Raw genomic sequence first — 236140 nt, 5'->3', positions numbered from 1 at the left:
GAAAAGCCGGTTTCCGCATAGAATGCACGGTGTAAAGTTAGTTCCAAACTTAGTGATAAAACGTAATAATACCCGCGCGTGACATATTTCAACTTAGAAGTCCAATTGTCAGAAGATAAAAGTTTTCCTGACGTTGTTTCAGCGTTTTTCACAAAATAAAAATGGCAAATAAACTTACTGTGGACGTTGAGGATAAATTGTATTTATTTCTAAACCTGCCCTATTTACTGTGCTGCGCGAATCATGTATAAACAGAATCGTAAAATGTACGTACTCTAGGTATAGCTCTGCTTTGAGTGACATTTCACTGATTAGCTGGCTTCCCTTGTCACGCAATCACTAAGTGAAGGCTGGTTGACAAAAACAGAGCGGTAGGTAATTTATGAAATTGGGTTTTTCACGCACGGCTTTGTGGGCGTCGCCGTCGGCCGCCATAAGATTATTTTTACAACTCTCGTGGTTTAGATGAAAATAAAGTATGTTTAAAAAGGACGGATATTGATACATGTCATGTTTTACGATTTCCCAAGTTCCGTAAAAGCTTACCTTATCCTTTAATCCCGAATGGTGTGTCTCGGGCACATACATACATTTCAACACAATTACCTAAACAATGACAGAACAGTCGTCGCAATTGTCATCGATCGTGGCAAAGTCGTAAGTTTCTACTGACATATTAGCGTTGTTACGCTAATGACGAGGGATTAGACGTATCGCAGTTATAATCACTTACATCTGTGAACGGTGACACTGATCAATTTGAATGCTTCTTTAAATTTTCATTTGGAGTATTTTGCCTATCAGTATTGTGTTACACATGTATTCATCATTCACAAACATGCAGTAGGCAGGTATTCAAAGGCTTGCATCTCGTTTGTAGCTCAGTACAAACGAGATTTCAAAAGGATTTGCAGTTTGCTATTTGGACGTTAGGCGTACCTACATGTTAATAAATGGTAGGCCTCTCAAATATCAGAAATCCTACCAGCCGCCTATGCTCTGAAATATGATGCCGTCATTGACAAGATATGTTGAGAAATTCTATCTTCATATGGATTAACGGCCCTCTCCTGTACTGTTCTTTGAATAATTTTTAAATGCATTTTCAAATATATACCTTAATAACGTTGCAGACGTATTTTATTTCAAACTAGACTCAGCATTTCGACAAAATTATTACAATGTTTACAAAGGTTTAGGATAACAAATTATCAATTGTGGGAGCGCTAACCTAAATCAGTTTGAGAAAAATAGATGAATGAATTTTGCAACTAACCAATGTTTGTCCATAGAATTACAATAATTTGTTTCCTCGAATGGTGTATTTATAAAATCTAATCAGAGTTTATTTTGATCTTGTTTGAGGCATTTGTCATCAAAATATTATGATAATAACACTTCGCATAGATATATTCGTCCTTTACGGTCGAACAGGATACATACTGCGTCTTCATTTACGACTACAAATGTCATGTCGTATCTCAGAGCATAAAATACTCGTATAATGTTGATGTTAATATTTCGAACTAAATTTTTTCGTGTTCTCTTTGTTAAAAAGAGAACAATAGTCGACCGCTGAGTTTGTTGCGTCATAGCTGGTACTTCTATTATTAAAAAGGTTTTAGTTTTATATAATGTATTTAGCTAGTTTGAATCATAGTTTTGGGTTAGATAAAAGATTTTATTGTTTAAAATTGTAATAATTATCACCAATAAAATGTTGGAAAATGAAATAATGTACAATGGTCCTGAAATTACACAGAAGTGCCTAATTTATTTATATCTTTGAAGTAAAATAGCATAACATTACATTCATTAACGTAAGCTTTAACGTTTCACATAATTATAGAAAATGGAGAAATAAAATCCTCAATACAAAACTAATAAAAAAGTCACCAACTTATAAACAAATAAAACACAGTTAAAAGCTAAATATCGTCATATTAGTCCGTTACGACACACAAAGCGGCCATTAGTAGCAAAGAATTATATGAAACTAGAAACTGTTCAGTTTTGCGGGTGCTATGTAAATAAAATCACAATGCGTAGGTAGTGAGGTTGTCAGCCTTTTGTCTAGCTCTATTGATCTCGGTTTTTGTCAAGGTCCGAGAGATCTGATAGCTCGCCTAATACACAGTGACCTTTTTCCTCTAGATGACTTTTCAAATGTATGTATTATTTTCATTTGTTTTCCAGGCCGGGGATTTTCCATTTGTTTCAAAGTGCTCTAGATTTCTGGGTGATGATAAGTATTAACTATTCTTTTTTATATTTTTAATCTTTAATATACCTTTTTATACAGGTAATCATTATACAGGATGAGGGCTGCGAACACATAAGTAGGAATAATATAACACCCCACTTTTCACCAATTAAATTAAGAAAAGGTGAGCTTTCATACATTGGGCATAGTCCCAGACTCCATGCTGCCTAGAATGGAGTCTACTTACCAGAGAAATAAAAGTCGAGACACTCAATAACACTTATGGCTCAGAACACTGAAACAATGTCACTTCTAGTGATGTTTACTGTGGTTATATGCACACACAATTTATGTAAAGTATACTTTCGATCAAGATAGCAAATATCACTTTGAGCGTTTCTAATTTTCAAACGGCTGGAGTAACAACAAAAGTGTATTACGGAACAACGTTAGCATCGTAAACTACCGAACGGATGTCGCACTGCTTCACTTCCGTATCCGGTTGGTTTCAATACACTTCTCTTTTACGTGCAACATAAGAATGCTCTATGCACCTTTCCGTAGCTTTCAGACGAAAATGTTTGTTATGTGACGTTGCTATAGAAGAGAACATCCTGACAACTATTTGGCAATAGTGCATCTTAAAAGAAAATCATCGAATCAAAAATTTTAGTAGCAATCGATATGCACACAGTGATCGAGCCCAAGAAAATGCATAACACTAATATCCTTATGAGTATGACAAACTACAGAGTCAAGAAACTGTTCACAAAGCCATCGCATATCCATTCAGACAGCTGGAAATCGAATAGCGATCATATTTTAAATCGATTACATACTCAACTAGAATTTCAATGCAGATTATAAAATGTGTATCGTAAACTTTTATGGTCTTCGTGTTCTTGTAAAGTAAGTTAAAGCAGATGTTCGTGTGAGGACAATGTGGTTCCGCGATGGTATCTCCGAGACCCGTAGAGGGAACAATACCGCGGAGGTTTACGGAAAATTTGAGCCACACCGTGTACTGCCTTCACAGCCGATTATATCGTCCAATTAGGTCCTTATTCAAAGACGTTGTCAATTTTTTGTACCCACCTCAACAACAATGTTTTGCAATATAAAAGGATTCAAAGGTTGAGGCTCAACGAGGATGTCTATTCACTCGCTCAGAAGCGAGGGTTGTGGGAAACAATATCGAAAAAGGAAAATTTAGCTTATTTAGAAGGGTCAAACTCAATTGTTGTGTTTTACGTTTCAATAATTATGTTAGGGTTAGAAAGTTACTCGAGCTTGGTGATCTAAATATTGCGTTGATTAAGGCTAAAATTATATTAAAACGTAAGTATGTAATTACATTTTTTTCTGTTGTTTCGCGTACAAAAAACAAATTTTCTTTGTAGTAATATCACAATATAATGTCGTCGTTACATTTCTTTCGTAATGAAAATGTCAGAGTGATTTATTTAGGAACCCTGCGCTTACATCTAGTCTACAATATCTTTGATGTTCCACATTGGCGGGAGAGCCTACTTAACCAGTGTACCACTCGCTGAGTTAGATTAATTGACGAACATTATGTCCTCCATTTTTGCACTAATTTGGGCGGAAAAGAGAAAATTCGCGGGCGTAGCAAAAATTGTCTTTTATGGGAAAGGGTTTCTTGGAAACTTAATTAAATGTTCATGGAATTAATTAAATATGCTCTATGTAGTTGTGTACAAATAGTTTTGTGAAAAAATATCCTGTATCATTACGTAGACTTTTTAATCTGATACAGAGGTGTTTAATTGAATACATAATTAAATGTTTTGCTTTCGTACATGAATTATAAAATTCATCTTCAGTATATTTTATATTTACAAGCTTAAGTACTGGTATATCAAAACATGGCTTTAGTTATTATCGCTGAGCAGTTCAAGCCTTAAATTGTTATGCCCACTTCGACCTAAAAGCCTTGACAAATAATTTTAAAACCAATATAAAAATACAATAGACTATGAGGACTTATAAGTGTGATATCAAGTATAAATGAAGTACATAACACACTTCTGTACCAACACACTTGTGTTCTGGAAGTTTCGAGAGCTAAACAATGGACTCTCCCGATTTCGCTGGCCCGAACAGTTTTGCGGAAGTCAAGTGTTTCAGCTGCTTCGAACGCTATCGGTTTTTATATTATAAAACTAAATTAAATTTTGTCTCGTGTTGTTTTTATAAAACTAGATTTTATCTGAATTATTTATTTAGTAAATAAAAAGGTACAGGGTATTACTTATAATCTAGCGTGATGGTGAAAAAACTATGCATATATGTATAAAGTTTGACTGTTGGATTTTATTGTTCTTTAGATATTTTTAATTAGTTTAGGAAAAGGAAAAGGTTTAGAATCATTGTACTTCAATAAAATATAAATAACAATATCCAGTTTATAAGTAAAGAATGTTATAATCACAAGTAAACCTAAATATTTTTTATTGAAATACATACCATTTAAGCGTGTTCCCAACCATATACACCCACTATAAGCAATAAACACTTGACCAGTAACGTTATTAGGCCTGTATAAACGGGCGAGCCTATTGCCATACAATTGGCAGAAATCCAAACGTCGTGAACTGGGAATATCGAAATTGAAAAATTTAATAGGAAGCTGGGTATTGAAGGACGATAATAACGGTAGTACTGAACTTTAATATTAAGGGATATTAAGAGTACTTACAACTAGTATGATAATATAATACCATTATGGGAAACCTCTTAGGATTTAATTTAATACACATATTTGTTATCAACTTGGCTGACAATACACAAAAAAAATAGCGAAACAGTAATAATAATGAAATAGCGAGCTGTTCACACAGAATTGAATAATTGAGTAATTTAATTATTTATTTTGTTTGAAAAAAAGTTTTTATTTTTAATTTTCAGTTTTCGTTGTAATATTTAGTTGTATTTTGTATCTGTAGATTAGTAATACTTGTAGTTTCATTTAAGTCATATGAGAGATCTCCATACTGTATAATGATCTTCGCTTCTTCATTACTGTAGGTAAGGCTAAATTAGCCTCGAAAAAGCTTGTAACGAGGCAGTATTTCACTCCAGCCCATCTGCATAAGGCGATATGGAATCTCTCTCTCTTTCTAAAGTCTTTGACATACCAATGTTTGAGTCTCTGTCTTCCATGCTTATAGACCTACTTCTTCTAATCATAATTTTATTCTCTATTGATATATATTGGTCTGAGAGCCAAGAGCGTGTGCGCTCATTGGTTCAATTTAAACTAAGGTAGGCCAACTAAGCACAGGTAATGCTGTTTCTATAGTAATATTGTAGTTGCAAAACAACTACAATATTGTTAAAGTCAGCCGTAGTAGGTAAGCTATTTTAATTTGTTACTTATGCAAGACATTTAACTACAACTACACTTAAAGCAGCTCTGGTTTAATAGTGTCTTACAATTGCATGGTTTTGTTGCAAAGCGTTTGTCTCATCTTGTATTGTGTGCACCGCAGACTTGACACGTGAACACCTAAGAATACTCTGTCTTCTTGGAACTATGTAACTTTGTAAACCGTGGCTTTTTGACATAATGTTGTACCTACATCTACTAAAGTGTAGTTTAATTTTGTTTTGAGCATTTCAGTTTAAGCGTTTCTATATTAATTATTATTTTATGGGCTTACTCACGAACTATTTGACGAGGAAGTCGACTAGTTTCAAGCCATGCTAGAGGCTCATATTCATGAGCAGCATTCCACGATTGTCGCGCTGCTACTGTGTGTGGTGGAAAACAGTTGCAAAATTATAAAATTAGAAAGTTATAAAATTATAAGCATTGCAATGTTCGAAATTAAAAGTATTAAAAAATATATATAAATCCAGGACCTTTTGCCCAATTATAGTACAAAGAACATTCAGTATAGTGGTATGTTGAATGTTGTCTGTGCTACTTAAAAAAATCAACTATTTAATGTTAGAATTAAATTAATCACTCTCTTCATTGGACTCATTGGCACGGATCCGGGTCAATTACACTTGAGCAAAGATCGAAGGGAACCCATCTAGTTAACGACCGCACTATGTGTAGTTAAGCACGTGCAGATTGATCAGCCATTAGGAAACAAATAAATTGTTGTGTAAGTATTTATCGAAGATTTCTTTTAAGGGTCAAATCATTGTACATTGAAAAAAAAATATAATTATAAGTATGAAGCTAGATAGAATGCCTTAATCTTCTTAGAAAATAACATAGTCCTTTGTACATGTACCTACTACATATATTTATCGCATATACCTCTCAAAACATGTTAAACAAAAACCAGATACCTACTCAAACAAACCCGAAATCAAGAATGAAATGCTTAAAGTTGTTTGGAAAAGCAATAAATAAAAGAAATGTTGGGTCCGAATATCTTTGTTTGTAGAAACAAAACTTCGAAACGAAATGTACATAAGTACCAAACAAGGTAACCAAAGAAAGCTTTGACTAAAGTTTCTCAGAACCGAACTTACAATCTTTTATTATTTTATATCAACGCCATCTGTTGTCGCTTTAGGAAACCTACAAGTGTTTTGGCGACGCCTGATCGTTTTGAAAGCGCAAAAGCCCCAATAGAATGTAGCTTAGAACTCGTAACTTTATGTTTGTAAATAGTACATAGCTGGCGCTGTTCTAAGTTAAAAATAATTTAGCTTCCACAAACAAAATGTACAACGTAAAGTTCTTGTGGAATATTTTACGATGCACCAAAGAATATATTCTATGCACAAATTGTTTATTGTTACGTCGTAGTTTAATACGTCAGGCACATAGTAAAAATAAATTAGTTTTTGTACTACAGTTTTTTGATTAAAGTATTACATTATTGTTAAGATATAATAAGTACTAAGTGACTGGATACTAAATGTGTCGAAATGTATGTTGCCGTACCCTAACCGGGTTTCATGTTGAGACAAATGCTCCTAATTATGTATCATCTTAATGTACACATGAATGCAATAAATGATTTGAGTTTGAGTTTTGAGTTTATTATAAGTGATAGATCTTTCAAGGTTTATGCACCAAAGAATATATTCTATGCACATATATTGTTTATGCTTACGTCGTAGTTTATACGTCAGGCACATAGTAAACATAAATTAGTTTTTGTACTACAGTTTGGATCTTACAGCGTTTAAAACATTAAAACTATTAATCCTATAAAAATACTTGGACATATCGTATGAAAGCTTTTCGAAAAAAGAAAAACCATCAAGATTATTACCCGGCTGTAGAATCGGTATTGTTTTAATTTAATTAGGTATATTACATCAATGTTTATTTCTGCTATTTCATTTTCAGCAAAAAGTTGATAAGAAACATTTTTAATACGATAAACTTAAGCTAAAAATAATAACACACAAAAATAATATTTTATAATATATATTATATTCGTGAATCTTTACATGGGTGTATTTTTAAATAATTCCTTTATTAACACACAACAATAATTATAACATACATTATACCAATACAGCTAATCGATTACAATTTCAGTTTTGTGAGCCAACAATTTGGAATGACAATGAAAACATCGAATGCAATTTAGCAAATCCAGTCGGATATTTAGACATCTGTGTATTAGAAAATAAGTATAAAAACAGTGTAAGGAACTACGCAAAATGCTAAACATATGCTACTAAAGCCCGTCACTACGATATGCCTTCCCACGCCCTAAGGCGCTCACACACACTGCTAGTTACATATACCTCTACATACGCCTTCCAGTACATAATATACTCACTAGACATGGGACACGCCTCCTCATATACATACATAACATATTATTTATTAAATTCCGTGCTTTTGAGCGCATTGACAGGATTTTTTACACGTATCCCGCAATTCAGATATTCAATTTCAATAATATTTACTCGATATTTTATATTTTCGAGTATTGATTTAAAATGTATCGTAGTTACGCGTTTCCCATGTCCTAAACAGCTATTAAACATCCTCTTTTAGTATTTAACACAATTTTATATCAAGTGACTTTGGGTCCACAGAATGCTCTTAATTGATTTCGTCAAATTGACTTTATAATCATTTTACGAATACATAGACCGATAATTTGATATTATATTAGAAATATAAAGTCAAGGTTATTGTAAAGGAAGCCTTTTTTAGAATAATTGCAGTATACTTATTGCAATTAATGAAACACAGCAGGAGCAAGGTAAGCCAGCTTTTACGAAGTCTAGAGACAAATTCCATCAAAATATGTTCATCAAAGAAGTTACTTATAGTACAATACAATGGTAGTTTCCGATATTATAATAGTCGTATTCATAAATTTGGCGTCATAAGTATTTTTTTCATAATATTTGTAAAGTTTTAATGTTCCGAAGAAGCGATGAACATACGAGTCACTGATTTAGATACATCATTATTGTAATAAAATTGTGTACGTATATAAGTTTATATTTCATCGAACAGACGTCGATACGATATATCTTAACTAATTTACCTAATAATTAGATTCTAAAAAAATAATGTGCTCATGTCTCAACAGAATTTGATATAAATTGTATTGTCTATGTCGTCTACAGATATAGATATAGTGCCGATACAATCATGGCGGACACTATGAATACTTTTTAAAAGATACTCGATAGTCGTAAGTACGTGACACGAGTGATGCGTTGAAACAAAAACAGTATGGAACTTACTTACTTCCTAAACGTAGTGATGAAATAAACACCTATAGTTATATATTAACATAGCATAGGAGGTAACAAGAATACAAACAGATTTATATGTAGGTAGATATAATACTATACAATTATTTATTTATACACTTTGGTAAACGTATTTACAAACACTTTAGGTAATAGATTATACCTGATTAGTCGAACTTTCATATTCAGGCCAAGGGGTATCGAAGCATACATGAAGTTATACACCGAAGATAACATTAACTTCAAGATTACGCCAAAGTATAACAACGAACATTGATCAATTAATCTACCGATAATGAAGTAACAACTCTAGTAAGTGTATCGCGATACATCCACACAGATATAATACGAAGCAAGGTAAAGGCGGAAAACATGCACCTACGTACGAAACGCAACCACCAAACTTATTACACCTCATAACAATTTAAATTTAACTAAACATTATTACAATATTTGCGCCTTCTGAACTTTTTTTGTAAATAAATATTATAATCTGTCTTTGGTCCAAATGGTAACATTACATTTCGGGATTGGTATAGTTTAGAAATCATAATCGCGCATAATATTCGGACATCACTATCATGAAGATTAATCCTTATTAAAATATCTCGTTGTAAATCTCGAATACTATAAATAATATCTAAATGACGTAACATAAATAAAAAAAATGTAACACATTTACTACTAAAATTCATATTTACGTAACGAATTTACGACACAAATTCATTAAAGATAAAATTTAACAGCTAAAGAAGTATCAGATCCCTACTCCAGCTCGCAATACGTAGATAGCTAACTAACACCTATAGATTTAATAATACTAATACATATTTTTATTGTTACACATGTTTTAACAATTATTTTTTTAATTTTGTTACTTAAATTAAAATTTATGCATGAAACTGTAACAAGTAACTAGAGATTACAATTTATAAAAACTCATAAATAGTTGGTTGAGATACTTTGCCAAGTATACTCGGGGTTCGCCAATTTTATAGTAGAACTCTTACTTAAAATTAATATGCGAAGAATATTTGCATAACGAACTTAGTTGCTTTTGAAAGAAACGACCCCGTTAAAAGAATTTTCTAGAACGTAAAGGAACGTAAAGTGAGAACATTCTCGGTATAGTCATTAACAGTTACAGTTGGTGGTGGAGTTGCCTTGGGGCTGCTCTGTGAGACGCTGGCCACGAGCCCCGCCCGCCAGCATGGCCGGTTCAGAATCCAGGCTCTCTGACATTTTATCGCAAATGATATCCACCAGTCGCTCGAACACGGCCTGGAAAAACAAATAAGTAACATTTATTACCATTACCATTTTTATTGTTTCATAAAAGTGTTTGTCATCCATAATTTAGTATCTAGGCATGATACATGAGGCTACAATAAAAGGTCAAAGCAACTTCGCTTTAATGTAATTAATGCGTGGGCTTAGGTCTTGTCTGTAGATACAGATATTGTCTCTTTGAGAAGAGAATACATTAATGTGTGACAAATAAGTTAGGTATTATTTATTTTCTATTTCACTTTATAAGTGTATTGTGTTAATTATTTTACCGTTTGCTTGACAAAAACTGTCCCAACAAAACTTGGTGCTTTTATGTTATTGTGTTACAAGAAGCAGTAAAAATATGTTTTATATGTATAGTAGTAGTTACCTTAACGTATATGTTCTCCTTGGCACTAGTCTCGTAGAACTCGACGCCCAGCTGTTCAGCGAGTTGCATGCCACGCTCAGTGCTGACCACACGTTCCTCCTCCATGTCGCACTTATTGCCCACGAGGATCACTTGCGCATTGTCCCACGAATACGTCTTAATCTGTGTCACCCTGTAAGTAAAGTAATACTTAATATTCTTTTGTTCATTGAAATAAACCGTTTCAAGGTCAAGGCTCAGTAGTTTCATAACTCCGACTCATATTCATGAGCATTGTGGGTTACGTCGTCGCGAAGCAAACTGGTTTATTTTATTACTAAAAATAAATTAGAGGCCCTACTCTACTGCTACACTGGACAGAAGAATGTAAAACCGAAAATTCTCGGATAATTTAATTGCCTTATTTTTGACTGGTTCGAACTAAAATAACAAGAAATTGTCTTGTCAAAAGTTGAATGCCCATGTCCTGTCGTAACATAATCCTAAGGAAATTGAGGAAAATCCGGCCGCCCGTCCTCGGTGGCAGGCGGCTATATATTTTTCCCTTTACGATCAAGTTTTTATTACGACGCCATTGAAAGTGTGAGTGAACTATTCCGATCGCTGTCTCCTTGTTGTTTGGAACAAGGACTTTCGGGACAAACAGTTGAAAGTTGAGTAAGGTACTGGTTATCCGCTTTTATGATCTTATTTCAATAGGATTTAGTATAACGATTGTTATGATAAATAGTTTGTCGTGTAGTGCGAATCCCGAAAGGATACAATGTGAATCATCAAATAGTGTTGGATTGAATTTCGTGAACATCACCTTAACACTCCCAAGGTCAATCGGACTCTTACTGACTAATAAAATAACCCTTTATTGTTCATCAATGTTTTTTGATCCTGAACCCCAGATAAATAGATGAATAGTCACAAAGCTCTGGATCAAAATCTTATGATCTTAGGACGCCATTTTCTTAGGTTATGTATTATGTCATTAACTTACCAATCTTGCACGCTGTTGAAGCTCTCTTCGTTGGTGATGTCGTACATTAGGATGAAGCCCATGGCGCCTCTGTAGTAAGCAGTGGTGATGGTGCGGTAGCGCTCCTGTCCAGCAGTGTCCTGCAAGAAATCGACACTTTTATAAATGAACAAACATTAAATGAATTATGTGTCTTGACCAAATTTATCTATAAACCCAGCCTTGATCTCCTACAATCACACTCTGGTGCTCAGACACAATTTTATTGAATAACGACACCTTTTTTGATGACGAGGAGAAACCTTCAAAAGGCGCCTAGCCTTTTGGGGATAAAAGACTAGGGAGTGTAGGATTTTTACCTCACTAAAACCCCGGTGGCCACCCTCTAACCCTGTAAAGAGCACCGAGACCTCTTAGTAAACCTGCTCCGGAGCCCCTGAACTGAATAACGATACCTACTGGACCTTTATCACTTTTATGAACGATACAATACATAAAGACACGAAGCGACGTGTGTAGGCGTATAGGTAACAGGTAGAGCATTAACAATATAAAATTCTGTAGCTTTTCGATATTATTATAATCGCTTTAATGCTTTACAACCTACACGCAGTGATTACTTCGCCCTATTTCTAAAGCAAACATAATAAACTCTTACAATTTGATTTCTACAGAAATACAAATCTAACTTTCTATGTAGGTGTAGATATACAATTAATTCGATTTGTTCATAATGTAGAGTGACGTCACAAGCCATTCGCGAGAGAAGAGAGTTCAGCGAACAAATCGTGTTATATTTTTATTCGGTTGCTAGAACCTCTTTCGTTTCTATAAAATTTCATTATGTTGGTACTCGCGTGAAATTTCATTATAGCCTTGTGTGAGAGCGGTTGAACTTTATCATACTTTAATAACTTCCTCGTCTGTCCAAAAAGTTGTTGTTTTTTCTCTAACATCTTCAAAGAATGTAGTCAACAAATTATAAAAAACATGTTTCCAAAATTTTCGACATTCCTTATAAAAAACACGAAATTACGTAAACGACAATTTCGAGTCGAGAGTCAACAACATTATGTATTTACGTCAAACGACTTATTTAGTCTGTGACCTACTAGCATCTGAAGTAAAACCCTGAGATTATTAAAAAGAACTTGTGAAAGACAGATTTAATATCTTCTTATTAACTAGGTACTGTGAAAAAGACCTTAAGACACCAAGAAGGAAAAGGCCACCTTTTTCATTACATCCTTCGCCTGTTGGATATTTCTCCGAGGTCATAAATAAGTATGCTACTGACACGTTTCAACCTTGTATCTTGTATCTTAGTAATCTCGAGCGAAAGGAAAAGTACAGACTAATTAAATACGATCCTTCCTAAGAGGTAGAGGTAAGAGGCAATTGAGGAAAACGGCTCAATGTGGCTTGATGGCGATAGGCCGATTACTTTAAACGTTATACGTATGTTGCTATATTTTTCCATATTTGTTAAAAAGGGTTCTCTTCAAAAAGCTCTTTTCTATTTTTACAAAATGTCCCTTAAATTGGGCCTTTACTTATGTTCACGTGTATCTAAACCTTTTACGATTTTCCATAACGTAACCGCAGCTTAATGTTAAAAGCCTATGACCACATTGTTATTGTAATATGGAGACAATTTAGTTGCCATTAGATGGTTAACCTAAATTAGTAGCGTTGAATAACTTTGATTTGTGTTACTTTGGGAAAACACATATTGGAAGGTTACTTATGAAGTTATTTCTATTCAATGAATCAAAAAGATATCCTAGACATAACACTCTAAATGCCGTACTCAGAGTCATATAATGGTTACTTAACTCAATCCATAGCAATTGTTTTCGGTACAAAATCGTTATTAAGGAATAGTTTAATCATTTAATCATTATATGTCTCTGAGTACAGCAGTAAGATGCTTGCTGTAAATAAACTTTACATACAAAGGTGACATTTTGATCACACATATGTGTCTATAGTACATAAAGACTGTAATATACATAGTTAAAAACTTGGAACTTGCAAAACTACACTTAAGGATTACGTATAGCTACTTTTGGCGGTTTTCCAAGAAAAATCGATATTGTATGCGGGTCCCCACTTGGGTAATATAATTAATTGGTAGTTACTCACCCATATCTGTAGTTTTACGCGTTTATCGTGACGGAACACTGTCTTCACCTTGAAGTCTATGCCGACGGTGGACACGAAGGCTGAAGTGAACGAGTCGTCCGCGTAACGGAACAAGAAGCTGGAAATATTTGAAACGTATGTTGTTATTTGGGAAAATGGTATTTATGGTTATTGGGTTAGAGATTATTTTAGTTTATTTAATGGATGTGTAATTAAAATACCAGCTGTGAAATACAAATACTTAAAGTTTTTAAGTTTTAGTTGTAACCTTGTCTTTTTATTAGACTTTATTTTAAAGTACAAGAAAATTAAGATAACTTAAATATTACTGTCAGACACACAATGATTGGTTTTAAAATGTAGTCGAAATGAAATTACATATTTGAATTAGGTAGATATTTTATATAAAATCTTGCTTTATATGTTTCAAGAATATTAAAAATCAAGTATTCAATCAGAGTACAAAAGCGTCATACTCTTTATGCCAGTTTTACTTTAAAAACACGAAAGTAATTACGAACTGATGTCGTAAAAGTGACCTAAAGTCTTTACAGTTCCGCCGTAATTTTAAAAGTTTCGCATCCGATAAGCACGACCCATATTTTCAAGAAATAGTCCGACGACATTTTTTAAATATAAAAGTACTGGGTAGTTAGCTAATAATATAATTAGGTGTTAATACGCACCATATAAACGGTATATTTGCATCGTTAAGGGAAGATTTGTCTTCAACTTATCTAACAACAGACAAATACTTTTTGCTCATGTTAAAATACTCAAATGATGTTAGAATGTTTAAAATCCTCATATTTCCCTTTTCCATCTACCATTCCTAAAAGAACCTTTTTCTAATTTATCATCCAAAAACGTCCTCAGCTAATAAAGCATCATATAGGTATGTATATTCAGTATCACATTATAACGTATAAATTAATAGGTAAGTATAAGTATCTCTTGTAGGCAACGGTGTAACAATGGACGTAGGATGAGGGATATCAAAAGAATCCGTACGACCCTTGAAATGATACAATGTACCTTTATATAACAGCTACATTGTTAGGCGACGGGTATTTTTAGAGGAGACCGTTTTAAATTAAAACGTCAAAACCAACGAGCTCAAAAATAGAAACCTAATTGAGCTTATGTAAATTTTTCATTAAAATTTTTGCTAAAGTGACTTTTATTGTCTAATGAGTTAGGCACATATTTATGTAACATTTAATTTTCAATTGTTATATTAAGGGTGTTATATTATAGAGGGCAAATGAATTACTATGCTGGGTACATTTCAATCGGGAGCTGCGGCCTAACTAGTGTGCTTACCGGGACTCCGACTCGAAAAACAGTTGTACGAACGGGGTGGTTTTTAGTCAATTAGAGTCTGACACTCCCTCTCGCCTCGCTCAAAGCGGGAAAAATCATTGGATGATTTTCACCCCTCAAATAAAAAAGGGTACATTTCCAGCCTTTGCATGCGTTAAGAACTTCGCATATTGAAATATTTCATAGCTTTTTATCCGACTAATCAGACACTTCTTTACTGTTGAAGAGCAAAACATAAAAGTGTTCCTTAAATGTTCTAACCATGTTGCCTCTGACGTCATTTTATAAGTGTTGAATTAGATATCATAGTCGTTATCGATGTAATTTTTGACATTGAATCTGTATTGGCGTTTATAATTGGCCCGCTGAGTTCTTCTCTTTTTAATCATGATTATTACTTTGTCTAGACTTTTTTCGTTGTAACAAAACTATAATAACAATCTTGTTTTTGAGTAAAATGTACTCTAATAGGTTCTGTTTCTAGAACTTTATGTCCACAAATATTATATATTTATACTAAAGTTTGTAGTTGCTTTACTAACGTACTGTTCATGATTAGATTACCAAATAAATTGTTTAAAAAATTGTGCTACAGAATAAAATAATGAGATGGAACGTTAATAGACCTAAACATGTAAAGAAAAACATTCTTAATGCTAAAACATGAGGCTCGTAAAGAAAAACGGTGAGACTAGAGTTAAATAAATTATATTTACCTCGTTTTTCCTACGGAACTGTTTCCTATGATGAGCAGCTTGAACATGTAATCGAAGTTCTGATCCGCCGCGTCCTTCTGCCATTTTGCATCTCCAGTCATCTGCCGTACAAAACATTTCATTTTAATTTAACTGCAACATGTTTACACTAAACTACAAATTCTACGTAAATGTCGATAATACATCATCCTCGTCTTCTACATTATTATTCGAATTTTCATGAATAGTCTCCATTACAAAACTGTTAAAATTGTCTATCGTCACCACTAACACAGCCACATCGCTTTAATGCACTAACAAATATATCGCAAATGCAAAACACGATATGTTTCCCATACGTAGTATTGATTAGCAAAACTCGACTTTGCTACAATAGGTACCAACATACAACTAAGCCCACATTAGCTTAACATCATTGAGTCATCGAAAAGTCTTATCAGTAATTTCCATGAAATGCGAAATCAAACTTAATTTCGTTTACAATACCGTTTATTTTACTTTGGCGCCTGTCATTAAATTATTCAAAGCCGGGAAACAAAAATGACTTTTAGATAATGCCACCGTATCGGCACATCCTACCGATAGGGCAATTTTAGTGTGTCCTAGACAGAGTCAAGTTGTGTGACAGATAAGCGCAATTTAGAGTTAGTTATCAGCCAATCATTGACATACAAGTATGGCGTAATTGGCCTAGTTAACTTATTTTCTAACGTCAACTTGAATTTTCTAAATACTCGACTCTATGATTCGAAATTCCCGCTCTAATTGGCTGACTAGACCAATTAGTGCAGAAAGAAACCAGGACGAACTGGAATGAGCCACAAACAAAAAACCACGAGTAAAATGCACTGGAAAATCCGACAGAAAATAGACAGCACTTGATTATATAAAGCCCATTCTCAAGCTATGCTGCGAATAAGATCTTTTAGAGCATTCGTACAAAGAGAGATCTATAATTCAAGCATTTTCTCCTTGGTTTCGTCGTTCAACATGGTGTGAAGCAGTAATATTCAAATAAGTATACGTTTTATTCAAGACTGGGTTGGCGTCACTGCCTGGGATGATTTCATCTACGTCTATTAACTGGATGTTATGACATCAATAAGATAACGCGTGGGTGGTCCTTTGTACGCCCTTCAATTAAAGCCACTGTGTGGTGACTTGTTTAGACACAACATGGAACTAAATTCGCAGTAAGACATTTTATTTATGCCTGTTTGGTAGTTAAAAAGTTATAAGACCACTATAAAACACAAAGATCCAAGTTTATTACTCGTATGTACCCAGATTAAAGATAACAGTTATGAGAAAGTTATATAATAGCAATATGCAAAATCCCATAAAGTGTATTATCATAGCTAGGTCACCTAGTTTCTCAGATACACGAAGAACTCTCAAGGAAGGGAAGCGCGAGTAAAACGTAGTCAATAACAAATATCTCGAATAATCTAGAACAAATTTCCTCGAACGTACATACTTCAACGAGATAAATCAGATTCTCTGAAAGTTTGTAGCAACTGAGTGAAGGTATCAGTACCAGGGTAGGTATGCAGGCAGCCATATTTTATTCAGAACTTTTACTTCGTGGTGGAACAGCATAAATTCATGATGTGCTAATACCGTTTGTAGGTACTTATGGCAGTAAAGTGTCGCATGTATTTTATATGGCGGCCAGTGGGCATTTAGTGACATGTAGGTACGTACAGCTATCGAGTTGCTCCCAGCCAAGGATAAGCCCCACAGCTCTGCCAGTGGGCGAGAATTGTAAAAGCGATTAGGGGATTTCACCTATGACGTCATCTGAATGGATTTTATTGACTAATCCTTATCCATAGTATATGTTGAGTAAGAGTTACTAAAAAGTTTTTAGTGTAATTCATCAGTGTTGTCCTCGTCAGATCTGTTTAGCAAACAACTACTACTTATACCTTGTCACGTTATGGCCAAAGTTTAAATTATTATTTGAAATGTTTTGTTGTGTTAGTCACAATTTGATATTTAGTTTATCGAATAAATAAATCACAGTAAGTACTTGTGTAAAAACAATATTAAATATGAAACTTGAAAGGTCGACATATCAAAACTTATAAATCTACATCTACATTAATAAATATTTGGAGTGTCTGTTTGTATCGTTGAAATATGGACTTTTACTACATAACATATGAATGTATGTAATACTTATACGATAGGTACACGAAAAAAAATTTTTTTTTGCTATCTTCGTCTGTCTATCTGTTTGTTTATTCTGGCTAATTACTGAAAAGGCCGGACCGGTTTTGATAGGAATTTTAGTGGCAGGTCGCTGATGTACTAAAGAGTAACTTAGGTTACTATTATTCTAGAATAACAAAAATTATAAACAGTAATAAGAACCCAAATTCTGTGGAAGTCATTATTATACGCGGGCGAAGTCACGGATATTACAAGTTTTGATAATAATATGTATAAATTATTGACTTCTTTTTTGTAATAAATGTTTTATTTTGTTCATTCAAACACAAATTTCAATCTAAGAGTTTAGTGAAGTTTTATACCAATATTAGATTTATTGATTGATAGATTGATCATGAATTTAAGAGTAAGTCTAGTGGGAATACTGTTAATATACTTCTTTTTTTATTTATAAAAAAGAAATAGTCAAATTGAATTTACCTCTATCAAAAAGGTGCGGGGAATACAAAGGCTAAAATTGGATGGAAAATAATATTCTTACCGCACATTGGAATCCTTTCATATGGTTCTAATTTCTTTTTATTACTACTGGGTTACTATGAGAAACAAGGTGTATAAAATCTGTAGGCTGCGTGACGTCACCGTGTCTGTACACGCTGCTCATGATGAAGGGTCCCTCTGTGACTCGAAACTAGTAGAGCTTAGAGATTAAACCGTGATTTTTGGTTAGTATAAAATCAGAGTCTTCTGTTTGGTATCTATGACCGTTCATGACACCAGATTCTTATTCCTCCAACACAAGTAAGAAGGCAATTAGGTACCTACTTTCTTAAGCTTTGTCATAAGTCCCACATAATAAGGGACGGATGTCAAAATATTAATAATAAAATTTGTCTTTCGATAAAATTCTTGGCTCAAGTGGGAGCTTTATGTAAATTTTCCACAACTAGGTTCGCCTACTCATAGTTACCGATCTTATAATATTACTTTGTTCAAGGAACCACGCCTATAAATAACTTAATGACCCATTTCTCTTAGTAACCACGTACTGTTGGGAAGCTCGGGGGTATCATGTTTTTATTCTCAGGAAAGTACAATTTAATATCTCTCTTAATTTGTTACATATTGTATCATTTTGTGATACTTTTGTGGGTGTAACTGGTTCATTGTTTGTTTTTACCATGTTGTTGAAATACAATTATTGTTTAGTATCAAAAGTTATAAGGAACTTAAAATTCACAATGGGTATGCAGTACCCATGTGTAGAGTGCAACACCCACTTTTCATCAGTTCATGTTATAAGACACCTTTGGGTCAATATGTCGTCATACACGGGATACAACTCCACCAAACTCCGTCCGTGCTCTGCCCGCTTCGAATCGAACTTGAGACCTTACAGTCAGTGGTGGCGTTTGGCACCAATCAACTAACTAGTTATCTAGATTGACTGATTAGTGATTAAAAAAACAGTAACATATTTATTATTATCGTTCAATTAAAACATCCAATGAAATGAGCAATTAATTAATCGTAATTTTAAGTTAATGGATTGATAAAACAGGTTTTATTTTTGTTATTTTACAAAATAATAGTCATGAATGAGTAGGTAACAATAGTTATCATAACAGTTAAGCGAATAAAATAATAAAACTAATCCCGATTTATTTGCGTGATGTGAATTACAGAGCATAAATTATACTACAGATTAAAAATTATTGACTTCACTCAGTACTAACGGCGAGTAGTTTTATGGATGTAAACGCCTACGTGTTTGTTTGCCCGAGGGAGCTCCCTAGGGATTATTTCTTTACGTTGAACATCAATCTTCTGTCATGTAGTTACCTTGTTCATGTATTATTCATGATACTTATTGAATGTATGCTTAAATTATGTTTATTTATATTAAAACCACCTTTGGAACAACGTTTGTGAAGATAATGCTAACTGAAACCGTTTATAAACCCAATGTCCTTTGGCGGTCTGCGCTAGTTCTAATATGCAATAGCAGCAATCAATAAAATACATAGAAACCAATGACAATGGTAAAGATTGCTGGCTGATAACAGTAAAAAGCATAACAAATATCGATACGCACCTTTTATCAGTCTTCGTATATCAACCCGAGTAAGGGACGTCAGGGGCGCCTATCACTATTATTTTTATCAGTCGCACGGCACCAAGCTACTTCACGGGGGACACGGCTGCAACTGTCTCCCTTCACATTCACAACAGCGGGGGCAAAGTATACCTCTATCGATTTTTCCTTCCTATTTTCCAGACTATGCAACACTCGATTGTCTTTCTAAAACAATATGAACAAACACCCTCAAGCACGGTACCACCAGGTTTGTCGATTCGAAACATACAAAATCGATAATTTGGTAATGTTATTTCGTAACTCACTGTTTTAATCGGTGACACTATCGTGAACAGAACGTGTACTCCTCCTTCTGTCTCATAAACTGTGCGTTTAGAAGTCCTTTTGCAATACAATTGTTTAAAAAAGTAACCCCTTGTTAGGGAAGTGCTGTGTTTCACGCTCACAGCTGTTACGAGCTCCCTCCTCTATTGAAATGGGAATGGGATGGAAAGCCAAGATGGCGGAGAGGTGCGCGCGCACGCTGCCCGCGCAGCCTGTCAAAACTCTACACACAAACAAATCTGTCTTTATTGCTAGCAATCTGAAATATGAATCACAATTTAATGTACTTATATAATGCCAAGCGTTTGTGATTATCCTGATGAGATAAAAAACTTTTCACCCCCTTGTTTTGAATTTTGATTGAATTTTGTAGATGTCGAGATTTTCCTCGTGAATAAATCAAGGCGCGCGGAGGAGGTAGCGCTCTAGAATGTTGCTTGTATCGGTTACAAATACATGCACAAACGTTGTCGGTACTTTACATAAGCACAAAGCTGTCCACACGATGTTCCCGAGCTATTTTCGGATCACAAGCCTCCCAGCCGTGACAGTTATTCGATTTATCTCCACTTTTCTCATACGTTTGTGTAGAAGACGGGTACAAGGGTGTTGTTTAACCACATTTACATAATATTTCATATAAGCTTATAAGAAAAACATATATTATTTTTCTTTGAATGTTTTATCGTAACGTGGTTTTACTGATACTGTAAGTGAGAGGGTAGGTTTGTGTAATAAATCAATGATATGCAAGGTGCGGGAGAGAATAATCTGTCGAACGACCCCTGCTAGAGCCTTGACCCCTATTTGACCCAATTACCTACATCGTAGCTCATACATTGATCATACTCTCTGGGCATCTACTTGTTTTAAAATATTATTCTATTCATTCTTTCTTTCTTAACAAGTTTACTAGTTATGAACCTTTAATTAAATGTTTACAACGGCGCTCGTTCCAAAGTGTACCTTCGAATGGAGAAGAACGAGCAAGAAACTCCATCGTTACTCTTTTCAAAAAATGTTTTTTACAATATCTCATATATTACCTATTGTCTATATATGTAGGAACAATGTAACGACAATACGACGTCAAAACTATGGGACAATAAAACCAATTTGTAAAGAATATAAATTAAAAAAGCGGGTTGTTTCAAACATAGTGCCCACATATGTACACTTACAATTTTGAAATAATGCTTCTATACAAATAAAAAATAATCTTTAATTTAATTTTTCAAATAAAAAAATAATAAATAACTGCTTGATGCCACAGGATCCCTAGACTACATTGGAATAAATTACTACTTTAATTTAACGTGTAACTAGTGATCGTATTAGAGCATTGTCTAGTGTGAGCGAGTGTCCAGTGGAGCCGGACCAACATGCTGCCACACATTTTTATCTTCAATATAATCTGACAGTTTATAATATGCCTGTTTACACAGTTCACGCTTTATACAAGATTTAAATTTTTCTCTTTCAGATTCAGTATGGTGGTTGGTAGTTTATTGTAACACTTAACACAAAATCCCATGAAGGATTTCTGCACTTTGGACAATCGGAATTGCGGTATAGCTAACTTATTTTTACCTCTCGTATTAAAATTGTGTCTGTCGCTTCTTTTTTCAAACAATTGTTGATTTTTTCTCACGTACATAATATTTTCGTAAATGAATTGAGAAGGCACTGTAAGAATGTTTATAGTTTTAAATAGTTCTCTCAAAGATTCGCGACGGGGCAAGTTATATATTGCTCGAATAGCTCGCTTTTGCAAAATAAAAATTGATTCTACATCCGCAGCTCGCCCCCACAGCAAAATGCCGTAAGACATTATGCTGTGAAAAAGCATTCGAGAATCCAAACTTTGCTTCTCATGGTTCCCACCCTATGGTACAATGTTATCGTATCATTAAGTATTTATAACAGAACACAGTTTTCATTACATTTTTCTTTACTTCACTTCATCCAAGTACCCATTCTAAGTAGCTAAATCAAATACAAAACCTCTCAATACCCAGTTACAAAGAAGAAACAGACTCTTTTCATGACGTCACTAGCATGTCACAAGCAGAGGAAATGAACTAGCATTCTTTTAACTAACGGTTCACTATACTGCGTCTTGTTACTGAACGTTATTGATTCAAATCCAATAGTTTTTCTATTTATTCAACCTCCTTTACTATTCAATAGGAGTTTATACTATCAAGGGAGCTAGGGACTTATAAATAAAATTGGAGTGTCTGTTTGTAATATTGAAATAAGCGCTTTTTACTACTTATGTATACGATACATACATCCAAATCACATGTTTTGCAATCTTTGACTATCTTTTGGTTTATCTGTCTGTCTGTTTGTTCCGGCTAATCTCTGCAATAGCTGGACCGATTTTCGCGGTACTGTTATTGGTAGACTGCTGATGTACCGAAGAGTAACTTTAGCCTACTTTTATTTAAGAAAAAAATACAAAAACCCATTTTTTTTCAGAAGTCATTATTTTACGTGGACAAAGTCACGGGCAACAGCTAGTGAGACAATAAATGTCTATACTTGTTTTGAAAGATACCGTTTGTAAAGAAAGATTTTCCGTTAGCAGGAAATAATTATCTTTGAAGGTTTTTGAACCTCGCTCATGATTGTTGTATGTTTCTACCCGTAGAAATGTATTTTTGGCTCAGTAATGATTATAAGCGAGGTTGAAATTATTTAAAGCGACATTTTTATATTATGTAAAACTTGGTAGTTATGTATTGAGAGTTTAACATAAAAATGTGGATTTTATTTCATAACAGCAAACTTTGTATCACCTCAAACATGATTTTCTCACTGTTCTCTAGTTTTAGCAAGACTAACGAAGAGTAATTGATTTTTAAATATAAAGATTAATAATATATCAAGCGTGGCTTTGCAACGATAGTACTACAGGTTCATGATAATTTAATAAATGGCTGGTTCAAATATAGAATTCTGTTTAATTTTTTTGAAAAATTAAATATGACACTGTCCTTAACAGTACACTGTTGGAATATGCATCTTCTCTGCCTAAGAATGATAGTTTGCCATATTCTCTGCGCTCTCTCGAAGACAGGTTGTAAATTGCCGTTTAAAAGTTCAAAAAAAGCGCTGTTGCCCGGTTTCTTTTACCGCTAAAATAAACAATATCAGGTAATCCAAAACATGAAGAAAGTAAGTAAAAAGTAAGCAAGTACATAATATTTGCTTCATGATCTCTGTATATATCTCTATTCTTGACAAAAACCCCATTCAGCTAATATTGAATATCGTTCTTAGTACACAGATTTATGATTGAAATCGGTTATCAAGTTTAGTGAGCTCTTACGATGCCCGAAAAAAAAAAGAACAAACGAGAAACAAAAGCTTTCTACTCCGCTGTCACCACATGTTTTCCAACCTTAAAATAATATTTGCCACCAAATCTGAAACTCCTAGAAACAATTGTTATAAACACGTCAACAGCATTGCTTTTAGCTTCTACACTGTTATTAAAAAACCATAGAATCCAAATCAAGAATTGCCAAAACGTTCATTTAAAATAACCACAAGCGAAAATTCACAACATGCAATAAACTTTTACGATGTTAATCAAAAATGTGCGAAAATTGTAGTTCACAGCAGTGTTTATGTGAATTTCATTGGCTGTTAATTTAAATAGACTTTTACGGAAAAATAACTTCATGCCACTCAAAGTGTTCACAATATTGCTGTTATAATTTTTACTAACAGTATGCCATCTATGAAAACCTACCAGAATATAATGGGTTACGAAATGCGTAGCCGCGTAGAACAATCTCGTAGCGGCTGACTACGAAACATTGTTGACATTGTTGCCGGTTCTAGATTCTGTTCATAGATGGCGGTTTACTCAATTTCATTACGTAGCTTTTCATAAAAAGTTTTTATTAATTTGAACTGCCTGTTTCATGTCAATCTGCGAGTGCATTATGGAAGTTTTGTTGATATTTTGACTAGTAGTAAGCTGTGTTCACTTAAATTTTATGACAAAATATCTTTTAAGTAGTTGAGTGTCGGTAGATAAGTATTCAAGAAAAACAAAACCTTTCGCTAACTGTGCACATAAAATGCCATGCATTACACATTTAGGGCTTTTCATTTTGTTTATTTGAGAAATGTCAACAATACACACCTCAAATTTTACATCTATTATATAAAAATAAGTCGGGTTTTCCTTCCTGACGCTATAACTCCAGAACGCACGAACCGATTTCCATGGTTTTGCATTTATTGGAAAGGTATAGGGTTCCGTGAGGTTTATAGCAAAAAAAAAAATTAGGAAAAAATCACATGGTGGCGAAACGGAGTTCGCCAGGTTTGCTAGTGATATTATAATTATATCGTGTTGGTCTTACCCACTCTACACTCTTTCGACTTGTTTTGTGGTTGTAACAATATGCAAAATTAATACCTGATATTATAATATTATTGTAATCGTGTTGACTCGAACTAGGAACTATTCATAGACCACAGGCTGCCGTTAATGTATGTATTGTATGTTATATTTTTTACGTTTTCGTTCTCGTCATTTCTTTCTGAAAAACTTTTGTATCCCAGGTCTCATTAGTAGTAGTAATGCATGCATGCACATGAACATAAGACTAATAGTTTAGTTCAACAATTTAATCAGTCAGTTTAATCAGGTGAAGACTTTTCATGAATTGGAAGTTGATAAAGTAAAAAATAGTTTAAAAATATTAACACCAAGAGACATTGTTTATCAAATAAAAATTTGCAACGACGATATAGAACAACTAAACCACCGCCTAATACAAAGTTGTTTGTGAAATTGACCTTTGAATGTCGTCAAATATTTCTGGCTTTTGTCGCGTCTGCGTGTGCGACGCGGCCGCGGAAATGTCGCGGACGAGAATAGACGGCACGTCGACATCTGTGACGTCACTACACGCCACGTCAACTCTTGCGCATACTCAATTTTTCCAACATCTTCCTTCCGAAAATTATTTAAATATAAAGTTCGCACCATTGCCATTTATCCCGCGTTGATTTGTCCATTAGTAGGCGATCTTGAACTAAATTAGTTATGACTTCAGCATAATTATACTGAAGTGTTATTTCATGATTTTAGTCCAATATTTTGTGTAGTGTAAGTACTCTTGGAAATATCATTTTGGATCAGACGATATTAACTATAAATCGGTAATTAACGGTTTACTCACGTACATTAATGGAGACTTTACTAGTTTAGACGCGGCGACGTCGCGTCTGCGCACGCTGCTCATGATGAAGAGTCCCTTTGTGACTAGAAACTGGTAGAGCTTATCTCCATTAATGTTCGTGAGTAAGCCGTGATATTTAGTCAATTAAGTGTGTCTTACAATAGTTATTACCGAAAAAAAGATCAGACACATTGTAAAAACCACGGGTAAAAACGGTAAATACGGAAATTCAGAGAGACTCATCTGAAATATGAATTTCCATTTAACTCATTGATTTTATTTTAAATCAGCATTACCTAAGCCATTTTGTCTTCTAAAAGGGTTATTGTTCTCTATTTTATTAGATTACGAAAATAATTTGATGTGGACTTCAATAATTCTTTAAATAATTGTTGTTTGTTATTAGTAGTCATGTTAACGCTGTCTAGTCATGGTGTGACAGGTACGAAATTTTCCCACGTTTGAAAAATATAAAGTTTTTGAGGCAAAAGTTCGAATCAGTATCATAAGTGTAAAGTTTTACTTTAAAGATAGCTTGTAAATAGGTTACTAGACTAAGTTCGCGTTATTCATTAGAAGATTTACACACTAACGTGGTATGGAAGCAACGATGAACATTGAGGGTTCTTTTCCACCAAGATGTGCTATGCTACGTTGCTGTGGATGCGTTTCTCTTCCACCAATCATATTCATTGGTACACATAGCTGAGCACTGGTGGAAACGGGTTCAACTAAGATATATTTTTTATGTGAAAAGATGCCGTGCCATGGATGTATGCCACGAATATGTGCTATGGATGGTTTCCCTACTATCGATACATCTCATACTCGAGCTGCACATTTCCATAACACTTCTTATTCGCACCGCTACATAGCTTAGTTTCAGTGGAAACAGTTACATAGTTTCACAGCTTAGCATCTTCGTAGCACTGGTGAAAAAGCACGCCCTGAAACTCGACATAGCTGAAAAGTTAGGATCAGGGGTATGGCAGGCAGGTACTAGGACCTAATGTACTTCATTTATCACTCGTCCTCTTCAATCTCGGAAAATTGTACGACGTCTTAATAAAGAGATATAGATAGATACCTAACGTGTGTAATAGTCGCAAAATGGTGTTGATTAGTTTCATAAATTACGGGAAATGGCGATCGTCAAATGAAAATCGAAAAGGATTGGGTATGAATAGTGTTAAAAGCTAGATGAAGTATTTTAATACTAGTATTAATTATAATTATTCTGTTCGAGGCACAGTCAACACATCTGTTTGTGCTATGAAAGTCAAGTGTTATATGCGGATAATGAGTTTTATGTTATCTCAAAACTGTTAGTGTATGCAATTTCATTCCTCGTGAAAAACTCATGTAATATATAATTATCTTAATAAATCATGGTACATTTCACCAAAAACATGACAGTTTATGAAATAGTTTACTAAAATTATCTGATTTATCTAGGCTAATGAGCTGTACTTGTATTGGCGACATAACAAAATACAGCGACCTTTTGAAATTGCACTGAGTTTGCATGTCGGTTGTTGGTTGAGCGGAGTGCATGTCAGCCAGGGTTGTCGGGCCAGGGCGCACGGGAGCACGCCGCACGGACTCCGCGTGTCGTTCGTCCGCGGCACAGCCCGCCAGTCCGACGTCGACCAGCGCGCCCGCCGCCCGCCGCGCCCGACGCGCTCGCTCGCGCGCTACCCATCCATGGACTACGATCGACCAAGCGAACTCACACTTTATTTTATAATCACCTCCTTAGCACCCTCCGAAACCCTCACCACAACCATCGAACGAATCCTACGAGCTTAATATGACAATGAAAAGTCACTTGCGAGAACTTTTGTCGACTTTCCAAAACTCTTAGTGATCGTCATTGCCCGCTAGAAAAACCCGCTTCAAAGTTGTTTTATTATTCAAAAATGCTTCTCAGAGTAAAATTATATCGGAACCTATTTATACACAAGAAACGACTGAAATTTTCTGATTGCAACCTTTGAAAAGTTTACACACGGTTTATGAACTATTTACACTGTTTTACAAATAGTTTTGGACATTACTTTTATCCTTCGTAAAACTACCCCTAGAACAATAAGCAACTATGACCAAAGACATTAAATAAACATAAGTTTAGTGTGTGTTTTAAATCTTTAATTAGAAGTGTTGAAAGACAAACTATTCAGTGTGTTATCAATAGATTAGTAGAACTGTAAGATTATATAGTGGGTGTGTTAGTGTACTTTTAAAATAATTTCATCGTATCCTACGGTTACTCATAACTAAATTGGTAAGTACTTTGTAATACTATAATAATGTAAGTCTTTAGTAGTAGAAGCGAAAGTTCAGGCAGATAGTTATCCGAGTTCACTCTACAAAAGAAACTTTTAATTACAGCGCATTGTTCATGTAAAAATTAGCGTAACGATAGTGTTACAGCACATACCTCTCGGAAGTTAAAATACAATTGTATCTTAAAATAAAATTGTTTTCGGGCGAGTGCCAGTACTTCAATGCTATTTTTTTAATAATGAGGACACATTCAAACTCTTTAAACTCGAAGAGAAACCAGGTCATACATATTTATTCAAAATGTGGTTTTGACAACATTTTTGAGTAGTCGTTCAAATTATTATGTGTTGTAACCGAGCGTGGTACATAACACGCAAGTAGGTGTTTTATATAGTCGTCGTAATACCTATCTAGTCGCCTTGTGCCAAGTCCAATGACATCGTGGGATATTTATAAAATAATTTTATAATGCCAAACGCCTTCTGTGGCTTTAAAAGACTAAGCGGTGTGTTAATTTACGTGAATTATGTATTTATTTTTTTACACAAATAAATGCATTAAGAAAATTTATTTCAAACTATGTGTTTAAGTTCTTTGAAATAAATTGAAAACATTAAAATTTGTTTCAAATGCATGAATAGAGGCTTAGATCTCTTTATATTATACACTAGCTTTTGCCCGCGACTTCGTTCGCGTGGAATAGTGACTTCCGGCAAATTTTTGGTTTTAACCACATAGTTCCCGATCTCGCGGGATCTCTTCAAAAATGAGATGTGGAAGATATTCCAGGGAACTCTTCAAAAATCAACATAATGAGCTCTGCGTTTGAATTTAATAGATGTATACTCACTTAGGGCATTGAAAAAATAGTTTAAAAACGGACTTAAACTAACTTAAAACTAAAGAAAGCTACGAATTACGAATTTATAACAATTAAAAAAGAAACTATATTACAACCTATCCTCTATGCTATAATAACCAAGCTTAAACTAAATAATTTAAAAGAAACGACTTAAATCTAATCTAATTAAAAAAAAATTAGACTTACAATTTTATTTAAAAAACTAACTACAGTAACTACTAATAATCGATATCAAACTAAACCTACGTTAAATAGTTTAACCAAAAAACCAGGAAAACCCAACAAATAAACTTATTAATTGACAAATACAACGAAACCAATTTAGAATATACGAAACAGCAGGACCACTACAGACAAATAATCATACGACTGATAATACACTTTTTCTACGATAGTACCGAAGCGCTCGGCCGATACCCAACCAAATGAATGTAACGAAACCATAGCGCGATCTATTTCGATCTATCGAGGATAAAGACAACTTGGATTATTTATTTATACTCCGTTCGGGCATTTTCTTTGTACTAAAAGTTTAATTATATTGATATTATTTTTTTATACCTTTTTACTATTTATTTACTTTTTTTCGATGAATTAAAACAATAACATGAACCGAAGTCGTGTAACGATCGACATAGAATTATTTATAAATAATTTATTTCTTATTTTTATTTTTTGATTTTTGAAATAAAAATATATCTATGTCCTTTCTAAGGTTCTAAACTATATCTGTACCAAATTTCAACCAAATCCGTCAAATAGTTGCGGAGATTAATGGTATAAGCATAGAATGTTCGACGTGATTCTTTAATTTGACATAACTTTTTTATTTATGAACCGATTGACATGAAACAAACACTAAATGTAAATTTAAGCATCCCACAATATATTCGTGAAAACCGCATCCAACTCGGATCAGCCGTTTCTGAGATTAGCGCGCACAGACGAACAGACAAACAGACAAACAGACAAACAGACAAACAGACAAACAGACAAACAGACAAAAAAAAGTTAATTACATTTTTGGGTTCGACATCGACATAACAATAACCCCTGCTATTTTTTTTATTTTTATTTTCAATGTACAGACAGCACTTTTCTACGATTTTATTATATGTATAGATTTCATATCCATTAAGAAGATTAAATATGCTATTTCAATCGACAGTAAAAGCTGTATGCTACGTATATAAAATTCGCAAAACCAATGACTTGAGCCATTTTATAAATAAGTTCACGACAAAGCCCGTTCTGACAACAATAGACAAACAGTCAGTTAGATTACAACGAACATTAGTTCGTATACTTTATGGGCATTCAAATTAAATGTCGCGTGGCGTTGCCTTGACAATAGTTTTATTTTAGCAAAACCATAACTTACCTACCTGAACTGTTTATTAGGCCTTCGTGACATTTATAGACTGTTAAAATTGTTGCGAAATTGATTCGGATACAAATTAACGTACCTACGTCGAGATAATGTATGTATATCACTCACTCTTAAGACAGTTAGAAAGTATAACCTACTCTTTTTGCAATATATCTCAAAACAACAGACAGAAGCACGCTTCTTTGATGGAATAGTTTTTTAAACGTTGCCTCACACTTACATAATTATAATTACATATGCACATAACACCCAGACTCGAAACAACAATTTGTGGATCACACAAAGAGTTGCTGTGTGCGGGAATCGAGCCTGCTACAGGTTACGCGGCAACCACCACACAAACCGTGCAGTCGATTTTCTAAAATAACTAAAATAATCCCTGTTTCTTTCTAAAAAACCAAGCATCTATTATTCGTAGTGCTTATCTTTATGTGAACTTTGCATAGGTATAATGATATAATATCTACCTACTAAGTTCAAAACTGCTCCAAAAATTAACTATTTTCATTCACATTTACCTCTGTAACTTGTTAAGATTACTTACCTAAGCTACAACACTACTTCCTATAAATAAGAACACGTTTTCATGTTTGAAACTTTATTCATTACAAGAAGTAATTAAATAGGGAAATGAAAATTTTACTTACACGCCATCTTTGTTTTGTTTCCAGTAAAGTCATTAAAACATATTATGAATAGTTACGAGAGAGAACGTTACAACTTCTTACAATGATAACGTTACGACTTCTAAGCTGAAATAGACCATTCCGGACATAGTTGCTATTAAAATAGAGATAATTGTTTAAAGTTATATATGCGTTGGTACATGCTTATACAGACCTAAGTCATTCTTTAAATACAAAATGTCACGTTTTACATGAAGAAAGAAGAATATCGAACTTTAAGGCTGCCTGAGGTAGCGTAGCGGAAAAACGGAGAAATATTAACCAATAGGATTGCACAAAATCTCCACTCCTCTTTACTGGACAGATCTTATTGGTTAATATTTGTCCGTTTCTCCGCTCTGCTACCTCGCTCCGCTCCTGTGGACAGGCAGCCTAATATTCACATGTTATCTTCCTCTCACATTAAACAATTTAACGAACAGGTACTAAAAGTTCTATTATATTGTTAATTAAAATGTAATTAACTGTTTATAGAAAACTTTCATAGTTACTTAGTACTTACTTACAACTTATGCATAGTTAAAGAAGGGGGAAACAATCTAAGTTTCATAACTATTAAAGGCTTAAAACTAAATGCCGTACTCGTAAACACTTAATGATTACCTACTAACTATTAAGTACCTATAAATATTCCTTAGTAACGATTTAGTTCCGAAAACCATTTCTAAGGATCGGGTCAAGTAACCATTAAATTACTCTCAGTTAGAGAATAAATAAGTAATTACTATTTAATATACAAACGTAGTATTTAGTTCTTGGGTATAAAATAAACGTTACAATTTTCATAGCCGTCTGTACATGTTAAATGAGAAATTGAAATGTCACCGAACCGAGTAATGAGGATCATTAAATGGTAAGACGTACTTTTTACGGTTGACAAATGCAAATATAATTTGTCGTGTTTATTACTATGTCTTAATATTCAATCTTGATTATTTCAGTTTACATTATCGATTTAATAATGATTGTAATACGTAGTAGGGAAATTTTTAATTAAGCAAGAGCAGCATAGCAAGCTGTATCTTGCTAACGTAACTCTTCGAGGAACGTGCTCGGTTAGTTTCAAGACACAACAGAGCTCATAATGAGCACGCGAGGCTACCGACTACGTGGCGATCGCAATCGTCATAAGACTTAGCAACCATCTTGGAAAAACACGTCAGAAAATCATATTGTCTAATTAATCATTAATTTGATTAAGGAATGTTTTCAAAATATTAATGGTTTGTTTATTTTAACACGAACCGAGTTAAAAATTGTAGAAAAACATAATGTTCCAATTAGACGTTCTCAGATAGCGAGCGAGTAATGAGCCCCATTTCTTTTCCTAACCTTCACATTGTTTGAAAAAGGACAATTTCCATGGGCCAACAAAAATGAGAAACATTCTGTTGACAATGCTTGGCCGAATAACACAGAATTGTTTATTAATGTCGTTTGTAAGGGTACAACTCGGGAAAAACATACAAAAATTAAAAGATATGAAAAGTAATTTGACTTTAAATTTATTTTCTGATTGTTTTCTTTGAGAATTTTATCTTGAAAGATTGCTTCTCACCTTGATTGATAGTGCTATTAGTTCTTTATATGCCAAAAACACAATTTAGTTCATAAATCTTTATCTTTACACCTACGGTTATTTCATTTTTCATTATTTTTTGGTAAATCATATTAAGCATTGATTTTTTTTACAAGGTACCGGTCTCCAAATAAATTATGTCTTTGAAAATGTATTGGAATAAATGGATTTCTTAGATACGCATATTTTTATTAAAATTACAAATGAGTGTCAAAGAATTTTGTTTACTCTTACATAAAACAAAATAGAAGGTCAATGTAAAAAAAAACAATTTTCAATATTCTAAAAGCTTAAATGACATATACCATACCTAACATAATGATAACATAATGTATGTATCTGAATCAATTTATAGAAAAGCATTTAAGGTAAGTGACATTTTGTAGCCCATTTATGGAATTTTATGTCCAAGTTACGAAGTTTAATAACTTGTCTTTTTGCGAGAGAAAATATTGGCGTGTTTAAATATACATCCTCGCTTCCCATGGGGGTCGTAAAATGATACGCGTAATTACAATTTTGATAAAAGCTGTTTTATATGAAAATATTGCGACATCGAGGTAACAATAATCCTAAGTACACATCTTCATATGTTTCAGAATGCAAAACCAATACCTTTTAGTTATGCGGATCTTGGCAGGGGGCCCATCAGCTATTTAAAGCGCTGTCACATCTAGTAGTATCCTAAATAAACACACAATCAAACTATCATTGTGCGGCTGCGGTATCTTATCTTGCAATATAAGCGTCGATCGATATATTTGAACTCATTCCAGGAATATCCAGAATATAAGTTTCTGTGGGACAGCTCTGTCCCATATTTCGATCTGTGAACGGACGGATTCCTACTACGGTTGAATTTAGCCGGTTCAAAAGTTATTTTTGAATTGAACCGGCTTTTGGATTAGCCGTCTAGACTGCTATTTTTGCTATGAGTCTGTGTAGTTTTCATCAGAACTAAAAATGGAAGAGAAACAACTGTCACTTAGTAGTTCGGAACTGTGAAGTTGCAAAGTATATTGGGTCAGTACATTATTTTTGTATAGGGATCGAACGCTAGTAGAGTTTCCCGAATCATTTGAAAGGAATCATTGTAAGTCCGCGGCTTTCTCCCCTTTTGTATCATAAAGATAAAATGGTTCCTTAAGAATATGATAAGATCAGGCAGCTCTTCTAACTTTAATCAGAAAGTCGTTATATCGAACACAACAATCCTTAAGAGACGTTGCTACGTTCAAAATGATAAGGGTAAAGTATGCGTCTTCATATGGGGTCGGTACCTGAATTTCGACATATTGTAACAATTATTTGGAGATTTTCTAATTACGTTTTACAAATAATAAATAAAAGTGATACATCCTATTCTTTGATAATTTTACTATAATATAATTAATTGTCACTATATTATTATGTAAATAAAAATGAAAATATGATTAAAATTATATTTTTTTGAACTTATGACTACAAAATTACCTTTATCTTTATATTCAGTACCAGCCAATCTATACATATAATAAAATCGTAGAAAAGTGCTGTCTGTACATTGAAAATAAAAATAAAAAAAATAGCAGGGGTTATTGTTATGTCGATGTCGAACCCAAAAATGTAATTAACTTTTTTTTTGTCTGTTTGTCTGTTTGTCTGTTTGTCTGTTTGTCTGTTTGTCTGTTTGTCTGTTTGTCTGTTCGTCTGTGCGCGCTAATCTCAGAAACGGCTGATCCGAGTTGGATGCGGTTTTCACGAATATATTGTGGGATGCTTAAATTTACATTTAGTGTTTGTTTCATGTCAATCGGTTCATAAATAAAAAAGTTATGTCAAATTAAAGAATCACGTCGAACATTCTATGCTTATACCATTAATCTCCGCAACTATTTGACGGATTTGGTTGAAATTTGGTGCAGATATAGTTTAGAACCTTAGAAAGGACATAGATATATTTTTATTTCAAAAATCAAAAAATAAAATAAAAATAAAATAAAATAAAATAAAAATAAAATAAAAATAAAATAAAATATAAATAAAATAAAAATAAAATAAAATAAAATAAAAATAAAATAAAAATAAAAATAAAAATAAAAATAAAATAAAAATAAAAATAAAATAAAATAAAATAAAATAAAAATAAAATATAAAAATAAAATAAAAATAAAAATAAAATAAAAATAAAATAAAAATAAAAAAAAAATAAAATGAAAATAAAATAAAAATAAAATAAAAATAAAATAAAAATAAAATAAAAATAAAATAAAAATAAAAATAAAAATAAAATAAAAATAAAATAAAAATAAAATAAAAATAAAAATAAAAATAAAAATAAAAATAAAAATAAAAATAAAATTAAAATAAAATTAAAATAAAATTAAAATAAAATTAAAATAAAATTAAAATAAAATTAAAATAAAAATAAACGAAAAAATAAAAACAAAATAAAAATAAAAATAAAATAAAAATAAAATAAAAATAAAAAAAAAATAAAAATAAAATAAAAATAAAATAAAAATAAAAAAAAATAAAATAAAAAATAAATTTATTCCGGACATACAGCGCCATCTATTGTTCAATTTCGTACTTATAGTACGGAATTGAACAATGTCGGGCTGTTCCTATACTCCGTAGATAGATGGCGTTGATCGCGCAATGGTGTAATTACAATTGTTCAGTTCATGTTATTGTTTTAATTCATTGGAAATTTGTTTTTACAAAATAGTAAAAAGCAATGAAAAATATAACATAATACAACTTTTAGTACAAAGAAAACGCTCTAACGGAGTATAGATAGTTCTATGTCGATCGTTACACGACTTCGGTTCATGTTATTGTTTTAATTCATCGAAAAAAGTTAACAAATAGTAAAAAGGTATGAAAAAAATTATATCAATATAATTAAACTTTTAGTACAAAGAAAATGCCCGAACGGAGTATAAATAAATAATCCAAGTTGTCTTTATCCTCGATAGATGGCGTTGGGATCCAAAGATTGCGCTATGGTTTTGTTACAATTATTTGGTTGGGTATCGGCCGAGCGCTTCGGTACTATTGTATAGAAAATGTGTATTATCAGTCGTATGATTATTTGTCTGTAGTGGTCCTGCTGTTTCGTATATTCTAAATTGGTTTCGTTGTATTTGTCAATTAATAAGTTTATTTGTTGGGTTTTCCTGGTTTTCTGGTTAAACTTTTTAACGTAGGTTTAGTTTGATATCGATTATTAGTAGTTACTGTAGTTAGTTTTTTTAATAAAATTGTAAGTCTAATTTATAAATAAATTAGATTAGATTTAAGTCGTTTCTTTTAAATTATTTAGTTTAAGCTTGGTTATTATAGCATAAAGGATAGGTTCTAATATAATTTCTTTTTTAATTGTTATAAATTCGTAATTCGTAGCTTTCTTTAGTTTTAAGTTAGTTTTCATCTTAAGTTCGGAAAGATTATAATATTTCTTTAGTTAAAGTCCGTTTTTAAACTATTTTTTCAATGCCCTAAGTGAGTATACATCTATTAAAATCAAACGCAGAGCTCATTATGTTGATTTTTGAAGAGTTCCCTGGAATATCTTCCACATCTCATTTTTGAAAAGATCCCGCGAGATCGGGATCTCATCATCATCATCATCATCATCATCATCATCAGCCTATAGCTATGGGAACTATGTGGTTAAAACCAAAAATTTGCCGGAAGTCACTATTCCACGCGAACGAAGTCGCGGGCAAAAGCTAGTATTGTAATAAAAAGAATTAATCGTTCCACTTAAAAGACCTAACAAATTAAAAACTAATAGTTATACTTTATTACCTACCGTGTAGAGTAGGGTGTGGCTTGCGGTCACCACAAGTGCGGTTAGTGGTCTTTTCTCACTTATTAAAATAAACCAGTTTCAATCTGCGGCCAGAGTAGTTATAAGATTTTATATATTCTTCACAAAATGAAAAAGAGCTGTAAGAAAAATCGTGAAGTTTTTGCTTCATTTCGCAGTACGAAATAAGATTTGTTTGCATTAAACGCGAACCCAGCGTTAAAACTAGATTTTTAACAGAATATTGTCTGAATAAAAATATGGTTTATTTCTTTGCTTCATTTGATATTCAAATTATTTTTCGATTCTATATTTATTGAACCTACATTGTTTCTAGAACTGTTAGTTAAATATAACAATTCTTTGTTATCTAAAAAAAGGTAAAATTTTGCTACAAAAAACATTACTGCATTTTTTATAATACTAGTTCAGATAAAATAACATACGAAACAGAACATAAAATAATGGAAATTTTACAACAGAAATAAGACTGAATTTATATCTGTGAAATATAAATTATACACGGTATTATTAATTAGTACTCTCAATATGAAATACGGGAAAATGTATTTTGCAGAAGAATATGTTGTATTGAATAAAACACATAATAGTTGAAATAGCTTTCATTTTGAGATTCTCCGAATTGATTAATTAGCTTTTCATGTTACCTGTACCTTTACTAAGAAATGAAATTAATATCAATATAAACAACTATCTTATAATTAAGGCATTGCAACGACCTTCAACTATTGAAATAAAGAAAACGGCTTTACAAAAGAAGTCAAACGTACTCATTGATAAGAGTCCCGGTGTGATCTGAAACTAGTAGAAGCTTTTCTCGAAAAGTAGGTATTTCTCACGATACTTATTACAGAAAAATCATTAAATAATAACATTACAAATAATTCCCAACTGACTGACCAATTGCATTGCCATACTTAACAAGTTAAATCAATCGTTTGAAAAGGTAGACAACGCCAGGTGGCGCCACTTACGGTATATTCTCAGCGCTCTCAACGTTAGATTGCATTATTAACGAGTAGGATTTGTCTTTGTTTCTCCAGACGACTTTAAAGTTGGTCGTAAGGCAACTTTGTGCCTTTCATGTAGGTCACAAACCATCCTTGTAGGTATAACTACATATAGGTCACCATGATGTCAGACAATAGAAAATTCAATTTTATGGCCGCTAATATTAAAGTTCTAAATTCAATGCACTATTATCATGAGAATGAATTTTATTAATTCATCATTCATTTCAAGTTTGATGTAGGTAAAATTGAATTTGGTACGTTGAAATGTTTTATCTCCCTATGAAAAGCTTTTCATGAAAATACTAATTAAAATGAGAAAATCTTATGAATTCAAATTTAATAACGTTGATACGAGTATTACATTATACTGTGTAATAGTGATACCCAAATTACTATTGGATATTGTTGCAAGTGCCATGATCATTTAACTCAGTTCTAATAATAATAAACATGATACTCTCTCGTATAAGTTCATAATAGTGTTAGTCCATTCAGTTTATAAACTTATACTAGCTCCTTCCACGCGGTTTCACCCGCTCTGTTTTACTTCGTATTAGATCATAGCGTGAAAGCGTGATGTTTTATAGCTTTTTAGATAAATACACTATCTAACACAAAAATAATTATTCAAATCGGATCAGTAGTTCCGAAGATCAGCGCGTTCAAACAAACAAACGCAGTTTTATATATTAGTATAGATTTCTAGTTTTAATATATCTGGTTAAAAATTTAAAAGATACCGACATCTAGAATTCTACTTTAGGAAGTGTAACACAAACCGACCCACAGGTAACTGATATCTTTTCTTTGAAACAGTTATGAAATGTAACTCTGAAAGTTTTGTCTCAACTTTACAGGTGTCTTAAAACTTTTATGTAACGTTCGCTGTAGAAAATTGAATAGAAAATATACAAGTAGAGTTTTGTGTGGATACTAAGAACTATTTGTGACTAAGTATCCACATCCATATTATTTATGACTAACAATTTTATATTTGAAGTCTAAATTTGAGCCTCGTCATTCTTTAATTTAGAGGGTTGGTTGTTAGTTTTAGCAATAGTTTATTTACTCTTTTCTTAACTGAGTGTATTTACTTTATAACTATTATATTACTATTATAACTTTATTAGCTTCTGCCAGCGGCTTCGCCGTAAAAATTATCCTATCACCCAAGACAATTAGAATCCTATAATACATATGGTATACACCAAAATGCGTTTAGTAGTTTCAGCGCCATTGACGGACAAAAATCCAAACAAACTTTCACATTTACAAAATTAGTGTGATAATAGATCAATTCAAAAGTTCACAATCCAGATAAAAATAAGTCCATGTCTAAAATTCGACCAACCTTTATGAAATGTTTGTTACAGTCTGAATTGCGATAGCTGGCCGTGTCTAAACGTAATTACCTGTCTGTTCCCTAAATTGTTTACCTAATCGTCGAAACTAAACACCGATAATGCGTTATGTCAATAGCAAATGGCTACCGATTTTCTTCGAGGTATTAACGTGGGCTTAACGCAGATATTAGGTAGGTATCCATTTATTATTTAACAGAAGAAAGCTATGATTGATTGGTAAATCGATTACAGTACTTAGGAATAAATAGGATTGTGTTGTGTAGGTATGCTAGATGCTCACGATATCCTAATACCTATTCAACATGAAAAAAACTATTCTTTTTCGATTAAGTGCTCTTACTTATAAATTTAAATTGGTTCTCTCCGTATAGGTATATACATACTTACATCAATTAAAACGCACGATAGAATAGGTAAGTTTATATTCGATTTCCAGAGTATTTTATGTATACTTACGTACATTCATGCGTCTGTCCAGATAAATATTTGCATAGTTTTACATGAAAGATTTCGGTTTGAAAGCCGACTAACAGCAGCAAAACACAGTTAATTAACTATCATAATACAGTATTCAAGAGCATATTCCCCTCTTTATAACAGATGCGACTAATATATCTGTCGCATCAACACTCAAGCCATGTCGACTTGTCTCATAATAAATTTCCGCGTACATCTTAAAATGTTACAAACACGTGAAGTGCATCATGTGAGCTCATAATATTTCGACTAATGAGACTTACAACACGAGGCTTGTGTTACAAAATAAATGTACGGAAACTGTTTACTCGAATCTCCTTCTATGGAAGCGCAGTAAAGTGTAATTACTTCATTTTGAAATTGTACCTTAATGTTGTGCATTATGTTTGTGTTATTATTCCTTTATAGTTTTTACGAAGTACGAAGTATTTTTAAGTAACCAGAAGTATTTACTTGTGTCAATATTTTGTGTACATTTGAGTTTACAACCCTTTTTTTGAAAAAAAAAGTTATCAAGATAAAGCTGATAGCAAAAATACAAAAAATAAATAGTTTTTCTTTTGATCTAAATCATGGCAATCAAGGTAACCACATAATAAACAAATAATACATTGTATTCTCTAATCAAAATGGTGTTACTTCGACAGTTAATAGAATACTAATCGATGCCTATCCGATTACGTACCTCCATTCGATTAAGTAGAGTCACGAAATGTCTACCCAGGTAGTGATTACAATAGAATTAGTTAGCTTGAAAAGTTACATGTTGATAAATTGATTGACTTGACTACGTGTCCACTCGTTGACACAAGTGCTAATTATTTCAGGCCAGTCCGACCACAATATTGTGGTTTATGGTTGTATACAAATGACGCTATAAAAGTTGATACAAAATCAATTTGGCGTGGTTGCGACAACCCTACAGTGTTTTTGGGTCATAAATCAGTAATTAGCATCACTAAAAGTTAGGGTTGTTAAGAAAATATCGTAATTACTGCTATGTTCTTCACGTAAGCATGCACACAATAGTCTTATTGATGTTACAAGTTTTGAGGTCTGTCCAATAATTTAATCTTAAAACTGCAACAAACATAGGTACACCAGTAATGAAATACCTACCGTACCTCATTAAATTCTAAAAGTAAACAAAAATCTACCGAAAAACCGATATTTTTGGCTTTAAAGGTACGCATTGTAAGCAATCACAAAACAGAGATTAATCTTCAAAAATATCTGTTCCAAAGCAAATGTTGATATTTGGAAATCAGAAAGCACCCTCATCCTGCGATCATTCATGACAGTTTCTTTTATGACACACCTTTCTCCCTAACCACAGGGTAAGACGCCTTGTACCTGCCACCCCATACATGCATATTACCGCAGGCGAATTGTCGAAAGCTTTTCTGTTGATGACTCGTAAGATGAACGTAGTATACATCTATATAGTAGATACTTCTGTATACATATATATGTTTCATAAATCGTAAAAAGTTTTCCATTTTCCTTGAGAACATACTTCTTAAGTAATTTTTGACCCAGGTGTCTGATGACGTCTCTTTATCTTGCATCTTCGTAATAAAAACGCCTTTAGATCATAAAAGAGGTTATGTATTTGCATACAAATGATATGTATGTTACGGTAAGAGTGAATAATTGAAAATTATTAATAATTATCTACTATTATTAATAATTACCGAAACTCGAGGTAAAAGTGATAAATTAATCACATTTGTCGATTATTATTAATAATTTTACCCCAGTGGTGATAAATGTAATAAGTGGCCAAGATGTTATTTTTATTTCAATTTAAACGGCAATATATTTTACTTGCACAACAAATAATTGTTAAATTCTATGATAATACTTTTAAAATTTTAAATTGATGCATTTATAGGTGCTACAGAAGATTTACAGGCAAACCAAATATGATTGTTGATTATTGCTTTTAGGATTCGTGTTGATTTTGTTAATGAAACAATAATTGTTCCGTGTCCTCCGGGCGGTCCTCGCAGTGATGACACCTGTGCTTTTCCTCCCGCCCAATCAGAAACAGGAACCTACCCAAACTCCCATGTCCGGTAAGCAACTGCGTCAGGCGGTGAGGACGCCGTGGCGTCTCTCTAGCCACTCCTCAAACAGGGGACTTACCGCTGCAACGACAGCGAGCCCAGATAAATGTAGAAGGGCACTATTTAATATTCTAGTTCAGAATATGTGAATTTGTTGTCCTTTCGGTTTAAAGCAAGTACAAGTAACCTTGTTTGTGTGATCTCTAATTAATATAATCGTAAGACGGTGTTTAATATTATAAATAAATACATGCTGGTCAAAAAACATAGGGTTAATATTTATTTTATTACTTTCACCAATATGTGTCGTGAATTATTAATAATCACTACTAAAAGTAATAAATTTCGATCGATTATTCACATTTACCAAAACATGTGGTTATTATTATTAATAATTTTGTAAAATTATTAATAATTTTCAATTAATCACATTTACCGTAACATGTATATTCTTTAAACATCTGAGTGAGTAATTTAAAGTAGGTCGTGAGCTTGAACTGTCATTACGATTTTAATATATTCTGAATTACAATCTCTTTCATGAAGTACTTATTATTATTATTTAAAGTGATACAAAATGGCATTGATCCCAGACTTGTGAGTATAACCACCGTACTCAGAGTCATTTAACGGTAACTTAACACAGTCCATAGCAATTGTTTTCGATACAAAATCATTATAAAGGAATCGTTTAAGTAATTATTAAATGTCAATGTGTAAGTACTTGAAGCAAATCTAACTACCTATATACACGCAATAGTAAGAATGAGAATGTATAAGAACTATGCTTACCTCATGTTATAAACATGATCATAACACCAGCATAATGCGTATCTCGCACCTAATATCTGCTATCACTAATCCGTAGCTATAACAGTACCTATATAACATCATATGTTTTGGTATTCCGTGCGAGGAACTATTATTGTGTATTATGAATACCTAGCGCTGTAATACATATAGGTATTATTATGTATGCAGTACTTACTATTTGCGTATCAATGATATTAGTTTGCGTTAAGATGTATATTGCAATATTGTTATTGGGTTAAGATTATGTTTTGGCCGATGTAATTCGTAATGGACTTTATAAAATATTAAAGCACTTAATGTTTCTATGTGCCTATATTCTTAAATTACTGCTATATATTTTTGAAATATTTGTATGCTCATTAGTAAAAATATTTGTATAACTAATCGGTTTCTAAAAATGTTCGTTCGGTCTTTACGACTCTCATTAGTATTTCTAAATAACAGTCAAAGCCCTCAAAGTATTTTAATATTAGACTCATCAAATTGAAATAAACTATTTTTTAAATTGGTTTATTTGAGTCAAAAGACCTTAGAATCTTTGAACTTTTATTAAGTCTCTTTTGAAAATATTCGTACCTATTACTTGATGAAATACTATTTTCTTTTTACTTAACTCTTTATTTTCGTATTTCATGAGTAGATTAAATTCGTTCTCTTAAATTATTTTGCTCGACTTGTTAGCTAGATTATATGGTATTATCCCTGAACAGCGAACCCGCGCGCTAAAGATTGAAGACTAGGGCTTATTATAAAGGGTTTCAAGTTAAATTGATTTTGGATATTGAATCACGTAATAAATTAGAACGAGATTGTTCTCGATAATTTAGCTAGTAAATTCATTTATCTTACAGCGCAGATAAAAACGAACGGAAGATAGAAAATAGAACATTTATCTCTAAAATTCAGAGATAGTTTCTCTTAGTTTTTATGAAGTTAACGTCAGTCCGGAAGACAGACAATCATCTGGCGCTTGAAGATTTTAAAGGTCGTGGCTTGAGGAAACCGCTGAGCGGCCAACTAAACGTCACGAACAGCTGAGCGTCAAGCCCCGGGTGCAGGTGGGCCGCCACTCTTATATTTAGCCAGTGAGTCGTTCTGCGTTCATTGTCACCAACTCGAGCCAAGGCCCGACTACGAATTGTTGGCCCACCCGCCACACCACACATTAACATTACATAATTTTGCCAATTATTATCGCTATAATTATTATGCCATTTTTTATATACCAACCGTTCTATAGCTTTCGACAAGATAATAATCTTGTGATTTACATTCGTAAAACATTATATTTCACCCTATTTTTACTGTCAAATTCTATTTCTGTTCACTACCGTTATGTTCTGTTGCCGGTCATAAAACAATCAATAGCACACGCAACACGTACCTATGCAATAAAATTTATTTATTGCAATAGATATGCCATTGAAATAAACACCTATGAGCTAGAAAATTTATGAATGGCGATAAAAAATTTAATTAATGCCAACACAATAATGAAAGAGTCTGGATGAATCGATGCTATATACTAAATGGGATATTGTGCCCAATTAATTTAATTACGAAAGCTTTTAAAGACCGTTTTACAAGTTACAGTTTGGTAATGGAGACCGTAAATAATACGGCAAATTTTAACTCAGCTCTAGGATGAAATGTAGAGATATTATTATGTCTTGAGTAAAGTGTAAAAATAACCAGTGTGCTCATCTTTTTGTACTTCTCAATGTCTATAATTATCTGTCTGAGTAAACATACCTATATTTATCGAACTTTTGTTGGTCGTGAGATAATTATTTTCAACCTACTTTCACGATAGGCTCGGTGTATCATGTCGTGCGCAAGGCAATTTAGTTAATACGAAAAAAATATAAGAAAGGACATAAGTAGGTACGTGTAATGTAAATTTGCTGACAGGCAACAAGCGTGTCTCATTTACATGATAGACTTAAGTAACATTGAACACCCTCGCAAACTTTGTTAGGAAACAATAGAAGATCGATTACAAGAGAAAAATGCGAACGTGATCAATGATGAAAGTTTAAATGCTAATCTTGTAAATACGCTTTCAGATAATACATGTTTATAGATATACCAACCTAAAAAAACTATATTAGTCCTTTTCCAGGAATTAATCAATTGCATACCAATAGGTAAAGCAACACGAATAACATATTTTGTCAGTGCGATATCCATATAGAAAGATGTGGTTGCTATAAATTAGACCCATGATATTGAACATAAAAATGTAGTTGTTACTCTAGATTATTACTTAGTGCAATGCTTAAATGGAAGGTCCAAAATTAAATACTTTTCAAGAATTTCCACCCTCAAAAACAGTTGTCTGCAATTTTCCTGCGAATAATAATAACGATGAATGTCAAACATTCACACAGCCGCAACAACGTAATCTTTACGGTTTGGGCGGTACTAACTGAAGTATAAACAGTTTGAAATCGCCTGTGAGTTTGTTTACAATCTCGACGATCATAAATCGATCATCAATACTTCTTGGCACTATCGGCTGCCACTAGACATCATTATTTGGCTAGTTAATGCTCAATTATTGCATCTCGCTTCCGACTTGAACACTTGGTCCATTGTCTTGAAATATTTACTGCCTAATTTAATTGAGTTTGAGAGAATTAGTTATATTATCTAGCTCAGTAATAGGACGTGCAGTTCTTAAAATAAAATAATAAAGCTAACATTCAAATACTGTGTTAAACTTTGAACAGACACGGTATATATTGCTTAATCTAAGTCTGAGAGAGCCATGCTTTGGCACGAAACGGCCTCACAGAAAACTGACGTGGAACAACGTTTGTTGAGTGAGGTTACCGGAGGCTAAATTACCTCCCTTTCTTAATCTTCTCAATCCCCGTTTCCCCAACAACCCTTAAATTCCTAAACCATGTCCATGGATGGCGTCGATTGCTTACCATCAGGTGATTTTACCATAAAAAATATGCCCATTCAATTTTTTTCGCGTATTACTGAACCTATAATTTTATCTTTTGTATAAAACTAAACTAACTGTAATACAGTTCGAGAAAATGCGCTGAATCCATTCGAACTCGCTAAACCGCAAATGCACTGCGCTCCGCGTGGCAGCATCAATTCAATTAAGGGTAGACTAATATACAAGCTAAATCAATCAAAGTCGTCTCCGGTAAAAGGGGTTTAAATCACCGACCACCATCAACTTAAATGTCAGTGGGGTAAGCACTAGTTACTATGTTTCTAGTTCTATTACATACATATTCTTACTTACGGTATAGGTATTTTCTATATTTCGGGGATTATCCGTTTTCTGTGTATGCATAGTTTTAGTGCTTCTACCTCTATTACGAAATTAAGGTAAACTCAAGTAAATGCACTGATCTAAAGATCCCGGATCGATTCTAAAGTTTTATTATATAATTTTATAATAACAATTCATGCATTAACAAAATACGGTGAAGTGTTTACACATTAATAGAATGGGACCTATTTATACATAGGTATAGGTAGAGGGGAGTGCGGTGGCCCCAACAATCGATCATTACAGTGCGCAATTACATAGTCACCCGTAAATAAAGTAGTTTGTGCAAACAATGCAACCAATCAACGTAATTAAATACGTTTTGGTAGCATAGAATTATTTATAAACATTCGTATTGAAATTCAATTGTTGAATGGACAAATCATAAAATGAAAATGTAAATAATACCTAGAGTATTATTTAAAATAGGTATGACATTGAAGTAGTCAAATAATATTAAAAGACTACGATGGGACTGACATGTCTTTGATAAAAAGATATACATTAAACAAATTAAAATGCGTATAGTTTGTCACCATGTACAAAGCAATTTGTATCACATGTAGTGTAGTATGTAATCAGCTTATTAGAAGAGTTTAACAAGATTACAATGGAGAGCTGTAGTTGACTGGACAGCTTGTATGTATTTATGTTCCTCCATTACTATTCGATGTGTATTGTCAGATCTAGGTAAATCATATTATTTGTGTACTAATTTATTAGAAAAATGCTTGTCCAATATTTTTAATTAATCTACTACTACATCATTTTCCAGTTCCCTGTTCTGTATTCACATCTGCATAGCGTCCATTTTTTTAACTTCATAGTACAAAGGAATGTCATATTAAATAATTCCCGAGACAATTTTAATCTACAAGTTTTAAAAAACATAAAAAATGGCAGGTGATATGGATAATATAATGCTTGGATTTTTTATAAAAAAGCGTCACATTTTAAATTAAAAAGCAATCTCTTCCTTAACGAGGAACAAGCGTGAATGGCTTTTTAAAACTTTTCTGCATTGTCTTTTTTACCATTATTGCATAAAATATGATACTTTCTTGAAATAAATAATTTGTAGAGTAATTTGCTGACATGATGTGACACTTTTTTGACTATTGACTTTGAAATAAGTTTTTATAAAAAACGTAAAAATAATTGCTGTAAAATATGCTGAGAAAAATATTATTTCCGTATAATAATATTTTATTATTATTTATAGTACTTACAGAATTTGTATAGTACTTTTAACAACACAAATCGTCACAATACATTTCACAACAACCGTCCGGTTGTTATAAAAATTGCTTTCAACTTGCAGCATTCTAGTACTCTAGTAATAACATGTCAACGTTACTTCACAAATATTTCTGTGTGAAGTGAAAAATGCAATACCTATTTCGTGAAGCTCAGCAAGAATAGAAGAGGATCTCGAAGACATCTCGTGATATGAGCGCATCTCCTCATGTCCTCATTTCGCGAGTAATATTATTAAATTTAGAGGGTATGTTTAAGTGTACCGCGGCACGCGATGCCCTCATTTTAAACCCATGTCCTCAGTTTAAGTGCCACTGTTTACACTTTTGGACACTTGTTTAGACTCCGCTAAATGTAAGGCGAATTTAGGCTTACACTTGTTATTTATGCGTTTTATTCGCGAACAAAGTTCCCCTTGTGTACGAAAATACTTTTGGAATCTCTGTTCTCCGTCGTGACTTTGAGATTTACATAATTGCTGCTTAAATAACAATTATGTGGATTAAAATTATTTTTGTAAATGCATTTCAGCAAACGCTTCTTTGGGTCATATTTGTTGATTTTATATTTCTTTTGTTGTTTGTTCCATAATGTTGCTTATGAATAGGAGCCCCTAGCGTGGCTTGAAACTAGTCGACTCCCTAGTAAACGTACATTAAAGGGTTACGTGAGAAAGCCGAATAACATAATAGTCAATTAGGGATGTCTCACGAAAAAAATAATACAAAATTTGTACTGTGCCTATACCAAACCTTTCGTGGTTATCATAGTGTTATAAAAATACATATGTATAAACACACAATAGAACATGATAACTTTCACCAACACAAAATAAATCATTGTCAACTTTCAACAGAGAGATTAACTTAAATACACTAGCTTTATTAATTTCATTCACAAAACAAAGTGAAACAATTTTGTTTGCGAGACCAATTAAAAACAAGTCTAATGCGTTTAGTGGCTGCAAGTCACAAAGTATAAAGTCGCTAATGTGCTGCCATCTGTCGGCAGGGCTACCAACTTTACGGTAGCTGTAAAAATATTTTATTGCCCAACATTTTCTCTTTTTATCGTGCTTTTAAAAGGAATGTGTATTCTTTATTCTATTTCTATTGTAATAGGTAAGTACTCTAGATTTCGAGATTGTGATTTTAAAATGTGGAGTTAAAACTTAGCATTTTTATAGAGTGTTTTTATTTTGGTTGTGGATTTTCAAATAAAAAGGAAATTGTATTCGAATAAAGAATTCAGGATTTTAATTGTCATGAGGAAAAACTGAGGTCTTTTACAGAACTCAAAAATAAATAACCGAACGAAATATCGTTTAAGTTCTAAGTAATGTAGAGAAAATATTTGTCCATATTTATTTTTACAATGAATACTCTCCGCTTACTCTTCACCGCTCCGCTCTTTTACACAGAATAAATGAATGCAAATATTACATAAAAGCCGTGCTTGCGTGTAAGTTGTACAAATAAAACATAATTTCCACCTGAAATTATGACGCTAATAAATCTGGCTAGAGTTACGGAATCTTTGTCAACACTACGTACTTTAGTATCTTCGTACGTATTTTGTAGGGGTGTTCTATTAGTCATGGGGTTTCATTTCACTTTTATATATATATATGTTTATAAACGTGAATGGTAAAAAAAAGGACTAGCTCACGTAGTTAACAGTCACCTAGACTCTCCAGTGACTGTGGTTACGATCAATGTATTACTGAGATAGATTCTTTAATCGAGTCTCTTGCAAAACTGTACATTTTAAACTACCAACACCTCAATATAACCTATGTTGTCTATTATTATTGTATTTAAATTAAGATTTTTACAACGAGTAAAAAACGTGTTATAACGAGTTCTTTACATGCGTAAACGTATTTTGTTACTTTCTCGGCCCGAAAACAAAAACGATCCAGGGACACGAGTTGCAAAACTCCGAGTCATGAAAAAAGGAAAATTGACATGTAAATATTTAAGATAGTTTGTCGACAAAACAATTGGTATCCACGTTTGTCTTACTCTTTTATTCAGAAAAAGGGGTAAAGTAAACCTTACGTGTCGAACACGCTGACCACCTTTTCCAAATATCTTATTAATGAGTGGTACGCGTGCTGTGGAATTATTAATTCGGGACCAACGGCCCGCCACCGACTCACGCCTGCCGTGTTCTAAGCCAACCGCGTTAAAATAATGTCCTTTACAAATTCACACATTTGACTCGAGTTTTAATGTATTCCGAGTACACCTTCAATTGAATTGGTTTTAGAAGTCTCAATAAGGTTTAGTTGTTCAAAGATGAACGGTCAATTGTTTTCCTATTCCCTTGTTTGGGGATCACCTAGTAAATAAAATGAAAAGTTCAATAACAACCTATCATAAAACTAAAGTCTAAAAAGATTTTCTTTATAGGCCACGAATATTTTTCTAAAGGTCTTTCACCCAGTAAACGAGGGACATAATTACCTATTCAACGCGCCTAAACCATTTAAAATAGTGTCTAAGTAACGTTTAACTTTGTTATTTTAGTAACTAGGTACTTACAATCTTCATGCTAGCTTTATAGACAGTAAATATTAAAAACGATGACATATTTCCCGGCGCGATTGGCAAGATTGACTTGTTGTTGGCACGTTTTTTCCTCATAAACATCAAAGTTCCCGATAAACATGTTACATATTCGGATGGAGACAGAGTCGGGACGTTAATGAAATTGCTCGCACATAAACGTATCCTGCACGTGGTAAGTCTAGCTATAAACGAGGCTTAGAAAACGTTATGGTGGTCATAATTGTGTGTGCCCTTCCATAATAATTTTCATACAGACAAACAGACTGCGGGTTTCCTTTGTGTCGCACGTTTTTATAACGCTGTTTCAAAGTAGTAATAACGCATTATTTCATAAAGATAAAAGGTAAGATTTTATTTAGTCTCTTACTGTGAGAATGAACCTACGCAGTAAATAATAATTCATTCAGATAAATATGAATTAGAGAGAAGAATTTTCAACTGTTCACTTTGATGTAACTATGTGCGAAGACATTTTACATTAATAATAACTTCCTTCCCACAAACAACAAAAAAACGTGTTAATGACACCGTTCAATGTTCGTATAAAATATATTTCTATTGATCAAATATTTTGCTGTGAAGATAACACGTGGAGGTGGATGGAAATATCAAATACATTAACAACTAATTTATGTGCCTTTGACTTTTTAAGAGCGGGTTTTCCGTTTTCACTTTATCACATTTTCTGCAAAATATCTAGATTCCCATAGCCCGATTCCTGGTTCCATATTCTATCCCTGTACCTAAATTTAAAAGCGTAGCTTAAAACAGCTATAGTTTGCCCTATCTATTAACTTCTTTCAAATTAGTTCGATAAAACGATAGACATAAAAATGTGCTGTGATGATGCATAACAATAAGGTTTTATACATTTTCTGCCAGCTTCTTTACCTTACGTTTCATTAAATTAATGACAAAAAGAAAAATAACTCTTATACCTAAAGTTCAACCTCAAATATAATAATACACATTTATATAAGAGCCTACTAAGCTAACTCCTTCCCATAACATATGTATACATATCTACTTAGAAAACAATTGGGTACAATTTACAAACGCTTTGATCCCTTTTTATTCCATTTCTTAGTAAACAAGAAAAGATGTATGTATTTATTATCAAATACACTCGTGCACTGGTCAAAGTGAATTCACTAGAAAAATGCTATCATCCCATCTGTCAAGTTCTCTGAAGAGTACCTATTGAGTTTCTCATCTCTTATTATAATTGTGATTCTACAAGAAATATGATTGAACATTATTGTCTCCAAATGTGATTCAATGCAATTGTTTATGAATATCAACTTATTTTCTTTAGTTTATAAAATTATTTGTATTATTTAAAGAAGTTAAGAGCCGTAAAACGTTGCTTCAATTATAAAATATGATGGATTTAATCTATTATATAAAAATAAGTCGAGTTTTCCTTCCTGACGCTATAACTCCAGAATGCACGAACCGATTTCCATGGTTTTGCATTCGTTGGAAAGGTCTCGGGCTCCGTCAGGTTTATAGCAAAGAAAATTCAGGAAAAAATCAAGAGAAAAGCAGGAAAACAGGGAAAATCATTGGTGGCGAAACGGAGTTCGCCGAGTTTGCTAGTACTCTATAATTAAAACTACACTCAAATAACTCATCCAAATATCCACCACTGTCGCCACTGAAATACTGACATCAATAAAATATGTTGATTAGCTAACAAGTTCATGACGTATAATGTATTCATAGATTCTGTTTTAAATGATTAATGAGACTCATGCGTAATGAGTAATCTAAACGTGAAATTGTACGTAGGTGTCGATGAATGTGATCTCTTCAGGTGAAGGGAAACCCTGCAACCGCACACCGCTAAGCCACAACCTCGAATGACTCTAGGCAAATATCATTGCCATGGCTATGAATTTTGGAACGAGATTCAAAATACTGACACTACTGAGTATAATTTCACAACTAAACATAATATCATTGCCACACTCATACAAAAATTAAAATAATAAACAGCGAAAGATCGATGTCAATTAACATTCGTATAATAAAAATGTGACAGATCGAATCACAGAATCGATTAACCACATTACTATGTAATTGATTGCGAAATTCTTAAAGTTAATAATATTAATGATTGTTATTTATTTTTAATGGAGATACGTTAATTTTATATAACTATTTAGAACGAATACCGAAGAAGTTTGTCTAATAGTTCTATGACGTAAATGAATCGAGGCACGTCATTTGTACAAACAATTAATTAATCGTTTAACTCGTATTTGCTGATACTTTCTCGATTATGTAGACAAATACTGTGTCTGGATTCTTAGAATCTTTAGCCGAGGTTCCGCTGGCACGGATAGATAATGAGTTGCCAAAATAGCAGGGAGATTGCGATGCGTGTGACGGTGTGACACACATTTTGTTACGCGGCCAAGAACGGTGTAAATGTCGGTCAAGTTTGATGCAAGTTTAATCGTCGGACCGTAAACATCGTGTATTATGAACATTTTATATGTGCCGTAATTGTACGTAAACTTTTGTTAATTAACTCACTGCCGCATTGTTCCTACTGTTTCCCAATGTTTTCACCATATTTTATGTTGTTATGTTATAATTTATAGTTTGTAACGAACAAATTGCCCAATAATTCCAATATTTTCTTGATAATAGTAGTTAACGTGATTGAAACCAGGAGAAACACGACTTTTATAAATGTATGTGATTCTAAATTACTACTGACCTGAAACACTTCAAAATACAACACAATTTTCAAGGTAATCTGCTGGTTACTTCTGCCACAAACGGGATCTTACATTAACGATATAACGACGTCTTATAAATCGGAACATCTACTTATCTATGAAATACGAACCGAGTTGAGGAAATGAGCCCGTATAGAGCTCGCGGACGATAGATTGCCAATTCCACTCCACCATTCCCATTCTTGAATACCCGTATAGACGCTAAATGTAGCTTCAACCATTCTCGAGGTTTATATACCACATCGTTTCCATGTATTGTATATGTCCAATATTTGGTTAGGAACATAAATAGAAGGTGAGTTTAAGAAGAGATAGCATGGTATCAAATACTTTAATATATTTTATAACAAAATAGTTGCAGACAGTTCAATAACTGTGTGCAATATGTATTCTAGATTAAGTACCGTACTATCATTGAAAGGAGTTATCCTATAGAAATATATTTTAATTGAGGATTTTATGAAATAATAGAAAAATTTAAGCAGGAAAATATAATTTCAATAAATATTTTGAAACTGAATACTTATATTATATACTGCATGCATGTATATGATAGCTTTAACAGGAATATACTTTACCGGCCCTACAGCCTAACATAAGCTACAACACCAACCGCATTATGCCAATGAGTTACCTTACAACAGCACTTAACGCTTGAATTACTCCACCTATTACTCTTCGCACATGACGTTCATAAATAAGGGTAATTTTTCAAATAGAGTTAACACACATTCATTAGGGTCGAAGGGTGCCAGTAGATGGCAAGTCTCATCGGTATTGCTGACCGCCATATAAATTTTCATTAGCGAAGCTCGCTGGGAATTCCTCCATTCGTAATAAACACACCGTACGTGGGCATATTTTTCCACTCTTAGGAATGTACCCCCTTGGGAATCTAAATTGAGGTAAGTTCAACATGAATGTTTCGTACTTGGATGCATTTATTTTCAAATGTATCTCGTGTTTCTTAGTAGCTGTGAATACTTAACTTCCCTTACTTTAACACAAAATTAAAAATATATTCTTCCAGCCATTTAGATTTTTTTTATGTGTTATATGTAGTTTTTTATGTATGTACTTTATAGTATACGGCGTAGATTCAGAGTATAAACAAAATTCTAAGAAGAGGGCCAATAGTGTAACGCTCAACTTGAAAGTGAAGATTGACTGCGTAGCGTCTTTTCGTAACTCGTAGTAAGTGCTACGGCGTAGCAGCTATCGGCCCCTTTAAGTTTCACCGTAACGTTAAGTAAAACATATTTATTACTTCTATTCTTCTTCATAATATTTTGATGAAGGATTTAATTATCATGCAGACTAAATAGAACTCAAGCTGCACCTAGATTCAGGTATGTCTAGTATTTAATATCACCCTTAATTAAAAGCAGGTTGAACAAAAAGTTTCATACAGTAAGTAATATAAATAGTTGAGTTTATCAAACTGTGAAACATGCACCTTAAATGAACGAAAATGAACTGAATTCCAGTATTATATTAAAACAATTCACTGTACATTAAAATTAAATTCCAGTGTGTAAATACTACCTTCACAGCGAACACAATATCCACAATATGCTTTGTTATTTACCTGCTAGTTTACAACGAATTTCTGTTTAATTTTAATGATTCCTGCTACAATTATTCCGTGAAATTAATATAATATGTTTACATTTTGCTATTTTGATTTCGTAATTTAATGACGAAATCGTATTTGTGTAATGCGGATAATTAGAATTGAATGAATCAAATTACTCATGAATTGAGATTAAACAAATGAATTTTGTTGACTGACATCATTGTTCAATAACAGATTCGTCCATCCAGTAAAATGTATTTGTAAATGTCACTTAAAATTATTAAAATCTTATAAATCAAAAAAGCCATATACCTACTTAGTTGTACTCTACTGTTCATAGTTGAACTATCCTTGCTTCACATCAATAACCTATAAGTAGCCACTGCTAACCAAAGGCCTCTTCTAACACGGAGACGATTAATTTCAGCATCAATCACCACGTTTACTTAATGCGAATTGACGATTTATAATTAGAAATTACAGGTCTAGGTTACCTCACGATGTTTTCCTTCACTATTATTCAGTGGTGTCTTAATAATCTTAGAAAGTACTTATAACTCGGAAAAAGTCACATTGGTACTTGCCGTTGGTAGGTTTAGAACCGGCCACTTCTCATGCGTGAAAATGCGGGTTCGAAACCTACCTCTTAAAATTAAACCTCCAAGTCACCACGACTTACAAATACACCAATAAGTACTATACATTCACTCAGAACTCACACTTCTACCAGCAATGTAACACCAAAATATTTCAACGCTAAAGATTCAGTTGCAGACATCGTTTTCAATATTTGTAACTGAAGGAATATTCCTGAAGGAAATAACGAGCTGCTGTCAGTTCCTGCAAATATGAAAATGCCTGAAGATCTCCGTGGCTGGTATAAAATTATATTTTGTTAGATACAAGTTATTAGGAAAAGTGCTACACTGGTGTGAAAATATTATGAGTAGTCCTATGCGATTCTGTAAAATGAAACTACGAGTAAAGCGATCAAATAGCCATAATGTAAATACTACTGTATTTGGCCTTTTATTCACTGGAAACTTTAGACAATCTATCCAAAAATTTCACTTAGAAAATTGTTCTTAAATACAATTACAGACATCAATCTTAATAACTATGACAATTACATCTTCAAATTAATTCATTAAGTTGGCACTTATATTTGACTTACAAAATTCTAAATTAATTTGAAAATGTCAGTCTGTCAAGTGCAAAGCAAATTCAGTTACTATTTCATAGAATTCATAGATGACCTACATGAAAGGTCAGCTTTGGTCTGTCCAATAGCAATACGGTATCTCTCTTAATCTAGACTAATTAATAAAGTTAGAGTGTATGTTTGTAATATTAAGATAACCGTTTTTTACTACATACATACACCAAAATAATATTATTTCAAATGTTAGTCTATCTATCTGTCTATTTGTTTGTTTTCGCTTATCTCTAAAATAGCTAGACCAATTTTGACGGGATTTTTATTGACAGACACTACTTTTGCTCTTCACAAAGACCGTAATTCACGCGAGTGAAGTCGCAGGCATCAGCTAGTTAAACGTATAAACTGTTTTATGGTGCAATAGAGACTAATTAAGTACTTTACGTTTTATTGAAGGGTTGTTAATTCCTCCAGATAGTCTATTTGTTACCTGTTACGTGGTATATAATAAAGATCTTTACAAAACATTTGACATCTAGTCTTTTAAGGAATAAATAGTAAACGAATTATCGTCTGTTAATGTATAGGGTTTACTTTCCAAAATACATTGTTAAAACATACACTCGAAAAACATAACCCTCCTTCTGGCGCAGTCGGGTAAAAAAGTATAAGTACATAATATTCAAAAGTAGGTTTCTTTATCATCATTTAAATTTTAAATTAAGAAAAAACTTCTCACGCTTTTACGGCTCCACGGAATAAGAATTTAGACAATTATTTTTTGTGTGCCTTAGTTAGATATAAAATAAAAGCGTATTATTTTAAGCATAATTAATTTATCTTTCATCTATCGATATTAGCATGCTTTTACGTTATGCTACACCTAACAATAGTTACCAAAAATACTATTGGTTTTATCATATTTCAAGGGATATTTCTAAAGCAGTTTGGGGCGTATAAAACTTTAGAAGGTCTTAATAAAACATGAGACACCGAATAACATGAAACATTACTATTTGTAAACATTTCGTAATGAGCAATATAATTGATATACAGGTATAATGTACAAATTGTAAATTGATAGATACATAAGATTTTCAGTGTGGTCCCTACAATACTCATCACTCACTCAGGTCCATTGTAGGACCTAAAAACTTACCTCTCCCCCATTATACTTCGTTATTCCGTCATGCGATTTTTCTTTACAGAAATAATTTAGTCTATAACTCGTATACCATTATCCGATTGTCTTGAGTAACTGTGACTTTCTGTTAAAACATTATTACGATGGTATGACATAAATTGTTCGGAAAAAAACGCTCTTCGGACATTTATTTGACGAGAGAAGAGAAAAAATGACAAATAGGGCTTAGCGAACGCAATTTATTGTTGTCATAATGCGCTCAATTTGTTGTACGTATCAGTTATTTATGTCCACCAAGGTCTTCATAAAAGAAACTAATGTTTTATTTTATTTGTTTTTATTTTCATCGAATGCTCTACTGACTATCTCTTTAAATATTCTTAGCCAAACCTAAACATGAAGTCATTCAAAGAACTACAACATTTTAAAATTGTTGAGAACAAAAAAACAAAACTATAGACCAATAACAAACCAACGTTCATTGTAACAGTAAACTTTAATAATAATGATTCGAGAAAACAATATCGTGAGCTTGATTTATTCACGAAAATTCTAGTTTCAAATACTGAACGACAAACTAAATTCGTATTTTAATAAAATAAACAATCACGTACCTTTAGGTAAACAGATAGAGTTACATAGAACAGTAATAACTTCAAGCGAAGTCGATCAAAATGTAAAGAAAGGTAGATTTTCTATAAATTTTATGGCGGCTATAAAGATCTTTAATGTCTTTATAACGGAATGTTGAGATATTAACTGCTAAACTTGATGTTATTTATCGTTGACACATCACTATTTATTTGGTACAATTTCTTTTCAATTTCCACATTAACGGTAACTTACACGTTTCCGTTACATGTGTTTTCATGCAATTTTAAATGAGATAGATTACTTCCTAGATCAATTTGTATGAGAGAAACAAAAACATGTTTTTTTTAAATTTACTTGTGATTTTACGACCGAAGTAATTCGCAATAGTCTAATTTTTGCATGGATCACTATTTCTCACAATAGCGTCATTTTTAAATTTAACTGAGCTGACTTATAAAACGCGTTGAATATTTATCTAAACATTTTCTTAGAATGTTTTTTTAACGTGAATGAATTCTAAAACACAATATTGTTCTAGACTCAATCAGCTTTATCAACTAGCTAGTTAAAATAAGATAGATTACGAGGGATTCATTATAATTATTTATTGAACATCTACCTTAATCTTAAACCACCTTTAACTACTAGACCGTTAAAAGATTGAACTTGGGTACTTAAGGGATTTTTTAAAACACGTTAGTTTTATTTTTTCTTCTTAAAAAAGACTATAGTTTATAAATATAAATGCAGAAGCCATCTTTCCACATATTTATATTAGATCTCGCAAGCCGAGCTGTTGCCAGCTGTAGCAAAACCTTTGAGCCTAGCCTCGATATTGAATGTAGGAAGAGATGCATTTTTCATGGAGGCACACTCAAATAGAATAGTGTTTCGGGAAATTTTGTCCCAAAGGTACGGAATAGGGTTAGATATGTGTTTCTTTACGATCTAAAAGTCGTAAAGGCTTCGGTCACTTCTTTAAGGTATACAATATTAACAAGTAAGAAACTGTTGGTGAAGTGACATAAAGGGAAATATTTGTAGAGCCTCGGGGTAGACAGCTGTTTACCGGCGTAAATATATTTACAAGATGATAGTAGATATATTGTTTCAGAAGCGTTTATTGTTTCTTTAATCTTATTTTCTAGTATTATTTTGAAATCTACGTAAAATGTAAAAGGATAATTTCATTTCTGACACATTAGCTGTAAATATTATGAAATATATCCAATCAAAAGTCATTAAAATCAGTTCTTTTTATGCTTTGGCTTGGTAACGTATTTTGCTTTTAAAAACAAATATGTTATTTTCATATCAAACATTTCATAAATGGCCAGCATATAAACGTATAATACATCAACATACTAGTAATATTTGTATTGATAAAATGTGTAATCATTAAACGTATTTCGGTTGAATATTACACAGAAAACCTGACTGGTGTATTTTGTTTTACTTTTATATAAAAAGGGAATACGAGATCCATGTTTCAATTTTCACAAACAATATTTTGTTTTTCACTCTTTTTGTATGTAATATGACATTAAGGTTTATTAGTAAATATTCTGTTAAACCATCGTGTTTATTTTCAGGTTTCGTATTGATTTTTATCAATTGTGAAACGTGCGCTATATACTAGTATACATATGCTCCTACATAGTAGTTTAAAATAAAAGATAACAAATTAATTTATTTTCTTTTTTATGGGATATCTACTAAAATTTTCTCCCACAAGCAAGCTAAAATATTATATTGTTTATTATATGACATCAGCAAAAAAGGCGAACTATTACTTTACCTATCCCGCAATAAACGAGATCACAACACAAGAGGTCGCAAGTTTTAAAAGGACAGCGGCCGGCGAGGAATCTATCAAATATTTGAAAACTATTCACTTCAGAATACCGGAATTTTCCACTTAGGTATTGTATTCAGAAGGATGGATAGTAATCGCTCGATGTAAAATTCCTATGGATACGCAGACCGATCTTTCATACATACTTTTATACATAGCTTTTTATTACTATGTGGAAGAATAAAAGTAGTTTTAAATCGTAATCCCCCATAGCTGCGATTCATTTTATGAGCACAGATTCTACGATTATTGCAAATAATCAGTAGTATATAATTGGCTCTCTCTCTCACTCACTCTCTCTCTGTGTGTTCTCTTTATAATCTTATAGACCTATCCTTATTACTTCTATACTTATAAATAGCGACATAAAATATTTATATCATAATCTTAATCTCTTCTCACAAAAATACTCTTTAACAGCATAATTCCGAAGAATATCGTAATTTAAATAAAAATTCTCGGAAGAAAACGTAACAATAATCTGTACACAATACACCCATCAGTGGATTAGAAAATAAAATGAAGATTTTCTCGCTTCCCTAAATAACGAAATGTTTCCTTTATTTTCCTTCAATAACTCTGAAAATAAAGAATCGGGATTAATGTGTTATTTTTAGAATGATCAGGAAATAAAATGTTTTTATACTTTAAACAAAATAAAAGAAATCATTTTACTTTTACTTGTTGATATTTTCAATTCTATTTACATTCAATTAAAGTCTTAATTAATTATTTCAGCCTAAATTATTAGCATACATTATTTCAAATTAAATTAATTCTACTATAAATAACACAGAAGACGTGTAACTCATCATAGTTTATTCTTATTTTCATACTACATTCTACTATTCTCCACATTTCAGTACAAAATTAACCCCATACTAGAACGTAATATTTCCATATGAATTCATGAAGAGCACCGTAATTCACAAATGTATGCAATAAAGTGTTAAACGCGACGGTTCGTTTACGTTTTACAGCCGACATAAAGTTAACAGTAGGAAATGTCTTAGGTGTAGCTCCGATATTGGCAATTTTCGGTTCTATATTGGCCATTCATATCCTTTCGTCTTTATTTCATTTCAAGTATAGAAACTGATAAGATGTGATCAATTTGTCATATATAGTAATCAGGTTATATGCAAAAGTATTTTAGTATTTATCTAATGATCGTATGAATTACTAAAATTAATTATTAGGGATGATGACGGGGTATGATAATTAAAAATCTATTTAGTTCATCAATTAGGTAATACAAACATTTTAGACACGGCTTATTTTTCATTAGTATAGCTAATGATAGTGTTGGTGTCCATGTCAGTTTAAAAACTTACAAAAATACTTAGATAAAACGAAGCGAGGTTTAGGAGTGGGAGCAAATACGTTATTTCTACTTACAAAATATACCTAGATATTGCGTCACGCGATATTTCAAATCGATATAGTTCTTCGAAAGTATTTGTTTCCGTGAGAAAATTAAAAATACGTGCCTAATATTTTAAAATAGGTAATCTACAAGGCGGACATTAAAATAAATTAGTCATATATCCTATTCAGCAATATTTTAGAAGGCAAAATATGCGATTAGGTGTAAAAATCACGACCACCGCCTGTGAAGCCGTATAAAACAATCCGGTACTAAGAAGTCTGACTACACAATCAGGCTAAGCCCAGTCATCCTATTTTCGAAGAATGATTTAATGCGCTTATAACACTGTTCCCACGTTGAAGTTATTATGAAAGACGGTATTATACATGTAGATATGTATTTCTTTCAAAAATTTACTGGCGTTGGGCTGAATTCATACATCGGCTTTAATTTGAATTTGAGCCACTGACTTATGAGTTCACGCTCTATTTACGTATCATTTAATATATTTAATTAAAACTTGAATATATTTTACAGTATTATATCAATCCTCGAAGACCAGTACTTGATTAGTTTCAAGTCCGGTTAGGGGCATATACAACGTATCAGACAATTAACGCAGAACATTTTTTTACTGAAAATAATATTGTATTTAATAACATTACATGAATTTTGCTACCTATTTATAATGAATTCAGTCTTATCAAGTAAGACGTTTACTTAATATTAAAATAATAATTAAGTAAACGAATTTACTTAATAATTATTTTAATTTGCCGTCGCCTTTTCGTCACCTTTTTTTAAACGTAATATAATTAATAAAAGAAATGATTTTATCAAAGCTGTGAAAAAACTTCCTTATATTTACTCAGGTACGTACCTTCGCAGTCGGTAATCAAAAGGAATTTTACTACCAAATATCACGGAGCGGCGCTCAAAGAAACATTTAATTTAATTTATATGATCCACTCTGTAGGTAAGTGCCTGAGAACTACATAACGTAAAACAACATTACGTCTTTTATAACTTGAAGTGGTAAGGATTTATAACATTCTTTCTTTTCACAAATTCTGTTATTGCTTTACACAGTGCATTTAACACTACTTTTTTTAAATTATCAAATTTTAGCAAATGGTACACAAATAATGCAGTATCATTACAATCTTAGAAACTCTTGTTTGTAAAGTCCTTGTTCCTTAGTTGCGTTAATTAAAATCCAAAATCTCTGAACTCCTCGTAGTCCTCTCTTTGCAGTCATACAAACTTCATCCACAGCTGAAGATGAACTCTAAAGTTAGGCGTGCAGTGCCGGACAAGAGCACCGACTACTATAAGGCACAGATTTAGATTACACTTAGTAGTTGGTATGTACTTTAAATTAAAATTAGTGTTTATGTTTAATTTCATACTTAGATAATTCTGGCAAAAAATCTTAAGATAATTTTGAATGTACTAATTACAATATAAGAAAACGCAAAAATATACGTTATATCTTGCAAAATAGAAGTTTAAATATCTACACTTGAAGTGATTCAAAGTAATCTAACTTCTTTCATCATGTAACCACGCTTTATATTAGGTAAGGGTGAAACACCACGTAGCCCAGAATTTATGAGAACACATTGATAACAAAATGGAAAAGAATATGTTCTACAGGGAGCCATGCAAATCGGGAAACGCCATTACGTATGCAATCGATCTTTCGAATGTCGTATCGGAAACTGATGTCCTGAGGGAAATGAGGTGCACCTCACAATAACCTGTTCCCTCCACTAATGACAACCGACACTTACTTTGTTTGCCAACGATGTTTACATGTTTCTAGGTTAATTCTATGCGCAATCGCTACCGGTCCCTGCATTTTCCATTATGTCAGATATAATTTTTAGAGTGCCACTAAGTTGCTTCAGCGCTACAGCTTATAAAAAAGGGGGGTACAAACAATCTTCGCTATGATTACATTCCATCATTTCGTTCAAACAACTTACTGCGGCGGTTAGCGTTCTCTCGGTAAATAAATATCTTATTACCATTATTGATGAGGTGAAGTCTATCAACGATATTTGAATGAATAAAATGGGGTGATATTTTTTTAACATGTTTGTAGGAACTCGTTCAATTTTAAATGGGTCGAGTTTAATGTTGGTAAGATTAAAGTTTGGATCTCAGATGAGGAGATTACTTTGCTATCCTAAGGGATCGAGGGCAGTAATAACCAATCTAAGGTAGAGAGGTAATAAGAAAAACTCTATCAGGATGTATGAGATTATTATACCTGAGATTGTTATGACTACCTCGTTAACTGTGTGGTGTAACTGCCAGGTAAGGAGTCTCGGATTCGATTCCTGGATCGAGCAAAGTACTACTGGGCTTTTTTCGGTTTTTTAGAAAAAATCTCAGTAGTAGCATGACAACTGGAAATGTAGATAGACGTTTATTTCTTAAAAAAGTTAGAAAATATTAAATGACTGAAATAATTTTTACCACCGAAAAACTAAGTCAATTTTCTAATAAAGATAAAAAATAGCCATTTATTTCGATCTCACGAGTGATATGATTAACTCAACTCGACAGTTCCGAAGTATTAGTCTAATAAAGGGTTCCAGAAACGTGTTAAAAATTTCATAGCTAGTTGGGAGCCTTTATCGTACCCCATCCATCAACGATAAGCATGATTGACGCCTAAAATGCTGCTGACATTTAAAAGCACTTTACTAAGGATCATATAAAGAACTAGATAATCAATCTCATATTACATGACAGTAATCAGTATTTATAACATACGGTGATAAACTTTATTATTTATTTAAACTTATTGCACAATTGTAGTACGACTGCCTCGTTAGCTGAGTGGTTGCAAGTGCGACTGCCTGGCAAGGGGTCTCAGGTTCGATTTTCGGGTCGGGCGAAGTATTACTGGGTACTTTTTCAGTTTTTCGAAAATTCCTCAGTATTATAACCGAGTCTCGAAATGTGTCCGGCAAATGCCTCACCACTTGGGATTTACAACATAAATTGTGAAAAGTGGGTGTACATTGTACAGTGGCATTATGTGTCATAATGTGCACTTCTGCCAACCCCTACGGGGTTAAAACGTGTGACGATATATAAAAAAAACAATATAGTAGTTGCAAAGGTGTCCGACATAAAAATTTTGATAATACATAATAATTGATCAATAGATGGATTATGTAAGCAACATTTTAATGGCTTCGTTATTTACTAATTAAATTGTATGCAAGTACATTCAGTTACTGTACAGACATTAATATTAACTACTTCCTCTAGGCGCCTTTATTAAAACAGTCGCGTGACATACGACCTTGTAGTTCTGAAAAATAACATCCGCTGCAACGCAAGTCAAGGGCTTGGTGTAAGAATAACTATTTATTTTTGTTCGACAGTCAGCTATTTCGAATATTTGTTAAATGCTTTGCTAAATATCTTTTTTGAAGATGAATAGGAGTGACACGTTGTGATTTCATTTTGTAAATATAAATAATATAGGTATGTAATAATGTAACTGTACAACAGATTACCTGAAAAACGTTTACTCTTTATGCTTTACTTATAATACTTTAAAAATATTATATCGTTTGATTTTAAACTGAAATTTCATTGATCAACCATTAATATACTAAATTAATTATTACGTTATCGGCTTAATCACGTAACTGTTTGACGAGGAACTCGACTAGTTTCAAGCCGTGCTAGAGGCTCATATTCATACGCAGCATTCCGATATTAACGACGCGGTTCTCGAACGAATTCCTCGTCAAACAGTTAAATGAGTAAGCCGATAACATAATAATTAATTTAGTATGTCTTACAAAAGTTATAATGAAATCATTAACATATTATTAGATTTATAAGAATCATGCCTTTTACAATAAGGTATCTAAAAATAAACATTTAATTAAAGTCGTCCACAAAATAAAAACAATTTAAGTATATCGAAGTATCGAAGACCTAATCAAATGTCAGGCTATTACTGATCGGAGATCAAACCCACGAATCGAATGATTATATAAGTTCCCGTGGCTTCCCCCGCATATAACATCGTTTTCGTTATCTTATTAGGAAAGTAAGTCATACTTTTTGGTATATAAATAAGTTGGGAAACATTATTAATGGAAGCGATCGGTTCTTGCGATTGTAGGTGCGTTTATTGATGACGAAGCTTGAATTTGACGGTATTTTTGGGTAAATTCCACGAATATTGTGATTTAACCAGTTTTTGGAAGGAATTCATAGAACTTTCATTCTTACTGTTATTGTAATAAGGTTGTAGAAGAATTGTGGAAAAGTTAGTAGTCAATAATTTAAAAAATATATAACTATGTTTTATACACGAGATAAATATGGCTGTTATCCTTGTGGAGCATTACTATACTACTGCAAGCACGTAGGTTAAATACTTATACTATTTATATATACTTATAACTTATACTTATAAAATCAATCCTTATACTTATAAAGTCTGGTCAGAGTACGTATGATTGAAACTTTCTACTTTGAAGAGTACGAAAAGTAAGTACCTACACCAGTATGGTGTAGTCTTCTAATTCCTATAATACATAATATATTGTTTAATTTTGAATACATATTCAACATCCTAGAAGAGCGAATTCTTTTTTAAAAAGCCGGCAACACACCTATTACTCCTCTAGTGTTGCGAGTGTCCATGGGCAGCGCTGATCGCTTACTATCAGGTGACCCGTCTGCTTGTTTGCCCCTTATTCCTTAACAAAGATCAAGGTCATTACTAAATTAATTATTTATAAACAATTACTATACCACTACTTAATGTAAAAATGGTAGACAGAATAAAATTAGGGAACAATTATCTCCAAACCTGGTTCGGAAGCATGTTGCTTTGTTTGTCTTTAATTTTCAGTAGCCAGGTAAGTGTCTGCTACATGGAATGTTAATTAGTTTTAGAACTAAAGTGTAAGTATAACTACTTATTCCTAATTTCAGTATGAATACTAAATATACAAAACAAACATAAATAAATACCTAAGTTTAGATGAAGATAGTTCCTAAATATTTAGAATCATGAGTTAGGTAATAAAATCAGGCATTTTATCGCAAAAAAAAATTAGAAGATATATATTATTCTTTCACAAAAATTCCGATTCCAAATATCTATAAAAAATTGTCTTCTAATAATTCATTTTATGTATAGAAAACGCAAATCATCGTCGAAGGAAAACAGGCGTGATTTTAAATAATTGCCGGTTTCAATCATCGATAGAATGGCGACCATGATTGGTTCACTTTTTGGAAAGACTAATGACTATTGAAGCTAATAAATGAATGATAGTACGAATAAAAGCTGTGCTTGTGATCTAGGTATTGGAGATAGTGTCACGTCAAACCATCCAACCAATAATGAGATGCCAAGCCGTTGCCGCACAGGTATGCTGCGCTCACATCAGACAGACAGACCTATTTTTTCTTGCCCCATTCACTAGGATATTCTTCTAGCATATTCGTTGTGTTGTGGTGCGTTTACTAATGTACAAGTTCACATACACATGACAGCTAGACCCAAAACAATAATTTGTGGACCATACAGAAAGTAATTCCGTGCGGGAATCGTACTCGCTATACGTTACGCGAGCCAGCCCAGTCCAGCCACCATGCCATGCCACCGTGCATCGGTTTGCATATTGCTGAAAGTAAAATGACACTATTTTTGTTTTGTTACGTAGATAACAGAACACACGTGCATGAAAAATAGAAATATCCGGTGGTAGTATTCAATAAACTAAATAGCACACGCCACAGCCATATTTGTTTTATCCGTAGATTGAAATGTGTGTTTTCATTGAGAGCTTAAAATTGCTATACAATATTTGAAAATATGTATATTCTAATACCGGTTATCATATAATTACTTGTATTGAACCTAATATAATTTATCGATTGCAATGATTTTGAAAAGTACACAGTTGAGTTGAAATATTTAAATTGGTTGAAACATTACATGGGTACAATCAAGCTTAAACAACACTAAAAAGAGCTAGAAAACAAAAGAACAGGCCTAAGAGGACTACAACTTTTCCTTTATTATTTTACTTAAAATTCCACTTGGTTCAATAAGTGCTCGAAACTTTCGCAATAGAAAAGTTTTTACACCGACTTTTGGTTACGTGCTCGAATTTTTTCGCAATACTAATGAGGAAAGGGTGGTCTCGTAACCGCGACGTTCTATTGTGGAGGAGCACTCGACCTTTTCATCCGCTACCGGATCCAGCGCCACTTGTGCACATTTTGCTTCGCCAACGATATTCACACAACGCAAACAAAGATGTAACTGTGATTCCAACACCCCGAGTCGTGCTTAGAAAACTTAACATTACTTTTATCGCTAATATCGTTAACAACGCAAACATTGAATCCTCTCGCATCAATATAAATATGGCTCCTACAGTTACAAATAGACGCCCTAAAGCTCTCTCCAAGCGAACAAATAAAAATTTCGCCCACGTACAGTCAATGCTTCCGATGCTAACCATTGAACATTTGAAACGATTTTATCTTTCCCTTTTCTTCCGTAATCCGCAAAATCATCGAAACTGTTATTGAATGTAAAATCTGCGAATCCATTCATCTCTTTGTTCGTGTATATCCAAATCTGTTTGTTGAATTCACACAATGACCTACTTCGATCCACTTTTGAAATTTTAATTTCGGCCGGTCAACGAGCTCGAGGCGGACTTTATTTTGATTTGTGTCTCAAAATAAAAGTTTATTTCAGCTTAGCAATACATATTTATTTTAGGCCGGTGTTCCGGAAATGCCTTTTCTCTGTCTAGTTGGACGGTTTATAGAATTCTGCAGAAGGTATTATTAGTCATTTTATTTGTGGTTTCTTTACTAATTTGATTACAGATACCTACCGATGATTGCTCAGAAAATATTTTCTTTACCTTTTCTCAACCAGTTAGCTTTCACCATAAGATTTAAATATATACACTTGAGTTCAATTACAAAATTTGGTCATTCTACACCTTTCACGTGACAAAAAATAATAAAGTTCCGAAAGAAATGTCTATTTTTTTAAGAATTACATCGAACATCTTTAGCGCCCCAATTGTTTTAAATACCGGTAAACTATGGCAACTTTACCGGACCCTTGGCAACTTTACCATACTATAGGTATTCGGTATAAACTCATTTATCTAAAAATCTACGCACTAGAATTCTGTTTTGTAATAGTAGCATTTTTTAGACATTAAAAGGAAATATTTACTATATTTTACGTAGACGCAAGACTGCTATTATTCCAGTAATGGCCGTCACAGTGTAGTGCGTGAAAATGTGCTAAAAGTTAGTAGTTCCTAAATTGTGCTCACAGAGCCTTAATTATTTGTCACAGGTGAGTGAAATTTTGATCTTGTATGTATAATATAGTTGGGATTACTGTTGTAATGTCAGCAATTGCTTTTTCTTTAATTTATTGATAAATAATCGCTTCGGTAATGTTGACACAGGTTAGGTAAAGTTGCCACGGCCTGCTTTGTGGCAACTTTACCTACAGTTAGGGTTGGCAATAAATGTTTTTTTCTTGTTTGTGTGTATGTAACCATTTTCGAATACCTAAATTTCCCAGCATAATAGTGAATATCCTGGATGATAAGTTATAATGTATTTAATAATACCTTTTGTTTTAGAGCCAAAATGGCTCACATGAAACAAAACCGCAGAAAACTCGGAGCTAGACAATAAAAAAAGTATACGAAAGTAATGTTAAAATTAGCTATGGAGATAGTGAAGTCAAAAAATTAAAAAGTCAAAAGATTAAACATTATTTTGTAGCCTTTTTTACAATTTTAAACATAAATACTTAAAATTTTAGAACTTAATTTAGTTTAAAAGGGAACAATATTTATGTCAGATATTTATGCTTTTTTTTACTTTAGGTTTAAGGTTTATTATTTTTTTTTTTTAAATATACATGTCATAAAAAAAAATCTCATTTTTTGACAACCCCGAGCGTAACAAATTATTTGTATGTAAATTACGATGAAACCCGTGGCAACTTTACCTACTGTCTGTGTAGCCGTTATCTTTATAGATTTCCTCATATTGTTTGCATTATAATACGAAGTAGTCCTAGATGAAGCCCTCTGTACCTCAACAACTCTTTAATATGCAATACACGATGAATACGGCGCGTAGGTAAAGTTGCCAAAAATTTGGTATCTTTACCCATGTTGTTTTTTCTTTACTACGGCTAAAGTAAGCGTTTGTATATAATGACGATTACGGTAAAGTGAGCCAGATAAACTACAATTCTAAATATATAGTTTTGGTTTCTATGCGTCTTATGGTTAAAAATATATTTCGATTTTTGTTCCAAAATATGGTAAAGTTGCCATGTTTTACATTAATATTCATCCCAGGAAATTGTCGAATATGTCATCGAAAAACTTCAAATAATTTCGCCAACATTTGACATAATACCATAATTAGACGTCAAAAGTTTCCTTTAGAAAGTTGGTACGACATCATTTGTACCGAGATTACGATTCGATGATTGGGTCGACTACGGTCTGTACATTCGGTTCACAAGTTTCATAATGATGAAAATATAAAGTTTTGTAATTACTGCTGAAACTTAAAAACTTGTATAAACTGAATACGTAATTAATATTTCAACAATGAACTTGTAATTAGTTTTAATTCGTAAATGTAATATTGAAATGCCATGAATAGATGACGTATGTGTAAACAAATGTCGAAATATTGATGGTTGAAACGTGTTGATTAAATCGTAGCGTAGCGGCTTAATACAAATAAATATATTCGAAATTGAATGCTATTGAATTGTGATATGTTATGTTATTAGTTTTGTAATTTATTCTACACAAAATCAAATTTAAAATTTAGAAAATACTACCTATACAAAAAAAAATACAGTTAAAGACACCAAAACATGTGACATGTTTGCTCAAATATTTTATATTTCTAAATAATGTATGGAATGTTATAATTACACACTCTTATCAGTACTTACTTTCCGTGCTTTACTAACAACACAATTTTAGTCTACGCTGCTAAAATTAATGTGGAAACAGACTTGAATTTTGAGAAGCACGTAATATAAACATCCTGGTCTTGATAGATGACTTAATCAGACATCCTGCTTAGATGTTAATTACAACCAAGGAGGTATTTAAGTATAATGTGAATGAACAAGTTGAATTATGAGGGAAGAAGAAAATGTTGGTAACAAGGGATAAGCACAAGTGTTAATTTAGGTAACATATTTTTTAAACTAGTGTCTTTTATGTTCAATGTATCCTTCTTCTTTGCAAAAGGTGCTATCCAGTCTTTGAAAAACCCACATACAATGTCTGCTTCTTAGTCTGCCCTTCGCTAATTAGTGTCACTATGAAAATCGAATAATTACCAGTAATTGAAACAAAATCCAAACATTCGATTTAAATAAAAAGACCTCGGCAAGAAGATTTATATTGATAGCAATCCATTAATGGTCTTTGAAATGTTCTCAACTTTACCCATTGAGTAGAACAGTTGTAACAAGAAAATGCTTCAAACAAAATGATTTATTTCGCTACAAAAGAGAAATATTTCGACACGTGAGTTTCATAGCTTCAATTCTAGCTAGACATTACGTTATTATAAATTATTAGTTTGCAGAAACTTCGTACTTATTTTCATTACTTTTTCTTCCTGGCTTTTACCCAACTAGGTTGGCATCAGCTCTTTAAACAAATTCATCTGCAATATCAGTAGCTTACGTGGAGCAACTGCCATCACCCATCCGAGCCACAAGAGTGACGTTCCTTTGTTTATCCAAAAACACCTACCTATTGGCAGAATTTTAGGTTTTTATCTACGAGTACCTGAATTGACAGTCATAAATATTCTTATCAGAAATTGCGCACGTAAAACATAATCTATTGCATATGTATCGACGTCGATGTTAGTGACGTTGAATTGACGTCATCTATATTGTTTATATTACCTAATATTAATCTTTTATCTCTAAAGTATCTGTTTTTATTGAACGAGTTGCAAAATATGCGAATGAGTAAACACTGACGTTTGACGTAGATATATCCAAAGCTGACGTAGATATATGAAAAGTCCCAAGATATTTTATAAATCGACTTGACTGATATGATTATACCATAAAATTGTGTTATGATGCAGTTTTCACTACATATTTCAACAAAAACCTTTAGATCCTCTCTGAATAGCGAAACATTAAAAAACAAATATACTTATTAATATTGGATAATAGTGTTAATTGCAAAAGAACCATTTCTCTTACAACGATTTAAATTCTACATGCAACTTTTTTGCAAAATAAAACTTTGTAAATCGAATTTAAAAATACCTCGCTCACCGCTATTATATTTCTGCGCAACAAAAGCCAATTTCTTTCTTAGATTTTTCAAAGACAGTTTGAAATCGTGTTGTAGTTACGAAGACTGCTTGCTAATGTAAATAGAAACTAAATGGACCGTCGTAATATTACAAGATTTATTAAGCGCAAGCTTGTTTAGTAATCTGATCGAGCGATTTGTAAAAAAAAATATAACTTCGTGTTTTTATTCTCTCTCGTGGGATTACATGAGTAGCTGTACTATTAGGACTTCTTTGTAATAGAAGGCTAACCTGTCCTTATATACTGGTAGGAATTCCAGACTCCGTGTACTTCGACCAACCCTGAAATTAATACAGATTATTTAATACTTTTTTATGTTCTAATACCTATATGATTTTAGTTATTAAGTTGTAAATATTTTAGTCTTACTTTTTATTATTGTTTTATTTTTTATTCATTTAAGTTATGATATATTTGAAATTAATTTAAGTATTCAAACTACCTACATAACTAATATTATCTATGCTTCGCAGTAGCACTTGCTACTCAACTAGCGAAATAGTCTTTCTTGCTTGCAAACGTAAAACCACCTACAATTTAATTTCTCAATTAAAAAAAAAAATAAAAAAACGTTACCCGTTCATCTGATCAGGATAAAAAAATGAAAAAAGTAACAAATCTTGTTTATCCACCAGACCACTTTATGAGTATATATTATATGTTTCCGTGGTTGTAACAATTCCTCTCGGGATTGCTTGAAACAGGAGCCGTCTATTAAAATGCCGCTTACAACATCAGACTCATATAAATCTCATATGTCTAATTGCTTTACGTGATTTGAGTCTAAATGGGTCAATTAACGTAATTTTCTGTCAATACAAGTTTAATGTAGCTATTGTAGATTTTTTATAAATTACATTTTTAAAACTTAAATAGGTAAGTTGGTTTATGCTATACTAGAACCAGTACAAATTTATCTATATGTATAAGTATATAAAAATTGCTTTTTGTTGGTCTCGCTAAAACTCGAGAACGGCTGGACTGATTTAGCAAATTTTTGTCTTGAATTTTTTTTGTAGAAGTCCAGGGAAATTTTAAAGGTGAGAAAATAATGATTGAGACGATACGAAGTTTCCAAGTCAGTATAGGTATATAAAGTACTGCTGGTTACATAACTGTTAGAAAGTAAAAAATCTGTAGTTATTACACTCAATTTACCACTTCGAGATAGCATAGTTACGTATTAATTATGCTTCTCATAGTTCTCGTGAAATTTTGTAATAAAATATACTTTTACACGTTTATTAAATGAGCACGTGTTGTAACACACGCTTCAACGTTTAAAACCTGAGTAGGTATAATTAAAATAAAAAGATCCGACATACATATTCCGACCTTATTAAAACGTGTGGTCACAAAGCATTCCCTTATTAGAGTAAGCAAAGGAAAATTTAAATGAATCTGTGGAGAATCGCCACGTTCGTGAAAAAATTTGAGAGCTACTCCACTTCGCTCCCCCAACCCTCTATTGTGGTGACACTTGACCCGTTTGTCTAAGTTGCTTTCTAGTTTATACTCAGGCTAAACTTCGCTCGTACTACAGTGGACCTTCCTTTGTTTACTAAGGAAGTGTTTGCTAATTACAATGGTGATTATGAAGAAGATTTTGATAATACAATGTGTACCTCATTATAAGATTATCTATTATTATAGCATAAGTTCGAAGCGTTATAATTCCTAGCTTAAATTAACTTTTTTTAGTTTTTGGTAAAAGTTTTAATGAAAAAGTACTATTTGACATGGAGCGGTTTAGTAAACTACGGCGCAATTTAGTGTGCTATGTCGCTTTTCACGTACTCGTATGTAACATTACGATGTCAAGCGTGCGTGTACAGAGGCTGTTTGAGTTTAGGTTCTATTTGCTACAAACATGACTACGGAATAAACAGATGTTACAGTATCATTATTTACCTCACATTTTCCTTTGTTCGTGACTATGTTCACCAGGTAATAAGCATAACTTTTTGTTTCTCTAGGTTGAAGATTCGTTGTACGGAATTGGCAGACATTACACGAAGAAACCTTCCTACCCCTACCTAATATGGCTCAAGATCCCTTCCATAAAACATTCCTTGATCGCTCTTCAACTTACATTGTAGTACGCAAAAGGCAACTTAACATTTAAAAACATTCCAATCGACGTTAACTTTGTAACTTATTCCTGTGTAAATCGTGTCCCGACAACTTTACTCCTCGTAAAGTACTGAACAAAGTTACTTGCCACTAGATCTTAGTAGTAGCTCAATCGACGCGCGTAAACCTCTTCGGAGGGCGCGAGGGGCCTGCGCGATGCGGTCTCGCCAGGGATGTACGTAATATATCCTGCGGATGAAGTAGTTTCCCTGACATACAGCTCGCAATCGCTGCCTCGGCCACGGCAGCGGCCTACGCTTGACATTATCTACGGGCCGCCGCCGCGAGCGCCGTACAGCGCGCTACCCCTGCCCCGCACCCCCACCCTCTCTTGCGACAAAACCCACCTCAAAACGGCGCCTCCGGAGCCTCCAGAGCGCGCGCCGGCATCGCCGACGCCGTCGCTCGAGCGCCCAAAGCTGCGCGAGCGCACCAAAGCGAAGCTGCTCAAGAAGCTAGGCCGCCATGAGGATACTGAATTCGGCAAAATTGTTAGGACCCCCGCTCCCGATGAATTCGAATTGCCCGCACCCCTTCCCACTCCTGCGTTCTCCAGAAAGAACATATTCGATCGCGACTTCGATGCACTGTTCGAAGTCGCGAACTCACCGCAGTTTGGTGCACATATCCGAGTCACTACGCCGGAACCAGATCGCCGATCAGATCTTTCGGCGGCACACTTTCCGACACCAACAGCGTCTACGCTGAGCCTCCTTCCACCACGGCCCCAGTCTGAGCCGAGTTCCTCGCCCGCGACCTCAGCTCGCACGTCCACGCCTTCGACACCGACACCACAACGTTCGTCTACTGAAGGTTTCTGAATGAGAGTGCGGTTTGAGTTTGAGAACGCGTGATCATCTAACTAATCTGTATCTTCACATTAATTAAGCATGGGTACATGGCGAAATAACAGCATTAACGCTTCACTAGGCATGTGTCACGTCCATAAATTTACAAATAACAGTGTGAGGGTTTTTGCGTTGATAATTTTAATACCTTTGTAATGCTTATTTTGCATGTAATTTGAAATTGGATTTACTCTGTTTTTCCCAGGTCCACCTAAGCCGAAGAAAGTTAGTTTCTTCCGTAAGCTGAGTAGAGCGAGAGAGCAGTCGGTGCCGCCGCGCTCTACCAACATGCAGCAGCAACCGTCTGTTGAGATGGCTTTGCGAGAACTCACGCACCCGACGCATAATGAACAGCTTAAGAATCAACAGCAAGTTACCTTCAAACTGGTGAAAACAGGTGAGTCTTCACACTTTTTTTACTTAAATTTCACAGAAAATCTTCCCAAGCAGCAATAAAAAACCTCTACTAAATTTAATAATACTCGTACGTGATATTACTGAGTGAATGTATTTAAACAGCGCACAAAATCAGAACATGATATTAGCCCAAAGTTCGCTTTATTACAGTTCATTTACGATCTGTTTATGAAATTTTAATGTATGCTATGAGGAAGGGAAATGCTAAATACATATTGGATTATTCCCGTGCAACGTTGGCTGAATAAAATAGTCTATGTACTCAGCTGAATAATGCATTTCCTCGTGTGTCTAGTCAGGACAAAGTATTGTTATGGATAAGCCCCTAACCGCACGGTGAATACTTGATTACCTATGTATTTTATGTACAAAGCCCTATGCGGTAGTAAGCCATAAATCTGTCATAAATGAGAACATGATCATATTATGCCTTACCTATTCAGTCAAGATTCATCTTAACTAGGTTACGTAGCTTACGTAGCTAGCTTAGGAATTTAAAAGCCTTCAATATTTATTAAATAACCTGTTTCTTTTCATGGCAACAATTGAAATTAGGTATTGAATTTGAGCTTGATACCTTTTAACAATTATCAATATTTGCAGTGCTTTGGTACGCTACTATATCAGAGTTTTGATATTTTATCTTCGTATTGGATCAAAACTTAGTAAAACTATCATCTAAACGTAGCTTAAAGCAAGCTTGCATTGAAACCATTTAGGTACTCGGTAATCCCTCGTTTCTTTTTTACTTCGCACTTCAAAGCGGAACAATGTCAGTATCGCGAGCCACGTCTCCGGCACAAAGGACGGCCTATTATACGAGTTCTCTCGTATAGTGTGAAATCGTCACTACCGAACACGTTCTAGCGTCAAACTAGAATCATTCGCAGGCTTACACCCTTTGTGTTTTATTCCGTTGCTGTGACCGACTCACGCAACTGCCTCGGGCTCCTGACACCGCACCAAGGCCACCGAACCACAGGTTTGTTTATCCTACTTTCGTACTTTGAACACGAAATGGTTTTAATGTCAAAAATAATTTCTAAATAATAGCTTTCTTATTAACGTCTAACGACTCCTTTGTTGGTTGTTGGTTTAAAAGTATAGACTTCAGTAGGTGCATTTGATGTTAGATATAAGGTTGAACGTAATTCTTATGTTGAATGCAATAATGCTGGTGTTTTGATTCTATGAATTCAAGAAAATCTTAAAGTTCGTTCTTTACTTTTGCAAAAGAATATGTACTAGAGCACTAACTCCAAATAAGCGATACTAATCACTTCAACCGAAACAAGATCAACTCATTTCATATTCATTTTCATTAAGAATGAATCTTAATTATTGTCATAATATTGAGATAATTAAGAGACTTTGAATTTATCCTATTGCCGAGGACTTTCCAAGTTAAAGTATACGTTTACGCTCCCAGAAAGAGAGATCGTGACTGGACTATGAAATGCTCGTCATAAATAACCGTCGGTAGGTTTTGGCTCGTTAATAGCGATGTCTAAATAGAGAACTGGTGTTAAAGTATTTTCATAAATCATAATGTAGAGAGGAAACCAACAGAGCATGTTATCACGCTTGGTTTTCCCCAAAGAGACTAGCTGCGATGTTAGACGAAATGTTCAGTAAATAACTGTGAGTGCTTCGGTTTTGTGTAGATGAGTGTTAAGTTAGGCATGTAACTACATACCACAACATTTTGTGTTACGAGTTGTGTTTACCTTGGTTTAGAAATCGGACTTAAAACAAAAGGTATTTAAAACACTGGCTAAAGGATTTCAAATAGGAAAAGGACCGCATAAAGATCACTAATCGTAATATATTCTGTTCATGCTTAGAGTGTTCGGCTCCCGCGGTCGCGAAACCCGGTAGTGATCCCGAAATTATTAGAATGTTTTTTTCATTCCGACTTAGGTTAGAAAACATGATAATTCTCGTATTTCCCTTATTTATATGTTATAAATTATACACCATTACAAAGCTAAGAATATGGGTCATGATTATAGCGTATTGTTTTAATTCCTACATTACCTTTTCATGACGAAAACTTGAAATTATTTTCTTTGTTTATGTTTTTTCGTAGGTTATCCATAACCTTTTTGCCACAAACTTCACAAAAACCACAATTTCACTACATCGGCGGTAACACTAATACATTACGCGATGATTACATTTATTTTATACAACACTGGCTAATAACTTTACAATAAGCATTTGTTTACAAAAAAACAAAACACACTTCACAAGTTCACCGGATTTCGAAAATGGCCGACAATATTTTCCGAGAAAGAGAATAAATTTAATTTTTAAATGTTGTTGCTTGAAATATTTAAAAAAATTAAGTTATTATGTTGGCTAAACTGTCACTTGTCTATAGAAATATTTTTTACGTCAACCAATCACAGTAGTAATAGATTTGAACGACTTGAAGTCGGCCATACCGCTTATGTTCCAACGTTGGTGCATAAGGCACGTCGGGTCCAAATCTCTTACGCACCACCGTGTGTGCATATGACACTCCATGGGTTAAAGTTGGTCAAACTCTAAGACTGAAACCTCGTATTGAGCATATTCATTTTAAAGGCTTAGTTTTATGCGGTTCTCTCAATTGCGGTCGAATCTCGGAGCTCGTTGCAGCAATGCAATTTGTTAGGCGGCCGCAGTTCCAGTACTACATAGGATTACCTCTGTCCTATATGGAGTAAAACATTTTGTTACACTACCGCTTTTTGGGACGTATTTCTCGTTCGGTGATGCCATACATTCATTTCCGGACTCACCGAAATAAAAGCTCCTGTTGTTTGGTTTCGTAGAATTTTTTAGACCACACTAGATGACAAAATGTCATTCCATTTCCCATCGTTTTCCACTCTTTTTCAGTCAATAGGAACCTAATTCCCCCATTCGTCGTATTATTCATTTTCATTTTCCAATTTAACTTTTTCCAAAATCAAATTGACCTAAATAAATGGCTTAGCATGCAAATGATATTCATATAAAATGAAAGAAAAACAAAATGGTTTTGCTTTCCACACAAAATTGCAGCAAACGTCGTTTGCAAATCACATTTACAATCAAGCAGACCCTGGTACTTTTTACTGGAATATTGTCCCTTAGTTACTGTTACGCACTAGAATTATACAGTTAACTAGTATTAGTCATTCTTAGTGTCCCATAAATAACAAAGTAGGCTTCTTGTCTCCCTAAATTCGGGTGAAAGTGCAAACTCCCGCAATTAAGTTTTAATCACCCTCTTAACCATGATATATTATTTTTTCATCCACTACTTGATCCAAACAAGATTTAGGAAGCATCTCTTGGGTCCTAATAAATGTTTGACCAAAGTTTACTTTGTCGGAATCAGTTGTCCAATAAATCCCTAGACGCTAAACTTAGGGTACGTATGCCCGACCTTCGTGACCCGTGTCTCAACGACAACTTTCCATTTGCAACGTATTAAGTGTAAGTGAATTAGAAGCGAAAATAAGAAGAGAGAACTTTATCAGAGTAATATCAGACAATATTATAATACTGCTTGTATATATAATTAATTTTCAATTACAGACAAAGATATTTAAACACAGATTTTTTTAATTACGAACTAGGAACAATATTTATTGCATCCCCAATAACATTCAAAAAATTTAGTATAAATAAAAAATAGGTTGCAAAAAAATACATAAACCTACTACAGAAGAAAGGTATTGAAAATAACAAAAACATGCAGTGTTACTGTTGTTCGTTTAGCCAAGAACAACATTGTTTTAATTTTCACGCGCACACAAAAGATAACACGTAACAAAACATACGCACTTATTCAACTGGATATTGATATGTCCAATCGACTGATTACATACAATAAGAGCAAAGGAAGCGAAAAACGCGCTGAATAAATGAATATATGTAGCCACCCGAAAGTGGATACTGAAACAATGCAGCGCTCGCCACAATTTACTTTAAATCTGCTGAATGCGCTTTATTTATTCGAACAAGATTTTACTGGAAGTAGTCAGGTGTAACTGTATTGCCAAAAGACCTTTTGTCTAACGATTTGGAACACGTAACAAAAGATATTTTGTTTTGAATACTGCTTTCTACGTTCTTTAAATTTCGAATAAAGTAGTTTGAGAGAAATAGATTTTCTATTGCTTTTCATACGGTACAAAAAATTGTGCGTAGATTTCCAACCCACTTATCGTTTACAACATCCACATTTTTAAAAATAACTTTCTTTTTAGTTTCTAATTTTTGAAGTAAATTATTTACGGTATAGAAAGTATTTTATAAAATAGTCTGTAACAATGTAATTGTATACTTACCTAACCCAAAAATTAATTTACCAAACTTCAAATTTTTACCTAAAACTTGTAGTTCCATACTAAAATAACACAAAGCGTTAGCCATAACGTGAGTTTAGTAAAATAATTGCTATTTTAACATACATACAAACATTTTCCACGGCACATTACATAGGTAAATGGACTCGACCATGCCTTAATAATGCAGCGCTCAGCCGCCGCGAACTAGTAATATAGTTGCTAGTTTACCATCGTGGTTGAATAATGAATTGCAAACTGTGCAATGTACCAATTTTTAATTAGTATTTTACTTGAGAATTTGTGTTAATGTTTCATGACTTTGTTAGAGGTTTTGCTCCTGAGTTTGATCTGAGTTGAAGTTCTGTAGGAATACTAAATACAAGAAGTTTTTCGGAGAATATTGGTGAGTTTTTCTTGATTCAATCTTGTTTTTAGATTAGTAGAAGAGTTGTAAATTGTGATTGTCAATAATGAGATCGAGATTTCGATTCAGAGATGGGTAGTTGTTAGTAAAGTTTTCTGAATTTTAATAGCCAATAGTTTCCTATTACAACGAAACAATGTGTCCAAAACCTACCGCGATAGCAGTTTATTTACTTTATTGTACACTACATAAATACATAGGGCACCACATAAATAAGCATAGTGCGCACATGGCAACTTCTTACAGACAACCTTTGGATGGACCTGAAATAGGTTATGTGTTTGACTAAATAATAACTAACTTAATTAAACACGTGTCTTACTAAGTTTCATATACTAAATCCCTCTAAGGCAAAGGCGTATGTCAGACGTCATCGTCACATCCCTTTTCTTTTCTTACATATTAGCAGGGTCAATGGCCTACCTTCTGTAATAAAGAATAACGTAAAGGGGTGAGTTGACCGTCCCCTCCCATTACCTTCAAATACGCATACAAAAAACATAATAGTTGATGATGTCATGATAGCAAATGACTAATAACTTTAACATTTCCTCGAATACTGGACGCTATTAAATAATTATGTCAACGCCAATAGGAAGTAGTAAAACTGATTGTTTAAGTTTAATAATAATTTCATGACATAATTTTTCCGTAAAATATGTTGATAAGTAGGTGATCTGATAGTATTTAGTTAAAATTAATAAAACTATGTATTTGATACTGTTGTAAATATTTTAGATGGTTTATTTGGGTCCTTATTAAAAATACGAAATTCGCGTATTAAGAAAGCTGAATAAATGCTGTTGAAGAGCTATATTTACCATTCCAATCATTAAATTAATAACATAGCATTCGTTTTTAAATCAAAAACTAATAATAATTACATATTATCAACAACAACATCGGCTCACAAGTAACGTCACAACCAGGTTTTCATTCAAGAAACCACTTTAGAACATTACACTATTACAAATCCGTGTAATCCATACACGTGTATTTGACAGTTAACTGTTGTGGTTCCCCTTAGTAGGTACACAATGTACGCATGTGTCACAACACACTTGTATCTTTGTAGGGATTTCCTTAAAATAGGGCAATGTTTATGTGTACTACACATGGAGCTATACAAAACCAGTTTATCTTGGTCTCGCTTTCTATGATCTTTCTGTACAATAAACGGTCAGTTTATAATGGTTTTGTATAGCTTGATGTGTAGCGTACCTACGTGTTGTAAACGTTTTGGTAAGTCAGTACCAACGTGCGGTTGACACCAGGTTTCTAAGGAGTCACTTTGTGAGTGAAGGATGTCATGCGCTTAGTATGAAATCCAAAGGATTATTATGATTAATAGGTACTAGTGGTCGTTAGTGGTTGAAATTCAACCATATACGATTTAATTTACAATACCACTTAACATACGTTCAAGGATAATTTTTATTTAACTCAAACAAACTCTGTTTATAAAACTCTCTTCATATGAAACGTCAATGTATCGCAATGTCTATCGATTTTGACGTTTTGTCAAATACGATCAGATACTATGCATGTGTGTGTAATGTTTTATTTATTGATTTAATGTACTTTATAAGCATTATTTTTGAAAAGCTATTAGCGTTCTTCACTTCTTCTAAACAAAAACTATAAGTGTACCAAATTTTATGCTCCTACGTCCGCGCAATTTTCGTAAATAGCGGTCATTTTTGCATCCGTATTAATATATAGATAACTTTATGTTTGTTATTGTGGGCAAAGGTGTAGATTCATACACACTACATAACCTCACGCCTGTCTCCTATAGGTGGTAGTAGAGACTATGCAACGCCAATTGCTACGATTCTTACATACCTCTTTCACTTCATCATTAGTCATCAGTTTTTCGGTGAAGTTTATGAATCAGACGGTTGGTAAAAGTCGTCCTAAACGGACATATATAGAACAAATAGGAGATATATTAAAGAAGGGCCGAATTAACCATTCATTGCTACTTTTGTTTATAGTCCCATTGCAATAGACTACTTAACTATATTGACAAACACCGGGCACGATTCTCAATAACCCAGTAATTCTTTACTTAAATCCTGTAAACTTCGTGAATGGCCCACTCGTGACTACTCGAGTAGGCAGTCTGATGAGCCTTCGAGATAATTACTCTTGTTCAACGGAAGCAGGTCTAATTATATCTCCCACAAATCGTTCCAACTTTGATCGAAATTTATAAGTATGATTGCTCTTAGTATTTCCGTCTACGTTCAGCGAAATTAATAAGTAGTTACCGCATTTAATTAAACGCTATTAATATTTCAAAAGCAGGTGTTTTCACTGAATTTAGATCACAGACTGAAAGACATTGAAATGTGGTGGTTGGGATAATATTATGTTCTGTCATTTTAAAACGGTTTACGTATTTAATAACGTTGATATTAAACTGAATTACAATTGATTTTCAAAAAAGTGTGTGCTATTTGTATAGTTTAGCAGTGCGTCGCAAAAACGCACCTCCATTCAAAAATGAAAAAATCCTTTGGATTTTCATAGTCAAAATGATTAAAGAAGCCTGCTCGACAATAATTAGAATCATACATAAGTACGAAATAAACACACCAAACACAATTTTGAACATAATTGATTTCTGTCCAGGAACTAGTCTTTCGTCAGGCATACTTAAAACCAATGACGATAACAAACAATAATTTCAGGCGATAACTTAGTACGTCATACAATTCCATTATATTAGAGATGGTTATAAATATTAGCCTTATGAATGGAATGTTTCATTGTTATTACTTGATAAGATAAAATATGTTACTATCATATTCGCACATCATTGACGTAGGCGATAGGTTTTAGAAACAACAAACCTCTTTTGTCGTGGTCAGTTATCACATTCATTATTTGTAGCCCGATGTATGTGACAATAGTTTGTGCTTTATATTACACTAGTTGTTGTTCGTGACTTCGTCTGCGTAGAATTATGACTAATGGCAAAATTAGAGTATTAGTCTTTCCCAAGATACCTACATTCCACGGCTGTAACAAACGTCATCTGAATCGATTCTGTACCTAAGTTACATTTATTGTGAAATAATGAAACACAGCTACCCATTAGGGTAATGAAATACGTGATCTTACGAACTACGTCTAGTTACTTTTCATAGCATTTTGTCTCAATACAAGTTTACAGACTCTTGCGAACTATAATGAAGTTCTAAAAGAGAATTAAAAGTTAAAAACAAAACAGCAACATTCATGTTTACATTTTAAACAAAAATAAACAGTTCATTACGTAGTTAAATTAAATTTTCATTGCAAAACATTTCGCAGTTGCTTATGAAACTTGAACCAAGTCCGACGACCCGAACGAACTCTATTACCTATGTCTGTTGGTTCTGTCCATAGGATCATGAATATGCAAGTATTTGGTTCGTAATTCCAGCCTCTGGGCATGGACGTAGCCTCATATTGTCGCTAACCACAAAATGCCGTGTAATCATCGAACCAATTAGACAAATGGATCATCATTATCGTCGTGATCCCGCTTAAAGTAGGACGCTTCGATTTAAACAGCAAAACGTTTCCAAACCGATTTTGACATTAACAATAAGGAGTTAAGTATATGTTGTAATTACGTGTTACAACTGGGAACTGGGTCAGGTTTTTTTTTTTTGGAAAAACCTTTTTCCTCTGTTACATGGACGCAATAACTTAAAACATTGCTTTTGTTTACACTGAAAATAAGTTATGTGGAAAACCGTTTTAAAAAACACGGACTAAAAGACATTTGTTGTTTTACATATTGCTTAAACTAAGTGTATTTTTTTACAATGATTTCAGTTAAAGTCATAGCATTTATTTCAATTATATTATAATCCTAAATAAGGCACTTTTGAAACGTCAAATTGACGCTTCGAATGGAGAAGAACGAGCAAGAAACTCCATCATTACTCTTTTTAAAAAAAGTCATTGGATTTTTCCCCCTCAATATCTCTGATACATTATTTGATCATTTACCTATTATATATATATATATATGTAGGAATAATGTAACGATAATACAGCATCAAAACTAATGGGTTAATAAAACCAATTTGTGAAGAAAATAAAATAGCGGGTTATTTCAAACATAGTACCCACATATGTACACTTACAACTTGAAATATGCTTTTATACAAATAAAAATAATATTTAATTTAATCTTTCAAATAAAAAAAAATAACTGCTTGATGCCACAGGATCCCTAGACTGCATTGGAATAAGTTTCATCAGTTTAAAGCATCTGAAAGAATTCAAAATTAACGAAACTGTTTTCAAAACCGTAATTAAAATTTGTTAGAAAGGTCAATTCATTGCTAGACTTTCTAGCATTAAATCTCCAGACTACTATATCACTACTAATATCCCAAAAAACTTTTAACTAAAGTTTGGACGTCCTGTGGTTTGTCTAATAGGACTATAAGCTTCAGTGGCACCTACTGGTGAGAACAAAAATGGAAACTGTCATTACAGTAATGGCCGTTATCTAGCCATCCCATCTGTCAAAACCCTAGCACTACTGCGGATATTACCTTACCTACAAAGAGATATCACTGGGGACAGGTTCATTAACTATGTTTTAAAGTAAATAGAATGGACATTATAGTTGTCTTTAGAAGTAAATTGAAACTTGTTGTTGTTGATTCTATGTAAAACGTCAGATTCAACAGGAAACTTGAAGAGCTATCCCATTTCAAAATATGGCATATAGTTAAAAAAAATATGAACCATAAAGTAATTACTTAGGCGCCATGAGCTAGCTATTTTTACCGTTGTAAAAAATACAAACTTGTAAAAAATAAACAACACAATTACTTGATTATACTAAGTCCCTGGTTGCACTTGTTAAAGCACCCAAAACCACGTTTATTTATCTTTTCCCAGCCTAGCTTAAATTAACTTAAGTTTGCTCGAACGACTGCCAACTTCGCTTTGACCTACTTTGTAAAGCGTAGGCATTTGTAATTCATAAAACTCATGGAAAGCGTAATTATAGGTGACGGTAGACGCGCGAATTGTAATGTGTTTAAGTGACATCAGACGGTCTGGTAAATTAATTAATGAGTTCACGCATCGATTGTTTGGCTGAAGCTTGTAAATTCGTTTCTGAAAATCGGAAAAAATCGAATCAAGCAGCTGTTTGATTCGATTTTAGATTAACGGATAGCCAGAATATTCTATTTTAGCATTTATCCTGAAATAGAATGCTTTTTGGATTTTATTTTGATCGAGATCTAATTTCATCTTCTAATTCTAATTTCATCCCTTATTGTCTTGTATACCTTGCAGACATAACATCACCCACGTATTTCTTAATGGTGTAGGTAAAGGTGTAGGTGTACACCTACGTGTAGGCTGTGATTTTATCTCCGAAACCTCATTTAGCAGACATAAATGATCTCTCTATCATATGAAAAATAGTGACGTATTTTCGATAATGTATTTTGATTGTCTTATCTGTATGAATACGGTTGCCACATACCGTTTCACGATCTTTACATTTACGGTGTGTATAATAGTCCTCGTTGTTTTCAATCATAAAGAACTTAAGGTTATTTTTAATACAAGAGAGTATACTATGCCAAATTAATTAAAATAAAATGCTGAAACACGACGCTATTTAATTTATATTTTACTAAAATAAAAATATATTTCCAAAGATATGACAAATTATAACAACAATGTAACCACGCAGCTATTCAAATTTCGGAGTAGGAAGCTCTCTCCTCACGTGGATCGTAGGGGTAAGCCAGTAAATCCTACAATAATTGGATTTCATGATAGAATTTTGTGAACATGTTTGACAATGTTTAGAATTTTGGTTCAGAAATTGTGAGCACACAATATACTACGCATGTTCCTAAATCCTTCCATGATTTTGTATACCCATACAATTTCCTTGAGTCTTGAACGTGGCTTAGGTGTTTGACTCCTTCTATATATGTTCTGTCATTTTTGTTGTTATGTTGACAAATAGTACTCGAAAGGGTGAAAAGTATTTATTTAGGTGACTTTGGAAAAACAAAGTTTATAAAAAAAAAATGTTTTGTTGTACAATCATGATATTATGCTTTAGGCATATTTCAATTTAACTTAATTATCCAAGTTTCAAAGTTAAACTTCAAAACTTATCCATAAATAATGAATATTCGTCTGAGAGCGATTGATTCCAACAAAGTTAATTAGTACGGTCACATTGCAGATGAAACTAGTTCCAATTTCATCATAATCTTGCAGAACTGCTTCGGGATTAAGCACGCTCCATTCATAATTCCTTATTACAGATTCTGAATACCTTATGGGTCAAGTATTTGTGAGTGTAACTGAGAATGACATATTGAATGAAGTTTTCTATTTATTTTGAGATTTCAAAATTTGGAACAAGCACCTAGCTTCTCTGGCATACAGACTGACAGACAATTCAATTTAACGTTTCAATAGGGCCTAATTAAGTATTAATTGAAATAAATGTTTTGACTTTGACATTGACTCTGTTTTTAGAAATAAAGATGGGTCTAAATTCCTAGTCTGCCTACGGCTTTTCACCACGGCTTGTGTTTTACATTGGCCACGAGTTTTCCCAACAATAGGAAAGTAGGTTTAACTTTTTATAATAATTTCTTCACGTAAAGCGTCAAAACATTAGCGTTTTAAAACTGCAATGTCCAACACGCAAATATGTGGTTTATGTAAGCACGTAATTAGTTTTCATAAAAAAAATAATACAAGAACGTATGCAATTCTAGCACTTCCAGTCTAATATTTTTAATGGCACGATGCCAAACTCTTTTGTCAACATTACATTTTTAATACAGTTTTTTTATTGTAAAATTGTGATTGTAGATATTATAGAAGATAGTGATAATTAAGGTTGGGTTTCTCACATAATAAAACAACAGGGTGTTTGACCTCGGTTAGAAATTAAAGGAAATCTATGCAAATATTTAATACTAACTTTCCTTGCCTGTTTTAATGAAGGCTGTAAATTGATTAAGTTTTATTTTACTTTTTAATGGGAAATTCCATCCACGCATTTTAAGCATCAATACACCTAAGGAAAACATTTTCCGTGTTAGGTTTTAGGAATTATTTTTGTCAATGTAGATGGTCTATTGGTATATAACATATCCGATTAAAAAAAAATTGCGGGAGGAAAATAGGAATTAAGAATTATGAAAACCTAGTTATGATTTTCCGCATAGTAGTACTACAGCCCAACGTATCTTGCTCAACAATCGTACTAGCTACCAATAAACCAATCATCTACCATTGAATTCTACTAAAATATTTTTAACGTAAGATACAATACATAATGAACTTCCATTAAGGCCGGTTGAAACATTTTAGCTAAATGTCCATTTTGTGTCCTTTATCTTACTTAGGCCGAGTTCACACTGACTGTTTTCATTGTTATTTAACATCTACGTTTATGATTTTTATAAATATTCTTTATTGGAGTAATAAGATTAGTTAAAAAGTAAGAAATAAATATTAGAAAATTTATAATTTACTATTTTCTAAACTTACCTACGTTTAATTTTTAAAACTATGACACATTGTTTTACGAAAATAAATGTTTCTTTTTTATATTTTACGACTGGGAGATTGTATTTTCCAATTTTGACATAAAGCTCTCTGGGGGTGTAGGCCAAAATTGTATTGAGACCGATTGCTAGTTGCCGAGCATGAGATTTATAAAATAAATCACTCGAAAAATAAAAACAACAATGGAAGTGACAGGTTTCACAAAAACAAACCGTTTTTAACACCTTATTAAGAAAATACAATTTCTGTGTGTCGTAGCACCTGATATGGGTACAATTTTTACATGCAAACCGAATTCAATACAGATTCCGATATGAAATAAAATTATATCGTACATTCTATTTAGTTCTATCAAAAAATAGCCTGCAATTTGAACACACGTAATGCATAAACAGGTTACAATGTTCAAAACAATAAGTAAATGAGTTATTTTGGATTGTGACATTTTAGGCCCCATGTTCGTACCTTTACTTCTATTATGTGCTATTATACAGTATTAATTAATGTCATGTGAATGTACTACATCTAAAACATTAAGCAAATGGATTCCTTTCGTGCGATCGTTAAACCCCTGCATTATATAAATAACAGCCCTATTTCCAACCTTCCATTCCGACTCTGATTACGTTGCTGTTAAAACCAAATAACAGTTCTCCATAATGAAGATACAACTAGTCAATAAAATCTTAGAGCACATACTGTTGTTGTACCGGCGAATGAAATATACTTGTAGGAATCTCACGGTACACGGCCCCAGCTACCTCGTCCGTAAAGACGTACACATCGTCTACAGAATTATATACTTCATTATATACGTGCACGTGTGGATCATAGCCGTCGCTACAATACGCAAGTACTACGATCATTATCAAGAAAACACCATTCGCTTCACGACGCGCACTGATTACCTCGACTGGAATACGACATTTGCTTCAGTTACCGTTTGCGAGATTGCAAACATTGAGAAAATATGGACACTTAGCAAGCTATTCGACATGCAAGAAGGAGATAAGTACGATCGATTCCTCGCCGAAATTATATTCTTCAGTGGCACTTGTTTCAGTTGCACGTCATCATGCTCAAACACAACATTGTGTTCACGTGATTATTCCGCAATAGTGTCAAAGTTCCGCACGCCCTGCAAACACCTCTTCAAATCATGTAAATGGAATGGCCGCGATATTAACTGCTGTAAACATTTCAAACCTCTTCAAACGGAATACGGGACGTGCTATTCAATTAACAACAAGCACGTTGGCGGAAATCACAAAATGTTTTTCACGTCCGCCCTAACAAAAAACCCAGAGGCGGGAGTTCTCGAAATAACTCTATCACAAGATTACGAGTCATTCATCCATTCACCTGAGGACATACCCTTTTGGAATATGGAATATGATCGTAGAATAACGACGCTGTATGGAGCCGAAGCTACTGTGAGGTTTTCAATTATGGATGTGGTGAATGAGCCGGAAGTACCTTTGATCGCTCCTGAGGTACGTCAATGCAGATTCCCTGACGAGGTTCCAGGAAGCTACATAGCTTTCAAGCAATACAGCTATTCTGTGTGTATTATTCAATGTCGGATCGAGGCCCAACTGAAGCTTTGTAACTGTACACATCACTTATCTCCGGTCCAATACAAAGATCGATACTGCGGCTTGGAGGGATTAAAGTGTTTAACGAAACATTACCAAACGTTGAGGAAGCTGCAAGTTCCGGGCACGAACGAAACGGGTTTGAACTGTGATTGTTTACCTTCGTGCACGGAGCCGGATTATAACGTGGTGTCGAAGAAGTTGCTTGAGCCTGAAAAGGAGTTAAAAGTTAAGCCTGCCCGGTTCATACTGAATAATAGACCTTACCAGCGAGTTACTCGGCAGGTTGCGCGCACCACGCTAGACTTGGTCGTTGCTATAGGAAATTGTTTTGGTCTTTGCTTTGGCGGATCATTGTTATCGATCGTTGAAATAATTTACTATCTGTGTTTTAAACGCTGGAAGTTTGCGTAAATATTATAGCAAATGTTTTATTTCAAGTTAACAAAGTTTCGTCGTTAAGTTTGCGGTTTTTATGCACCAAGTTTTCCTCAATAAATGTAGCGAGTGATGCTGATGTAGTAAACCAGTAATACGAGTATACAAATAGAATTTACGAAAGAAATTTATCGAAGCCAGCTGTTGGCCCATTTCAGTTAAGTCCATTCGTCCGAAACTCGGGCAGACAAAGTCGGTAAATAAGTTTCGTAAAGCGGCAAGTTACACGTTCGCCGTTAATATTAGCAACAGAAATAGTTTGCGGATGATGTTTGTTATTAGTTTTTATGTGTTACTGCTGTTTGGAAGTAGTTACGAATGTTGGAGCTGTTGTTCATTGTTGTATCATATTGTCTTAGTACGAATTACTGTTGTAAAGAATTGATATTTTTGCGGTTTCTTTTTACTTCTTCAACCCTTACAGGCTACGATGTAGGATTTATAAGCGGCTTGGGAATTGACCCTGTTCATTTATACAGTCAAGTATTTTAAGTTGATAAATAGGTTCCTTTTAATTCCCTACAGAGTTAGTTGAAAACTTTTAGTTTTGTTTTGTATACATTATACTTTCTTCTACAGTAATGCTTCTTTAATTTTAAAAACACATTTCCAAAATGTAGTTAAAATTATTAAAATGAAATTTTGAAGTAGAACAAAATGCCAATTTTAGGATTACCAAAAACAATTTCTTAAGATTACAAAATCATGAATATTCGTTTAATCTTTATAGAAAAAGAAATGCTTTAAAGTGGAACCATTATTTTTTTTAAATATGCTAACCAAAATGTTTCTTTTCCATTTTACGGTTGTTTATCACTTAGTCGTAATCCTAATTTTATGTAAAATTCTCATAATCACAAAACAGTTACATTTCGCAACGTAATCTACTGAACAGATAGGATTTTAATAGTAATACCTGCGTTGTCCAAATTACATTTACGTTTCGAGGGAAACGATTTTTTTATCTCTTATCTCTTTATTTACATTTAAGGAGTAAATTTGAATCGTTTTTTCTTTTTATTTATAACATTTTTAGGTTATAGTCGTTTTCATTTACGGGATGTGGTCATTACAGCGATTTGCCAATAACTTTTATATTGTTATTGTCTATATTAAATGATTGTAATTCTGTATCAATAAATCACATTATCACATTATATATATGTGAAAGTTTGTTTGGATGGAACGCGAACGGATTTTGATGAAATTTGGTATATAAACTGGGTATAAGCTGACTTTTTATCTCACGGGAACGCGGGTGGAGGCTGCCAAAAGCTAGAGTCCAATAAAATTAATGGTAACTATAAACGTAACTAACTGCCGCACTGAGACATTAAATGATTACTTAAACTAATCCTTAGTAACGATTTTGTATAGCAAACAATTCCTAAGGATTGATTTAAGTAACCATTAAATTACTTTGAGTACGGCGTTAAGTAACACTCTGTTTTGTTTGTTCCAGTAGATTACTTTATATCTTACTTTTGTAATAAACAAACAACGACAAAGTTATTTTATTTTCTTGAAATCTTTAACAAAAGTTATCATAAGTCCGTTTCTGTTTAGAAAACATTGGCAAATAAACGACTTATTCTACATCAGCGCTTCCGATAAAAAAATCGTGGACAATACGATATTATTATTCATATTTCTCTTCATTCCATCTGATTTGATAGAATCAAACATACATATAAGTATATCATTCAACGTAGTTTCCAATTTCCTTTGGTAGTACCCAAAAGTTTGTCCTTTCATAAGGAATTTAGATCTCAATATGTGATGGGAAGGGTCAATTTTGTCGCAACGATTCCTTACCGCTGACGGACCCAATTTTTGACAGATTTCTGAATATTATTGAAGCGTTGAATCAGATGTAACTAATGATAAGTGACCTTATTTTTCAAGTTTTATCCTTGAGACCCTAAAACTATGTAAAACTTTGGGAGATAGAGACAGTAACTCTTTATCTTCTATCCCTTTAAGATAACTGCTTTAAAATTAATTGTTACTTTCGAACTAATTTCGACTTTCCAGCCTCTAAATTGTTTTGGAGATAGATCTTAACTCTGACGTCAGACTTTTAACTTTTGCTACGCCAAGAAGATAATGTAATAATTGAAATTCATCCTATAACGCATCCTATAAATATTTATTAACTTAAAAAACTCTACTATTGTCAAGCCCATCGGAGCTTTTGATCATAAAGTTGTAGATATTTGTCAGAAATTATTAATTACAAAGTATTTTATGTGAATAGCTGCCGAAATAGAAAGCATTCATTTCAAATTTTATATGTACCGTATGTAATCCATGAAAAAATCCAATCATCGAATCGAATCAACTTCACAAATAGTGTATAATACACATTTGAAAACGATTTAAAATTTAAAGATTTTATGTGCAATGTCATAAACCAAAGATCCACATAAGGCACTTGATACCAACAGAAGCCCAATTCGCAACAGTTATCAAACAGGATCTATAACATGGTAAAACAATTACAAACTTCACAACTATTTACTTAAACGATCTAAAACAGTTGTTGCTGAAGTTGGGAAACATTAAATGTATCAGACTTCAAATTGAGGGGTAGTGTAATTCGAGGTTCCTCTGTTGTAGGCAGGACTACCTATTACTATGGAACAACTTATCTACCTACATATATTAGGTGTCGCGTAAATAGATATAGGTAGTCAAAACTTAATAAATGAAGAAATTATGTAAACTTGTGACGTTTTTAATTACACATCTAGTTTATTATTTATTCTTAAATTAACACTAGACAATCTTGTTTGCTAAGAACATAGTACGACTATTTTCCGATCTATCAATAAGTCTAAAAATGAATACGTTTTTATCAATACAAGTTTGGGCAGAGATATCGTGACTGAATACGGCCTTCACAGTCTAACCAAAAATTATTTATAAGTAGCTACCGTAATAAAACTGCCATATAATTACATTGAAAATGTATCGTTTGAAATTCTATTTCCAGAAGAAAATAACTACCTATTAATGAGGAAATAATATAGAAGAAGTATACCCAAATCTTTCATTTCCCAATTAAATTATTCACTTCAAAGATTTCCTTAATAATTATCGAATTCTGTCAGTCGAAGTGTGTCCGAATCATTTACTGAAATATTATCTTAAAATACCAATTTTCCTTCTCAAATTATTTGATAATGTATTTTTGGAATATTAATTTGTAACTAATATTATCAAATCGTAATTATATTAAATCATTATAATACGTTTACGCTAATTATAATCTTGTAATACTAACACCAACATACAATATCTTCCATTCGCTATAATTCTTAATCTGAAATACGAATACAAAATACTATAAAACTTGAATTACCAAAGATTTTCTTGACAAACGGTTTAAGTAAGCTTTGTATTACCGAGCGTTTATACTGAACACTCAGGTGACAAGTTGGAGAAAGACAATACCTATTGTTCCTAACGACAGCTAAAGGGAGAAACCTCGTCTCAGGCTTGCAATACGTAACTTACTTTGAAATATCAAGCCTAAAGGTACGATAAAGGATTTGTAATACGTATTTTGTTTTGTAGTAGACAATTTTAGTGACAGTAACTACAAGATCTATTCTGAAGTTTTATCTTACTAATGGAAGGCCAATCGTAATATGTATTTTCTTTTTACCTGATAGTAGTTCGGGTATTTTTTGAGAGATTTATCACTTATTTCACAGTATCTAGATTTAGAACTAGGAAGAACGTAATTATGTATGCACTATTCGCCACATAAATTTATTGGGCATTTATATGCAGGTGGTAAAATAGACGCTTAATAATACAAATCAATTATAACATACACCTTTTCTACAAGACATATCAATCAATTGTTAAAGTTAACAGGCGAGATAGCAGCCAAACGTCGACATGTAAAAATAAAAATAAAGTCTTACTGATTATGGATCACATTGGATATATATTTATGGGATGTACAATCCCAAAAACAGTATACCATCTAATAACGTAGTCGTAAGCTTTCCAACATGAGTTCCCTTTAATTCCGTCTACATAAAATCAAGTCAGTATCGAACAAGCCAAAAAATATACACAAAAAAAAAACAATCAACCGTCTCATCGTTACCGTCAGGTAGGCTTTAACAGTATAATGTATTACTTCATTAGATAGTCTTGTGGCATCAGATTAATTTCCCGTACAGATTGTCTGAACAAACGGTGTGATTGACCTGCCCGTCTACTCCGACTTGCGAACTCTATTATTCAACCGCTTGCCTACCATCTGTTTTGTGGTGCCTGTTATTTCAGAAACCATTCTCCATTCTCACTTCTCAAGATCCCTCTGTGACTTGTTTTAAAATTCACAATAGGACAGCAGCCTTGAATCGAATTGTTACCGAATAAAAAGAATTTTTGTTTGCTACATTGTGTATTCTTCTACTTAGAGTTTCGTGTTTTGGTGTTAGTTAGGTTTGTTTTTACATGATACTTTAAGTAGCATCAAAAGTTTGTTAGTTAGTTTTGTTAGGAATAAGTTGTAGTTAAGAAGAATCAAGATTTATGTACCTATATTAGAATTAGAAAAACAACATGAAATACATATTATATTACGTAATCTCTTCATAAACTATTATAGCCAATTAAATACATTCTTGCTGGAAGATAAGCACTAAAGATTATTAAACCCTCAATTTTATAAAGATATACCGACTATATAAAAAGCTTAAAAGTTAGGTCAGGAATTACGATGGTATTAATTATAATAGTCAATTTAAATGGAACCAGTGTTAATAAACTTTTGATAGTTCATATCTTTTAGAGTCCAGCTCTGGTTAAGCCACAAATGAGTATTATTTTCGTTTATTATCTATTATTTTAAACCATTTATTATTATATTTCCACACTTAAATTCATATTTTAGTCTTTAAAGAAGACTAATCCTCGACTAGCGTAAGTCATTTATGTGGTGATCCAAACTAACTATACATATAACAGCCAAAAATGTTATAGGTATTAGTTTAATGTATTAACATTGTTTTAATGTATAAACGCTTACAGATTTCATTGAAATTCAGGACCACTATAAAGTCAAAGTCAAAATCAAATCATATATTCCAATTAACCAGAAATAGCTACTTTTGAAATGTCAACAAATATAGAAGTACTCAAATAATAGTCTCTGAGTCTGTCCGTAAGTGAAGCTAGGCTACATTTCTCCTAATACCTCTGAATAATAACTTCTCAAGTGCAATTAAGCTTTCTATATACAAACGAAACTTCGTTAGAGATAGTTCGCAACTCTAACTCGCAAACCTAACAAACTTCGCTTCGATAGCAACTAATTATTGGAATCTAACCACCGAATTAATAATGTACAATACATGTTTAATGAGACTGAATTTGTGTTAAATATATGTTGGAGAAATTATTAAATAGATAAAATAAAACGTAATGATGTTATTACTATACCTCTTAAACGGTAAAAGTATAAATAGTTATTTACGACAAAAACTAATTCGCATCTGAGAATTATTTTATGGTGTGTAATTATATACGGTACTTATTTTCTTTCAAATAAATGTTACTAGTACTAATTAAGTAGTATAAAAGTAAAGCGTTAATTTCACCCTCTTTACAATAAATAAAATCGTCTTTTTTCTAGTACAATTGCATAAACACCTGTGTATCTAAAGTTTACCATATATTTCCTCAAATAATCACCGTACGTTTATCATAACCTACTTACACGAACCTACAACATGATCCGATTATTATTAATGTTCTTACTGGTGTAATATACTTACTGGGTAATGGATGAATTAATTATTACCGATTACTTAGTACGGAATGGGATTATGACGCTGAATACTTGAGTACATTGTCTTGTTGATTTAATATCGATCGGTCGTCGATTTTCTAAATTCGAGTCAGTTAGGTCTACCTAGGAATGTGATCTTTTAAAGTATTCATGTTATAATATGTAGATACTCTCTGAAACTATTACGTGTCTACTACCATCTTTATACATACATACATTTATACAGTAAGTATCTACATTTTACGCAGTCGTAGACGAAGCGCTAGTGTTTAATAAAGCTTTCGCAAAGAGCAAGAATAAGGTTCAAAAGGGATTCCAAAGTACGTCGCCCTATCTAGGCTGATTTATCTTTTCACGCTACTTACTCAGCCTGGATAGGTCCAAAAATGTTCTGTTTCTATGCATGACTTTATATAAAATTTATAAAGTTTGCAAAGCCGCCGTTACCTACATAGAATATTCAGAATCGAAAGACTTTGGTCAGGGGCGAACGTCTCGAAACTTGAAGAAAACTTTTAACTTTATTTTTACGCTGTCCCAACTAAAGTTTCAGTGTTCTTACTGTCCTGAAGTCACTGTAATGGGAACCAAGGGAACGATTTATTTATTTTATGATTGCGAACCTTTATTATTTTTGAGAATATACGATACTTGTTTTCTATGAATAAGTTACTAGAAGAGACAGCTTGATATAGGGGTCGGTTCAAGTTTAGTAAATAATAAACTACTTTAATTTATTAATGTGATGAATGGTAATAAAATGAACATCTCTACTTAGAGTTCTGATTAAATAATTCAATTAAGTTTACAAAGTCAAGTTGTACAAACTGGAGGTCGCTTCGTGATACAAATTAAACTACATATGTTGTTAACATCTGTGATTTATAATTTTATATAATTATAAAAAAATACTCGGCTTTAGCCAGAGAAATTAACAAAAAAATTGAAGTTATTATTAAAATAAAACCTTTATCGCTGTATAATAATAGAATTTGACATTTAATTTTCTTGAACACTCGCTTCAGTATATAGATCGGAGCCCCATCAATTTACTACACAAACTGAAATTTGCGAATGTGTAGCGAATAAAAAAGAAAATATATTTTAAGGACCTTCAAGTGATCATTTTGGCTTTACGCGCCTGATTCCAAAAATAAACCGCACTTGACGAAAAAAAAAGGTTGGTTTCACTGCATTATAATATTGATCTCTACACTGTAGCAGGGTGTAACATCTTGACGTTTTACCATATTCCGTACATAATTCATGAAACCAGGCCTTTAACATAACAGGCTAAAATTCCCTCGTATTCAATTTTCAGAATATGATTTACTGATGATTTTTTTTTATTTTACTCTCAGGTTATTTATCGCACATTTTTTTGAGAATAAACTACATTATACAAAGAGTAACTTCATTTTATTTTTAAACATACTATATTAATCATGGAATCTTTTAAAAACAGGCACAAACTACGATCCTCGCATATTTTTAGCTTTATTCATATTTATTTTATTAAATAGTAATTCAAATACGCTATTTATGAGTGAGTACTCAATCTCCAATAGCAATTATTGTTAAATGGGCCGACGTTTGGCCGCTATCTCACCTGATGGAAGTGATGATGGGGCCTACGATGGAGCACGTCTGCCATTGATTGATTAGTTTATTCAACTTACAACATTAGTTAAATTAGTACGAATTGCCTTCTGATTTTTAGATGTAAATCATTAGATATAATATGTATTAATACATATTACTCAACTTTTCTCGATGGTTAAGTAAATTACAAAGTACTCGTAGTTGTTGGAGGTGAAGTTAGGATTAATAAAAGCCGAGGATACCTAAGTGCCTGGGTTTATAGAAAAGCTGTTTGCAATTACGTTGCGGCGAAATGCGGCGATCGTATTCCTGATTTAAACTCAATGCAACTATAAATAAATTATAAAATTTATTCCTATCAATTATTTTGGTACCGTAAAACATGGCAACTTTACCATATTTTGGAACAAAAATCGAAATATATTTTAACCATAAGACGCATAGAAACCAAAACTATATATTTAGAATTGTAGTCTATCTGGCTCACTTTACCGTAATCGTCATTATATACAAACGCTTACTTTAGCCGTAGTAAAGAAAAAACAACATGGGTAAAGATACCAAATTTTTGGCAACTTTACCTACGCTCCGTATTCATCGTGTATTGCATATTAAAGAGTTGTTGAGGTACAGAGGGCTTCATCTAGGACCTCTTCGTATTATAATGCAAACAATATGAGGAAATCTATAAAGATAACGGCTACACAGACAGTAGGGAAAGTTGCCACGGGTTTCATCGTAATTTACATACAAATAATTTGTTACGCTCGGGGTTGTCAAAAAATGAGAATTATTTTTATGACATGTATATTTAAAAAAAAATTATAAACCTTAAAAGTAAAGTAAAAAAAAGCATAAATATCTGACATAAATATTGTTCCCTTTTAAACTAAATTAAGTTCTAAAATTTTAAGTATTTAAGTTTAAAATTGTAAAAAAGGCTACAAAATAATGTTTAATCTTTTGACTTTTTAATTTTTTGACTTCACTATCTCCATAGCTAATTTTAACATTACTTTCGTATAGTTTTTATATGGTCTAACTCCGAGTTATCTGCGGTTTTGTTTCATGTGAACCATTTTGGCTCTAAAACAAAAGGTATTATTAAATACATTATAACTTATCATCCAGGATATTCACTATTATGCTGGGAAATTTAGGTATTCGAAAATGGTTACATACACACAAACAAGAAAAAAACATTTATTGCCAACCCTAACTGTAGGTAAAGTTGCCACAAAGCAGGCCGTGGCAACTTTACCTAACCTGTGTCAACATTACCGAAGCGATTATTTATCAATAAATTAAAGAAAAAGCAATTGCTGACATTACAACAGTAATCCCAACTATATTATACATTCAAGATCAAAATTTCACTCACCTGTGACATATAATTAAGGCTCTGTGAGCACAATTTAGGAACTACTAACTTTTAGCACATTTTCACGCACTACACTGTGACGGCCATTACTGGCATAATAGCAGTCTTGCGTCTACGCAAAATATAGTAAATATTTCCTTTTAATGTCTAAAAAATACTACTATTACAAAACAGAATTCTAGTGGGTAGATTTTTAGATAAATGAGTTTATACTGAATACCTATAGTATGGTAAAGTTGCCAAGGGTCCGGTAAAGTTGCCATAGTTTACCGGTATATATTTTGCATACTTTCAATTATGATGAAAAAGAAATAAAATCTTTAAAATATAATAGGTATTTTTTTAAACACTAGGGTTTGGTCGTGTGTGCGTTTACAAAATCTTAGGTTCCAATTTTAAGTTAAGCTAGTGGATTTTTTATGATACAACTAGTCTATACTACTACTGTCGAGTACTTCATGTCTGTTGATTATTGGCATTTAACAAATAGTCTACCAAATTCTAAACACCTAATAAAGGATTGAATGTTGAATATATTGTACCTATGTACATAATTCTAACAATTTTCTACTTCAGTACAGCAACATTTAAATGAAATATCTCGTACATATTTACTCAGCAGCAGCTAATTAAATTAGTTTGTTAAACGTACGCCCTGTGCATGATTTGTAGGTATTGTTCATTTACACCGTTTGGTTACGCAAAGGAAATTATTACATGCCCATTTTGCTTTGCTAATGTTTTCAAAATTAATTATTCATTTGAATATCATAATTTAAATGGTTTATATAAGCCATGATATTATAAATAATACATAATCCTAGTTTAGACTATTATATTGCTATACTTCTTATTTAACTTTGTAGTTCATTTTACTAACAAATAATAAAAGCTTGTCTTAAATTATTTTTTTCCTTTCATTTTTTTGCGTATAAGTAACATCATCATAAGTAACATCATGGTATAAAGACTGAGCAAAATATCTCAATTAGGTACGTTTCTCTACTAAATTTAAATGATTTTAAAATAAAAGGTATATAAATTCTAGGACTTTAGTTTTAAAGAAAAGGTGTCGTATAAACTGAAATACACCCCCAAGACAGGAGATTAGTTGGAGCGGACGGGGGCTGCGCTTAAGCGGCTCCTGCCAAACCTCGGGGGCCAAATGCCTCCTGCCGGAGGTTGTACGCGGGGATCGTGCGGTCCATGGCCCTCTACGGCGCCCCTGTGTGGGCGCCGAACCTGATGCGGCGGCCAGCTCGGGCGCTGCTCACGTCTCAGAGGGTCATGGCCATCCGGGTGATTCGTGGATATCGCACGATCTCCGGGGAGGCGGCGAACCTCCTTGCCGGATTACCGCCGTGGGATTTGGAGGCGAAGGTGCTCGCGCGCGTCTTCAGTCTGCGCGCCGACGCGTGTCGCCGGGGCGAAACTCCATTGCCGCGCCAGATAAGTGCGTGGCGGGACGAGCTTCGGCGCGATCTCATGGCGGAATGGCAGCAACGACTGTCGCAACCGAGGGCTGGGCTCGCTGTCATCGCAGCGGTAAGTCCCCTCTTTGAGGAGTGGCTAGAGAGGCGCCACGGCGTCCTCACCTACCGCCTAACGCAGGTGCTTACCGGACATGGGAGTTTCGGTAGGTTCCTGTTCCTTATTGGGCGGGAGGAAACGCCCGGGTGTCATCACTGTGAGGACCGCCCGGGGCTGCGGTGTGCCCTGCGTGGGCTGAGCACCGCCAAGTCCTCAGGGATGTGGTCGGCGACGGCGACCTCTCGCGCCCGGCACTGGTTCAGGCCATGGTGCGGAGCCAAGGGGACAGTAATGCTAGCTAAGGAGGAGGCGGGGCGCGTGAGAGCTTTTCTCGCCCAAGGCGAGAAAAGTCATTGGATGATTTTCCCCCTCAAAAAAAAAAAAAAAAAAAAAAAAAAAGACAGGAGATTAAACTTTTCGGATCAAACAACGGAAAACTAGACGATCGGAATGTCGTGTCGCGTGTTTCGGTGGCACAAACTTTAACACGAGCCGCGAGTTCCAGAGAAACGGTGCAGGTGTTAAGAATCGTCGCATACTGGGTCGATTTACCAAACCACTGCTAAACGACGGAATGCAATTTTATTTTAATGCTAAATAAACTTACGTGCTCCTTTGGGAGTAAGCAGAGGTGTTTTTTTTGCAATTAATTTGCCTATATTGAATATACTTATTATCCCGACCCGGAGCTACGGAGTACCTAGCGTGTTACCGGAGCATCGGCTCAAAGAGCAGGACTGGGTGTTTTTTAGTCAGTAAGGCGCGAAATGTCATTAGATGATTTAACCTACTCAAAAAAATGTGAACAATTACTCAATAACTCTTTGCCCGGAAATAGAATCTTTTTCAGCAGTCGCACTTGCAGCCACTCGAGCAACGAGGCAACCTATAGGTAGAAACTTGCCGGCCTCTTTTCCTAATAATGGTGTCGTTAACCATTTATAGTAGTACCAAATCATTTCGATGTTGATAGAAACTCGCCGATTTTTTTTTAATTCTCGTGAACCATTCGTGTACGACCGGCCCTAATTTCAAGGAAAACTTCTCTGACAGACTTATACGAAGGTTTCAACTACGTACAATTATTTAATTTGCCCTCGGGGTGCACCTGTAATTAACCAATGTATTCAACCTCCCTGAACAATGCTCGTTTTTAACATTATCAAAGTTATAATGAACGTTGTAGAATCACGTGTATTGGTAGTGTGTTCGGTACAAGTTCTCGGTAAACATGATCCTTAAGTTTATAGAACAAATGTTGCGTGTGTTTAGTTATTTTAGCTTCAATATTCTTGTAGGCTGCTTGTTTAGCGTCGTTTATTAATTAGCTAATATAGATATTGCTTCTTAGAAAGGAGTACATGAAATTAGGAACTTTGTTGTTAATTACTTTAATATCGGTATAACCTATGTGGTGTATTATAACGACGGCTTTTATTTCTTTTAAGGGATAGAGCGGTACGCTTCGCTTGTACTCCCAATTTTCTTCAGTTTAGTATGTTATTTACGAGCAATGAATCTCAACTTATATCTTGTCAGAGCATATGTCCAGACTTTTTTATTTTGCAATGCATATACTTACACAAAACGTTTTAGCTACTACAATCTAAAACAATCTACAACAATCTGTTACTGGCTGAACCTACAAAGTAGACTTGTCCTTGACTTTAGTCTAAGAAACCTATATTTGTTCCAGTGGCTGACTTTACGACGCAACTGTCCCAACTTTACGAGCACCACTCCACGGAGCTGCAAGTCCTCGTCGCCAGTTTCCGTAAAAGAAGCAGCGAACTGAGGAAGGAAAGGTAAGTCTAGATTAAGACCTAGGACACAATGTCTTAATGACTCAAAGTAGATAACTGACGAGGAATATTCTGATGCTTGGACGTATCTCTTGTGTTTTATTTATGTTACATTGTTTAGGAGTTTGCTTACCTACAAACTTGATGAAGTTATGATTACATTTGTACATATCTAATGATTCAATCATTATTTTTACGTAGATTATGTATCCTTTATTTTATTCTTATTCACACACACTAAAAAAAATATCGCTAAAGTATTGAATTTCCAAACTAAAGCAGAACTTAACAATTTCTACCTGAAACGACGTACTTGGGAATTTCGAAACTTATTTCATGTGATTATTGAGAAACACTGCTCAAGTATAAATTAAGTACCTACTTGACTATAGTCTTTCGAAGAAAATTCACAGATTTCTGTATATTTACATGTAACACCGATAAAATGAAAATTACTTGGAAATGAGTTTTCATTGAGTTCATTTCTTATTCAGATTTCTTTGGACTTACTTCAAAAATAGTATCTTTTCTTATTCCTATTCGTAAAATACCTACTGGCAAATACCACTACCGAAAAAGAGATATTAGATTCTATTCTGCAATTAAACAATCGTTATTTATTCTATACACACACACTTCATAAACGTATCATTACTCCGACATTAACTAAAAATCACGGTCCCGCTGTGACTTGTAACTAGTATAGAGCTTTTCTCCATTAATATACGTGAGTAAACTGTGATTTTTAGATAATTTTGTAAGTCGACGTCGAGTCTTACGATACTTATTATAAACTAAATACTGAAAAATCATTATATGAAATCTTTAATTAGGTCGCTTAAATGTGCATCTCAGCCAACCCCAACGAGAGAATAGGCGTGACAGTAAAATCTAAAGGTACGAAATTTGACGGATTCCGACGGTCAACTTTTTCAACTCTAGTTTTTCCCAATTCAAAAAGCTTCCAGTCCAGATGAAACTGGATTATCGTTGGAAAACTGATTAAGCCTATCACTGCTGTTTGGAACACGGGATCAAATTGTGCTTGGGTAAAATCACATTAACTTACCTATGGCCACGTAGGTTTCAGTTGTGCGAGGATGTGTAGGAACAGAATTTTTTTATTAATTCTATCTATTAGTAGGTAGTATTAATACCTATGTGTTTCATATTTTGTAGTCTGTAAAAGTGATGTCAAAATAATAAGCCACAGTTTGGCCTAAGTTAGTCATGAAAAATGCAACCAGTTTTTCTCGAATTTCGGTTTATTAATTAATCTCATGAGACAATAGGGAACGGGAAAACGGGAACAAATCTCTATGACTACAACGCATAGATTTCAGTTTTAAGTGTTCATTAACATTGTTAACTCCAAATCCTTGAATGTTTGAACAAAAACATCTCCCAATTCTTTTCGGTATTTGAATAAACGCTAAAAATAACGTAAATACATTATTAAAATGTTTCAAGACGCCATCGTCGCCGTTGATTCAATTTAAAATGGGAGTCGGCGCAATTTGTTTCTGCTAATGTTAGTCAAATTCAGAATCAAAATATCATTTCGAATATTTGGCCGTTAATGGAATAGGCACTTAGAGTTCATTCGCGTTTATAAAAATAGAGAAACATTGACTGTCCAATCAGGTCACGAGGAATTTTGAACGTAAGTTGCTTATTGGCTGTTTCAACAGTATTCAGATCGTCATTAGGAAGGTATGTCATCATTACTCTCCATGCTGTGGCATCCCTTTGATCATTCACAATGGCAATCATTGTTATGTGATTATTCAACTTCAATTGATGTTTGATGCATGAAGACTGACGTCAAACGTCAAGTTGTCTGTTATACCTCTACTCTTGTTACGATTACATACGTACCTATGATATGATTTATGTACATATATTTATGTACTATCGTTATAAGTACTGCAATAATGGTGAGCGATCAGTTATACTTGAAGTGGCTATTACAGCATTTAAAGAAAAATACGTTAGATTAATCGAATACAACAATTTTAAACAGACTTATGTTGTTGTTCATTAGTTAGCAAACAGTCATATAAACAATGACAAACCTGTTTAACATAAAATTTTCAGTAGCTAAAGTGTTGTGGAAACGAAGTGTAGTAACAACAAACCAAGGTTTTTTTTTAAGTAACCCGACGATTTACATTTTTTATAGGTACAATCCTACTTTCCCTGTGGTTTAATAACATTAAGTGTTTAATTAAATGAAGGCCTAGATAAATGAAAGCCATATTTACTCAAAGGTCCGACATAACTCCTGCCTGTGACGTCACTCAGGTAGGTACACTGACCCTTGCTCGTAAATAAACTATATAAGGAAGAAAAATGTTTCCATCTTATAATATTGTGCCTACATTTTTTGTTATAAATATTATATTATTGTTTGTGCTAAGACTGCTATGTTCCTTTTTCTATTTTTGTATTTTGACAAAAAAATAACTTTTATGATGTAATTGAAAATACATCTATTATTAGAACTTATAACGGGATATTTACCATGTTTATTCATTTTATCGAGTTTCAGTTAATCCGTGAACATGGCGCTTGCAACAGTGCCGAAATATCGGAAACTCGATAAAATGAATAAACATGGTAAATATCCCGTTATAAGTTCTAATAATAGTGTTAGTGACCATGTCATTTTAGAAAATGTATCTTATTTTTCTTTTACTCAATGCTGTTTACCTGGCCATATTTTAAAAGATATTTTTTTCATATCATTTGCTAACGAATTTAAACCATACTTTATTCACTCTATAGCCTATTTTTGCTGATCTAGGACCCGATGTAAAAAGCCGAAGACATCCGTTACTGAAGCAGCCATTTATCAAGGTGCCTTAACACTTGCCTATGAAAGGCAAATAGACCAATCGGTCAATACGCAGACCAGCAACAAATGTAGATAATAAATTATAATTAGCTACTAACTTTGTTTACATGTTTTGGTAGTTTTCACTAACGAGATGGGCAGAGCTCCAACGTGCGCCCACACTAGTACTTTATCTGGGCAGGCCATAACTTATAAATTTAATCAGTTACTAGCCATTAGTTAGGTATCACGAAGGACGTGAAACATATTGCCTATTGGCTCTTACAAAAGGCCGCTCACACAGTTCTTATTAGGTACATTACTTTTAGGTACATTAGTAAATAAGCCAGGTAAAGGTAATCAATTCGTCGAACGTGTCTTTGTAGGTATCCTAAGGGATTATAACAGTGAACGATCGGATATTAAACTATTATTATTTTGTTACCACAATTTAGTATTATCCTAATATTATGTGTTAAAATAAAGGTCACGTGTTGAAGATACACGACATGTAAATATATTGCCAAACAATATCTTATTTCTTATTTAATCCTCAACCAGAGGGGAGAGAGAATTGGACGGGGACAAGTCAAGGCTTATTCATGTAGCTTTTATTATTTTTGATATTTTTATTTATCCATATCCAGTCTGTTCCAAACCATAAAATAACAAAAACCTCACCTCCATCATCTAGAATGGATATAATGATAATCCAAAGTATGATAGACAATAGCAATCAAACAATATTCTGATCCCAGTACCTACATCAACCTTTTTTTTATATCTTAAGTCATATTTATGTGTGTGAATATATTTACTACTTCGTAGGTCTAAAAGTTACAAGTAAATCTGTTATTTTAATGGCTTTTTAATCATATTTTGCGTCCAGTGACCTTCGACCTGTAAAACCAATTAAGTGACGAAATGTATTGATACTTATTCCAAAATTGTCTTTGTAGAGAAACGGTTCCTAAAATATTAGAAAAAGTAAGTATTTTCTTTTCCGAAGCCTCTTTAACTTTACTTTTTAACGTGTTGTTGATGGGGGAACGTATTCCCTACGGGGGTGAACTTATCGTACGCACCTATCCACTTCGGAAAATAGAAGCAAAATATTATTTATAAGTATTTCACAGAGACATCGCTCCAATAACTTTAAGTAATAAGCTCATCCGTCGGCGCCATGTCAGCGCATCTGTGATTTCATCACTCTCGCGACAGTTGCCTTCACTACTTGTTTAGGCATTTGATATAATTTCTAAGTTTACTATTTAAATAAATTCTCAGTTTTCTTTTCCTTAAGTTTCGGTAAAATTAGTGCATTTTTAAATATACTGGTACTACAATTAGGGTTAACAAAATTTTCGTTCCGTATGCATCCTGACCAAAATAACACGTAGCATAATATTTATATAATGTTGATGTAAGTTGAAATAGAATTCAATATCGTATTCCTAATGTGACTTCCAAAGGCAATTTTGTCACATTTTACAACATAAAACGGCACACTTAGTGAATATACAAAATTATATAGAACAGCTTCAAAGCAATTTTAACGGCAATGGCGCTATAAAAGACAACTTTTTAACTCCATACCTTCATGAAAAAATATTACGAAAAGGGAAAAGTGAAACACTGTCACTCTGTGCCACTTCAGTGTACATACATTTTGGAATGACGTGTGAAGCCTTTGTGAATCAGAAAGGGCGAGAGTAAATCAACTGATTAAGTATTCATCAGTAAAGAATCGTCAATCGTCTATAGCAAACTTCCTTCGCCTTTGAACAAAATCCTTCTAATTGAAACGAGACAATCCAATTATGCTCAAGGAATCAAATCCGAAGGCACTTAACTCCGTCATTACAAACAAATAAAAAGGAACGCGCAATTCCCCCGGCAGATGCAGTAGGCAGCCGTTAAGGGAAGTTACTCGTTAGCCACAAAGATAAAATAAATCCCAGCGGGACTGATGTAGTAAAATGAACTTTATTGATATTATATTGTCTGTCCGTTTTCTTTATCTTGGAGTGAACGTTTTGTTTCAATGCTCTTTATTGCTGGTTTCATTTGTTTCTAGAGTAGTAGATCCCAACTTGTTTCACCCAGTGTTTTGTAGGAATATTTTATATTGCGGAGACCGAGAATACTTTTAAAATGTAAGTAACGCACTAAGATACATTACCTACTCCAGAGAAAAATTCCATTTCCACTAAGAACATTTTTCGACAAACCTCTTGAGAGGGTTTATTCGTCTGATGTTCTAATTTGATGTACCAAAAAAGAAGATTAAATTATAAAAGGTCTCAACTGTAACCTTCTACTTTAATAAAGAGCAAGTATATAAAAATGGGCATATGGTATGAAACCGACCTATATCGTATAAATGTACCTGTCCCAATGAAATTTACTTACTTGGTCCCTAGAGACCGTCCCAAACTGTCCGAAATTCAAGTAACATCTTTATTTCTTCAAAACTTCAAGGTGTAACTTTAGTGATGATAAATTTTAGAAAAGGAATTTTTGAAATAACTTCGTCAAGTTCGTGCCAAAACGTTGTTTCTTGACTGTTGTAGATAAAACTGTGATTGTTCTAAACTGTCAGTTTTAATGAGCAGAAAGCGATATCTTTTCAGCGAAAGGGGAAATCTTCGTTTAATTCTAATTTTGTCCAAAGCTTGTGCTATGATTCGTAAAAAGGATACATGCAAATAATAAGACAGCGAAATTCTTCTTACTTTTGACTTCCTGATTCTGAACCGTTTTCTACGGAACTTGTTAACAACTCAGCTATATCCACCGTGGATACTAAAGACTAGTTAAATTCGATTACAAATTAATTAGACTAAAATTCCTAAGACATTATTCTCAAGGACAGTTTTCATGTAACATACCTAAGGGACTTGGTACTAGTTTGCGTGTACCTTCACACTAAGCTAATTAAAACCGAAACACATGGGTACAACATACATTTGTCAATGTCATACCAGTGCCCCTTGAGGTAACGCCTAAATGTACGTAGGCAGGGACTAAAAGATCGAACTGCTAGTTAATGGAATGTTGAACTACTAACCAATTTAAACGACATTACAAGGTCGAATAGAAGTTTTTAATTTGGTACGAAATTAGTAGTGTAGTACGACGGTTCGACAGTAGGAAAGAAAATATCATTTGGACAATTGTTGTTTTGTTGTGAAAAATTAAGAATGTAGCACTAGCCAGTTCACCTATTTGTAATCTCCCTCGTTCTCTCGTAATCTGAGCAATAACTTGAAATAGAGAAATTCTATAAGCCGTATTCTACTGTAACCCAGACTGAAACATATTTTAATCAAAACTTCAATAACTACAAATGGTTGCCAGTGTAAACGTATCGTGTAACATAGAGCTCGTGAATAGAAATATTCAAATCTGCTCGCATTCTCCCAAAAAGCTAGTAGATATTTTATTCAAAACTAGATGGCGCTAGCAATCAGAATAAGGTAGCACTCACATACAACAGACAATAGAAAATTATATGAAAAATGCAAAGTATTGTACGTCGTAGTTTCTACGTAATTCACTTCCTTTTGTTAGAGGAACATTTTCGAACCGCTACAGTTCTGCAGTGATTCTCTCTTTTATTCACTATAGAAACAATAGAAATCAGATTGTACATGACTTTCCTACATGAATAAGTAATTGACTCGACTACCTAGCTAATTACCTCCCGTAAACATGTCTTCTAAGCTATACCAAATCTACGTATAAATGAATATAATGACAATTGAATCTTGTAAGTTCAAATGAAAATATTACAAGTAGCAATAAGATTCTCTGTATCATAATGCTAGTTCAGATAATTCTATAAAATAACGATAGCGAAAGCTTCGTTATTGCCCTTCAAATCAAGTAGCCAATCACTAAAAGCAAATTGGAGTAAGTACCTTTACTTAGGCTACATCTGGCATCAAAGGTAAACTTTCAATTAATATTGTGGCCACATAAACAATTGACAGACGACCATTCTATACCCTTAGTGGGTAGGAGTTTGCTTTACGTTTAAAGTAATCAAAACGAGATCGCGTTCAACGCTCTGATTGGTTGGTTTATTCAAATTGACCAATCTGCACCTTTAATATGAGTTTGCTTTACGTTTAAAGTAAACGAAACGAGAGCGCGTTCGGCGCTCTGATTGGTTGGTTCATTCGGGCCTGCCAATCAGAGTACAGAACACGCTTTCGTTTCGATATTGTTCAATGTAAAGCAAATTCGTACTAAGGCACAGAGCGCCAAACGCGCTCTCTTTTCGAATACTTTAAACGTAAAGCAAACTTGTACTAAGGGTAATGAAGGTAACCTGTAGAAAGCAAGTAATATCAATCTCTGTTTTCAGAAATCGTCCTCAATTGGCCCTCACTGATTATAATTGCGTTTATATATTGGTGTCAATTTTCCCAGCAGAGGCGGAAGACGGCTAATTCAATTTCTGTAAATATAATCTTTGAGTTCTGTTGATTTGATTTCCGAGTATTTATAAGTAAGAGCTCAAATATAACTTCTGTTGCGATGAGGATTTTAAAGGTCAGCTTCTAAAATACTTTTATTAAAAGAGAGGTAATTTTATATCACACAAATTATTGAGACGTGACCCTTACCATGATGATTAAAAACAAAAGGTTATAATTACTTCTACAAACACGACACAAGTATGTTAAAAACCTTTTTAATTAAATTAAGATGCGTTAGACCAAAATTAATGTAAAAGGGTCATTCTAAATTGTGCTTTCCTATAAATATTTACAGTTGAAATTACATCAACCTTAATAACATTTATCCATTTGTAAGGAAAGACCCTATCATTACTTTTCTTGTTGGATAACGACAGGAAGGTATAAATAAATCATCATCAATTGAACGAACAATTTTCCGATCATTTATCATAACTTTGCTAATAAACGAGGCATAACAATGATACATTTGTAATCAAGAATCGTTCGCTATCGAATCTGATATTTTTGTCGTCTCCTAAGTAAGACCCGTCACGTTTTCTCATTTCTTTAATATTTTATGTATGAGGGTGTATCGTTTTTGTCGATTTCCATGCTGATCTAGTGGTTGTGTAAATGTGTATACTACCTTCTGTTATTTGAAATCGTAAGGAAAGTGCTACTGTGATTTCAATGGAGATTGCCGTAGTTTCGAATATCTGCGGAAATATATGCTTGTTGTTGGGCACCCGGCACTATGTAACAACTCTTTTGTTAAGACCCATTGAAATAAATTTGCACTTGAGAAATCATAATAATGGGTTATAAATAGCTTCCCGATTGCTTGGCATAGAAAATTTTAAAACATTACAAACAAACTCAGAAACAAACATAAAAAAATCTAACAACTGGTATTTTTATTCATTCTAATAAAAATATAAAGCTCCCAACTAAAATTAAACCGCAGTAGGTCTTCGCGAACCCAACAAAAATGTTTTTAAAACCATTACAATAGGGATGATGACAGGCTATGAAAATTACTATTTAGTCCGTCAGTTAGGTAATGAAAAAATATTAGACGCGTATTTTTATTTTATCATATAAGATAACAATGCTTAGTTAATACGAATAAAGTTTAGGAATGGGAGCAAACACGTCATTTCTACGTACAAAATGTATCTGGAAGTGACGTCACACGTCATATTTGAAATCGATATATTGTTGAAAATATTTGTTTCTGTAAGATAATAAAAAACGTTTCAAATATTTTAAAATATTCTATAATGACGGCTGCTTAATTTTTTTTATATAACCTTTTAAAAAAAATGCACCCATATAGCAATACAAATAGCTTTGTTTTCAGTATTCTCTGTTTCAATATTTGAGTATTTTAGTTTCAGTATGCTCTAAAATTCACAACATAGATACAGAGATTCTATGAATTCCAATTATTTGTATGTCAGTTACATAGGCAACTAAATAAATTAAAACGTCAAAAAAAAGTTACCGATACACTGTTGTGGACTGTACTGGCAGTGCATGGAAAAAATTCATAGTTCATATTCACTTTTTACCCGACTGCACCAGAAGGAGGGTTATGTTTTTCGAGTGTATGTATGTATGTATGTATGTATGTATGTATGTATAATTGTTTGGCACGCTCTGCAGCCTAAACGGCTTGATGGATTTTGACTTGAGAGGTGTCGTTGGATTCGTATTTACTGTGAGAGTGACACTGGATATATCAAAATAATAAAAAAAAACAAAATGGCGGATTTTTGGCGCCAAATTCGAATATTTCTCACTCTCTAGCCTAAACGGCTTGATGGATTTTGGCTTGAGAGGTGTCGTTAGATTCGTATTTACTGTGAGAGTGACACTAGATATATCAAAATAATAAAAAAAACAAAATGGCGGATTTTTGGCGCCAAATTCGAATATTTCTCACTCTCTAGCCTGAACGACTCGATGGATTTCCGCTTGATAGGGGTCGTTTGATTCGTATTTACTGTGAGAGTGACACAAGATATATCAAAATGAAAAAAATAATAAAACTAAAAAAAATAAAATAAAAAAAAGTAATTTAAAAAACTAAAAAACCCGACTGCATTTGAAATGAAAAAACCCTAAAACAAGAAAGTTATCGTAAAATTTAAGCAGTCGGGACCCATTCTAGAAAGTCAGCCTTATGTGCACTCACAAAGTCTTTATATTTAGAATGGGTCCCGACTGCTTAAATTTTACGATAACTTTCTTGTTTTAGGGTTTTTTCATTTCAAATGCAGTCGGGTTTTTTAGTTTTTTAAATTACTTTTTTTATATTAAATGCTACCCGCTGTTCTGTTAAAAATTCTAACTTTATATAGAATAGAATACTACACAGTATCCATTTCGTGGAAAGGGAATGAATGAAAGAATGTTCTTTTAGTGTGGTGTGCATGGACATTCTATGGAATATTCGCTTTTCAAATTCCGTGTGGTATAAAATAGTATGTAGGCATTGTAACTTTTTACATTTGTTTCAACAATGACCCAGGTATAGTGGCGAAACATGTGCCTATCAACTGGTGTAGCAATATATGTACCTAACTATGGATAAAAAATCACACTGCTTTTTATCGAAGGGAAACGAAATGTTTTATTACAATCAGGGTTCCTTAATTTTCTTTAGGCGTTTTATTGATTTTAATTTAAAAATTTTTACAACTTAAAAAAACTTAAAAATTTGTAAAAAATACCGAAACTGGAACTTAGAATTTTACTATTGTTTGCTTACGTTACTATACATAGCCTAGCCTATGTTGCATATGTTTTCCCGTAACTTTGAAAAGCTTTTAAACATAACGTCAGAGTTTTTCACAAAGCTCGTGAACTGCCTATCTATCAGCGTCAGCTTTCCGATACCACGTCATTTGCACTATAAAAAGTTTTTACTCACCTCAAAAATTGATGTCAACCTTTGTTAAATTATAAACCAGTACAAAGTGTTAAAAAATCTATGAACTAAATAATATGAACATAATACATATTTTAATGTAGATATAATTTTTTCAGTGATTTCTTTAATTCTCATCAATGTAAGGAAAGGAAAAGAAGTACTTTGATCAATAAAATATGTATAGCTTAACTTGGTCCTGACAATATTTCCACCTTCAGCGAAATTTTAATTCACTTGATATCGCTGACAAAAGCGGCTTCTCAAGTCTAAAAAGACGACAGAATTATTCTTAATCGTATCACATAGATACATGTATGACTATGTATATGTATAAGGAACAATTAAATAAAGGTTGAGGTCTCAAATTCGAGCAAACCTAATTACAAGCCGAGAATCTGCCTTTTATAATTATACTAGCGGGACCCGACAGACGTTGTCCTGTCTACACGTTAATTTGAAAATTTTATTCTTTTTTTAATAAGCTAAAACATTCTGGACCTTTTTGATGAAAATTATTATTCAAATGTTATGACAATATCTAACGTCATTAATATTTGACACTGCGATGGTAGCGCCGTCCGTCGGATCCGATGTAAAACATTCCAAAATCAACAACTACTAATAAATTAAAAATTAATTAAAAAAACATTGTCCAGCGGACAAAATTGTGAATCTAAACCATTCTCAGATCCTCTTGAACACACACAAAAAGTTTCATCAAAATCCGTCTAGTCGTTTAAGAGGAGTTCAGTGACATACACACGTACAGAAGAATTATATATATAAAGATATAAGATATAAGATTTGTCTCTTTTTATACCACTCTTTTTTTAATGCCAAGACATTGTCAAAACAACACACGGGTCATCTGTATCCTTAGTACGAGTTTAGTTTACGTTTATAGTAATCGAAACGAAAGCGCGTTCGGCGCTCTGATTAGTTGGTTTATTTGAGCCGGCCAATCAGAGCTTCGAACGCGCTCTCGTTCCGATTACGTTAAACGAAACGAGCGCGTGCGCGTTTAAACTGCCATTAGACCACCACAGATGGGGACCAGTACCAGTAGGGCTGACTCCTGATCCGGAGCTGCGGACTACCTAGCGGGTTTACCGGGGCTTCCGGTTCGAAAAGCAGAAATAGGAACAGGGTGGTTTTTAGTTAGTAAGAGTCTGAGACTCCTGCCTCGCCTAAGGCGGGAGAAGTCATTGAATGATTTTCACACTCAAAACAAAAAACAATCATATTTCATCTCAATATTTAGACTATCTTACAGACTTATATCTAAACGCTTACGTAATAACTAATTTAAATGCACGACATTGTAAGATGTCGCAACATGCACTGTAGGACAAAATAACGATGACACTATTCTCAGTTAATAGGAAAATCACTACCGTACATAGTATAAACAAAGTCGCTATTTTTGTCTGTATGCTTAAATCTTTAAAATTACGCAACGGATTTTGATGCGGTTTTTTGTAATAGGTAGAGTGATTCAAAAGGAAGGTTTATATGTATAACTAGCTTCCGCCCGCGACTCCGTCCGCGCGGATGTCGGTCTTCGCGTGGAAGTTTTATTTCTCCATTTTGAGTAACTCTGACAATGACATCTTATAAATATCTATTGGACCCCAATACGGCGAGGCCCATAATAATTAAGGAGATCCCTCTATTGAGCTACTGCTGTTGAGCTCGCGTTCTGTAGAATAAAACTGCTTTTTTTTACGTATTTTTTTCAGGATAAAATGTATCCTATTTTATGCCCAGGATAATAAGGTATAATTATACCAAGTTTCATCGAAATCGATCCGTTAGTTTTCACGTGATGCCCGAACATACAGACAGACAGACAGACAAAAAAAATATTTATTACATATTTGGGTTTGGTATCGATCCACATCCCCTGGGTGTTACTATTATATTATTTTTAGGGTTCCGTAGCCAAATGGCAAAAAACAGAACCCTTATAGATTCGTCATGTCTGTCTGTCTGTCTGTCTGTCCGTCCGTCCGTCCGTCCGTCCGTATGTCATAGCCATTTATTTCCGAAACTGTTGGGCCTACATAGTTGAAACTTTGTAGGTTGGTGTATTTTGGTAACCGCTATTCGAATTTTGAATAACAATTAATACATTTGAAAAATTAAAGGGGGGTACTCCATACATGGAACTCATTTTTTTTTGTCTAACATATCCGTGATGCGTGTCTATGGATAGGTCTTTAAAAGGTTCCTAAAATCATTTTTCGATAAAATCAACTGTTTAAAAGTTAGACGCTTCCAAAGTGGAAAAATGAGTGTCCCCCCCTCTAACTTTTAAAATAAGTGAGTGAGAAAACTAAAAAAAATATATGTTGTAGATTTCAATAGAAACTAACAACGAAAATTGGTTTGAACCACATATCATTATTAGTTTTTAAGAAATAAAACATTTTAAAAAACCGCAAATATAACTTTGTCGTTCATACAAACACTATTTAAAACCAAGTTATTTTATAACTTTTATATTATGTCATCTATTTGCTGTTACGGAACCCTTCATGGGCGAGTCCGACTCGCACTTGGCCGGTTTTTATTTCAATTTGAATTGTCCCTTCTACACATTTATTATAATATATGAATGAATGAATGAGTGTTATAAACGTAAGTGTAGACAAATCTAATCAGAAATCTCCGAACTGCTAAGCTATCGGCAGTTATACGTGTTATTGTGAGTCAACCATAGAAGATAGACATTTGCTGTCGTAGAATATTTTTCAAACAATTTTAAGGAGAACATTTCCGTCATACATTATTTCTGTATAGCTTTAACCATTAAGGCTGCACACGCGACGGAAGCTTAAAAAATGCAGTAAGTTCTCCTGTTTTCCCAACATTTCCCTTCACTGCTCTGCTCCTATTGATCGTAGCATGATGAAAAGTATACTATAACCTGCCCAGGAGAATAAGGAACAATTGTACCAAGTTTCGTTGAAATCTGTCGAGTAGTTTTTGTTTCTATAAAGAACATACAGACAGACAGACAGACAGACAGACAGACAGACAGACAGACAGACAGACAGACAGACAGACAGACAGACAGACAGACAGACAGACAGACAAAAAATTTTCTGATTGCATTTTTGGCGTCAGTATCGATCACTAATCACCCGCTGATAGTTATTTTGGAAATATATTTCATGTACAGAATTGACCTCTCTACAGATTTATTATAAGTATAGAATAGATATAGAAGATAATTTATTTCTTATTTTTATTTTTTGATTTTTGAAATAAAAATATATCTATGTCCTTTCTAAGGTTCTAAACTATATCTGTACCAAATTTCAACCAAATCCGTCAAATAGTTGCGGAGATTAATGGTATAAGCATAGAATGTTCGACGTGATTCTTTAATTTGACATAACTTTTTTATTTATGAACCGATTGACATGAAACAAACACTAAATGTAAATTTAAGCATCCCACAATATATTCGTGAAAACCGCATCCAACTCGGATCAGCCGTTTCTGAGATTAGCGCGCATAGACAAACAGACAAACAGACAAACAGACAAACAGACAAACAGACAAAAAAAAAGTTAATTACATTTTTGGGTTCGACATCGACATAACAATAACCCCTGCTATTTTTTTTATTTTTATTTTCAATGTACAGACAGCACTTTTCTACGATTTTATTATATGTATAGATTTGGTGTAACAATTCCCTTTTGTGCCTATACGATTTTCGTGTAATGTGTACCAAACACTTGACTTTAAACACACCATATTTACTCTTTGGTGAATAAATTGGAATATTAAATAACATTTAGGAAACGCGCTGGAAATGGACAATTGTCGATTATTATTTTCGCGTAATTAAAAACAATTCTAAGTATTTTGTGTATACAATAAACGATTTTTAGTCTTATCGTATGTAGAACGAGAAAATTCTTGGAATTACAGGAGGCGTTTTATAGAATTACTATAAGATAAAATTGGTCGATCATAATAAAGTTGTATTTTCATGTAACTAACACGTAAATAGCTCAGCTCCAGCTGTTCTCATTACAGTATTTCAGTATGATGCATATTTGTACTTAAGAAAATAAAAAATACGTGTCTAGTATTTTAAAATAATCTACAAGACGGATATTTAAATACAATTAGTCATCTAAAATAAAAATAAGACTCGAAGGTAATAGGATATTACTTTCACAGCAAAATTTAATCCAGTCTTAGTTATCGTAGATTAAACTTGAAACCTTGTCATCCGCTGCAACATCATTAGAATAAAATCTACACATATGAGAATATTTCCGCGCAAATAAGTCGTAGTAATTTGAACTCTCAATTTTTAATATAGAGTTGCGAACTGGGCCCCGAAGCGAACGGTCTTTACACAGTTCAGTGCTTTCTTCACTTTCATGATTCAGCTCATTGAAGCGATGAGCCTAGAGAATTCTGATATTATAAGTAACGTGTTCATACCTGTATTTAATATCAGATCTATAATATTATTATTACATACTTTTTTATATTTTAATTTGCGTTGACCAAATTGTTTCAAGAGTTTTATATTTACGACTGCTGATTAGAACGAGACCTCGAATCTGGTTTCTCGGTCAATCAATGAATTCAAAGAATTTTAAAACATTTTTTTCCAATTGTATGTAAATTTCAATCGTCTACTCTTATTCTATTACCACAATTAGACTTAGAACATTAATACCAACAATAAGTGCACAACAACTGACTCCTACCTGAATGAAGAAATCATCTAACTAATAATAGATTTTACCTAACAACAGGATTATCTAAATAGAGTATTAAACGATAAAGTTAGTCGTCAATAACCCGCGCTTAAGACCTGACCCTGCCCCGGTGCATCGTCTCGGAACACCTTTGAACTTTACCGACCCGTGACCTGCCCTTAGTTAAATTTTGCGCAGGAAACTACGTCGGCAAACAGTTAACTTTGTGTGTTCACGACACTACCTATGTAAACGACAAATAATTTTCATAACAAGATTTGTTTCTAGAGAAGTTTTCGATATTACTAAGAACGCAACGCAACGTGACGCCTTTTATCCCCGAAGGGGTAGGCAGAGGTGTATCTGCACATTACGGCACGTAATGCCAATGTTCATAAATTTTATTTAGTAGTCTGTTAATTCTGGCTGGCTTAGAAATCATATCAACAGCTTTTTGTCAATAATCACACCTGTGTCCACTTATTATTATTCAGTCAGTTCACTTATTTCGTTGCCCATCTCGAGGATAACTTCTAAAAAGGTTTTGCTGAGTCAGTTGTTCTTGTGCCCCATCGGACCAATAGAAGGTACTACGAACTAAGACACCTACAATAGAACATCTAGTCGAATATCAAAGCATTCTGAAAAAGTAAAAAGTTCATTGACCTTGAAATCAACGTGCAATAATAGTGCGTTTCAAAAACCGATGAATAATGATTTTATATGAAGTTCATTGTTCGATGTAAAGGTATTCCGGCGTATGGGGCCGTCGACTTGCGTCCTGCATTATGTATGAGGTCAGAGCCTAAATTCGAATATAGTCGCAGTGCGGGCCTAAATCAAAGCCAATTGATTTTTCTATTTCTATTACAGCTACAATTACAATCATGAATAACGAAATACAAATGATCGGTACAAAATGTTTTTGAAATAACAATTTATAGGCATCCTTTTTAAGTTACTTCTTGCTACTTTTTTTTCAGGTTTCCTGTCCATTAACCTACTTGTATATTTACGTTAATTGTTAAACAAACATTTACGTTACATTGTATCAGGCATTTTTATCACTCATTCTTTCCTAAGACTTTACACACCCAAACCAAGAAAGATAAGTAAAAATACAAAGTTTATTCTAACAAAACGTGTATAATACCCACAACAATACATAATTCATAAAGAAGCACCAGACTCCTTAGAGTTCTAGCTTAACCACAGACATAAAAGAATTACTACAATACATCTAGAATGTGCTAGAATATTCTCCCTTGACAGTACGGAGTAAAACGCCACTCGGTTACGAGCTATTTCATAAAAGGCGGCAATTCCCTACCGTGTTGGCACATATTGTACAACATGACTAGACAGTAGCAAAATTAATTACATTCTAAAAGGCATTTTTTGTGTAGGGCAGTTTAACATTATGGCCTTAGATAGGCAATTATTTTTAGTATACCTATGTGTCACTAATTATGTTAGTAGGCTAATTGAAACCCTCTGGAAAAGAGCATATTCTTTCCCAAACGGCCGGCAACGCACCTGTGACTCCTCTGGTTTTGCGGTTTTCCATGAGTGGCAGTAACCGCTTACTATGGGACTTTGGTCGTTTGTAGTTGTATAAGCACAAAAAAAATAATAGCCTTATGATTTTGTATCAATAATGAAATAAAATAATACATCCAGCCATCACAAGATTTTTTTTCAAGTTAACAATATATCGAACCCGATACTCCTCATTCAGTTTTCTCAACAATAGAGTCCGTACATTACTAGAACATTTAATTAAATGGATTATTGGCCTTTCTACGTCTATCTGTATTGAGAACCGACACTCGAACACTGAAAGTATCTCAACAAGTTTCCTTGGGGAACTCTCGAAGATTGAGGACTAAATATTTGCTACTGTTTTCTTTTTATAAAAGGTTTAAGTTACTATCTGTGTATAAGTGGCTGCCTTTTTCCATTACACCCCTTATTCAGTAATATTTTCGGCCATTATTTAATGGGTTGTATAACGAAAATGGTGAGGTTACTATTTAATTCATTTCAATTTAAAATAATGAATTTGTAAACTTTAATAAGGATCCCTTTAATTCGCTGGCAAATGATTTTTTTTTTTTTTTTTAAAGAAAACGTTGCCCCACACTAGGATTTTCTCCTGTGTCGTGGATGCGTTTACAAACATACAAGTTCACATGCACATGACACCCAGACCCGAAACAACAATTTTTGGATCACACAAAGAGTTGCTTCGTGCGGGAATCGAACCCGCTACCCGTTGCGCGGCAGCCAGTTGCCCAGCCACCGCACCAACCGTGCAGTCAAATGATTATTATATGTAATGCTGTTTATATAGACAGAGGTGTATTGATACGACCCACGTTTAATTCCGCCAGCTACGTTATAATTGTATCAACCAGTATAAAACCATTTCCATGTACTATATTATAGAGCTACTATTATATACGGCACAGTTGTAGTACAAACGCATACGAATCTGAACTTAATAGTAAAAACTATTTCCTCATCCTAAATCTTAAATCTTCAGCCATACATATATGTAACATAGGTCTCTTATTCGCTAGAAGGCACTCTATATTAAGAGCGCTTAGTAATATAGCGCACAGATTTACTCTTGTCCTGACCTATAAACGGATTGAAAATGAAGTCATCCACTTTTCAACGTACAAATTTCACGTTCTGTCTCCACATAACGTACTCCCCATTTGACTGTGATAAAGGTTAGATTCGCGGCCCTGATAATTAGGTACGTTTCGACAGCTGAGCGGAGTATCACTCAGGCGTATATTTTATGTAGTAGTATATCGAGAGCATCGCTTTGAAGTCCCATTTGTTTACCCTCGAAAAAATGTCGATCACGGCTCAGTAGTAATGGGTATGTTACTGCCGGTGAAAACACATTGGCTTTGATATCTTTTTTCATTTTAATAACAATAAATTACAGAACACTTTGTAATAATTGGTACATATTTTGACAAAGACACATTGAGTTTTTGAAAGCTTCGGAAGCGTACAAGGTTGTCTTTCATTCAACTGTGAAGTCGAGAAAAAAGTGGTGTGTATTCAACGCCAAAGATAATAAAAAAAGCAGTCAGAGGCATGTTTTTAAATCGATAAATGATGCAGCTTTTTTTTCTTTTAAATGCCTACTGTCCCAATTTTCTTCGTGTTTTTTTTATAAAACGCATAACATCTGTATTTAATATCATCTATGACATCACTAATGCTCGAAAGACGTACAGTCGCGTTCAATAGTTTCAGCTGTTTCAGTGCCTAGTTAATAAATCACTAGTTAGCGTTGCGAAGCGTACACGTCATTTCTTATAGACGCTACCGGAGTGTCGGGACCACACGCCCGTCATAATTAACCTTGTCTACGAAACGCTCTTGATCTTGACAGTACAGTCGCCATCATGATTAATAAAGTCACTAGAAGAGCAGTTTTGTTTTATAAAAACTTTAAAAAGTATTTCCGTAAACACTTAGCGGGAAGATAAAAGCTGCATTGAAGATTTATGGCGTTTAAATAGGTTTTTGATCATAGAAACACTATAATTCTAAAAGTGAACAAAAGCATTTATATTTATTATGTTATGTATATTATATAGATACACATATTATTTAAAGTATTTAACAATTTTCATCTCCAGTCGTTTCTACGTCCTATATAAATGTATTAAACATTTAATGCTCATTCCAGACCACATATAAATCTGTGTTCGCAGCGACTTATTGTGCTAACACTTTCCAGTAGTGAGTTTAATGGTGGAATGATTGCGTAGCCATGTGACACCACTAATACGATTGGCTTCAGCAATACTACGGGGACGGACGCCAACCGTTGGCAAGTTCCCAGATTGATACCAGATGACAGACGAACGCTTCTTGCATTGTAAACTGTTCGCGACATTGAATAGTTCAGCTTTATTTAACTAGCTTTTTATATACTATTTAGGTACGCTCTTGATTGCCGCTATTTTGGCCGCCTCGTTAGTCTAATTACGATTACGGCTCTTAGGAAAGATGGTATCACTCTCAGAATATTTTTTTCTATCTTTTCCCGAAGTATGCCCAAATATCACTTTAGAACCAGAGTTGATTAAATATCAGTACTTTACTTGAATCTAGAGCTGCAATGAATGGCTAAACAAATAAAACTTTCAGTAGAATGAAATCCAAATCCCCAGTTGTGGGAAAAGGATCGCTACCCAATTAAATACGGCTAACAGCACAACTACCAAAAGGAAGTTGAAACATTTCATAGTAACTAGATATTCCCTGGCTTTCATAACTCGGAACTTGCAGAGTTTACACACATTTACGTCCGTGTACAATGTACATTACCTTTACATGCCAATTATTACGACCACAGGAATCAGCATTCATGTTTAGTTTTAGTTAACAGAAACTAGTTATATCGCTGACATATAAATATGAAGGGGCTATCGCTGTATCTAATAATACACCATAGAACATGTTCCGTAATAATTTGCGAAGAATGTTTTGACATGTTGAAGCTTTATGCTTTTTAATTACAGTCTGTGTTTGATGCGGAACACAACGTCTTTAGTACGTTTGAATAATAGCAGCGGCTATTTGTGTATCGAGGACAAAACGAAGAACGTTTTAATTATGAGATTTGTTTATTAGAATATAATATTTGTTTGTATGACTCGTTGAGCGAAGATTTTTAGACAAGATGACATATTAAACTAACATATTTTTTTATGATGTAAGCCAGTAAACGAGCACACGGATCGCTGCCGTCGCATGGACATCCGAAACACCAAAAGCGTTACAAGTGTGGAAACGGGGATTGGGAAGGAAACCTCTCTTATAAGACGAAACACAACGCAAGCGTTATTTCACGTCGGTTTTCTGTGAGGCCGCAGTAACACTCCGATCGAAACGATTATTGATGATGGAAATACTTTCGATTATGGTCTGCATGTGTAGAAGCTAACAAATACAAAAAGATATTTACACACCCTTTGTCCTCACACGTGCCTATACAAGTTTCCTTCGAGCACAAAACTTAGGAAACACAATTATAAGTAAGTACCTCTTAATACATTTTGCATATATATTTGCTCACTCTACCATGGGAAGGTAGAGCAAGCAAAACCCAAAACCCAAACAAAGCCTCAGGCTCCAGTCACTTTGTCAGAGGTAACATAAAGTTCCCATTTCTATGGCTCATAAGGAATGCTTACATAGTAGGCCTAAAATAACAAACATATGGGCCGTTCATTTTCTTAAGGAGAAGTTCAACATGACACTGTATGGTACCATGCGATGTCACGCACGCCAATAACGTATCGAATTTAAATGTCGTCTATGTAAGATGGGTCGGTAACCCTACCCCTTAAATTATCGAATGATGAGACGGTATCGTTGTGACGGAAAAGGTAACGTGTGACTTAAAATAACTTATTGCCGTGGAGAAAGCTGGAGGATATAAATAGTATTTTTAGGTAGGAAAAAGATATTTCATAGGTATTATTAATGGTGACATAACACAAATTTTGCCGTAATCTTCATGGGTTTATACATACCTAAATCTATAATTTAAGTAAAATTCGCAGTAATGTCATGTCAAACGTATTTTAATAAATAAAACATTAAAAACCATGTTTGTGGAGAGCATGTTTGTTCAGGCAATACCAGCAATGGATCGATTTAATTAATCTGCCAACTGTCAATCACGCAAATAATTAATTATTATAATCGGTATAGCAATAACGGACTTAATGAAAGGGAAAATTAATAGGAAATATCAACTGCCTTGCTTTTAATACAATCAGTTCAGAGTATATTGTTATTATTTTGTAATATGGTTCATCATAACTGGATTTCATTTTCACTTTACTCAATAAATGAAGAAAATCCGGGAAAAATCTCAGTAAAAGGAACGTTAGCCTTGCCAATCTGTAAACTTTGGTATTTAAAATCAAATTACTAAATAATTTTATTTACAACTTTAAATTCTAATTAACCGGATCTTTTACAGTCATAACCAATTTGTAAGAAAGTTTCTAATAGATGAACAAAGAGTTTATTCGCCCCGTGGGCAGTATAATAGCTAAGTTTTGGGAAATATAAGAACTTTATACTCATTAAGATCAATTCATAAAACATAAACTTTGTTTCTAAACACTCTTTTATAATAATTATTAAACTTTCAACATTGTGAAATATACCAAAACTAGAATATTACGGCGAATATAGTGACTAAATAATAGGTCAAACATCAAGTGGGTTATTTTCCTAATAACGTTTTTAATCATGGTACCTACACAAACAAAATACTATTAGCCCTATTGCTAAATATCAAATACTAAATCCAATTAATTGAAACCTAAATTTTATTTTGCTCTTACCATGTTTTTGAAGGCGAAAAGCAGCCAATGTCTTCTTCTCGCCTTGGGGGCGAAAGGAAGTGTCAGACTCTTACTGACTAAACAAAAACCTCCCCGTTTGCGCACGCTGCTCATAATGAAGAGTTCCTATGTGATTCGAAACTAGTAGAGCTTTCCTTCATTATTGTATGTTATTACTACTTATTAATAATTAATTAATCGGGTCAATGTTGTTTTTTTTTTCATTTATTCCGGTTTCGTGAGACCTAGTAACGAGAGTTATTATAAAAAAAAACAACAATCTCCCGACTTGTAGATCAAATTCGTGACCTCATTTCCACCAGTCGCACTTGCCACCACTTTATCAACGCCGAAGCATTACGTACACAAATAAATGAAAAATTACGAAACAAGTACGACGTCGAGAGGTCGTCACACAACATAATGGAAATACTTCACAATATTTATTTAAATGAACTGACATTGAACGAGACAATTTAAAAGAAATAAGTAAATTCTTTGATGTACAAGTGTCTAACAATTATTTAGAGGACGGAAAAGAAAATAGAATTGGATAATTTGTTCTCAATAACTTTTGTAGTGATCCGGAAAATTCTTTCAATTGTTATACCGTCACGCCATTTTCTCTTCAATACATCATACGATTATTTATTTTACCATTTATATTTTAGTTGTATTTACTTTAATTCTTACCAAATTATAAACTCAATTATAAATGACATGCTACTGGTAGTTTTTGCTCGGCTGTAGTGAAGATACCTATAGTTTTATGAGTAAACTGAATTACATTTTTCCCAATCCAAATAACTAGATTTGGTTACGATATAGTGAATAATAGTCACTATTAATCCATCCTAAGCTATATATATCTTTGGCTCAAGTTACCAGTAACAATCTTATTTATTTCCAAAGTCTCTAACATTGATGCCAATTCAAAGAATACTCTACATTTCTACTTGCAATGCGTCACACTAGACATGTTTTGAGGTATCGTTTACCTCGTCACAATGAAAATACACAGTTAAACAATGTTTTCTTTAGAAAGGATAGTGTTTTGTTTATAAAGTCCACTTATTTATTCAAGAGCGGCTAGAGAATTCATGTAATGTGACTATTCACTTCCTAGTAGGGAGTTACTTATATTCCGTGGGAGTTATGACATTTCTAGTCCACAAATAGCAAACAAAGTATTATAATTGTAAAGCTAGAAGGGTATCCCAGTATAATACCACCTACGAGTACTCTATGGGTCTGCCTAACAACGCCGAAACAAAGCAATGATAGATACACCTCTGTCTAACCTTTAAGTTAATACCAAAGGTAGTGTTATGTTTCTTTAAGTACGTTAAAGTGCGACTTTATGACTAAACATCTTTGTTCGAAGTTTGAAAAAGGGCAATCCCAATGGGAATTTGGACTACCCTGTCGAAAGGCAAGTTGTTATATATGTGCTCAGCTGATGCTAGTAGATATTTTTGTTATCATTTCTTATCCTATCACTTGCTTTGCGTTGTTGTCAAAAATTAATGTTCATAGTTTATTGAACAAGAGTCTCTAGTACTAATCTTCGGACACTAATGTGGAATTGTAGGTACCTTGTCAAAAATTCTGGCAGCAAGTCTTCATTCCAAGTTCACTCTGAGCTAAACAAATAGGAGTAGCTTAAAAACAAAACACGCTCCATCGTGCTGTTCATTGGATCTTTTTCAATAAATCCGAAGATTACTCTCTTCACCTTGTATCCTGTGATGTATTGTCTGGCTTTCGCAACAGTCTCAAGTAGGCAATACGTTAACATCACTCCGCTTTTCGTTTACCTCTCAAGTGTCCCATTTCTTATTCACTTACAAATTCTTTTGTTGACTTCCACCACTTACGCTGAGCTTGTTTAGCTCTCGCGATTGACTTGCTACCTCCCTAGCGAACAACAAATCCCAGCAATTTTGCATGTACGTATTTTTTGGTTGAGATTCTATGCAATTCGTGTCAAATATTTACTAATACCACATTTAAAGCGCCTCATGATTGATTGCGGTCGCCAAACTGAATGGTTGATTTTGGTCAAGTTTTGTCGAGATTTTTGATGTGGTAATTGATGATTGCTAACAAAATTTATTTTTATTGAATAAAAACTAGCGAAAAGTAAGAAACCTCCACACTCCCGCGTTTAATTTTGCAAATACAATATTAAAAAGTATGGTAACAGTTTTTCTACCAAAATTATGAGTGACAGCGTTTTTCTAATCAAAAATTTAAACGATAAAACGACAAGCACGCACAAATGTTACCTACGCAGATCATTTGAATAACGAATGTAAATAAAAAATGTATATTAAAAAAAAAGTTACGCATTCGAAATTCGAAGTAGACAACATATTAAACTTTTAGACGGGAACTGGTACTAGAAAATTCTATTTTATAAGCGATTTTCCTTTATGACACACGGGGGTGTAAAAACATACTCGTGTTACGAAATTGAAAGTTTCTTTAGGTGGAGTATTATCGGGATTATACACAATATTAGTTGGATTTTGATGTAGATGAGGGACAGGTACCTTCATCCACATTCTCAGTGGTTGTTGGCACTGAATAAAACCTCTTAGCTCATTATACCACACAAACAAACACCAGTGCCTACTCTGAATAATTAGTGAGAATTCATTTAATGGAGTTCAAACCCGCGTTATAAAATTAACGCTGCCCTATGCAAAACACGGAACTTATTTCAACGAGGAATTTATTTTAATTAATATCAGTGACGGCTTGTTTTTACTTTAAATAGCGGAGACCAAGGTATTAATGTAAATAGAATTTCTTTTATCTAGTTAAGAGGAATATATTTTATTTCTTAGTTCCATTTTATTCTAAAGGTAAAATGTAGGCTTCACTTATTTTACTTTTTGTAGTCGTGTAAAATAATATAGTTAGGTAAAATTATAATGTAATTTTAATAGATAGAAGATAATATTTAAAATTAACTACTGAGTATTAAACAGATCGTATACCATTTTATGATTGTTACATTTTCATTACCTACGTTGTCGGTGAAATAACAGCCTTAACTTTACCCTTGAATATAATCGTAAATAATTGGTGATATACATATATTGTACCACTGCGCACCGTAGACCCGAATTCATAAAATTATCAAAGTAATTTAAGCGTCATTTTCAACTGAGAGCACATTCCAAGAATCACCTTTTCCAGAATGTAAAGTATTCATAAAAACAAATTACAAAAACGAGTAATAACATACCTCCTTAAAAGGGTCTCCCGAAAATTGATTTGCTTAAGTGCCGATTTCTTTCAATAAGTCAAAAGATATTTCAGCTTGATAGAATGAGGCTTTTGGGATCTGCCACATAAAGGGCTCGTTACAGGATGTAATACATTACAAAATTATTCAGAACGAGCTATTTAAGGAATTGGAACACCAAGAATAAAAGTGAGAGAGGATAAAACATTTCATAGAGAATAAAAAATATATTTTGAACTTAGCTACACGCACTTAATGTGATATTTTGCCATTCAAAATTATATTGTAATGACATTATACTGTTTTGAACTCATTTATCATTGAAAATTAAACTTAATCTATGACAGAAAACGGGTCAATTTTGTTTAAAGTTTAGGTCGTTAGTTCGTGGTGTAATTAACACCGAAATGTCAATTCTGTACAAGTTTTTTTTCGGAAATGACTTATGGTTTTGAAAGAGATAGCTTCGCGGCTAATTGCGTCTTATTGTCAAATTTTTCTACTTTACTTTTCATAATTTCCTGTAGGTGTTTTGAATTGACTAATTTGTATCCTCGCAAAATTATAGGGAATAATTATGATTGTGTACTACACTGTTATGTTATATCTAAATTTATAAGTGATTTTTTTCTAAAATATACTACATATTATTATATATAGCGAAAATGATACGTTTCGTTTTAAAATAAAGCATACAAAAAGGTATTATTACCAGCTTTATGCGTTCAATTATGGTATATCACAATAATAACAAAATACAAAGAAACCCTATCGTGTTTCATTCTAATGATCTCATCTAGATTGTAATAACGATAAATTCGTTCACTCAACAACTGCGAAAAGGGCTCACGTTTTAAATCATGTAAAATACCTCTTACTATTTTTAACATCGAAAACAAGAGAAGAAAAGCTATTTACGAGCATTTAATTGCGTCATTTAACAACGTCATTCGCTGTAAGGTAATTACATAAGTACATCTTATATAAATGGTTGCACCGTTAAATGTAGGGCTTAAATTTCCATTTAATTTAATCCTAGCTTTTTCATGTGAGTAAATGAGTTTTAGAATGCTCGTTAGTTCATTGTTTGCGAGTAAGAGATCGCTGATGAGAACTCGACATTCAAAATATTTGTAACGAAACTGACTGGTTGTTTTGTGTTTTAGTAGTAGTTGTAACTTGTAAGTAAATAAAAAATAAGTAAGTAAGTTAAAGTTATTTGTGAAGAACTAGCGTGAAACAATATTATCATGTTCAAAAACATATCCGATTGACCTACAAACCTAGGTAGGTAAAGTAGGTAATGTTTGAGTTTTTTAAACTACTCAAATAGTTACATTTTTAATTGTCCTACAGGACATACAAAATTGGTTGGAACATGTCAGGGCGCTCTTTATTTGGATGTAGGAAATACGTTTGGGCAATAAATAGTTTTACGTGAGGCCAACCATGGTGTTTTAAAGTAAAAGCACTAACGTTACAAACCATACCTATGTTTGATAAAAAATAAAACGAATATATTGCAGAGTAAATACAACGTCAAAAGATTGACTTCTACATACCACGAAAGCTACATACGAACAATTAATCCAAAGAGAAAATATATGTTTTTTTTTTTTTAAACTACGCGCCCTCTTCATGTTACTTGTCAGTACATTGTGAATAAAAAAGGATTTCAGGCATTACACAATACGTATCCAGTTTTTCTTCCAAAAAGTTGTTGTTGAAATAAACTCATTTTTCACCAGTTTCTTTTGTCCTCTTGTGTTACATTGTAATAAATCAACGTACCAATAGATACTCGTATACGTAAATCTAGACTCGTTTTTTGAGAAGGGAAAAACATTCTAGGACTTCTTCCACTTCAGGTGAGGCGAAAGGGAGTGTTAGACTCTTACTGACTAAAAACCACCCCGTTCCTACTCCTACTTTTCGAGCCGGATCTCCGGTAACCCGCTAGGCAGTCCGCAGCTCCGGGTCGGAATTAAAGACTCTGTGCTGATCTGGCTCTATCATGTGTGATCTATAAAAAGTTAGTTTATAACTACTATTTTTTTTTTCGAATTTATTAATTTTAGAAAACATTGCTGAACACAATTATGACTATGATTGTATTCAATAGTCTCTGTAGATGTGTATACTTAAGTACAGTCAGTCGGGCTACCGACTAAGAGATATTCAAACGAAAAGTTTAAAAATAATACGAAGAATATGGTAATTAAAGTCGAAATTTTCTCACATTCTTTTTCTATTTTAGGCCGTATCTGTGACACAGTATCAGTGAGTAATCCTACATATCTGATGCTGCGTCACTCAACCCGCCGCCGCCGGCTTGAAACATGCTATTTTCTCACGGGACACATTTCGTTTGAGGAAAATAGAAAAACCTCTTATTTACACATTAATTTTAGCGAAGACAATCGAGTTGGATGTTAAAAGGGCGAAGATAGAATGTTTCTTTCAATACTCTTATGTTGGTGGCGACACCATGCCGTTAATTTCCTAAATAATAATTCAAAAAAATATATCATTATAAATTATAATAAAGATATGATCAAAATCTTGTAAACTAAAGAGACAAGAATAGCGTGCCCCACGAAAACTTAAAGTTACTAAGTAGAATAAAGTAGGTATCGATTTCTTTAGAATAAACAGTATTTGTGGGAAGCTACAGGTGTTTAATGTAATTTGATTGTGTTAGTACCGTACTGGTGGTAATTTATTAAATGATCCATCGACGTAGTCGTTAATACAGTCGTTAGTACCTTAGTACGGGTTTGCTTTAGATTGAACGAAAACGAAACGAGAGCGTGTTCGGCGCTCTGATTGGTCGGCTCGAATAAACTAACCAACCAGAGCACAAAACGCGTTCTCGTTTCGATTAGTTTAAACGTAAAGCTAACTCGTACTAAGACTACTGAACAGTGTAATACACATTCTATGATTTGTGCTAAATATTGTATTTTTACTGTAACGTATAAATAAGTATGTATAGGTAAGTTACTATACAGGGTGACTTTGAATTCGACGTATTCCTCTTGGGAGGTGATAATACAACTAATTTCCTACAAAATTAGCCCTGAGGTCCTTGGGCGGAAAGTGGCTAGTTTCTGAGATATTCAACATTTTTGGTTTTGGTAAAAAAATCCCGAATTGATTACAAAAACATCAATAAATAAAAAACTACTGGTTGGATTTTAGTAGTTTTAGTTTTAATCAGTTGCCAATACATCAGTTATCATTTATAAATACTAATAATGGCACAAATATCATTCGTTTTAAAATAGCAAGTAATTTCCTATCAAATTTTGTTTTGTGTCACTAATTTGGTCGATAGAAAACTAGATTTATTTTTAAAAAAATGTATGACACTAAGCGTACAAACTATTAGAAAAACTTCCTTGGTTTATTAGCTACCCAGAAACATAAAATTATTTACAACATTCTCAAAAATAAATGAATTAATTGATGATAAGTAGAGTGTAAAGAGAAAAGGGCAATTTCAAAAACATCTTTATTTGCAAAAATTTGTTTAAAGTAACCTTCCCTACGACGAATACATGCCCGAACACGCTTCCTTATCTCTATGACGGTCACTCTTGGACTGAATATGCGTCTAATTTCGTCATTATCTTCAAATACGTTTTGGAGAAGAATTTCGATACATGGCCTATTCCGTCTGTATAAACAAGGGACTTTATGTAAAAATCAACCGGCGTTAGGTTCTGGTCATTGTGCAATGTGTCCTGTCAATATAATACTTGGGAACCGAGACAAACTATCACAATATCCATTATGAGCCCCAAAAAAGTCAACGAAATCTAAAAAAGCAAAACCAACATTTATGAGAATTAAAATATTTTTTTAAGGAACGAGCTAGGGTCATTGTTTTATATCTAAATTTAGAAACAAGATTATGAGTTTATTCGAACACGACGATTGTTTAGTGCACTATCGAACTACTGTGCGACAGTGGTTGGATACATCGGTTTTCAGGCGCTGGATTGACAGGGCGGTCCCGCTACATGACTACATGGCATGCACAATGACCAGAACCTAACGCCGGTTGATTTTTACATAAAGTCCCTTGTTTATACAGACGGAATAGGCCATGTATCGAAATTCTTCTTCAAAACGTATTTGAAGATAATGACGAAATTAGACGCATATTCAGTCCAAGAGTGACCGTCATAGAGATAAGGAAGCGTGTTCGGGCATGTATTCGTCGTAGGGAAGGTTACTTTGAACAAATTTTTGCAAATAAAGATTTATTGAAATTGTTCTTTTCTCTTTACACTCTACTTATCACCAAGTTATTAATTTTGTAAATAATTTAAAGTTTCTAGGAAGCTAAACCAAGGAAGTTTTTCTAATAGTTTGTACGCTTAGTGTCATACATTTTTTAAAAAATAAATCTAGTTTTCTATCGACCAAATTAGTGACACAAAACAAAATTTGATAGGAAATTACTTGCTATTTTAAAACGAATGATATTTGTGCCATTATTAGTATTTATAAATGATAACTGATGTATTGGCAACTGATTAAAACTAAAACTACTAAAATCCAACCAGTAGTTTTTTATTTATTGATGTTTTTGTGTCAGTTCGGATTTTTTTACCAAAACCAAAAATGTTGAATATTTCAGAAACTAGCCACTTTCGGATCAAGGACCTCAGGGCTAATTTTGTAGGAAATTAGTTGTATTATCACCTCCCAAGAGGAATACGTCGAATTCAAAGTCACCCTGTATAACAATATATTATCCATATTATATGGCTATTAAATATAAGAGTAAAGCTAGAACTAAATCCAGTACAATGTAATGAGGCTGTTAACATTTGTACTTCATAATGAACTCTAGCTAACATGGTCATGTATATTTATACATGAAACTAATAAATGGTAACATAGAATTTAAGCCTTATGTAGACAGAATAATGTGTGTATTTCATTACCTAATGATTTTATATGACCCGCAGTAGAACTATGGGTAGATAGTACATTTTCCATCCCTCTTCAACCTATAAAAACGTAATCCAGTTCAAATAAAAATAATAATAAAGTAACCTGCATTCTTCCCTACTCAATTAAGGCCCTTAGACATTTAATATTTAAAATCGTTCATTATAATTTAGTAAGCAATAAACAAACAAAAAGTAGGTCGGCGATAAACACCGATTATGAAACATTAACCTCCCCTAATTTGACTTGACGATCCATCCAATAATGATACAATTATGACGCGTTACTGACAGATTGGTAATCACAGAGTAATTGTATTAAGTCTAGTAATTATAAACAGATAGACGTTACGTCAATCATCGTCAAACTTGATCAGATTGCGTCATAGTTTATCGTCTAAAGTTTAGACAAGTTTTGATAAAATTAAGTTAGAGTATAGACTAAAGTAATTTTATCAAAACTATCTAGTTTAATAAATAAATAATAGTACTTAATAAAACAATGTTAAGATGCCTGATTTCGTTAATCGTGTATTAAAATAATTCCAATTGTAACATTTGCTGGACCTACCCATAGCCTCTAACTCCAGATCTACCAACGTATTAGTAATTGTTTTGGGAACAAAATCGTTACTAAGGAATAGTTTAAATAATCATTTAATATCTCTGAGTACGGCAGTAAGACGTATTTTTTTTAATTTTTTCATTTATGTTTACAAAAAAAAAAAACTTAGATTAAACAATCGAATCTATTGCCGAAAGTATTTATTTTTTTATAAAAAAAAAAGAATAAATCAACTTAAATAATATACCTACATAAAAATATATCATTGGTTCATAAAAGAGAATATCAGAAACCCAGAACGGTAACATATTTACAAATATACTCGCGTGAGATTTATTTCACTTGAAGACAGTAGTTTTATACTTGTTACAAACGAACAACAAAGAAGTTTAGTCATGATACTTTCTTCCCACAAAAACACTTTGAAACTAAAAATGAATATAACATCGCCTAAAACGCTCAAAAAGCAATAGAAATAATACTTTAAAAGTTTAACTCGATAATAACGAGCTGAGAAGTTAATAGGGTCACCGCGTGGAGAACTTAATAAGCCCTATTAATTATGGCTGGGTGTAACGTGATACAGCTGGGAACTAGCCATTTTCACCTCACTACAACTTTGACTTACTAGAGTAAACCTAGATAGCAGGAACCAGCTATTAATTCACGTACACTAAATCCCTTTATAACGTTGGATTCGTGACGTAGCATTCGTAATTACTGTAATCTTCTATTGAAATGCTCGTAGTATAGCGTCAGGTAAAATTCACTCTAGGACGGGAAACTTATTTAATTAAAAGCGTTCATTAATGATCTATTGTACTCCGTCGGCGTTAAAGTCAGCGTTTCGATGAACTTTTATTTTCAATTTCACTGTCGGGAACAACTTGTCCATAGGAGCGCTTCCAGTCCTTGAGCTACCTCTGATTTCTTATTAGTTAGTTACCTCAAGTCTTGCTAATAGACTTCCGAAGAGCGAGGTCGGTAGCACTCGAAGTAAATTCACTAGGGACTCGTCTATCCAATCAACTTCAGATTTCTACTAAAATCTTTTTTTTATGTTTTCGTTCGCTTCGGATTGTGTAATGAAATAATCTATTGGGTTTTTATTAGAGTTCTTAAATATACCTAAATAAAGTCACTTTTCATATGAAAAATATAAATAGTATTTACTACTCACATTGCTAGCGTTACTCGCATTAACATACATGTACCTAAGTCTAGATACATTAGGTGCACTTACATAAAAAGGTTTATCTTGTTTCCTATTTTAACAATAAGAACTAAGGCAAATACATTCGCATACTACCGTAACTTTCTTACGTGAAAGCATTATTATCTATGGCTCCCATGTGAGATCAATTGTCTGTCAATCTGCCATTTACTTTTGGCGTGGAAGTAAATCTGGGTCTCGGAAGACCAAACTCTGACGACTGTTCGATCCCTTAAATAGAATTATGATAACTCTATATGAATGAGGTTGAAGAGTTTATTTTGTTTTGTAATATATCGGGCCACACTCTTAAATATCCAAAACCCTTGGACTATGGGTGAATAAGCAAATATTGTTAACCTAATATAAAATGCACACGTTTGTTACAATTAGTATTATATTATCATTGACTAGGCCTTCATTTAATTGACAACGTCGTGTCCAAGTTATGTCCAATTTTTTCGTTATTAGACTTATTAGTAGGTAACCCAGGTGGGTACACCTAATTGGTTTTGCAAGTCATTTAAATGATATACTGCGTAAGTTTCATACTATAGCATCTGGAGCTCGTTATAAATTACTACAAATCCTATGAATTGTTAGAAAACTTTGAACAATTTTTAACTAGATCCACTCCAACACTTTTTGCATTTCAGTTCTTTTATGCTTCTTCGCGCAATCTACACTCTAGTTGTGCATCGGTAGTCATTCGATCGGTACAAAACTTTATAGAATCACCTGTGATAAGCAAAATATTTTAATTATTTACTTTTGATACATCCATTTATTTCATTTTACAACAACGAAACATTGAGATATAAATTGTTAAAAGCATAATTGAAATATCTTAGCTCAACCATAGTCTAAATTCAGAGAATATTGTCAGAATTCAGAGATGTAGTGCAACCAGAAATCAATACTAAAACGCTAGAGATTAATAAACGATGGTTAGTTCGGGTAAACCAATACAAAGCTGCCATGTTTCCTTGTGGCATTTCCACACTGTACCCGTTTGTTGCACCCGAAACTTGCTAAACTGTTTACACAATATTAGGTTCGCTTTATTGAACATAGATCAAGTAACATTTAAGTGAAATCAACGGTTGTATATCTTAGGTTACAGAAAGGAACAATATTGTTCAGAAGATAATATTGTTGAAAAGAAGAAGAAAGACATATCAGGTCTTTTCGTCCTTTTCTTGAACAGCAACCGGTAGTAAGGTACATATGTGTAGTAAGTACATTTTGTATAAATCATTGCAATGATGAACTTTTAAAAATCTTTTCGATGCCTTGATACTTTTTCATATACTGGCAACTTTTGAAATTGTTTATTGCCAACAAGATAGGTTCTACTGATGAATGAAATAGAAACTCGATGCTATAAATCTCTGCATATGCACCAGTGCTTTACAGTTTCAGTAATAACCATTTGGATATTGATACTATGCGAATATACTGTAAACTTTATTTTACAATCGATAGAATCTTACAAAAATTATGTTAAATATGATTAATTCTATGCCAACATCCAACATTAAACTCTGTCTCCTGAACTAGGCAATGTCTGTGAGTCTTATCCATCTATAATTCCCATTTATCGTCAGAATCTTAATATCAAATACATACTTTAAAATTAATCTAACATTACATTTCCTCCATTCAAAAAACTCTCAAACACTCTTTTTAATGATAATATCTGTAATATGACGTCGTTCTCGAGGTCGCAGTCGGTTTGTCCGGATATTTCACGAAAATCAAACAAGAGGTTCGTACAAAGTAAATCCATTTCACATTTCAGAACTGACGACTATTTGTTTTGCACATTCCAGCATTTAATGCAAGACACTGCATTGTGTTACTGGAATTTAATCAAGAATGTTTGATTTCATTACAGAATTGAAGTTTATTTTAAATTACAGGATTTGGATATTTATAGAAAACACTTAGATGGAAAACCTCTGTACCACCTTCGGGGATTATAAGGCGTGTTAAGTATATCTGTATTCCATTATAACATTAAAAATATTATTGCATCTTTTTCTAATTACACCAAAATTACTCAATGCAGTAAAAGTGCAGCTTTATATTTGAAAAATTATGAACAGATATCTGGCCGTCTGGTTTTTATTAATCTATCGTTAAAACTCACGTCATTTAATGAAAATGGCTGACAACAAATAACCAATAACAACTCCTATCGTTGCATTTGACGGGTAGTTAGTTACTGTATGGTTGAAACTGAGATTACAGACAATATTAATAAAGCACTAAAATACTAACATTTATAATAAAGCAGAATATCTATAAAATAAAGCAGTAATTAAAATCATCCAATGACTTCGCCTAGAGTGAGGTTAGAGTGAGGGTCAGACACTTACTGACTAAAAACCACGCTGTTCCTAATACTGCTCTTCGGTCCGGAACCCCGGTAACCCGCTAGGTAAATAGTGGCACTGCTGGACTGAGCCTTCACAATACAAGTATATTAGTTTCCTATAATCTCTATACTTGGTTATCAAAGGTCGTTACCGCCCGATCTCTGTCAAACGTATAAACCTATAGTGAGCTCTCACGCCACCCACAGGTATAAGAGGATGTCATTACAAGACTGTACAATACAACTGTACATAATCATGTTGCAATACACGTGCAATATCTTCTAATAACAATGTCCCTAATTCCCATAGTACTCTCTGGAAAGCCGGAATTACATGTACGTAGTGATGCTGATAGTACTCTGGCAAGCCGGTATTACGTGGACGTAGTAAACAGTTAGGGCATGCGCCATTGTCGCTTCGATATAACAGTTCGTGGTTAGAAATTAATTTACGAGCCCTATTCTAATGAAATCCCCCATCGGCCCATCGGCAGTTCGGCAGTTTAAGCCGATCATGTACAGCGTCGGATTAAATTATGTTCATAGTAGGTAATAAAATTAGTTCATTTTTATTTCAGGTGTAATTGAATAATGCTGATGTTTTTTTATAGATTTTAGTTTCATGAGCACATTACATCACATACAGTGCGTTACGATTTATTTTGTAGATAATGCTTTAAAATATTCATTAATCCAAACTCCGTCGTATTACAAAGAATTTTGAAACTGAAACCTTTCACCAGTCAATAATTCATGCTCGGTACTAGTAGCCTAATGGAACAAAATACAAAACAAAAGAGCAATTCTAATAACGAGTTCCTAGAATAAAGTAATACAAACTGATATTACAAAGTTATAAAGTAGATCAATAGCACAGGTAGCAGTGGACGCGATTTCATGGTGATATGAATATTTATCCAACTATCGTACGACAGACACGACATACATCCGAGGTTAACGACCGTAGTAGTTTTTAAACTTAGTATAGCATTACATCGATAACCAACAGCCAGTAGTTAAAATTAAAATGTCATATAGGTATATGAGCAATAATAATAAGGTATGTCTAATGGTGGTTTTAGATTCCAAGATTATTTTTTACTTAACATTTCGATGATATCTTTTTAAGCTGTGGTATAGTGCTATTTTATTGATATGGCAATCGCCTGATGGAACAAATGAAATTGAATGCATTTTCTAATATTGGACTGCGTTTGATTGTTATTTGTCCTAGTTTCAATACATTCTGTAAAAGCGGTTGTATAAAGGGAAGTGTGTTTTGTCTACCTATGTGATTTAACGTTGATGAATCAAGCCTAAAAATCAATTTCTGGAAGTTAAATGAGTAATACTGCCTCTTCATTTAAGGAGTTATAGTTTCACGTAATGTGTCAAATGTATAATTCATGATTATATTTTCTAATGCTAATCGCTACAAACATCAGTAGACTATCTAGGCACGACACTAATATAGGTCTCGAATAAATCAAGAATTGTATTTAAATTTATCCATAGGTACATGGTACGTTTTCATATCGGCAAAGAAAAAGAAATAGCCGATACAAAATCGCGTGCAAATCGTCGAAGACTTATTTGAATATGGGCAATGTTTGCAATAAATATTACGGTACGTATTCCATTACAGCGCTTATTTATTCTACGTCTGTACCTAAAGCTAGATTTTCGTGTAATCTTTATTTTATCGAAAAATCTTCGTAGTTTATGATTTGTGTATGTTTTAGTTACTCTTATTGTGTAATAAATTACGTACGAAATTTATTGCTCTGTTGAAATTACGTGAAATATTACTTTATAATACTTTTACTTTTTGTCTATACAATTTGAGGCTCTAACTTTGAAGTAGGATTAAATTAATTGTACCGAAGCTTTCTCTTCACATTAGCATTTATTACACAATTAACAAAGAGTTGTCCTTCATAGCTTCGCCACAAAACTCACCTCATGAGAATGCTCGTTAGAAAAACTATTAAAATAAAACTACATACCTACGTGGAGATAACGCTGTACGTTTTGTATCCAGTGTATGGCAATACATTTAATCTTTTGTAAAAATAAAATAAAAATGAATTTGAAAAATCAAATCAAATATCTACGTTCTATTCGAAAATCAAAGTTCATCTTTATTGTAACTGAGAATTCACGGCAAAGGTTTCGCATTATCTGAATCGCTTTGTGTTAGTTTCGCCCGGAGCCATCGGCAGCCGCCTAGTTCCTAAGGAAATGGGACGTTAGACGCAATCTCACGCTTTTTAAGAACCACCAACTACTTTTTTTTTCCTTTTTAAATTGCTCGGCTCAACAGAGTCAACCTCAACTGGAAACGTAACTTACAAACTGAACTTTGAGTCAAAGTGTGAAGCATTTTATTAGAAGGCCTTTTCTTTATTATCATCTTCTTAAATATTTTTGAAGTTTGACTGCACGGCTGCCGCGCAATGTGTAGCGGGTTTAATTCCCACACGGAGCAACTCTTTGTGAGATCAATAAATTGTTATTTCGGGTCTGAGTGGTCATGTGTTTGTGAATGCACCCACGACACAGGAGAAAATCCTAATTTGGAGCACTGTTTTTTTTTAATAAATATTATGACGTAGTATTGACTTAGTGATGTCGGGTGAGTAATTTTATAACATCAAAGTCAGTCTTTCCACTAACAAAAGCAGAACTTAATTCCGGAACAAATCACTAGATCAGAACGGAAAGCCAACTCGGAACCACAATTTCTTAGACAAAAGCCCTAATTTTGAATATTCAAATTGCCATCAGCGGTGACTAGGTAAATGTTGGTAAATCTAGTTAACCGCACATTTCGACAAAGAAGAATTTATGATGATTGATATATTTTGTTGTACCAAAAAAGCCTACAAATCTCAAATTCCCTGGAAATTCGATAGAACGAATTCCTATATATTTTTTATAGTAAGTGTTAAAACGTATCTAAGTTAACTGACATGGTCACTAGTAATATAATTAGAACTTAAAACGGGATATTTACCATGTTCATTATATAGTCTTTGTAAGTTTCCGATATTTTGGCACTGTAGCAAGCGCCATAATTACGGATGAACATCACAGAACTATGAAAATATTACAATATGTACTTTAGATAGGTACTTATTGTAATATTTTGACCGTTCTATAACCGAACTATATAGGTACCTCAGATAAATCTGGAATAACCAGTAATAGGCCTTACTTTACTGTAAATTTTTAATTGTATCGCTGTTGGTTCTCTAATGAAAATAAATAAATAAATGAGTGACAAATTCCAATCACTACAACTACGTTTCATGTCTAACAACTTGGTATTTAAATACTATACCTATAATCTAGACTAGCAATAAATGCCTCAACAATAATTGATGGTATAGCAATTACGGCCAGTATAATCATTCTTGTTCATATTTAATTAAAGTACCTAGAAACGCTACCTTACAATTAATTATTTACGTTTTTCATTGAACTTTGTGTAATTGCTACCGGATCAATTTGTAAGCAGTACATATTGGTACCTACTAATAGATTAGACATAGTTCAGATTACGTGTCACGTTTCTATTGGATTTCTAAATATAACTACATAGGTATTTATATTGATATTAATACAATATATGTCAGTTGTCATAATATACAAGCAGTTATGACAGCCGTTTCACGTAATCAGAGGGCTTAGTACGAGTTTGTTTTACGTTTAACGAGATCGAAACGAGAGCGCGTTCGGCGCTCTGATTGGTTGTTTCATTCGTGCCGGCCAATCAGAGCACCGAACGCGCTCTCGTTTCGTTTTTGTTCAGCATAAAGTAACTCGTACTAAGGGTACAGAAGCTCGTAAGTTTGACAACAGGGTTAATCAAGTACGTAGTAACACCTCTAGGGATTTATGGAAGACACACGGTAGGTGACATTGTGTCGTGTATGCATCAATCAATGGTGACTCTGATTAGAGTGATGGATAATGTAAACTAACTAACAATAATGTACGACAAGGACAGAAGGAGTCTGTGAAGAACTAATGTAAATAGATGATCGTAGCCTGATTTTTTATAGCCTATAACCTTTCTCAATAAATGGGCTATGCAACACAAAAAGAGTTATTCAAGTCTGACCAGTAGTTCCCGTGATTAGCGCGTTCAAACAAATAAACTCTTCAGTTTTCTAATATTATATATAGTATAGACCAAAAATTTAAATTGCAAGTCGTATTTTATACAGTACGTGTAAATATGGTTTTAATAATAAATACTGTAGGCAAGCCTGAAACTCAAGATATCAAGTTCGTAGACATAACATTGCCAGTTTAACTTTATTTTTAAAAAACAATGCACTCGAATATAAAAAGAAATAACAATGAAACCATTCAGAACATTCGATATCATTTTAAATTCGATACTTCATATATCGACATAAAAATATGAAAACAAATAAATGTTGGATATCGAGTAATGAATATGTAAATATCGGTTTCCAGTTGACGATCGCTGCCATTTAACAAGAAGTGAAATAAAATTGTAACATGAAAATTCCTTTGTAACCTCAAATAAAACTCATTCGAATACATCTCAATATTCATTGTTTAAATTTTCATAATTATAAAAGGACACATTGTAAATAAATAACTTTGTTACCATCGGTAATGTGGTAAAGGCATTGAGTACCTATCAGTTACGTAGTTGGGTTTGATGGGCGGCGGCGATTGCTTACCATCAGGTAAAAAAAAAGGCTTTGAGTCCCTAAGTTACATAGTAATGAGTTGTTTTACCCAAGCTTCTAAATCATAAAACTTAATACATAGATAATATGAACTCTCTCCGGAGCTGCGGACTACCTAGCGGGGCCCCGGCTCGAAAAGCAGTAGTAGATACGGCCTGATTTTTAGTCAGTAAGAGTCTGACACTCCCTCTCGCCTCGTTGGGCGGGATGATCAACAACCCCAAAAAATAAATATGAACTCCCTCGAAGATCAACAGATCTCCTTACTAAATGTATACTTTTACAATACGTTTAGTCGTATCTAAATTTGCATACAAGCATATACTGCATACAATTTAACTATGATTTACCACCACAGTTTACGATGTCAGAAATAAAACACAGAAGTCAACGACCTCATTAGGTACGTATAGCTAGCCTCTTCCTTAAAAGAAAACTCCTCGAAAATTACCGCAGAGTTTTCAAAGGAGGCGGACTTTAAAAGAGGTCATAAGCTCGCAAGATTCATATTTTGGTGTAACTATGTAGGGGAATGAGGTTAATTAGTGTAGCATATAATATGTAGGCAGATCACAAGCATGGCGCTATCAGGCAGGCACACACGTTGGCACATGCTTAATTGGATGACTCCTGCATAAGTGATACAAGGGGGTAGGTAGTTTAGGCACTAGACGCCACGACGCGCTGTCGACGCTAGGGCTCGCGGTGCCTCTCTGAAACTACCACTCTCGCGTAATTATGCGGAAAGCTTTACTACTTTACTATTCACCATGTAAAACGTAGAAAATTGCTACATTTATAGGTAAGATTTCACATTTTCTTGTCCTTATTTTTGTCTATTCTGAACAGTATTCTTTTTTATTACAAAAAACAAAGTTTACCCAAGTATAAATCCCTAAACACCGCAATAAATATCGAAGTAATATGTCTACGCTGTCTACAGTACCTACTTAACGTCACGAGGACCTTTCTACAACCTAAAACTGTTTGTTTTATTTACAACCTGTTTTATTTTCCGTAAACCTTCGTAAGTTTACCAAACACAGTAAAATAAACACGCGACTTAGGTAGGTATTTTTGTACCTATATAATACAAGGAGTACTTCATGGGTTCAAACTTGATAAATGTAGTATATAAACACATAGCTATATTGTAAACCCAGTTATTATTTTAATTACTCTATTTTTCATAGAAATAGTTTAGTTTGTACTTTATAATTACAGTATCGTAGATAATTAGTACTCCCGGTGTAGGTTAATTTGAGCATGTATTTATAGAAAAGTGATCAAAGATATATAAATCTACGTTTGATTTTACTTTTATAGCATAACTTTTTCCTAAAATGGCTACCGTAGGTACAACAAAATATCCAACCTCAAACAGTATTCAGGTTTCGCTAAAAACTATCCGAAAACAAAAATCGATCCCCAAAAAAAGCAAAAAAGAAGGCGTAAGTTTTTAAAAAACTGGTTTACTCCAGTTTTCCACAAATAACGTTACTCGTTGCTTTGTTTTTGGGTAACTGTTGGAAAGTTTTAAATTTCGTCAAACCCCTTTGAAATTGGGAATGGATATTAATTTATTAATAGCAAGTTGTGCGTCGCGAATTGTGTTAATAACTGAATAAATTATTGAAATGTTCTGTGACATCATTACTCCATTTTAATGAACTTTCAGAACTTTAATATGCGAACTCCATTACGAATGTTCTACAAAGCGTTGTAAAAGTGTTATTTTATGCCATTACCGACTTTATGTCGTGTCATTATCATTTGTAACGTTTCATCAAAGGTTATTTCATCAAAGGGTAATCATAATGCATGATTTATGTCAAATTACCTTTAATTATAATGTACATACTATCTAAATTTGAAATATGTAGATACCTAAGTTTAATCATATTCCGTATGAAGATAAAATATATTAACATAAAATTATTAATATAAAACATACCTATTAATTTAAATTACAATTTCGAAATGAACAGTTCTTTACGCACAATAGGTACGTAAAAATGTGTACACGTACATCAAATAATAGTAAAACATAAGATTTAATTCTCCTATAGTTTCGAGTCTAAAAGTCCTGAATATTACGAAGTGAAGGAGAGTGCAGTGTGACATAATTACATTACTCGTAGAAGCGATTACAACTTGTCGTTTCTGTATGAATGACATGCATATGTGGTTCGTTTTATAGTAAGTTGTTTAGAGGGGTAATATGGGACACGTAGGTACTAACGTTACTGGTGAAAAGGGAGTGACACGTAATGAAATAATTTTAAACAACTAGCTATTACACAGCGGCTTCGACCTCGCGGTCACAGGAAAAAGTTTAATCAAAGAATATCATTACAATATTTAAATTGTTCAAAAATAAGTTTTATGTCGTACTTGTCACGATTTTAAATGTTAAAGTACGTATTTGCCAACAATGCACTTCAACCACGCTTTAGAGTGAGGCCCTAGAGTGAGGACAAATACGTCCATTGCATCGTCGTAAAGGAACCACGCATTGTATACCCCACCAGGGTTGCCACGACGAGCGACATTGCAGCTGTGTCTCAGATACAAATATGATATCCGTTGCTCCAACATATCAACCTACCTCCCGCTTCATTTTTTGGGAAAAATATATGAGAAAAGACGTTGCGACAGCGCAATGCACCACAACGGGTAATGCGGCCTCACTCTTAAACGATTAATTTATTCTCATTGCTATGACTTTTGGTGTAAACAGAAGAACATATTAATATTGAAACAAACCACAATTTTGATTGAATTCATGACAATATAATACTAGGGCTTCGCAAACTGTAATTGTTATATCAATATTGAAATAGGTTAACGCTACGAGTAGCTGACAAAATTCTCTGTTATGAATGTGGTATATTTAGTAAATTAATATTGATTCAGAAATAAAACTCATACTTAAAGTATTTAATACAGAAACAAGTAATTACCTACCAACAAAAAATCTAAGGAAAATGAATTTTTGTTTGACTGGCACCCACTGAGTTTTTTTACACACTTTTCCTTATCATGGGTCCTCCCATGATAAGGAACTGTCTGACACAAGTCTTAAATTTAAGAGACACTAAAATACATACTAATTTTAAAGATGTATAAAAATATCATTCATTCACTGTGGTAACAAACCGAACTTGTCGAGGCAATATTTTCACTCGAGAGAATCATCAATCAAATATGAAAACGTTTCGTTAAATAAACGACGACCGCTTCCAATTTCCAATAATCGAATTTTAATTGATAAAAAAATCTAATGGACTACAGCTAAAATGGACTAAAATCAAACCTATAGAATGATATCTTACAATTGTTTCGATGTCAATTAAGTAATTCAATATGAACTGTAAATAATGTTGTTTACGAAAACACCATTAAAATCAGTCTCTGTTTTATTTGTTGTAAAAATGTATCATAATATCATGTAAAAAGCAATACAAAGTTATTGTTGACATTGGTTTTACCGCAGTAAAGTAAACCCCACTCGCTTCGCTCTCAGCTCTGTCAGTTGTGGCGAGACTCCATTAAGACACCGAACTCCGCATCCAGCTCGTTAAATATTTCATCCTATTTATTTTACATGCCACATTCAATTCTCAATAAATTGTATTGTACCCTATATCGACAGTTCAAATATCCGCCATTTTTTTCCACATATTGGTACATATACAGATCTGTTATCAACCTTTGTTTCCTTTAAACATAAATAAGCATTTTCCCCTTTAATACATATTTCAAACAAAAATACTGTTTACCTTTTAAAATTATTCTCGTTATTGATACGATTTCCGATTCAATTTTCGTCCTAAACAAATAATATTCCAACACTCAAATTTATCAAACCATTTACTGGTATTTGCGTGGTCAATTGTACTAAATGATTGTGTAAATAAAATTATATCACGGTCTGTACTAGAGAAAAATTAATATAACAGAGTTTTGTGCTTGACGTACTAACATTATTCAGTATTCATAAAGAACTTATCGTTTCAATTAGTTTTGTACTTACATATTCTTTAATTTATGTAGTATAGGGACTTAAATATTCGATCAAAAGAGATATTAATATCGTAAGGCCCTGGCCCCACTTATTCATTACGCTGCGACATATGGGGCATGTCATAAAAAATATATGGAAAGCTGCGACAATGCAACGGACAAATACATAGGTCCGGGGCCTAAAACAAAAACAAATCTAAATAATATTTGTTTAAGAAACTCATCGCTACGCAAACAAAATTATTCATACAAATATCAATCCTGGTCTCTCCTAGGTCTTCAAAGTTTCATTACGTCGCCAGTTACGACGTAGGACTCAATTTAGTTCCTCCGAGCATATTCTCGACAAGCCCTTTTAGCGGTTGACGTCCATGATTAGTTTCAGAGCCTCTTAACCAACGTGTCGTCCTATGAACCCTGTTGCTGTCAAACGTTGATAAATGACTTCCATACTACTTGTGAATAGAGCTGTCTGATCCCTCTTAATGGCTCTCTAATGGAGAACTCGTAGTTAACAGGTAACCGTTTAGTGAACAAACGTTTGTAGAAACAAGAAAAATAAACTTAAACAAACTTAAAAACAAAGCCACCGGTACTGAAGTGCAGTAAAGTTTAATCAGATTGACACTAATTTGTTGCAAAGCGTTTCCAAGTGGAAAAACTTTCAGTTTGATTTAAATATAAGTGTTTCCGAAGTTCTAAAAGAAATTAAGACTCTTTTCTTGGGGGTGAATAATAAAAAACCTTTTATAACCACTGGGACAAATCCTTTAACGTGATGAATATTCATGGCTGCAAAGTGGGTAATTTCTGTGAAAGAATAACACAGACTTTTTGAAGATAGAAATCGAATTTAAGAATTATGTATATGCATATTTATAGATCTATTAGACATTGAATAACGGCTGAGAGGATATATGTTAAATTCTAGGAAACAGTTAGGCTACTATGAACACACCTCTACCTAAGTATTTACTGAATCACAGGCGTGTCGTTATACTATTTAGACCGGTCAAATAGTCGAGGGTGTAAAAAGCGGACCTCTGTCTGAATGACGGACAGTTAAGAAGACAAATGGCCATTAAAGTGTTCCGGGAGAAGATAAAATGGACTACAGTACAACCACCAGCTTTAGTAAGGAGTAAACTTTATGACACGTAGTGAAACACTACAGTTAATTGGAATCCAATATTTATAAAAGGTATTTGTTAATCCTTTGTTGGAAACCGGGTTATTAGAATTCTTAATGGAATACAAGATTCGAAATGAATGCCTATTGAGCTGTGTGTGTACCAAATGGGTGTATTTTCCTAAGGTTATTATGGAATCAGAATTAGGTATTAACTTGGTTAGTATTAGTTAGAATTACATTAATGTTAAACACATATTTTATGAAACAGTTACGCAAATATTTTTATAATAACGCTGCTCATGATGAAGAGTCCCTCTGTGACTCGAAACTAATACAGCTTTTCTCCATTAATTTACGTGAGTAAACCGTGATTTTTAGTTAATTTATTAACGCAAATATTTACAAATTAAGGTGACTGACAAATGTGAAAATTAAATCGCTTCATTGATCAAGCCAATACCACTGCCGAACATAGAGTCTACTCCTCAATTCCCAAATCAAACATTATTGTGTTACTTAGATTAAAGATTACAACTAAGTACGCCAAAGTATGTTTCTAACACGAATGCAAACAAAAATGTAGCATATACCAAGTTATATCAAAGTAGAAATTTGGAGAACAAAACCAGAAACACGGAACTGCAATCGAGATTCCAAGTAATAGATTGGCAATTGTTTTCTTTTGTTGGTAAGCTGCCGGCTGTTGCACAACAGAGTCGTGTCAATATTGAAACTGTAGTCTTGATGGGTATGTCCACAGTAGTCCATCTATACTATGGTTGGTTCACATTTCACAGTACTATTTTTCAAAGTAAATTTCATGCCTCTCCATCTTTCTGTACTTACAGTCAGATTATACGTTTTTAAAATCTTACTATGCTGCACTTGGCTAAAACTTTTTTATTAGAATATTCTTATTTATTGATTTAAATAACATCTAGAGATTTTAACAGAATGAGTCTGCGATACTAATTACAGTCAACATTTCACGATAGTTTCCATACAGCGGAAAAGCTCAAGATCGTGACTCTTCGCTGGTAGAAGTAGCTCAACGTCAGAATCGATCACTACGTCTTTTAAAAACCTGCAATAACTAAGTAAATCAAAAATCGATCCGGTTAATATTTACATTTGTTTTTTTATTAGTAACTGCTTTAAAAATAAATTCCATTTAAATATTAAAAGCCTAAGATAGAATCATAAATGTATTAAATTGAAAAATTATCGTTTATCGGATCAACAAATATTTGCATTTCAATTTATAAATTACGCCATAAAATTTAGGGCCACTAAGAGTATTACATTAGATCCCAGCTTTGATAAAGGCCTTTGAACGTATAAAACCCGCTAAAGATAATAAATTGAAACTAATCTTAGTGATGCCCCGGTTTTTCCAATAATTCCGAGTGTTGAGCGGGGTTCACAATAACCACTCTAGCACGTCTGTGACTGACTGAGAGCTCTTTATGTCGTGTCGTTATCCGCTGTGTCATGTAAACCAAGCCTTAGAATATCGAAAGCAAAAAGGGACGTTAGATCAAGGCCAAACTCCACTTTGAAGTTTTAAAACGTCAATAATTTTGTTTACAAAAGCATTTTGTCGATGGTATAAAAAACAAATATCTGTTTAAAAGCCGCTGTACTAATCGTTCTCTGTAAAAAAAAAAATACGAATTAACAGTAATAAAAAATTCATGCTTTAGCATATATGTTGTACGAAAAGTTATTTCAACCCATTTTTCAACCTGGCCCCACACTAGGATAATATCCTCTTGTATCCAGGGTAGACTGGGTAGAACTAATTATGAATGAAAGCCAACGATATCCATAAAATGATGTACAATAAACATTCAATATACGATGAAACAAAGGCCTTTAATCTCCACCGCTCCCAGTGGGCGAGCTTTTACCTAGGCTCGACCTAATTTGTCGGATTTGAAATTCAAATTAAAACTATGTAATTGTTAAGCTCGTTTTCCAGTGTGCACAGTCCAAATTGTTTTTGTAAGTATGTTTTATTTTACAAATCGAATTGCGAAGTAGGAACGTTTGTAACGTTACTTTTGGTGTTTATTTGAAACATGAAACTGTTTAAAAACAAGTTATCATAAATGTATGTTCAGATGATTTTATATCCAACTTTAAAACATCAAAATAAGGGTTACAAAGTTGTACCAAATATGATTTTTTATTTATAAATGACACACGAGTACGCATCCTAATTAGGGACTACCAAATGATAAAATTGTAATATCGATATTTTTGCATGAGTATGTGTCCTAAATTGTAGATATCAAAAGCCTGTGACCCGGTTTCAGCAATGGCTGCTATCTCTCCACTTAGCGAGCATCAACTCAAAGTACCTACAAGAGAAGTCGATGCACTTATTGGTTATCGGATATTGATAAAAGTTTCACATTGTGTGCCCGTCCTTATTTTGCATTTTAAAACGTAAACTTTTCGAAATACTTTCGTTAAGCACTTTTATGTACCTAGATAATGTTGAATGTTTATAGGTTTGTTTAACTTTAGCATTTAGCTAGGATAGTAACTTATCACAACATTGCCGCCCAACAAACTAAGTCTAGGCTAGACTGGCTTTTTGTGTATTAAATATTGTTTATATTTGTTTTTATACATTGTTTCTATACGTATCTAATATGAACAACAGAATACTGTTTCTGATATTTGGTTCAACAATCCAAAAGCAATTAGTCCCTTGTCATTAAGAGCAGATAATATGATTGTGTGAGAGAATATTTTGGTGAAAATTATACTCGAATTGTGTCTATTAAATATACAGAATTCAATTATATTTTAATCTTCACAGATGTATCTTGATAAAAAACGAAGACGCAAAAAGTTTTCGGACAATGTTCAGTGGCTCGTGATAATCGTATCTCATTTCAACAACATCGGAAAGTTGTTTTCACGAAATATCGAACTTGTGGTTCGACGAGACTTGCTATTAATAAAAGTAAATTGCGTCCTTTAATACTTGGTCTCTGGTAAACCAGAAAATTATCTGCTCCTGACAAGTTTAAGCTCATTAATTTTGCCAAATAATTGTCAAGGTACATCTTAAAATTATTATTGGATGTCTTAGATATTAGTAACGAAATGAAACAAGAGTGCGTTTGACGTTATTATAGAGAAATCCAATTTGTACTATCGTTTGCAAATTTCAATTCACTAATGGTTATTTTAAAGGCGAAAGGGGTTCAGAACAAAAACGTGGTTTAACACAATAATAGACGTGCGGTCGGATTATGAAAGTGGAAGCTTTTAACCTTATTGATGTTTCATTTGCAGGCGGTAGGTTGGCGGGCAACCGCTTCATACATGCATGCATGATACTATTATTTTAACACTTGTTTAATTCGCTACTTGAATTTGACAGAATTACTGCCGTACTCAGAGTCATTTTTATTTTTGCTTACTTAACATATTCCTTAGCATTTGTTTACAGAACAAAATCGTAAGGAATACTTCAAGTAATCATTAAATGAGTGAGTGCGGCAGTTATTCTTCTTTTACTTTATCGAAAACTTTGGCAATATTTAAACAGATTTATAAAAACATGTTGTAAGTCGTTTTATAGATACTCATCGTGTAATGTAATATTCCTAAAATTGAATTCATTAGGTTGTTTTCGACTGAAATCCACTGAACTGAACTTAATGTTCATTAAATGAGATAAATAAACAAGAGTATTTTATCCGTCATTTGACTTGACTCAACTTTTTTTTGAAATGATAGGCAAACGAAATAAAACTGCAACACATGAAATAGGTACCGCTAAGTAGCAAACTAAGTAATAAATAGTCCATCAAAAATGATCTTATAGGCTGCTCTTTTTTAATCATTAATTATTAGCCCAATCAGTAAACTTTATTTTATTGTTCAACAATGTTTGATTTACTATCAGTTTGCTCTTAATACACTTCACATTTTCGCTCTACCCGTGACAAATGACGTCACTTCACACTCACGGCCACAATAGTAGCGATTGCATGCACTTTCATATGGACAATTACTTCTGCTGACAGCTAAAGTGGTCCGCAACAACTAGTGACAGATTAATAAGGGGTATGATGAAGTTATTTGGTTTGTGGTAGTCACAAACGCTTAGGTATCTGCAAGTAGTCAAGGTTTTCTTTGAAACCAGCATAATGAGAAGGCATTCTTTGACGACTTATCATGGCGTCATGACGACGGAATGATTGTAAAGTCGGTAATGATATAAATGATCCACAGTATGATCCAATGTAATAAGTATTATTAGCTGGAAATTCTTCAACTTCTAAATTATGCCAAATTAGTAACAGGCCAAATCCTACACCTACTTACTACCCGCATCCAATGGACTCGAGGCCACGGCCTTAATTAAGAAATACAAACAACGAAACTAACTAATGTAAAATGGAACACAACAATATATTACTCGATATTGCACAATAGGATTACTACAATGAGCTAGTTTCGTAAGCTGTCGATACGCCAGCCAACTCAATACCATCATATAGCTCTCACGACGGCTTCACTAAGATCGATGACAACCAAACATATATGAATACGTATGTGCATATACCGTACGCAGGATGAGCTATGGGAAGTAAATTACATTGTCACCCAATGATAGATCACTACATGTTGAGTTGATCACTATTCAAAGCAATATGGATAAGAATTACGGTACAGTACTAATTTTCTTTGCCAATCCAATTGCTCTTCGCTGAACAAACTTCGCAATTGGATAGGTGTCGGGCTGTGAACTCGTGTGGATTGCTTTCAATTTTCGAAACAAGTGAATTCGCTATTCGATTGTTTGTGGTCAGCTCGAAGCGAGTTTTACAATATAGAGTAATAGCATAGTGGTAAAATTCTTTAGAGGTAAAGTGGTTACTAGTTTTTATTAAGCTGTCGATGTTTTGAAAAAGAAAATATAATTACACCCGATAAATACGAGGCCCAGCTCTAAATTCAACAAAAACAACAAAATATCTTAATGTTACTTTTTCTTTCTTTCCAGAGCAACATGTCCATCATCACTGTTCCACACTTGGGAGACGTTACTCCAGGAGGTGGAGGCTGACGTCATAGGGTTCAACAATGCAGCACAGTCCTTGGAGAGACTGGTCTCCACACCGCTCATAGAACGGACCTTCCACATGAAGGTCCAGGCTAGGAAGCTGTTCGCACATCGAGAGGGCTGCGAAGTTATCCTCGGGAAGGCTGATGACCAACTGAATAAGGTATGACCGTGGAGTAATAAAACCATGTCAATTTTATGTTATATTCCTACAGTTATACTAAAATAGGCAGAGATGATCCTGTGGTGTTAATCCCACCCAAAACATAAATGTGAAAGGCTGCCAAGTTCGATAATATTGGAATGCTTCGCCTATAAAAGAAGTGAGATCTAAATAAGTACCAAGTTCCATACACAGACTTCAGTTAAAAATGATATAACAAGTTGGCAAGTTTTCACACACTTTGTTATAAACCTACTAAACGCAATGAGTCAAGTATATAATTTTCTATTAAAACTTGCCAAGTTATAGATTTTTAACTGAAGTCTGTGTATGGAACTTGGTACTTATTTAGATCTCACTTCTTTTATAGGCGAAGCATTCCAATATTATCGAACTTGGCAGCCTTTCACATTTATGTTTTGGGTGGGATTTCATTTATTTTTGTTAGGTTTTTTTTTTATTTATTTTGACTAAATACAAATCTTCGTAACGAATTTTAGGTCGGTACGACCATTGGAAGATATAGATAAATTTTTGTTTTAGTTCCTTAGGGGTATGAATTTACACCTTCATTATTTCTAAAACCGACTCACACTTGGCCATTTTCAGATTTTTTCCTTTACCTTGACCTAGCAACCTACCTCCATGCCAAATTTCAAGTCAATACGACAATTGGAAGTGGTCTAGGTTTTTGATGAGTGAGTGAGTCAGTCAGTCAGTGAGTGTATAGTAAAAATAGCGATTTTCTACACGTCAATATCTCAAGACCTACAATAGGTACATTAATGAAATTTTGTATTTTAGATAAGTAAGTAGATCTCGACAGATACTAGAAATTTCATATGCGTAGATAAAATAGATTTTGAGTTATAGGTGGGTCGAACTTGGCCCGAAATGGTTCGTGTAATATAACCCACGGCCGGTGTGTCGGTTATTTTGCTCGAATTGGCGGACATGACTGCCTGTGTGTCTAGATAATCCTTTTTAATAAGGATGACACCACTGCAATGTTAAAATAAAAACAGGAACCAAAGCATGAAGTAAGAATATTACTTAATTCTTATTAAAAGGTATTGAGCTCAAGCCCTAGTGCTTAATACCCACAAAGATCAGCGAAGCAGGCCGGAAAAAATGGCTAAGTCTTCTAAATTCCACAGGTAGGTATATTTTTTACGTTAATATATTTTCTCGCTACATTTTTCCTTTCGAAGAATGTTTCAGACATTTATTGCTCGCTAGAAGCAGCATTCAGTTAAAAATATCGTTCGACCTTTGTAAACAAAACAACAACAACATTTTACGAATTCTCAAAAGTCACGTTCAAGTACTACAGTAATTATTTATGTATTGACATGGGTCTTATAGATAAAACTACTGACCTAGTTTTATGTAACCCATATTCTAATTTCCCTGGTTATTATAAAAGCAAACATCGCTAGTCACGCTGAATAATTAATTAATACAGCAATGCTAAGGTTGTACCTTGAAAGGGTGGCCAGATGTTGTAATGGTATTAAAAACATGGGGCTTACAGGAGTGGGGTCATGAGACCGACTGACTTCATAATGTATAGTGCCTTTTATCGAACTATCACCTCTTATCGGAAGATACTTTGTCAAAATCTCGGGTCATGGGGTTTTTGGAGCCAAACATATTGAATCTATGTGTAGACATGTAACTTACCGAAGTTAATGGAGGCATTTTTGTATACATCTGTACTTTGTGATAAATGTAATAGGTATATCAGTGCAGGATTTCATAGAATACAAAAACTGTTTGTCATTCTTCTCAGTTGTTGTGTTCTGTTGATGGAGTATGATTTAAATTATCATTATGGTGAAATGAAGTAAATTTTCTGGAAGTAAATGTAATAACGAGACTGGCATAAACCGTTAAACAACCACAAAGAAGAAAAGGCACAACATTCGTTTGACGGAACATTGATTTTATCTTAGCTTCGTAAACTATATCATTGAAATAGTAGCGAATCTATCCGGAAATACCGGAAGAAATTGGATTTAAGCATCGGTCCAATCTCAGAGAGAAGTGTGAGTGTTCGTCGAATCAATTTGACGTTCGCAAAAGGACACAGAGATGTGTTAAAACGAGATTACTTGCTCATTCCCTTAAACAATTTTACAGAGTTCTTTCTTCATTCTCAAATCGGCCTAAATACTTTCCGATGTCAGAACTTTACGAGACTTTACCCATCATAACAAGTTATACTTGGCGATTGGCAAAAAGTAAGAAAGTGAATCCCAGTTTTTGCCAACTACGTTATTAATCATATTACAACCGCGAGTAAGCCGGTTGCCAAAGAGTCAATTCTCTAACTGTCGATTCCAATTTTCGAAGTGAGTTCGATCCCATTCTCGCCCATCATTGGTCGAGATAATTCTCACAACCAATGACATGGTGGACCGCGAAAGTTACTCAATAGCTTAGCTGGCTTAACTGTTCAGATTTTGTAGATTTTCGAACGAGATCAAGTTCCTTAATAAATTGTTTAGATATGCGACCACTTGACCAATGTGCTTATGTATACACACTAAACTTTTTATACATACTTATTTATTTCACAGTCAAATTAATAAAAGTAACCACCTTCATCCACTTCCTTGTTGTCGTTCAAAAGGGTAAATGTGACGGTCGACCAAGTTTACAAAGAAAACTCATACTGTAAGTGCTTATAAATAATTCAAAGCTGAATATCCCGTGCAACTCTAACCTCTAAATAATGCATTTGAATATCTTTGAGATCGACGCGAGGCACTATTAATCTTTTATAACTTGTCTATAAATGTTGGTGACGAGACTTCAACGCAATGTACCTACGTAGTTAATGTATTTTGAGGTTCATGTCAACGTTGACAATTTATATTGTAATATATTTTTTAGCAAATCGACTAAACACATCAACGCTGTTTTAACGACAATCAGACAAGTAATGGGACATAAAATCAAAGCTGAACTCTTCATATAATCTTCCGTACGGTAGACCGAGCTTTCGTCGTTTCTTATTTTATTTTCCATTTCGATAAGTGCCTACAAATATATACTGAACTCTACGTTTTTCTTTTAACAGCTCACGGAGTTTTATGCCTCGTATTGAGTGTTAAATTATTTTTATGTTTATCAATATCTTATCTTTATTCCATTTCAATTTTGTTGTTTAGTATTTTTTTGCTTAACACTTAGTTATTTTTACTTTTACTATTTACAATACTGTTCAGTAAAGAATTCATGATTGTTAAACTGCATAGCGAGTGCATTCAGACAAAGCTCAATAAAAATCTTCAGCGCGAAATTAATTGAGATCACGTGTGATCTTTATTCGCTTCGCCGGCAGCATATTGGAGAGCAATCAGCCGTGCGGTCGAACGACCTGTGCGAGTATCTATAAAATTGATCGCAGCACTAAAGCAGGATACCGACGCGGTATATTGCGTTACGTATCATGACTCATTTTCCATCGCGAAATGCAATAACTAATGCACAGAGGGATTAAATATGGCAATAAATAGCCCACACATACGCGACACAATGTCACGCTGCAAAACTAATTTTAAATGTCCCAGATAAATAGCATGTATCAGTATTATTATGTCACCGTTTTATAAAACAAGAGAAGCGAAGTTAATTCCGATATAAAACAAGAGAATGTCGGGGAGGCAAATAACGGAATACATTTTAATAACAGCATTTAAGTACTGCAAACGTTCGTGGTTCGACTGTGCGAAGTTTGTGAACCATATAACGTGACAATGGAATAAGCGGCTTAACTTATACACACTGCACGAGACGACAATGAAATAACCAGCTTAGCTCAGCAATCTTACCTTTCAACATTTTGAGAAGGAAAAATTCTCTTGTTGTTACAAGTAAATGGAAGGATGGTATTGAAACAGACAATATTGAAGAATACAGATTGCTATTGTAGTCTTCAAATCCCGCCTGCATTCGAATGCATGAACGTTTACCGTTTCAAAGGTAAATATCTCGACCTGAGATTATGTTTTCCGTAACCGTTGTTGTGAGGTTGTAAGCATGATGTTCAACGTTCAAACGAGAATTTTGTGTAGTACGTTTGAATTCGTGTTCTTTATTCCTTTCCCTGGAGAATTTTCTATAGCGTTCATTCCATCGGTTTCTTAATAAATTAATAGATACGTATTATGTATTTAAAAACAAGTGTTAAAATTATAAAGAATAAAGATAGTTATAAAAGTAGATCAAAAACAAAAAAAAAAGTCCTAGCTGACAACATATTATACGTTCATATTCCTCTTATGATTTAAATAATCAATAATCATTGTCAATTTATCGTATTGTTGACCAAATGTAGTGGCGTCAAATGTGACTGCCGAGTCGGCCCTTACGTCCGTGTCAAGCTCAATCAGGCAAAGCACAGCATACGGTATTAAGTCTGCCTATAAAATTGTACATCTACATAATCTATAGTAATCATTAAATGATTATAAATCATTTCCTTACAATTTCCAGAGTCGTCAAGATTACAGAGGAGCTTTCTTGAACTACTGCAACAACCCGACGCCAGCGACGTTAGCCACGTACTATGACTCCCACAACACGTACGTGCAGCAACTGACAGCCACCAACGCCATGCTGGACCAGTACCATAAACACACTCTTCCTACAATACTACAGGTAACTAGGCTAGCAGGCTCACAAGCAATTTTAGACTCTAATTGTATCAGTATTTAGTTTTGAATTAGGTTAAGTAGGTACTTTAGGAAGTAATGAAAGCTAATAGGTATTTTGTACGAAATTGTAAGAACCCTAGGATATTCTAGAACCGATAAAGACTTATACTAAAAAAACTAATTAGAGGCTATAAAATGTATTGAACTGCCTTAATGGATCACAAAAGCGTATAAGAATAAACTTTGGCATGTTTACCTAGACAATGTTTACTTTTGAGAATTAGGGTAACCAATTAAACACTCCTATGTAATCTCAAGAAATCGCTTCTTAGCCTACCAATAAGTTCAAAAACTTTACTATGTATTCAGACTCTCAGAAACCAAGTGTAATTTTATTACTTAGTTGGGACTAGTTTTGTTTAAGCTAAGCATACATATTAAGTTCTCAGAATCGTTTAAACTTTATTAATTGGTAACGACTATCACATCGCTCGATGATACGATGTCTTCAAGACAAGTTTCAGAACTCAATATTATAGTCGTATTATAATGTAAGTGCCGTCCTCATCCAACTTTACCTTAGGGGAATCCATCTTCAAGAGGAAACAAAACACAACTATATACTCGAACTAGGGCTGAAGTTTGACGGAATTCTAACTTGAATTCTGATTGAAATACGGAAATCCATGCACCACGAAATTGGCTTATAAAATCGACAAAAAAGAAGTAGGTCGGATCCCAAGTTCCCAAGACAATTGGTATTGACATGTGACATCGAACGGCTCGTTGTTCGTTCGTAGATCGAATTCGTGATGTTTGACAGCCCTCACGGCGCCGCAGTTGAAGGAGCTTCAAGCCCCGAACAGAGGCTCCAACTAACTCCAGCTTTAATTAAACTGAGGATCACTCACGTAGCTTCAGATGTCAGAAGCCGATTTTATTGTTGAATAAATTAAATCGTTTGTCTGTAGTAGTTTGTAGAGTTATGAACATTTAAGCTAGCGCAAAATGAGATTTAAATTTTGACTTAAAATCATATAAGAGCTTAATTATTTTGTTTGAAGGTGGATCAGGTGATCATTTTATTTATTTATCATTTAAATTTTTATTTCAGGAATTGGAAGAAATACTGACTGATGTTACTTCAGCGGTGAGCGAAGCGATCTGTCAAGAAGGAGAAATTATAACTGATAAGGTAAATAGATTTTTTGTTAGACTGAAATCAGTCTGGTATAGATTTCTGATGGAGAAATCTCCATGGAGTAAATGTAAAAGTCTGTTTACTATTGAGAAATGGAGTGTATCGGAATTTTGCGGTATTAAAAAACTTTACGTAATGATGAAATGAAAACCTTATAAACAAGTGCTCGACAGTAAACGAGTTACAAAGTGAAGCCTACAAAGTATGTACATATTTATTCATGAAAATACTGTTTTCGTATTTCGCAAAAGGAAATATTTATAACGTAGCATGACATACAAATTCACCAGTCCATTTAACTACCAATTATATTAAATCGCTTAAATTGTCTGTTGGAAAATTTATATTGATACAACGTGGAAACATCAATTTAATGAAGAGAGGAACTGATACGTTCAATGAGATCCGTACCGAACTATATTAATATTTTGAAGTAAGCATTGTGTTAATTGTTGTTAATGATCGGATTTGCAATCACGCTATACACAACATAATGTTGTATTCTCTTTCGGAAGTAAGTATTCAATAGTAATTACTTTCATTAAACACTACCCAATCAAAATATGTATTTTTGAGCTGGACTTCTAAACTAAATTGTAGTAAGTATATTACGACAGTATTCAACTTATTTTATTTTATTTTATAATTTTTACCTAAAATGAAAACGTCAGTCTCAAGATTGTATACAAAAATTAAATCTAAGTAATGCATTTGAAGAGAACTTTTAAACGATCTACAATGTTGGAAATAATAAATACCTTAAAGAACCTTTGTGCTCGTATCGCCGACTATACAACTATTAGAAAGGAATCACGAAGTTATTCATCGTCACCTACTTTCTGTGTACATTCATAAACGACAAAGCAAACTTGTCTATACGAAAAATTCTAGAGTCGACTCGAAAAATCTAAAACTAAGGCACGGATTTCCATTTCCAAGAACATCATTGGAGATGCGTATCCTAGAGAACAAAGCGTAGGTACGTACGGTAATAACATTGAACCAGCTCCGGCTCAAATAGTTTCCCCAAGCCTTTTGGACTTTTGATAAAGGATACATCATACGTCGAAATTCACAAAATATTCAGGAACTTAGTAAATGCAATGTCATGTCAAAATGACAGTTGGGAGTCATCCATCTTGTGTCCGCATTAGTTGCCCGTTACAAGTTGCCTGAGCTGATGAAGTTAGACAGTTATTACATAGAACCATTAGATAACTTCCGAAGATAAAGTGGATTGGCCTGTATCTTTTATATCTCGAGAGGATAGCGATTGTAAGCAAACTCTACAGATTTAAAAGATTAAAGGTAACTTGGTTAAAGTGAATAAAGCAATAGTTTTTTCAATCACATTGATGATGTTATTCGGATTGAATTTCCGTGTTTTTTACATTATCTAATCAAAGGGATCTATTTTTAGGGGACTGAATGGGCATGAAGAGAAATTTGTTTTGAGAGTTCACATTGAACATTGTGCTTCCAATTTTCAAAAAATGGAAAATTGTTTTGGAAACCTAATTGAACTAATTTCAAAAGTCCGCCCAACAAAAGTATTATCTGATAAAGAGCAACATAGCAAACATTTATTGCACCGAAGTTGTATAAATCAATTCATAAAGATGTTATGTAGTCACAAAATACTTTGCCCACTGTTGTAATACAATAAACAATATTTTAAAAACATTATAGCGACCATTAGAGGTTATTCTCATAAACGTCTGTTACATCGAACCCGCTTTGGTTACTAACAGGCACTTCTTATTCAAATAAGGCAATTAAAATATCCGTTTTACACAATGGGACTGATATTATATCGGGATTTGCACAGCGGTTATTCCCAACTTGTAAATTACTTTCAGATACGAGCATTTGGTATTTATTTACCCTTTTGAGGTCCTACCTGTTATCTTCGTTAGACACAACCAATCAAAAATGTAAAAAATAGAACCATGACAGCTTTCCCAAAATTATCTATCTAATTAAATTGACTGCACGGTTGAGCACCTGGCTGCCGCGTAACGTGTAGTGGTTCCGATTCCCGCACGGAGCAATTCTTTGTGTGATCTACAAATTATTTATTGCTTCGGGTCTGGGTGTCATGTATTTATTTGATACCTTTATAAATAAACACAGCCACGATACAGGAAAAAATCCAGTGCGGGGCAACGTCTTTAAAAATAAAATAGTTTAATCCATTCTTAAGTATCCTTCCCATTTTCTATCCAACCTTAATTATTTCTGAAAATGTACAGTTCAGAATCAGGTAACTTTTGTTTTGAAAGTAACCATAAAAATGGATACGGCACTGTAACTGCAATGCGTTCCATTAGAGCTTTTACATGAACACAATGTTTTCGACGACCGACGACCCAGAAACTAAAGTGGTTGATATCGGTCGCACTTTGATACATGAAACATTTTTAACCAACAGAAAAGGAGGTTTTAACATCGACGTGTATTTTTGTGCTTCGTCATAGAAATCAGACATTTTTAAGCGAAGCAAATAGCAATAGGAACATTTATTGTTATCCTAGAGGGGAAAAACATCACGTCCTCAATTAAACCAAAGTACAGCCACTAGCTAGAAGTGGTATCACTAAGCATGGATCAGTAAATGTTGTGTTAGGTCTGTTTGTGTCATTTAGGCACAATATACGCGCTACACAAACCCAGAAAAGACTTTTTTCACCAAACAAATGCGCCCCTAAAGGCAACTTACACAAACACTTTTTATGTAAGTGCTCGCAGGCTATCTTATTTATTTCCTTATTGCTTTTCACTTTTCTCTATACATTTCGAAGTTCGCTGAAGATACTAAACTGTTTAATAAACATCTGCTATAAAACAAAGAACCAAGACAGAAAATCTGGAATTATAATTCCACTTAATAAAAATTATTGACATATAAATCAATGTAATAAGCTTTTTATAAAATAATCAAAGTCAAACTTAAAGCATTTATTTCAATTAATCCTAAATTAGGCACTTTTGAAACGACAAATATAATATTTTACGTAGGTATCATCCTATCACATACTAATGTAAATTATATTTCCAACAGAGCAACAACCAGCTTCGCCGCTACGAGTCTCTGTGTGCTCAAGCTCGCGCAGTGTCCAGCACAGCCGACTTGGCACACCTGGCGAGGACCCTGCTCACTGCCACGCCTCCCATGCGACCACCGAAGAGGGCATTCCTACCACCATACCCACCAGACGCTGACGACCCACCCCTGGACGTTCCCGCGGTAATATTTGAATAAATAAAGAAGGGAAATGACGAGGGTTGAGGTTCCTGTCAAAAGTGAAATAGATCACGCAGTTCAGCAAATTATTTCGTTGTATGCCATAATTTACTGCTTGCCCCAATTTGGACGTTGGTATAATGTAATATAATATTTTGTTTTATAACACTAATGAATATTGGCATTATACTTTGACCGGTAGTAGATGCAAACACACTGGCAAAACGTGCCTGCTTCATTTGTTCCTTCACTAGGGGTAGAGCAGAACCACTCCAACAGAAACGGTTATTGTAAAAGATACGATTTCGTTACCAGCCATGTTTCATATTTCATTTCGTACCCATGCGAGGACGATTAACTAGATTCGGCATCAAACTTTATAATGTCCTACAAATATCCTACAGACTAGGAATAGTAATTACCTATAATCGTACAAAACGTCACGCTTTTTATCCCCGAAGGAGAAAACAGAGGTGCACATTACGGCACGTAAAGCCGCTATACAATGTACACCCACTTTTCAACATTTGAATTATAAGTCCCATGTAATACGGGGTGACCCTATTGCCATATACTGGGCACAATTCCATTTATAATGGGATGTAATATAAGTATGCAAATATGCAACGACAAACAGTGACGACAATATAACTTTTCATGACTTAAATAGTTTCCCTAGCCTATAAAGCCCAGAACCCGCAATAACAAGTTCCATTATTTATTTATCGTTTCGACTAACCCAAAGCCGCCATGGAGAGGGATTACTTCAAATTGCTTAGGGGATTAAACGTACAACTTCGAAACGGACGCGATTAAATTATTATCCCATCTTTATTTTGAAAGCAGAAATTGATATTGAAGCGAAGATTTTGGCGTTACTTGTGATTTAAATAAACTTATTGGAGCAGAATATAGAGTATAATCAAACATGTAATTTTAAACATGGTTATGTTTGTAGACTGGTCATACGTCTATGAACTCTGAACAATTTTCTTAATCTGCTCCAAAATTAAAACATTTCAAATTAATTTTCAACGCACTTGTAACGTCTCTGGTGTTTCAAGAGTCTATGGGCAGTGGCAATTGCTTACCATCAGGTGATCCGTCTGCTCGTTTACCGGCTTATTACATAATGCTTTTCTCCAGATGTTGGTGACCGGTGATGTACCACTAATGCACCTGCTTTTACACTAGTTTTCTCATCCCATTACATTGAGTAGACGGAACAAACGATCCTATAACTATATACCGGACACAATGTCACTAACTACTAGACACTAAGAATTCGAAAGAAACATTTCTCCACCAGCATCCACTTTTAGTATTACATTATCTAGCCAGTTCACCTGTTTGTACTTTTTATACCTGTGTGGTTAGTGTATACCTGTAGGTATATTAGGTACTGTTCAATCTTGTTTGGAAGGCGACGTGTGTGTAGATTAATGAGGTCATTTCCTTATTAAGAACTTTCCCGAGCGGCATCCCTAAGGTCTTCCTAACTATACTAAAAATACGTTTATATTGTCTGTTGTACGTTTCCCAAATTGGTGAAACAAGGAACAAATTAATTGTTATTTGATGCTTCCTTTGAAGATGATCGGAATTTCTCTAATTGTAATGTTGATTAATACTGCTACTGATGATATTGCTTCGTTATTCAAGTGATCACAAGGTTGACTCAAATTCTATTTTCAATACTAGTATTATTGATGGATTTAGTTATAATACGGAACTGCAATTGGTGCATAACAATAGAATAGATTAGCCTCTTTTAATATAGGAATCATTTATTACGTTTTATTCGAAAGTTGATCATAGAACTCTCAATTGAGGCTCCGTCATATATGTCCTATCGAGTAATTAACATCTGCGACGATAGTTCGAAATACAGGCATTAACTAAATACACCTTAGTTCGTCCTGTACCTACTAATCTGGATAAGCTTCCGATGCTAATGGCAAGACATTGACATACCTGTAGCTATCCATAGTTAATTAAAAGGAAGTCTGCGCACTAGTTTACAGGTAATTAAGACAGATCACCGGAGACAATGGGTACTTACATCAGAGAGCTTATAGTGAATAGATGTGGATATTCTGTTGTATATGTGCGTGTACGATTGTAATAAAATTGATGGGTGACACCTTTGTATGGTTTTGTGATGTGTGAGGTAATTAAATGTGTTTGTAAATATTAAATATCTAGCCGTGAGTTTGGTGCCAGTACGAGTACATTCAGCCCATTTATTTGGTATGCAGCTAAGAAAATAGAGATTGGTTCAGTATAGAGATAGTACCTAACCATTGGTTAGCGTACTTCTTCTTTTCTGGGAAATACAACCCGGGTCTATCAAGGTCAGAGTAAATAGGTACTTTCTAAGTCCGTGTGCTCCATTATCGGACACAAAAGTGTTGGTATACTAAACTAACCTAATCTAACGGTTACAAAAGATTTGGTTTGTTAAAAGCAGTGTTCGGATAACAAACTGAATGTTAATGTGAATTTTAGTTTCAAAATGTAAAACCCGATTTTGATATTCTTTTATAAAAACCGACAGTAATAGGACTATAGATAGTTTATCCGAAGATAAAATTGACAAAATCTGAATGTGTATGTCATCAGTTTATCTTTTTATCAAACATTTATGACATTGTCTCGCTATCTACTGATAAATACCTAACAACCAGGTTCTGTAATACATACAAAATAGTACTTAGTGTTCTTAAACAGTTTAGTAAAATACAATGTTATCATTTTATAACTAGACGTTAACTTCACTTGTTTTATTGCAGCACCTTTTATAGTCGAATTCGTAATAAAATCTGTAGCTTCCATTAAAATGATTGTTCGTTCCACTCTGCTTATGAAAGGGATAATCTTTGAAAAGCTTAAAATACAATTGCTGAAATAGTTTTATTTTATTACTCTAGGTATACTAACTCGTATACATTATTCGTTTGCGACCTCTGTGAAACGGACGAAATAAGAGTACATGGACAGGACATGAGTTGACACGTAAAAACATAAAAATTGATTTAGGTCGACAAACAGTAAGTACGTAACCATTTATTATGTATGTATCTATACTGAATCGTTATTTTCTTATCTGCATACCAAATTATTTTGTAAAGTACAGGTAGTGTACTTACTTAAAAAACTTACTTACTAAGTAATTTTCATATAACCTTAAGTACGATACATTCATTGTCACAAACTCCCGCCTGTAAGTATGTAGCAACTTAGATATACCTACATATATTCATACTTAAGCTCTCCTACAATACTCTTGAACACAGATTTCAAGTAACTTCATACTTGAGATTATATTAAATTGCAAATTTTGTCACATTTCACACATTCGGTTCGTGAGTACTCAGACACTTAGTAATTAAATAAGTTTCATAATAATATACTTACTTACCAAAGAATATAATGTACATGGTTTGGTTTTTAAATAATGTCTAACTAATGTCCATCAATCACAATTCAATACCTACCTTTTGGTTACAACGCTTTCACCACAATTGTAACGTCTTCAAGAACATCACATTAACGTATCGTGATAGTCTTCTCTTGCAGCTCTCTTTCTCTCTCTTTGATAACACTGTTATAGAGAGCGCTCCTACCCAGTTGCTGCACATTTTTCGGCCCTTGACATGACACCCGTCATAAGAGTAGGGGTCATCATAGATATCGACGCTGGAAAGGCAAAATGTATTAACCGCCATTATATGAATTGTTCAGTAGAGCGATTTGAAGTTTCAAATTTTGCAAAAAAAATCATAACTAATTAATTACTGGAGCTTTTTCATTGAAAATCAAAATAATTATTACGAATAACGTTTACTATGAAATGTAATAATAGAAAATAATCTAGGTGTCTTCGTGTCCAAGATTTTGGAGTTAATACAACGCTGGCCCATAATCTTGGTTAGGTAAAATTGACTTAAGTCAGTTAACCATACTCACCATGTCCAGGTAAAACATGTCTTAACGAACAAAAAGCTGCATAAAATGAGCTAGAAAAGTGTGTTATATTCTATAGGAAATTGACTTATGTGTAGATTTTATAATAATTGCCAATCTGTAAAATGTTTTATTGCGTTATTTTTTAGAAAAAGGGAAAGGTAAAGAGTTTTAAAACTAATCTAGTTGTAAACTTAAGCAGATATAAATGACTTATCAATAGTTTGTTACTATCATGTACGCTTTATGAGCCAAAGTAAAAATATGAATGGATTTAAAACAAAAAAAAATACGAAAAAGTCTAAAATCACCGGTGTATTAACCGCCATCAAAATGCTCAAATTAAGGCGTGACATAGACCATTCGAAAGAGAAAAATCAGACGATTCCAACGGAATATATAACTCATTTTCGACCAAAGTGGCGCTTAATACATTTTGCCTTTCCAGCGTTGGGCTCGCTGTTATAGCAGCGGTAAGTCCCCTCTTTGAGGAGTGGCTAGAGAGGCGTCACGGCGTCCTCACCTACCGCCTGACGCAGGTGCTTACCGGACACGGAAGTTTCGGTAGGTTCCTGTTTCGGATTCGGCGGGAGGAAACGCCCGGGTGTCGGCATTGCGTGGACCACCCGGAGGACACGGTGGAGCATACAGTAGCGGTGTGCCCTGCATGGGCTGAGCACCGCCGTGTCCTTAGGGATGTGATCGGCGACGGTGACCTCTCGCGTCCGGCTTTGGTTCAGGCCATGATGCGGAGCGAGAGGGAATGGGACGCCGTCTCCTCCTTCTGCGAAGCAGTCATGCTAGCTAAGGAGGAGGCGGAGCGCGTGAGGGAACGATCCTCCTCACGCCCCAGCCGCCGCAGAAGACACTCCGGGCGTCGGGGATCGCGTGACGATCTCCGGCCACCGTAAGTGCGGGTCTGCGGACGGCGAGCAAGGGTAGCTCGCCGCCCGACCAGAACCAGACCCGTGCGTACGGCGCGTCGCGTTCCGCGCGCGCCTCAAAGAGCCAGACCACCACAGATGGGGCCCAGTAGGGCTGATGCCTGATCCGGAGCTGCGGACAACGTAAAAGGTTACCGGGGCTCCGGCTCAAAGCAGGAGAAGGAACGGGGTGGTTTTTAGTCAGTAAGAGTCTGACACTCCCTCCCGCCTCACCCAAGGCGGGAGAAGTCATTGGATGATTTTCCCCCCTCAAAAAAAAAAAAAAAAAAAAAAAAGCGTCGATATAATAAATGAAGGTAGGGGTGGTGACATGTGTATAAATAACTATACCTATATAGACGTACTAGATACTGGTGCAAAACAGTCTCTAATTGATGAAGTTCAATTACTCCGAAGTAACTGCGAGTGCTAAACTCATTCACATGGAATAGGCAGGCTTTGAGAGTTGTTGCACGAGATTTTGGTCATCACAATACTTAAAGTTAGGCATTCAGACATCCTCAATTTAAGATTAGTTAACGCCATATTACAGGGAAGATTGGGTAAAATAAATTGTTGAACACCTTTCGTAGAGATTCGTAGAGAAATTCCCAAATTAAAATTATAATTGCATGGTTTTTAATTTGACACAAACACAATAAAAGTCATATTCGTATCAAAACATTTTCTACGTTCCGTTAGAATTAAAATCGTATTTTATACCCACATTACTGTTTGACCCAAAACCCGTAATCTACATCAAAACACCACAATTTTCTTTGTTAAATAGAAGCATAATTTATTCAAATAAAATATTTAACGAGAGTTATAAACAGGCGCAGTGTTCAGTAGTCCTTTGTTACGTTAACTTGATTCATTTTATCAGGCTGCTGGCATAATTGATTGCTTACTTACATTTTAATAGACTCCACTCTACACAATCGGAAGAAAGAAAAATAAAGAATTATGCATGTTAGAAGAGAGCTCGTTTCTAGATTTTTCATAGGATTAGGAATAAAACCTATAGAATTTTCACACAATCATGGTAAACAAAATATATTTTTTAGGTCTTTAACCGTGTAAAGTCCTTGTCGGTGGGTATAAAATCTACCATCTGTCGCTGTACTGATGATGATTAGACGATCAGTTTGTGTAGCACCATTTTTGACTACCACCATTAAAAAATGGGTCACAGTGTTATAGTCATAATCATAGTACATAGTTATTGTAACGTAAACATAATGAAACAGTTGAAGTAAGTTTTACTGATTCCCAAGAGCAATTCGGTACAAGGTTGTAAAAGAAAAGTGTCCATCTTGAATAGCGTCCCTGTATTATGTTCTATCTTGTAGGTGACCGTCTAACCGTGGTTTACCTAATGTACTGTAATTAGGTACTTAGGTACATACTACCTAACCTACATTTTAATTACTGGAATACTTGCGGTAGGTATTATAAAGTTTACCAACGTATTTAGGCAAGTTATGATAGGGAGAGTTTTGAACAAAAAGTCTAAAATTGCACAAGACAGGAATCAAAAATTGGGGCAAAATAACTAAGGAGGATGTAGTACCTAGGGTTTTAGGTAATTGATATCAGTCAAGTCATTTATCAAGTACTTAGATCTGACCAGAAACTATCCTTTAAAGATTTAAAATAATTGTTAATATATGTTTTTTATTATTTCAACAGGAAAGCATGCCTCCTATTCTACGTGGAGAAATACTTCTGGACCGGATGGGCGGACAAGCGCGCGTCAACTACGAACAGTTGAAAAAAGACGCAATGGACTTAGAAATTCAAATCAAACAGCTACAAGTAAATAAGATAATCTAATTTATCTAATGATATGTACAAACCTAGTAAATAACTCTTATGTAGTCAAACTAATCGTTGAAGAGGATCTCATAAGTTACGAGTATTTTTAATGTTAACCTCTAATATGGAGTGTTATACCTACACACAATACATACATACTAATAGGTACATTACTAATTCGTAAACATTTTTTCGCAGGAAAGTCTTGATCAACTGGGTCGACATCAAAGCAGAGGTATCGAAAGTAATCTTTACAACAAAGTAAACGAAATACAGGTAAGTTTTTACTTTTTATCTTATGCAAATATGTATAGGAAACAAAAAAATACCAAACCATTGCCATTATACGGGTGATGACAGGGTATGAAAATTAAAAATCTATTAAGTTAGGTAATGAAAAATTATTAGACACGTATTTTTTTTATTTTGTCATATAAGCAACTTGGAAAGCTTCTTAGCTTCTTAAAAAGAAACAAAGTTTAGGAGTGGGAGCAAATACGTAATTTCTAAATTTCTACGTACCTACTTATAAAATGTACCTAGAACTGACGTACGACAATATTTCAAATCGATGTATCTTCGAAAGTATTTGTTTCCGTAAGAAAAAAAAAAAATACGTGGCTAATGTTTTAAAATAATCTACAAGATGAACATTAAAATAAAAATTTGTCATCTACCCTATTAAATCAAATTGACTTTGATTTGATTGAGTCGCGCACAAACGGTAAACACCATGCAAAAGAGACATTTTATATAAATAATTTGAAAATAACATTATCAAAGTTGTAAAATATAAAGGAAACTTGGAAATATGAATTCGTCCATAAAGCTAAATCGAAAACATTTTTGGAGCGAAAACAAAATCGGCCTGAATTCAGCATCATTAAAATTTTACGCTTAGCTTGGTATTGGAGGATAAAGCACAATGGATATACAAGTGGCAATACTTTGCCAGTTGTTGCTTACACTTGCATGCCTAGTTAATTAGCAGTTACGGGTAAACCTTTACGATTTAATATTTCCACGAGATTAAACTTACCTTCTCGCCTACTTATTTAGGTTGCCTATGATAGGTATGTGAGGTAAGTTATATGAAATTTAGAAAATTTGGAATTACTTTTTACAGAAATAGATGTTTTTCATGAACAAAACGTTTAATTTAAAAACTTATAATTACTAGTGGGGCCATCTTTTTCTAGTCCTCGTAGTAGTAATAGCCCTACTAGAGCCATCTTTGGCGCATCCCGTGAACTAAACAGAGGTCTGACAACACCCAACCACAAGCGATGTAAAAGGTACAAGGTGCCTACAGACTTGTATGCGACATCGGTAGATGCCGTTTTTATTCAGTCTAGCAACGACGCTAGCGTAAAGAGGTTGTAAATAAATCGCGGCATATCTGGCTGAATACAATATAGGAAAAAAAGAAGAAAACAATAATATTCGAAATGTGATTGTCTTTTGTTTAGTAAACTTTTGTAATAACAGAGTGCTGTATTTTTGTTTTTCCTTTATTTTTTATTTATTTTTACGTAAATATCGACATTATTTTGTTTTCGTTTAAGGACATCATTTTATTTTGTTCTAAAATACTTTTGTTTATTACAACAGGAAGATATATCTGTAAAGAAATACGACTACAGAGCAACGCAACTGCATCTAGCCGCAGTTAGAGCTCAGGTAAGTGACAGTTTGTATAATAACACCTACCTACCAATACCTACCTATTTTAATTAAAATTTAGTCATTACATTTATCTATGCATAGATACGAAATGTGTTTGAAAATTGTAAGAAACTTCACAGGATGGACCAAAACAAATCTCCGCAAATTAGCGCAAACTAATCATTATTTTTTCTAAAAAGTTAATTGCAGTAATCGTCGAAAAGTCACTTTTTGTCCATGGGTTCTTTTAACAATTTTGTTTAGTAGGTAAATCAAACTAGGTGCTTACCAACCTATTTACATTTTCGTTTTCAAAAACACCTATGAGCCTATGACAGATGTCGGTAACTACTCACCTAAGTCTTGTCAATTTAAACTTAAGCTAGTTAGGTAGGTACTCATGTACCTAATCTCTAACGTTTGATAACTATTTTTTACGAGTTAAATTTTTAACAAGTTCCTATTCTTGTTTCTCTCTAATTCTACCCATCCCTTGAGAAAATGGAAGAACGAAGACAAAGCGTTGACGTTAAAGTTAATAGACAATATTTTACTTTCTAGGACAACCCTTAAAGAGAACTTGAGCCATTCATAAACTCTAGTTTCTAGTGCGCACGCCTAGCTCTAGGCACATGCGAAAAGACGTTCGCAATTCGAAATCAATAGATTCAAAGTTTTCCCGCGGTTATAAAATAAATTGCACAGAGTATTCATATTTACTGATCATTAAATCATTATTTGCTTAAAAAAATATAAAGTATTTTGAAAATAGAACCCTGTTTAAAGCATATTTTTTTATAAAAAAAAAATGTATTTTTGACGTTTGGATTTTTTTCTTACCTTCGCGCGCGTTAAAATAAAAAACTAATATTCTTCGATTTCGAAAATGATGGATTATTGGTATTGTTTGTTTTGTCTGCATACGTGAGCACTTTGTTAAAGCTTAATGTTTTGTAGACAGCCGCGTTGCCGCATTGCGCACAGCCTCCCACTCAGTCCGAGAGCAGATCTCGCAGACCGTCATAACCTCTCAATTCGCGGCACACAAAGCTTAAGCTTTTAAACAAAATAGCGTGTAAATCGCTAAATAAGACATTAATTGTGACTGTGTTGTATTATAAATCGTTAATCACGGATAATCCTAAACGTAAACTGAAGTTCCGTGCGAAGATGGGGTGGATTTCCATGAAAAATCATATGGTAAGTAAATAAGTGTCCTATTACTTAATGGTACAAGTGATTAATTAAAAAATACAAGGGACCAATGAGTTTTCTATATTCCCTTAGTTTTTATTAGGTAAGGTCATATTTTAAAATGATGCTACGTTCAAACATGTCTTTTGAAAAGATGTGTCGTGCTTCGCTCATCTTTTGAACACTATTGACATTACGTACCCCCGTTCTAAGATGTTTTGTTTAGACATGCATACTGTGAAAGAAAACGTTTAGCCATGTTAATGAAAAATGCGGTAAAATGGAGTGAAAATCTTTATAACAGAACTGATAACAATAGGTAGGTTAGGCACTATTTCATTTATGTACATGTAAAGCAAATAAATACCTAGACTGTCAGTAGGTAAATTACATAGGTATTCTTAAACATTAATACCCAAATATATGTGATTCATTTTTTGTGGGTAACTACTTACACAACATATCTACTTAATTGGATTTTAATTATTTTATTGATTTTATAACCAAAATTGACTAAAATATTTAGGGATATCTATCTCAAAATTACTCTCAAAATCCTAGAAATGAAGTAACCGGCTTTACCGTGACGGGTTCTATTCCCGCACGAAACAACACAAGGCCCTTATGGGTCAGAGTTTGAAGTGTATATTATTAAATGCATCTACGACACAGTAGAAGCACAAAATAATAAGGTTCTTCTGTAGTGTACATAATACTTCAGAAAAAAAACTTAATTACAGGCAGGCAAAGAAAATTATTAAGTATTTAATATTAATTTTTATTTAGTGTAATTATTTACGTATGTAATTATTGATTTAATATTTCATATTATTTAAATATACACATATTACACCTATAAACATTACTTTACTTATTATTCTGTGACATGACTTCCTTACCCTAAATTAGCTACTTAATAAAAATATTTAAAATTAAATAATAATAAAACATTATATTTAAAACTAAATATTTTTATTATATTAATTTAATTACATTTTATTACCTACTAGTACCAATAAATAACGAGACATACCAGTTAGCGCTAATAATGCAACAGCCGCAGTCGCAGTCGGCCCGATCCCGACATTGACAATGTAAAAAATCGGTCGCAAAGTATTAATTTTTTTAGAATACTGTTAATGTTAACCTTAATCTTTTGAATTAAATTAAATATCTATCAATTAAAATCTCGGTTTACCCGATATTGTCAAAACTCTCAGCTTCCAAGATTTTTTCTACTTCCATTCTATTTGTATTTCCGAACGCGCCCGTAATTTTCCCGCGCGCTGATGCTACGCCTCTAGCGGATAATTTTGGAACTGATCTGCGTCATGAACACTCGAAATCGTGCGTGTCGTGTTTGTATTCGTGGATAATATTTATTTATTTTTGAGTTTAGTGACCAACATAGTGAGTGAATTTGTGGTGAATAATAATGAAATTTTATAAAGGTAAGATTTATTCCATAAAATATTATGATTATGTAATAGTAATTGCCTATCAAATGTTAATGATGACGAGACAATATTGTGTGAAAAATGGACTTTAACTACCATTAGTGATAACATAACAATTATAGTTTATGTTTGTACCCTACTCTTCCTAGTTTTTAGTAACAATTTCCCTTAATTTTTAATATTAAATTAATGTAAACGTCGCATAACCTCAAAACATTATTATCTTCTATTTCCTTGCCATTAATAGAAACGGTATGGGGCATAAATCATTACAATTTAAATTAACACGTGTTTATTTTCTCTTAATGCTCAAGGTTATTGACTTTTGTGTTATGATAACAGCTTTATTTACATGATGTTGTTGACAAATGTTTGGGCGGGAAACACTGCCGAAACCTACGCGAAATGTCTAATTACTTAAACTGTTCTACATTTGAAATGAAGTTGGCGTTGACTACGTTATATTTTTATAGTGAAACGTGATACTACCTTATTCATTGATTTTATTTTTGTTTCATTCCAGGTGCTGTAAAAGACTGTTAATCTTGTACTGATACTAAAGAGCTAATCATATCATCAAAACAATGAAATCTGCATCAACTGATAAATCTTCTAAGAAAAATGGCTATGAATCAGAAGATGAGACAGTAAGGTACAAGTTGAACACTAACTTCTTTAACAATAATGCTAAATCACCGAAACTCAAGAAAACTGAAAAAGTTAAAGATGAGGATGATAATATTCGGTACAAATTCCCCACTGTCTTAAATAAACCAAAGCCTGTTGAACAGAAACCTAAACCTAAGCAAAAGATCAAGGTAAACTTCTGGAGCAACAAACAATCGGTAAGCCGTCTTCACAACTCAGAATCAACAAAACAGAAGTCAAACCGAAGACATACAGTAGGAGCTACTGCTGAAGATACATCCATTGCTAAACCAAAGCATTCAGCAGTAAAAGTACGAAAACGAGTATCATTCCTACCTTCCCCTATATTTTCTGAAAACCATGTTCCTATGGTAACAGTGCCAGATGATCTAACTATACAGTTGAATGAGGAAGAAGCTAATGATCTGGCTGAAGACCTGAACCTAGGTTTTTTCAACAGTGGAAGTAGTGATGGCAAGGGAAATCCGTCCCCAAAAAGAAAAGCTAAGAATAATATCACCAACCCCCGTGAGGCTAAACGTAAACGGAGTTTAGAGGATGAACCAAGGATTCAAGGCAATGAAAATGAGCTGGAATTTTTCTCCAAATATGTTGTCCAGAAACTGAGAAGAATGGAAACAAATCAACGTATTTACTCAGAAAATTTAATTAATACTGTCCTTATGTTAGGTCAGCTCGGCAAACTGAACGGTAAATCAAAGATAACAGAATCATAATAATATATGGAGCATTTGTTCATTAGTTCAATGGAGTTAATAGATTAGCATAATATTGTTTGATAATAATTTATCTAAATATCTTTAAATCAAGGACCAGAATATTCTCAAAGACATCAATCATGCATAAGTACATTAAATTTAATTAGTCAATTTAAGTTATGGTGCTTTAAGTTATGCACAATGCATAGACACCCCAAGAATTTAGTATATGAAAGAATTGTTTTAGATTTCTGTTCTTAAGTACAATAAGTTGTTAAAAGTTCAAAAATGTTTATGCAGATGTAATGTTTGAATATTTGTATGTACATTTCGTATTGTATTCAATCAATTACTGTCTCACTTAATAAAGTTGTTAATGTTAACTCATTGTGGCACAATTTATCTTGTATCAACTAATGATAAACTGAATTTGCTTTTTATTTAGCTTATTATACACATAACTATGTATGTTATTGTTACCACTTTGTTTACTTCCCTCCATATTTTTATCTTCGTAAAACTGTTATGCATGTACTATTACTAATATACATATATTACTAATTTAATATAGCCACCACTGAATGAAATATTTAACTATTTCATAGTTCATTTAACTTCTATTCTACATTTCCAAAGCCTAATTACATTAACTATTTAAATTTACCTCAAAGATAATGATGCCTCAATGTACCTACACAATATTGTGTATCATAAGTAGTTTTATGCACTCTACAATTAAATGGTATGAAGATAAACAATTGCTGGTACTCCCAATGAACTGTTTACTCAATGGCTATGTTATCATCTGGTGGTTTACAAAAAATCGTGTTAAGCATAATTTATTAAGAATAAGGTTTATACACTTTTCCTCATAAGTAAATGTTTTATTAGTTAAATATATATCACTATGCCAATTGTGTCTGTGATGACTATAAACGAATGAGTATGTATTGCACAACTTACTATTTAAGTACATAAAGTCGTTAATAGAGTCTTGGCAAATTGTTAGTGTTATTTTGGCAGATTAAATATTTACACATGTATTTATTAATTGTTGTATATTTAAGTAAACTAAAAGAGTTATGTATTATCTTTTTGACTTTAAAAATGTTTGTCTCAATTTGTAAGACTTTCAAGGTGTAATAATTGTCTGCCTTAAAACTACTAATAAAGTATTCATAGTTTAACACAATTGTATTATTTTTTTCATCGATTCTCACACATTTCTATAATATATACACTTATTACATATATGCCTTATGGATAATCACTATCTTCGTGTTTGAATTTACTTCATAACGACCAATAGAAGTTTTACCACAGAAAAATAAGTGTTTTACTATGAAATTAGTACTTAATCTTTTGTATTACCGTTTTATAAAATACTTGTTTATCTACTTACATAACCTATAAAAGTTTTTTAAATTAATTGCTATTATAGGTATTAAGCTCACGTTTATTTCTATTTCTATATATAACGAAAATCAAAAGGGCAGTTTCCAAATACCTGAACTAATTAGTTCAGATTATAGTCTAGCATTATTTGGCTTACAATTAGTCATTATTATGTGGCTTCAGAGACCGTTAATGCTTTACAGTATAACCTCGCGGTGAGAGGGAGAATATTTATCTAGGACTCCTATCAAACCAGAACCATCCACTTCGCATTAACTTTTGAAAGCGATAAGTGATCCTAATTGAACTCATAACTCAATGGCAAATTAGAACCGCAACGCGTAGGTCTAGCTAGATTTGAAAACAAGCTCATCCCCTTATATCTACCTAACAACCGCCGTTTCTGTTTCTAAATATGTGGGTCGTGGTGCTCTAGGTGTGTTTAATGCTTTTTTTATCAGGCTTGTCCAGAATTCTGTATCTCGACCACGTCTGGTCACCAATTTATCAGCTAAATGGACCGATTGGGTATTAAAGTAATCGGGTTCTTACTTTTTTGTACCTATATCTCAGTATAATTTACGTTAGCCTTATGGTAATTTTCACCAATCACACTTAACCTTAACTAAAAATCACTTAGCGTGCTGTATCACGCTTAAGTAACCCCTTCTGGTACTGTTAATTGTATCACTAGCTAGATTTGAGTACATCCCCTTGTACTTTCGGTATACTCTTGTTATGGCTAATCGACCGCGTCTAGTCACCAATTTATCAGCCAAATGGATGGATTGGGTAGTGAAATCTTAGATTGGGCATACCTTTAAATTAGGAGAGGTTAGTGAAAACGGGTATTAAGGTAGGTAGGTAATGGTAATGAAATCATAGTCTTGATAGCCCGGAGATTAAGGCCTGCCTCTCAAGTTGGTGATATGAGTGCGAAGGTTCGAAAATCAGTTCAGTGCCACGAATAGGTAATGAATTACCTACTCTTTCCACAAAGATACAGCAGACTGTCTTATATGAGTCGGATGGACAAAGCGTGTATTCTTTTCTCGCTTCTCTAAAAATTCTTAATTCTTTGTATTTAGCGCAGTGGCTGCACGGTTGGTACACTAGCTGGACAACCATTTACTGCGCCACGTGTCGCGGGTTCGATTCCAACGCGGAACAACGTTGTGTACTAATGCACAAATTGTTGTTCCAGGTCTGGGTCTGGTTAAATAATTATAGAGGCTAATGAGGTCGTCCCAATTCGCAATACCCAACATCGATATTTTTGCCAATTTTATTGATTTTGTAACAGTACCTTTGTCTTCAAGTGATTAACCTTACATATATTGCTAATTTGCTACGAATCGAATAACTACACACCTTTTGTATACATATGCACCTTCCTATGTAAGTAGGTAGGTACCTACTTAGTTGTTGTTTTCAGTCGCCTTACATTTATATTCTGCATAAATGAAAGCATTATTAGGCGTTATTTCATCTAGTTATAGCTGTAGACATCTTAGGATTGCGTGTTGTTTGCAAACGGTTGCCCGGTAACGTCGGATCGCCGCCACGCTACATCCGGCGCCCAGCCCACAGTCACTCCGCGCCCGCCCTAACTAGCGGGCGCCGTCTCGCACTCGCGATAACTCACTTACATTTTTTTTCTACCATATTCTCAGAAATTATATTTATGTTTCTTAAATAATTTTATGAAACATATTGAACCTACATTTCAAAATATATTCATTCAATATCAATAAACCTTCGGCAACAACTTTTAAAACTTTTGAAATAACTTCTTGATTTCTTAGAATTTTGTGTATCTACTGATTTTTGATTGTGGTACTGAAATTTTCCTTACGTAACAAATTATATACCAAATCTCATTTTAGACAAAACTTGATACTGAACAGACGTGTATAAATTTAAGAAACGAAACTTCCATTTAATTAAATAAAAATATAACAATGGATATAATCCATAGATTACACTATTTAGTGTTATCTCAAAAATCTGATCTGATGACGATGGACCGTGAACAACGGATGCGTGTGAGAAGACAGTCCAGCCTCCCTGAATACAGCAAAGCTAGCAGGACCAGACAGCGGTTGGAACAAGTCTATTTTAATGATGTGAGTGTACGCAACCTTAGATGTCCTTAGATCGCATTAAAACTTTGCTCTGGTTTAACATACATTCTGTCACTGTCACAGTATAAGTGTAAGACAAACAAGGGTACAAGACTTACCGATCAGCCTTCCACCTGTAAACCTGTGTCCAAGTACATTTCACGGTAAATACCTACCTATCCTAAGTGAATCCATCTTCGTAGCCTTAAGCGTGTTGTTGCTAGGCCCTTCTTTATTGAGTCCTGATAAACAGTCCGTACAAAATAAACAAGTTCTTTTTTGTTATTTCAAAGTTCAATGTTTTCGTTCAGGCTCGAAGTGTTATCAGCTTCATTGATCCAAGTAATTTAACGATCAGCACACCTGCTTGGTTCTTGAAGGGCAATAGACGTCAGCAGGTCAACCTACTCCATCTGCGTAATTTTTATAGATATAAATTTCTGCTTTATGACTTGGTTGTAAAGTACAAAATCTATTGAAATAATTTACTGATTTGGATAAATTGATGTGCAGTGAGACTTGTTAAACCAAGGTTTTTTTGTCATTTACAGAACTTAATAAGACGAATTTTTTGGTCCATGCGAATAAGGCAACGGACTCTCCACTTTTTTACATTGCCTAACTACTAATGAATATGGAAAACTTAGAGGTGTGTCTACAACACGCTGTCTGTCAACCTCTCCCGGGGAAAATAGGCATAATTTTATTATACCTGTGTTCAATGATAATAAGGTTATGTAAAACAGTAATGTCAACGCACAGATAGGTAATACGAATAAGTAGGTTGTTGGTAAACATCTAGACACCTACCTTGTGCTCTTTGTACCTAAGTTTGTAGATAGTCTTCCATTTTTTTTTCTTATTTGTAATGTCAATGAAAAAATTTAGCATTACATTGAGTTTGTAATTTCTGTCGTAGTCGAAATGAAATCTTCTTCATCGTGCGGTCCTACCTACAACAGATTTCTGCGGATTTTCCACATAAACAATACAAGATGGAATAAGTTGCCAAAGTTCGTTGGCTTTTCATTCCTTTCCTATCTAAATTACCTTTCGTTTATCTTATTTCATTTGATTGTGCGGACGAGATTAAACACCCTTATTTTATTTTCAAACCTAGCAAATTGCTACAAGTATTTGATAATAATACAAAACCATCTAAGTGACTTGATGTTGTTTTTGTGTTCGCCAAAAACGTCTCCACCGACGTGAATCGTTTCATATCTATAGAGTGGTGTCTACCTCCCGACTCGTTGTTTTGCTGTCCAACAGGTTTCATCCCAAGTATGAAGGTCATTTTTGTGAACGGTAGCCACGGCCTTTTATCTATCAATCTAAAATATTCAGCAATCTCCTCGTTCCCACATTTTGAAATATTTTTCCAGCTTTCAAAAGTGATATTATTAGGTATGTTGTTTATCATTATTGATAAGCTTACACCTGTATTGTCTACCACGGGTTGTAGATACCTGCCTACTGTATCTATATGTGTAGAAAGTAAGTACCTATTGTTCATGGAATTTGATATTTGACTTTCTATTGTTTATGTAAGAACGCTACTTAATGTTTCGATAGACAATTACACATGTGTAATCTGTCTGAGTCTAGTCTAAGTAGGTAGTATAAGTGTAAGTATTTATATCTTATGTAGCATATTTCAAGTGGTTTCCAATATTCTTATTAAGTAGGTAGGTACTACTTACCTTTTCGTAGAAGTAAAAACAAAGTTATTGATATTATATTACCTTTACATAATATGTAAACATCTAATTCATTTCGCGGAACGTGAATTAAGCAGGTAGGTACATCTGTTAAGATTCTTGTCTCTAAAACAACAAACAACCAGCAGAAGACGCTCATTGTAAAATAGTAAGGTAAAGGAGTAGGTAGATTCTGGAGAAGTCTTGAATATAAAGAAGATATAAAGGGTATGGTAGATAAGTCGCTTCACGTCATCGTCCATCCGCCGCGATAAGGCGCTTTATAGTCCCGGCCTTTATTTGAACTTGACACGATTCTTCTCTATCTTGATGCACTTAAACATTCTGAGATATAAACGAGCTTGCTTGTTGTTTACTCACTTATATCAAAACTGAGACATAGGTACATAAGTCAACCGAACATCCGTACCTACCTAATCAATTAATGTAAAAAAAAAACAATACACTGAAGGGCCCACATTGCCCACAACTTCATATACCCATTACTATTCAGTAGGTAGGCAACATTTCCTCCCAAAAGCCTCACAATGTCGTCATACAGACTCCCAAGACACCGGGCACGTAACAAAATAAATTTCTATTTGGAAAGACTATTTATTATTTTGATAACTCCCAACGAATAAACAAAATCATCTGCCGTATAAATATGATATGTCTTCTATCTTAGACTTTTTTTTAAGTTACTGTTGCTGGTTTGAGTATGCTATAAAACTAGTTAACTATAGTAGGACACACGCAGATTGAATATTAGAAAAAAAACTTCTCTTTGTACTTTCGTGCCTTGTAGGAACCTAAGTTTCATGTTTTTCGGACCGTCCTACATAAAACTTTCATAATTCCATTTGGTTCGGAAGTCGAGGCTAGTAACAATAACGCTGATGTTGCGACCACAGCAAAACCAATACGGCAGCTTAACAAAAATCACTAACCTATCTAAAAAATAGTAGGTCACGCAATAGTTTTTGGGCAGTGAACGCACGACATCGTGTTCGCGTCGCATGACTAATAATGTGCTGCTTTTAATGTTTCAAAGTCAAAGGGCTAATGTTCTTTACGCGACTTAGGTAAGAATCGATTGAAATACTCAGATAGGTGAACAGTGAGAACCTTTAATTACCTAATTCTTTCGCAGTAAACATACCTACCAGGATTCGGCAACCGTATTTACTTAAATTATCATTTTATTTAGAACTCCAATGAACTTCTCTTTTAGTTCATAATCTATTCATGAATGAATATTCTATCATTCGACTCCTACAAGTTGTTTTTACAATATTCATTCGCCTTTGTCAAAACTTCAAAACATTTATTTCAAATTGGACCATTTATGTAAGAAGGGACTAGTACCTACCAATAGATAAGTGGATAAACACATAAATGTCTGAAAGTTTACCATTCGTAATTCAGGTCAACCTTTTAGGAAATAGTGGGAACAAGTAGGTACATAGATAAAGATTTATCTTAAACAAAATACTGTAAGTTTTCAAACTCACTAATATAGGTATAATCACCAGTGTTTGCATAGAACATAAATTAACTAAGTACGAAACTTAGATACTTACATAATATTATGATAATGATTAGGTACACCAACCCTCATAGCTTATATTTAGTTTTGCTGAGGTCTATACTTATTAAAACCAATTAATAATGACCTACCTTACTATTAATTATAAAATCTTGGCAACTTACAATATTTTTATAAGAATGACAAACGCGATTTAGGTTAATTAACTTACTTAAGTGACCATATATGCACTTCCTATAAACGATTACCTATATTAATTCTTCAAAATACATCTTTAAAAGCTCATACATATAAATGGAAAAGGTATTTCGTAAAGGAAATACACAGTAATTTATTCTATTGTCTTAGATGTATAACTACGGTACCTAATACATAATATTAAAGTCTGGGACGGACCGACGACGTGCAAATTTAAGCGAAAAATTTAAAATTTACCCTTAAAAAGTTGAGAAAGGCTTGAGGAATGAAAGGCATGTAAATGACTTAATTTGCATCACATAGTGCGCGGATAAGGTTAAACCACCTATCCCCAACGCGTAAACCTATAACTGATACAAAAGAAATGGCAAATTAAGAAAGTGTCTGATATATCATGGAAAACTGGATGGAACTCTACGCAACAAAAATACATGAAGCAATGAAGTTATCTTCCTCATACACCCACAAGGTTTCTTTTTCTCATGAAAGATAATGTGCAAGTCTCTAGATAGTCGGTAGGTAAGAAATATGATCATTGACTTTTGATTAAATTGCGCTCTTGTCTACCTACTAGCCTACTTTAGCCCACTAGGGAAGTCTCCTAAGTGGGTATATACTTTCATGATAAGTACACTCCGATAAATGAAATTTATTCTTTTCATACTTTTTAAAAAATAATATGAAATGACAGTAACCAATTAAAACACCTATTTTTGACAGTACATAAAAACGTACCTACGTGATCTAGGTATCTTTATTTTGCCCTACTGCGCGGCTTGTTCATTTGAGTTGACTATACGGTAAAAAATCTCTATATTTTTTATATAAAGAAAAGTCTGAAACGAGAAAGCTACAAAAACGTTTCAAAATAAAAGAAAGAAAATCTTTTGAATACCAGGTCGGCTGTTTTTTTAGCTCCACCATCATTAGGCAAACGAAACCCTTATGAAATCCGTCGCTATATTATGTATGTAAGTACCAACATTGTACGGGTACTTATTATGTCTGCCTATTCCGGTGTCAAGCACCTTGTAGGTAGGTAGATACCTACTCGACCTTTCAATGAAGACATATGATTTCATATTCCCATCCGAAAGGGAAAAATTACCAAGATATCAGAATTGTAAATGAATATAAAATGCTTTTATGAAGACAATGAATCCATTGCTTCTATTAGACGCTTTTAGCTCTAGGTCTGCGTGACAATAACAATTACTGAGAAATGTTAGTATCTACCAACGAACGCATTAACATAGATTAGAATATTCCGATCTGAATATACCCCTTATATTTAGTAGGTCGCCATGAAAAAGATAATTTGCCTTAGAAACTACTAACAAGACACCGTTTACTAGTGTACCTAATGGAAAGCTTGACTTTACTTGTTAGCTTTGGATTTAACTAATATAAAAAGTATTTAATCGGATTCATCATCATTAGAGAACCATAAAAAAGTTTAATCCTCAGATTAACTTCGGATACCTACCTAATTAGTCTATAATCTCTTTCGATAAAAAGGATTCCCTAATAAATGTAAAAAATAAACATTTTTCTTAGTAATTTCGCCTAACAACAGTTTGTAAGCAGCAACAGTTATGATTTAATAATCATCTTCAGCACGTCAACATGCTATCGATTACATGAATAAGTGATTTATATACCGATACAAACCAAAATATAAGTATATACGTAACACGATCATTAACTAGTTAGGCTAAACACACAACATTTTTGTTTTAACAAATCTTTAGAAAATAAGGATTGTTTGTATACCTTAAACAAGTTAATAGAGTCGATTTTTGTTTACTGTCTACAAAACAGGAAAAATTAAGAAAAATATCTATGTATGTAGGTAACTAGGTACCTAGGGCGGCACTATTTTTTACGTGACAGTTTTCCGAAATCGTTATGAATGAATATATTAGGTCCCTTATTGCTGAATTCTCTGATCTTTATCGTTGACCCGATTTCGCGATAGATCGCAAATTGACGGTAAAGTAAGATGTTTGTTGAGTTATCTTGATACAGTCTTTAGCGGCATTGATATAATTAATGGTAAATAGACTTTGTCTCGTTATTTCATTTAAAATAGGTATCGTTCCTACGTTGCCGGGATCGTAATATTTTCATTATTTGATTTACCCTTAATGATCAATTGTTAAAAGCTTACTATGATAAATATACACGCCTTGAGGGAATACATAGTAGCATCTTTTTAAGGTAATTTCAAGGACGAAAGCTTGCTTCAATTGAGTACTTACTGCTTAGTAGCATATGTTTCGGAGTTGGTCAAAATTATATTGCTAATGTCACCTGCGGCTCGGGTGGAACAGGGAGTGCAGGAAAGGAAGTTATACAAAACTATTAGGCACGTAACAATTTTTAAACTAGCATGCCTTGCTAGCCAATGTAAACTGCTTACAAGCATGCTCGTGTTGAGCATATATACCCAATAAAATGTTTTTAGCATGCTATTTTACAGCATGTGTACCGGTACAATTCCGTTTTGAAATAGATTTAACTGACTTGAAAATATAGCCACATAAATCCATGTTGTATCTCAAGACCTGTCAAATGCTTTTAAAGAAAACCATTTTTACCAGCAAGATGTGCATAAGGAAGTCAATAAATAACAATTTTTGACAATAGAATCCCACAAAAACATTTCATGTTAAATGTTGCCAAGACGAGACCATATAGCTCGCACTGTCAAAAAGTAATCAGATCCCGTGTAGAGCCAAGTTTCTAATACATATTAAACCTTGGACGTAACTGGCGAGTCGGCCGCACGGACTTTTTGCTATTCGTCATATGGGCTTGAGCTTAAAAATCTATTCAATCTTCTAAACTCTTTCCGTGCGGCCAACTCGCCAGTTACGTCCAAGGTTTAATATGTATTAGAAACTTGGCTCTACACGGGATCTAATTACTTTTTGACAGTGCGAGCTATATGGTCTCGTCTTGGCAACATTTAACATGAAATGTTTTTGTGGGATTTCATTTCTTTTTGTAGGTTGCTTATGATAGAAAGATAAAATGAGCGACAAATACAAGTATTTTTTGTCGCTCATTTTTTCTTTCTTTTTTTGGGGTATATTTCTTGTGCATCTGAGATGCCTTTTTTTATAGCCCATTCTCTATCTTTGCCTTTATTTTTCGTTGGCTTACTATTTACAATATGCGATAGTTCAGGGTGATACTTGGATCTTAGACGATTATATTCTTATGTACTTGTGTATAATTTTCAGATCTCAAGCAGGAAATAGGGAATTAAGTTTCCCTATTTCAGATTTTTACCCCTCCGCGGCCGCATTCAGACCTCTAGCGTCAAAAGTTGCGGAAGTCTCGAACAAACTTTCACCCCCTAGTTTAAGGGGTTGGGGGTAAAAGTTCCAAGTTTTAGGATTTTTTTGTTGTTTGGGTACTAATACTAGCTTACATACCAAATTTCAGTTTTCTAGGACTTCAGGAAGTACCTTAAGAATTTTGTTGATCATCAGTGAGTGAGTGAGTGACGAAATCGGGGTATTTTAGATATCAATAAAATCTAAAGTATAAGAGCTATGCAATTGAAACTTTAGAGGTTTATTAAGTCTACCACTGACATTATATCCTGAAAATTTTGTTTATCTGGTATAACCCAAACTCAAGTTATGAAGGTTCAAAAATACGACGAAGCGCTTCGAGAAAAGGTAGGTAGTGCCCTTGCGCTTGCGCTTCGCTTGGCTCGTCTTGGCGGGGGCACTACCGTGCCCCCAGATAGCTGAAAATGGTTGCCAAGCCTTGACTGCTGCAGGCTGAATCTTGGCAAACAATCGCACAAATACGTAACCTCGAAATTACAAAATGAATATAAAATCTGTAAACCTTTTTACATTGTCAATGTAGAATGAAAATAGTACTTAAAAGGATTCCTAAGTCACAATATAATAACTAATACATATTAGTAAGGTTTCTATCAATCTCTTAAATCCTTATTTAATCTAAGAAAAAATATATGTCCTTACATGATTGACAAAGTAATGACAACGTCCTCGTAATATTCAAACACATTTCGTACCTATCATTATCAAAGGATCTTTATGTAATTTACCTCTATCCATAACAGACATTATTTTTACATAACCCAACATTGGCTTCTTGAACGATACCTTGAAAAAGGCACTTAACGCCGCGGGAACTTGACAGGTATTGTATAATATAACTGGGTAAACAATGTCGGGTAAAAACAACGACATAAGATATTGTTTTCATAATATTATAAGAGTTTGAGTACAGCGATCTGTAGCTAGGGATTTCTTCGTAATTTCGTAGGAATTCCTAAATCTTTAGTGTTTTCTCAACGAGGATATTTTCTTTATAAACAGAGGGAGCTGTTTGCGGCGAAGGCAGATAGCGGAGCTGCGGCAGTCGACCGAAAGTTGTCATCATCATCGGCTGGAAGCATGAAGAATAAGTGGTTAAAGGCTTTCCGAAGCCTGAAGCCGCCCAGCGCTCCCCCACCCCATGCTGCGCCACCAGACAAGTAAGTCCAACAGTTTAACCTAAAATATAAACATTAAGAAAATTAAATACAAATGTTCATAATTAAAAGCATGGAAATTTAATAAAAGTAACGGGTTACAATTTTGCCGTTCTATGTCATAATAATTTATTCAAAATGGATGTTGAAACTAATCTTAAATACTGTAAATTAAATACAATGCAATGGAGGCACACCTAAATCCAAAACAGCTTTTGCAATCACTGCACACTCATTAGAAAAAAAACACAAGGTTAAAACTGAAGAACAGTGTAGATACATTATTTGACGTAAATGCACTAGAAAATACTAAGAATCCTGCCAATGCTACGCTTAAGAGGAAATTACGTCGCGAAGCAATAGTAAGGTCAGGAAATAACAGTTGTAAAGACTGTGTACACGTGTTTCATGTTCATAATTAATTTATACAGGAAGTTAGACTCTCAACTAATTGAGAAAGAACAAATTTTAACAGTAAAGAATAATAATCAAGTATCTTCATATAAGGTAACTTAACACTAAAAGTAACTCGGCAAAGCTGAAATTTGAAATCTTCATCGACCTGAGTTGTTAACCCAATCCATTGTTTTATTCACTGGGGAAAATTCCATTCAAACAGTGTCATGTACGCCGAAATTGAACCAGCCCGATTTAAATCTACATGGTACAACGCTGTCCTCCTTTCATGCGTCATCACGAACATGCAGTTGCAAAATCTAGGAAAGATTCTCGACCCTGTCACGTTTGTCATAGAAATCAGATTACAATTATTGATCACTTGCATTATGTAAGAGCCTTATGTCTCCCTGCAAACAAGATTACTAACGCAAGTATCCGCTTTACAATGTAAGGCTTCTAAATGTGCTTAACAAAGTTAATTATTATTTGAAAGAGCTAATAAAAACGCAAAATTACGTCGGCATCTGTGACTCAATCTATAATCGTGTGTGGTTGAGTAATATCTTTATATATATAATTCTTCTGTAAGTGTGTATGTCACTAAACTTCTCTTAAACGACTGGACTAATTTTGATGAAATTTTATGTGTGTGTTCAAGGGGATCTGAGAATGGTTTAGATTCACAATTTTGTCCGCTGGACAATATTTTTTTTATTAATTTTTAATTTATTAGTAGTTGTTGATTTTGGAATGTTTTACATTGGATCCGACAAATTTTCAAATGAAAGACAGGACAACGTCTGTCGGGTCCGCTAGTATATATATATTTTTTTTAAATGATCAAATACTTAACTGGGTTCCAAAATTATTAATTTAATTTTTAAATTTTTTTAACAATATTCCCACAGCACTATTGATCCGCTTAACTTAACAATAAAAATATAAACAAAAAATATTAGGCAAAGCATTTGTTCTCAGACTTGGAATAATAAAAAGAATACTCGAAGATATTCAAAATTTTATAATATTAATAACAAAGTAAGTAAACAAACGATAGCAACCTCGTAAATAAACATAAACAAGATAATTCAAGCGTAACACTGAATCTTCAACGAGGGCGTTGAGTTTGGAAGAAAATCCAGTGCGGGCGATATTTCAAGCGCTCTATACAAATAATGAAACTCAAGATAACGAGATGCACACAATAGTCACAGAGCTACGAACTAGTCTGTTGACACAATACATAAGGAGCGCCACTTTCAGCAATTCTCTATTTTCGTGTTCACCTATTTGAATTTACGCCGTGAACCGGAAAAGGCGACAGCGTTAGGACCTAATGACTACATGCCTGTACTCACAAATGTATTTTCGTACTATCTATTCAGAGACATTTATTTTTATGTCTATATTCGTTAATGCTGTAAATTGCTGAAATTAAAGAATATGCTTCAATTTTGGGTTTAGTATTTGGATTAAATCCCCAAGTTTGGCAACCAGAAATTAAGTACCGTATTCAAAATTATTACGGTTATTAGTTACGAATTTTCAATATTCGTCTTAAGAAATATATTTTCCTATATCGACAACTTATATTATATGAATATGAAATGTTCTAGTCTCACATCCATTTTGAAATTGTTTAAAAAAATGTATCATGCCTCGTGTCTAGTGCCAGCAAATGCGTTCAGTGTAAGTCATTTAATTAAAACAAAACTAAAAAGACAAAACTCATATAAACACAACAGCACTGTAATTATTAAATCACTTACACTTACTAACGGTAATCTGTGATGATACTAAAATTCATTTAATAACAATAAACATCAGAAACGATTGTTTACATCATTTGTCCGTTATCAAATGCATCACTATCACACAGATTTCTGCACTAATTGTATTTGATCACGTTTAATTCATGTTTTGTTCATCTTGATGTTTCTCTCTTTTTGCATCGATAAAGAAAAAATCAAATGTACCACGCGGTGTCGACGGTAATGGCAATGAGGTAACTGTGCCCCGTAGGTGTGAGCCTATGTATGTACATGTTTCATTTTGTCCAGATGTTGGAACTATCGCTCATCCTTTGACACGTAGAAAATATCCTAAATAGCATGTTGATATTATTTCTGCTTGTACACAAACAAATACTTATGTTAGCGACAGTAAATTTTCACCAGCTTTTAGATAAAAACAAACACTTCCGCCAGGTCTCTGATACGCTTGGAATCCTTCAGTCCTTTCAGCTTTGAATTGAGTTCGCAATAAAAATGAATATCAGTGTGCTTGCTTTGTTTCAGTCTGATTAAATGTTAATTGATACAATTCATTGTGTAATTTTGTGTAAAAGATAGTTCGTGTTTAAAGCAATCCTCAAGGCGAAGGAAAGTCATTACCGAACAGTTCATTAGTAGTTGTGCCGGTGTCGGCGAGGGACTGATTACCGACTACCTCGTAGACTGATTCACGAACTGTCTCCCCTTGACCTTGGACGTCACCGATCGATATCCATGACGTACAAAAATTATAATATGACAGCCCACATACAGAATTAATAAATTTCATTGTACTGGTCTTGTTGGAGGCTAAATTTCATTGAAAATTTATTACACCTAAATAAAAGATAAGACTGAAAACCCTTCCATTTTATTTACAAACAATTGGTAAATTAGTAAGGTCCTTATGTAAATGTATTACAATAAGTAAGCATGTAGAAAGCTAGAAAAACTGTATTAGAATTTAACACTGAACCTTCAGCTAACTTGGTGCAATCTCTGAAATGGACTAAAGAATTCGAACATTAGTGTGCAAATGTGAACTGTTTTCTAGGAGGAATGGAGCGGCAAGAGACGCAATGCGCGCCGGCGGAGATTCCGAGGCACATAACTTTCAAGAATACACCTACAAGAAAATCACGCCTTGCGATGTTTGCTCACAAGTGCTACGAGGTAAGACCAAATTTTATAAAAACTTTTACATATATTTCAACATAAGTAACATTTTTGCAGCAACGTACCTATAACATAGTTACATTTTATTCCAAAAAGACGATTCCCTGTTCATTAGCAAATGGGACTGCCAATTAATATTACATTGTTGAAATAATCACACTAATTAAACCGAGGCATATTGTTGACAGTAAATGGTTGTAAGTATTCTCTGGGTAGTTAAAATGACACGCCCAAACGGTATTATGAATTATTAAATTTATGCCTACGAGCAAATAAATGTACAGGCGGCCTAATATTTGAAGCCACTGGTCTGTGAGACCAATGTCATATTGCAAATTGTTTTTATTGGATTTATAAATTGGAAAGCAAACTGTATCGAACGTGAACCCAATTACGAGAAAGCAAAGCCATTAGTGAGGGTACACGTGATAAGCCATTGCAGCTTTAGCAGAGAGTTAAATTAAACATGAATACCGACACCGGCTCTTATATGACCTAAATAATTAAAATATACGTTAACCTAAATCTCCATTGGATATTCACTAAAGGATCTGTTTAATTCTCATACAAAACAAAACAATAACTTCTTCATGTTTACAGTTACTGCCTCAATACAGTAGAATCTATGAATAAAGGGTTTATTATCTAGACACACAACCCATGTGCCAGACACAGATGGTGTGTCTGGAATCGGAATGTCTTTACAAATTATTTAGTACATTAGTATAAGTATTAAAACCGAACCAAGTAACATACCTATCTTATTAACTATTTACGACAACTGAGTTAATTACAGAAATCACATTAACCCTGCTTTTATGTAGTAGCATAATGTGTCCTATTGTCTTGACAGACTAAAAACAATATGAGCATTCTGTAGCCGTTTTGAAATGAACAAAAATAACTCGAACCACGTGCAGTAATTGCCAACGGAGGGTTGTGACATTTATTTGTCTAACGGTCGTTTTCATTACAACGTGACTTAGGTAACGTTGAAGGTTTTGATTTAGAAATTATACCTGTTTGTGTTATGTGATTAGAAAATTGTTGGTTATTAAACTTAATGACTGCCTACACCATTGTGGTAGAGTAAATATTAGACTATTTTTCAAATGAAAATACATACCTTTAGGTAATTATAGGTACTACCTAGTTTCTTATACTATTTCGTATAGTTGTAATAAAATATATTATGATAGTGAAGTAGTAACTAAACATTAGATTGTAGAAGTAATGACGAAAAAATCTTGAACAATCGATATTATATTCAACGGGTCTCGTCCTTGAATACTTCTGTCTTCCATTTCGGAATGCGTCAAACTTGTCATTGTTTTTACTTTATTATTGTGCTTTACGAGCTTATGATTGCGAAGCAAATTGCTTCAATTTTCAATCTCATGACATTGAATATTAAATCAGTAGGTATATGACTAAGCAGGTTCAGCGAAACTATTCCGCCGTACCATGACTCAATTGGAAGGGTACAAGAATGAGAATGTGATTTAGGATAGTTATTTTACCTCTGATTGCTGTTTCGCGTGGTTCGTTTTGACTTCGTCGTGGTTAATAAATTAATTATTCTTCTATAAATAACGCGAGGTTTTCTTACAATAGTTACCATAGTTATAAACATATGTTACTAAGAGGAGATAAGTAAGAGATGCACGTCACGTATTAATTGTAACACACAACTTTCACCAGCTATGATTTGAGCTCTATGTTACTGAGAATAATAGAAAATCCAAATCACCATCAAGTCAATCCATTAAGTCACCTTTTCAGAATTTCAGTAGTTGTTCAATAAAAATACGTATGAAATGTAATAACTACTTGCTAAACACAGTCCCCGCCCATCATAATGTCATACGTAAACAAAACTGGGTAATCTAATATCTATAGATAAGGAAAACTATCGCCCGAACAATAGGAAAAAGAAAATAGTGTCATGTTGAAAGGTAATATGGCCGTTCTATTAACAGTAACTAGGTAGAAGATACTGATCTTAATTCAAGAATATGAGACAACCTAAATAACATACACAAATTCAATTATTGTTCCAGAATTGGGTATAAACATATCCTAATACATACCATTGACATGAAATGAACAGCCTATCTGACTCGTGTATTTTAGAAACGTGTTAAAGATCAAAATCACGTCGCATCAATAATTTCTATCATCAATCATTTCCTCGATCATTACACTTTTAAGTACATGTTTTGATTAATAAAATTACATACCAAATAGTACTATTAAATAAGTATATATATGCTTCAAATAGCGTGATGAACGATATAAATACAATTTGCTTAGGTAAATCCGTGGTGGAAAATGAGAACACAGGCATTTGTGCGTGTCTTAATGTTCCTACTAAAACTACCTATTTATGAGTGGAGTCATAACGCCCTTATTGGAATGGATTAAGAGTGAATTTTGTATTTCAAATATAAAACCTTTGCTTAGGCGTACCAGTTTTTACAGAAAATGCCAGGAAACCGGAACATGATTGAAATCAAAACTATTATTTTGTAAGACGCATTAGGGCTACATTTACGTACTTAACAGTGAGAGACCGAAAACGTATTAGGTATTGATACTAAATCTGTTATTAAGAGTCACACAAATATTAAATTCTTGACTGTTATTTCTACATAATTGGAAACGTTTAAATAAATAGGTAGTCAATTTAAAACGATCAAAAGTATCAAACGATTTAAAGTCTTCTATGGGAACAATTGATACTTCACTGGAACTGACAAATTATGAATGATACCTAGTCCTTTGGCAAAAGTTTTCAAGTAGGTATCTTTTTTGTTTAAAGTTACGCATTATTTCATCAATCAACCCTCTAAGGTTAAGTTAATGTTCAAACAATTTTTGGGTCACTGGCGACCTCAATAACTTCGGCGCACCAAGTTTGAGTAGCCTATATTATAACCTCAATCAGTTCCTGTTTAAACTGTTTAACTTTATATACCAAAGAAGGCGTGGTCCCCATCCATCACATACTTTCGCAGTTTGCTCGCAACACGTTTACCCTTATTAGCAGCGACTCAATAAGCTGGGTAATTACGAGACTTTTAGTAGAAGTTTTTGTTGCTAACCAATTGTGTGTTTTTTTTTTTCATATATAATAATTATTTACCCTTAAATGAAATGCTTGCGTTCAGGGAACCGTCTTTTAGTCTGCCTACTGTTTAGTTTATACAGTTTGTTTTAACAAACCGGCAGACTTTGAGTTTATTATAATAATTTGGTGAAATTAATATTGTAACTTTTCTATACAGGTCACACTCGCCAAGGGCTTCGTTGTCGATTATGCAAATTGAACGTGCACACTGACTGCATGCCACAAGTCGGCAGGTGTCAGACCAAATCTCGACTCCTGCGCCGACAGAAGAGTACTTCCGAGATAGAGTCACACAGAGTACTGGAAACAGCCTTCGACGATGAAAGTAAGCTTTGCAAAAACAAAAATTTTAAGTATTTTATATACATTACAAAGGTATACTTATCTACTCTCTTTGTGCTAAATGTAATTGAACCAAAACAAAATTCAAAAGTACAGTAAATCAACCTATCGATCATTTCAATCAGATATTATTATCAGATATTTTATCCAATATTGAAATGGTACAAACATGTTTGATTAATGTAACATTTACTTGTAAGACAATGCTTTCAGAAGTTATGGTAAGTTCAGACTAAACTTGAAATTCCCATACAGTTCTTATTAGAAGTAAATTACACGTGTAATAACAAATATCTTCACGATAATATGTATGATGTTCGGAAACAGGATTTTAACACTTTATGCCACGAATAGATCAAATCATTTTGAAACTGAAACTGAGAACACAGCCTCTGAAGCATGCAAAAACACACAAAGATCATATCACGCATAGCTATGAACACAATCGGAAGCTAACCTCACGTTGTCCAGGGGTGGAGGACGGGTGGCTGCCGGGACAGAGACTTACCAAGATCTCATTCAAGGGGTCTGTCGAGTTCGATGATGATTTCGATAGCTACTGTGACTCGGGTACGGTATCAGACAGGAGTGACCCCTGTGCACCCTCCCGAAGCCGAGCGTTCGATATGACTAACAACACTCAACGTTCCTCTGCCCAACTACAAAATACTGTACATAAACGGTTTACCTACTAACAAGCGAGTTCCAGACATGATACCACCTCGCGCACACAATAACAGTTCGAGTATCACTAAACTATCGTCGTATAGCGAACCTGAATCTAATCGCATTTCGCTCGATGCTCAGAGGAGGAAGTGGATCAGACCTACCAAGTTCTGAAGCGGGCCAACGAAATTGGGAAGCCGGGCGGCGGCGGGGAATCGCGCGGGGGACCTGTAGTACGCGTGTCGGCCCCGGACGAGACGCCGCCCGCGCGCTCACCGGCGCGGCCCTCCGCAGGCCTGGCCGTGGCGCCGCAGCCCGTCTCCTCTAGCTCAGGTCTGGCGCCGCACCCGAGCTCGCTCGCTTCTCCGCTCGAGTCGCGCCGTAGGCCGATAGCCGTGCGCGTCGCAAGTCGACGCGCGGCGGCCGATCGGCAGCTTCACTCAAATTCACTCGTTTTCAGTAGTGTCGAGTTGTTTTTTGCACGCATTGTATAGTCGCGGGCGCAGGACGGGGGCGGGGTGCGGTCGGTACTGAGCGCTGCTTGTCGATAGGCGGGGCGACGCGGCCCGACGGCGGTGTGCGGCGGAAGCTGTTCGCCGGCGTCAAGAGTTTGTCCATGTGGGGCTCGCGGTCGCGCCGCGGCTCGCCGCAGCACCGGTCCATTTCCCTGCCAGAAAGTACGCGCCCACGGCTGCCGTAGCTCATCGCTCTGTCGTCTCACAGCTTTATTTGTCCCGTCTTCTGGGTTACGGTGCCACGTTTTCGTTGTGTGTTCAGTATTTTTTGTTCATTTATTTTTATTTCGCGATTGCAGTGTTAGTATAGAATTATAGGACTAAACAATAGTCGAAGCTCGGCAAGCACCTTAGATGCTTTATCCTGTCCCTGCAGGGTTCATTTACCTTTCCTGAATAGGTATTTACTGAAAAATTCAGTCAAGCGTCATATTTGATCCGAACATATCCCTTTTTCCCTATATTCAATTTTTATTTGTTTTATTGTATTTATTTGTATTTATATGTTGCTTTTATTTATTTTGTTTTGTCCGCACATTGTCTTTGCAGAGACGGAGGTGACGACCACACGACCTTTCGGACAGCCCCTATGTTTAGTTAACGAAAACGGCGATCCACCGCCTTCAATTCTCAAGTCCACAGCGAGCGTCCGCAAGAAATGATTAGCGAGATAGCAAACCCAAGGGATCGAGATCAATAATCATATCGCCTCGTAGGCAAGAGCACTGACTCAGCGCGGCAGTTTGGCATGTCCTCAATAACCGCTTCTCGGATGTCTTTGTTATAACTACCCCGAAGCGCCCCGCGTACTGTGATATATATAATTATATTGTTACTGTTACAATAAATGACAAAAATTAAGCTTCCTTTTCTCTGATTACCCTCGAGCACTCTGTTTTACTCTTGATTCGGAGTCGTCTGTACATTTATCTGCGAGTGCGTTTTGATGTAAGTGGTGCATGGCTTAAGGCGGCGTGCTGATGTTTGCATGCGTTTTGACATCGGCAGTTACACACCCGACACGATACCTCTCTTCTCTTACTTGCACTCACTTGTCACTTGCCTTCCACGAGTCAAACTCCACTTCTATCGTTTCACGATGTATCAAGCTCACGTTAACCTGTAACTACCACGCCGAGCAAAACTTCACAGAACACGCCACTCTTCAAATACTAACCCTACCTACCTAACCGCTAATTGACTGAGGTTTCGTTTGGTTCCGCTTCCTTTAGGACAATACCCAGCGTTTTATTTTAAAGTTACCCAGGGCACCTACGAAAGGAATAAGTAGAACTAGTTTTGAAATAATTATAGACTGGCTCCTGTTTACTTGTCCACACAGGTTCAATGAAGAATTCGAAGAGTGCCCAAATGTTGAGGCAAGCAGACCGCACCAGTCCCTTACCTGGTACCGATATTGACATCGTATATAAGCGAATCCCCGTAGATTACTTCCACGTTGTTGGTTGAGACATACGTTGCATCGATGAGCATTTGACAACAAACCTCATTCATGATGCCACATATCTGTTACTATCTGAAAGCTGCTGATGACAAGCTGTATCTGATAATAAATAGATTAACGAGCCTCTAGTTGTCACTCAACTTTACGCGTCACAACTAAAGAGTAGCTTTCACTATAGTAGTCTACTTACTACTTCTATCTGTAGATGTTAGGTGTTTTTTTACTATCGACTTACTTTTTGCATCTGTAATCTTCTCTAATTCTAACTTTGGTTCGCACTGCTTAAGCACATTGAATTCTAGATCTATTTTTTATTTTATTTTTATTTAATATTATAGTTTGCTTGTATTCTTGATATCGTTGTTAACATACCTACATATATAACAAAAAGACTTTACCCACAATCCTCAACAAATCTCTTTGTTTTACTTGCGACCTCGCTATGAAAGCTGGAGAATACTTTACAAGTGCACGAACTTTGAAGTTGAAGATTGTGGATAAGACAGTCTTACAAATATCAACCTTTGGAGTCATTAAAATTCAGTTAACTTGGATACTTGCCCCACAAAACAAAAATTTGTTATCATTTCACCGATTAAGCTAGACATTCCTACAATCCTACACTTACAAATTAATTAAATTCTTGTCATTACAAAACTCGTAACGCAAATTACAGTACATGAATACATTCACACTCGTTTAAAACTGAAATAATAACAAATGGTGTGGGTGAGTATTAGATTGTAAGCTCATACTACATCCATTTTATAGCGCCGCATTCTCCGAGACGTCAAAAGTTGAACCTTAGGATGAAGAGTTTGTCGCTGGACTCGCCGGAGTGTGGTGAGCTGAGACGGCGGCCCGCGCGCGACCAGACCTCGCAGGGCAGCCGCGTGCTATGTACGATCTGACAGTAATACATACGCCTGGGTCCAAATAACCTCACGCTGCTAGCATTTATTGCTTCTCAGAGACTCTGTTGCCTGTCATCTACTAACTATCCCAAGTAGCCTTCGGTTACATGAAGAATTCTTTACAGTAGTTGAGTACGACACGGCAGTTGCAGTTGCTTATCTATACCGCATGTCACCTATTAGTTTCTTGGTATCGGAAAGAAGAACACATAATTTGAGATAGTTTGTAAGATGACATGAGCGTCTCTGCTTTACGCAAAAATTCTCCGCTTTAACGCTACGTATGCATGCGGAGCCACTCACAGCCTAAATGTCAAAAGAGGTTTGATAGTTTGGCTGAAATTTGGTTCTTTGGACTCTGGTACTTGATGTCAAACTGTGTTGTAAGCACAAGCAATGTTCACCTCTAAAGTCTATCCCTCCGGCTTAGCTTGTGTGTGTTAGTAAGTTGGTAGGTACCCAATGGTATTTATTCTGTCTAGACATTCTTGCAGTATTCGAGGTCGTTATGTTTTGAAAAATGAGCAGCTAACAGTGGATTTTTCGTCTCGTTCTTGTCTACATGTTTATATTATTCCAATACAAACGTGAATAGAATTTGTAACAAACATTGGCACTCAAGAAAATATCGAAATTCAACCATAATCATAATTTGTACTGTTACCACGAGATCATAGAAAAATCAAATTAATTTGTCATTTCAATTTTGTACACTCACTGTCAACTTATTAGATTATTTCCACGATCAAACCGTAAGTAAAGTCTTCGGCATGCTATTTATGTTTTATTTTTATCTTTTCTAGGTAACTGCAGAGCAGTTTGCATGAGGCATGGCTTTAATAGAATTAATAACTACGCGATTCATAGTTACACTCGTTCATGTATGTTATTATTTTGTTTGAAATATTTTATCCGAAAAATAATGTTCGTAATAGTAAACCGAAAATTCATCATAGATCATAGTAAAGCTTCTATAAATCGTCCAATAACGCTATTGTTGTCAAAGATAATAGATAACATAATACCCTGTGTAAAGATCACATATTCATTAGCCTTATCGATTTACTGATACAACATTGTTTTTCTGCGTTATTTAATAGATAAGTAGCTTTAATCTAATAAGTCTCTCGAGTATTTATGACCCTTTTAACATTGTGACGATCTGTGCATGTTAACATGTACCTATACTATCTGTGAATAACACTCACCTGTATCTCACTTGATTTTTAATAACTATGGTACTGTAATACACCAGTTGTTAGCATAAAAAGTGATTAACAGTTTACCACTGAAGATAAAGTCTTGTCGTATGCAGTGCATCTTGTCTAACACGATTTGGATTGAAATATATTGTTTGAAAGAGCCCCCTTTCACAACTTAGACAATGTAAAAATAAAAAGTTCATGTTTCAAAGCTAAAATCGCTTAGGTAATTATTCCAAGTTATGAATGGGTACGCTCAAATTAATGGGATTCGTTGACAATGACCATATTCGCATAAACATTAGCCAACTTTAAATTTTAATTATTATCTTAATCTAAGCTTAATTAACAAAGTAATCCAAAAGGAAACAAACGGGATGAGAATAACTTAAATATGGATTCACAGTTGGCTAAAGTTTAAGGAACTTGGGTGTGCTGAGATGTTTAAGGTCGAGATTAAAAGACGTTGTTTAGCACGTTTTCGGCATCTATCCTTTCTTGTCACACAATTGATTTTGTTGGTGAAAGACAAGGAGAGGAGTATAGCCAAGAATTATGTGCTGAATAATATTTTAATTGGCCTAAGTGTGTTTGTAGGTATATATGAATGATGTTGATATGTACAGCGCCGTCATCGCCAGTACACAGCCGAAGGATGCTTACTGCTCGAGTGGGACGCATGAGCAGTGTGGAACTACCAGATGAGCCAGACAAGAGCCTGTCTTCTAACAGCGCCAGCCCGTGCCCTTCGCCAGTCAAGCAGATGAGCGTAAGTACTATTATAATAAGTTTCTGAACCCTATGAATGCGTTTCAAAATAGTATTGTTCATTCCTATAATAATTATAATAGTGATATAAGTCGAATACGTACATTTTTACCTTCCTTGATCACAATTACCTCAACTATTATGTACAAATACATGTATATTTAATTTACCACGAGTATATTTATAATTTGGTAGCTCATTTTGTAGGCCCAGTAATTCTCTTTACTTTCCACTTTATTGTTTCGTGCGACTATTTTTCCTTTGACTCACCAGAAAATAAAGATTTATCTATCTGTTTACCTAATTCCTTATATTTCCTGGTCCGAGAACTGGCACACGGGCATTTCTTCTTCGCCACACCTTCGTTACGAAAATAGATCGTATGTCAGGCAAGCAACGGGAACTAATGCATGGAAACACATACAAACGCGACTACATAATTTAGCTTTTGTTTTGCACTACTTTTTATATTATTAGTGATAAGGGTTTGATCTGTCGCGTCACTTCGTAAACAGTAAAAGCCTTTGAAAAAATAAAGCTTTCCCTGACATGTAATGTATACCTTTAACAATAAAAACTACAGGTAGAGTTTTCAAAGTTTTTTTTTTAACTTGTTTTTGTGATTAAATACTGATTCATAACTGATAAGACTGCAATTAAAAATTACTTCGAGTATTCCTACTCAACCCACTTGTTTTTATTTCATAAAAATCTTTTGTTACAATTGACCACACGATGGGTACAATTGTAACAATAGATCTAACTCAATTTTTAGGCTTCGTTTATAACATTAGTCAATTACGAGTAAAAAATACTTTAAATGAATAACTAGTGCCCCTAAATTCACTAATTATTTTTATAAAAACCAAATAGATTTTACACCAGAGCGCGCCAAACAAAATGTGTTAAGTCTACCCTAACGAAAATAGATCGTATGTCAGGCAAGCACGGGAACTTGCATGGAAACACATACAAACGCGACTACATAATTTAGCTTTTGTTTTGCACTACTTTTTATATTATCTGAGATAAGGGTTTGATTTGTCGCGTCACTAAACAGTAAAAGCCTTTATTGACAATAAATACAGTATTCGGTATAAACTCATTTATCTAAAAATCTACCCACTAGAATTCTGTTTTGTAATAGAAGTATTTTTTAGACATTAAAAGGAAATATTTACTATATTTTGCGTAGACGTAAGACTGCTATTATGCCAGTAATGGCCGTCACAATGTATGCGTGAAAATAATTCTATGCTTCTTATGGTTAAAAATATATTTCGTGTTTTGTTCTAAAATATGGTAAAGTTGCCATGTTTTACGGTACTCATAAAGTACTCTACCACCCAATATAACAACCTTTACGCTTAAATTTTAACTTATCTATTGTGTTGGAGATTGTTGAGCTGTCACTCCCTCGCCCCCAGGGTAAAAAACAAAGTTCAAACACGATAACACTTTTACTGCCATCTACAGTCATAAAATTCTTTAAATAGAATGTATTGACGAAATGTCATGTACTACACTCCACAGGGAATATCGGAGACATGACATGGAGATGTATCTCGTAAATGTTTCAGGGCAACGAACTTACAAAATAGAGTACGCAAAATACTGCAATGTTAAATGTTCTTGTGTTAAAATAATTGGATTCCAAAACATTTTCTAATCCACTCGCTTAAGATATGTTTTCTATTCATGAATCAACCGAACGAGAATTCTTAAATTTTCCTAGAGAAAATTCTTCCATTTCTTACGAATCGTTCTTTGGCTACAATTCTTATATTGTAAGCAATCTTTAAAAGTAATGTAGCAGACAAATACAGTGATTTAACAGCAAATGATATGAAAGCGTAGTTGTGATTGTGGACTGTAGTAGCGACCAGAGTTGTAGCCTTGAACGTGTCATGTATATTTATCAAGATATTTTCCGTGCTTATACCTATCTGCAGGGACAAAGGTACAAGCAACGTATTCAAGTGTTATTGTTTCTATCTCTACTACTGTTCGAAATATACGTATCATATTAAATGTATTTTTAAAGAATTTATTTTTCTTTATATTATACTAGCTTATACATACAACATAATATAACTACGTATATTTTTATTACATTACCTACAATATCCTTCCAGAAAGACAGACTACATCTGCCCCTGTAATATAAACATACGAATTGTCTCGACTTTGCTCCGATATCAATGATTTACATACTCGTACATAATGAATCGATTGTCTCGAACAGTGTAAATACCAAGAGATGTACCGATTTCCCACCTGTAGCCAAGTAATTCTTTTGTTTTCTTCCTCTCAGTAGTACATTAGGCTTTATTCTAGGCATGTTTTAGTCAAAGACGGATTGTATACAGTAGAATCCTCTTTTCTTTCCTCAGAAACATCAACGCCTTCTGCCAACTAATCTGTACGTGGTCCTGTACAACTTCAAGTCACGTCATGCCGATGAACTTGACCTTAAGGCGGGCTACAAGGTCACCGTGATCGACACTTCGGACCCCGACTGGTGGAAGGGCAAATGTCTCGGAAAGATTGGATACTTCCCCTCCAAGTACTGCACTAAGCTTCAAGCTGGAGAGAGGGCTTTGCAAGTCACACATAATCTTCAGGTACATATTTACATAGATTTTATATTTAAGTATGTAGGTAATATCCATTGCTATACACCACAGCGTCGTCTTTATATCTTATAATAGCAAGTCTGTTTACCATATCAAACTCAAGAATTCGAAAATCTATTTTGTAGTTTTGTTTTCGAGTTATTTTCATAAGACAGATTTAGAAGTAAAACTTTTTTTTTGTAAAGAAAAAATTAATAGAATAAAGCACATTTGAAATCTTAAAATAAATTATTTATTTTCATTCTTTTATGTGAAACAGTTTTCTTTGATATCCGCAAATTTTCTATAGACAAATATACTAGTAGGATGCAGATAGAAAGCTATATTCTTCTCAAACAATAGCCCAAGAAGCCCAAATGCAAATGAATTGAGTACACTCGTAAAACTAACTTAATGAATGCAATTCAGCTCCATTGTATTGTATTCTGTCTTTGTGGCGAACGGAAGTCCGAGCGATGAAAACTCAAGGTTATTGTTGGTGCATTGTTTGCAGCCTACACTTATGTAACACGTTTGACAGCTGCATTGAATAAATGAAACTGTTTCGACTTCATAACCAAGATCAACTATTAACGGTGAAATGAATTTACAATGACACTTCACCTAGAAAAAAGAGCGGCACAAATATTTAACGAAAGTACTAGAGTAGTAATAATTTTAGATTATAATGTAGACTAACTTCTTCCCAACTCAGCCCCCGCTACCGAGACAAAAAGTAGAAAATTCACCTTGATTAATAAAGTACTAGAAGCATTTAATTGATTCGTAACTGTTCTATGTATAGACCATGTTTAAACATCTAAATTCTAAATATTTACCCAATCATCTAGTCTATTCTGCATGTAGTTACTATCTATAAGAAATAAGTTTAATCTCTGGCACGAAGCCAATGTAAGATGCAACGCAATTTAAAACTTTAGTGAAGAGTTATTGACGGCTCGGAGTCAAATGGTACTTAACGTGGACTTGTGATTCTCATGAAAAAGCAGCCTCAGCCACTACTAACTATACTTTAAAGAAGAATTTTTCATAATTACCTATAAAATGTATATATAAATGAAAAAATAATTGGAAAATAAAATTATCTAGCTGAAGGCTTAAGTTCATATTTCACAGTGTATACAATAACAAAACTTGAGAGGAAAATCATTAATGGACACCCTTTATACATATAGATATAGAAGATATTTATACATATAGAAGAGCGATTCTCATTACAGAAATCAGAAATCATTAGGTATGTGTTATGATTATGCAACGATTTGTTTCGTAATACGTTACGAAACATGACCCGTAACAGTCAACTTGGACTTCTTTGCCAGACCTGTTCGGCCCTAAAGGATGAAGTAGAATTAATTGATATCTTTTTATAGACAACTAGTGCTGTCACTCCCAATTTTGGTAATGTCGCCTCTGTAAAAACTTAACTCCTTTTGGAAACTAGTAAACTCATAAGACAAATTCATAATCAAAAGTTTTCTAACATGTACTTTTTAACAAATAAATAAATAAATTTGATTTTCAATCCGCAGGTGTCAGATGGCGACACAGGTATGATGTTGCTCCGTGACCAGATCGTGATCCAAGTGGGTGAGGAGGTCGACGGCATGATGCTGATCCGCTCCGGCGACAACCGCCAGGCGGTGTGTCCGGTCAAATTTCTACAGGAAGTGTGACGCTTCAAGCTGCCCAATTTCGATTTTATGAGAGTAAGTAAAAAAATTATTATTATGATTTTATACGCGAGTTGTGTTGACAGCCTAACGTACACATTATAGATGCTGTAAAGCTACCGGCCTCATAAATCACGACGTGAACAAACAAACAAAATATTGCCTATATTCTAACTATTCCAGAATATAACACTACACATTATCCACCACATGCATATATGATACATACACTGAGTACGCTTGATTGGTTGTCAAGTGTCAGCTGCTAATGCGTAATTAAATTATCAATACTAATAACATCTAAAGCCTCGATAAGTACGCGTGCTACAGTCAAAGTACCCATACAAAGCTTACTCTGTAATGCAATATCAACCACGTGCTTCACACCAATCACGTCTGATCTAATGGGATTAACATGTGTGTCTGAGCCAAATCAATACACATACACAGTGGTACTAATTTATAGTGTGCGGTCAATATACACTTCGTAATACGATTTGCAAACCACGTGCATCAGAAGATTAACGGATTAAACTTCGCAGTGGACGTAACTTTGTTTTAATATGTATGTATGAATATTTTTTCAGAAACGCGGCTCCCTAACTGACGAAACGATACCAATACGATCTATACCAAAAACAGTCCGAAGTGCTCCTGTAACGCCATGCGACAGCGAGACGTCTACGTGGTCGGATCGGAATCGTAGCAAGCACGGCTACGACTTACCCTCAGGATACGCTACGAGCTACGGTAACTACGAAAAACCTAGCTACTCCTATGATAAATCAGGCTACGAAGCGAGCTACGAGGCTTCCACTTCTACGGCATCGGGGTCGCAAAGTAAAGGAAATTACGATTCGGGGGTTTACGAGAAGGATTACGACACGTCGTACGACAAGGCGGGATACGACGCGTCGTACAGCAGGGGGGCTTACGAAGGTTCTACAGGGTACGACAAGGGGAACGAGTCGGGCTACAAGCACGGCGCGGGCTACGAGGCGGAGGGCGCGTGGTGGCGGCGCGGGCTGGGCGCGCGGCGCGCCTGCGGCCGCTGCGGCGCCAGCTCGGCCTCGCGCCCGCTGCGCATGGCGCCCTGCGCCGCCTGCAGCGGGGCCGCGCAGCCCGCGCCGCGCCCCGTCATGTCGCGCGACCGACCATTGCTTTTCGTTAAGCAACTCTTTTTGTAATTTTTATAACTATGTATTTCGCTAATATCAATGTATTTCGTTTTCTTTCAGTAGTATAAGTTTCGATTTTTTGGTAAGCTTCAAAAGTGGCTATTCGAATTTAAGTATACAATAGTATTTTGTCATTTTGTAACTTCTTTACTTATATATTGTATTTGTACGCTTGTGTAAAGTTGAGTTTTTAAGTAAATTGGGCTTATTGCAGTAATGATTAGGTATGACACACGGCCTACATAAAATATTACTTTTGGTAATTTTCTTAATCTCCCAATTTACATAATTTTGTAACATTATATAAATTATATGTATATTATACACATTGTATTACGGTCCATTTACGAAAATTACTTGGCTACATATCATTTTTTGAACAATGTGATTTAAAATTTAAATTAATTTAATTGGGATATAAAATATATACTATTGTATTGGATAAGACTTATTTACAAAAAGCGTGATCTACAAAGAGATACTTTGCACATTTAATAATTATATGTTGTCAATAAATTTAAATGTTTCGAATGCTTAAAGCTAACCACAATAGTGTCAGAGTTAGAGAAGATAGAGAAGAGTTAGAGAAGTGATAAGAGAATATTGGTGGTCGAGTAAAGGAGAGATAGTATGTATAATAATATTAGCTTATCGAAGTTTAGATTAGAGCCGCACGTCGTTTAAGTTAAATATGTACGTGTATTAGTTGATTGCAGGAATGTTTAGTTTAGACTAGCCCTACATCGTAGACTTAGCCTGTGACATTTGATAAGTAATTAGCTTATGTACCGTGGAATGGTGCCCGTACTATTTATTTACACTATATTTAACGATACAATGTAAGTCGTTAGTCCATCGTTATCATAATTGTCTCAGACTGATATCCCTTTCTATAATCTATTGCAAGTTTGAGTCTATAATGTAATTTTTCTTTCAAATGTGGCTTTCTATTTGCCCTTTATATCAGCAACATATGACACTTTCTTACACTATATATAAATAACTGAATTGTACCGAAATACTAAAGTCGTTTTAAGTTCAAAGCGGACATCGGTACGGTACTTTCCTTTTTTTCTGTCATCGTCCAAATACTTAAATTAATTATTTATCAAATAAACCAACAATAACATAACCAAGTCGATGTACTTAATGTTATAATTATAATTATTAATATAATAGACTATCAAAATAATATCAAATTCGTAATTATTTAAGCTAGGTAGTCGAGACGTTTTGTCATTGGGCGGGAAATTAGTTGTATGGCATAATTATTATATTATAGTTAAATGAAGAATACACTGCTCCGTTCATAAAAGAGATATTTACATTCATAGCACATATACTACATGTATTATATATGTTTTTTTAATTATATATGAGCTTTATTTACACTTTATTGTGTATGAATACGGTACAGCTCGGGACCCAAGAGCTAAACTGACGCGGCACTACACTGAGGATATCCCAGACATCAGCCTGTACGAGATTAGGATGGCTCTCAAACAGCTTAAAAACAACAAGGCGCCGGGCGATGACGCAATCACGTCGGAACTTCTGCGAGCGGTGGAAAACCGATACTTTTAGTCCTCCAGAAGCTATTCAATTCCGTCATACTCGAGGGAACCACGCCGGCAGCATGGCAACGGAGTGTGGTGGTTCTGTCCAAATACTTAAATTAATTATTTATCAAATAAACCAACAATAACATAACCAAGTCGATGTACTTAATGTTATAATTATAATTATTAATATAATAGACTATCAAAATAATATCAAATTCGTAATTATTTAAGCTAGGTAGTCGAGACGTTTTGTCATTGGGCGGGAAATTAGTTGTATGGCATAATTATTATATTATAGTTAAATGAAGAATCTTTACACTGCTCCGTTCATAAAAGAGATATTTACATTCATAGCACATATACTACATGTATTATATATGTTTTTTTAATTATATATGAGCTTTATTTACACTTTATTGTGTATGAATACGCATATTCTACCATATATCTGAGCATAGGCATAAAGATCTGGCGCCAAAGATATCTAACCAAATACCTACATAAGTAATTAATATGACAGCCAATTATTATATTATGAATTGTCGCGTTAATCATCTTGGCTGACACGTTTATATGCGTGATTTAAATACCTAGGTTAGATTTATTTGATTATTCATTTCTTAGCAGCTTCTGAACAATTATGTTTTCGCGTTGCATCGCATGTTGTTGTAATATTATGTACTTATCTATATTTTATTTAATACAACATAGCCATTAGTTTCTAATATTTCACCTCGATACAGTCTTAAAATAGTAAACATAGTATATACGAGATTTAGACGATACGCATTAAAGTGTTGACTATTTATTTTATTTATTAGAGCTATAAGTATATACCTATACACATGAGTGCTATTTTTCATAACCTGACGTTACATATTTTTCCTATACTAACCTATATATTTCATTCGAATAATATATTTACAACTTTTCTCTATTCCTATTTCCTTCAAAAGTATATTTATTTTCAGAGAAAATCATCGTGAGAAAAGATATATCCTAAATTATTGATAACTTTATTAAATGTTAACGCATTATTTCAGTTAACACGTTAAGCCGTCCCCTGAAGTTTTAAGGATATATACGTATATGAATATATAAAATATATACATGATACCAAATTATTGTAAGATGCACATTACATTAGCTTAGTACGTAAAACGTAATGTAGGCTCGTTGAGAACTTAGTGGCGATTCGTACTATACCCGATGTCGATGAAAGAAATATATGAAGATGTGGACTGTACTTAGTGAATGTTGGTACATGTATCGTATACTGCAGATGAAACCCTGCCATTCTATTAAGGCATCTTAGCGTTTTAGACAACGTTACATTCTAACAATTAATTATTTTTTGTCGAATGCGGAAGGCGGTAGCAATTACCTACTAGCGGACAATTTAGTCTATTCGACCTTCTAAGAAACGCCGGTAAATGGGAATGTCTTGAAGGCAATTTTATTAGAAAACTAATCTCAACAGAAAATGTTTAGTTAAGATATATCAGATCTCAGAATTATTATGTCTTTAGCTGTCACTTAAGCCTTAAGTATGAGTCAGGTTCCTTACAAATATATTGCATTTAATGCTCTCGAGTTATTTACCAAAAATGCTTTTTGAAAGTTTATTTATTGAAGGAATACTTGGCGTTCTGTGACCTGAAATGTATACTTAAGATGAAGAAAATATCTATGGAAACAGATATAAATAACCTATACGTAAGAAGGTATGCACGTACTAGGTAGCTAGGCAAAATAAAGTTTAAATAAACCACAAATATACATATTGTGCTCCATTTACTGATGTTAAGTGAAAACTTAATTTTCATACAAGTTTTTAGATCTTTTTAAAATGTTACTTTAATAAGTAATAGTATAACCAGATAGCATCTCTTACTGACTTGAAGTACTAATTATTCTTAGAAAAAACAGTGTCCAAAAATAACTCCAAATAAAACGATACCTCAAGCTAAACTATTAGTTAAATTTTCAGTAAATGTTGCACGACCAGGCTGTAGATTTAAGGAATACTACTTTATAATATCTATTACGACAAAATATGGAACATTAACCGCAGCTATAAAAATTACATTCATAATCTTATTCATTTTGTGTTCGATCTGCCTAAAACAATACCTTACAATCATAATACTTTCAGATACTAAATGAAATGAAAAAATTGATTTATCAAAAATGTAGACAGAATATTAACTTTACTTCTTTCAAAGTATATTTGCTATCTACTGTTATTTTGCCTTACAAAAGGTTAATTTAATAAATAAATCATTTCTTATAAGTACTACTTATAGTATAAATATATATATGGCAGATTGAAGATTGATAGTTATGTAGAAGATAAAAATACAAGAAGTTTATGTAGTAACCGTATGGAGTCATTCGTAGTCGTAGCAACGTGCTACGTATCTGTAACTACCCTGTAGCATAGTTAGGTGTTCGTGCTAAATGTTCTAAGATAAAACACTTATAGAGTATTCCACTTTAAACTGTTGTACCTTTATCCATATAAATATTCGTTATAAGTATTAAAAAAAAAGACGAAAAACGGAACCAAATTAATGAATATGTATTAGAATAGGCCCTAGACTACCTGCGAATCGAATCCCAAGTGAGATGTTTGTATCGTAATTAAATGGATATTTTAGTAATATATAAGTGATGATATATTGCGTATAATTATACCTAGTCGATGTTTTGGTCTGTCTCTAACTATGAAGTATAACAACTACTTACAAAATCGTGATTTCATTCTTATTCGGTACATCTTTACATTTACATAGTTTGTTTCTTTAAAAAATATCTAGTGGTTTCACCCTTTTCCTATCTCCATGTTGTTCAATCGCTTAAAATACGTATATAATAAAATCGTAAATTGCCAATGAAATACTTGGCCTATCTACTTGAAAAATACTGTTCTGTTTAGCTAAACGAAATCCTTAATCTTATAGCTCCTCATTGGATATATAGACACTTACGTATCGGTTAAAATGAAGTTGTAGGTAAAGTAAATAAGTTTGTGTTGGCTTATATTTCTCATGTTGTGGTAGTAGAAAACATTTATTTATTTTTCAGACTCTTCCATTAAATATTCTATCCTCTATAATCTTGCCTATGTAATAAATTAAACTATATAATCAAAATAAAATGACATTTTTAAAATTGTATTGATAAGATTGTATTCAATTGTTTCAAATAAAATTATAATACATATAAAAAATATTCCCTAATTATACTTAATAATTATATTCTAATTTAATCCCAATGCAATTTAAGTGTGAAGACTGAAAAATCAAATTGTTGTAAAGTTTTTGGACGGAGTAATTATACTTGTAGTTAGAAATGGCCACACTAAAATGTTAATCGTGATCACGAATTATCCAATGAGCTATTATTGTAAGTAACACCCGAGTAGGTTTAGTTAACTGCAGTTTACGTGACTTATCGTTTAGTTTAGGCAACGAGTGCTCGCATGGGTAACATTAAACATTGTTTAGAAGAAAATATCAATTGTCGCTTGTTTTCTGTTGAAGGTGCGTTAATTTGAATCCGGAGTTTAATGAGAATGTTGTGTTAGAAATAAAGATTGTGTCTTGATACTGAAGTTTCAATTAAACCTTATTCGATTGTTTATCTACCCAAGAACTCTTATAGGTATTTATTTTGTGCCCTTACTCTAATGTAAATTTTGGCAATGGTGAATAAAGAAAATTACCATACATTACCTTTGAAACGTCAGGAGCTATGTTTGCTAAAAAATATTAGATTCACCTTTGTCTAACAGACAAGGTTATTTTAAATTGATACATAGCACCATACCAATGATTTTGCCCTAAATACTTACACTCGCTCTAATTGAAAACATTTCAATAATCTAATTTACCAACGTCACCTAGTGTCTAGAATGTCAGTAAACAAAATGACAGTGCGAGTACCGCATGTAGCCGGCAGATGGCGTTACGTGTAGGTGTAACGTTCCAAAGTAAGCATGCGTGCCTTCACACATTCTAGTGATGCGAGACTGATCTACTGCAAAGAGCCGTCGACAGATGCACAGCTGTTGATCAGAAGACATTATCATCTGTATGGATGAATGTAGATTAAACACACTAAAGACGAGTTATCAATATTATTCATTCGTACACTAACTATATCTCTCATGCTCAGAACAAACTTAATTTTATGAAATGTAATTTAATTACGTCATACTTGAGAAATTCCATAATGTTAAATTATAAATTCCAACGAAAGTATCGAACCGAAACAGCGTGTTATGCTACATGCGCAGGCCGGCATGGCGGCAAGTCGCTGCCGAGTGGCGACCCTACTCCTCGCCTCCACGCCATGTGTCGATAACCCTGCAGCAGACGCGGCTTACCAACATCACGCCTGCGCCGGTGACGTCTCTCAGCGGCGGCAATAGCTTGGACGCATTCCAATGAATTCGCGAACGCGTCGCGACACTTTCTTATTCTCTAAACTAGCCTAAAAAACCAAATAACAAAAACTTATTGCTACAATATAATAAAATACCATAGTTACTTATTTTTTTTACCTTTAAAGTTAAAATGTTATTTAATGTGGCTGTAGGAAATACGGCGTGTGCTACTCCAGTGTGCCGCCTCTGAGCAGTTTAACATTCTTTCACATAGATGGCAGCAGTGGAAATATTTGACATTCCTTGGATTCCAATCGCAGTGGGCTCGGCTCAAATGTCAAACGCGACTATTTCGTCAACAGAGTCGTGGCGCGATAGTTGGATTTTATGAAATAACAACAAATACTTCTACACAGTGCGTTTGACGGACAATGGATAATAAACGATAGAAGTCAGTATATTTTTTGCGTCGTAGAAGTAACAAGCGTGTCGTGTTAATCTGACGAATGTATACAGAGTTGTTGCGATTCCAATACTTACCTATTGATTTTTGTTCTTCGCCGGTTTTGTAACATTGTCATGAAGGTTTCAGTTATATAGAACGCTATAAACTTTACAAACTTGGAACTTAACGTCGTGGTCATTGATTAAAATTATAAATATTGTGTGAAACAACATTTCCTTTGGTCTCATTGAAGAACATCGTGGGAAAATATACATTGTGTAAGTACCCACACTGTTTATTTGTTATTTATTGTTGTGTTATATTTTTGAAGTTAGAAAAATAGTGATGGTGTTTATCTACTACAGTAGCTTCATAGTGTGTGTGTGTGTGTGACCATGTGTTGACTTGTTTATGTTAGATAAATATTTATCTGTTTACGAGTATGCAGTGATCCAGAAAACAAAGTTTTACAAACTAAATTAACTAATTTAACCTGATAACTGCCTGCTCTGTAAACGAATGAAACGTAGAAAACAGGAGACTAGAATTATTACAGATGCTAATGCGAGTAAACGGCAATGATATACTTCCATCGGTTATCATCCATCATGAGTGCTCCATCACAGAGTGGCTACTTAACGCTGCTATGCTATAAGTAATGTAATGACTTGGTACCTACCGGTTTGATTTGCGAGCGCGCCATGCAAAAAATTTCGCCGCTATACGGAGCGAAGGCAACAAGGTATTCAGCGAAGCTACATGGCATGGAATCTCGCGAACATAATAGTGTGGAATGCGACCGTACGCGGCGTACAAACGCTCTATTCCCACACAAGCGCATGTAGCGGCCGTACTCTGTGATAAGAGCACGATAAACGTCGCCCGATTAGCCAATGTTGACGGTGACCCCGTATGGATTCCGTCAATTGTATTGGAACCACGCAGACTTCACGGTAGACTTTTCGAATTACTCGGGAATTTATCATAGTGTGAGTAATCGTTACGACTAAATGTGACTGTATGGACACTGTACCTATACATGTACTTAGGTATATCACATCGATTTCCCAGATAAACAACGTGATGTGTAGCATGATTTTACATGAGGGGTTTTCATAATATATGAGAAATATGTCCAGTGATAACAGCAAACTTACTGTTCGGTTAACAACATAGCTATCATTTATAAATACAGTTACTTGTATCTCATTTTGTTATCCTAATGTAACAACAGAAAATACTTGTTTAAGATAGATGAACATAGTTAAAGTAATTGAATACCTAGTTAACATTGCTAACGGTATTTTTACGCGTAATGATTCCAAACCCAAAGCAGCCGCGTTACTTTTTGGTAGCATCGACAATACACGAGGGGGTATCGGGCACCCCACAATAGTAACATCTGCCCGTATTCCGGCCCCAGCCACGTGCGTCGCGCAGCAGGGGTAGCGACCGTCGTAAAAGAATACGCCTCACCCCAAATGCGGGCCAACCGACAAAAGAATACTTAAAACTGTCCATACATAACCCTAACCCCTAGACTTAAGGTACACTTTTAAAAGATTTACGTTAAACTGAAATAGATTATTATTTTTAACATTCGGAATGTCAAGGTTCGACCACCATGTGGTTTACGTTTGAAGACTAGCAGGTGATAACAATTTAGGTTGTGTTGTAATTAACATTGTCTCCTTAGAGAAGCATTTGTCGATTTTGTTGCTATATTTATGATTTACAGTAACATGCTATGTATCAATTGTCTTTATGTAGACTAGGCATGTATTATGAAAAGTTAATTCTTGTTCCATTTGTCACACTTGTTTTACTACAATTTAATATCAGGCTACTAGGTTACAGTTACAATGGTTCATAAACATAACAAAACAAAAACATCTCGTTTTCTTAGCCATAATAAGTATTAATATTGCCTGTAACTTTATGGCTTTCTGCCCAGCGGTATTTGTTTATTTTTTTTCACTATCAAAGGTTATATTATATATTCTAGATAATAATTCTTCGCAGATGTTGTACAGCTGCAGCTGTTGTTAATGTAAACTTACATATCCATTTTTATTTCTTTATCGGTTGTATTCTGTCTGGTCACATTGTAATTAGAATTAGTCATATTCGAAAAACCTCAGGACCTAACAAACTTTATAACATACCTCATCCACTTCCATCATCACTTTCCCGCAATCGATTAATCCAATTTGTAAATAATTTTGGTTTTCCTCAAACGTTTTCTAACAACAATTATCTTCTTACCTAAATATAGTTGTTTTGATTATCAGTTTGTTTAGTTCGCTAACCAATGTAGCTATTGGACATCATTATTCACTATATCAAACCGTGACGTTATTCTTCAAACATTTCAAAATAAATTGTTATTGTCCAATTATCAGGTTCTGATTCATTTAATGTTGTAATGGTCAAAGAATTCAAGCTGGAGGCTAACATTTCACTTTAAAAATAATTATGTCCAAATAGTTTAACTTTTTAGTGGAATTTACGTGTCAAATTCCATTACAAGTTCCATGTTCCGTTGAATGAGTTCGTGACCATCTGACTATGTGTCGAATGATCTATTCGACGTGTGTATACCGACATACCAACACTGACCGTACTCGTGACTCCGCCTCCGGCCAGAAAAATTCTATTGTGGTTAATGTACCAAATTCCTCATCATTAACGTAGTCATCGCATCACTCGTCATACCAATGTTTTGTTTACCCTTCTCTTCTCCATCTCTCTACCTTATTTGAGAACAGCACCACGCTACGTTACTTTTAAATGTAATGTCATTATTTTCACATTCCAGAAACCTAACCTCCATTTAGATTCGTTAGTGGCATTTGTTTATGAAATATTTTATGTATTCGCCGCACCGGGAATGTGCATCTTCGTTTCGTTCACTTTATTGTATCTTTAGTATCATTAATTATAGTCCGTTTAATGGATCTTACAATACAGCTACTGACTGTCAGGTATTCAGTTAATTAAGCAACGACATTGTTATCTATTTGTTTTGTTTGGCATGAGCGTCACAGAAATATTTTGCATGGTATGCAGATTTAACTATGCGAATCTTGTTTATTATTAACTGTATATTTTGGTCTGTGTTGTCCAATAATACGCAATGAACATAGTTGGCCAACTCATGATTAAAATTTTTGGAATCTGGTCCAAAATGTCTGCGACTCATCGATCATTAAGCTAATTAAGAAACATTGAAGTCGCGAGCGGTCGCGAATACCTCGTTAATCTTAAAAATATGGCGCACTTCTTAACAAAAATAGAATAAAACGTGTACTCTAATGGTTCAATAATTTCTTTTATACAAAGTAATAAACGATTATAAGAGATAAATAATGCCAAGTTACTTATGATGGAGTAATTAAATAAAATAAACATAATTAACAACAGAAGTTCAAACCATATGGATATTGTAGCTTCTATGAAAATAATAATATAATGTGCCATTAATTAAGTATACATATTGTAAAGTTAGTAACCGCATTGTCAATGTTATCTTTGGTTTACAACACACGGCTTTCATAAAAAAGAGAATACAGTGAATCCAAAAACATTGTATTATAAAATAGGTTATATTGAATCGGTTTGAACTTCATTAATCGTTCGACAGTTTGAAACCGAAAGATGTGGGCAATATGTTCCCTTATAGTCAAGAATCGCCATCTCGTAAATCGTCTTACTCGTTCCAGTGAAAATAAATCCAACAGTTGCAAGTTAATTAAAGATGAAATGCTAATATTTTGGCGTGGTGTTAGTGTCTGATCTGCGATACAGTGGTCCATTGGCTTCGTTCCCGGCGCGGTCGCGGTATGCGGCCGATTGCCACGTTTCACAACTCTTTGTTTGATCATCTGATTCCTCCCTCTTATTTACGTGGTGTTCGTACGACTCGGCGCACGTCTGTCCACCGTCTAGCCGTTTACGTGCCGTGAGGAATTTCCGCCGCTTTGGTATTCGCATGCCTTTATGACTTTTAGTCTGCGATATTTAATTCCAAACCAAACAGCTTCGCGCTGCCAGACATGAATTCCTTCAAATATTTAGACTAAATGAATAATGTCGACTACACGATTTGGAACCAAAATATCTTTGGGTGATATTGGGCTGTCATTTGTTATGATAACGTTTAATTTTGATGTAAATTGTAGCAAACATAATTGATGATCACAGTTACTGATACGCCTGCGTGTATAGTGATTGATTAGTAATATTATTTCCTCTGTTTATTTGTATGTTTTTGAGAATATGAATGTATCTTAACTATTTTATTTGTATTGTATCAGGTAAATATGGAGAAGGTGGAGTCAGCACTAGATGTACTATCGCGTGCTGCAACGATGGTGCAGCCGTGCCCTGCATACCCTGCCAGCGATTCAGACAGCTTCGGTAAATATTAACAACCACCATAATTTACTATTTATTAATGGGAGTTAAAAGTGGTCGTAGTAGTTTCTTTTATGAAATATGTACATATATCCAAACCAAAATATGTGTGTAGGTAGGTACACAATTACATTGGCCAAACTAAAATTACATATAGGTACTAAAATTACATAAAATTACGTTATAAAAATGGTAGATATTTTATTTGTACCGCAACAATAATAATTGAAGAATTATTTGCTCTTTTATCATTAAACAAAGCCCAAAAATGATAGGAATGTAATGAACGATTAATTTGGAACAACAATGCGATAGCAATTTACCGAAAATAGCTGTTGGTATAGAAAGAGCCAACAAAATGAATGTGATAAAAGTTGATAAAGCGTCCGCTGAATATCGGCTACCTATGCGCGAGATGGCACGCGGCCTTGTAGGCGGGTCGCATTCCAGATTCCACCTGACATTGTTTAATAGACGTCCAACGAGACTGTCGCGTGCTAGTCGCTCTCTTAGAAAAGGCATCTATAGCTCCCAGCGTACAATGTACACTTATCTATATTTAGAAACTTAACACAATCGCCCGTTATTATAACTCTGTTGTCCTCTGCAAAATGAATTTCTATGATCATCATTATTTTTCATTATTTGTGTCGTTCAACCCTACCAAACAGCAAACAATCGACGTTTTTTTTGTCGGAATTGTTGCTTCAAGCGGCTTCACACCGACAATCGTTTCACAAAGGATATCATTGTCTAAGTACTTATCTACTTGGACTGGTTTCGCGATGAAAGGCTTCATTGACGATTAAACCTCGCTTCCTCGATGACCGGCTGAATATGACCGTCACCGACCAATTTTTTCTTGGTAATATGCACTCAAGCGTCACATCCGGGTTCAATGTGGATACCTTATTTTGAGATTCGCACACATTGAAGTTAATCGTTATGGATTAATGATTAAGAATTAATAAGCCTTTCTCTAAGAATAACTTAACAATGGAGTTAACTCCGATGAGAAAGCAGAGCTTTCTGAGAGCCACCGCGCGAATATACCATGGCGACGAGAAACGCGTCCCGCGCAAATTTCGCCGACCCACAATCCGACGAGCCATCCGGCTTACCTTGCATCCCTCCAACAATCAACCGCATGCCAATATTAGCAATACATTTATGCAATTATAAAATAATAGTAACCTAGGTATTAATTATTATAAATTAATTAACGATATTAACTTTGAAACTTTTCGTTGAGGTGATTCTGCCTTCATGATCAATAGTCAATACATATTAGGGTAATTTATAACATTTTGGTTTGGTTCTAAAATATAAGCGTGTACGCATTAAGTCCATACTGTTAATATACGCAGACAATTAGTCTAGAGGAATTTTACAGATAAAAAATGTGTAATTTTAATTCCACTTAACGATGTAGATTTGATACGCGTACCTATCTAATCAAAATACGGTCACGCAATTTAAGTGATGTGTTCTTGTTTATTGAGTGTTTACAAACAATGGTCGGATCGCGGATAATTATGCAACGTGATGACAGCCGCGCGGGCGCACGCGGCTTGGCGCTCACTTTCGTTGGTCTGCGTGCGGAGGCGAGGAGCACGGTGCATGCGTGCGCGCCCCGGCCACCACCAGCACCAGAGAAAGCGTTCAGGAATTTGGTCGGACCATGCTCTCTACCGACCAACAAATTGGCACGGCTCATGTTTTAGGGCTGCCTCGTTAACTACGACCACGCCGAGCCCACGTTTCGCTTATGTAAAGCACAACACAAAAACGAACTCTTACATAAAATGGTTAGAATTTATCGAAGCTATGTTACGCCTATGTTATTCATTTTAGACCCAAGTCTCCATAAACCGTGAAAATAATTACGTTATCTTTGTTAACAATATCAAATAAATTCCTACCTTAGTATTCGCTAAGAAATAGTTACGTTAGTAGCATGCCCATTAAATTTTCCAGATCGAAGAGTTAACATTTTAGCACTTGGAAATATAGAGACGGCTATCAATAAATTGATCATATCAATCGCATTACTTTGTGTATGTAGTTTTACAGCTCTCTAGAAATGCAATACCTGGCATTCTATCACATGTATCAAATTGAAATAGGTTTTATTGCGAAAGATATTGGGGTGAATGTGGCATGAACGAGTATATCCGGAACGCAGAGGCGGCGTGTTACGGTTTCGAAAAGAATGCTGAATGTAGGTTGCGTTGCGGACTACAGTTACGAGCATTCTTAGGACGGTATGCAATCACTGATCACTATTGTTGTAAGTACAAATATTATTTTCGGACGTGCTAAAGTGTTACTATTTGCATGATAGCATAATAGATTAGCAAAGAACAGCAACGATGACACTGGTTAGTTCACTACTACCTGTGTACCTAAAGTACTTAAATGATACAGTCACTCACGTAAAATATGAAAGGCTTTGTAGTAAGTAAATTCCAATATCAAGTTGCTGGAAAAATGTGAATGTGAATGCGTGTTAGAGTGACACCTGAGGCGGGGTGGACACGGCACGCGCTGAAGGAATCCCGATAGCAATGAAGTCATCATGTACAGTAGAATTTCTAATGGCAACGGATTCCATTTCGTTGGCAGCGAAGCGAGAGTGCAGCTATTCCAGCTATTCGGGCCGTCTCGCATATTGTTACAATGATCTAATAGAGGTTGCTAACTAGACGCCAATGATATTTGTACAATCTTTTTATTATTACCACGCAAATCTAAATCTTATTTTCAAGCACGTTTACATGTATCTCGAAGGAATATTATTTCGAAAATATCATACATTGTTGATTTGAACGCTACTGACCCGTTTGAGTGACATTGAACGCGAATTGATATTTTATGACGCTTTGGTTGCAGACTCTTCATTGTGATAATCGTGTTGAGCGTTAACAAAAGGACGATCGTTATGACTTCAGAGATTTCTGAATGTGTATTATAACTGAAGGAGAACAATAAAACCTTTTATCTTGATTATAAGTACGATGTTCATTACAGAGAGGAACGAAGCTTATGTGAACTTTGCATCAGCCATGCACGTCTTGTATGTATTAACCAATTTAAGAGCTGCTTTAAGCGTGGTCTCTATTAAAGATTCGTTCCGCGATTCCTGCGACATGACTTGATACTCGCATCGACTCGTACTTATTAATAAGTATGGAATGTTAATAACCTTCAGGGAGTTTGATTTTTCACTTGACCTCACATAGCCATGTTATCGTGTCTTCGAATACTTGAATGTTTACGCCATAAGGAATGCACAGCTTGTGCTCGTTGTAGATAATAAAATTCTCAATAAACAGTAAGTAGACAGACACTAAACATGCATGGATTCCAGACAACGCCCGTGGTCGCTGTGATGCAATGTGCACTGTGTGACGGAACTACGTCATTTTTAACACTAAATAGACAATTTTTAAGTGCCATGAGCGATAATAAATTGTAGAAAGTTCTTTGGAATGATTAATATCTAGTGAGTTTGCCCGATTATGTGCGACGTTTATGAATTGAGACGTTTTTCTCCGCTCCATTAGGCGTTATGATAATATGTTTTTTATCCGAATTCCATTCGTATGCGTGGTTGGACGTTGTGTGAAACATTAGGCCAACATTTGAATCCACATAAGGGATCTCTATAGTTGCGATTGAATTGATCGAAGCATGTCAGGGCTACCACGTACCGATACACGAATGTACGTGGTGCTATGTCATGTTATGTAATAATAAGTTCGCCGCATACATAGCGGGGTTGGGACTACCTGCCCGACCCAACTGGACATGGCCGACTGGCCACCAGAAATTAGTATAAATATTGCGTAAGTTTCTTGCGTGTAGGGTTGATTGTTGTACCCAAATCCTAAAGGTCACTATAGAAGTACCTGATATTTACTGATATAATTGCTTAGCACGTCATTATTAGCACTTCTACAGAGATTGACTTAAATTATGTACCTGTTATAAATAACATAATATCTTTGTTATTGGGGAAAGCTTCAGAAAAGTCGTTAAAATGTAAGCTCGCCATAAAATCAGTAAGTAATGCACGTTCCAATAATTCCAGTTGTTATTTTTATATAAACGTGACCGTTAAATTTTAAATTCTCTTTACGAAACTTATATTATCTCAAAACAAACTTTGAATTTCGTATCTAAGTTGGTATTTGAAGTTTGGATAAACTTTCTTCAAATATTTGTACACATTTACTTCAAATATTAGCACAAATTTATTATTGGCACTCATAGAAATTTAAATGTATGAATTAAAAAATGTTCAACGTTATCCTGATTTTTTAAGTCCAATAATTTAAAAAGGTGATATTGTTAATTACAAAATAAACTCATCTAAATCATTTTAAAACCAAGTTTTGTTTAGACTTTTCCAATTTTCCGAATGAATTTTCATCCACTCGTTTATAAAGAAACTTCGCTTGTATTCTTTTCACAGAAACCTTGCAGGTACCAATGTAAGTGTGTAATTGCAACACAATGATTTGAACTCACGTAACAGTAATTGATGTGCAGTTAGTCTTTTTTACTCTGTACCGTACAATTAGCAGAGTTGACGTCCCATTGTTGTCGGCCAAACGACCAGTAATCGTGATAGGTATGCGAGGAACTTTATAATGCCACTGATCATTCAGGCTTCCATATAAAAATTACGACCCGCCTTGAACGGCGACATCGTTAAATTATGATTGAATTTTAATGTTAGATAACCCTGATGAAATGTATTTATCTGACGATCGTACTTAGGTCGTCTACTAAATCTAATAAAATAAAATTTTGTGTCAAATTGAGGCATATACTCGTAGTTAAGTAGTTTTCAGATTTTATTGTTTTATCTATTGTTCAGTAGCTAAGTAGCTACGTTTTTGTAAATGACGTCTAATCACGTGTAAGAATAAATTTAGATACATAAATATTATAAAAAAATCTGATCTGACAAAACTAGTTTAATAAGAAAATAGATTTTATCACAAATACATAGGAATTTTGACTATATAATCATGTGAACGCGGTATAATCAATCGACCTAGCAATCAGGAGTCGAGATCTTATTGCATTAAATAGTACGATTGTGGAGTAAGGTTATAGGTTATCTGGCATTCCACACTACACAGACCACACAGGTCAAATCACGGGCCTAAAGTATAAATTACCACACACGCATAATCTAGATTTTCGAAATAATAAAGCAAATATACAAGGTCTTTGAGGTCTATTTACATACTTAAAATAATTAACCTAATTCTTGATTAGTTGGAATATTTCGATATCATTTCAAATGCTATTCGATTATCGTTGGTGTTTTATAAGAATGCTTACCGTCGTATTTAGAGTCATTTAATGGTTAATTAACCTGGCTTAGTAACCATTATAAGGACTGGTCCTTAACTATTGTTTCCTATACAAAATCGTTACTAAAGAATAGTTTAAGTAGGTACCTAATCATTTAATGTGTCTGAGTGCGGCAGATAGATCCCATAAACTAGATTATGTCAAGTGTGATGAACTAGGCTTATAAACATGAATTAGTTAGTGTATTGTGTAGCACCAAATTAACGTTCAATTGACAAATTTTTGATTGATTTTTCATAAATAACTACAGTCCCATCTATTAAAGACCTGGGATAGATATTGGACTTAAAAAAACTGTTGCTTATGTTTTCAGTACGTACAAATTGGTTCTACTAATATAAAATTAATAAATATGTTATGTAACATAAGACATGTTTTAATTTCAGATACTGATTTTTCTATAATAAGACAGATAATAAGACCACACACTTACATTACCATGTAGGTAAAATCACTTTTGAAGTGTAAAACACTCGCTAGTGAAACTACATTTATGGGAAAAGTATTTCACAATCTGTCATCAAAATAATTTCTGCATATAAATTCATTCAAGCCTCTTATAATGATGAATTATTCAGAACCACTTGAGACGTTTCATTGAAGTTGATTTTCTCAAGTGGTATCATGAAAACATAAAGTACATCATAGCGTTTTGTACATACATACATATGTCTATTGTCTATAGATACTAGTAGTACGTTTACATCAAGAAATGCCTAGACTAACGGCCGAAATGAATAACCTGTTTTCAAGGAATTCTTTAATCACAGAAATACAATAGAACTAATATCAAACATCGAAATCATAGATTTTGGATTGAGCTCGGTTACCTATTAATATTTCTTTTGATCAACAATCGTTTGTCTGTTTAGGACATTTTAAGTTTGAGGTGGATGCAAATCGGAAGATTTTTTAATCATAGTTTTCAGTTTTACCTAATACTTAGGTATGTGTTGAAATGAAATAACATTTACTTATATCTTTCCCTAATTCCATCCCAGTTTTGAACGACGAATTCATATAATTTAGCCTTCATCATTTACGAATTAGCCGTTACTACTGCTGCTAAATTCATAGCTAGAAACATTGCCTGTAAATTTGCCAATTACTTAGTCAGTATAGAAAAGTATTGCTACAAACCTTACCTTGTTAAAAGTCTATACATTTGATATATCTGACGAAGGTCACGGGCGAAATGTCCGTTACGCAACTGAACACCGTCGAGCGTCCGTCATGCTTCGCCTGAAACCCCAGGGTGGAAACGTTAATTACTTTTGTAGGTACTTACTCATGTATTATTAAAGTAATACTGTTACTTTGTTCAATCACGTAACATTGACGACGTACCATTTTTTCACGATACAAATCTTTAATTTTTATATGACAATGTTAGATGAAAATATGACGCATAACTGAAACTCTCAATAGCTATAGGTAGAGAACTCACTCCTACCACAGCTCCTACAGCTCAAGAATTCTCTTAAGATTCAAAGAATTATTAAGACAAAGAATTATTTCTTACTTAATTTACAAGCCACAGTCAAAGGAAACTCCTTTTTTAAAAGAAGATCTTAAAAGGAAAATTATCTCCAATTTCATGTGGTCTGCCACAACTTACTTAGGACGTTTGGTACTTTTTAAAATTACCATTTGAAGGTTCCCCCTGTCATTAAAAAAATGTTTTTTTCATACATAATATTGCTAAGGCAGTTTTAATGTAGCCTTCAACTCCAATGTAATTACCATTAGATAATTCACGTTTACACACCTACCACCTTTTTGCTTGAAAACCTTCCTGCATAATTTCAAGGTTTGCTTCGCTACTGAAACTTTACATTCAGTTTTAGTAACTTACAGTTGCTAATAGAAACTTATATTTATAAATCTTAATGTTTATTTTTCTTTCGGTTACATGGCCATGATAGCCTGCAAAATTTTAATGTTTTGAAATTAAACTATTAAAATATAATTATGTTCTATTGCTAAATGTATCAAATTGTCTGACATAGGTAGGTACGACAATCTTTACATTATTTACGAGTAACAAACAGAAGGTTTATAATACTAACAATGTCACATTACGTTTTTTTTTTTAATATTTCAATAACTCTACGAATAATTGAACATGCGTAGGCAGTTTATAAATATAAAATAACTCGGTGTGTCTCTTACGGAAAAACTGACAGCGAATAAGTAATTTCATTAACATTCAAGCATTCCTTTTGCATTGCGTCAAGTACTTAGTTAGCTTTTTATTCCTGTTCCAACCTACCTGCCATGGCATATTTTCCATGATTTTATTAATATTCAATTATGGTTTCTAATGAAAAATCATGTTGTATGTTATGATTACTAGGTACTTATTGTCCAGGAATGTGAGAAGGAAAATTCTATTATTTTGTATATTGTTAAATGTTATTAATACCAAAAAGCTATAATTATTTTATATTTAACAACCATTATCTGCCTATCTAGCCTATTTCACTCCACGAATTTTACGTAAAATGAAACTTATCAGGAATATTAAGCGCTTTTGCTCTAGTCGAAAACAAACTCCAACATTTGTAATGTCCGATAGTGCCTCCATCTCGATCATCTTTTGGAAAACATTACACGTTCTGAAACATGTTTCAACTTAGTCCACAACCTGTTTACTCTACTTTCCGTATCGCCAGATGGCGCTGACCCAAAACGTGGTTCCAGTTTGAATTTTGGTCCGTAACAGAGGGCGTTACTTGTATCTAAGCAACGTACTATTGATTTTTTTAGATTGTAGAGGGTTGCTTAGACGAATATTACTATGCAAGGCTTGTTTATACAATGTCAATAACCTTTTCTAACTTATTCAGCGCTAAACCGAAAAATATTTTCCCAGAATTCAACTGTTGATGTCGGTGGGAAGCTACCAAATTACCTACGTAACATTATTTCAAACTTATACACGTTCGCACGTTCGTCCCTTGATCTCATTGTTAAATAAGTTCTTGAAACTACATCGCTTGCTAACCGATTCAAATCTTCATTCTCGTGTATATCTAAAAACGTGCGCATTAATTATCCACTTAAAAACCCGCGAATTCTTTAAATGCAGCAATCCGAAACAAATGCAGGGAGTCACGATTTGAATTCAATTAGTATCGTGTGTAGTTGTGTACACGTAATAGGTTATCAAAAGGCGCAAAGTAACACAATGATAGAAGTTTTGTGGTGTCGATTTTTAATTAAAGTTATTTAATGTTTGTACCTACAGATTACATAACAGAATAATTATGTATATTAGTTACTTTATTATAATAAAACATTAATTATAATTAATAATGCCAACAGAAATAACAATTTAATAACGTCAACGCTATAAATAATAATTACTTAAAACGATTTGATTCGACAATGGCAGCAATTAGTCGCAACATAAAATACTTAAATAATTTCTATTGATTTCTAGTTAGTCTAGATACCTACCTATGTATAGGTAGTACTGTAGATGGTTATAATTGCTATAACACTACCTATTGCCAATTATAATTAGTGCAACATTCAAGTTTCTTGAGGAATGCGGAATGGTAGGTGGCGCTTCCCGTACTTTCGCTCACACATCCGCCTTCCCAACAGTTGGGGGCTTAACTTCATTTGTTATGTAAACAAATCATTCGACACATCTTTACAACAGTCTTCAGACAATACGCCATGTTTTGTAAACAGTGTTTAATATTGTGTTATGTCAGCCATCGATAGACGAATCTGTTTTGACTGAACGAATTATTGGGTGCCTATTTCATGAGCTCGTCACTGCTATTGTTATATACCGATCGTATTTGTATATTATCGTTAATTTAAGGAATTCAAAACTATTGAATTATTTGGAAATTATGTCATCGAGATTTGGATGGACGTGGAAAATTCCACATTTACCTGTTTGTTTTTATAATACGCTACTGAAAATTGAAATGCGATGTTTGGATCATTTAATACGGATTACGATTGAGACGTTCTTGTGATTGTAAATTATCTAATCCCATTGTCTTTCGAAACTAATCATCATACAAAAAGATTTTGCCTACAAATGGCTATTAACCTCACCCTTACTGTTACTACGATTGTTTCATATAATTCTGAATAAATTACTTCCATAGAATACAGTTTACCATAAACTAAAAAAACGCCTGGCTTCTGTTTTATCGAATCTTCGTGTTGTAAAATGTGCCTCGGAGGTGCGCGTACGCTTCCTCGTGAAATCATTAAATTACCTACAGGTATACAATTTATACAAACACTGATCGCTCTGCCTCGAGACACGGACGCTGCTACCGACTTCATGCAAATGAAATCGAAATTTTTGAATAATATTAAATTATTGAAAAGGAAGGCTTTCCGGCTCCTGTCGACGTCGGTAGCGATTTGCTGCACGAAAACTTAATTCTAAACTACTTATCATTATTTTTATATCTGCTAATAGGTGTTTAATAAATAATATTGATATAGTAGTACTAACTTTCTAATTTTATGAAAGAATTTGAAGTCGCTGTCATAATAATTTTAACTATAACTAGCATTAAAAAATTAAACAACACGAGTCACTAAGTACCATAAATCTCGTATTTTAAACTCTTTTGTTTTATAACGATTTCAATTTAATCGAAAAAAATATTGAAACAATATTTTTCTCGTCCATTCTTAATATTCAAGTCGTAATAAATGTAATCACAAATTGCTGTGGCATGCGGAACTGACGCCTTCAACTGGTTAATAGATATACATAATTGTACTTAGGGAAGCGCAAGCGCCGGCTATGCGGAATCACTGATGTTTTCATGTAATCGGTATGCGTGATTACATGAATATGAATCCGATAACAAATTATGCAAATGTCTCACACAAGTCGAACGCCAAGTATTTTCATAGCACATACGACAGACGTAATACGTCTAGGTATTTCAAATTTGGATACATTCGCGTTTTTAATTCGGTTTCTTCAATTTATTCTGCAGTCTGATGACTGTGTTCAATTCTCTTTCTTCTTCCATTGTCGTAAATTTGACATCAGCAGGGTATTGTTTTATTTCTCTTTGTTTTAAGAATCTCGTTGGTCCGGTGGATGTAAACGCAACAGAATGAATTCGATGTCTTGGATTCAAAATCGTGAATGAGACTTTCGTTTTTGCTATTACCTGCCTATTTGACTATGGGTCGACCCTTTTAATATTAAATTAATAACATAATTTGCGAAAAGTGAATCCCTACTCAGTACACCACAGCCCTTTCAATAAAAAGACAGACACAATGCCAAGAACGTTAGTAAATTGTTATTATTTTTATAACTTGTATAATAACTCCAGTACTGTGCACTCCCCTATCGTTTGAACGTGTTCGGTAGTTATACTACAAATTAGTTTACCTTTGTATGTCATACATAGAGGGCAGACCGAGCCCCACTTTGACAACCGCTCAAATCTTAGCTGTTGCTCCCCTCTGTAATTGAATTGTGGAGGTCAGGTAGCAGTCACGGTGTATTGACTTGTGAAACCAAAACTTGACTGAGCAGTAGTTGAAATTATGTTATGAACCGAGGGTTAGTCACTTTGTATGTACTGTATGTAGGAAGCGTGAGTTTACCAAACTGACGAGCCCACTTAGTGAACCAAGTAATCTTCACAGCTGGCATTAAATCATCTCAGTGCAAAGTAGAGGCATTATTACGCGAACGTCGAGTCACTTAACCTTTGCTCAAAAGGAACCCCCGAACACTTCAAACGAATATTTATGTTCGCAGAGAATTTTACGATCTCGCAGATGTACTCCGCGTAGTCTGCGTACCCTCTCTTTTAAATGATCGATATGCGTGCAAATAAGCAGAGCCTTAAGCAGGAGCATTATACTGCGGGAGAACGGATGGGCGCCCGGGGCGCTCGCACCGCGCATGCGCTCACCGAATTACACCTCCCACCCTACCAAAATATTATCCTGTTTATATTGAAAACAACACGCAAATTGCTGCTAATTTTAACTTAATGTTTTATATCCGATTTATCGATGAAAAATTATTTGATCGCTTTCCGTTAAAGTCTTTTGGACCTTTTTCCGTTTTAGCACCCATTACCGTTATTACAGCATTAGATTTCATGGTTATTGGTAAAACCATGAGTTTAATATTTTTATATAAGAAAGTATTGCAAGTTTGCGAGGCCTGTTTGTCGTCGATACTAGTATTTGCTACAGTAAAAATAGACATGAACGTCTAGGTTGCTTTCATTGCTATTTATTTAGTGTCAAGGAGCTTCACTGCGATGTGTGGAAAGGCCAGATAAACTATTTGATATCTAGATCGGTGAAAAAAAATGACTGCCCTAAGGTGAACCAACTATCGTAAGCGTTACCTAATGTGTCTTTATTCTTTATATAATAAAAATACAAAACAGTTATAGATAGATACAGTTCGTTCCACCAACACAAGCCAGTCAGCGTGGCACAGAAATCGAATCCTGGGCAACAATGACCGACAAATGATCCGCTTCACTGGAGCCAAGTCACAATAAAATGACTTGTAAAAAAAATATAAACTTGATAATTACACCTGCTCGATAGATACTATTCTTTATGGTTTTCACAATCAGACAGAGTAGTCGAAAGTCCGTCTATGGTTGTCGTCGAAACGAAAAAAATAAAATAATTTGAGTAACTCGTATGAGTGTTTTAGGACATTCATTCTCAGTCGTTTGTCACTGAGGCATTTAAAAGGAATGTCGATCTAAATGATAATTACATTTAATCTTATCGTTATAAGTACTTATTTAAATATTAAAATTATCTTTCTTTCAAATATTACTTAATACGTGAAGGACGAATGGCGTCCTTTTTAAGCGCATTGCACAACGCACACTCATTGATAGTAGAAAATTTCGATAAATATTTTTTTAACACGTTCACTGCGTTACGGGAAATATTTGGTTGTAATTGAGTCTTGCTCTGTGCGGCAGCTAGTTGTCCTGGTTTTACTCTCCGTGCGGAGGTGATTTATTCAAGTATTCGTTCAAGTAAAAAAGAGACACCTATATTCCCGATGTGCTTACTTATAGTGTATTCAAATTTAAGAATAAAAATGTACGGGAATTATTTTGTCGTAACGCACAGAAAGGTAATTATTGTACAATAGTGCGATACGGGAACTATTTGGCCGTATCCTAAACCCCGTACCGCACTGAACGTGAGCTTCATTTAGTCATAGTGCTGTGCCTTGTCAATACGTTTTTACAGAACGCGATATCCTACTTAAAGTTCCTATTAGTCGTGATTATGCAGGATGTTATATAAAGAATTATTATCTCATTAAATTATCTCATTTCATGGTATGGCACCTACTACTCTTATTATTTTTTAAGTATTTTTTTTCTGATGATTAGATTATCAAGTAAAACAAATAAATAATTATATAAAATAAGAAGTTACTGTTTTGTTAATGTTTGTTAAAATAAGAAGTTACTGTTTTTGTTAACAATTATTACTTTTATTACAAAAAAGGCTTTGTTGATTGTGTAATACTCTAATAAAAAATAATGAATCTAAAACAAAACAACGTTTTTGTGATACCCCATCCCTAGCAATACGACTGTTGTATGCGCCACGACAAGTATTTTCCCGTAAAATCAACCATTTTTAAAACTACCTGTAACTTTTAAAATATTACTAAGAACCCCGTGCTACTGCAGCTGTGTATACACAAGGATGTTAACTATGTATTGGTACAGAAAAAAATATCTGCAGAGGAGTTTCCATGTCTCTGTGGAGGGTTGAAGTCAGGACTACATACGGGAACATAGACGTCGTAACGCACACCAGGCAATCTTGATACGGGAAGTATGTGACTTGTACAGCACTGGCAGTAAGTCTTAATCTTGCACAGCCGCAGTGAACGTGTTAAATGTGTGTTCACTTCGATTCTTTGTTATTGATTAATGAATTGTGGCTGAATTTTAATCTTAAGGCCATGACTTCTTTTAAAACTCTTTTACTTACATAATTATGCTCTTGTCGGGTGATTTTTTCGAGAATTAGGATGGTGTCTGCTCTTGTTATTTCCATTTGCCTGCATTTTTGGACTCAATATGCACAGGACAAGATGAAATGGAACATGATACCCAGAAAGATGAGGGTCTGTCTGGTCTCTTGGTGGAAGCTGTTCTTCAATTGTTTGTTTTCATAGTACTTGAAGTAGCAATTGAAGATTATCCTATTATAATCTGGTTTAAACTTCATTTCAAGTCTCCGACCATTAAAATAGATTCTATAGGTTAGCTATTTAGTGAGAAATCATTGACTGGCCAGTGATGAAGTTTGAAGATAAATGAAGTGCCATGTACCAAATCTCTATACAAATAGATACAAATTAGTTCCCCAAGATATCTTTAATCTGTTCACAGTCTATTCATTCCAATGTGATTTCTCATATTTTCCCGTTATTCATATGAATTAATGGGCGCTCTTAATAAAGATTAGAAGTAAACCTATTAATTTCATCCAACTAATCCATATAAGTTTATAAACGTCGTCCGCTGAGGTTAAACCTTGTATAAACCTTTAGTTAATGAACTCGTTTATCTAAGCTCACGGTCGTAATTATTGTCTCACTGATTTATTGATAAATATCATTTATTATATCCAGTCATAGCTACAAACTAATATCATAATTTATAATAATGTATGCCTATACTGACTTTCTTATATTATAAAAACAATAAACATCGTTTACTTTGTCGTACAACGTTGTACACATAATTTATTCAAAGAAAAAATATGTTTAGTCCAATCATCGTTTCTAATAGCCGTGTTAATTCCCTTATTAATTTACCATTTCTATTCGGCAAAATCCTCAGACATAATTAAAGCACGGCGCCAAAGTCTACCTGTCGGTGTACCTTTGCCCGCCGCTCTATTAGACAATAAAAAAGTTAATGCCTATACGGGCCTGCAGAGATGCGGCAACTTCTCACAGTACCCCACCCTTGCCCCACCCCGCGCACCTCTAACAAAAATAAAACAACCTTCCAAGGATACAACCACCGTAATTTTAAATTCAACATAACAACACGATATTGGCAAGCAAAATTCAACATTGCCACCTTGGTAACAAAGTTCAAATTCTTTACATGTCCATCTGCTTCTATACCATCTCAACTTTCAACTTAAAATAAACTTAGTTGTCTTTGAAGCACAGTTCATTATTGCTCGAAAGATGAAGAAATAAGGTTGTAGACGCAAAGGCAGGGAGAAGAGTAAAGGGGGTTCATTAATCCCCGCGCCCTGCGCGCACGCACTTTCATGAATGGACCGAACAGGTTGATGTGTTTTAACTACAGGATGATTCTAGTTTATTTAAAAATGATTTGATTTGAAGCCAACTTTATTCATCTCAACTTATCGCAAGACTAAGAGAACAAAAGAAAACATTTAAATATTTGTGTATACGAAAATATCACGTAGGGACATTTGAATGCATTTATTCATACTGACTAACGGAGATAATAAGGTCACTGATCAAAATTACAAAACAATGTTTTATGAGATATCGCGAAGTCTTCTCTGACTTCCAAATTGTGTGATATCATCATTTTCTTTGTGTTGAGATAGTGGGTACAGATGACCCTGTTTCTTCTTAATTATTTCACCTTTGCCTTTTGTAACGACCAGTGGTGATAATTGTTATCCAAATAATTTTCACACTTGAACATAAATGGTTTCCTTTCCTGTATAATTCACACCTTGTCTAATTCTTTGACGTCAAAATCGTTCTCGTTTCTTATCTTCCCAAGACTTCCATAAAGCTTTATCTGTGAGTGGGCAGTCTGCAGTAGCGTTAGCGTGTGTGCTATGTGGCCAAACAGGTCGTTCCACTAACATCCTGTGCATGGAAGGTTCGAAGGAAGCGCCGCAACGTCCGGCCGCGTGGATGTAGCGTGATGCTCTTTTTCCTTTTCGGTTTGTTTTTTGTTCATCTCATTTATTTATTCCAATGTAATCTCTTCCAGTTCATTTTTTATTCAGTCGGCCTTCAGTGTTACCTGTGCCGGGACGCCAAAGCCTTGTCTATATTATCGTCTTAGCACATTTGCTAAAGGAACATTTTGATCAAAATATCTGGTGTAGTTTTGTGTTTCTTCATAAATACAAGTGACAATTGTACGGTTCTGATTGGAATTTAGTGGACATGTGACTAGTGTCAACTGGTATCTAGTGTTGGTCTTGTGTACTGTGATGATGGAACTTCCGCACTATCTGCTTCTCTTGGCTCGGACTTCGCTGAGCAACTTGAATCTCCTTTCGATGGAGCCTCCACAGTCACCCAAGTTTAATGTGCCTCTTTGGCAGCCATGGGTTGCGTCTCCTCAAAAAGGTATCTAGCATTACAATATTATTGTTTATTTCTTTTTTATAGATATTCTTGTTTACAACTGACAACATGACAGTAATAGCACCGCTAAGATTATTTAATATCACAATATTTATTTTAAAAATGTTATGTGTTTTTTTCTTCACACTTATAACCTACCTACCAGTGTCATTTTCTAAATTATGAATAGAGGCCTGAAACCAAACACCAATTAACTTTGTAGGAAAGCTTCCAGCTAAATAAGACCTGAAATAGGACCTAATGGTTCATCGCGGTATCCAATTATTTTCTCTTAATTATGTGTGTGTTCTAAATTCCCGAGAGCATGATTTATTACTGAAAAATATCATCTATAACTTAATAAAACCCAACGGTAATTTGTTAATTTAAGTCTTCTGATAAACATTTTGACTGTGCTATTAGAATACCCAATTATTAAGACTAGTAGTTATATATCCTTTGCCTCCTCTTTTAAACTCTTCATCTTCTTAGAAAGCTGTGCTAATGAGTAATTTCTTTACAGAGACTCCAAGTACTGCTTCCAGTGGCGAGTCAGAGGGTGATCGTACCCTGTCTCCGGAGACGCCGCGAGTGCAGCCCAAGGAACTGACTGGCAAATGGCGCAGGGAGAGACGGAATACACGTCTTCCTGATTATAGACCGAGGTAAATAATTATAGAATTGCGTTTAATAACATGGTACTTAACTAATATAAATCTATAGCTAGGTGACATCGACTTATGGTTCCAAAACCTACATCCATACTATTCCGGAAGCTAATGTGCTATCCATTTCTAAAATAACGATGTGGATAATTTACTTTTGAAACAGTAGCCGATTCGAACGACATTCCATTGGACCACAAAAATAAAACAGATTGCATCTTCCGATTTAATTTCCATAAATTAAATTTGTTTCCAGGGAGAACGGTAAGATGGCGCTTCGGTCGCAGTCTTTCAACGAGCGGCGCTGCGTGGCGTCTGTTGCGCGGGCGCAGCCGCATAGTGATGGAGAATTATCGGACGAGACTGAAGAAGGACCCGCTAACTTAGCAATTAATGGAAAACGTAAGGAATATTACACATTAATAAAATAAGGACATTTTTATGAAAGTTAACAAAAGGCTAATTCAATTTAACTTGTCGGATTTTATCAGATCTCAATGGCATCAATTTCGTCAAACTTTTTTAAATTAATTTCGCCCACGCCTTCAATTACTTATGAAGATCAATTTTGATAATGTCACAATAAGGAGCTTGCCAGCCTTCGTCATCTTGGTCGACAGATGAATATTCTCCTCCAAGTACCGTCACAATCCACAGAAATTAAATGTCCTTTAATTTGTTTACCGTAATGAAAAATCTGAATCGATTCCAAAGCAATCCCATTTCGTGTCCTTCACAACGACTGTGGAAACCAAACAATAGCTTAGTTCCCCGGCCATGGAAGTTTATTTAACGAAAAATAAACTAAGAAGGAATTGCTTAGTAAGCAAACAATTTTGCTAGCTAAACAACAAAGGCGTTATACAAGAACCTTGATTGGATTTCAAACTTTAGCGAAATGTAGAACTAAGTCAAGGACACGATAGACCAGTGAGAAGCCAATATAAAACTTCTTAGTAAATCCGATTCCCTACAAATCCTAACTAATGAAATTTGTTCTACTAATCTCTTAAAAAACGGGTCTATCTACTATAAGGTTTGTTGTTGGTGTCTGATGTCCATAATATCGGTATAAAAGGGAGGTGAAATGAAGTTAGCGCGAAGCCGCGCGGACAATCTCACATAAGTACATTTACTAGATCCTTTGAAATACAGATCGTACAAAGGACAGGCGTTTCTTTAACAGATAAAGCGCCTTAACTACTTAGTCCAACCTTCTATCAAGATTTACTTTATTTTGTTCTATTATGGATGCATGTTGGAGTTCTGTTTTGATTGGTGTTCTAGCGAGTCGATGGAATCCCAAGAGATTTCTAAGTCAGGATTAGCAGAGTAAGACGAGAGCTGACTAAGAATTATGTATTCAGACTTAATTGGGCCGCCTTAGGATTATGATTTAGGGGAAGTTGTAGTTAAATAAGATAGTAATTAAGTTTTAGATTAATTTAACAAGATATAGGGACTAGGGATGTACATCTATACATATAATAAAATCGTAGAAAAGTGCTGTCTGTACATTGAAAATAAAAATAAAAAAAATAGCAGGGGTTATTGTTATGTCGATGTCGAACCCAAAAATGTAATTAACTTTTTTTTTGTCTGTTTGTCTGTTTGTCTGTTTGTCTGTTTGTCTGTTTGTCTGTTCGTCTGTGCGCGCTAATCTCAGAAACGGCTGATCCGAGTTGGATGCGGTTTTCACGAATATATTGTGGGATGCTTAAATTTACATTTAGTGTTTGTTTCATGTCAATCGGTTCATAAATAAAAAACTTATGTCAAATTAAAGAATCACGTCGAACATTCTATGCTTATACCATTAATCTCCGCAACTATTTGACGGATTTGGTTGAAATTTGGTACAGATATAGTTTAGAACCTTAGAAAGGACATAGATATATTTTTATTTCAAGGATCAAAAAATAAAATAAAAATAAAATAAAAATAAAAATAAAAATAAAAATAGAAATAAAAATAAAAATAAAAATAAAAATAAAAATAAAAATAAAAATAAAAATAAAAATAAAAATAAAAATAAAAATAAAAATAAAAATAAAAATAAAAATAAAAATAAAAATAAAAATAAAAATAAAAATAAAAATAAAAATAAAAATAAAAATAAAAATAAAAATAAAAATAAAAATAAAAATAAAAATAAAAATAAAAATAAAATAAAAATAAAATAAAAATAAAATAAAAATAAAAATAAAAATAATCTATCTATACATATAATAAAATCGTAGAAAAGTGCTGTCTGTACATTGAAAATAAAAATAAAAAAAATAGCAGGGGTTATTGTTATGTCGATGTCGAACCCAAAAATGTAATTAACTTTTTTTTTGTCTGTTTGTCTGTTTGTCTGTTTGTCTGTTTGTCTGTTTGTCTGTTTGTCTGTTTGTCTGTTCGTCTGTGCGCGCTAATCTCAGAAACGGCTGATCCGAGTTGGATGCGGTTTTCACGAATATATTGTGGGATGCTTAAATTTACATTTAGTGTTTGTTTCATGTCAATCGGTTCATAAATAAAAAACTTATGTCAAATTAAAGAATCACGTCGAACATTCTATGCTTATACCATTAATCTCCGCAACTATTTGACGGATTTGGTTGAAATTTGGTACAGATATAGTTTAGAACCTTAGAAAGGACATAGATATATTTTTATTTCAAAAATCAAAAAATAAAATAAAAATAAAATAAAAATAAAATAAAAATAGAAATAAAAATAAAAATAAAAATAAAAATAAAAATAAAAATAAAAATAAAAATAAAAATAAAAATAAAAATAAAAATAAAAATAAAAATAAAAATAAAAATAAAAATAAAAATAAAAATAAAAATAAAAATAAAAATAAAAATAAAAATAAAAATAAAAATAAAAATAAAAATAAAAATAAAAATAAAAATAAAAATAAAAATAAAAATAAAAATAAAAATAAAAATAAAAATAAAAATAAAAATAAAAATAAAAATAAAAATAAAAATAAAAATAAAAATAAAAATAAAAATAAAAATAAAATAAAAATAAAATAAAAATAAAAATAAAAATAAAAATAAAATAAAAATAAAATAAAAATAAAATAAAAATAAAATAAAAATAAAATAAAAATAAAATAAAAATAAAATAAAAATAAAAATAAAAATAAAAATAAAAATAAAATAAAAATAAAATAAAAATAAAATAAAAATAAAATAAAAAAAAATAAAATAAAATAAAATAAAAAAAAAATTATTCCGGACATACAGCGCCATCTATTGTTCAATTTCGTACTTATAGTACGGAATTGAACAATGTCGGGCTGTTCCTATACTCCGTAGATAGATGGCGTTGATCGCGCAATGGTGTAATTACAATTGTTCAGTTCATGTTATTGTTTTAATTCATTGGAAATTTGTTTTTACAAAATAGTAAAAAGCAATGAAAAATATAACATAATACAACTTTTAGTACAAAGAAAACGCTCTAACGGAGTATAGATAATTCTATGTCGATCGTTACACGACTTCGGTTCATGTTATTGTTTTAATTCATCGAAAAAAGTTAACAAATAGTAAAAAGGTATGAAAAAAATTATATCAATATAATTAAACTTTTAGTACAAAGAAAATGCCCGAACGGAGTATAAATAAATAATCCAAGTTGTCTTTATCCTCGATAGATGGCGTTGGGATCGAAATAGATTGCGCTATGGTTTTGTTACAATTATTTGGTTGGGTATCGGCCGAGCGCTTCGGTACTATTGTAGAAAATGTGTATTATCAGTCGTATGATTATTTGTCTGTAGTGGTCCTGCTGTTTCGTATATTCTAAATTGGTTTCGTTGTATTTGTCAATTAATAAGTTTATTTGTTGGGTTTTCCTGGTTTTCTGGTTAAACTTTTTAACGTAGGTTTAGTTTGATATCGATTATTAGTAGTTACTGTAGTTAGTTTTTTTAATAAAATTGTAAGTCTAATTTATAAATTAATTAGATTAGATTTAAGTCGTTTCTTTTAAATTATTTAGTTTAAGCTTGGTTATTATAGCATAAAGGATAGGTTCTGATATAATTTCTTTTTTAATTGTTATAAATTCGTAATTCGTAGCTTTCTTTAGTTTTAAGTTAGTTTTCATCTTAAGTTCGGAAAGATTATAATATTTCTTTAGTTAAAGTCCGTTTTTAAACTATTTTTTCAATGCCCTAAGTGAGTATACATCTATTAAAATCAAACGCAGAGCTCATTATGTTGATTTTTGAAGAGTTCCCTGGAATATCTTCCACATCTCATTTTTGAAGAGATTCCGCGAGATCGAGAACTCATCATCATCATCAGCCTATAGCTATGGGAACTATGTGGTTAAAACCAAAAATTTGCCGGAAGTCACTATTCCACGCGAACGAAGTCGCGGGCAAAAGCTAGTGTTTTAATATTTCTATAGTTAATTAGTTTAAAATCTAGATCAAATTGCATAGATACCAAATGATAAGCTTATTATTCATGCATTTAGGCTTGTTGCTAATCACCATGCTATGTATGGCATGAAGTGTGATTTCCGTCCTGTTGCTGTACTGATGATAAATTCATTTATCATTTTACAAATGAATTGTGATTGACTACATAGGAACTATGAATTATCATTATAAAAATGTTTGTTATCACAAGAAATTGTGAATCATAGATGCATACTTTTTCATTTGCTCATGTTTTATTAAAACTATGATTTTTCACAGTATGCTTCATAAAATATTATGGAAAATATGTAGGTAGATTACGTCAATGACGGATGCGTGAAGCCTTTATCATCACTACGTCAATTCTCAATACTTTTACTACTGTTAGTCATTTAAAATAGGTAGTAAAAAGTTAATAAAAAGTCGTAATAGTAATATTTGTACTATAATATTAATATACTATAATATTAATAAGTTTTACTATAATATCAATTAACCAATTACACTATTTGTTACAGGGGCACCTCCAGAATACCCGGTTGGAAAGCACGAGGCACCGATAGACATGCGCCTGCGATCTCGACCCGCACCGCCGCCCTACACGAGGCCGTCTGTCATCACGAAAAGCAATGACACTCCACCCGGTAAGTTCTTACATTTTCATTCAAAGATATTCTATAGAAATCAGTCTAAACTAAGAATACTTACTTGCCCATGATTTGTTGACTTTTGAAGACCAAAGCTAATTTGCCATATTTTTTACTAGGTTCAATGTCGATGTGCGACCCCGTGATCGATGAACATTTCCGGCGTTCACTGGGCGACGACTACATGAACTTATTTAAGAAGAACAACCCAGAAAGTGCACAGCCTACACCAAAACCCAACATGAAAGACCGGGCGAGCAGCCCTATACAGTTCAAAACTGAAGAGCTCCCGAAACCTGCAAAAATAATAGCAATGGAAGTCGACGACGCAAGTATGTCTGTAGACGATCACTTCGCAAAGGCGTTGGGTGACACCTGGAGGCAAATACAGACATCAAGATTAAAAGATAACGAAAAAGTACAGCCCGTGAGCAAGGGAGGCGTCGATGACCACTTCAGTAAAGCCCTCGGCGAGACGTGGAAACAAATTCAATCGTCGAAACTCAACTTAGACACAGATAACGAAAAACCTAAAGATCAAACGACGAAAATTATTTCAAGGAGCGGAGTAGTAATATAATAACGGTAGTTAAGCCGCTGGGTGGTTCGGTTTACGGCCTTGTAAAATTTACGAGGCATTTTCATGATACTAACTGGAGTATCAATAAATTCCCACTTGTTTTACATAAAGAAAGCTATTATTTTGATAATGGGTGCGAAGTGTGTGCCAGTTGTTACGGTGCCTTTACACCTGGCTGGCGGTACTTACCAAAAGATTTATTCCAATATTTCTGTTACTCGGTATGTTTAGAACGACGTCGATACACTTGGCAGTCGCCATTGTTTATCGTAAAATGTTCAAGATAACAAAATGTCAATAACACGTTGTAACGGTTAATAAAAACATTGTAAAACGTGGTCGGAGGCACCTTTATGTTTAATGAAAAATCGAAATCCATGACAATTCTGTTACCTTAGGTTTTTGGGTAATATTTTTGTATTGTTATTTAATTGTAAATGATATATAAATAGTCAATTAGTCACCAGTTACACATTGTAAGTTATTACCTCAATATGAGCGCTTTTGCACAATTCACTAATAGTTTTAAGAAATAATGTTGTAAATAATAGTCATTGTATGGTTGAGAGATAGTAAGGATATTTATGAAAGGAGATATTTCGATATGTTTGACTAACTGTGTTTCATTTCAACATTAAATGTTCCTCGTGTAAATGTGTGTATGTGCAAGTAAAACTTCGAATGTTCTGTTATGCCCATCGAAATTTTACCCACGTGAGGTGTGAGATATTGTGTCCGAGTACAGATACTTTATTTTGATATTCGATTAGAGTGTGAGTATAGAGATTAATGAGTAAGGAATGGAAATATAATGTATAAGGTTGCTGAGAAAAATTGTAACATTGTATGATTTAGTTTTTAGTTTTTGATTGTTTTGATAAATTTTTTACTTATTACGAGTAAGTTTACTGAAATATCTCATTGGAACTTGAAATAATCTCATTGTATCTCTCTTTTGTATGTTTCCTAAGTTGAATGGAGATAAATGTTGTATGTGTTACACAAAACTTAGTTTTACATTAAATAGTGTCGAATGTTATTATTTTTCTCATCAAGCTTTTTATATTTTGATAAATTGGGGCAGCTGGCTGTCTCCTATGTCCTACGACTTAGTATAATATAAATATTAAATATACTTCAGTTTGATGTATGTAAATAACGTTTTCCTATTTATGCACTTTAATTTAAGTATAATGTCGTTGAAGACGAGCAAATACACATAGCCTTTAAATTACGTGTTTTATTTTATTTATGCATCTACTGAGAATCTATAAACTGCCTGTAGTGAGCCAAGTCTTAGGTACTGGTGTAAACATAATACTATAAATATTAGTATTAATATTGAAATTACAGCGTATGTGCATTGGAAATTGCGTTTATGTGTTCAGTGTACATATATCTGTCGTCGATCCCACCTGCATCAATTGCAGGCGGACCTTTGGGGCCATCTGAGTGTATAGCCTGGTTTTTGCAATTGCAAAAGTTAATGGCTGCATTTTATGTGCCGTATATAAATAGATATCTAGGTATATTATATACGCCTATTTTAGTAGTAGTACCGTATTGCTGTCTGCATGAGTGGGTATCATCAAGGTATCGCATTTACTACCAAATAGGCCAGACGGACCAGGAAACAGATCGAGTGTACTACTCAATACAGTGGGATCTTTAGTTTTAATTCTACTTATACATGTAGGCTTTATCATGAGGTGTGCAGCTCCGCCCTCACATCCCACGATTAGTTGCTCATGCAGTAGAGGTAGATATTTACACACACATAACGGAGCGTCCTCAGGAGGTGTTGACTCGGCAGCTCCCGAGAACACGAAGTAGAAGACGAAGCGTGGGCATATCTTCTGTTGGTGGACTGACATCGTCGCGGGAAGCCAGTGGATGTAGGTCGTTCGACATGGAGGACTAAAGGGAGGTATTTGTCCAACAGTGGACGTCTTCTGACTGTTGATGATGATGATGATTACATATCGACTTCAAATAAGGAGATTACCCGTTCTTTTACGTTAATATTCCCATAATACCTACTTGTAATGTTCATAACATCTACCTACTCATATCTGCACCATCTACTGGTTAGACTAGTAGAGAAGGGACTGCCCATGGCAATAGGTCTGACGGGGTTTGGTAAATGAGGAGGACTAGTAAAACCCCCACTTTCCACCAGTTATGTTATTTTATTTTTATTCCTTATTATTCTTAGCTACTAATATTATAAATGTGAAAGCGTGAAGGCGTTTTTATCTGTTTTTGTAATATTTTTATAGTATGGTTTTGTATCTGAAGATAGTTTAAAAAAGTGGAGACAATGATATAGAATATTATTTCATTCGGCAACTAATTATGATATTTGACATATACCAATACATACATTTTATTTCTAACACACACGGAATATCAAAACATATTAAACATTTCATACGCAAATTATTCTCAAGTATACTTCACGAAGTTATTCGAAGCCGGTATCTAATCCTATCTGAGAAGGCTACAGCGTCTGGGACGGGACCTATTGTTACGGAAATTCGTAAACCCTATTATGAAGTGGGACAGCATTACGTACATAATATAATATTATAATAGCCCAGATGATCTCACTTCTGTCTGAATTTGAGGACAGATATGAATAGCGTATTCTAATTACTCTTTTGTACTTACGTGTAGAACATTAATTATTACTTATTTATACCTTCAAGTAACGTAGGTAGAATTATAATTAAGTAACAGGTGTTATATTACGTTCACATTCGTTATTTATTATGTCATTAGTAATTCCAGAATGCTGTTCATTTACTTATATCATTCGTTTTATAAATAAATACTTACCAAACCAATACTAAGCCCTATACAGTAAACACCTACTTTAAATATTCGGAGATCGGAGGAAAAAAGTAATTTGCATAAAACACGCAATTAAGTGTTCTGTTGTCTCTCCCTGAGTTACCTTTTCAGCTAATTATTTGGAACAGACTTAAAGGAAAACTGTCCTTCTTTAGACATCTAATTTAGTTACACAAATTAACATAATTGCACCCAAGGAGTAGCTACCTAAGATAGATAGGGAAACGAAACAATGGCAGTCTTAAACACGGTTTCAGGTTTCTTAACCGATTTATTTACGATTCTATACAATTAGTTCCTAAGCGTGTAGCTAGGGTAAAGAGTTAGTAACATTTTAATCTATTTTTATGTATAGGAACCTGATTTTGAATGTGACGACATGATGTTATGTAATGTTTACCATGACTAGACAGACCTTAGAGTTACGTAACGCTTTTCTTTCAAACTTGTAGATAGAAAAGTGGAGCAGTGATAAAAATCTATCAGGATTATACTGCTATAGAAAAGGTATTCCACTGAATGGAATTTTCCAGTGACGTCAATACCTTAGTAAGTACATAGATATTGACCAGTGGTTAGTCAACAAACATGGAACCTAACGGCTGCTAGGGTGCGCCAGATGTATATAGGTAGCGAGGTACAGAAGCACTTAAACATCGTTACTTGAGAGTCACTGGAGCTCTTTATACTTCGCCATTCAAGTGATAAAGATGGACTTACCCTAGTATCCTTACCTACACTAGAAGTAAGCCTACTTCAATCTGACTTTTTTATAGATTTTTAATCCTTTGTGGCAGTCGCAAATATTGGGGCCTTGTGATGTCTTATGTACACAAACGTAAATCCCAGTTTGAAGCTTTAGTTTTACCGTAACCTAGGTATAG

At 33.9% G+C, this 236140-nt stretch overlaps 5 protein-coding genes across 19 annotated transcripts; 4 read left to right on the top strand and 1 right to left on the bottom strand.

The window, feature by feature from the left end:
- Window positions 1-7609: 7609 nt before the first annotated feature.
- LOC118281857 (ras-related protein Rab-3) lies at window positions 7610-20500 on the bottom strand. Of its 2 annotated transcripts, XM_035602635.2 has the most exons (7): window positions 20310-20500; window positions 20002-20208; window positions 15732-15832; window positions 13693-13810; window positions 11569-11687; window positions 10581-10752; window positions 7610-10201 (listed from the first exon to the last, which is right to left on the bottom strand). In XM_035602635.2, the coding sequence occupies exons 3-7, from the start codon at window positions 15830-15832 to the stop codon at window positions 10055-10057; spliced, it is 657 nt and encodes a 218-aa protein (XP_035458528.1). In that variant the 5' UTR covers window positions 20002-20208; window positions 20310-20500; the 3' UTR covers window positions 7610-10054. The 2 variants fall into 2 exon arrangements, with proteins under 2 accessions (XP_035458528.1, XP_035458521.1); XM_035602628.2 differs by lacking the exons at window positions 20002-20208; window positions 20310-20500 and adding an exon at window positions 15915-16077.
- A 6591-nt stretch (window positions 20501-27091) lies between these two features.
- LOC118281882 (uncharacterized) lies at window positions 27092-200451 on the top strand. 12 transcript variants are annotated; one of them, XM_035602658.2, is made up of 23 exons: window positions 27092-27822; window positions 71875-72829; window positions 73085-73276; window positions 99678-99786; window positions 148453-148675; window positions 153179-153343; window positions 154454-154534; window positions 157602-157787; window positions 164366-164491; window positions 164690-164767; window positions 166103-166171; window positions 181507-181664; window positions 184021-184065; window positions 184887-185005; window positions 188296-188463; window positions 189288-189479; window positions 191004-191069; window positions 191898-192026; window positions 192844-192921; window positions 193869-194011; window positions 196404-196634; window positions 198179-198355; window positions 198907-200451. In XM_035602658.2, the coding sequence occupies exons 2-22, from the start codon at window positions 72205-72207 to the stop codon at window positions 198320-198322; spliced, it is 3327 nt and encodes a 1108-aa protein (XP_035458551.1). In that variant the 5' UTR covers window positions 27092-27822; window positions 71875-72204; the 3' UTR covers window positions 198323-198355; window positions 198907-200451. The 12 variants fall into 12 exon arrangements, with proteins under 12 accessions (XP_035458551.1, XP_035458545.1, XP_050557658.1 ...); XM_035602652.2 differs by having other exon boundaries at window positions 27093-27822; window positions 71875-72844; XM_050701701.1 differs by lacking the exon at window positions 71875-72829 and having other exon boundaries at window positions 27093-27822.
- Window positions 86168-88073, top strand: LOC126911975 (sodium channel protein Nach-like). Its single transcript, XM_050701704.1, has one exon. It carries the CDS (start codon window positions 86280-86282, stop codon window positions 87627-87629), a length of 1350 nt encoding a protein of 449 aa, XP_050557661.1. The 5' UTR covers window positions 86168-86279; the 3' UTR covers window positions 87630-88073.
- LOC118281949 (uncharacterized) lies at window positions 168642-171366 on the top strand. Its single transcript, XM_035602796.2, has 2 exons — window positions 168642-168801; window positions 169331-171366. Exon 2 carries the CDS (start codon window positions 169392-169394, stop codon window positions 170190-170192), a length of 801 nt encoding a protein of 266 aa, XP_035458689.2. The 5' UTR covers window positions 168642-168801; window positions 169331-169391; the 3' UTR covers window positions 170193-171366.
- A 5316-nt stretch (window positions 200452-205767) lies between the features above and the next one.
- LOC118281931 (uncharacterized) lies at window positions 205768-233634 on the top strand. 3 transcript variants are annotated; one of them, XM_035602777.2, is made up of 6 exons: window positions 205768-206172; window positions 210211-210313; window positions 226606-226747; window positions 227004-227149; window positions 231695-231820; window positions 231943-233634. In XM_035602777.2, the coding sequence occupies exons 2-6, from the start codon at window positions 210217-210219 to the stop codon at window positions 232401-232403; spliced, it is 972 nt and encodes a 323-aa protein (XP_035458670.2). In that variant the 5' UTR covers window positions 205768-206172; window positions 210211-210216; the 3' UTR covers window positions 232404-233634. The 3 variants fall into 3 exon arrangements, with proteins under 3 accessions (XP_035458670.2, XP_035458678.2, XP_035458662.2); XM_035602785.2 differs by lacking the exon at window positions 205768-206172 and adding an exon at window positions 209794-209877; XM_035602769.2 differs by lacking the exons at window positions 205768-206172; window positions 210211-210313 and adding an exon at window positions 225811-226085.
- The last annotated feature ends 2506 nt before the right edge of the window (window positions 233635-236140 follow it).

This window comes from Spodoptera frugiperda, chromosome 20 (assembly GCF_023101765.2).
Source record: "Spodoptera frugiperda isolate SF20-4 chromosome 20, AGI-APGP_CSIRO_Sfru_2.0, whole genome shotgun sequence".
Taxonomy (NCBI): Eukaryota; Metazoa; Arthropoda; class Insecta; order Lepidoptera; family Noctuidae; genus Spodoptera; species Spodoptera frugiperda.
Note: the sequence above shows the minus strand (reverse complement) of the source record. Positions and strands in the feature narration are given on the sequence as shown.

What these genes read in the sequence shown, in the direction of transcription:
- LOC118281857 (XM_035602628.2), bottom strand. Translation starts at nt 15,965, where the DNA reads ATGGAGACTATTCATGAAAATTCGAATAATAATGTAGAAGACGAGGAT. An exon ending in GCGTAAAACTACAGATATGG is followed by an intron (nt 11,688 to 13,692) that starts GTGAGTAACTAC and finishes GATTTCTTGCAG; the next exon opens with GACACTGCTGGACAGGAGCG. An exon ending in TTCAACAGCGTGCAAGATTG is followed by an intron (nt 10,753 to 11,568) that starts GTAAGTTAATGA and finishes CTTTACTTACAG; the next exon opens with GGTGACACAGATTAAGACGT.
- LOC118281882 (XM_035602652.2), top strand. Translation starts at nt 72,205, where the DNA reads ATGTACGTAATATATCCTGCGGATGAAGTAGTTTCCCTGACATACAGC. An exon ending in GAGAAATTATAACTGATAAG is followed by an intron (nt 154,535 to 157,601) that starts GTAAATAGATTT and finishes TATTTCCAACAG; the next exon opens with AGCAACAACCAGCTTCGCCG. An exon ending in TAGCCGCAGTTAGAGCTCAG is followed by an intron (nt 166,172 to 181,506) that starts GTAAGTGACAGT and finishes CTTTATAAACAG; the next exon opens with AGGGAGCTGTTTGCGGCGAA.
- LOC126911975 (XM_050701704.1), top strand. Translation starts at nt 86,280, where the DNA reads ATGAAGATACAACTAGTCAATAAAATCTTAGAGCACATACTGTTGTTG.
- LOC118281949 (XM_035602796.2), top strand. Translation starts at nt 169,392, where the DNA reads ATGAAATCTGCATCAACTGATAAATCTTCTAAGAAAAATGGCTATGAA.
- LOC118281931 (XM_035602769.2), top strand. Translation starts at nt 225,947, where the DNA reads ATGATGGAACTTCCGCACTATCTGCTTCTCTTGGCTCGGACTTCGCTG. An exon ending in CTTAGCAATTAATGGAAAAC is followed by an intron (nt 227,150 to 231,694) that starts GTAAGGAATATT and finishes TATTTGTTACAG; the next exon opens with GGGCACCTCCAGAATACCCG. An exon ending in AAGCAATGACACTCCACCCG is followed by an intron (nt 231,821 to 231,942) that starts GTAAGTTCTTAC and finishes ATTTTTTACTAG; the next exon opens with GTTCAATGTCGATGTGCGAC.